Source organism: Drosophila kikkawai, chromosome 3R (genome assembly GCF_030179895.1).
Source record: "Drosophila kikkawai strain 14028-0561.14 chromosome 3R, DkikHiC1v2, whole genome shotgun sequence".
In the NCBI taxonomy this organism is placed as follows: Eukaryota; Metazoa; Arthropoda; class Insecta; order Diptera; family Drosophilidae; genus Drosophila; species Drosophila kikkawai.
In genome coordinates this window covers 21116858-21360650 of record NC_091731.1, presented here as the reverse complement: position 1 = coordinate 21360650, position 243793 = coordinate 21116858, and the positions used below count along the sequence as shown (strand labels likewise).

Below are 243793 nucleotides of genomic sequence, written 5' to 3'. Positions count from 1 at the left end.
GCGCCTGTGTGTGTGTGTGTTCGTTTGTTTACATAAACCTTTTATCGTTTCGTTTTGGGTTAATTTTTCCCAGTTATTTTGTCCCCTTGCAACTTTTACACCAAGCCAAAAAATAATGATCATCCTCAACTCCTGAAGCTGGTTAATATTTGATTTGCAAACATCTATAAAAAGGGATAAGCCTTATAAATTAAGAAAATCGGGCACTTCCTTTTAGAAGCGTTTTTGCCGCAGGGCTCTTTTGGTCACAAGAAACAGCTGATTAAAAGAAATTGCTGTTCAAAAATTTCTATGATAACATTTGAAATCATTTAGAAATGTAGAAATGTATTCCCTATATATGATTTGGGACTTTTAATTTAAATTGAAACCTAGAATTTGCTTCCACTTGAATTACAAAAACTTTTAACTTTCATAAATTGAATAACTATTTGTAGCTTTTCATTTAAGCCTTGTAAGGAATTTCTTTCCGTGTACTGACACCTCCTACTTCGCCTTCTCCGCCTTCATTTTTGTTTTTTTCTGTTTTTAGTTCGGCCTGTGGTGCAGCAGCAATCGCAAAAGCAACAACAGCAGCCGTGGCAGCAGTTTAACCCACATACGGGCTGCGAGCTGCCCCACCGAATTGCGCAACGGGGCGGAGGCAGGGGGAGGCGTGGAAGTGGAAGGGGGGAATGGAGGGTCACGGGGGCCAGCGGTGTGAATGCAAATGAAACGAAACGACAGACAAGCGGACAATTTAATGCCTATTTGCATTTAACAGCAGCTTGACGGGAGAGGTAGGAGGAGGCGAAGGAGGAGGAGCGGTGAAAATGCGAACTACAAAAAAAAAAAAAAAAAAAGAAAACTAGAATCAAGTGTCGGGTTAGAAATGAAACGAGCAAATTGACGGACAGATAAACGGACGAAGGAAGCGGAGACGCAGAAAGGAAAGAGGAAAAAGCACAGATGCGAAGGGCGGATGGAGGTGGGAGGCGGAGTGCGAAGGAGGTGGAGCAGATGAGCAACTGACTTTGATTAGCATGCCAGATAGCGAGAGAGAGGCCAAGAGGCAGCGAGGAAGAGAGAGATCTACTCCGGGCAATCAGCAGTACATATTCATGCCCATGTATGAATTGCGAATATGAACATGAGTGTATGTATGAACATTCCGATGCCACACACTCATAATCTCAATCGAAACCTATTTCATTCAGTTGTGCAAAGCAAATACAGTCGAACTTCTATAACTATTACTTTTATAGTAATAATTTAATTAGTTTCTTTAACGAGAACTTCTTACGACTCGATAATCTTTATATCCTTGGAAAACTGTTAAGATATGTATTATCATTAGATTTGAATCCATCAAATATTTTAAATACACATTTCTTGTTTTGCTTGGAGCTTTCTATAAATAATTTAGGCAAATGTCAGTTATCAGTAATCTTTATTATATTTCTCAGAAATAAGTTAGTGTAATCTTTATTAAAATTCTCAGAAATTCAATTGAAAACCATAAGCACTGTCTATTAACTATAAAATTTAAAATAGAATTGAACCTTAATTAGATTTAAAATAAAATAATGTTTATTACCAACTTGAGAGCTGGTGCATCCCAAAAGCATAACAAAAAGAGTCGCCCTAGGCCTAGTTTAAAATAACATTATTGTTGAAAAAATCTGTTAAAAATCTATTTAAAGATTTAAAAAGTTAACGTTTTTCTTTAATTTCTATATTTTTAAGTAAAGTTATATTTTTAGAAGTTCGACTGTGATTTTTAGGAGAGTAATGAAAAGAAAATAAAGCACAGATGTCCCTCCCGACAGATCTACTTCTATTGAGCCTTTATGCCATGCTTATCCTGACATTTCTTAAACTAAGCCTAGTCTTAAACCTTAATTCTTATGACTAGTTTGAAATATATTCACCTTTTTGCAAGGAGTCGTGCATTCAGCTGCAATTAATTGAGCTACAGATAAGATCAACTAGGTATGGTACTTTTAAACGCTGATGTGCGGATATTATCTCCTTACTCTCAGTACGCTCAGTACACGGTACTTCTTATTCGTTATTAGCTTTTATTTTTTTACTCGTTTAATCTAACTTTATATATTCTGGGTATTTCAATTATTGTTTCAATTAGAGACGCGACAGTTGCTTTTGTTTGTTGTTGTTGATTATTTTGATCGAAGTTCCTGCGATTGATTAGGCTTTTGTTATAGTTTTTATATTTTGGTTGCTTTTGTTGTTTGTTTGCTGAGTTGTTGTTGTTGTTGCTGGTGTCGCAGATTTATTGTTGTTGGTTATATAAAAACAAACGCACATACACTTTCGTAGACATTGGGCACACTGGCACAAGCTAATTTCAACACAATATCGATACCGAGTGTTTTTGGCTTACTTCAGCTTAGCGCTTAATTTTCAGTGGCCCTGCTATCTCTCTCTCTCTGCTTCCCCTGCTTCATCCGCTGTTGCGTTTTGGCGTTTTTCCGTTTTCCGTTTATCTTACTTCACGCGGCGTCTTCTCAACAAACTTTTTTGAAATGAGCCCGTTTCAGTGAAAAAGCTACACTAGCATTTGATTCTAACGAAAAGTGTGGCAGCAGCAGCTGAGAGAAGCTCTTCTCTCGCGCTCTCCCTCTCTTGCTGCTAAGAGAGCCAAAAGAAAGAGAGCGCCTTTCGTATCTGTGTGCCACGTACACGTGCCTGCCTGTCCGATCACATTTCTATCTAACAGCCAGCGTATCTGCAGCTGTGTTTGTTTGTATGTGTTTTCTTTGTCCGCTTTGCGCGCATTTTCTACATTGATTTTTAAAAATTCGTGAGCAAGCAAGAGCAAGCGCTCACGTTTGTTTGTTTTAAAGTTTTGCTGCTGCAAGCTTTTCACGCTCTCCCGCTGGGCTTTTCGCGGCTCTCGCTCTCTTGATTTGCTTAATAGGGCACTAGGTTTTTCATGGCACCGTTGGAAAATTGCTGCACACTCACACAGCCGAACAAGACATTTTTGGGCCACGAAAACTTTTGCATTTCCTGTGCAAGTGCCAAAGGCATAAAACGAAAAGCTCGACAGGCAGGGCTGCAAATGTCGCCTTGAACGCAGCGCATTTGCCATTCAAAAGATGTTTTTATGACATAATAATTGAGAAATGCGCGGCCATATGTTTGAGGCCAGAAAGAGACAAAAGGGGGCGCGTGTCGAGACGAGTGTGAGAGAGAAGGGGATTAGAATAACGAGAAAAACTCGTTCAAGCAAACGTAACGAAAATCATTTAAATAAAATATATAAATTATGTATACGCGCTGTGTGCGTTGCCTTTATCAGCCTGCGAAGGAGAGAACAGTGACGGAGAGCGAGATAGAGCGCAAAAGCTCACAAACACACACGCACCCGGAGAGCAAGTGCTAACTAGTGTGCGTGACACACTTTTATGTGACGTCGTTGATTTTAATTTCGTTTGCTCAATTCCATCGCTTTTTGGGTTCTCGTTCGAGTTCGTGTTCTCCTTTGCTTAGCTTGTCCTTAGTTCTTTACCTAATTTTCCTCCTTCAAGGAGAAATCTAGAGGAATGTGCGTTTGTTGATACTATCTGATGGATTAACACATGGTTCCCAGTTCCAGTTGGACACGAATTTCGAATTGGAAGGTGTTAATTGAATTTGTAACAATTTCAGTTTCTCTCCCTCCTCCTTCTTCTTCTGCTTCTTCGAGTATTTATGTAACCAGCTCGATGGGTGGGAGCGAGAGAGAGCTAGCGCATGCATAGATACTTTTTGGCATTGAAACAAAACGCACACACACACTCGGCCAGCAAAGCCCACACACTCACACAAGGAGAGGAGAACTTAGAACAAGAACAACTTAAGAACGTAGAACGGGAGCTTAGAGATACGAAAACACACACGCAGCACACAGATGCACGCGCTGATTATTCCCTCCTCTTTGTCCTCTGCCTTCTCCGCCTATTCTTTCGTGTCACTTGAAAACGCGTGTGTGCATTATTTAATTTAATTTAATTAGATTCCAGTGTCCAACAGCAGCAACAACAACAGCAGCAGGGAACAGCAGCAGGCAACACAACAGCAGTTATTTCTGCTATATATAACAGCACTGGGACTTTATGTGGGTTTGTTTTTTGTTGGTTTATTTTCTATGTAATTTCCAATTGGTTCGAACCACTTTTGTTTGGATGCGTTGTTGCTTTTGTTGTTGCAGAACCTGACAAACACATGCCCCGCAGCGAACACACATAAACAAACTCACTGGCGACGACGCTCTGACTCTGTCTGAATCCAACTAAACTTTGAATTTCGGATCCGAAACTTGCAAGCAGCTCGCATCGCTGAGATTTCTGTTTCTGTACAGAAAATTCCGATGGTCAGTGGTTGCGAGAGAGCGCGCGCTCTGTGTATCTGTGTGCCAGCCGAGTAAGTGTGGTTGTGTGCGCGCCTCAGAAATACAATTTGGTTTTGCTTTCGTTTCGGATTGGAAGAGCGGCGCTCTCGCTCTCTTCCTCTCTAACCCTCTCTGAAAACAGCCACTTTACTCTCAATTTGGATTCCATCTGGATTTCCATTGAGAATTTTCCACCTCGTGCTCTCTTCTAGGCCGAGGTTTTCTCGTTCTCTTCGCGAGGAGATTCTCTGTAGGTCATTCTGGCAATAACTGATGATAATAATAAAAACATAATATTAATAATAAGAGAGCTGATAAGGCATACTTTGTTTTTCAGCAACTACATTTACTGAGATTGATAAAGTTATGAACAGTTTTACGTTTTCATGCAATATTTAAAATAATAATAATATTAGTAATAATAATTTTATAAAATTTAAAATTAAATTTTTTTTAAATCATTCCCTAAATAATTGTTTTTTTTTTAATATATTTTTCCTAAAACATTTTATATACATATGTATCTATGAAATTAAATTCATTATTTCTCTAGTTCCTAACATTTAAATTACGCTATAACTATTTTATTCCTAAGATCATAATTCCTTACTCCACCTTCCCTTCAAAATCAGAGACAAACCACCCCTATATTTAAGAAACATTATTTTTAAAATGAGACTCAATTTATTGGATTTGTTACAAACAATTGTCAAGTAATATCATTGCCATTGCATTTGCGTCATTATCACTAAGGCTACAATTACAGTTATACGATAAGTTATAGTTACGATTCAGAGTTTTTTTAGGCGATATCCCGGGGGCGGGATACCGAAGACAGACATGTATTGCTTATTGTGGGACTGGAGGGATATCACAAAACGTAAAAACCTAAGGGGAAAAGAACGTAAAATCTGAAGTTACACGAGTGCGCACAACCGCCGTTTGCTGCGTCATAAGTAGGATGGGACCTTTAGTCCATCCCTTGTGGTGAGGAAGCTTGAATAAATAAATGATACGTAGTTTTTGGATTACGCATGGTCTGGTGTGTGGTGCGATCAGTGCTTGTGTTGAACGTTAAACTTAGATTGCCTGTATTTGCAGTGAGTTTGCGTCCGAGATTCATAGGTTATCCTTAAGGGGCTGCTGCATCTCGTTTTCCATCGCTCCTTCTAGCCGGTGGATCCATGATGATCAGCTCGTATGGCTGCTCACATACGCAGCCGTTTCCATGGGGCACACCTCTGGCGCCACCATGGTCTCAAAACGCTCCAGATTCTGTAGGAAAGTGAGCGTGGTGCGCTCACATCTGGCCGTGTGTGGCAGCAGGTGACACACATCCAACTTTTGAGAGTGATTCTCTGTGGCGCCGCACTGCATCAAATTAGTGCGATGCAGGACGTAGCCCACGCGCTGCGTCTTGGCCGTGCTCTTGGTTAGTCGCCTCATCACGGACACATCAAGATCCTCGCTAGCTGACACATGATCGCCGCCAAACTGCCCCTGCACTCCAATCCACTCGTTCTCAGCAAATATAAACTTGTCCAGGGGATCGAGCAGCGATTGTGAGGCTTTGTAGGCGGCACTGGTAAGGTAACCCGCCGGATGGGACTCAGAAGGCTTGACACAGTTGTTGATCCTCTCCAGCACCAGGCGGTATATGTGCAATACCGGCTTATTGTCCAGTACGCCTTGGCCGAGTCCTCGCTCATCGTCACTGGCCAGGCGGCGGTCCTGCATGATCTCAAGCTCGCCAGAAGCCAAGGAAGAGCCACCTAAAGGTTGCCCCGTAAGAAGTGTAAGCCGCATATTGGCATCCTCGATGAACATGCCAGTGGGAATGGGATAATAGTTGGCCTGCAGAGGGAGTTTCTCCAAACGGCGCCGCTTAATGTGCTGCAATCCGTTGAGGTCCGTGTAAAAAATGTTGCCGCTGTCGATATGCGTCTGCAGACGCATCACAATCTCCGTGTTGTCCAGCTCACCGATGTCCACCAAATTGCGAATTTCCGGCGCTCCACCCCGCAAAATCGTCTGGTGAACCACATTGGGCAGTCCAACACTCACTGATGACTCCAGTTTGCCCTTCGTAACAAGGACCACTGGCTTGTTGGCCGGTATAGGCATAGCAGGTCCATTGGGAAGGAACAGGTAGGCTCCAGATCGATCTCCATGCTGACGAGTGCCGTACTTTAGGAACTTGAGGTGCACAGGAACATGCGGACTGTCCTGGGTCAGCTGAATGGATTTGAGCAGACCCTGTTCTGTGAATGCCAAGGTAGGACCATTTCCCACACGCAAGGATATCTCCCGAGGCTCACCGAACTTTACATCTTCGGGATATTCGCCCAAAGGCACGGATATAGGTAAGGTTCGTAGTAAGAGATTCGAGGCAAAGGATGTGTGTCTATAAAAAGTCATTAGAAGGTTAAAATCCATTAAAACTGGAAGCACTATCGGGAATTAGTTAAAAATTAATTTCATTGAACAAAAAAAGTTCAATACACAAAAAATCCATTAGGATGGTACACAGAAATCTTTTTAAAGTTTGATCATGACCTTGAAAGCGAAAAGTTTAAAACAAAATGATAGCAAAACATGTGTTACATGGTCTAAGTGAATAATAATGTTTAACTAATACCTTTAATGATTAAAAAAGAGTAAAAACAAGCAAAGTATATATTTATAATCTCTCTATATGTAGTTCCCTTAACAAATATTCCTCCTCTAAAAATATTGATCCAAATGAATACTCACTCTGGTTTAGTCTCTGAGATAGTCAGAACGTAGGTGGCTAGTCCCATGGGCGGCACTCGAGCCTTGAAAATAATGCGATACTTGGTGGTGGAGCCCTGCGGATGGATGGTCTTCGTGAGCGTGTCATGGTGCCAGCTCCAAACGGGAGACACTTCAGCCTCCACCGGATCGTTTGAGAGGTGACTGACGCTGACAAACGGACTGGACACATAAAAGTCCACCAGCTGCTCCCGCCAGTGGGGCAGGGTGTTGTGCATAACCACATGCTTGGTTGGTAGCTCATCGCCCAGGATGATGGTGGTGCGGCTATCCTCCACGCCCGAACCCGGCCAGCGTGAGTCGTCCAGCGTAAAGTAAGCGAAGCTAAACTCTGGACTGTAGATGGAGGGCTTGGTGAGCAGGCGATAGACCGATTGCTGCATCACCGCCTGGCAGGCCTTCAGGGCCTCCTGCATGCGCTGCTCGTAGTCTATTACCACATGCGTCTTGGCAGTGCCGGTAATGCCGTCGTGATGCTGGAACAGCGACAACTCCCTGCGGGCCTGCTCTAGGCGCTCTTCGATGCGCGCCATCCCGTCCCAGGAGTGCCAGGCGGAGAGCATCTCGGCCGAGCGGACATAGTGCATCAGTACACGATCCATGCGCTTGTGATAGGGCCGGGAGGTGTAATAGCCACTCCAGTAGTTGTCCGAGCGATCGGCATATGTGAAGAAGTCGCCACTGAGCGTGGGAAAGGCAGCCGTGCCTACCTTCTCCGCCTGGTGCACTGCATCAAAGTACTCCTGCAGGGTGCCAAACTGTGCCTGCACATTGAAGTGAGCCTCGCTGTTGATGTGATCGAAGAGCTTCTCGTAATTCACCCGCTGCACATCCCACTCGGTGTTCTGTTTGAAGCGGAAATCGTCGCCTAAAGGAACCAGCAGCACGTTGGTTCGGTACAGCTCGGCCTTCTTCTTCCACTGGTCCACCAGCAGGTCCGAACGGGCCGCTACATTCCCCTCCACGATGGCTCGCGGCGGCAGTTTCCAGGGACAGCTCAGACCAAAGGCGCCCATCCGCTTGAAATCAAACTGGCAACACACCTTGGGATCGGGACCACAAGTATGGGGGATGTCATACGAGTAGAACGGCATCATGTGTGTGAAAAGAGCCGTGTCTCCTTCGTTGTCCCATATCTGGCGCCAGTGGAACTCCAGCTGTCGCTGCTGAGCCAGCTCCTTCTTCACCGAGTAGTGTGTGCGCTGGATGAGGAGATTCTTGAAGCCACTTTTTTGCAGGATGTAAGGTAAAGTGGGACTGTGGCCGAAAGGATCGATGGCCCAGGAGGCGGTGGGCGTGACATTCAGATACTGCTTAAGCCAGGTCTGGCCCTCAGTCAGCTGCAGCAGGACATTGCGCCAGTGAGAATTGGCTTCGTCGGGCATTACCCATCCGCCGGTGACGAACTCCAGCTGGCCGCTTTTGACAATGCTGGAAAAAAGATGTTTTTGGGTTTATAGTTTTGGCAAAGAACCAAAGAATCCATTTGGAAGAAAGATCACTTCAGATGCAGCTGTCTAAACAGCATTGTCAGCGAAATGACTCGTTCTTCTGTGGCCACAAAAGGTGGTAAATTATATCAAAAATATGTGCTTACGACTTCATCTGCTGCTTTTTGTTCTCCCCCAGATCATGGAAGAAGCGCGCAAAGTACGAGGTCTCCGCCCAGATAAACTTCATCTCGGGGTTCTCGTGCAGGTGGCGAAGCGCATTGGACAGGATGTGCTTGGTGTCATGCTGGTAATAATCCTCGAAAGTCTGGATCCAGCCGGGATCGTTGTGTGAGTGCGGCACCACAAACACCTTTAGCTTGTGGTGGGCATTGTACTTGAGCGGATCGTAATTGATGTTCCAGCCCTGCTTCCACACTCCGCCGTCGATGTCCTTGAAGGACATCCGGTCGTAGAGCTCCAGCATCTGCACTTCCACCTCCGGCACCTCGTGCACCACATCCTGGCACTGGCCTGGCGTGGCTGAACGGGGCACCTTAAGCGGCATTTTCAGCGGCTCCTCACGGGCCGAGGACTTAGATAGGCGGGCGCGCAGGCTGCGCATCTCCTCTCCGTGCTCCTGCAGACCATTCTCCGACTGCTGCAGCTTTTTCTCGATCGCCATGAAGTTTGGCTGCAAGATTCAAAGAGTTTGTTAGCACTTTGCAGGCTTTCCTGTCGTTTATTTACCTTTTTCTGATTGGCCGCCGGCGCCGCAAAGTTTAGGATCACATAGAGGCTGAGGAAGACCAGCAGGCAGCCGGAGCAGATCACCAGTGCGAAGCGTCGACGTATGCGCAGCATTTTGCGGTTAGTTTAACATGGACACGGTCACGTCAGACACACCAGCAGCAGCCCACCAACAAATATCCAATCGCTTGGAACTTGCGTGGTTTTTTCGCATAAACAAATTCGTTCAGTGTGACCAGAAAATGTTTGGCAAATAAAACCGTCCGCTTCGAAAACAATACATTTAATACTGAATTAATAAAATTATTTTTAAAAATATTTTAAGTAAAAACTAAATAAAATTTAAATCTTTAAAGTGCAATGAACAATTAAAAATAAAATAATTCAATTATTGTTTCCAGAAAAAGTAGATTTGTTTTAAAAATTGAACTTTTATTCATTTTTTAATTTTACTTTATTATTTGCGTATAAAAATAATCAAATAATTTAAAAATTAAAGACATTTTCTGTTTCAGATTATCAAAACAAATTTATCAATGACCCCCCTAGACTTTTTGCCCCCGCCACTGAACCCAGGTCAGAAAACCTAACAAGGTGGCAGTGCTGGAAGACTGTTGCTTCTGGCCTTGCAGCAATAACGGAAATATTATAGTCTACGAAAATTAGGATAAACTGTGTAAAAAAGCCAAAAATATGCGGCTTAAATACATTAAATTATAAGCCAGACGTGAGATTTAATATTTATTAAACTTGTGGACTGTTGGCTCAATGATTTAAGCCAATATCTGAGTCTGTGGATGCTGTGTGTTTGTTTTCCTGGCTAATATCGATTTTATCAGATGGAGCATCCTTCCATGTAACGCGCCTGGAAAGAGTTATCTATTAAATAGAGTATAATCTAATTGGATTTAGAGAGTATAACTTATTGGCATCATGAAGCGACAAAACGTTCGAACCCTTTCACTTGTGGTGTGCACTTTTACCTATCTCCTAATTGGAGCTGCGGTCTTCGACTCACTGGAATCGACAACAGAGGCCAAGCGATGGGAGTTCTTGCAAGGTAATATTATTATTAACTAATTTATTATTACATCCTTAATTAAATATATTGAATTATATTAATACCTTCCAGCTGTAAAGAACAACTTTGTTAAGAAATACAATGTAAGCGACGAGGATTTTCGGGTAATGGAAATTGTCATAATTGAAAACAAACCGCACAAAGCTGGCCCTCAATGGAAGTTTGCTGGAGCCTTTTACTTCAGCACCGTTGTCCTGGCCATGATAGGTAAATATAATATATAAAATACAATATAAATATTTTAAATGAAACTACAACTTTATAACCCCTTGAAAACACCCTCTCCTCTTCTGAAACCTTCCCTATTTTTGCATTTTCATTAAATTTCTATAATTATTTTTAGGCTATGGCCATTCAACTCCTGTCACAATTCCTGGAAAGGCTTTTTGCATGGGCTATGCCATGGTAGGTAATCCAATTATACTCACTTTCCCTTTTAATAATACTAATCTCTCTCTAGGTGGGCATTCCTCTGGGCCTGGTGATGTTCCAGTCGATTGGTGAACGTCTGAACAAGTTCGCTTCGGTTATCATTAGACGGGCAAAGAGGGCCAGCGGAGCTCGCTGCACGGATGCCACAGAGATGAACCTCATGTTGGCCACGGGCATGCTCTCCTCGATTATTATCACCACAGGAGCGGCAGTCTTTTCCCGCTACGAAGGTTGGAGCTACTTTGATAGCTTCTACTATTGCTTTGTCACCCTGACCACCATCGGTTTTGGGGACTATGTGGCCCTGCAGAATGACCAGGCCCTCACCAATAAGCCTGGCTATGTGGCCCTAAGCTTGGTCTTCATTCTGTTTGGCCTGGCCGTAGTGGCTGCTAGTATCAATTTGTTGGTGCTGCGCTTCATGACCATGTGAGTTATTTTTAACTTTTAAGTTAACAGGAACAGATTTAAATGAATTTTCCATTCCAGGCAAGCGGAGGATGCCAAGAGAGATGAGCAGGATGCTCAGAATTTAGCTGGAAATGCCCAGCCGGTGACCTTTGATGATGAGTCCACGTACAACATGCATGGTAAGCTGTTGGAGAACAATTACACCACAGAGAATGATGAGACCGCTTCGCTGTGCTCCTGCACCTGCATGGGCGGCACTCGATGCCTCAACCATGAGCAATTTGTTGATCCGGACTTCCAGCCCACGGATATTATTGAGAGCACCCTGTGCTTGAAGCGCGCCTCCGTCTGATATCCGTATAGCCAGCTGTGGAACTCCTCTATATAGGAACCAGAGCCGAACTATAGTTATACAATCCTGTAGAGACACAACCGCCGGTTACGAAACATTGGTTGTTAGACGAACCTTCCCTACGCAGATATTTACACGAGGAAGGGTTGGTTATTGTGGATTGAGAGGGGGAATACATAGAAAATGATACACTTTATGATAAATGCATATAATGAAGCATATTTAACAGCGCAAAAATACCACAAAAAGCCAAAAAGTCTTAGGGACTTCTTTGTTTGACTTTCACATAAGAAAACTATTCATATTTTCTTTGCGACTATTTAGCTACTTGACAAAAGTAGAGTATTCAGAAATTCCTATAGATTACTATCCTTAAAAAGGAGTTTCCCACAATAACCGACCCTCTTCCCCATATACACACATTTACAAAGGAGGAAACTCCAAGAACCCATGTCAATATCAATCACATCATCTGGTTGGGAGCCCAAAGAAGCCTTAATAGGTTTCCTGGTAACTCCTCCGCCACTAACCCATCTCATATTGTAGCCCTAAGATGTTTTAACCAAAGAAAGCACTATTAAAGATTTTTTGCCCAAAAAACCTCCAGAAAAGTAAGCTGTGATTATTTAAAAGCCAAAAAACTATCCCAAAATCGATTATCGCAGTAGGCGAGACATGAAACTTCGAAGACGGATTCCCTTGTAGCCTCAGTCCACCTCCGAATCAGCTAGAAGTTACACGTGTATAAAAGTAAAACCAGAAAAATTGTACGTTAAAGAAATCAGTCGATCGTCGGTTTCTGCTCCTCAAACACTTGGCTCTTTTTTTCCGAAAAAACAACTTTTATCTCGTGTCCGGTTCGTAAGAATATTTTTCTCCTACCGGCAAGATGCGTGAAATTGTGCACATCCAGGCCGGTCAGTGCGGTAACCAGATCGGCGGCAAGTTCTGGGAGGTGATATCCGATGAGCATTGCATAGACGCCACAGGAACCTACTATGGCGACAGTGATCTGCAGCTCGAGCGCATTAATGTCTACTATAACGAGGCTACCGGCGCCAAGTATGTGCCGCGTGCCATCCTGGTGGACCTTGAGCCCGGCACCATGGACTCTGTACGTTCCGGCGCCTTTGGACAGATTTTCCGGCCAGACAACTTTGTTTTTGGCCAGTCGGGTGCCGGCAACAACTGGGCCAAGGGTCACTACACAGAGGGAGCAGAGCTGGTAGACTCTGTCCTGGATGTTGTAAGGAAGGAGTCAGAGGGCTGTGATTGCCTGCAGGTAAGTTGGTTTAGAAATAATTCATGATTGGGAAGGGGAAATAATTTTTCATTAATTTATATTGACATGTATGTCAACTAGGTTTTCCCAAAAAAAAAAGCCTACTGATTTTCCAACCATAAATATCCTTCTCACCTCCGCAGGGCTTCCAGCTTACCCACTCGCTGGGTGGTGGCACTGGCTCTGGCATGGGCACCCTGTTGATCTCAAAGATCCGCGAGGAGTACCCAGACCGCATCATGAACACCTTTTCGGTGGTGCCCTCGCCCAAGGTGTCCGATACCGTTGTGGAGCCCTACAATGCCACCCTGAGCGTGCATCAACTGGTGGAGAACACCGACGAGACGTACTGCATCGACAATGAGGCGCTTTATGACATCTGCTTCCGTACCCTGAAGCTGACTACGCCCACGTACGGCGATCTTAATCATCTGGTCTCCGCCACCATGTCGGGGGTGACCACCTGCTTGAGGTTCCCTGGCCAGCTGAATGCTGATCTACGCAAGCTGGCCGTGAATATGGTGCCCTTCCCCCGGCTGCACTTCTTCATGCCCGGGTTCGCACCGCTAACCTCTCGCGGATCGCAGCAGTACCGTGCCCTGACCGTTCCAGAGCTGACCCAGCAGATGTTCGATGCCAAGAACATGATGGCCGCCTGTGATCCGCGTCATGGTCGCTACCTGACGGTCGCCGCCATCTTTCGCGGTCGCATGTCCATGAAGGAGGTGGACGAACAGATGCTTAACATCCAGAACAAGAACAGTAGCTTTTTCGTTGAGTGGATTCCCAACAACTGCAAGACGGCCGTGTGCGACATCCCGCCTCGAGGCCTTAAGATGTCGGCCACCTTCATTGGTAACTCCACGGCCATCCAGGAGCTGTTCAAGCGCGTTTCGGAGCAGTTTACGGCCATGTTCCGGCGCAAGGCCTTCTTGCATTGGTATACCGGCGAGGGCATGGATGAGATGGAGTTCACTGAGGCTGAGAGCAACATGAACGATCTGGTGTCGGAGTACCAGCAATACCAGGAGGCCACCGCCGATGAGGAGGGTGAATTCGACGAGGATGAAGAGGGCGGAGGAGACGAATAAGCACACGAATATACACACTCGCACTATCACACACACGCTGCACTAAAAACCTGCTCCATGATCCTGCACACACAGCCACACACACACACCTCTCCAAATGGAACCACAAACTAAACTGCACTGACCCCGACCCATATTTCCAGAATTCTAATTTGCACAGCCTTAAATCGAGCACACAGAGTTTCTACATTTCGTTGGCAATGCTCGCTCCTAGGTGAATATCACACCATTTGATCATAAACACCATTGTAATTTTGATGCTGCACAGTTATTAATCATGTTGCTAGTGACAAGTCACCTATTATGTGTATAAATAAATGTTTGTTTTGGAATCGAAATGAATATATAAGTTCCTATTGATAAAAAGTAAAACCGTACCCTTGGAAAAGTCACATTCGTGAGTGCATCTTCTACTGGTTTCCTTGTGAATCTCCTCCTGGTCGCTCTGTAGGAAAATTCCCTATTTAAATTTTCCCAGTACCAGAATTCCTTGCTTACCACATGTGGATTCCAATAACACCGAATTTTTACTCATTTTTAAAAATATTGAAACTTGAATTCCTTGTTTTTCAATCATTAGGGTTGTTTCATCCGATACGTTCACAGGTGACAATCCTTGTCAATACGTTCAAACTTTGTCAAGTCAGAACAACTGTCATGTATTTCTGCCAGAAAGAAAAGCCAGTCATTCGAGAAAATGGATTCAACTGAGAAAAGCGATTCGCCATCAAGCCCGTTTACCTCTCGCAGTGGCTTTATGCGGCATCGCAAGCGTTCAGCCAAGCATCCCATCACCTTGCTGAGGAAGCCGGGCATTGCTAAGGAGCTGAGGGAGCTCCATTACGAGGAACAAGAATACACGAGCTCCTCTTCGGTAGGATCAACGACGTCCCAGCTGGTCAGCGACGACAGTGGCATCGATGTTAGTCAGGACAATGGAAAAGGACACAGCTACTTCCTGCGCAAGAGATACACGAATCCTTTCTAGTGGTTTATTCATCGAATGGTGTACATGGGTGTAAAGGAACAAAAGCAGCAGCAGCAGCAAAAAATACTTATGTGCCAACGAAATAAACTACGGAACATTGCAGGCATTGAGATACTCGGTTACAATTAGAAATATAAATATCCTTTTTCGAGCCTAGACATCGTCAAAGAGTCCTCGGGGGGGTGGACCCACAATGCGTCGGTCGTGCTCCGGCTCGTAGTCAGGATCCCGAAATCCGACCTGCACTTGGGTGCTCACACCGAACCGATCGTTGATCTCCTCCGACAGAGATCTGGGCACTCCCAGAGCCGACGAGGAGGCCACGGCTGCATAGTCAAAGCTTCCATCGCCATCGCGCAGCAGTCCATCTGCCGGGGTGCGACCGCTAGTCAGGGTGCCGCCGGCTCCTCCACTCCGATACTTGCTTAGGTAGTCGCTACCGCCTCCCAGCCCCGGATCCTGCCGGTTAAAGTCACGCCGCCTGGCCATCGCCTCCTCGGCACGTTGTCGCCGACGCTTCTCACGCGCTATCAGATCCTTGCCCTCCTGCACCAGTTCAGTGGCAATCGTTTCGTTCTGCAGAAACTGCTGGAAACCCAAAGCATTGAGGGCCCTACTGCCCAGGCTAAACCAGGTAGCCAAGCAGAAGGCCAGCATGCACATGGGGAAGTAGATGTTGAAGCCGTTCGAGATGATGCCAATGACGTCCATGTGTCCCATTATCTGCGTGTAAACGGTCTCCATAATGCGGTTGGGAATAATGTGCGTGTCCATGTGGATGAGACCGAGGAAGTTGAGGCACATGGGCGGCGTCAGGCGGCAGAGCAGCATGCCACTGAAAATCAAGCTGTGCTCGTTGGTCTGGTGATGCGGCGCCAGATAGTACAGGTTCAGGAAGCGTATCCTCAGGATGGTCGAGTAGGTGCAGTAGAAGAAGTAGCAGAGGACTGCCATCGAAAAGACCTCGATGGTGAAGAAGTCGTAGCTCTCCTTGGCCACATAGATCACGTTGGCGAATATGGAGAGCACGGGATGGCGACTGAAGAAGGTCAGCTCGCTCCAAACCACCATGGCGGACATGGTGGCGGTGAGAACGCACAGCGTCTTGAGAAACGGCGCCTTCAGCAAGCACTCCCAGTACCACTGCAGCGTGGCGCTATAGCAGATCCTCTCCAGCTGTGTGCGCTGGCGCGGAAACTCCGACTTGAAGCGTCGCTCCGATGAATGAATATTCCTGGCCACATCCTCCAGATGCAGCACCGTCTGCACTTGGACGCTCCACAGGGCCTCGGTGCGCTGCAGGGTCTGCAGTGATTTGATTACCTGCTTATGGATCCGAACCAAAGCCTTCTCCGAGGGCAATATGGTAGAGCTGGTGGCTCCCATGCCGCTGCCTCCAGTGCGGGCAAAGTTCCGGCTCGCTCGCTCCTGCAGCTCGATGGGAACCTTGCGCAGAATGGTCTCCAGGCAGGGTCTCAGCTCGTGATTGTTGGGTATTACACGGCTGATGCACTGCAACGACTCCAGAATGTCGTCCACATGCTCCTCGGCCTCTGCCTTCTCAGTGCTCAGTTTGGCTGCCTTAAAGTAGGCATATTGCAGTGCGAATCCCGGCTTGGCATTGTTCCACAACGAACGTGGAACCTCTACCAGAGCATAGCCCAGCAGCAGGATGAGCAGAAACAGACCCCAGGTGTTTGAGGCGGACGAGGCGATTGCCTTGAGTTTCTGCCAGTCCAGGGACTCGCCCTTCACAGCTATGTAGATGAGCAGAACGCCGCAGATAAACAGGTAGGAGCCGTAGTAGATGGCGTTTTCGATTAGTGCCGACTTGAGCTTTCCCTTGACAGTGAAATCGCCCGCCTTTAGGTACGACTGCATCAGGGGCATGATCAACCAGGTGAGAAACTGCGAGCTCCAGTAGATGATGCGCCAGAGATTGGGGAACACCGAGGCGGGCACCATGCCCCACGGTTCCTGGCACTCGGGCGGCGGCGTGACATTGGCATTGGCCGGAGTTGTGGAGACATTGCTGGGGGCTGGAGTGGGTCGATGCTCTTCCAAGCACTGGCGGTAAAGGGTCTGCAAACGATAAAATTAATTTATTTATTTTTGAAGTTTAAAATAAGATAATGTAAAGATAATATTTTTTATACGCATCAATATGCTCAATGTAGACCTATTTTTATACGCATTATAAACTCAATGTAGACTTTAGGGTGGGAAAACTTCGGCGGTGATTCATTCACCGATAAGAAATTCCTCAACAAATCAGTGGAAAATGTTGACAATTAGATTGCGGCCTGCAAAGGCTTAGGTAAAACTTAATTTGTTCTTTCTTTTTAACAAAAGAAACCTATTTTTAATTTTAATTTAATTTTAAGCTTAAAAGGTCTGTCGTTTAGTTCTTTCTTAATTTATATTTGAGTTTAAAAATCAAGTTGATGATTAAGGGGGTCTTCTCATTGGGCAACTTTTTTTTTCGATTTTTTTTTTTTTGCATTTATTTATAGCTTGGGGTGGTGTGTATATGTCCCCAAAAGGATTTTTAGAAATTCGAAATACTTTAGAAGATACAGCCTTTTTTGTGAAGCAAGATCTATGCAAAATGAGCTTTTTTCAAACTTCAAACGCGTTTATCTCGAAACCACGTTTTTCGAACTGGCGGCCATGATATCTCCAGTTCAACTCAACCGATTTTCATGAAACAAAGTGGAATCGACGCAGAATTGTCACCATTCTCGGGTGACGGAACAGATTTTTTTTTAATTTTTTTTAAATATTTTTTTTTACACTAAACTACAAAAAAAAAAGCCCGAAATCGAAATTTTTTTTTTGAATAGCCGCCATTTTGTTTAAAAAAATTAAAAAAAAAATCTGTTCCGTCACCCGAAAATGACATCTATTCTGATTATAACCCCGTTTTTCTTTTTCATTTCGGACGCTCTGGAGACCCTGAATCGTGGCCGCCAGGACGACACCTTTTTTTTCGACCACCAAGTTTGAAGTCTCATTACTCTTTGAACAACCCTCGTATCGAGGCAAGAACAACTTTTTTAGTTACTTTGAACATTTTTGAATACAATAAATAAAAAAAGTTTTCAATTATTCTTTGCGTTTTCAAATAAGAATTTTTTTAAAAAGGGTCCAAAAAACGGCTTTTGAATGAGAAGACCCCCTTAATAGCTTAATTTGGTATAGCCACCTTATTAAATATAAAATCAAATCATATTTTAAGGACATCTAACATGGTATCTAGTCACTTATTCAAGCCATATGGATAAAAGCATTAATCTTCTATACATATGGCACACATAAATATGGTCTTTAAAACCTTATTACCATCTATTTATGGAAATACTATTAACTCAGTAATATTCATCAGTTTTAAGTACATATTTTTATATGAAAAATATATATACATTTCCCCACTTAAAGCCCAAACTCACCGATGTCACATCCAGCGGAATGGTAAAGACAATCAGGAAGGAGAAACACCAGGCGGTCAGCACGGACAGGGTGACCAGGATATGCTGACGTGGTATGTTGCCGTAGCGGTATAGCGAGATGCTGGCCAGGAAAAGGGCGGCCACTATGCCAAAGGTCAGCAGGTAAGCCATGTCTCAAGAATCCTGCCTACTCCAAGTGAGTGCGAGTGCTTTGTGATTTGTGTGTGTGTGTGTGATCTAAACGGCTATGCTTCGCTGATTACGACCTTATTCATTGCGAGAGCCTGCGGGCTCGGTGTTTTTCCTTGGGTTACTCTGGCTACTGCGCTTCTTCTGCAGTTGGCGCGCAGTCTCGCGATGCATTTCCTCGAGTCGTTCCAGAGCCTGCGTCTTCAGCGGCATCAGGTGCGGCCGGCAAAAGACCAGCTCCGATTTGTGCTCGAAGAACAACTTTCCGGTGGTGGGCTCTATCAGATCGATTTTCTCATTCACTTTCCTCAGCACCTCGGCCTCCACAGCGGACATGCTTTGGCGCTCGACGGCCCGGGGTTTGGGGTGGTGTGGGGCTCCGCGACGGCAGAATCTAGGTGTTGCAGTGCCAGGCAACCGTTTCTTCGCTCGCCGTCTTATTTATTTGTTTTATTTAAATCGTGCAGCGACTTTATCAAAAAGTATGAACGTGGGTGGGTGGGGGCCAAGTACCGTACACGGTTTGCTGAAGTGCGAGCTTTTCAGCGAAAGGCTGAGCTGGTCACACTGGTAGAACGGGCGCCTTTCTTCTAATTTTGCAAGATTGTCTGATTTATAAAAACAAAAATATACTTCGAAAATCTCAATTATTATTATGACTATTACTGCAATGTACAAATCCCTTTATTAGTTAAAAACGACTCAAATCTTTCTGCCTCTAGAATAACATTCTTGTTTGGTCCGCTTCTTTTGCAGCGAGTTGGCAGTCCCGCCATTGTTTTTGTTTTGCTGGCAAGAGCCAGAGAAATTCTTAATTTTAATTATTCGAATTTAGGTCTCTGGCACTGCCAAGATTTACAAAAAATGGAGACGGTTGGCACGGCCTTGCAGGCGGACAAATCCCCGGATTGCCGTACCAGCGGCGATGGCATGGAACAGCCGGAAAACAGTTTGGTGGCCAAAACAGAGAGTGAAATCAACCAGAGTGCTGATGTGGGCACTAAGGCGAAGCGACCTCAGCTGCATCGCAAAGACAGCACGGTGGTTCAGGAGGCGGCGATGGGCAGGAAAACATCCACAAGCAGTGGACACGGCTCCAATCTACCCCTTCCCGGCCTGCACACGCTCTACAGACGCCCCGAAATCGTGACCAGGAGTCTGGGTCCTGCGATGCCCAAGGGCGAACTGGTGCAGATGCGACCGAGGTTGGTTACCAGCCAAGAGACGCTACCCGAACACAAGAAGACCAAGCCCCCGAAGTTTGTGCCATTCGAGCCGTATCCGGGTGCCGTGAATCCCATGATCCCCACGTCCGGGAACAAGCATAAAATTCATCGTGACAAGAATAACCTGGACATTGCAGTGCTGGTGGATCAGGTCTCCACGTTACGGACTCAAGAGCTGGACGCGGAACCGAAGAACGTTGAGGCCGGCGCAGCCAGTAGCCAGGAGTTGGCCTCCGTCAAGGAGGAGCTGGCGAAGATGCGCGAGGAAAGGGACTACTTTCAGGGGCAGTACAAGTTCCAAACGCAGGTGAACAGCGAACTTAAAAGCCTGCTGGTGGCCTCCGTCGGAGAGGATCTGCAAACCCGTGTTAACGTCTTGACGGAGGATAAACTGCAGCTGGCAAGGGCACTCCTGGACACCGCTAACAACCTGACCACCCACACCGAACAGATTGAGTTTCTCGCAGGCCAGTGCGAGGTGTGGCGATCCAAGTTCTTGGCCAGCAGCGTCATGGTCGAGGAGCTGGCCCGCTGGAAAGCCGATCTCACACAGAAGAACCAACTGCTGAACGAGTCCACAAAGCAGCTGCTGCATGCCACCCATCAGATTCGCGAGATGCAGCTGGAGATGCTTAAACAGCTCAAGTTCCTGGCCAAGATCCGATACCTTAACCTGCCCGCCACCGATGTGATCAGCCTGAGCGCTGAGAACCTGAACATTCTACAGCGTATGGTCCTGCACACGGGCGTGGGCATTCCCGAGGAGTCCCTCAAGCTCTCCAGTGCCAGTACAAGTCCGCTCTGCGAGGCGGAGAAGTATGCAGTCAGGGTGAGTGGTCCCCAGGTTACCATAGTCAAGTTATTTTAATTTGATTTCTATCCTCTCAGGCCTTGGAATTCATCAGTCAGCCCCTGATGGCCACCGATGAAGCCATACGAGCTCTTTTCGACCAGGCCCAGCGGCCCCACTATGTGCAATCCCCTGCCTCTGAGGCGAATGTTAGCGATAATCCTCAACAAGAGGCACAGCAATAATTTATCCATTATAAGAAGTCCGTGTGAGATGTGTGTTTAGGTCTAATAAATTTTATAAACAATCAACAATGATAAATGCAGGCATCTACTTTGAGTTTTCTGATCCCTTTTTAAATCCCTCTACTTGGACTTTTTTTCGGTGGCATACAGATCCAAACGACGCTGACCAAAGACTGGTATCTGCTGACGCACTTGCTCCACCAAAGAGAAATCAATGTCTGCCACCACAGTCTCCTCGCCATCGCTGGCACTTTGCTGCACCTTGGCCCAGGGATCCACCACCATGGAATGGCCATAGGCCACATACTCGGCACTAGTGTCCCTGGCTGGCGATGTGGTAACCACAAACAGCTGATTGTCGTTGGCCCGAGCTCGCTGCAGCAGTTCCCAGTGAAGAGGACCCGTCGTCATGTTGAAGGCAGCCGGATAGATGATCATCTCGCAGCCCGCATTGCGATAAAGGCGAGCCATCTCCTCAAAGCGAATGTCGTAGCAGATGCCGATGCCAATCTTGTGCCCATCCACATCGATGGTGGTGAAGTCATTTCCAGCCGACAGAGTCTCCGATTCCTTGAATCGAATGCCGCCCTTGACATCGATGTCGAACAGATGCATCTTGCGGTGCTTGGCCACCAGGTCGCCGGTGGGCGACCACACGGTGCACGTATTGTAGATGGCATCGTTCTCACCCAGTTCAGGAATCGTTCCTCCCACGATGTAGACCTGATGTTTCTTGGCCAGACTCGAGAGCTGCTGCGAGGTGTAGCCATCGGGAATGGTCTCCGAGTACTCCCGGAAGTACTTGGTGCCGTAGGGAGCATTGAAGCACTCCGGCAGGGTAATCAATCGCGGCTGGTGCTCCTTGACCGCCGCCTCAATCTTGCAAGCTGCATTTTGGACATTGGCCACCTTGTCCTTGGAACCCCTCAGTTGCAGCAGCACCAGACGCATGACTATGGGAATTTAAATATGGTTTTAGCAGTCGACTAAAGTTGGAGAACTACTTACTGTTGCTTGCCCTGCTCATATTGCTACAATTAATGTTATCTGTTTGCGGTTTGATAACAACTTGCACCGCAAAACAAAACAACAACAGGTGATGGCAAGGGCGTGGAAAAGGGGGTTAAAATAATGAAATATTCCTTTGACAAATCTCTTTGCTCCGCCTCTGGCTTTCAGCTGATCTGGCAAGGCCGCCAGTCGCGAGTGCCAAAAACCTTGCCAAATTTATTTGTTTTAAATCCCCCTTCACAGACATTTTAAGGCAAAATCTTATCTAGTTTATTTTGTACTCTTAGAGGATGATCAAACACAGTCCTTGTCAGTTGTCTCCCTTCCCACTCTCGGCCAGACTGCGCTTATACTGATCTTCCGTGACCATAACGCCGTCCATGTCAACAAACCGCGTGTGCATGCCGGCTGCAATAAATCTCTTGGCGGCACGGACATCCAAACGTGGGGCAGCCAGGGCAGCGTTTATCTCCTTATCGCGGGCCAGCATTTCCTTGGCACGTCCCAGATCGTGGACGACAGCATGCTTGGAGGTATCCACGCCCTGCAGCTTCAGGTTGATCCAAAACAGAGTGCTGTTTAAATAGGTCAGATAGGTGTCCAGCTTAATCTGATCGTCCAGGGATAAGGAGCGACCATTCTGCAAAGCAAGCGCCTTTTCCAAGTCGGCTTCCAGAACGGCAATTGTGGATTCGAAGTTTTTCAAAACGTTCTGCAGATTGCTGTCTTCTTGGAGAGCCTCATCCAGCTGATGGGTGTTGTTGCCTTGGGGTTTAAACAATTGTAAAATATATGTAAATAATAGTATTTTGTAAACTTACCTTGAGTCATCTTGCTGTTTTTATTAAATATAGTTTTTTCATTTATTAGTGCCAGTGTTGGAAAGAACGGATAGTAGAGGTGGACATGGATCTGGTACTTTTGGCCCCTCGTGCACGGGAAGTCTGGTAACACTGACGTGACGAAGCGCAGCCAAGTTCAAGTCGCTCAGCGCCAGGGCTGCCAACTTTCTTTCTAGTTTCGATCTGTTGAGGTACGCACGTGTTCATTTTGTGAATTTAAGGAAAATTGCCGCATTTCGCCAAAAAACGGTTGAAATAAACCACAAAATGCTCATCCCCCTATCCGCAAACTTGCGCAACATTCAAATAACAATGATTTACTTCGATTTTTCATATATATCACCGACGGATTGCGATTGTTACAACCCAGCAGCAACAACAACAATATGGTCCAACGTCTGACGCTCCGTAGGCGCCTGTCCTACAACACCCGCTCCAACAAGAGGCGCATGTAACTAATAACCCACATCCAACCGAATCAGCAGATTGTAATAATGTATCTCTTGATTTCCAGTGTGCGTACTCCCGGCGGCCGTCTGGTGTACCAGTACGTGAAGAAGAACAAGACCGTGCCCCGTTGCGGCCAGTGCAAGGAGAAGCTTAAGGGCATCACCCCCACCCGCCCCAGCGAGCGTCCCCGTCTTTCCAAGCGCCACAAGACCGTGTCGCGCACCTATGGCGGAGTCCTCTGCCACGGTTGCCTGCGCGAGCGTATCGTCCGCGCTTTCCTCATCGAGGAGCAGAAGATCGTCAAGGCCCTGAAGAGCCAGCGCGAGGCCCTCGTCAAGCCGGTGAAGGCGCCCAAGGCTAAGCCCGATCCCAAGAAGAAGCCCGCCACCAAGACCAGCAAGGCAGGAGCCGGCAAGGTCACCAAGGCTGGTGCGGGCGGCAAGGGACCCGCTGGCAAGAAGCCCGGCCAGAAGCCTGCCGCCGGTGGCAAGCCCAGGAAGTGAATGCGCGACGATTTTAGTTGACTGCTAAATAACTTTTAAAATAAATGGTTTTCCCAACTGGACTTGGTATTCGATTTTGTAATTATTTGTGGTGAGAATTTGTTGAGAGAGAGGGGAAGGGGGTTTATGCATCTTATTGGGAGTCATTTTTGCAGTTTCCTGTTGGATTTTTTTGTCAAAAGGTGGCAACTCTACAGATTTTAGTTTTTGTTTAAAAATCCGCATTTTAATGGGCTGGTTTTATAAATATAAAATAATTATATTAAATTGGAGATATACATTTTGGGCAATTTGTTTTTGTATTTAAGCACTGTTTTTATTTAAGCAATTTTTATTTGTGTTTATTTCTACAAAGTGGCAACGCCGCCAAAAACAGCTGTTTGACAGCGTTTTTTACTTTTCAAAGAAATCACGTAAGTCGCCGTTTGTTTTGATTTTCTCTGAAACTAAATGTTCTCTTTTGTGCAGAATGTCGGGTACCAAGGTGCTGCGCTCCCTGCTACATGAACTGCGACAGGCCTCGCCGAATGGCTGCATCAAGGACAACCTGGCCGCGCGCTACATTCTGGCGCAGTACAAGAAGTTCGAGACCACGGACCAGCAGCTCTGCAAGGCCCGCAACGAGGCAATCTTTCTCGGGCAGACGTACCTCACCTACCTGAGCAGCCAGCGAAACTACACGGAGCTGTACAAGGAGTTCCATGGGAGGGGAGAGCGGTCCGTAAGGGACACCGCAGATCTGGTGGGCTTCAAGCTGCCCACGGATCCCAAGTGATCTGGAGTTATTGTAGGTTCTAGCGTAGCGTGCGATTAAAGCGGTTAAAGTTGCAAAAATCCGTGCTTTTATTTGAGCTACTGAATCATCTGCCTGAGCATGGTTATGACGCGGTAAGTAACGCTCATCACCTGAGAGGTACACAGGGGGATTTTATGGCCTTGTTTAGGGAAACTCAAGGAGTTAAGACTTGCCTGCTTGAAGGTATCCAGCGATATGGGCAGGTAGCCCATGGCACTCAGCTCAACGGGCTGCTGTGCCCGAATGATGATGATCAGCAGCCACTTCTTGTAGGATATCGAGGCGTTGTGAAAGTCATGGTTGTAAACGGCATGGGCAATGTCTGAACTCTGGAGAGGATCCATATTAGCAGGGTTTGAACCACATTCCTAGGTTAACTTACCAAATCAAACACTTCCTGGCCGTAGTAACATACCAGAAATACCTGCAAAGTTGAGGTGGCAATGAAAATCACATAGGAAACTCCCTCCAGGGTGAGACCCTGTATTAGAGTGTAAACCGATACTGTGCAGAGAACTGCGGCGGTGGTCAGCAGGCTCAGGAGCAGGGAACCCCCAAAAATGCCATTGAGGTAGTTTTGTAACCTGAAAATGTTTTTTTCTTGTCCTAATTAAATTCAAAACTACTTTTTATTTAACTCACTTGACCAGATACACATGCTTCTCCACTATTTGCGCCACAAATTGTCGGTCTTGGTCCTCACGATCCACACTGGGCTTATGGTCCTTCAGCGATCTTATAATGCCCCTAAAGTGCATATTTATTTGCGTTTGAAAATAAATCAGCCAGAGATCTGCAGCTACGTTGGATATAACCATCTGTGTGCTGTGCAGCCACTCTACGGCATAGATGCCCACGTAGATCCATACAGAATCCTTCTCGGGATCGAATATGAAGTAGGGATAGCAGTGCATGTAGGTGAAGCCACTGTTCGTCCAATACGATATAATCGATTGTATAATAGGTCCAATGACCACCATTATCGAAGACCCAATGTAAAAGAGAACTAGGTAGACGAACATCTTGGACCAATAGTGCTCATTCACCCGAAGGTAGATCTTGTCCAGCGTGGTCTTCGGATACAGGTCAGCCAGCTTGGTATCCAGACTCTGGATGGCACTGCGCTGCATGGCGGTGGCGTACTTGGTGTCCGAATTAATGACATAGGTGACCAGAGTGCTATAGCGCATGATCAGCGAGATGTTGTTAATGGTTTTGCCCTCCACTATCCGGAAAATCATGAATCCCACACAAAAGCCGTGACAGCCAAGACACAAAATGCGATATAGACGCATTAGTATCCTCCGGGAACGAGTCTTCGGGGAGCCCAGCATGTCATAGCCCATGATCCTGAACACGGCGGTGGGCAGCCAGGCAAAGTCCTCGTAGTTGTAGTGCACTGGTTCCATCACAAAAACGTTTTGAGGTGTCCTTAGTCAAGTGGCGAGGTATTTATAGATGTTAGATCCTGCAAGGATGGTTTGCGGTTTGGATTGAGCACACCTGCTGCCTTTAATGAATGAGGTTACGTGCCTGTGGACAATTAGGCAGGGTGCTAAGATGTATAAATAATTCATTTTCAGTGTCTCGAATTATTATAAAATAATGAAAAGGCTTTTTAGGCTTTTTTCATTAGGCTAAATATATAAATTTTAATTGTAATTGGATGACCTTTAAGGAAGACATTACCTGACACAAGAATAACATAAGATTTAATGAGCTATTTTAATTGTTATTTTTTTATTTGAAAAAGTTTTACGTTTGTTCTTGTTATTTTTTAAGCCTTTAACTGCACGGCAAAGAGCAGACAATAAAGAAAACATGTGAGTAAAAATTACCATTAATTAAGATCAATTGAAAGAAGCTCAGAATCAAAGTTGCAATAACCAAGGCCAATTGGGTTATATAGGGTTTATGGTTCTGAGTTTTATATTCTTGAATAAAGGTGACATAGGTTAAGTATATTTATATTATGACAAAAATATTTAAAAAAGGGTATTGGTAGAGTATACTTTTCCCTATGTTTGTGGCCATTAAAAGTTGTGTAAGTTAGGGAATGTCTTGTGGTTTTACACCTTTAATAGCTTAAGGTTTAAAGATTAATAAGGTAAAAGTTGCTGTTAATATTCGAATATATAATTAAGTGTAGTTAGAAGAATCTATTTCTAAAATAAGAAATAAGATTAGAAGGTTTACAATTTTTACGTAAATCGGAAGATTTGTGTTATTTTTTCAATTATAAAACAATTAAACAGATTTTACTTCATTAATAAAATTGTTAAGCTTTTCTTCTGAAAATCTTGTATTTTTCCATCACATATTTTCTTACATTCCTTTTCCTTTCAATAAATTTCTTAAATTGAAATTACGTTTATTATTTATTGTCTTGTTTCTGTGCCCATTCCCTGAGCCTTCCATTAAAATATCTACGCATAATAATGCTGTTTGTGAGGGAGAGGCGATGGCAACCACTTGGTCACTGCTTGCACTTAATAATTTCCATAAATGTGCTCCTCCTCACTGCGTTTTCTTGGGCGTTTCTACCGTTTCTTTGTTGTTGTGGCTGTGCCGTTGCACTTGTCTTTGTTGTTGACATTCATGAAATTCTTTGGGCTCAGGCAACAAATTGGCATTGGGAGAGGGAAGACGAGACATCCCCTCCCACCTATAGGTTTCGTCCGACATCTGACTGGAATGTTAAGCAGCCGAAAGGAGGTATCTTCGATTCGTTGACAGAGCAGCAGGTGGACAAGTGATACCTAGGTATCACCTCTAGTTGGTATATGACATGGGCTTAAATTGCACAAAATATAGCATATCAAATATGTTTTTTAGTATTTTTAAAAACACAATTACCTCAACTACAAGTTCCTTGTACTCCCAGCTCTATGATACATTTTTAAATATCTCCCTAATGCTTTTGTTTTGATTTCCCACTCAGTTCCACGGCATCAAGCTCTCATTTATTTCTGTCATATTATTGCTCAATTTTCCAGTAGGTCATCTATGTATTGTTTGTCAGTTGCCATTACCGAAGCATTCTGGCTCAGCGCGATATATAGTATATATATAGCTATAGGTTCCGACCCATGTTGAACTTCTCTCATCAATTTTACTGTCGTCTTGCCCTGCACATGTATGTAATTTATTCATTAGCTTCAATTGGCAGCCAACTGTTGCCTCCCAGTTCGGTTTTTTGTTCTACGAGCAGGCTATATCTGAAACCGATGCCCTATATCCGCTCCGAGAATTGCACTTGCAAAAGCATCCCAAACATTAATGGGACATTTAAAGAGATTTATGTATGCACTATGCTCGGCAGCTATGCGTCACGATCCCCACTTGTCTGTTTAAAATAGAAATTAGAAAATATTCAGGCCGCCTGTGTCCCAATTTCTCTGGGATGAGTTGGATCTGTGTGATGTCCGCAAATAAATGAAAATCCTGTCAAGTCATCGGGACACCGGAAAGTGCCCCGGTGTTGGTATCACCGTCTCACTAAATACTTTATGAGGCCGAGGCGCCTTTGTAAATCTCTTTTTTTCCTCGTCTGGCTCCAAACTAAAATAAACACAGCAGACCGGGACGCGGATCCGGACCGGGTCCTGGTGCATAGACAACGGCAAACACCCTAAAACCTAGAAGAAAACACACACACACAAAATGAAAAACAACAACAAAAGCAGCAGCAGGAGAGATGAATGGCTGGCTGGTGGAACAAAGAGCACGCAGAGCAAGAGACGGATGTGGGCAACAGGCTGGCCCAGAGACGTTGTCTGTCCAACAGTCGGAGATGTGGAAGCCAGGAGGAGGGAAGGTGGCACACCATTTGCCCGGCGATCAAATCCAATGGCCAGGGGTTTTGTCCTCCAACACGGCAGCATTAATCGGCATAAAGTACAATTTCTCTTACCCTTTTCAAGGTACCAATGCGATTTCAATATCCATTATTCAGCCAGGGTATGGGGTGCTGCAGTACGGAGTGGAATGACTACACACAACAAAAATATGTATAAATTTTGAAGGATATTTAATGGAAAAATTAAGCATTTGTAAATGGTTTTCCCTTTAAGATTTAAATTAAAAATTATAAAATTTAATGCAAGATAAAGATTCTAAACATATATTTCCTATTAAGACATAATTTTATCCACGCTTTGGGATGAAACATGAAGGCCTTTGACAGTATGCGCTACCCTATAATTCCCAAGGAGTTTTAGCGCTCAAGTCGTGATATAAAATATTAACAACAAATATTTCATTTTATTTTTATGGAATTTAATATTTAACATATTTTTCTCAGTACACCAAAGTGACCCGTCTGACAATGCAGGACGTTTTTTTCAAACAGTGTTTGCATTATGCGGCGAACAGAACCCGGGCCAGGACCCATCGCAGACCACACAAGGGCAAACAAAGACCAGGAGCTGGAGTCATGGTAAGGTTATTGCGCTTTTCACTTTCCCATTTATTAATGAATTTATTGGTCCGACTGCATTTGATGCGCAAATGCATTTGCACATTTATCGTGAAGCTGACAGGATTCGTTCCAAAAGGGGGCAAAATTAAATGGAAATAGCAATTGGTATGACTTCGTGGGGGCGGCAATTCAGCGAGGACGAGTCAAGGGTAGATCTACGCATAGCATTTATCATAGCTTTTGTTTTGGTTACATTTCAGCTGCTTCCGTTTCCAGGACGACCACCGAGTGGGTGGATGGCCACGGACTATGTGCCTTCCCTTGGATCCTGGCAGCTGTCAACCGAAAAGTGCTGAACCTGCGTAATTAATAGTGCGGAAATTTGGTAATTCTCCGATTACAGCTGTCGGGCCAAAGGAGACAAAGTTAGGGAAGAGATAAGGGAGTTGGAAATTAGGGAAAGGAAACTAATACTTTTTATGATTTGGAAATATTTTAGGAAGTATTTTAGAAATTTTCTAAGCGAAATTAAATAATAAATTTATCCTAAAGATGTATTTTAAGGTTATTAATTCTTTATATTAATACTTTAATATTTTATATTATTTATTTTACTTGTAAAACTTTTAGGCCTGGTTATTAATTGTTCGAAGGACTCTTTAAATTCATTTTTTGACAGCAAGCTTACATTTAAAGGCTCCTAAAATGTTCTTCTCATACCAACTATGTTTAAAAATGAATTAAAATTATATTTCTTTTAAGTTTCTCATAGAAAAAAAATATATAATTACATTTTTAATAAATGACCTTTAGTAATAGTCCTGAAATAAAGCAAACTTCCTTCCAAAACTGACCATAAAGGACACCATTGTCATAGGGGGTTGCGACAAAAAAAAAGTCAACAAACAAGCCTAATCCCTAGGAAACCCCCTGATAAACAAGGAGAAAGACTATTCTTTTGTTTAAATGTTTGCTGGGTAAGCAAACAACCGGTTCTCCTTCCTGCACTGCCTCAGTTTCTCTCTCCAGTTCTCATGCTCTCTGTTTTTCTCGCAACAACTCGCGTTGCTCATTCGCCGAGTTATCCGCTCACCGTTCATCGGCGGCCGGCGCTCAGTTCCCGCTGAGCATTCAAAGCAGACGGTTCGGTCTCGGTCTCGGTTACGGTTACAGTACACTGCGTTTGGGCCTGGTTTAAAAGTCTAAACTCGATACGTTTACGACTCGATACGAATTCGATTCGATTCGATTTGATCTGATTCTGTGCGCCGTTTTGCCTGCCCCGCGTGGCCATGTGAAGTGCTCGGTCCAACGAAATTTAAATTTATCCCTGATAAAGCCTTTGAAACGAAAGATAACGATCTATATATGTTGATATATATATAGTATAATGATTGTGCCAAGAACTGTGCTCTGATTAGGCAAGAAAATTGCAAGTGACCACCGGAGTGTCGTAGGTAAATGTGGTTCAAGATCCCCCCCTCCCCACTCCCACATCCACCTGGTTAAGATTTAGTTGCCTCTAGCGGATCATCGTTGAAATAGTTATTTACATTTTTAATTTATATAACGGTGGCGGCTGTGGTGCCGTAGTGCCTGTGGTTCTGGGGATGCTCATGCTCCCCCAGCTGCCTAACCCGTTTACTGGAGTTGGCCAAGAAACTACAGCAGCACGCACATACAGACAGTGCATCAAGTTGCTGTTCTGGCGCATCCGTGTATCTGTAAGATACACGTACTTGCCGCACACACCTTCTGCCTGCCTGCCTGCTCGCCTGCCTGCCTGCCTGCCTGCTGAGTTTCCTTACCGTCTCTTTCTCGGGGCAATGTTTATTTTTGTTTGCTCGCCCAGCAAGCGGGAAAAACAAGTTTTTTTCTTTGAAACCAAAACAACAAGACAACAAAACAACAAGGAGTTAGCCACAACTGCGCCACAGCTCTTGGCCTGGCTTTTGCCTTGGAAAATACTCGGTACTCGCGGTGGAGCTGTGTGGTGAAAAGTTCAAGTGAAGACAACTGTTGCATTCAAAATACCAAAAGATAAATATATACATTTATGCATCCGAGAGCGTGAACGGAAGATGCGTTAATTAGCGGATGAGAAAAGAGTATATATGTATGTATATGCCCAATAGTGACTCGAATCAAGTCGTTAATCAAAAGCCGGGACCATGCGATAATTAGTAAATGTCGCGACAAAACGTTATAAATAAACTTTAAAAAATAATGTAAAAAAAAAAAAGAAAGTTTATTTTTTGGCTGCAAAATTAAACGAAGCCTGTGTGTGTCACATAAATAATTAACTTCAGTGAGGCGTTAAAGAGTAAAACCCCGAAAAAATAAAATATACATATATACATTGGCATGCAACAAGTGTTTGCCATATGTCCGCTCATTTCGGTTTTCCCTCGTGTGCGTGTGTTTTTTCTTGTATACAATTCACTCAAGTGCAGTCTCAGTCCCCTTCCCAGTTACAGTTCCCACTTCCCCGTACCATTCCCAGTCCCAGTTGCAAAAACTTCCCTCCGATAACACCGAGTTCTCTGAATCATTCCGTATATCTCGCAGAGTGCAAAAATACAAGGAGCATCGATCGAGATCAGACCACCATCACCACAGACCCGCCATCATCAGGATGGGCTTCTCATCGGCCCTGCAAAGCCGGGCCGCCCACGAGGCGCTGATTGTGCGCCAGGATGCTGAGCTTCGGCTGATGGAGACCATGAAGAGATCCATACAAATGAAGGCCAAGTGCGACAAGGAGTACGCCATCGGTCTGACAGCTGTGGCCCAGCAGGGCCTAAAGATCGATCGGGCTGACGAAATGCAAGGTAAGGCAAGCGCCATTTCCTCTGGAGACTCTGATAAGATTAGACATGCAATATTATTTGGTTAATGATAGGAGCAGAAGTGCACTGGCCTTGGGATAATATCTATAGGGGGAGAGACTTGGGTGTCATTCAGGTTTATTTTAAGTGATTTTTATACAGGTTTTCTTAATAGGATTTTGGCTGAATTCCTGTAGAAATTAGAGACATATGTTCAAACAAATAAATTGTATTAACATATTGCTTTTATAAATTGGGAAAATAGCTTTGAACTTGCCTGACCTCTGGGCATTACTCAAACAATTTACTGGGTGGTCCAAGCGGTTACAGCATCCATTAGTCAGGGTAAACTGTGCAGCAGTTATAATGGTTGTAGCTGTGATAAGCCGAGGGATGATAGTGCTAATACCCTCTGGTGGCGTCAATGGGATCGGATAAGGCAGCATGGCGCAGCATTCCCGTTCGGAAATCTTAAACTCTTGCCAAGACTGCAGGCAGCCAGGTCTTTCTGGTGTGAATTTTGGCAGCCTTTGGAGATGGAGGCGGAAACTGACCAGGCAATCGCGTGACTTGATCGCATTTCCAAGTGAATAATACGCGTAGGGCACTATTTCAAACGATTCGAGATAATCGCCAGACAAGCAAATCGTTTTCAACTACCGTGCTCTGTGTGGCATCATCATCAGCATCATCCGCTTGCTGGACAGGACTCTTCGTTCCGCCTCGAGTCGGGGTAATTGCCATTGCACTGGCAGATAAAAGCTTAAATAAGAACTTCCCTGGCTTTATAGTTTTTTTGTATCTGAAATGAGCCCTAGTCTTTACCTTCTGGCCCTCCAATTAAAGCTAATAATAGTTTCCAAATGGAGAACCAATATCCTCAAATCGTTTGGCTTTCCTTTAACTATATATTTTTTTTCGCCGTGTTGTTCTGGGCGGCGTGTGCATCTCGCAGATACACGTACCCACGGCTACTTGCCAGCTGAGCTCATCAAAGTGTCGACAAAGTGCAGCTGTCTCGGATTCCGGTGCTGGGAGCTGCTCCCCATTCTTCCTAGGCGAATGCGAATGCGAATGTGCTTGCGAAATTGCTATAATTTCCAGTCAGTGTCAGTTTTTGGCTTGGGAAATGTTTTCCTCGCTGTTTACATGGTCCAAACAAATGTATCCGCTGGATGCGAGTAAAACGCACACCACACACACACACACAAGCAGGGCGGCTAACAAAAGCGAAGCCAAGTGATTTAGTTTGGGCCATTTGATAGTCATATAGCCAGTGCAGCCGCCTCTCACCTTGACCCTGAACTTGAACAGAGTTTCTACGGTGCGCTGCTCTCTTGGCCAAAAACAGACGTGGGTATTATACTCGAATTTCCGACTTTACTCGACACAAATAGCATATATGTATACATTTGAAAATGTTGGGAATACGCTTTGCGTCATATTAGCGTAACTCTGGCTTAAGACCAATGATTCATTGGACTGGCTTTCGCCTGCACTTTTCCCCAACTGTTGAGCAGAGATAATCATCAAAGTGAGTCACAAGTCTGGGCTAATTGTGGATTAGCTGAGGGTTATTTTGCGGTAATTAAGGCTAAACCTAATAAAGATATTCCTTAGGTGTTTACTTTATATAAACAAATGGGGATGTAACCATATTATAATCTTATAAGATTAAAAAACAAAATCAGTTAATTACGGAGGAGAAGATAACCAGAAGCATAAAAGATTGTAAGGCGTGATCTTTGGACTAGATAAAATTCTCTTTGTGGGGTGTTTTTGGTAATCTCTAGAGAATTAAAGCGACTTATTTATTTTTTTTTAGTAAAGAAAATATGTAATACAGCTTAATTGGAGTTATTTTTTGTCTATTTAAGTCAGAAAAGAATCAAATAAATATAAGAAAATACTATTTTTGGCAGAAAAGAAACGAAGTTATATTAAAAGGAAAGGAAACATCTATAAACTTTCCTAAAATGTCTCTTTTTTAATATTAATTTGTTTCTTTTCTGTGTCAAATATTATTCTCTAATATTTATTAGTTTCTTTTCTTACTTAAATATTCAAAAATACTTACTTTCGGAAACTTCCCAATATAAAGATACAAATTCTATAAAATTTATATCACAAATTTTATTTAAATTTAAAATATATAAATTTAAATTACATATCTTCCCCCTCACAGGCAGCCTGATCACCAAATCCTGGCGTTCCTACATGGATGAGCTGGACCAGCAGGCAAAACAATTCAAATTCAACGCCGAGCAGCTGGAAGTCGTTTGCGACAAGCTGACACATCTTTCACAGGATAAACGGAAGGCAAGGAAAGCCTACCAGGAGGAGCATGCCAAGATTGCAGCTCGCCTGAATCATGTGAGTGAGGGGCAGCCAACACCTTAAATCCTCTCTTAAAGATTTTATTAAAACCAACAAGCAGGGACGCACCCAAAAAAAAAGACAAATGAATTAACAAAAAAGGGGAGGCACTGAGAAAAATGGGTGATAAGTAGGGAAGGTGTAAGGGAAAATATGATGCGATTTTAAATCAGCAATCAGGTTCATAAGCCTCAAATTTCACACTTGCTTTCTTTATAGACAATTTGGTTTAAGTTTGGATCTAAGGAACTTTTACTTAGTTATGGTTATCAACGAAAAATAAAAATAAATCAAAACGAAAATGCTAGCCAAAATGTTTTAAAAACTTTCAAGGTTTTAGATAATTCTCAGAGTGTAAAAATTCATTTATTTATGATTACAATTGAGGAGTCAGTCAGCCACAATAACAATCATTATAACTCGAAGCACCGCCCACAGCCTTCATCGTCGTCGTCTTTTGTTGTTTGTTGCCGCCTGCCTAATGTCCGATATTCTTATTTATCAAGTATTTGAGTAATCAAAATAAATATTAAGCATATTTCTGCGGAAAAGAAGAAACAACTCTGGGGCATATTTAAGCAGCTTAAGAGAGTCGTGTAAACACTCGCCAAAAACGAAAAAAAGAAGGAGAACATCGACTGGCTTTGTTGTGGATGTTGCCCGGCGATGTACTAAATCAATAGAAGTGTTTATTTATGAGCCGTGTCGTGCGGCAACAAGTTTATTAACCCAGCGGGCAGAAAATATTAGGAAAAAATCGAAAAAAGCTCTCGGTAGATAGAGAGCAACACGGGCATGAAGAAGGGTCAACAGCAGAATATTGTGAATATTCACGGGTGCTGACAGCAAATTAGCATTTGGACAGCCACAAATAGCTCGGCGGCGGAACTTCAGTCAAGTACGAAAAGGTTGCCCTGCTGTTTTGTTATATCTACATACATATATGAAAAATGTTGGCTTTTAGGAGCGTTCTGGCCATATGCGACAAATGACCAAAATGGCTGACGGTGACCCCAAAAAAAAGGAGATTGTTTTGTGATGATTTTGGCACAGAATTCCGGGGCTACTGTATCTTCCTGTGGCCTTTGTCAAAATCGAAAACAAAAGCCATTGCTCCGTTCCACCAGCTTACTTTAGTATTATTTATTTATTTATTTACCAAGATATCTATCTATTTTTCGCTGCAAACGAGACCGAGTCTTTTTGCGCCGCAGTTTCGCTTAATTTTGAATTTAAAATGCCAATCAAAATTTCAGCAAATCGTTGAAGATTCCATGATTCGCCCTCCCTCTCTCTCATCGTTAAACAATGTCTTATGCCCGAAATTGTTTATTGCAGTTCAAAGTTTAATGGGTTTGATGAAATGTTCGGCGAACCATTCAGCGATTTATTTGCAACAACAATTGTGTATAATCAAAAAATAAATAAATAATAAAGTAAGAAAAAGTAAGGAGTAAGTGGGCCCAACAAAAACTGGCAACAACACATGCTCCAAACTTGCGCCAAGCTCAAGTCAATTGACAACAATTTAGCGAAATAGCAATAAAAATTACAAAGCATGCAGACAGCAGCAAAAAAGCGAAAAGAAACTAAAACGAAATTCTGGGTAAAAATGGCTCCAAGTGGAAGATGAGTAGAGAGCTTCGCCTTTGGCTCTGACTTGAATCCGTTTGAGCAGCCAAGAGCCACAAGAAATGCACTTAGGAAATGAAAAGATTTGTTTTTAATCAAATATATTAAATTAGAAAAATAAATAAATATTATCTGATTTTTTTTATTTATTTTTTTTTTTTATTTACTAGAATATTCTAAACCAACAAACATTTTCTTCTACAAGTTCTTAGTTTAGGAATTGCAAATTGCATATCAGTATATCGATAAAGATATCGATCTAAAGCGATATTCTCGATATATATTTTACACCAATTTCCGCCTTTAATCTTACAATTTAACTGTGCCAACCAAAAAAACAAGCTTAACTTAGCTTAAACTGTATTTGTCGAAAATAATATTTGTTAGGCGCTTAAAATAATTTTATTTTAAACTAGTTCTAAATATATTTCTTTAAAAAGGCATATAAAATCGTATATATATTGGAAAATATCGATATCTTAACGATAAGTAGGGATATTTCGAATTTCTAAAGAAAGATAGTATATCGGACTTTTTCTCTTGAAACACATCCTAACTCCTTTTTTTAACTTATCTGCAGCCTCTATTTTTTTACAAGTGTTTTCCTCTGGCACCCCTTTTTTATTCTTTGCTCCGGCTTCTAGTTCTCCTTCGTCTTTGGCTTTTCTTTATTGGACTTTGACTCTGTAATATTTGCGCAATGGATTGAACGGAGCAACAGCAACAAAACCTGAGTTATTGTCGAAAGAGCCGGGGACAAGAAGTCATCGGGGAATTGTTGCTGTGTTGTTGATTTAATAAGTGTCTAGAAATGGGTCGTCGAGTCGGTTAGTAGGCGCCCATGTGTGCGTGAGTATCTGAGTGTGTGTGAGCGAGCAGCAACAACATCAGATGCCCGAGCATCGGAATCGGTTCTATATGGTGTTGATGGATTGAATTGCAATACAGTGTTGATGGATTGGCATTAGATTATTATTATTGAGAGCAGGCAAACAATTTAGACGTTTAAGAGAGTGAAGAAAATTGATTAACATGCCTGCTAGGGGGATAGATGGATTTTAGAAGGTTAAGCTTTGGAAATAATATTTAATTAAAATAAATAATAATACAACAAATGAAAAATAATTATCCTTAGGATATAAAAAGTCTGCTTTATTTGCTTTAAAAAGTATTTTAAATGCAGTCTACATTTTATTTAAATTATTTGCTCTTTAAACTAGTTAATTATTTACCCCACTAGTTTTCTAATTCAAGTCAAGCAACAACATTTTATAATTGTATATTTTTTTAATGGAAATGCATAATGAAAAGCAATTTAAAAAGGGGTATACTCTTTTCTAAACTCACTTCCTTTTGGCATTTTAAGTAAATTAGTTTTTTAATGTCAACCCTCATTACCTCTACTTTTCTGGTACATATTTAAGCAGTTTACTTAAAACTATCAATTGTGCCAGCCATAAAATCTTAATTGATGCCATAAAGATTGTAAAATGTCAATAGTTTGCAATTCCAGGAAACTTGCCATTACTTAATTGGCCTACAAAAAGTTCTCTTAAAAACGAGTAGAGAAGCCCTGAAAATCCAATCACTTAGGCCAAACTGTCACCCAAAAAATATTTAACAAGACATTTTGACCAACTGCGTTGTTTGGTTATTAATTGAAGGCACTTAAGGGCGTCATTCATATACATAGATATCTGTGCATATATTTCCCTCTTAATGCTAATGGATTTGGAATTGGCTTTAATGTATCTCTTCTGTATCTTTTGTGCGCTGCCCCCGCAGAAAAACGCATTAGGGTTCTACTTCCGGGTGGGTTTTCCACCGCTTTTCCACACCATACACAGACATGTGTGCTAGCCGCTTTGCTGGGGCTTCGCATATTTCTCGCTTTGCTAGACCGCAGAATATGGCCCAAGTCTGGCTCTGCTGACGGAGATACATTTCCATTTCCATTTCCAGCGGCTGGCATTGAAAATACTGCGGCGGCGAATGGCTCTCGTATTAATTACAATAAGTTCAATTCAAGTGTAGTATCTTTATGGCGGGGCATACACACAGCGACGTCAACAATCGGTCGTCTGTCTGCTACGTCTCTTTCTCTGGTATGTCAGATAAGCCGATAAGATATGGGTGTTTTTTTTGAGGGGGCGGGGGAATACGAAGTGCTGTACTTCGATCGCAGTGCAAACCGAGTAGCCACATCAAATGTATCTATCAAATGCACATGGCCCGGCCCAGAGCAGCGCACTTGAAGATACTTAATAGGGGGCCATCGCCCGCTTGGAATTCCTCATTAAATGCGAACAAACCGTATGCGAGAGACGGCGCCAAAGTTATTTTTTAACCACCCCCGTCTTACCCCAGTCCCTTCACTTGACTCAATTGGTTTCTACACAAAAGCCTTTCGGACAGACAGCCATTTAATTGAGCTGCATTGACCTGTGCCCGGAGTTCTCAAGTGTCTACAAAGTTTTTACCCCAATGCATAATTGCCACACGCTCAGGGATGGATGGTAATATGGCAAACCGAAAGATGCACCGAAAAAAAGAGCTTAGTAAAAGTAAATATTCGAGAAAGTTAGCATAACATATATGAGCTATAATTTATATTTTGAAAAACTTACATTTAACTTATCAAAATGAGCAAGAAAATGTTTCTAGACAAATGTATCTAGGCATATGTTGCTAGAAAAAAGATGTTAGGCATATGTGGCTAGGTACATGTTGAGCTAGAAACATTGTTGCTTCTCAACAAGTTGCTAAAGCACAGGTTCATCATAAACACAAAATATATTTGTTATTAACTCCCTTCTTTATTAAGACATTGTCCTCAAATTTTCTAGAATATTTTATAATTATTATTTATTTACTTATAAAAAATGCTCAAACAAAACAAACTCCCAGACTTGTTTTTCTCCCTGTACAAATTCAAATGAGTTTGACTTCCAAAAGTTAATGCAAAACCAAAGTTGTGTGAACTGGCTTTTGGGTAATCTCGGCTCACTGAAACATTGTGATACGGTTGGGACCAACATGCGGCAGCTCTGGGCAACAGTTCCGCCCGGCAAGATAAATTGGTTCCCCAAGATCTGAGCCAAGTACAGGGTCGGGTCAGAAGTGCGTTTCGTACCATTTCTGGCCATAAATTGTCAACGTCTTGATCCCTAAATGCTAAGCACACATAAAATGCCAAAACAACTTAACTGTTGGCTGTCTGCGTGGGGTACTTCCGGGGGCCAAAAGGGAGTTGTAACTACAAAGTTTCTTGACATTGCGACAAAAGCTGCACAAATTGCAGGCAAGACACTCGCACTCACACATGGGGGCAACTTGTAGATACTTTTGTATCTGTTTATCTGCTAGTCACAGCCATAAGTTGCCCAAGTCCAGTGATTTCCAAAGTTGTGCAGCTGCGGCCTGCACACGCACGCAGCCCCAAAAATTATAGCTGATATTTGTTGACAACAAACATGTGGCAAAGTTTGTTTTTCCTCGTTTTCGGGTTTATTTTTTATTTTAGAAGGGGGCGGCATTGGATAACGATTACATTTTTGGGGGTAACTCCAACGGAATTGTAAAAACGAAACTTGCGACGTCATGGCGTGCGTCTGGCGTCAATCGCCCGGGGTTGGTTTCCCAACTGCCCCGGGACAACGTTCAACATTTACCCCACAATCCGGGAGGGTGGCTAGCAAACATAATTGCCACATAATGGCCAAGACTGCGGCGCCACTTGGAGCTCCGGCTCTGGCGAGTTCCGGCTGCAGTTCTCCGACTCCAACTCCATTTCTGACTCATCTGCCCCTCGTGCAGGCGGCAACTTTCGTTTTTGGCCAGCTACTCTGTTGTTTGCGGAACTATTAACCCGCCATCCAGCCGCATCGACGACCATTGTCTGGGCGACATAAGTGCAGTGGTTGGTGCGGGTGCACTGTGAATTTTATTTCATTAGATGTTCTCCAGGAAAAATCTCATACATTCTATATAGTGTTATGTATTTCATCTTTTATCTTCCATTTTTCCTTTTTTTTATTTTTGAATAACAAATGGAAATAATTTAACCTATTTTAAACAGATGGAATCTCTGTTAGTATCAAGAATTCCTATAAACAATGTTTATTTCAATTTTTCATAATTAAAAATTCGTCAAATACTTACCATAAACATGGTAATAAATTAATATAATATATAAAATACTTGATTTTTTCCCCGGTGTCTGCAAAAAAGACGTGTTTGCCAAACTAAAAGTCTCAGCGACCCTGATGATGATGATTGCTTCCGTCAAACAGTGACATTTTCCACGTGACGTGGCTTTTCCCTCCGCCAAATGCACTTGGAGACACTTGGGGCTTGGGTGAAATCCGTCTGCAGAGTCTTTGTCTGCTGGAAAAATCCCATTATCTTGCGCAGCAGCATCGGAAATATTGTTTTGAATGCAATGGAAATAATTTTGTTAAAGGTTATAGCTTATAACCTTGAATATCTATGATAACTATAAATTTTCCCTAAAATATAGTTATATTTACTCTTCTTTTAGTTGTCTTTAGTTTGCTTTAATCACACCATTTTAAGTATACAAAATCGCATTAAAATACTTTTCCTCCCTTTCTCGTTTTTCATTTTCTGATTTATTGGCCTCGTTATTGGATTTCGTCTTAATTCATTCGCATTTCACATAGCTTTTAATTCGCTTCTTTTTTTTGCTGTTGAAAATATATCATTAATTATGTTTGTTGATTCCGCCAGCTGAATTTCGAAGCTTTTGTAGTTTTTCTTGTCTTGTTTATGGGCGAAGGTGCGGTATCTCCATTACTTTTTCCTAGGGAGAGTCGCCCCTGGGTCTCTGATACCCACGCCCACGCCTTCATTTGATCCAAACAGCCAGAGACCGCCAAATTGTTTACGTTCAAACGGGGAGCAAAAAAAAAAAAGAATACATGTTTATTTATAAACAAAAAAATACACATCTTGCTTGCTAAATGACGACAAATTATAGCTATTTCATTGCCGCTAATTTTCTAAAGAAATGAAATACACACATATTGCAAAGGGGGGATTACACTTTTGCCCCCCAAAAACACAAACCTCTAACCCCGCACGTGTCGTTCGTTTGCATTTTAATTTTGGGGAAGTCCGATTTTGCGGTGGCAAATTGAGTTAAGCCTGTTGTCCGTCCCAACCGCAAAAATAAAGGGCAGAGTTGGTTGAAAACTGAGGGTTGGCTGACAGGAGGCAGACTGCAATGTCAAGGATCAGGGCTGACGGGCTGCCAAGTGAATGGCGGCAGGCTGACAGGATAGCAGCCAGATGAGTTCCGTTCCAGACGACCACAATGCATAAAAGGCGGCTCTCTAGGTCCACATGTAAAGTGTCCTCCTGGCTGAAAATTCTAATAATGTCGAAAATGTCAACAAGATACGGTGGCAGTGGAAAGTACATAGAAAATTGGACCTTTAAATATTGAAAAACATTTATTTTTAGATTTTTGTAAACTCTTATGATGTGAAAATATGTATTCCAACTTAGAGTGCATCTAAATTTAGCTTATAACTCTTCTCTCTGATTTCCTTAGAAGAATTCTCTTTTAAACTTTAATAATGCACAAAAAACATATAGATTTTGGTTATCCCCAGCTTTAATTTAATTTACAAACTCTGCCAATATTGTTTCCAATTTTCCAACTACTGTTTCATCACATCCTCCCACGACAGTCCCTGCATGGTCTGTTCTGCCTGCAAAGCTTAACCAAGTGCCAACAAATTTCGCTCGTGTCATGTGGCCCATGTCCATGTAGCCATGTCCATGGTTACAGCCTGGCCCTTAACTCTTTGCCTTTTGGTTTGTTGGCCCAGACATAGGGCCATCCGGTAGCCAGACTTGTGGCAACATTTGCCGAGGGAAAATTTTCATTTATGGATGTGCGGTGGATGCAGCAGCATTGAAAATGATTCCAACAGAGATTCAAGTTGCTAAAACGATTTTGATTAAACTAATGGTGGCCATAAATCAATGCCACACCACCGGCGACCGATGGCGGCGACTTTAATCAAATTTAATGTAGGTGGCACCCACAAACAAAAAAAGTGTCACCGCCAGCAATTAAATTGGCGCAACCCGTAATTATGGGCATTTTATGCTGCCAGTAGTAGACGCCACTACTAGACCTAATGGGCAAAGTTATGCCAGACGTGGAAGGGTATGAGGGCTTGTCTGCCACGGAATCGGCATAGGATAATGGCAGCGCCGTCGCCATTAACAAAACGCATTATTGTTCGCAAAAATTCCGAGGGGGAAAAGCAATTTTGCGGAACGTTCTGTCGGCAATCAACGAGGAACTCCAACCAGACACGCCCCCCAGAAACGTCGCCGGCATTTTCCTTGGAAACGCATTCAGATATTTTCACGTCCCTTTTTGCGGATCCTCCCCAAACATGGACATGCCTTAAGTCCTCCCCTCGCTAATTTGCAGTTCCTTGGTAATATTTTTCGGCTTTTTACGATGCCTCCTCGAGTAGAATGTTGTTGACTGTTTGTTGAATGTTTAAAGCTAAAAGCAGCCCAGCGGCGCTTTCCTTTGCTTTGCTTTGCACTTGCCTTGCCTCGCTCATTGCTCATACGCAGCGTTGGCTCTAGGAGAATTTTCATCCTCCTGCTCTGACGGCAAATAGAATGTGGCGGAGAGAATATAGTGGAAAATTGAAAATCAACGAGAGATAAAGGCTGGCGATGGTGATGACGAGGGTTGGGTCTGGCGGTGTTTACTGTGTCTGCGTTAATTCGGTTTTGCTAATTTGGAATGGCGCCAAATTGAAAATAAAAACTTTGCAAGCTCGAAAAAATTCACCTCATGGCTGGGAAAGCTGGCTACAGTAAACAATCGATAATATGGCTAATTGAAATTAAATTAATTTGGGAGGATAGGGTAGTAAAAGTGTGGTATACAGATGAAGAGAGCTAAGAAAGAAGAAAGTATCTAGAACAATGGTTTAATTTCCTTTAAAAACATGTAGGAAATGTTCAAAATTAACTATCGATTAAAATATCGCGTCAATATCTTACTTATAAAAATTTAAAATATCAAAAAAGATAAGAAAAAATATCCATAATTTGTTATCTAAAGCATTTATTTAATTTTAATCACAATTTCTTCTATAAAATACGATCCCTGTAGCTCCTAGTAAATCATACTGTGATATTATCAACAAATACTGCCAAATTTTAAATGATTCTTTGTGTGTCTCTATGATCTTTTACGTCTATATAAAATAAAATAGTTTCCTTTTCTTTTTTTTGCTTCTTTTTACTTTCTGTCAGTCGGAAAATTTTCTTTTTTTTTTTGTTCTTGTTTCTCGCCAAACGTGAAATTTATGTTCTCAGTTCCGTGGCTAATTTATGCTGCAAAAAAATTGCTGAAATGGCTGGGGAAACTACATATAAATAGTATTGTTTGTCATTAAAAATAGGAAATTACGTAGCCGCCGCGTGTGCCGCCAAAAGTGATATTTTGTTCGTTAATAAATGCAATGCGGTAAATGCGACAGCTGCAACTAGAAAATTAATAGGAGCGCAATTGTGTTTGGTTTTTCGCTGCCGCCTGCCTGCTGGCTGCCGGCAAACACAAATAATGAAAACGCGAAAAGATTTTATAGCTGCCTACTAAAAATAAAAATGGCGCAGTGCACCAGAGCACACCAACGAAGACGCCAGCTTGGTCCCAGTGACTCAGTCAGTCGGCTATAACCAAATTTGCAAAAAAAGGGAATCGCATCGAACCTCGAATCCGCGCCAAGGTACTTTCATCATCCATCGCACGAGAAGCCGCAGAAGTGTGGGCACAGGTCATGCCAACTGGCGGCGTGTGCTGTTGGGGTAAGGTCTTGGGTCTTGGGTCTCGGGTCTCGAGTCTCACCTCAGCACACCTGTACCCCATTGAATCAATCGATTTCCTTTCGAAAAATCACCTTGAAAGCGCCGCTTGCGGCAGAAGGGGCAAGGGCTTGGAACAAAAGGACAACGAAATGGTCTTGTTTGCGCTCATTAAATTGTACTTGAACAGCCAGCCAAGTGTTGATGTTGACGCAATCGAGAGGTTTGTGGGGGGTACATGAAAAACGGGAAGATACAGTTGGAAAAAATGTGTATAATATAAAATTCAGGCAAAATACCTATCCAGAGGAAATGTTACGTAAAATATATACAAATGCAAACCTAAAAGTTCGTTATGTTACATATTTCATATTTTTTATACGTTTAAGAATTTCTTACAGTGCTCTGTTGAGACAGGTAAAAGCAGATGCTTGGGCTGGAAACCCCACGGGGTCGAAGGTAACACAAAATGCAACGAAGAGTGAAAATGACAGGCAAGCAAAAAAAAAACTGCATAAAGAGCAAATCATTGCAAGCTCTCGAGGGTTGCTTCTAAAATTCCCAAAAAAAAACTAAGCCAAATAAAATGCAATTGGGGTCAATGAAGCATGTATGTATACATATGTATGATGTGCCCGATATCCAAGAGTATACAACGTGTTAATTGATGGATGGGCTCATTCACGAATTGAAAGTGCGAAAATTACGTGAGAGGCCGAATTATGATGAAACATGAGAAGTGAGTCAACTCGAAACGTTTAAAAATAAATGGAACGGAAAACAAGCAAAAAAATAACTTCTATGTCAAAGAAAAAAAAAACGAAAATTAGAAAAGAAAGCTATAATAATGAAGGCCGTTAGAAAAAAGGTTTTAAACTCAAATTTTTTAGAGAGAAAAGATACAGGTAAATGTAGGAAATTGAACTGGATTTTTACTTGAAACGAAAATTATAAGGATTAATTTAGAATATTTTAAAACAAGACTTTAAAATGGATTTATTCAGATTTAAATCTATATTTTGGATAAGTAGTTTGTTGTAGTTTTTAAATATGTTAAAACAGTACCTTTTCTTACCATTTCTTCTACAAAATATATACTTCAAATATAAATCTCTGCTAATGAAAACAACTCTTCTAAAAACACATGTTTCTCTGTATCTTACACTTGTTTTTTTCTTTATCCAATTACCTGCAAGCTAATTAAAAATTAGCTGCCCTTGCTGTTAGCCCAACTCAAATATTAATAACCATTTTTCTGGCTATTTATCGCCGCACCCCGATAATTATTTGTTTTGCTATTACTTTTGGTAATTAAAATTGAGGACAAAACACTGAGGGGAAACAGGGAAAAGAGGGAGGCCAAGCTGCATACGACATTGAACTCGGGCCGAAAAACACTTGGAGCCACACTTTTGGCCCACCCTTTACCAAATTGGTCAAGGCGAGTGTTTGAACTCGAGGAAGGGGGGTAAAAATCGAACACTACAAAGATACAAAATAGTGACAAAGTGCCACTAGAAACCAAACTGAACTGAACGGGCGGCCACACACAACGAGATTGCGATTATTTATGGCAAAAGAAAAAAAGAAGGGACAAAAAAGCGGTCTGTGTCAATGGCCAACAAAGACGGCCACCAGTGAAGCAGGGAAACGTGCCAAAAAATATTAAGCAATAATAACAGTTGTATTACAAAAACTGAAAAAAAATTAGCAGTTTCCAGTAAGGTCACCACTTTTCTGGGGTATTTCTGAGGTATCTTCCAGGGGCTTTTCCATGCACCAGATTTTGGCGACCGACTCGCAAGTGATGTTGATTGTCAGCTGAACTTGTTTCGCTTGCGGATTTACCATGAGCCACAGAGACACAGCCACTGGCACATCCAGATCCGCATCCGTGTCAGCGTCAGCGTGTCGGGACGAGCAGAAAGTGGAGCACAAAACCAGAAAAAAAAAAACACTCACAAGTTGAGAAATAAAACTAACATAAAGAAGTCCAAGAGCAAGACCAAGTCCGGTGTTGCGTTTATTTCTGGTTCTCGGCATCTTGCATCTTGTATCGCGTCGCGTCTTGGCATTCGCAAATACTTAATTGAAGAGATTTGGAGTCAATTATTGCGAAAGAGAAATTCTTAAGCGAAAACTTTCGAGCGTGAAAGTCGACTTTGTCTAATTTGTGCTGGAAAGCCGACAAGAGCCACTAAGAAAGAAAAAAAAACTTCACAACAAGCCCGTTTGTGATTATGATTTGATGTGCATTTTGGCATTGCATTAACATTAATAGCTGGAAAATTGGCCCGCTAAATGGGAACACGCCCACCGAGCAAGCCAGACCAAGCAGCAGCCCCACGAAAGCAATCACATAATTGCCATCTAAATGAAGTAAATTGCAAAAGTAAAGACAAATCAGTGTATCAATGCGGCTCCTAATTGCCAATTTACGTAATGAGGCTTTGATTATCAGGTAATTATACGGAGAAGTGGAGCAGTACGTAAGAAAGCCCGATGACGTTGAAGCGATAGATATGAATATATGGTATATATACGTATATATGTACTATATGCAGCAGTGGCTTGGTTCAGGCATTTGTATTTATTTCCGATAAACCGGTTAATGCGCACTTGCCTCGAAAAGGTTCTTTTCCCACTTAGTATATTCAAAAGAATTCATTATACACTACCTTGGGGTATTATATTTCAATTAAGAACTAAGTGGGGGCAATAAGTTGGATTTAAATTTGAAATTGAAAGAGTTTAAGGTTATTGTCGATATTATTTGATACAACATTTTAGCTGACGAAGAAGTGATTACCTTTCATTGATATATATATGGGCGTTACGCATCTTATTATTGAATATACATATAACTTTTTTGGATTATAAAGGCTATGTTAAGGCTAGGAATATAAGAGATGATCAATACATAGATACTGAATCGATATTTGTCGCAAAGTGCTACTATTTTACTATTTTTCGACAATATTGACATTTTACCTTCAAAAGCAAAATTTTCGATATTATAAATTTCAATTAATCAAAGTTTACGATATTTTTGATATGATATGGAGTGCCATTTTGTTTAGTGATAGACCATATCGAACTTTTCCTCTCGATATAATCAATAAGAAGTCAAAATTTATACTCAAACTTTTGTAAAAACTTAACAAATTTACCGTTTCTCAAAAGTTTCTTGAACTTTATCGATAACTGTTAGGGTATAACAACTTCACCTTTTATAACTTGACCCATTCGCTTTAATTTACGCTCAAAGTAATCACAAGAGCGACACAAAGTTGATCGCCCTCGCTCTGGCTGGTACGAGAAATGCCAAAAACAATAACGAAGCTGGCCAAAAAAAGGCAGCGAGCCAGCGTTCTTAACAAGGCCATAAACAATTAAAAGAAGTGACAGACTATGTATGACAATAAATACTAGAAGCATCCGAGATACAGACTGAGACGAAGCTCACGTATGTAGTTGCGGCTGCTGTGATTTTTATCTCGTGTGTGAATTTTTATTTTGCCCTCGGTTCTGCTCTATGTTTTCTAGACTCGCTTTTTGCCAATCTCTTTTCCGCGAAATTAACTTGAATGTTGATCTCTGGCAAAAACAAAAAATAAATAAAGAAAAAAAAACAGGAAAACAGCAAAAAAAAAAAGTCTTCGTGACGGTGGCGCTTGTTTTGTTTGAACTTTCCCATATATCTATATATATAAGAGAGATATTATGGCCATTCCCCAGTTTGGTCTTGACCAATTTGGCTAATGATTCCGGCTCAGAAGTTACGTTTATTGAATACTAATTTGGCTTACTTGAAACAAGAGCAGTGCCAAAGATCGTTCAAGTGTTAACAACGCTTCTTCGTGTGTGGTAGTCACACCAAAATACAAAGAAAAGAAAATATACTGTTGGAAACCCATAAATCCCTGGCTCAAGACCCTGTGTGTCTCATATTGCACGAGTTCTAATTGGAGCTGCGGCTTAGCCAGGCGCAATAAAAATTAAGTTGCCGGCTCGAACGGAGCGCGTTAAAAAGGTTTTCTAACACGCCAGGCAACGAACTGTCTTCCAACCCTTTATTTTTGCCTGCCGACTGGCTGCGCCTTTATCTCATTATAATCTACGCGCATGTGCGGCACATTCGTATCTTTTCAGTCAATTTCAAGTACACTCTGCCCTCTGCCCAGATGCAGGCCGCCGAGACGGTTCGAGCTGGCTGGAAGTTGAACAAACAGTCAAGAGGGGCAGCTGTACAGGAAGAGAAAAGTAAAGGTTTTATTGGGAATAAGTTTAAGAAATTGTTTTTAAAGAGGTTTTAGAAATAGGATATACAAAGTTTAAGCTAAAATCTAATTCAAATCGATTTGATATCCAGTTTTTTCTAAATAGAAGTCATAAACAATTTTATTTATTTATAAATTTTAATCTTAAATAAAGTTTAAATCTGGTAAATATTAATTTATATAAATTTTCTATAGAAGATACAAAAAATATCATAAGTTCGTGGTATTCGAGTCTCTTAGGAATATTTTTCCAAGATTCTTAAAAACCCTCAGCTGTTTCTTAGCTTTCTTAATTTTATTAAGTACTTAACATACGATTTTTATTTAAGAAATACTTCTAAATTTATTTTATAGTTTTATCACAACTTTTGAAACGCTTCTTAATCCCCCTTTTTCTCACTGAATTTACCCAAGACTGTGATGCGGAAAGAGGGAAAAACGTAGTCAACGGCAAACAAGCGCAGACAACGTTTGTCGGTCAAAATCAAAATCAGCCCCAGCCTTTGTTCCTTTAATTCCAAGAATCGTGGACCAGTTATGAAACAAGTCTGCAACATGCACACCAAAGGGGGGCAGGAGCTGGGACTGTGCGAGGTGCGGAGAAAACAATAAAGAACCCAACCCGAGGGCTAAACGTATTGGACCCGAATCTGGGCTTCGTTTTGCGTCGGGATGGGGGCCGGGACCCAGAGCTCCGACTCCGTCTCGTTAGCTGCGCCTGCGCCTTGCCAGAAAATACTTTATGGATCGAAGACAGAGAGTCGAGTCGGGGCTTTTGTACCTGCCACTTGGCTCCAGGCGGGCACAGGCGGCAGCGCAGCAACTGCAACTTAATTTCTTGGACCGGGCGCAGCGGTGCGGTGTGCTGCTGCAGCAAGTACTTCATCATGTTTCGGGGGAGCAGTAAAAATAAATTAACAAAAGCCAGTCGTCGTCATCCCGGGCCCCCTTTTGGCCACTTCCCGACTGGTCTAGCTGCGGCTGCTGCTGCCCAATGTGCGACGTAATAACCTGGCCCAAGAGAGAGCCGTGCGAACTGCTGCTCCCTTGACATCAAAAGCGCAGCTGGGCCCGGTTGTGGATCAAGTTCAGGCATTGGCTGAGACTTTAGCTTCAGCGAAAAGCTGGTAAATTGTTTTACAAACTGAAAAAAAGGGAAATGGAAAATTGTTATTGTTGGCTAACTTGATACTTCAGGAATATTGAGATGAAAAGTTAAGAAAATTAGTCTTAAGAGCTTGAAAATAAAGTTATTTAAAACTATGACTTGCTGGTTAACTATTGTACTTAAATAATGTCAATAGGGATCTATCCCATTTCATGATTTATTTATATATATTTTCATTATTTAATAGAATCTTTGCTAACCCAGGGTATTCCCAGAGTTATTACTACTTTTTTTTTTTAAGTCAACTGCTCGGCTTTTAAAATTTATGCTTGTTCCCTGGAACGATCTGCCAGATTGGCTGCAGGATTTCGCACGGCCCAGTCTGTGTCTGTGTGTGTTTATGTATCCCTCCGCATGCAAAACAAGTTGCAAGCGACACGTAGGTGGCTTTGGATATTGAAAAGTCGTTCTGCAGCCTCTCCTTGGGGCGATTGAGACCTCCCGGTACGGTGGCGGCCATGGCGGTGGCAGGCCCCGAAAAAACGAAAGACTCAGGCAACAAACTTGCTCGCTTCGCTCGGGGCATTTGGCCAATTCGAAGACACTTTCACTGTGCTCGTCAATTTCGCCATTCTATTCTTTTGTCTGCCTTTTTTTCTGTTTATTTCCGACAGAAATAGAAAGTGCTGGCAAACATTTACAGATACAATTTAAATTCGGACCTTTTCGTCATGCTTCTTTCACTTGGCACGCATGCAAATTTGTGCAAAAAAAAACCAGTCTGACAGCCACCGAAATAAAAACGTGAATAAAAACTTGGCAAATATTATTGGCAGTCAGAAAAGAAAATAAAGCAAACTGTAGCAACTGAAAGTGAAGATATTGCGTGGCAATTATGCGACCGATTTTTTGAATGCCTTTTAAATGGAGGGAATTCAACAGGAGCCAAACTGCTTTGGCGCGATTACAGTTAAAGCCATCAAAACGGGTTGGTCGTTAATATTAGCGTGTCCATTGTTGGGCCGGGACTGGGGCTGGGGCTGGCCATTGGCCGGCTGGTTCATTGACCAGGCCCAGAGCTACAGTCAGAGCCAGAGCCCAGGCACGAACCACGACCAAGACCAGTCTAAATTACTCGAAATCCCTGGTCCGCGGAAACACAAGCTAACTCGCTCAACGGTCACAAATTTGCATAATTCGCAATTGCAGGCTAAACGCCAGTGTTTAAACCATCTCGATTGTTTCATAAAACATCACTATTATTATTATTATTATTGTCAACGCTGTCAGCGATTGTGCAACCACAGCTGTGGCGCTGACTTATTGAAAACTCCCGATTTGATTTCCCCACCACAAAAAAAAAAGAAGAGAAGAAAAAAAGGCACACAACCACAACAAAGGAAAATCCCAGACGCGTGTGGCATTTCCTATCGTTTTATTTCCACAACGACTTGTCAGCAGCTGCCGCCGTTTCATATTCAAATTTTCTGGCCAAGAAAAACTCTCACGCGCTGACGAAAATCAAGAAATAAAAAATACAACTCCCCGTCTAGGGTTTAACTTTTGACTTGTTTTCCATTTTTTGTGGCCCTCCTCTCTCTCTCTCGGTTTTCTTGGGTCGGTTTCTTTTTATTGCATCACGATTCCGCAATACATTTGACAAATTTATTTTGATTAAAGCCAATTTCTTTGGAAGTGTAGACATGAATTGAATTTCGCTTGATTGAGCTGTGCTTTTTTATTGTTATGATGTGTATGTGACGATGCATGAGGGTGTACACTCTGGGAAATGGGGGAAGAAATAAAAAAATTGTATATATATGCCTATAGAAAAATTAAAAAAAAATATATAAACTTGGTATTGTTTCTTATTTATGTATTAATTAATTGGTGTCAGGGAGAAGAAAGCATTTAAAATGTTTTTTTTGAAACCATACATCAAGATGTATGTAGAAAATAATTAAATATATATTAAAATTAGTTCTTTGAGTATTTTTCTCTAAAATATGAGTAGAATTGGCTAATAAACAAAGCAGTTATTAAACAATAAAGTTTCCTCTCCCTGCTTAACCTGTGCAGCATTGAAATGTTGCAAAGACCCACCACAGCTGATGCTCAACATGTTTCTAGCCACATTTTCCCCAGCAACCTTTTCTTAGCAACATGATGTATCTTTCTTGCTGGTTTCTTATATTTTTAATTTTTTTATATACCTAATATTTATGATTAATTCCCCAAACTGTTAGCTAAACTCTCAACAAAAACCCCAAGCTGCAAGAAAAGAACTTGGCAAAAAATATATACATATATGTTCAACAATAAAAAATAGCGGACAAATTTTGTAGACAATGTCACAGTCATCTTTTGACAAGTCATAAAACCCAAAAGCTTATTGACATGAATATGTTAATTATTAAATGTTGAATCATAGGACAGCTTGCCAGCTTAATTTATCATTTAATTTGGGTAGCATTTTCCGCTTAATTGTACATGTCTTTTAAGAAACGAAAAATAATTTGCAAAAAGTCCAATTCTACAGAGAATCGGATCGAAAGGCAAAAGAATCAAGCTGATTAATGCAAAACGTGCCAGCTGGCACCACTTGTCACAGATTTCCATTAGGTCATCGCCGCATTTGCATATAGATTTTCGACTATTTGAGATTTTTAAACTGTGCGTTGTCCCCTCGCAGAAGCAAAAGCAACTGAATAAATATCGAATGAAATACCCCCGGGGAAAAAGGCGTGAGAAAATTGAGAAAGTTTTTCGCTGGCCGGCGGATTGCAGGTGGCGGATTAGCAACTTTCCTCGGATTCCGGGGGATTCTGTACGAAAAAAAAAAAATTGGCAATCATTTGTAAACAATGTGTGAGGTGTGGTGGCGGGCATGGGGATGGAAGTACCGAAACTGAAACGCTATTGACGGTTTTTTTTTTTTTTAGCCGCCAAGAAGTAAGAAATACGGCGCGCATGACCCACTTTCGAGCCATGTTTATTTCTTTTACTCAGTGTCGGTCCGCCCCGGCTCTCGCTCTCTCTTTCTAAACAACTTTTTAGGCAAATTAGCAGCTGCAGAGGCATTGAAAGTTGCTTAACCACTTGCCGAAAAACACACAGAAACCAGCCAGAACCTTGCAAAATTGGTTATTACGTAGCTCTGGCAGGGAATCAGCGACTGCCTGGACGGCAACAAGTTGTCTAGATTGCAGCCAATTTCAAGATAACTCTCGAAAAAAAAACTAAAATACTCTCGACAACAATAACACTTTCAATGCCAAATCCCCTAACTGGGTCAGCAATTTATACACGCATTCGCATACGATCAAATTGTTTTTCGCTCGCCTTGCCATTTTATTTAAATTTTTACTTTTTTTTGCAAATTCTTTAGTCAAGCTTTGGCCGATCATTCAATTAGTTAATGCATCTCTTCGACCGTCTTCCGTGTTTAATGGAAAATGTGCAAAAGTGTCTGCAATTAATATGCAAAGTCAAATGGCAGAAAAAAGCGGCTCAGGTTGCCGATGGGAACTATGGAAAAATGCTGGGAAATTGTGGTTACTCATAAGGTTTTATAACAGCTAATTTTACTTTAAATTAAATTAAATAGCTGCTGAGCTTATAAATATTTTATATAAATTCTCATTAAGCTTAATAAATGCAAATTTGACTTAAAATTAAATTAAATTATAAATGTAGCTGCTGAGCTTATTTATATTTTATTAATTCCCAGCAAAAGCATACGCAGCACTTAAATGTGGGAAGTTTTTTTTTTTATTTTACAAATTAACTGTGATTTTTTGCCTTGTTTGCTTGTTTTTACACTTGTTTTATTTGTTTAAATCAACGGATTTTTTTAAAAGCTGCTTACTCATATAAATATTAAGTAATTTTACTTATTTTTCCGCAGAACTGAAGTATCTTTAAACTTTACTAAGAAGACCTTTAATACATATAATTTATATTACACATAAACTTAAGTAATTCAATTTCAGACTGAATAAGTTAAAGAAAATATTTGAACATTATATCTTACACTTTAATTCGAAGGATATAACTTATTCCCTTTTTGTATTTATTGTATTAACATCATTCGATTTATTATATTTAAATTAATTTTATATTATTTTAAAACCCTCTCCAAATATATTTTTGCTGCCAGCTTTCTTAGGGGAAGTTTGTTACATTTTTTCTTACATGTAAATAGTTTTTAACAACTGAATAATTCCTGTTATATTTTGTTTATACTATGAATCTTGGGTTAAAATTTTCTTTTATGATTTTACCACATCTTAAGTACAATTTTTACTACACACTTTTAATTATTAACCACTGTGCCAGGCCTAACATCAGCTGCATTATGTCTATGCCACCTTAACTCAGCAACTTTGCAGCTGCTTGACTAACTGCACTTGGTTGCCATTAGTTTGTGGCTTTAACTACACAAAAAATAAATAATTTACACAGAAAAAATTTTTAATATTTATGTACATTAAATATTACATGTCAAGTATTTTATTTAATATTAATTCAAGGTTAGAAGGTTTATCAATAAAAAAGTCTTAAGCTACTTATTAAGCCAATACAATTAGAGGCCGTTTTCTACTTAAAAATGTATTTCATTGTAATTAAATAAGGAAAAATTATAGTTATTTCAGCTTAAAAGCTAAATATAAAAATTTCTTTAAAGAAAGCCAAGAAATTATATTTTGTTCAGTGCTTGGCTTCAGGTTCAGCTTGGACTCAAGCCCGACTTGAGCTGGCAGTCGCAGTCCTCGACAACAAAGTCGTTGTGGATTTTGTTGACACTGCTAACGGATGCTGGGATGCTGGAATACTGGAATACTGGCTAGCTGGGATGCTGATGTTGGCTCAGCTGCATAATGCAATCCTTTTGCCCAGTCACTTATCAGTCATTTGTGGAGCCATGGCATTTGTTGCTATTTTTTTTTTCTGTGGTCGGACGTGTACCTTGCATAATATGCAAACGTGAGAAAATGTTTAGCAAAGAAAGTGTGAGAGATACTCAATGGAGCAGATAGGAGGTGTCACTGGTGATAGAGGGAGAGGAGGAGGTGGACGCGACTGGGCTTCATTATGCGATTACTCGCATGTGGAGCACACACTAGGCGACAAAAGACGATTCACGTACCGATAATCATGATGTAATGAGCCCAGTTTTTTATATATACTTTTTTTGGGAAAGTGCCCTAATGGCACCACACGCACACACATATCATATCAGAGAGAGTGAAACCCCAAAAAACTAAACCGCAATTCGCTTCCTCTTTACATTTTCAGCTCACCGACGAGGTGGTGCGCAAGAAGAGCGAATACCAAAAACATTTGGAGGGCTACAAGGCGCTGCGCACGCGCTTCGAAGAGCATTATATCAAGGGTAAGTAACCTGATAATTCTTAAAATAATATATATAATAAAGGAGTACCTTTACCAGCTCCTGGTCGCAGTGGCCGCAAGCTGGACGATGTCCGTGACAAGTACCAGAAGGCCTGCCGCAAGCTACACCTCACCCACAACGAGTATGTGCTGTCCATCACCGAGGCCATTGAAGTGGAAAAGGACTTTCGCACTGTCCTGCTGCCAGGTCTCCTGGAGCACCAGCAATCCGTTCAGGAGAGCTTTATCCTGCTGTGGCGCAATATCCTCCAAGAGGCAGCCCAGTATGGTGATCTCACGGCAGACAAGTACAAGGAGATCCAAAAGCGCATTGACACTGTGATAGGCGGCATTAATCCGACCGAAGAGTATGGCGAGTTTACCGAGAAACACAAGTAGGAGAAAGCTATTAAATAATTAAGAAATAAAGTATTTAAATGTATTTACATTTATTACAGAACCTCCCCCACAACCCCGCTGCTGTTCCAGTTCGATGAGGCGCTTATCGAGGACATACCCGGCAAACTGCAGTCCAGCACCCTGACGGTGGATAACCTCACAGTGGACTGGCTTAGAAACCGACTCCTGGAACTCGAGGGAGCTGTAAAAGAGTGCCAGGAGAAGCAGCTGAAGATGATCGAGCATGTAAATGGCGGCTCACCAGTGGCCAATGGCAGCATTATTTCCAATGGCAGCAATACATCCAATGGCATTCAGTCCAACAAGGATAGTCAGTGGTAAAAGAATCCTTAAATCCTTTAAAAATAAAACAAATTGCATAATTTATATATACTTTCTTTTTTATAGCCGACAATCCAAGGACCTGAATGCCCTGCGATGCCAGGAGAAGCAGAAACAGAAGCTAGTGGATATGATCAAGTGCGCCCTGAACGAGGTGGGCTGCGAGGAGCTGCCCTCGGGTTGCGATGATCATCTCACCCTGGAACAGAACTTCATTGAAAATGGCTACAACAATGAGCAGCAGGTGGGTCTGGCCTTAATATATCCTTTTCCTGGGTTTTGGTTTAGTTTGTAAGCTGTAGATGGTGAAGGTCTAACTAATCTAATCTCTCTTTCTTTGGATGCCGCCCTTTGGTCACACTCCCATGACTTATACATAACACCCATCCTAACCTAGCAGCGCTCCAACTCCACCAGCTCACCTGGGCTGGGCCTTATGAATGAACTGATGCGTCGCGGTGGGGTTTTGACCTTGTTGCGCGGACGCGGACGCCACTGTAAACGCAAGTCGACACCGCAGCCAGCGACACCTATGACGAGATCACGTCAGGGACGCTTCAATAAGATGCAGCCACGCTCCCAGAGCCTTGGATCCTTGTCGGTAATTGGGGGTCATGGGGATTCCAGGAGTCCTGCACGCTACGAGACAATTACTAACCATCCTTTGCGTTTGGCGGCCAGTGTCCATTATTTGGGCGAAGAGATCTCGCTGGGGGCCACGCCTCCTGCCCTGCCGCGCCTGCGCCGTACCCAGTGTTCCATGTTGTGTTTGGGCGAGGATGAGGAGCCGCAGGAGCCGTTGCCGGCGGCTACCATAACCTCGCCCGCTCCGCTCACCCAGCTAACCGCTGCTGTCCTTACTAACACTAACAACAATCACATCTACGCGGATCTCGAGCTGGGCAGGAAGAGCCTAGAGAGGCGGCAGGAGAGCGACGAGGAAGAGGAAGACGGGCAGCTTCCTTCTGGAAAGAGAGAGCAAGTGAAGATAGAGATCAACCAGACGGCGGCGCCACAGAACTCCATCGATGCCCATTTAGACAGGATCGATGAGCTGAACCGCGTGCTAGACGATCGCTTGAAAAGAAACCTCCAGACCAGCGATGATGTGAATGCCATTGAGTCTGCCGAAGAGTCGGGTCAGGTTCAGGCCCGAAAGATAACCAAAGATCCGGATAGCCACACCAAGCGTAGCTCCAGCTCAAGCTCCGAGTGCCGATCCTCCCAGCTAAGTGCCAAGGATATGGGTCATTCCAAGAAGAGATCCCTCTCCTTTACCCAAAAGTCCATTAGCAATATATTCAGCAATCTCAAGGAGTTCTCCAAGAGTCCTCTAGTGAGAATGGGAAAGAGTAGCACCCTCAGCGAGGAGCAGGATCCGGAGAAGCTTCAGTCCAGCAGTAGTGACTGTCAGACAAATAGCAGCAGTTCCTCCAGCCACAACAATAATAACCACACCAGCAGCAACAGCAATCACAGTGCCTCCCAATCCACGATCATTACGAGCACCATTACCACCACCATAACGACAACCACTACCACGACGCCGTCCAAGGAAACCAAGGAGTCAAGACTGAAATTCAAGGTGCCCAAGATCCAAAAGAAATCAAAGGCCATCCGCAACACATTCCGCTCCAAGTTGCTTAACTTCCAACTGAAACGTTCCAAACCCTGCAAGCAGTGCACCAAGCGAAGGCGCATCCATCCCAGCAAAAGTGTCTTTGATTTTGCTCGAGAATTCGAGGGGGATCAGTCGGAGGACTCGGCTCGAGAGGATCAGTTCTGCAACTGCCCACAGCCATCCGTGCAGAAATCAAAGCCATCCGTTCAAATTACAGGACACAAGGAGCGTCCGTTCGAGTCCAGTTCGGGGGAGCTGGATGAGAACGACGATGATCATGATCATGATAATGAGGATAGCGGCAGTGACGATGTGCTTAGCATGAAGGATCACTGCTACTGTGTGCCCAGCCTGGCGGCCAGTGTGAGTTCCCAGCATCTGCATCTGTAGCTGCATTCGTATCCGAGCACTCTCTTCCACCGTCTCGAGCGTATCTAAGCCAACTGGGCGCCACAAGGCGCCACCTTCTCACACAAACAGCATCGCATCGCATCGTCTGGCATCGCCTCACATTGCTTGCTCTTTCCGTTTGCATGTTTTGATTGAAATTGCACGTTCGTTCCATAGTATTGAGCGCATGAGGAAAGAGCTTTATTATCGGGGGATATATAAAAATAAAACACAGGGTGACCTTAGAAAATAATTCATTCAGTGGGGTATGAGAACTAAGAGAAGTCTGTTCTGGTTTTATATTTGGTTTTATGATGATTTTTATAGGAATTAATATCTAAATACCTAGGTTCCTTTGTGAAAATAAAACAATATATATTATATATGCTATATAATATATTAAATAATTATAAATTCATTAATTTAGAGGTGCATTTATTAAAAATTCATCAAGGTTATGGTGTCTAAATTATATATAATATTTATCTAACTTTTATCCTTGCATCTTATAATTTTTAAAATTCACAAATTCTTATAAATTAGGCTTCTTTAAAAACTCTTTCCTACGCTTTTTCTTGATATAACACCTTAGGATAAGTTTGTAAAGGAAGTAGCTTTCATATTATCAGAAAATGGAGACATCAGGGTGATATATCGTAAGGCTGTCTAGGGATTACCGTAAACCTTTATAAATAAGAAATAAAAATAAAAAGGCACCCAATAGGTTACAAATTACGAACAATTTCTGCAAAATCATACGTTATAAAAAATACAATTTACACTGAATTCTTTAATTTAAAAATTGTATAGCATACTTTTAGACACTATTTAAAGGGTTTTAAAACCGCTAGTGATTTTTTGCAGAATCCTAGATAAATATAAATATTAAAAAGTAACTTTAAACCAGTATTAAAAGGGGAAGTCATTTGAATAAATATTTGTATAAATATGTCAAGTTTTTGTGCTCAAAAATCCCCTCAAAGAGTATCAGAATTTCGTTAGATCTAAAATATATTCCACCCTTCCAATTGCTATATTTACTTGTGCGTGCCCGAGTCCAAGAGAGAACAAGTTCAACCGAGAGCATAAAGCGTTTATATCTTTCAGTTCTCTCCGCTGAGGCGGCGATCTGTGTGGACACCGGGCCAGCAGTTGCCATTAATCTGGCCCATTCGAATGTTTGGCGTCTGTTTGGCCAGTGAAAAGTTCTGACAGAACGACGCGTGACTATTTCAGTTTCCATTTCGATTTTCTGAAAACAATTGCGCAAGTTCAAGTAGTTTTCTCTTTGTTCCGGGTGGGAGATATATAGACTTCGATATCACCATGAGCAGCACAGCTTCGGGACGGAGCAGCATCTACGCCGGAGCCGAGGGCAGTGGCATCTTTGAGACAATTGTCTTTGCCGGTCGCCCTGTGCCGCCGGCCCGAAAAAAGCGGCCCAAATCCAAAGTATTTGTGAGTCATCCATACACAAGCTGCGACACAACCTTGAAAAGTTGAACGTTAAGCGAAAAGTATTTTCCACATTAATGTAGTAACAATATATAAGTATTTGGTTTTTGTGCTTACAGTATTTAATTTATAATTAATTTTTGTATATTTATATCGTTTGGTATCTTTATTTAAGCTACTGCAACCCACGCATTTCCGCTCCGCATTTGGAAATGTGGAAATGACGTGCTATTTTATTTTTCCCCCAACAATTTTCACTTCTGTTCTGTCTTCTGCATGCCTGCCACTAATCTTATGCCTAAGAGCTATGGGATATAGATTTGCTAATGTTCTGGATCTTGCAGATATCTCTGTCCACGAATCGTCCGCTCTATGAGGAGGAATGGTTCCATGGCGTCCTGCCCCGCGAGGAGGTGGTCCGGTTGCTTAACAATGATGGCGACTTTCTAGTTCGCGAAACCATCCGCAATGAGGAGAGCCAAATTGTGCTGAGTGTCTGCTGGAATGGCCACAAGCACTTTATTGTCCAGACCACGGGAGAGGGTAACTTCCGGTTCGAGGGTCCTCCTTTTGCCAGCATCCAGGAACTGATCATGCACCAATATCACTCCGAGTTGCCAGTGACGGTCAAGTCGGGGGCTATCCTCCGGCGACCGGTGTGCAGGGAACGCTGGGAGCTGAGCAACGATGATGTGGTGCTGCTGGAGAGGATTGGCAGGGTAAGTTGGGGGACTTTATAACCTTTTTCTAGATTTTTGTTAATGATTTTTTATTTAATTTTTCAGGGCAACTTTGGCGATGTTTACAAAGCCAAACTAAAGTCCACAAAACTTGATGTGGCTGTCAAAACCTGCCGCATGACTTTGCCGGATGAACAGAAACGCAAATTCCTGCAGGAGGGTCGCATCCTTAAGCAATATGATCATCCCAATATTGTCAAATTAATTGGCATTTGTGTCCAAAAGCAGCCCATAATGATTGTGATGGAACTGGTGCTGGGTAGGTTTCAATTTCCTTTTTTTTTAACTCCTTAAAATCCTTTTCAAAGGCTGTATTCCACATTTACCCTCTTATTCTATCTTTGATTCTACTTTATATTAATTTTTATGATATATTACGCCTTTTCTAGGAGGTTCCCTGCTCACTTATCTGCGTAAAAACTCCAATGGCCTCACCAATCGCCAGCAAATGGGCATGTGCAGAGATGCAGCGGCAGGTAAGCTGAATTAAATCTTCAAAATACTTAATAAAATTAATAACACAATATATTTTAATATTATTTTAAAAGGCATGCGTTATCTGGAGTCCAAGAACTGCATTCATCGGGACTTGGCGGCGCGTAATTGCCTGGTGGACCTGGAGCACAGTGTAAAGATCTCTGACTTTGGCATGTCGCGTGAGGAAGAGGAATATATAGGTAAAAAGCTACTCAAAATACAAACAAATTAAATATAAAATAAATCTAAAATATACTATTTTAATAGTGTCCGATGGCATGAAACAAATACCCGTAAAGTGGACAGCTCCCGAGGCCTTGAACTTTGGCAAATACACCTCCTTGTGCGACGTCTGGTCCTATGGCATACTGATGTGGGAGATATACTCCAAGGGCGATACACCATACTCTGGCATGAGCAATTCCCGGGCCAGAGAACGCATCGATACGGGTAATTATAATATTTTTAATTAATTTATAAAGTTAATAATACTAATACGAACTTTCGCTCAGAAGGGTATCGCATGCCGACGCCAGAGAATACCCCAGCGGAAATGTATCGCCTGATGCTCAAGTGCTGGGCGGCAGATGCCGAGTCCCGGCCGCATTTCGATGAGATCTATAATGTAGTGGATGCCCTGATCCTGCGCCTGGACAACAGCCACTGAGAGCGTCCATTTAAACGTCCCTTAGCATACTCAATCTAGGTTTAGTCAGCGCTTTTAAAGTACGTCATGTCCGAGGAAAGGACTTAACAACGAGATGCCTGTATTTATGAGATAACAACTAAACTTATACATTTTACCACATAAATCATATTTATATAGAGACGTATATATATATATATTTTCTAGCCATGTAACTGTAAATTTCGTACTGTAATGTGTGTGCTGTCTGACTGATCCTGATCGTGTATGTATGAAATGAATCCTTAATGTGCCAAAAACCGCAAAGAGATCTTAAAAACGAGAAAATAAAACAAAAAAAGAAAAGATATAGTAATGTGTCTGAACGAACTGCATTGTAGTTGTAAGCTTGTGAATTTATATATGCTTAGTTGTTTGTGTTTTAGTTATTATCCTAATGTATCCTTACGTTGGTCAATTCGTTTCTAGACTCTGTATTTTATGTATATTTATTTACGGCTAATTTACATTTATACTTCGACTACGATTATGTTTACACTTAAATCACTAAGCTCAAAGTTTTAAGCTTTAAGTTTTTTTCGCTGCGCTGCTGAAGTGAATAAATCATATGTGTACTATATATACAATATAAATATATATAAACAACAACCGCCTATGAGTCGACCCCTGTGGTCAGGGCCAGCGGGACATCGGAGAACTCCACCTTAGAGTAGAACTTCTTCAGCTCATTTTTCAGCTCCAAACTGTGCGACCAGTCCACCGTCTCGCACACCACCTTCACCTCCACGGTGTATACATCCCTGAGCCAGGCTCTCTCATGCATAATGTCCTTAATGGAGACTCCAACGCGTACTAATAGGGCACACAGATCATTGATGCCGCCAGGACGATCGCTGACCTCCACATTGAACTTGACCAGGCGACCCACGGCGGCCAGTCCACGCTCCAGGCAGCGTCCAAATACAGTGGTGTCTATGTTGCCGCCACACAAAAGGACCACCACCCTAGGGATGAATAATGATATATATTTATAAATATTGAAATTCTGCTATAAAATATAAAATTTATACTCACTTCTTTCCCTTGAGCTCATCTAGTTGTCCGGCCAAAATCGCTGCTAGGCCTGCACCACCTGCTCCCTCGACCACACACTTTTCCTCCTCCACCAGGCGAAGAATGGCCACGGCAATCCACTCCTCCTTGACCACCACCATGCGATCGATGAGGGGCTTGGCTGTGACATAGGCATTATAGCCAACTTTGGGCACAGCCAGGCCATCGGCCAGGGTGTTCTTGATGGGCGTGTGGATAGGTCCATTGTTCTCCAAGGCCCGGGTGAAGCTAGCGCATTTTTCCGACTCCACACCCTAAAAAGAAAATTGAATATTAATAAAATAAAATAATTGAAAAATAAAACATAACTCACAATAATCTTAGTTTTAGGGGAAAGAGCCTTCACTGCTGTGGCAATGCCCGCAATGAGTCCACCTCCTCCCACTGGAACCACCACGGCATCTGGCTCTGGAACCTGCTCCAGTATCTCCAAACCAATGGTGCCCTGTCCCGCCATTATATGCGGATGATCATAGCCATTGACATAGAGCAGACCCTCCTCGCGGGACATATGCATGGCCAGAGACTTGGCCTCGCCCATATCATTGCCCTCGACAATGACCCGGGCCTTGTAGTTGCGACACTTCTGGATCTTCATGATGGGCGCTGCCTTAGGCATGACCACGGTCACCGGGATGTTAAGCTTCCAGCCGTGATAGCTCAAAGCCTGGGCATGGTTTCCCAAGGAAGCACTGATCACGCCCGTTCGCTTCTGCTCCTCGGTGAGCGATAGAAGGGCATAGCGTGCGCCACGCTCCTTGAAGCTGTCAAGTAAATGGATTGTCAGTCACATGGCGATCACGAATCAAAAATCAATTAGCAACAGTTATTAATTTGCCCCATCGAACCATATTGGCCAATTAAGGCTTATCTTATCGGATCTTAACCGAAATTTATCACGAAAATTTGTCACCGAAACTTATGCGGGCCTATCAATCATAATAGAGAATTACAAAAAGGAAGTGAACTATGTATTAAACAAATAAAGAACAAAATATTATAATGCAAGTGTAGACAGCTCCTTATCAGTGGGTTTTAAGTTACACCCCCAGACAATATATAATACGTAGTGAATTCTAAGCTTTATTTTATAAAAATCAATTAAAAACAAGAAAGGAAGCTAACTTCGGCACGCCGAAGTTTGTATACCCTTGCAGATATCATTTCATTACATTTTACCTATACTTATTATCTTTACAGTTTGATAGTTACAGTTTTACATTCCCAGCCTTACATTTTCTCTACATCTACCGATCGTTTCTATGGCAGCTATATGATATAGTTGTCCGATTTTTATGAAATTAATACCAAAATTCTAAAATAATAAAATAAGCTTATATCTCAGAGTAGATGAAAATGCGTAGAAAAACAACGAAGTTATAATTTTTTTCCTATTAATTTCCCGATCGTTCCTATGGCAGCTATAAGATATAGTGGTCCGATTGTCGTGAAATTTTTACCAAAATTCAGAAATAATATAAAATGGCCATATCTAAATAATGGTGCAAAAATGTTGAAAAACATCCAAGTTATAATTTTTTTTCTAAAAATTTATCGATCATTTGTATGGCAGCTATATGATATAGTCGTCCGATCCGGCCCGTTCCGACATATATAGCAGTGAGAGTATATAGAAGACTATGTGCAAAGTTTCATTCAGATAGCTTTAAAACTGAGGGACTAGTTTGCGTAGAAACGGACAGGTGGACAGACGGACAGACGGACAGACGGACAGACGGACAGACGGACAGACGGACAGACGGACATGGCTAGATCGACTCGGCTGTTGATGCTGATCAAGAATATATATACTTTATAGGGTCGGAAAGGTCTCCTTCACTGCGTTGCAAACTTCTGACTGAAATTATAATACCCTGCAAGGGTATAACAACAAAAAAAGCTGAAGTAAAATGCACTTTGGACCTATATTGCCTATCAAAAATACAAGTAAATAAATGAAATAAATAATTGAATTAATCAACTAATATTTCTCAAGTATTAGCTAAAAACAAAGACAAAGTTTTAATATGAAAAGCTTCAACAGGAAACCCCCTTCTATAAAGTTTTTATAAGCCATTAAGAAGGCCAGTAAATTCGACTATTGGTTTGATCTAAAATTAGTACTCCTTATCTTGGTTATAAAGGATGTTAGTAGGGTTATTTTTTAGCCTTATGACGAAAGAAAATGTTTATGATAAAACGAATATTTCCCGCAAACTCAGCGTTCTTTTGAATTTAAATTCACAAATAAACTTTAAGTTGAACTATGATTTCCCTAATGGGTTTTTATAACTATAAATACATATTATTTTTCTAACTAATTATTGCTAATGATTTTTAAATATTTTTATATTATATAGATATTTATTTATTCCATATTGTTCTCCCCTTCAAAACTCACCTGCCTGTGTATTGCAGGAAATCCTTTTTCAAGTACAACTCCATACCATATAGATCCGATGATGTGGATTTCTGTAAGTCACTCTACGTTATATAAATTATCCTATGCAAAATATATATAAATCTTATACCGGACAAGGAGTACGCTCTACACCTCCGCGTATGAGAAAGGCAGCCGATGTGACATCATGAAAGGAGATGCGTTGAGGTTTCTCCGGATTACAAAAGGGATCTATGATCTCCTCCACACCACCAGAGACATGTCTGGGTCTCTTCAAAGCCTCCAGCTTGCCATTAACAGCGGTTCCATTTGTTTTAGTCGCCGAACCATTGGGTTCCTTGGGTGCATCCGTCTTCACTGCCTGGGACATGGCTCCAGCTTTATTATATATTTTTCTACGAGGATAACCGCCTTTGTTGACTGCTCGCTGAATACTGCTGAATGCGACAATAATCGGAACTCGTATATATAGCCGCCGGCGGCTGGATGAGGAGACTCTATTGGCTGGCAGTTATAAAAACGGCACCTTTGCGTTCCGATTGCCGGCTGGTCACTTTATGGGACCTGGCCTGACGACGACCTGATAAGCCTGCTCTCAACACCGCAAAACAATAACAACGATAACGTTTCGATTCGTTTGTACTTGCTATTTCCCCTCTTTATTTTTGGCAACATCATCGGAACTATTCGATTCTTCTCAGTGGGAAAACAAGTCCAAAGAACTGGGTTGCTGTGTTATATCTCACCTAATACGGGTCAAAATCGATAAGGTTGTGTATTCATAGTGGGCTTATCTAGGGTTAGAAACAGTGGAAATTTTTAAAAATTTTAGAGTTTTCAGTAATTTAGGGATATTTTTCTATTTTTAACAAATGGAAAGCGTTTTTTACTGATTTTGACTTATTTAGTTCCTTTTCTTATATATTGACAGAATTGCACTTGTTTTCCTTCTCAATTTCCAATAAAAACAATGACAAATTCGCTCTAAAATTTGTCTCGAAAAAAATCCCACACCTGTGCGCTTATAATTCCCAACTGGTTCTACTTTATTCTAGTGACGGTTGTCGGCCTTAAATGTTTGTGCTATTACATATGTGCTATTATCCATGTGCTTTTTCTATATATAACAAATAAAAATGCTAAGTAGGGGATTAATATTCATGTTTGTCCAACATCCCATAGCTTATTTACTAATTGCATCCACAGAAATCATGCACGAGCCCCCAAATTGGTGTCGTAATTAAAAAACAAAATTTGATAAGGTTTGAATTCGTAGGCACGCCCATATTATTATTGCCAAAATAACAAGGCTTATCTAATACGCGCCACAAATAAAATGATACGAGATGCCACCAAAACAACAACAGTACGAGGCAATTAGGGGTTAAAGGCCAGCCAGTTGGCCGGATTGGTGACCGTCATCTGCTCCACTTGCTCCACAGTTACACCACGAGCAAACATGCGGGGCAGGATGTTGGTGTGGATGTGATGGTAGCCATGACCGCCATAGGAAGTCTATAAATAGAAGGGAAGAGTCAGCAAGAGATATTTACGATTCGAGGTAATTTTAGCCAACCAATCGATGTTTTGTATGGATGTCGTGGGACATGAGCAGCTTGTCCACCAGGCCCTCGTTTATGAGCTTTATCAGATTGTCGATTCGTTGGCCATCGGAGATCATGTCCACATTGGTGTTCAGCTGATAAAAGGAGCATTCGGTGCCAAAGAGATCGTACTGAATATAGCAGCCCAGCTTGGCAAACTCTAGGAGTTCATCCACATCGAAGATGGTGCCTAGAATTAAGGAAATTTGTCTATATAATGCAGGAAGGTAGAAAGATTACTTAGACTTACGATCCAAATGGGACATGACACACTTGTCAGCCCTTCCACCCGCCTCCAAGTAGAGACGCATGATCTCAAAGGGTGCCTGGGTCACCCGATGCGGATGCATGGATACACCACAGCCCAGGACCTCCTGGATCTCGCCAGCAGCCTTGATGCAATGTTTTTCGAAATCTAAAAACATATAAACATCAAATAAAGAAAGGACACCAGTCTTAGCCGTATAGTTTCTCACCATGAATGGGATAAACGCTGGCCACCTCGCCTATAAATCCACACTTGACCATCTTTCCATTGACCTCCAAGCCAGTTATAATATCCTTTGAGTACAAATCACTCAGTTGCTCAACGCTCATGCTAGCATGGCTGGCTTCCTGCATGGCATGGATGTAGTGCCCTGTGCCCGCTATAAAGTGCACACCCGTGCTCTTGGCCAGCTCCACAATGAACTCCAGATTACGCTTCAAACCATAGCTGCTGTTCTCCACAATGCTGCCACCGCCATGTTTCTTGTAGAGCAAAACATCCTTCTTGGCAGCCTCCAGGGCATCGCCATCATAGAACCTGATATTCTCCTTGCTGGAATACGGATAGAGGCGGACATAGCCCAAGGTAGACATGCTGATCTTGGCCTTGAGCTCGCTCTCAAAATCCGCAGGCGGTGGGCGATAGAAATGCTCAAAGTCGAGGGCCACATGCTCGTGGGTCAGAGTACGACCCAGAAGGTTGGGGGTAATGGCACCCAGAACTTCATAGAGGAGGAGAGGAAAAATTTTAATATTTGATGAGCGGAGATAAGGCGCGGAATAGCCGCTTATCTCGTGTGGATTACCCACTCACCGGTTTGTACGGTCGACATAGTGGCAGCTCTCAATGTGGGTCACCAGTGGATTTTGCTCCCTTTCAGCCCCAAAGTTTATTTTTAGATCAACCGAGCGCTACGAAAGCCAGCGGAGAACTGATCTTGGAGCTGGGACAGTCGTCGTCGGCTCTAGGTGGAGTTGCTCTCCAAGCTAGAGATATATGTTTACAGTTGCTTTGCTTGCTTTCTTATCTTGAAAATATATTTTATTGCGCACAATCAGATGAAAGATTGCAACTGCTTTGTTGACTGCCTCCATTAGCTCTGATTACAAAGAATTAAAGTCAATTTGAAATGCTAAAAAAGAGCAGGTGATCCATTAACATTTCTCCATTTAAAAAAATAAAAATAAGACACTTTGTGTGTTTTTTATATTTCTCAGAATAATTCTCTTTATTAGTTCCATTTCTTTCCGTGTTTTTTTGTATTTTCTTTTTTAATTTTACTTAGGTTTAAGTTTATCAGTTTTAGCGATTTCTCATTTATCAGATATACAGATATAGTCTATATATATATATACTCATTTATACTTAAGATATATTTTGTTGTTGTTATTTTTACGACATTGCTGCTGCATCATTCATTAACTGTTATATCTTGTATATATATATATATATTTTCCTTCGATTTCCCTTAGATCTACGCATTCATTAATAGATTTGCCTTTCGCGAAGAATCTGCCAAATATTTGAAATTGTTGCTTGCTGTATCTCTCTTTGTTTCACTTAAAGATTTCATTTACTGATCCAAAACCTTTTTAATTTGTTGCTTTATGAATTGATTAATTGTATTATTGTGTTTGTTTACAAATTATCATAACGAAATAAGCACACACAAAACTGTTTTGTTATTATTATTATTACAATTTACTTGCTGAGTTTAGGTAGTTACTGAGTTTTACTTTTGAACACTTGCTGTGACTTTAGTTAAGGTTTTAATAACTATTGTATGAACCAACCATATACTGCAAAGCGGATCCCCAGAGCCACTAAATCCTCCTTCCCCGATCCTCCATTATCCTCGATCTCCTTCCTCGTATCTATTCTACTTAGCACCTTGGCTTGGCTTGGCTTCTTGGGTTTTCTTTTTTGGAAAGCAGAAGGGGGAATCTCTTTTTTGCCAAATTAAGGTGAACAAATAAAACATGCAATTGTTTTTAAAAATTATATAATCGCCATTTATTGAACATTATATCTCTTGATCTCTTTAGTTAGCTATATAAATCTTGAAGTTCATCTGGGTTTTCTCGTTCGTGAAATTTGTTGTGGTTGCTCTTGTTTTATCTTCTATTTTTTTATTGTATTTGTTTATGCATTTGTTTAAGTTTAATTAAAATAGTTGTTGCTCTTATATACGCTCAGATCTGAGGGTCATATATATATATAGGTATATATGCATGTATATATCTATTTCTATTTAGATTTTCTAGCTTTACCGTTTCTGTGTTTTAAATATATGTTCACTGTTACCACCTCCTACTATCGCTCTCTCACCTCACCTGGTCGCAGATATTCTTCGCTTTTAATTACAAATTACACATTAGTACAATATTTATATACGCATAAAGTGGCTGTAGATAGATTGGATGCATTCATAAGGTTCATAATAATAATATCCCATTCATACGCTTATGTCAACTAATTTCGTTTCGTTTCCGTTTCCGGTTTTCCATTCAACAAAACAGTGTTCACATATTCCAAAAAAGGTAAGAATCGAAACAATCATCAAATTCGGCTAGCAATTGCAAAAGATTCAACACAAATAGTATTTTTTTTTTTGCGGAATAAGATCCGGATGGTTGGGTACTGGATCAGGATTGGGTTCAGGATCAGGTTGGGGTTGTATGTGTGTGTATGTGTGGCTTGATTAGCTTATAAGCGCAAAAGTGACTAAGAGGTGTGCACACAACAAAAAAAAATATATATAAATCATAATTAATAATTAATGGTAATGGTAAATATTATTAATAAGAAACTACTAGAATAAACGTTGGTTGGTTAATAATAATAAAAGTTTTTTATTACGCTTAGTTTTATAATTATTATTTGCCTTTTCACTTTACTCTTCTTATTTGTTTCGTTAAACATATAAACACAATTTCAACTAAAAGCACACTAAAGCATTGTAAATTATGGTAAACTATCGTAAATTATTTTAAAATGAAAACCTACAACTATGCAAAGAATACAGAAACTTGTTCAAGTATATAATATTACTCTTATTTATCGTTTGAAGTTATTACTGAAACATTTTGTAAACTGTGCTGAACTTGTATTGTTATTTCTCTTAAAATTCTTCCCCCGTTTTGCGTGTGTGGTGTACAATTTTACTAATTAATTTTAAGGGTTTTTATAATGCGTTAAATTATGATATACGTATAAAATGTAAAGTGGTTGCCTTTTCTTTATGGTGGATAAATTAAAATTAAAATGACATTTTGCTGTTCTTGTTGCTGGTTGCATCCCTAATTTCTCTTTTTTATTTATTTCTTGATCTGTACACTTGCTTTTCATCTTTCGGTAATAATTAAATATTGAAGTCGGTTTCTAGTTGATGTTTTGTTTATTTCCCTTCATTTCCATCTCTCTGATTTTGTACAATTCAAATGTTTTGACTAAACACTCCTACGGCTGGACTTTGACTATTGCTCTGTTGCTTAGGAATCTTTGGCGCCCAATGAGGGTCTCTATGAGATGTGGTGACCCGCTTTGAGCCCCAGATTCCGCCCATCAGCCTGTAGCTAGCCTTGCCTCTGGTGACCAAGGGCACTTGGCTAGCTAGAAACTGATCTTATTTGCCAGTAATCAACCTGGTTTTGTGTCTTGTCTGAAAAGTGTGGAGAAAGGCGTTTGGTTAAAGGCGAGTTTGGTGTCGGCTTTCATTTTGCTTCTGTTCCTGCGAAAGGATAACGATTTCACTCAGTTCTGTGTGTGTGTCATAGATTATTGGTTGGTCGTGAGGGAGTTTCTTTTCTTTCTTTTTTTAATTGTAGAATCAAAATTTATTGCAATATTTCCATTTGTTGTTATTGATAAGTTTTTAGTTTTACTTAAAATTTTGTTTTTGTTTTTGATTTTTTTTTTTTCATTTTTGTATTTAAGTTTTAGGGGGTTAACAACACATTATCGCTAGTTTTAAATTTATATTTGCATAGGTGTAAATTGATTTTAATAAAAATTGTAAATTATTTACTACAGAATGAAGAGAAAGCGGAAATAAAAACTGTTTGCTTGTTGTGTGTGTGTGTGTGTGTTTTTAATATAAACAAAGAAAAACTAAATAACGCTTAAAGCAATAAAGAAATCTAAAGACGAACCATATATATTTATTGTGTGTATATTTTGCATTTCAAATTTTTTGTGTGTTTGCTGAATTTTCTTTTGTAACCACTCTCTTTTCGCCCTTTCTATATTTATAGAATAAGTGTTGTTTTTTAGCTGGTTTTTAAATCTTTCGCTTTTCGCCTTAACGTGCATATACCAAAAAAGAAAACTATACATGTACATGTAGCCTACCAGTTATGTAGATGTAGTAGAGATATAGTTAATATTATGCATATAAAATGTATATAATTCATCGACAAAATTAATCAAAATTAAAATCAATTCAATTTTATGTTAGAGGGGGTGGGCAGGGAACAGGAGGGGGGGCCAAAGGTAAAACGTAAAACGAAGAAAAAAACGCCGCTTGCACTGCATTTGCCTGCTTTGATTCACTAATTAATTATACATAATTATATATTTATATATCTCTAAATTAGGGAGTTGTTATGCTCCAAGTTGCTTTACACTAAACGCGCCCTGCTCTCGCTCTCTCTCTCCCTGGCTTAACTCTCTCCTCGCTCGCACAATTTCTCTTTTCCGCTTTTATCTTGGCTTGGCGTGGTCTTGGTTTTATAGCAAACTGTTTTAAGGAGCTCTCTCTCTTCTACACAATTGCGTTATTCTTGGTTTCTTTTCTTCAGGTTTTGTTTTGTTTTTTTTTTTACATTTTTTTTTGCTTTTGTTTTATGGTGAGGGTTTTGTTGTTTTTTTACGCTTAAATTTTGCATATTTTTTTCTTTCCTTTTTCTCTTTTTAATACATATACATAATTAATTAATATATATTTGTTTTTTGTTTTGTTTTTCTTCTTCATTTTAGTAGCTGATAATTAAGAATTGAGAAAGAGTTGGTTGGTGTGTGTGTTTGTGTGTGATTGGGGGGCTTGTTAAATTTTGTTCTTGAAGTTTTTTTTCTATATGCTTTCGTACTTTTTCTTATTTTTTTTTTATTATTTAATACACTCCAACAAATTACAAAAACAAAAGACACACATCGTCTTACTTAAAAGCTGTTGCGTTGTATGTAACATGGTAACAATGGTTGATTTTTGTTGTGTGCTTGCTTGTCGTTGTAAATGTGGCGGTGTGTGTGTTTTTAGCTAAATACAAACAATTTGCAAATTGTATTTTTTTGGAATAACAAAAGAAAAATAAAATGATTCAACACTAGTCGATGAAAGGTGTTGTTGTTGTTGTTCTAGCAGTTGTAGTTGTTGTTTCCTTCAAGACGGTTTCATTCAGCCCCAGCTCAGCAGGCGACCAAGGTCCATCGGTTGTTATTGTAGTAGTTGTTGTTGTTGTGCTGCTTGTTGGTTGTTCCATGTTGCTTGATGATGGATGGATGAACGATGTTATATTGCTGCCGCTTCCAACAATTGCCATTCTCAGCCGTCGTGTTTATTTGTATGCACTTTGCTCTAACGCTGTTACACGTCTGGTTCAAGATGTACAAAGGTGCTGCATGCTTGCTGCTCCTTGTGCTGCACGTGGCTGATGGGTGGCAATGCTTGCTTCTATCCTTCACCTTGTTGTTGAGCATCGAAATGGCTGCCGTTGTTGTTCCAGGTTGTTGCTACTGCAGTTATGCGGGGTATTTGGTTATCGTTTCTCTGTACTATTGTTGCCTTTGCTGGTGTTTACATTATAATTACAATTACAATTACAGTTTATATCGATTCATATAGTATTATTACTCTCTGTGTGGATTTGTGTGTGTGTGTTTCTTTGCTCTTCTTCTTCTGTTGTTGGTTGTGGGTTGTTTATAGCGTAGCATATATATATACTCTTATTATGTTTAGGTTGGTTATTATCATTCTACGGCTACTGTTTACTGTTACTGGCACAATATCGAAATTCAAATCTTTTGAATCTTCTCGCCAACGACAACCGGATTGTTGCGCCGAATCTCCTGTGCGCCATGCTCTCTATAATCGAATGTGCAGTTATGTTTATCAGAATAACGATGCACGGCACAGTACAGACCGCCGCAGCGACACTGGAAACCTATAAGAGAATATAACTCATTAGTAATTATTATATTTAAGGTAAGGAAAGTTTTACTCACCGGTCAGGCCAACCTTCTTGCGGCACTCGCCACATCGGTTCTTCTTCTTTTTGGCATCCTTATCGTCTTCCTTGTCCTTATCATCCTCCTCGTTGGCCGAGGCGGCTGCTTGTGTGGAAGTGTTTGGACCAGTCGCCGATGTGATGGCTTCGCTATTGACTTTGGCAGCAGCGGCGGCTTCATCGGTGATTTTCTATAGAGAAACAAAAAGAAAAGGAATGTTAATCACACGACAAAAATGCATGACAACATCACTAGCACTAAGAGCATCATCATCATCACCAGCTAAAGTCAGCTCTTTGGGAAGGGAAACTTGTACAACTACTTAAGTTTTAAAGGTATTAATCTAAGCTTTTTTTAATTAATTTCTAAGCTTCTAAAATATTCCCCAAATATCAGTTCCTGAAGTCTTAAATTTTTTTCTATTTATTTCCAAGTTATATATGTACGTCTTCACAAAATTTTTCCCCACTATGCATTCTCCTGGTCGTCGTTGTCCTCATCAAACTGCATTGAAAAAACCTTGAAGTGATTTCTTTCTTATTATTTGTTTTTTTTTTTTTTATTTTAAAAGCAAATGCTAGTGAGCTCGAAATGTTCTCGGTTTGTCTGAGAATGGTGTCTCTTTTTGGCGGTTGCCTCTGCAGCGGTGGTCGCGCCTGGGCTCCCCGCCAAAAATTCCTATCGTACCGACTGAGTTGGAATCTATTTTGTGACTCGCCTAGCGGCTGACAGAACGGACAAGAGTGTCGAACGATGTGCTATAGATGATGATTACCCGCTTCTTGGTCACACGAGCTATTGAATTTGGTGGCGTCGGCGGCCTGTCCCAAACAATCTCGCCTTCATTGGGTGTACCACTCCGGCCACGTTTTCGCAGCATCGACGGCGACTTCTGCTGATTCTCCCCGGAGTTCTCCGACTGGTCGTCATCGCCCTCAGGCTTTTCCATAGCCTCGGCGCCCATTCGCTGGCTGTGGTTTACGTCGCTTCAGTCCAGCTGTCGCCGCCGACAATGTTTTCTTGTGCGTCGCTAATCCTGCACTGCTTCCTGTAACCGAATGGGAACTAGCTCCCAGCAACTTTTGCTTGCTGCCGCCGCCAGCCTTGCTGGTGATCACCTTTGTTGTGGTCTTGACACTTTTCCTGATCCGACTGCCGCTGCCTACTTTGCCCGCTGTTCTAACTACTCCTGCTGTTGTGGCTTTATCCAACTCTACAGCAGCAGATGGTCTGGTTCTCTTGGCCTTCCGTTGAAGGGCCGCTGCAAGAGCAGATTTCCCAGTTGCCGGCGAAGATTTCCCCACAACGTTGAGGCGTAGAATACGGGGTGCTGGTGGTGGTGGTGGTGGTGGTGCTTTCAGGGCTTCCACATCAATGATGGTGTTAATATCCTGATTGCTTGTGGCGAGTATGCCACTGGTGTCTGGTGTTATGCCACTGCCACCGTGGCCACCTTCCCGACGGGATCGAATCCGCTTCAGTGTCTTGACCCGCTTCTTCAGCTGCAATTCTCCAATTCGGGCTGACTTCTTGGCAGTGATGGTGGTATCCGTAGGTTGTGCGCTAACATGGGACGAAAATTTGACGCGCCGCTTGGTCTGGTTACAAGGATCCACCCCCTTTCCCCCGCTTAACGCGCGTTTCGATAGCGAACTCTTCTTGGGAGCCAACGTTGTCTGAATAGGGATAGATGGTGCTATTGGGTGGGCGGCAAGAGCTGGCCCGGCACCAGACACCTTGGCAGCAAGTCCAACGGGAGCTGTAGAGGCGACTTGCAGAGCAGAAAGGCCGGTGGCTCGTCGGAGGGGGCGTGGCGGCGGTACGGGGGGCTGGCGAAGAGCTGTTGTTTGTGCTGCAGCATTGCGTCAAAGTGGAGGAGAGAGGTGTAGGTGGGAAACGAGGTTAGTGCGTCTGGGCGACGCCGGTAGACCCAGTAAGAGGAGTAATCAGTAGTACCCTTTGGGTCCGCAAGCAGACTCTGACTATGGAACATGCCCAGACTTGGCGAACCGGCCAGCCGTCCACTCAGATTGGTGAGCGCACCGGCAGTGGTTCGCTTGGCCGAGGCACTACTGCCGATCGCCGGCCGTCTTCGCATAAGGCGGCTCGCTGCCGAAAGGGTAGCAGGTCCAGCATTGGATTTGGATGCAGAAACTGGAGTGCGTTTGGGCGGCAGGACGCGACCCGATCTCTTTTGAGGTAAGGCACCAAAATTAACCATCTCGGCGATTTAAATGTTTTTAAATTTCGAAATAACACAGAATTTAGAGTCCGAGCCAAAAGGAATGCTTTACACTAATATCGAATGGGAATGCCAGTTGAGTGACATTAAACTGAAACGAGAGGTTGTGTGATTCAGGGGGGTTTCAGAGGTGACTTAGAGAGAGACACCTGGAGCACAGGGTCTAAGGAGCTCTAGTCAGAAGAATCGCAAATTTAAGGTGATAATATTAACCAAATGGCTCGTAAAATATAAGCAAATTTATGTTATTCAGAATCCTAGCAACTCCTTATGTCTATCTAGGCCATCTCTAGACCCTTCACCTCTCCGCCAAGATTTTTTTGAGCTAGGTCCCGCAGCGATTTTCCAAGCATATTTTCTTGGATGGTGTCTGGAACTCAAGTAGACTTTACCTTATCTAAAGTTGCAACAGCGTAGCTGGTGGGAGTCACATCAGTGTCTTACACACACATCAACATTAACACAAGGAACACACAGAGAACTAATGGAAAAGTGCAGACAACTCCTTGGATATTTCCGACTTCTTTTCACGCAAACAACAAACAAAATATGTTGAAACAATTTTCACTTAAGATAACACTGAATTTATGTCCAAAAATCAACAGAATTTGTGAGTAACTAAACGAGTCCGAAGTACACTACATATATATGGGGGCATTAAATCCCAGGCTAATCTGATTATTAAGAAAATTTAGGCCCAAGTATATCGAAACTTGTATCTTATAATCCTTTATAATTTTTTGCGAGGAACCAACTTTAAATCCTAACCACTAATTATTTATATTAATATCAAACTCTAAAAAAAATTTCCCAAAGTAGTTTCCTTATATCCTACAAGTCCTTCACACTCACCTCTTTAACATCGTTGTGTGGCTGTTGTAAACTGGTGACTGTGGGCTGTGCGGTGTTGGTGATTGCAATGGCCGGACTGAATGTGGGGCTAGGTTGTGGGCTTGGAACGGAGACAGGTGTGCTGCTCACAGGTGGCTGTTGCTTTTTTCTAAGCGAGTCCTGTTGTGGGTGAAAATGTGAAAACAATTAATACAGGGGGACTCTTGATAGAGATCGTATTAAGAACTTGCCTTATAGCATACGGAGCAGAGACCATCTGTGGCTGGGTTACCATAGAAGCCGCAACCAGAGCGGCACATGGGTTGCATTGGGTTGGATTCACGTTCCATGGCTGGCTAGAGCGCCTCTGTGAGTGTGCTGATGCGGATTGGTTGTTTCTCTCTGATTTTACTTTCGCCCAGCGAAGTTTCCTCGGCTTCTTCCTGCTGTGTGGCAGCGGCACCGGCGGCTCCTTTCCTTCCTGCTTGGATTTCAGTCGTGGAAGCGTGCAATTTCAAATTGGCAACGTGCAACGTACTAGCAACTTGCAACTCGCAACTGTTGTTTTTATTTTTGCTGTTGATTTGCGGCGCTCAGTTTAACTGTTGTTAAATCAGTTCGTCCAATTATTAGGCTGCGCTTGTGTTTTGATTCGTGACTGCAAATAATTCGCGGTACGAGCTGCAAGAAATCGAAAGAAGAAACGTTAGTAAAGTTTATCTTGAAGCAGAAATCTTAAATGCGAATGGTTTTTTTTAATGGTCAAAAATTTTAGAGCTCTTTTATAAAACACAATTTAAATTTATTCATATTCTAAATTGATTTATTTAAAATTAAAATTTATTTTTTAAATATAACTTTTTGTTAAAGTGCTTGAAATTTGTTTTCTTTTTCCTTTCAATTTCTATAAAGCAAAATTATGTTGGCAATTAAAGTGCATTACAAAGATTGATATTGATTATTTGCAACAAAGTTGCATTGAACCGCATTGCAACACTGCCTATAAACAAAACTCACACGCACACGTAGGAAGTATATATTGTACATACATATGTATGTTTGGAGGTATAATAAATGTTGCAACAAAAAAAGGCAACATGACAAGTAAGACTATGTTGTTTGTTTTTTATTTATTTTTTCTCTCGTTTTGCTCTCTTCAAGGCTGTCAAGCATATCGCACAAACACACTCGCAGCTGCGAGAGAAAAATCAAGCCTAAACCAGTTTTCCCACCAAAAAATAAATAAAAATAAAAATAAAAAAAAACGAAAAAGAAACAGAGAACGAGCTCTGTAGTAAGTGGTAGTAAAGCAAACGAGTTTGGTTTTATGTTTAATGAATTTAAAGCAGCCTCACACCTAACGGTTCCACCACAATTTGATGTATATTCCCCGAACACATCCAATTGTTTATGCCGATCGATTAAACAGAGAATTCCAGGCAAGTATCGATTTATCGCGATCAGTTTACTTTCCCAAAAGTTGCACAGTTGACGTGCCAAACTGCACATCCATCAGAAGACCACAAACGGAGTGAGAGAGAGTTATGGGCGAAATCGGAGATATACACATAGCTACAATGTACACTCGAAAAAATGAAACAAAGTTTCCCTTTTTAAATAACTCTATATTTTGATATTTTTAAAACGAATAATAAATATTTCATGAAAGTAATAGTCTGAATCTGAAACGCAATTAAATATTATATAGTATTGCCTCAAAAAATTCTCGCCGTGCAAAAAGCAAAGTCAAAACGTAATGGCAAAATGGTAAAAGCCATCCACCAGCCACAAAAACAACAATAAGAACAGCAAAGAAGGTGGAGATTGAACCATCAGTTACATGGCCAACAAAGAAGGAGAGACGGAGAAAGGAAAAGGGCCAGAGAGAAAGAGCGAGGGCAGAGAAAAGAGGAGATTGAGCGCAATAACATTTACTGTTATTTTCAATGCGACGCCGTGGAGCTTGGGGCAAGAATCAAAATGGGTACACGCAGCGCTTACGAATGTATTGGTGTGGATGGCGGAGTGGGGATTCTGTTATAAAAATTTGACCTTAGTGGTGAGAAACCTAGCAGCGCCACTCTGCTGTTACAACAGGCTGGCATAAATTACAAACTAGTAAATGGCTTAAATTACTCTAGGGGGGAGTTCCCGTATTGCACAACTTTTGGGGCCAACCGCAGCACAAAAACTTTTACCCGAATACAGAGGAGGCTTTGGTAAAACATAAAAACAAAAAATGGCCTCAACAACTTTTACATTTACAACGTAGCATGGGGAATATGTTTCTTTTTTTAGAGAGCGTAACATTTGCCGTGGTGAGTTTGGCTTTTTACATCAAGGTGTACGAGGAGGCGGTGGTGGAGGTGACATATGAAGCGAGGTAAGATGTTTTACATTAGCACAGCGTTTACATACAGTGAAGCCTTTTTTAAAGTTACGTGGAATATATACATACAGCTACAACTTACTGAAGGGATTCGTATTTAATGATATAAGTTTTTAAAGAAAGAATGATTATGAAGATTTGTATTATCACATCTGAACATCTTTGCCTTGCGTTTTTCTTCATTGAGTTGTTTTTGTATAGTGGGCGCAGCCATAAATAATTTCGTTACGTTTCCTTTATTTTTACTTTGAATTTTGCTTTTGAAAAATTATTTTGATTTATAGTCAAGCAAACAAAGTGCAATGTACAAGTTTGGCTGTTTGTGTGTGTGCTCGATTTCCTGCTGTTGTCATTTAATTGCAAAGCCAAAACAGCTGTCCTCCGCCTCTCTCCACCCCACACACACATACACATACACTCTCGCAGGAGGTGGACTAATCAAAATGTCAACAATAAAAGAAAAAATTCCCCACACAACAATTGGCAGGCCAAGCGGGCAGAGAGTGAGAGAGTGGCAGAGAGCGAAGTTCTCCCACTCTCCGTCTCTGTTGAAGAGAGTACCAGGCTGATGTACGTAGATGGATATGTACATACATATGTACGTACGTACGTCAACAAGCACGCGCGGCTGCTGTGGCCAACAAATAAAAGCTGGGCATATGTATGTATAGAGTTTATTTATTTTGTTTTGTCTTCATCCGCCGCCGCAGCCCTCCCCTTTCCCCGACCCAACGACCTCTGCTATTTTTAAGCGAATTCGTTTTGTTATCTGGCGAGCGTGAGTGAGTGGCTGTGTATGTGTGTGCGACGTATTCGTAGTTGTTGTTGCTGTATGTTAAAGTGTTGGCCATTAAAGCAAATAGGAAATCATATGATTCTTTTGGGGCGAACTTTATGACGACATCACTAGACATCAGCGCGTGACGTCATTATTTGTTGACATCCATCTCGCTCTAGCAGCCGATAGTCCACCAAATGCGCATTTGTGTGAGTTGCATAAGAAAAAATATAAAAAATAAAAATAAATGCAAGTGCTAAGTGCAAACCAATTAGCAACAATGAAAAAAATTTGCGCGTGGTTGCTACTGCAAAAAAATACAATGAAAGAAAGAAAAATGTAGAAACAGCATTATTATGCAAGGCTTGGGCGATAACAGCAAAGTGGGAGGCTAAAGCTGCTTTAAATACAATTCTAGGGTATTTTGCATACTTATTGAGCAACTTGTCTGATTTTACACTGCGAGAATATGGCACAATATAATAATAAGCTTAAGAAAAATAGATTTAATATTTTCCAAATTTCAATTCTTTTCTCTCTGTGTATTGTTCTATTTATCAAGCTCTGCGGACATGAGACCGCATGGGAATTGATGCGGCTTGTAAACTTGTAGGTATCAAACAGTCGACTACAGAAACCGCTTGGTAGTTTGAAAACTCTGATAAAAGGGCAAAGAAAAATAAAATGGACAGCAGTAAACAAATTACACACACACACACACACACACAGGTTAATGTGCTGTTGACCTGCATTCAAAATACTGAAATTTACAACAGGAAAGAGACTCGAAACGGAGACGACGATGATGATAATGATGATGGGCAAGCATAAAAGGTAAGAGAGAATTCCAAAACAAGAACAAGAACAGCAACAACCGCAACAAACACACCGCTCGCCGCGCTTCTGACTCACATTTGCATATTAATGAGCGCGACAACAACAACAGTGATAAAGGAGGAACAGTAACAGCAGCGACAACAACATATGCTGATGAAATGCAACAAAGAGACAACATCAGCGGCTCGACCGCGCGCATTGAATTATTAAACTTTAGTAAAATGTGCGCAAAAGGAGCGCTGAAAACAGATAGAGACAGCGACAGCAATGGAGAGAAAGAAAGAAAGAGAGGGAGGGCGGGAGAACCAAGCCAAGATGGCTGCTCCAAGTGGAGAGCTCAGGCTTAAGCTTCGACTTCAAAGAATGTGGAGAGCTTCCGGTCAGTCATTCAAGCAGCAGCTTAACCCCTAAGCCTTCTTAACCCTTTGCTCGCTCTTTGACTTAGCATAACCCCTTTGTATTGTTTTATTATTAGACAAATTAATATTCCTCTTTCTATATTTAATCCTTTACGAAAAAACAAATTAATGATATGAAAGCGATCGATTTCGGATGCCACTAGCAATAAAAGAAAGGATTTCTAGCCCTAAAAAATCTGTAGAGAGTTGTAACGAATAATGCCTATAGATATTCATATCTGAATTGCTTTAAGATTGTTTAAACAATCAATCAAAACGGTCTGGATGCACAACATAGAGCGTGTCAATAGAATTGGTTTAAATTTAGACTTGAAGACGAAAAAAATAACGGAAAAGTTGAAGAGAAAAATAGGAGAAACAGAGTGGAGGAGAGCGTGAGTCGGTGCCGCCCATCATTAATCAAAATAAATTACAAACTATGAACGGGCGAGAAATCATATGACGACTACATTTGAGCAGAACTCAAGGAGTGTTATTTTGCCATAATAAATGATCGCTTCAAGAGTCGGGACCAGACCAGTCCAGACAGCATCGCCGGCCTCTTGTTTCCGGCAATTTTTTTTGCGAAAAAAAAAAAATTTTCAAACCTGAACGACGCCCCCCCCGAAAAGTAATACGAAAATGGATGAGAAATAAACCCATGAGCTAAAAGGCTAAAATAAAAGGCTGATACCAGACATCAGGGCAGGGCAGCTTAGGATTAATACTCTGTACATACCAAATGTGTATACATATGCGGCAAACAAAACCACAAAAAAAGCAAGACAGCGCTGGGAAACACCTGTTCAAAATTACACACGGAGCGGAGCTGGGAACCGAACAACAAAATGCTATGCGATGATGTGCGATAGGTCAAAAAACTCGGTGCGATGTGCACATGCCTGGGTTTCGGATTCGTATTCGGATGTGAGAGTACAAGTTCAAAAACAGAGGGTTGTTCCACCGAGCCCACCTATTGATTTGTTTCGCTTGAAGACAGGAAAGGCAGCAGAAAAGGGATGAGGTTCTGGAGGGTTAAAACTGGACATATAGTTACAGTGTAGCTTCCTATAGATGAAAACTACAAGGAAAGTAAGATTGTCATAAAAAGAAATCAAAACTGACCATGATTTCTATAGGTGCGTGCTGGGAACTTCATTTTGGTATGTCCTCTTGAAGGAGTTTCGACTGTACAGCGATCGCTTGCGTGGCAGGATACAAACAAATAACAGACGACACAGGCTGCCCTGCGGACTTGAACTGATTTCACCTTGAACCCGGGACTGTTCTTTGGGTCCAATCCAAGCCCAGACAAAAGCAAAGGAGAGGAGTGGAGCGAAACGGAGAAGGAACCACAGAAGTCAACAACAATGGCGGCCATTACGGAGGATGAGGAGCAAACACACAAATGTACACAAGATGCGAGGCACTCAACAAATGGCAGCAATAAACAGATTGTCACATTTAAGTGCAGACTGCGGCAATCGTTATCGAAAAGGCTATCGTACGCTACGAGTATTTACCTATCGAATCGCATCGAGTGGGCTTCCCCTTTCCTTTTCAGCTCCCTTTGTTTTTGAGTCAACAAAGAAACGACGACAGTCATTAGTTTTGTTCGCTGTGTATTTTCGTAAAACAAAAACAAAAGCGATTTTCTGTAAATAAAAATAGTTTGCAGTATACTATAAAACACACACCAGCTTACTCATGGATCGATTTATATTGCCTGTATTTTCAAATGTATTTTCCACGTGATTTAATGGACACGTTTAACGTTCAAATAGCAAGTACGTGACGTAATTTTTCTTGTTTTCTTAGAAATAATCATGTGTTTTCAAGCTGGTAAAAATACACTTTAGACAAAATACTCTTTATAAATGACCGTTAATAACTAAAAAAATATTAGCACATAAAAAAAACAAAGTAAAGTATTATTCTGGTTTGAAGTATAATTTATCTTTAATTTTTAACGTGAAGGTAAGCTTTAATAACTGACCTTGGCCGATGCTAATGTATCATTTATTTATAACTAAGGGACATTGATTGAAGTGATTTTCACTCGACCGCATAATTAATTAACATGACTAAAGCGGAATTGCATTTAACCAGAGCGAACCCGTTTTTCTCACTGCTGCTGACCGAACTCGTATATTTAAAAAATTCATTTATAAGAATTTACGAGCGCCAATAATTCACAACCATTTTTTATGAATTATGTGCATTTGTGTGTGCAGCAAAGGCAATGAAAGAAGGCAAAAAGCAACAGAAGTAGCAGGCAAAGGCCATAAAAATAAAAATAAAAGGAGCAGGCGTTGGCCGGAAAGGCTACAGAGAGATGATAGAGGGGGAGACACTGGGGCCTTGCAAAACTCCTCTCTTTTAGCAGCGAAAGTCACCACAACTTTTGCTCTCTTCTCCTTCATTCTTCTCTTGTTTCTACACTGCCTGCTACAGGTCAAAAACTACAAAAAAATAAATAAAATACGAAGGAGAAGAAAACAAATAGCAAGGTGTGCAGTTACAATGCCTGTCAGTCTGCGTGCAAGGGAGAAGAAGATCTTTTGCCCCACCTCCCCACCCTCTTTCTTACCCCCTAGCAATCCCTAAATTGTTATAAAGTAGTTTTCTCAGTTGCTTTTTACACACATACACGCACACTGGCGCATAGCAGACACTTGAAGATTAATGAAAATCGCATGGGAAAATGAAATATGAAACGCTCCACAAGAGTAGCTCTGCGGCTCTCCCTCTCCCCTCGCCAGCAGGACGCATTTAGTGTAGGGAGGAGAGCTGGAGTTGGTGAGTTGACAAACCAAGAAACCAACCACCGCGATGATAATGAAGATCGTCATATGGGGCAACGCTGCAGGGGAGCTCCGCAAGAAGTGCAGAAAGAGGAGGAGTAACAAGAGGTGGGACAAAGGCGAGGTAGTGAAGTACTGAATATTAGCCAACGTGTGAAGCGGAACTAATTGGCAAATTGATATTGCAGCAATAAAACGAGAAGAATTACAGTGTCATTACGTACAAAACCGAGACGTCATATACGGTCACACAAAAAATAAAATAAGGGTATATTGTTATATTATATTGCTTTTCACAGATATGGTAAATGGGGAAAATGTATTAAATTTTGTATAACAGTCACATGCTTATAGCCAATAACTATAGTTAGTAAAATTCAGTAATAATTTTAGATATTTCAAAAAAACCCGAATGAATGTCAAGCCATTGTGTTCCTTTAGAGTGGGCCAACTCAACACAAATTGCGTTACAGTGTGGAAATGTGGAAAATGCGGGCAAAAAGTCAGGGGTAAAAATAGCGCTGATGTCGGAGATGTTGCAATAAAGTGAGAACTAAGTGACGAAACAAATGGGCAAATTGGTAAAAAAAACCTGAACCCACTGTACCTCGAAGTCGCTGTTGTTATGGGCTTTATGGGCTAATCAAATCACCCAAGCAGACAGCCAGCATTTGGAGCCGAAGCGGGTAGCGGAGTGCAAGTGGCAGTGGAGTGGAGTTCGTAGCTCTGGTGTTATGGCCGCGATTCAACAATCCGCACACACATCGCCGAAAAGCAGGAGAAACCAGTTTTATAGAATTCACAAAAAGTAAGTGCACAAAGGAGCAAAACAAACAACGAAACGAACGCAAGAGAGATATATCCAAGACAAAGAAGAAGTAACCAAGCGCGATCCAATCTGGCAGGCATTATGTGTTGGAACAACAAGCAGCGAAGGCCGTTCAAAGACTCTTCTCTCTGAGCTTTTAAAAATCGACTCAACTCTCGTCTCGTCTGCAGACTGAAGACTGTGGTCATTTCGATGACTGACTGACTGACAGACTGACGGAAAATGCGAAAACAAAAGCAAAACAATGACAGATGCGGAAGCCTTGAGTCATGGGAGTGGAAGATGGATTTAAAGCTAGATGAAAATACAGCAGAGCTTCCTTAAACTGAAATACTTAGATGCGTGATAAAGAGACCAAGCTGGTAATTATATATTTCAGTAATTATATTATTATAATACTTTGTTTTACCATTTAAATTATAGTTAATATTTTATCATAATCATTTATACACAATGTATTCTGCAGAACTATTTTCATTGAGCTATTAGGATTTCCTTTGTCTTTTTAGGGAGGTTGGCCTGTAAAACGAGTAATATTCGTTTAGCAAACTGCCATTTTGTGCTATTGAACTTTGCCGTTGGCGCTTGAACTTTGTCGAGGGAACCGAGAGAATATCTCCTCGAGTTCAGATGGGATGAGTTCAGCTGAAATGAGTTTGAGCAGCTGAAGGCTGCTGCAGCTGAGTCAGAGCCAAGATGAAATGATGACTTTGTTTTGGGCGGTGGCGTTTCCATTCGTTTACATTATAAAGCAGCGTGCATCGTTGGTTTTATTGATTTATGCATTACGGATTGGCTGTGGTTGCTGCTCCTGCTTTCCTTTCTTGGCTCCTCTTGGACGCGTCTTTCAGCTGCTTTCATACGCTCTTCTCTTCGGCCAAGAAAGGCAATGAACTGAAGACCAAGGCGAGACAAAGAAGTCCAGTGAACAGGGCGAGGCAGTCGAAGGAAGCGCACAAAGGAAAAGGCAGGGCCAGGAAAAGTTTCGCTTTTCATTTTGTCTGGAGTAACGGTTCATGAGCGGGGCGGGGCAGGGCGGTATGGTGCAGGGAAGTTAACGGTCGCCATGGTTGCCAGATGTGGTGAATATGCGCGCCACAGGCACAGACAGGCTTGTGTTTGTCGGCGCTTAGGAAAATCTAAGGAAATTAAAGGAAAACCAGTCGATTTAAATTGCTGGCGAGAGCTTTTTCTCCTCTTTACCATCGGGCACAACTTTAATTCGTGGGCGGGGGGCTAAAAACCAATCGGGCGCCTAAATCGATTCCCACCAGATGAAAGAAAAAAATGAAAACCTGTACGGCAAATTGAAGAGAAAATTGAAAACAAGGAAAAACAAACTAGGGGGGAATAGATAACAATAATAGGGAGGAGAAAGGTTAGACATTGCAATGGGAAAATCGATGTTGGATAGAAAATTTGTGGCTCTCGACCAACCAACCACAAGGTGAGCCAGTTGTTGGCTTTTATTTTAGTTGTTATTTTTTCCTTCCCCCTGTCGCTTCTCTTTGTGGCTTGATTTTGTATATTATTTTGTTGTCTTGTTTATTCGTTTTTGCGGTTTCCTCATACACAAAGCCAGGAAATTAAAATTGCATTAAAGTTGAAATACGGCAGCTATGTATGTTAGACAGACAATCAAGGACTAGCAGCCAAGGATAGCCCGCTACCATTGATGGGCAAAATAAATCAAATAAAATAATACGGATTTAGGTGAAATTTATGAGTTGACCTAAATATTTTTGGCACTATTTTCGTGGTTCTGGTCTATTTTTATTTGGTTTTCTCCCAGAAAATAAACAACGATGTACACATAAATACATACACATTTTTGTGTATATCATTGATAAAGAAAATTCTGGGGATAAAATATGCAAGGGCCCATTGATTGATGACATCCACTCACTATTAATCCAATTTATGCAGACACCAAATTAATTTACATTTGGGATCTACGCCCGCATTTTATCGCCGTAATTGTGTTGCCCGAAAAAAATCAGATTTATGTGCATACTTAATGCCCATTTTCATTGGATATTCGAAATCGAGGTACAGCCTGTACACCCAGCACATATGGATGAATGGAGAGACAACAATAACAAAAACAAGAAGAAAAAATTGCATAACTTAAAAAAAAGAGAGATACACGATAAAAACACAACGACAACGGACAAAAAGAAGATCAAGTATAGAGGATTAGAGTACTATAAATAGCGCTCTGCTCCGCACAAAACATTTCGAAAACGGCAACAAAAGATAATGAAAAGGCCCGAAAACGAGACGTTACGATCCGATACAAACCGAACAGAGCCGAAGCTCCGATCGAGATGCCATATGTTGGGTGGGTGGTTTGGGGTGTTCTGGGGTGCGGGTGCTACGGCATCCATTTACACGCGACCTATAAACAAACCCAAACTGAAAATGAGGCCGCGGCCATTCACGCGTCCAACGTCAGACGTCTGATATTTTTTTCTATACGCTTATCAGTCCCGAGTCTGATGCGTATTTGTGTGTTTATATAAAAGCATTTAGCATTTGCCACAACAACAAAATAATAGAGGGGAAAAATAAAAGGCGTAGCGCGGAATGGGGAAGGGGGTACACACTACGGATATATATAAATGATAAATATATGTATATCGTTAGTACGTGAGACGCTCGGCCGTTTGTTTGTTTTTATGTTTATTAACTCATTTTGATTTCCCCATTTGTTTTTTTTTTCATTCGAACGACAGCAAAACTTGTTTAAAAGCGCTGCTGCTCTTTTGTCTGTTGTTTTTGCCAGAATTTCAATTTTTATAATTTTAGATATTAAGCGAGAGACAACGACACGTGTTGTTGTTTTGCGACTTTTGCCAAGAATCTGAAGCAAACAATAGCTAAGAAGGGGGATTAGTCATTTGGGATCGGGAAGGTTCTGCAAACATTATTTGTGGCAAACAATTTCCCTTACTCACTTCTAAATGACGTGTATAGCTTTCATTTAACGGCTCCATGAATCACTAGCGTGATTAAACAACAAACACGCTAGCAATCAATAGACTTTGAACTTGAATGACTATTGATTATTTACAAGCAAAGGGTTTATACCATTGAATAAATTATTTATTAAAATTATTTATTGAAATTTCTTTAGATTAATTTTTTCTAGAATCATTACAACTTAAAGAGATTTTTAGGGTCAAAACCGATCAATTTAATACGCTATTACAATCTCTAGTTGCATTGGCTATTATTCTCCATGTGAGGCCAGATATCAATTGCCAATTTCAACGATAAAACTGCCTTGAACAAAGATCAACGAAAATGAATTCAAGTGTTTCCTACTATGCTCTATCACCGACTATTATTTGGCTTTCTGATTCACTCGTAAACATGTCTGCTTGCCGAGCCAATCAAAAATAATTAGCGCTCGAATCGTATTCGCTCTCTTATCTCTCCACACACAATTCAATGGAAAATGGCGAAATGGGACGCAGAAATTTCAAGAAAGTCGTTCAATTCAGGTACAGGTTCTGAGTTACCGAGAATAAAGTGCGATTGCGGCTGACGTGTGGAAATTCTCTATGTACATGCATGACAGAAAACGTGCCCCGCGGAGATACAAAACAATAGCTTTTTATGAGAAAACGAAAAATAAATAAAAACCAAAAAGTTTCCGATTAGCAACGACACGTGTGGGATGCAAAAAGCAACACAGAAAAAAGCAAACAAAAATGCAGCAAACACACAAGCCACCAATATGTACTCTTTTATAATTGTTACAAGGTGAGCTGGAGTTTGTAAAGAAAAAAAAAACATAAATGGCAAGTAGTGAGTCACCGAGAAAATGAAAAGGGAATTGAAATTGGGAAAATACAAATCAGCTAAGCGAGCACCCTACTGTTTCTAGGGTTGTCATCGCACCCGAAACCCGTATGCAGCTGCTGATAAGAATCCGTAGATAATTCAAATTCGCTATATAAATATGTTTGTAAATACGGGTCTACATGAGTCATCCGAAGTGAGTGAGCAAAAAATTCCAGTCACGCACTGCAGGCAAAAAGTAAAAATAAAATGAAAACAAAACACAAAAAAAAAGTCGTGGAGTGCAGATAAAGAAATTTTAGTTAGGGTCGGCGATAAGGCGGAAAATGTTGCCTAAATTATGCGATATCTTCTGTCAGCATTGGAGCGTGTGTGCGGTGGTGTGTGTATGTACTTGAGCTATCAGTCATTTGTTTTCCACTTATCAGCAGGCGACGTCCTTCGCGGTTGGGTTTTCGCCTCAGTTTAAGTTTTTTGGCAAGTCGTAATATTCCGTTGGCAAAGTACCCAAAACTAAAAGTTAGACAGCAGCTGCTGTTGGCTGCACACAGCGAAAAATATTAACGAAAAACGGATACGAACTTGATCAAGGTTTAAGTTCAGAACATTTAGATAAATGGAAAACAAAGTACGTAATTGTTAATTAATTATGTAGTAATCAGTTTTACAAAAATATATTTTGTTGAAAATAAATTATATATTCAAATGTCTTTATCGGGAAATTGTTTGAAAGAAAGAATATTAAATATCTGAACGTTTCTTCAATTGGGAAACAATAAATCCATTTTCCGAGCTCTTTTAACTGCTATTTATTTATTTTTCCTAAATTTTTTGTTTCGTATTTCGCGCGACATGGCAACGCTAGCCAGACATACACACACTCACGCACATGTGACGTAGGCTCGCTCGTGTGTATTGGTGTGGCTGTGGTGAAGAGAGTGTGACCGTGGGGAATTGATGGTGGTGAAATCGCAACGTAGGCGAGCGAAGAGGAAAATGAAATAATTTATAATTTTCTTTTTTCTCGATTGAATTCACTTACTTTTCCAATCCGTTTCGTGGAAATTACACAGGCTTGAAACAAAAACTCAGAGTTTTTTGTTCGGATCACAGTTGGAAATTATTCGTTTTGATGGTTTCGCAGTAATTAAATTGGTTGCTAGTAATTATTTAATTTTTTTTTACAGAGAATTGCACAGGGATCGTTGTTGCAGGAGAAGGGGCAAATAATATATCACAAAATGGTGCACGACGCAGTTGTTTTCTATTCTTCTTTCGTTTGCATTTGCTTTTTAAAACGGTTTCTCTCCGTTTGCGAGGAACCAAGCAGGATTTTCGATTTTCCTTGGGCACAACTAACTAACGCACACGACGACACGCAGAGTGCAGGAGAGCTGCGTCCTGCGGTTTTTCTCAGCTGCGAACTGCGAGCTGCGAGCGAAACGCTGGCAGTTTTCCGATTTCGGATTACTGATTTTCTGATTTATCGCGGCGCACACACCAGCGAACAAGGCGAACGGGCGGAGAGAGAGAGGGAGGGGAGCGCGATTTCTTTACTTTATTCTACAGTATTTCTTTCGATTAGTTAGCAAGTCGCTGCGCTGACGATGACAGTTGTGGGTAATTGTGGATCTGATCCTATCCTCCAAACGCGAAGTGAAGTCTCCAACTGAAGTCTCGAACTGAAATGAGCAAGACTCGTCGCGTTTGCAGCCAGCTCGTGGTGAACTCGGCACAGCGCTCTGCTGGCTTCAATCTAGCGGTGCGTGCGTGAGCGGCGGTTGCCTCTGGTCGCGGTGTAAAACAAGGCACGAACTATGTTGTGGGCGTAAAGTAAGACATGATTTTAAACCATTTTAGATTGATTGATTGATTGGTTTTCCATAAAAATTGTTATATTTTATAATTTATTATATTATATAATTAAAAAATACAAATATTAAGATTAACTAATTTGATAATTAAAATACATATATTTAATCTCCAATGATATGAAAGTAAAACTTTGTTTTCCTTTTTAAATATTCTTGAGTAAATTATATTTTGCTTATGTATATTCGCTAACATTTCGTGACACGAACTTAGACCCAGCTCACTCGACCATCTCTACAAGAAAGAAGCGCTGTTAACTCGGAGAGAGCACCGTTGGCTGGTGTGCGAGTGCACGGGGAGGGGAGAGAATGACGGGCTAAAAAGAAATCGCCAGAGAGATGGCAAGTAAGAAATAAATTAAATGTGATTCGAGCAAAGATGGTCGAAAATGCGTATTTCTACTGAAAACCACGACTATGTTAAGTAACAGCGCCCGTTAGCAAAAACAGTGCAAAGTGCACACACAATAAGACGAATGAGAGGAAGGGGCGTAGGAGGGAGAACGACGGAGAGAGGAAGCAGAGACAAAAGACCAATGCAGCGACAGAGAGCGCAGGGGGCTGTGACTAAATTAAAACAGAGTTCCTGCCAAAAAGCAGCTAGTATTTATGCTTACTGGGCGTTTCGCAAACCTTCATATGCGCTTTTAATAATCTTTATGGTTTTCGTGTGATTTTAAATTAGGCGACGACACAATTTCGACGACGCCATATTGTTCGAGAGAGAAACAGCGAAAGAGAGTGGAAGGGGAGGACGAGAGAGCGCAGTTAACAGCGGAAGAGAGCGCTGCTGCTGCGTCATCAATGCAAACTGCGCACTTTAAAAAATCATTTTTAATATCAATTTCTATGCGTTTGCCTTTGCCCATTGTGAACAAAAGCAATTATGTTGAAACTGCCAGTTCATCTCTCCGCATCCCAATTGCTTTGTCTTGAACAATTGTAGTCCGCTCAATAACATAGCCATATTGTGAAATTGCTGTAGTTGGCCGTGGTGAGTTTCGCGCAGGTTAACAGGCCTGCAATTTGTTTTTCGTTCAAGCACCCTCACCTGGAATACATCTGTTCTGTGGTCCACTTTGATCGAGTTAAACTAAATTTTCCTACATTGTGTTCCGATGTGATACCTTATTGGTAAAGACAGCCTTCACTTAAAGAGTGTTGGGCAATAAGGAATTAAACTAATATCTTTCCAGCTGTGTTTGCCATTTGAACAACACTGCTGTATTTTGCATTAAAAAGTGTATAACAATATTCGTCTTGACTTTTAATTTTGCTATAAATGTTTTTGTGTTTTCCCCGATCACTCGCAAAACAAATGCAAAGGCAAACACAAAATCAGTGGGGCTAAGAATTCGCTTAATTAGAGGTCATAGGCTCAACGTGATCGTGTTTTTATACGAAATACTATGAAGTATCACCTAAGATCCAGTTTGGGAAGTTTCTCGATATAATCAGTGTATTTATTTTAGCAATCAAAGGTCGCGCCTGCCTACGAAATTGGTTCTGCATTAACCTTGCCGTTGATAAATAATAAAAGCTGACAAAAAATAATAACAAATTTCAATAAGCGCTAATGTTAACGAACTTTGTAAACTTAAAGGCAAGGTTACAGCTAAGGCAGACACAGCAACGGCCAGAAAAGCTCCAAAATTATACGAGACGTAAAAAGGCAAACTCAAGTGCGCGAACGCTGCGATGTGTAGTATAAAGTATAAAGTCGCAGAGCGTTAAAAATAAAATATATAAAATCAGACACGCAACAGCGACGGCTGCCAGCAGTGTTTTCTATAGAAAACGAAAATTATTTCCTGTTTTCAGCCATAACAGCCGCGCGTGGTGAGAAGTACCAGATAGTATAACAGAGCAGGAGGAGTGTGGGTGGGGGCGGGTGTAATGCTCTCTTCCATGCAGGGCTAACAGAGGAGAGCGTGGTGAGTCCGCATCCGATTTAACCGTTGCGTTGCAGTTTGTTTACCATCAGTTTTTAGCCACAAAACCAAAACGCAATTGTGCGGGAGGTGGGGTAAGATGGCAACAGAAAGAGTCACAAAGGTGCTCCCAAACAATGCGTAAAAAGCGAACAAAAAGAGGGTGATTGATAACAAGGTGCGTCTTACAAATGTTCACTGGCTGCCCGCGACGGAATACGAAAATTCTTCAGACCCCCAATCTATGAGTATGGAAAATGTTAAAATTAATAATGTTTATGTTTACGTAATTACTGGAAACAATATTTGTAAACATTACTAATTACTTATATTAATCGGAAATGTAAGACGAGATTTTGTTAGTTTTAATTTGTTGTCACCACTATTTTTACATCAGAAAATCTAAAAAAACTGTGTAATTCCCTTAACTTTAGTTATTTAAGTTTGCTCTACCAAAATATAATATTTACAAGTTATGTAATTTGATCTTTCTATAATCCTACTTAAAAAGTTTTTCAAAGTTCTTAATTATTACATTTTATTTTTTAATTAATAGAAAATACAGTTTTTTTTCTTTGTAGTGGAACTGAACTAAACTTAATTGAACTAAAATTGCACCTTTTTAAATCTTTTGTATAATAATTTGTTTTTGAATTATAGAAACTACGCAATTTTTTTCAGTGTAATTATGGAGCTACAAATAGAGTATGTACTTCTTGCACACAGATGTACTTATGTAAACATGTGGGCACATGCACATTGCACACTGTACAAGGTTGTGGGAGAGTGAGTGCATCGGACAGGCGAGAAAGGAGAAAGAAGCAGCAGCAGCAAAAAAGGACAACACAACAGACTTCTAAATTGGTAGAAAAAGAGGGAGCAGAATGGCCAAGCTTGGTGTATTTTTGGCACACACTCCCTCTCTCTTTGCCCCGTTGGCTTATCCGTCCCATTTCGCTTTTGGTGCATTCAACCTGCTGCGGAGCGAGACAGGTGCACGACGACGGCATTTACCGTTTGCTGAGATCAACAGCTGTGCGAATGTTGGGGAAACCAGCCAGTACACAGAGAGCGAGAGAGGGAGAGCGAGAGAACAGGACCTGGAGACAACGCAATTTGTTGAACTTTAATGCGTAGCAAAGCAAATCGCAATTGCAGTAAACAATGAAACGTTGCTAACTGCCTCCCTGCCTTCCATTTCCCACACCCCACCCAGCCCCCTATGCCATGTCACGCTTTGTTATTGCTAGCCAAGCTTATGGGGTTGTCGTTGTTGCTGCTGCTGCTGCGTAGCGCTTTCTGCTGACGCTTTCCTCTTCTGTTTCTGGATAAGCCAACGGCGCATGCAACAAATTGCGTTCTACCACAACAACAAACAAAAGCCGTCAGTGATGGCTTAATAATAGCTAGAATTGCCAAGTACAGTGAACGCTAGTTACAGTGAAAAATTATTTAAAAATAACGACCATTTTATAACTGATAGAATAATAGAACAAGGTTTAAAGGAAATCAGTATACGAGTCCAAACCAAGAAAGTGTCACAGATACGGAAATATCTATGGGGAAAGGGTAGGTCAACCACCACCAACGAGGAACCATAACCAGACCTCCTTCTCCTGCGGGAGGCACTACGAAAGCACCCGAGTTGTCGTCATCCAGAGAGTGATTAACAAAAACAGTTGATTGAACTTTGTTTGGCCTCCACACATCCCATGGCGAGTGTTTGTGCCTTGACTTGCTGTGTACTTGAAATGCCCCACTTTGCGGTGTGTGTGCCGGGGCTGGAGCCCATAATTTCGGGTGTTAATGACCAGAGCACTGACTTTGAACGCTGCAAATACACACATACCGAAACACAAGTCCAGCAATTGTATTTCAAAGATGATATTGATGGGGAATACTTGCACTCTCAGGGAATTCCAGATGCGTAGGGGGAATCACAGTTCCCACTTGTAGGGGTTCACAGAAGACAATGTCATTATCCTGGAATAGGAAGTCTAAATCAATATGTAGTACATATTATGTACTTAAAATTTATAAAAAATATTATGACTATTTCTATTGTATGACAGAAGTTCATAAATTAAAAACAAAGATTAGCCTGTTGTAAAATTGATCTTTTGATTAATCCCAAATGAGTTTTTCTAAATTTAATAAAAATTATTTAAAATACGATTAAGAAAACGAAAATAAATTATAGAAATGTCAAAGTTCTGGGAATTAATTGTAAACAATTAACCACAAAAAGTAATTATTACTTTTGGGAATACATTTTCCCGATTTTACCCAAATATGCTTGTTTGGATTTTCCCCGAAATCTTATCAACATTTCCCTGAAGTGGAAAACCCTAATGGATGCTTGTGGATTTCCCAATCATAAGAGTTTCGACTGGACCAAGATGAATGGCTGTCCCCTGTGGGCGTTCTTTTGGTTAACGCCCGGAAAATGATCCCCCCGAGAGATGTCATTAGACTTTGTATGTATTTTCGGGTTTTTGTATTTTGCATATTGCTTTGTCGCTTATTATTTTAGATACATAGGCTACATTTCACATATATATTGTATATATGCATATAAAAAAACACGATATGTAGGCAGAGATTCATCAACAGTATACATGTATAAAAAACATACGACAATTGGACGGAATGCGACTGACTTACAACTAAATTACGCAGATTCGTGTATAAAATTTGTGGTATTTCGAGAGAGGTTTTCTCTAAGGCACGGAACTGGTGGATGGAATGTACAAAATAGTTTAAGAAATGCGTGTTTTTGTGTAAAACGAAGAAGCATTAGGGGTTATTTCTTGTGCAGTTTTCGTTGTGAGCTCCATTTTTCAGGTTTGGATTTGGAAAATACTCTATTGTTTAACCCACGGGCATCGTAGACACAGTGCTGTGGGGTGTGGTTGGCCGTGAGCCAGCCAGGGAATTAGCCGTAGAGGCGTGCAGCGAGGCCATTGTGCCCATCTAGAAAAGGAGATTTCAACAAATTAATTGGGTATCTGATGGTTTAATAATAATACTCTGGAAACTTACGCGCAGATGAGCCAAATCCTCCAGTTTGGTGAGATCCACTAGCTCCAAGAAGAGCGAGTACACCACAGCCCAGCCGTATATAGAAACCAGACAGAAGACGCTCCACAGCAGCACCATGATTATGTTGTAGGCAAAGTACAGATCGTTGACAATGGCAAAGAAAATCAAAGCCAAAGCTCGCCACACAGTAAAAATGGCAAAGGTCCACAGCCAGGGCATGACCTTCCTCTCGTATTCCTAAAGAAAGATTTGGGGAAATCATAAGTATACATAAATTGTACTTTTAGAGATGAGATCCAGCCAATTCAAGATGGTTCAAGTGCTAATTTCTTGGTTATGATTGGTGCGGGTATGCATTTGTGTTACCCTTTTGCTCAGTAAGCGTTTCTGTGCTCCCAGTTTTTCTTGCTTTTTTGGGGCAATGAGAAATTGAAATGAATTTGCATGCTTATACTTAATATTAAATATATCCTGAAATCCAACTTACCTTGCGCAGAGCCACGCAGAGCAGGACGCTGGTCACAAAGTTAATTAGTGCCATGATCAGTGAGAATAGGGCAAAGACAATCAGCATGTTGCGAACTGCAGAAAAAGTAAAAGTAAAGAATAAGTTAAAGATAGGAATGAAAATAATTTTCATAGTGCTAGATTTATGAGAAAATGAGAGACCAATAGGCCAAAAATATAGAAAATACTCTAGTTTTCACTAAGTTCAATTAAAGTTTATGAAAAATAATAATTTTAAATTAAGAAAAACGATGTTAATATTTAAAAAACACTCCTTGGGAGAACCCCTGAAATTCCAAAAATAAGAATATTCAGGCCTGCTCCGGTAATCGTAAAATTTTTTCGATTTCGTTTTGGGCGAAAACGAACCGTTTTCGTTTTTAGCTGCTCCGGTTTTCGGCAAATTTCTGCTATCGGATGTTTCGTTTTCTCATCGTTTCTCACTGCTCAAGCAGCTAACTTGTGTTGTTGGTAATAAGCAAACAACGTAAAGTACTGCCTATTATATTTACAATTGCCCTTTTTCTAAGCCAGAAAAAGGCAAAAAATGGTAGAATTAAGCAAATTCAGGCACCTAAGATGCTGCCACACTTTTCACAGTTTTAATTCCGGTGGTCTCAAATAAGTATTTGGTTAATTTGGACCATTTAAGTAATCACATTAAATAGCATTATTTATAAACAACCATTTTGGCGGTCCTTTAAAGTTATTAATGTATTCATTTATATTTTATAAGTATTTTTAACTGGATGTTTCGTTCCACCAACAATATGGCAACCTTGGCGATAACTTTTTGCGGTGAACCTATCGACCTATCGCCAAAACGAGAAAACTGGTTGAACACGGCAAAAATTTTGTTGTCAAATATGAGGTGGGGTCAGAAATAAATTTTTTAAAAAATAACTACGTGCCAGAATGATCTTGTGGTGGTGTGGAATTAACATCAATAGACCACTGAGTAAACTATTTTTTTCCTTTTGTAAATAAGATCTGATTTCATATAAAACAAGCCATTTACTTTTCATTCCGGCCAGAAAAAGGTGCCCGTTTTTCAAATCGAAAAAATCTTTCGTTTTCGATTACCGGAGCACCAATTTCTCGTTTTCAAAAACGAATACGAAAAAATCTTGCCGTTTTCGATTACCGGAGCAGGCCTGATTATTATATATATTATATAAATCCTTACCATGCTTGTTGCCCACATAGACAAACTCGTAGGAGATAATATAATAGCCATAATGTGTAGATCCTGGCGCAGCCATCGCATAACAATAGATGTCAAAGATGCTCGTGGCAATGGTAAACAGTGAAAGAAACTAAAAAAAAAAGAAAATTATCAGCATTAAACTACATGCCCAAGAAGAACATTTCCAAGGATACATTACAATGGCAAACAATCCAATGAGCATGGCGCCCTTCTGTATGTCGATATACTGATTATTCTTTAGCAGCGGTCGCTGGTACCAGGGAATCCTTACAGATCGCGTGGACCGGGACATCTTCGAGTGCAGGTTTGTCGAGGATCTGAAAAAGGATGTTTCATCAGTTAGTAATTCTTATTATCATATCAAACCAGGACATACCTTCCCGTGGCATGGGAATAAACCGACGGATTCGAGCGATATGTGGAGGGCGTTTTCCTGCCGTAATTCATCATGAAGCCTTGCAAGTGACGTCACGGGGGGTAAATGGTGGATATCCTACCGGTATCCAATAAATAACTGTAGGATGAACATAAAATTATACAAAAATAGTATTATTTTTCAATTTTCATTCATGGGCCAGGGCGTGTTTGCTTAATTTGTTATTTTGGGTGTGTCAAGCTGGGCTTTGAGACTCTCGAAAACTTTGGAAGCGAATTAAGTGGCTTTATCTTTACACAAACTTAAATCTGTTGCTTTTGGCTTGTGGCCGGACTACTAAAGTTCATGAAAAACACTTTGGTATAAGCCTTTGCATTTATTTACCTTTATAAAAACGAAAAATTAATTACTTCGCAACGCATCAAAAACAAAACACACTGAATCAGAACGGCGCTGCCAACTTGTGCGGAAACCAGGGATGCCTTAAGACTACCGAAAATAGCGATAGAGCAACAAGTGTTATCGAATATACTTTTTGATGGACAGCACTGGTGGAACAGCTGTTAAGAGAGCGCTAGAAATTAAATAATATAAAATCTTAAATAATAATTATTATTATTTACAAGTAAAGAAGGCTTAAAAAAGTAGGCTAGGTTTACAAGACTTACATTTGCGGGGGAAAATTGGCATCTAGATCTTTCGTTTGGATTTTTAAAAATATAATTTGGAAGTAAAATAATTACAAAGTTAAAAAATAAAAATGAAGCTAATATTATAAATTTTCCTTTAAATTATAGAAATTGCAAGTAAAAGAATACAAATAAGAACACAGACTAAAAATGTACATCGATGTATCGTCATTTTAAAATAATCGATTGTATCTATAGTATCATCGCTGTTTTGTCATCTCCAATAAAAAACATAAACATACATTTTTTGTAACAGAAACATTCATTTTTTGTAAATGACCGCCTCCAAATGTCCCTGCCGAAGATCACAGACTTCGAAATCCTCGAGAAACTCGGAGCAGGAAGCTATGCAACCGTCTACAAGGCGCGCCACAAAGTGCGACAACGACTAAGAACACCTCTTTTTTTCTAGATTAACAAAACCATTAACGATTGCCCCTTATCTTTCACAGAAACAGCGAACTTACCATGCCATCAAGTATGTGGAAATGTCGACGCTGTCGCAATCCTCGCGGGAGAACCTAATCACGGAAATACGCCTCTTAAGGGATCTCAAGCACAAATACATTGTGACCCTGCAGGATTTCTTCTGGGACGACAAGTAAGAGTCCACGGGGTTAGGGCTGTATCCTTATCCTATATCCTTATGGCTTTTTGCCTGGTGAATGAGTCATTCTTGGCTTAGATGTGTGTGGGTTAAAGGTGATTAGGTTCTGGGAAAGTGTGAGTTACCAGGGTTTTATGGGGTTTATATGAGCTGCAAGAGAGGTGGTTAAGGGTATAACTAGGTCAAATATTGGGTTAATTTGCAATGTGATTTTAGGGGCTTACCTTTTATAAAATTCATAAATTGTATCTTATAAAAACTCGAAAATTCTTTGACTTAGTTTATAGAGAAGAATATAGCATTTTTCCATAGAATATATATTAATTTATTGATTATATCCTTCAGAAACATTTACATTGTCCTGGAATACTGCAATGCCGGCAATCTTTCCGCTTTTATACGAACCAAAAAGGCCTTGCCCGAGAGCACCTGTCGCTACTTTCTACGCCAGCTGGCGGCGGCAGTGCAGTATATGCGAGCCAATGATGTCTCCCACTTTGATCTGAAGCCACAAAACCTGCTGCTTACCCGGGGAGCCAATAATGTCTCCCTCAAGGTGGCGGACTTTGGGTAAGAATTTAGATTTATAAAAAATATGGCTTATAATACAAATTATACTCTTTTAGCTTTGCCCAGCATTTAAAGTTAGGAGAAATCAACCAACAGCTAAAGGGTTCACCACTTTACATGGCCCCGGAGATTGTACGTAAACATCAGTACGATGCCAAGGCGGATCTCTGGAGCATAGGGGTCATCCTTTACGAATGCCTTTTTGGCAAGGCGCCCTACAGTTCGCGAACCATTGAGGAGCTACTGTTGCGCATTAAGAATGCCGAGGCTATAACACTGCCACCCAATGCTCGCATCAGCAACGAGTGCCACGATCTCCTGCGTCGTCTGCTGGCACACGAGCCCACGGCGCGGATTTCGTTTGCTGATTTCTTTGCCCATCCCTTCCTCGATCTTAAGACCTTTCCCACGGAGCACACTCTGCAAAAGGCCATTGATTTGGTTACCCAGGCGTGCTCGTACGATGAAAAGCACAACTACAAGGAGGCCTATTATCTATATTGCAGTGCCTTGCAGTATTTTGTGCCTCTGATTACGGAAGAGACGGATGCCACCAAGCGGCTGGCCTTAAGGAATCGAGCTCTGTCTTATATGAAGCGAGCGGAGGAGATCAAGAACTGTATCATCGAGGATGAGTATAGGATGCTGGCTCAGCGACAAAAGCAGGCTGCACACACCACAGAGGCTACACCGCAGGCTGCACAGAAGGCTGAACCTCAGCCGAGCAGTTCAAGGGTGACGGAAATGTTGGAACCGGATGCTCGCTTTAAGCAGCTTTGTAAGAAAAGCCAGATTTTTCTGTTAATTGTAACTAAATTCTTGGTTTTTAGTTGCCCTTTCAAACTCAAGTCCGTCCCTGAAGACTGGCCTGGAAATCGGACGAAAAGCTGAGCTATATCTTTACGAGCGCAAGCTGGACGCGGCCTTGGAATCATATACCTCAGCGTTGGGCATTCTAGTGCCGTTTGTAAACAATGAACCAAAGGGCGAACGTCGCAATCTTTTGCTGCAACAGGTAAGCTAAAAGCTTCTAATAAAATCATATTTTAAATGAATTTTGTTTTGTTTTTTCAGCTGGAATTCTGGATGAAGGAGGCTGAAAGCATTAAGAGCATTTTGAGCACCAAAAACCTGGACGAGGAGGAGCAGAAGCTGTCCACGGTACGCAGCTGCAGCATACAGTAGTCAAAATTAATACGAGATTTGAAATTGATAAGCAATTTTCCGGCGCCTGGTGCGTCATTTGTTAGAGTATTTTTGTAGTCGCCTAGTCACGTAGCCTTCTATGATCTTATATACTACTTATATACAGATATACACATACATATGTCTACACTAGACTCGCTTTTTATGTACTAACGTAGAGCAGGACCATGTCAAATCTATTCTTGTGTTTAACTCTAAAGGCCTTTCCATCTGTATACTGACCCACTGTACACCGTTGTTAAGTTTTTAAAAAAGAAACCCTTATGATTGTCTATTTTAAGCTCACCTCGGGAAGAACCCACACATTCCCTGGCCTTTCAGGCCTGGCACGTCTGTATTTCATTCTGTTCATTGTGTTTAATTTGATTAAAATGGTTTAACGATAACTGGACAAGAGTCTTTTGATCTACGCGATAGTGGCGCTCTCTCTGGTAATCGATCAGGTACAATCTCTGACCATATCTCTAGCCGTAAATTATCGCAATCAATCTACTTATATTGGCAATGTCGGTAAACTTATAAAGGCGACCGTCAGGCCGATGAGCGCCCAAGTTTAGTCTAACGATGTGGTCGAGTGGAGATATTAACCTGGCGGTGGCAATTGCCCTCCTGGCCATTGCAGGCGTTGTCCAGGCAGCTCCACCCATGGGACGTGTGGTCAATGGAACGGATTCCAGTGTGGAGAAGTATCCTTTTGTGGTGAGTGGAAAGGAACTAAAAACTTTGTGGGAAAAACATAACCTTTATCCTTTATCCTTCAGATTTCCCTACGTGGTCCCACTGGCTCCCATTCCTGCGGCGGCTCTATTATTTCCAAGCAGTTTGCCATGACCGCTGCCCATTGCACTGCTGGACGCACTGCTGCTCAGCTCAGTGTCCAGTATGGAGTCACCACGATCAGCTCCACGGGTCCAAATGTCGTCCAAGTGAAGAAGATCATCCAGCATGAGGGCTATAATCCCTACAACAATTATGCCAATGACATCTCCCTGCTGATGCTGGAGGAACCTTTCGAGTTTGATGGCGTTACTGTGGCACCCGTGACTTTGCCCGAGGCTGATTTTGCCACGCCTCAAACGGATGCCGGTGGTGAGGGCGTGCTCATTGGCTGGGGGCTGAATGCGGTGAGTTTATAGGTGATTTTCGATAAGAATTATATAACTTATATCTGGAAATCTCTTTCAGACCGGTGGCTATATTCAAAGCACTCTGCAGGAGGTGGACCTGAAGGTCTACTCGGATGAGGAGTGCACTGCCCGGCATGAGGGCAGCACGGATCCTAGATATCACATCTGTGGAGGAGTGGATGAGGGCGGCAAGGGTCAGTGCAGCGGAGATTCCGGTGGCCCTCTGCTCTGTCAGGGTGTTCAGGTGGGTATCGTGTCCTGGAGCATCAAGCCCTGCACTGTGGCCCCCTATCCTGGTGTCTACGCCAAAGTGAGCAAGTATGTTGAGTGGATCAAGAGGAACCAAATCATAATGGCTTAGTCATGCCCATTCTCTGTTAATTGTTATAAGCCTGCAATAAATCACTGATTAAATGGATTTGATATAAGTGTATTTATAGCATTACAAAAAGGGGGTTTATGGTTGGGAAATACCAGCCTCTTCGGTAAGCACTTTCTTTAAAAATTTAAACAATAGAAGATGGGGTTTAACCACAACTGAACAATGAACTACTAACTGCTTAAACGGTAATTAAATTCTAGTTACGTTAAATTATTCTTTACAAATATTTACAAGGCTTAATTGCTTAATATTTGTTAACTTTTTATTATTATTTATGTATATTTTCCTAACATGATCAGCTACCACAAAGGCTTATAATAACTAATAAATATTATAAAACCAAAACATCGATAAGCAACACGCTTATAATCTTTGGTGAAAACACAGTTTCTTGGTCTTTCTTTAAATCGTTTGTTGCCCCGACAAGTGCCATTTTATATCAATGACGACAAATTTAATCACTGACTATCTGTGCCCGTAAATAATATTGATGGGCCACTATCGGCCAAGTCCAAAATATTATAAAAGACGGTGGCCAAGCCAGAGAAGCACGTTTAACTCCCAAAATGTTGCCGAAACCAGACCTTTACCTGGCTGTAATAGTTCTTCTGGCCATTGCTTCGGTAGCCCAGGCCCTGCCTATGAGTGGAAGAGTGGTCAATGGAACGGATTCCAGCGTGGAAAAGTATCCCTTTGTGGTGAGTTGTAAAAATAAACTAGCCAAGGATTATTTTTAAAAGAATTTAAATTTATTTCCTAAATCCACATTATTTTATTCCTTAGATTTCCCTGCGCGGTCCCTCTGGCTCTCATTGGTGTGGCGGTTCCATCATTTCCAAGCAGTTTGTCATGACCGCCGCCCATTGCACAGACGGCAGCACTGCTAACCAGCTCACTGTCCAATATGGAGTCACCACAATCAGCGCGCAGGGTCCGAATGTCGTGCGTGTGAAGAAGATAATCCAGCATGAGGACTACAGTCCGGAAAACAGCTATGCCAACGATATCTCTCTGCTCATGCTGGAGGAACCTTTCGAGTTTGATGGCGTTACTGTGGCACCCGTGAAATTGCCCCAACTAGCCTATGCCACACCTCAAACGGAGGAAGGCAGTGAGGGTGTGCTCATTGGCTGGGGTCTGAATGCGGTGAGTTTATAGGTGATTTTTGATAATAATTATATAACTTGTATCTTTAAATCCCTTTCAGACGGGCGGCGTCATCCAAAATACTTTGCAGGAGGTTGGACTGAAGGTCTATTCGGATGAGGAGTGCACTGCCCGGCATGAGGGCGAAACGGACCCTAGATATCACATCTGTGGAGGAGTGGATGAGGGCGGCAAGGGTCAGTGCAGCGGCGATTCCGGTGGCCCTCTGCTTTGTCAAGGTCAGCAGGTGGGCATTGTGTCCTGGAGCATTAAGCCCTGCACTGTGGCTCCTTATCCTGGAGTTTACTGTAAGGTTTCCCAGTATATTGACTGGATCAAGAGGAACCAAATTGTATTGGCATAAGCATGTTATGTTTTATATTAATTCGAACGATGAATTAAATTTTACTTTAAAATAAAAGTTCTAAGTATAAAATCATAGGAAAATAAATGAAAATCGTTAAAGGTTTAATATTTTATTAACTCAGTTTAAAACCACAGTTCCTCACCTGACTAAACTACTAAGGTCAGTGCGAGTTGGAGATAGGAGTTGCCATTTTATTGCCTTATAATTCCCATTTACTCAAATTTGTAATATAAATATATATAGTAAAATGTTTATTAATTGAGTCGAACTAATGTCGCGTCAGTTGACTACGGACAACGCAATTCTCAGCTTCTTGTGTCGAAATATTTTTGTCACAAGAAGCTGAGATCAATTGAATGTGCTGCTCTTTGTTTACAAAGATATTGGTGGTATACAATAATTTTATAGCATGAGTGCCACCCATGGAGGGCACTTAGTGATTCTAAGAATTGTTTTTGTTATTGAAGAGCGGCATCGCTTGCTCCGGATGTGGATTTCGTGGGATCGCCTACGCTGCATATTTTTATTTCTTGGATATGTCACTATATATATATAATAAAATATTTAACTTTACGTTATTTGCAATTCATTTCAACCTTTTATTTGATTTTGGCTCATATTTTATAGCATAATTTTACTTTAAAATCAGTAAAATAAAATTAAATTAAAATTTTAAACAATTACAACAAAATCTATTCATATTAATGGATTTCTTACTATTTATTAATATAACAAATTTTATAAAAGTTATCTGATTATATATTAAAAAAAAAAAAATAATAATAATAAAATAATAATAAAAAATAAGACACTTATTAAAGAATTAAAGAATTATTCTCGATAATAAATAAAATAATAAATATATATTAGCAATAATAAAACCCAACTGCAGCATCAAAATGAAGAAGTAAACAGTTTGAGAGCCACTGGGCAACTGGACCAATACGAAGGCGACGCGAGCCGAGTCCCTCATCGGCTGCTGCCTTCGCTCTGCTTCTTGCGGATGGTACTGCGGCGGCCGCTGCTTCAGCTTCCTGCCACTGCAGTCAACATTTTCAACTCAGACGGAACGCACGGTTGGGCGGACTAAGCTGAATCAGTTAGAAATTAATTCAAAAAGTAAGCCAAAGGCAAGGTGAACGTGGATTTTGAGTGCAAAATCATTTAAAACTAAACAAATACTTGAAATAATTTAAAAATAAACTTGAAAATAATATTGAAATAAACGAAAAACTATAATAATCATTATCTATAAAAACATCTTTAAAAAATCTAATATCTCTGCAAAAGATCTTGTCGTATGATGTTGCTGTTTGTTTGTGTTTTTTATTTTTTTTTTTTTTTTTTGCTATTTGCCATTGAAGCGAAAGAAATGAGAAGAAAATATTTACCATTTGCTGGCATAGAATGCGGAAGGTCGTCTATTATGAGGCTGCATTCATTCGTTTAATTAAAAAACAGAAACACATAAAAAAGACAGAACCAAAATGACTCGTTAATTGGCTGCTGCTGCTGCGAGGGCCACACTGCGAATGCGTGATGCTTGGGCCTGCAGAAAGAAAAAAAAAATATATATAGAAAAACTGCAATCAGAGGCCTGGGCCCCGCCACAAATTGATCCAGTCCTCCCCCCACAAAAACTGGGTCTCCTCTCATACATATTTCACCAAATCAAATCAAAGCTTAAAAGTAGGCAACAAACGTACACAATGAAAGAGCTCGTAATACGATTTTCGGTCTGCTCCTGCCGCCTCCTGCCCTGCTCAAAGTATTTTCGGAAATTTTTCGTGGAAACACTCAACGCTGAACGCATAGAAAAGAACTTTCAAACACCCCTTCTACCTTTAACTCTGCCTGTGGCAAGCCCTCGCATTCGCGCATTTAACTAACAACAAAAGCAATTTGAAAACAATTTTTTGAGTTCGAGAATTACGTGTGGCCCTGTGCGGTCGTGGCCTACATGCTTATGGCTCGGCAGGATCCATCTCCTGTTCCTAGCTGCTGCTGGGCGTGGCAGCCAGCTGCTGGCAATTTGTAACATTTCATTTCTGCCACTTTTTTGCAGCCGCCGAACGTTTGCCAGGGCATCGACAGCTCGTCTGATTTATTCAGCATCATGAACTGCAAATAGATAAAGCTACTGCTTTTGGGGGAAAGTGTGAGCTCAAAAGTGTGGAAGTATCCAGGAATATTGGTTCTAAATAATGTAGTATTGAATTTGGGACTCAATATGAGCTAGAATGTGATATATAAAATAAGAGTTTAGGTTCTGATATTAAAATTTTAAAAAATATTATTATATTTCTGGATTTCTGCTTTACCGACGTTTTTTAAATTTAAAAAATACATTTAAAAGCAGGGAAAATAAACTTTTTAAAGAAAAAAACCCTTAAATGAACTATAAATTCTTGAATTCTAAAAAATTGCTTAAAATACACCTTAGATATGTTTCATTTATAAATAAACAAGCTATAAATGTATCTGATTATGTATTTCAAGCACTCGAATACATTTTATTTTATGTAATTTGATCTTTCGCAGAAGTTTACCAAGAATATATCTGGCAAATAAGCAAATATCAGCAAAAACTAAAAATATATATAATATATTAACAAAATAACCTAAGAAAAACCAAAACCTTACAAAAGAAAAAACCGATCTGAAAAAGAAACAAAACGAAATAGCAATTTCAGTGAGTGCTCGTGTCTTTGCATCAGTGTGTCATTCCGTCACTTTGTCACTTTGTCAGTGTGTCCACGATTGTGTGTTAGTGTACCAAGTGCCCCTGTGTGTGCGTGTGTGAACTTTGTGGTAAAGGTCAGAAACTCATATGAAAATGTCGAGCCTGGAAGCATTGTCAACAAAAGCCGCTGTCAACGACAAGGTCTCGTCAGTGGAAATGCATCCAGAATTCTCGCCAGCTCCACCGGGATCGATTGCCGCCAGCAGCAGCATCAGCAGCAGCTGTAGCTCCCATCTGAGGGCCAGTCCCTATACGGTGGCTCTGGCCATCCTGGTGGCCATTGTCCTGTGCAGCGGCAGCCTGGGACTAGCCGACGGGCTCAAGTGCCACATGTGCGGCCAGTACAATGAAGGTGTGGGCTCCATAACGCCCTGCACCAATTACACCAAGGACATAGCCCATCTTTATCTAAAGGAGTGCACCAAGAAGAGCGAGAAGTTCTGTGTGGTAAGTAATTCCCTTGCTTAATAAACAAAATTCCTAAAGAAAACTATCAAATTCAGCTAAATCCTTGATACAAATTACAATTTCTCAAGGGAATAATTCATATTTTCCTAGAACTACCCACAAAATCATACTGAAATAAAATGAAGGTAATGAAAAACAGTTTCCACTGATGCTGATCAATTTCTGTGACATTTTCTCTTCACTTTCCCCTGCCAATTGAACCGAAATTGAAACGTTGCATTCATTTATTTATACACTCATTCATTTTGGCTCATTGCTACTCATTGTTGTCATTGTCCGGACAAAGGAGAAAAAAAAGGCAAACATTGAGTGTCCTGGCAGCTACTACTCCCCTCCTTCCCCTTGCTCCTTCCTCCATTGATAACTTCTCGAGTTGATGTTTCCATTTTATTGTTTTTCGCCTGTACTCATATTGATTGTGTGCCTCTGTCTGTCTGTTTGTCTTATCTCTCCGTTTTTGGCCATATATACTTGGCAAAGTAAAGTCGTTGAGAGTTGTGCTGTTGTCACAAATTTTTGTTTCAAGGAAAAAACAAAAAAATAAGAAGAAGATAAATTGCTTATAAAAACAAAGTGAATCATTTGCTTGGGCTTAGAGTGGCTTGAATGCCATAAGAAATAATCGGTTTTGGCAAATCGATTTGGTTTTATTTCAAAGGGAAATTGGATTTGTAATATTTAAAGCTGGTTTTTAGAATACAAGAAACTAAAGTTAAGGAATAGTTAAAATGGAAATTCTTCTAAGAAATATTATATTTTTAAATAGGTTTCAAAAGTTAAAGAACTTGACTAATAAGCATGAAAATACACTGTTTTTCCGGGGAAAAGTACCATAAGAATACTCATTATCTATTAATTATAACAACATAGGCTCAATTTCATATTGAATACCTAACCATTAGCCCTTTAAGTGCTTGTCATCACCGCTAATTAGTCCTATTTTGAAGCTTCAGACCTCTCCTCTTGCTTACCTTCTAACTTACCTTACCCAACCTTCTACGTTACGTATACGCATCGTGTACCCATTTGTGCCCAAGATGCACAGCAGCCTAGCTCATTGTTTTGAGATGGTAAAGGTGCCTCCATCGACTGGAGGAAAGGGGGTTGCAATCACGCAACTGTCCCCCAGAAGGGGCAGGGATGGAGGAGCAAGGTAAACTAATGCCAGCTGCCTGCTCTGGCAATTTCAATTAGTTCTGCGGTCGTTGGAGCAGTTTGCCGTCCCGATCTATTCCTGCGGCACGTGTTCCCCGGGCTCTGGCTTCATGCCCTGATTGTGGGCGTGGCAGCGCAATTGTGCGCATAAATTGCGGCATATTGTATGCACTCAATTCTCCAGTGTGTGTGTGTGTATGGGTGGGTGTGTGCCGAGCACTTAACGAATTGCAGCGGCGGCAGCAGAAGGAGCAGCCTGGATCCTGCCTGTTTGCGCTTTGGCAATCATTAAATATTTAACACCTACTTGCCATGCACAGCTTGCAGCTTCATCTTCTGTGGCGCCCTTTTTTTTCGGTTAGAGCATGGCGTTTGGTGGCCATAAATTGTTATTTTCTGCCAACACGTCCCGCTCATTTCAACATGCCCCGCCCATGCCGATCCCCTCTCTCTTGGGCATAATTTAGTTTGCTCGGTACCTTTCTTTCTTTTTTTTATTTGCTGCGGGTTTTGTTTGAACTGGGGGCTTTTTTTTGTGGTTCTGTGGTTCGAGGAAATAAGAAAAACGATTTTTCACACACACACACACACACACACACACACACACACACACACACACACACACACACACACACAAATTTTTGCAACTTTCATAATCGGCAAGCAAGCGCTGTTCTCACACATTAGTGGAAATGAAATGTGGAAACGAGTTGAGTGCAATTTTATCTGCATTTTTTTTTTCCTGCGTTGCTGTTGCCATTAAATTTGATTTTCGCTGAAAAAAACACTGCGCTTTTTTTCACGCCGCCGACAAATTGCGTTTAATTGCAATTGGCAGGCCGCTCGATGCAACAGCAAATGATATCAAATTTATGGCGAGAGTGCGGCTTTTTCATTGTCCCCACAAAGTGTCTCTTTGTTGCACATTTTTATTTTCATTTTCATTTGTTTTATTTATTTTTTTTTTTATTCTTTTAAAGTTCTGCATTATTAATTGTTTTTCTATATCATTTGTTGTTTAATAAGTATAGAGTTATTTATTAGTTGCTCACTATATATTTATTTATTGATGAGGGGATTAAAATTGAAATGGCTTTGGACTTTATTTTTTTAATATGCTGAATTTTCGTGTGAAATTATTTGAAGCATTAAAAATTCTATTTTGATTCGTATAGTTATGAATAATATAGGAGAGAATCGAAAAAAGGATTTGCATATTTAAACTCTGCCATTTTTAGTTTTTAAAATATTTTTTTTTGGCATTTAAAGATTATTTTTGATTTGTCTAGTTATGAATTTTATAGGAGAAAGCGGAAAAAAGGACAATGAATTTAAATTTGCAGGTGTTTTTTATTTTTATAATATATATAACAGATAAAATTTTATTGTATATTTTTTAACAAAATACAAATTTTGATTTTCCTTACAAAAAAAGTACTAATATACCCCAAATTACTTACGTCGAAGAAGAGTCGCTAAAATCAATGCCCTAAGAGTTTTAGCTTAAATGTCAACCAATAAATTGAAAAGGATCTTCCACTTTCCTGCCAAAGGAAACACAAAGGCAAACACAATACTTGCCTCCGCCAGGCCTTGGGTATTTTTGTTTAGCTTTTATCTTTCCTTTTTGCCGTCGCCTCGCTGATAATTGCCATTCATTTTGTTATTAACAGCTTCACAGGCACTTAATTAGCGGCATAATTTATGCCAAGCCGCAAAAGTAAAGAGCCCCAGCAGAATGCCAAGATGGTGATGCTGATGCTGCGGCTGCTGGAGCTGATGCTGATGATGATGATGATGGTGGTGGCACCCCCGAAAAGTGGACAAGCAAGGGAAAAATATGTTGCAACACACAAAAAAGCAAAAGAAAACTTTTGTTTAAATATTAAGCAACCTTTTCCCATTCCTCGCTCTTGGCCATAAAAGTTGGAGTGTTCCTTACAGTGGCTACTGCGGTTGTTGTCTTGACTGCTTGACCTGATGTCGTCGTGTTTTCGGCCAAGCAGTTGGCGTTTTTGTTGATTATTTGTTTTATGTTAGTTATGCGGGAAAGGAAAGTTACTTGGCCTGGCGCCGTCTGCCGGGAATCGTCTTATATATATTTATGAGTTACATTTATATTCAAATTAGTCAAGGATGGGGGTTGGGTGGCTGGCTTCCAATGCATAATTCATAATTTCAATAATGAGCTCCAGGGTAGCAGAAGGACCTTATTCACACACGTAATCTACATCTTTGCCGGGCGGCTAAAAACAATGGCAGGCAGTCAGTCCATTGTTTTGGGGGTCGGGTCGGTGAGCACGTAAACAAATACACGGCCTCCATGTATGCATGGCTGTGTATTTAACCCTTGACCTCATGCGAAACAAAACAAAAAATTAAAAAAAAAAAAAAAAACGCGAATACGCTGGGTTTTGTGCGGAGTGGGAGATACGGCCAACGCCTAGGCACGTAATTAATTTTTTGTTTTGTTCTCCATTTCCAATTGTCTTGCAGTTCGAATCAGCAGCAAACGCTACATTACCTCTCGAACAAAAAGGTCTAGACACTGTGAGAAATAAATAAAATACCTAGAAATTACGAAGAAATTACCTAGAAATCTTACAGACTAGAAATCTTACAGAATTTAATGAATATAGTATGAACTTTAAAGGAATTATTTTCCCTGTTAAAAATATTAAATATTTAATCAATTCACAAATAAATCAAAGAGGAGCTGTCACAATATCGATATTGCTCGTTTACGATAAGTTTTGTTCATAATTTGAATCAAAATATTTGGTATATCGATCTTATATGTTATATAAGGGATACATTTAATTTTTCTTATGTATTTTAGAGTTTACAAACATTTTTAAGAGGCGTTTCAGTCAAGAGAAAGTAGTGAGAGAGTTAGGAAGGTTATCTACCAGTAAAAAACACAACGTTTATAAGCACAACTCCTATATTCATTTTAATAACATTACAAATTACATATACACATTCACATATAAATACAATTGCAATTCCATTCCATATTAATTTTTCAACTATTATTACAAGATTTTTGCGGTGCAAGGACTCTCATTTATTGGAGGCTTCCTTTGTCAACTATTGCAGTATCAATTCTCAAGTAAGCTGCAGAAGGCAGGAACAAAACCTTGCTGCTGTTGTGGCTACGTGCCTGTGCTTTCCAGAACTAAGGACCAGGAAAAACCCAAGTGCCAAAAAAACAAACCCGAATATAGGGCAAAGTCCGTCCGGAAAAACCCGACGCCAACTGATAGAAAGAGACAAGGGAATGGCCGGAAAAACGGAATGCAAATATTTTGCCTTCATTTTGGCTGTCGTAGATGCCACTGCCACTGCCGCGCTGACGCTGTTTGCCGCCGCTGTTGTTGCAATTAGGAATGTTTACACTGCCTCCCAGACAAACACGCCCCAAAATCACTTAAAAGTTGGCTTTTTGCCTTCATTAATATTTGCAATGTCAAAGCAAACTGGCACAATTTAATGATGCCAAAAATTATTTTAAAATATATTAAAAAAAACAAAAACAAAAAACTAACTTGACAACTAAATTTTGTAATACAAACATAAACATCATGAGATTCTACTTTAGTTAAGCTTATGAAAAATATGAATTCCATTGTTGGTCACTGCTTCTGGAATTTACAATTAATATATTTTATTTAATTAGTATTTAAAAACACTCACAAAGCAGCCTGAGAGCTTGGAAAATCAGAGTGTTTTTCATAGAAACGCAGAACCATTTGGGGTATTTCCACATAAGCAATGCAACTTGGCACTACTTGGGGTTGCTTCAAGTGCCAGAACTTGATCAAGAAAGAGACTTCGCCATTGTTTTTGTATCCTTTTAGTATTTCTTCAGCCTTAAAATCTCTACTAAAAGGACTTTCCAAAACTATGCTTGGGTCAATTTTCAGTCGTTTGGCTTTATTTTCATATATTATATTAAGTTCTCTGCGACTTGATGGAGTCTGTAGCTTTTCATAGGATTTTATTAGAAGATCACAGCCCTGAATAAGCTCTACCAGGCTTGCAGCCATCTCCCAGGTATTATCTTCTTCTGTACAGTTTTTCCATTTAACCAAATATTGTAGATGTCCCCTGTAAGTTCTACGATCCAGAATCTTTTCCACCACAAATTCTGTTGAACTATCGAAATCAATTATATTTTCGGAAGAGTCCGATGAGGATTCATCTTTTTTAGACATTATTTATATTTATTTTTGTTTTTTGTATTTATATTTATTTGACATTCGATAAACAGTGTCCTGTTTCAAAATATTTTTTTTATGTCAAAGTATTTTTGTAACTTTTTATCAGTTTGTGGTGACTTTTTCTTTGAGCAAAAATATGTTTTTTTTATTTCTTCAATAAAGTTTTACCTTTAGTTATTCGCTCTACTCAATTTAATATAAAATTTCTCAATCCCTTTCCCCTGAAATTATCATAAACTTGTGGTAACCAATCCTGGGAATTCATTGAAATACCAAGCGGAGGAAAAAAAGTAACCAGAAAGTTGCTATAATCTTAATATCCACAGCTTAGGCAAACGGTATTAATAATAAAATCCAATCCAATATACAGAAAGTGAATAAAATTTTTTGCCCGGAAATCTATTAGGGATCCTTGGCTGCCAGGGAAAGTCCTGCCTTTCCTAACAACAATAACAGCGGTGAGCTGGCCAAAGGGAAAAACTGCGGAAAAATATCGTAAAAAATTATGCGTAAACTTGGTGAAAAGTTTGAGATACTCGCACAGCAAAAACTTTACTTCGAGGTTTCGGGTTTGGGTATCACGATGTTTAATGAAGGAAAACTTGCTTGTTTTTCCTTGTCTTTGTTTTTATTTTTAAGAGCAACTTTTCTTGATGGATCACTTGGCATTTACGAGTTGAAATTGAAACACATGTGTATTACCTGAATTATAACTCCCTTAACTTTAATTAAAGCAAATAAAAGGCAGAAAAAAACAGAAAGACTTCAAGTTTTTTACTGCCTGTCAATAGCAGATTCTCTTTTTATCACTATATTTTTTTATTTTCCTGCCAAAGCCAACACGTAGCCGGCATTAAATCGACAAAGTTTTATTGGCCAAAATTAACAGCTCGATTATGCGTGTTGTCGGGGGCCAGATTTTGTTGGACTTTTTAGAGGCCCAGAGATTTACATGGCAATGCGGCAATCAAACTGTTCACCGACTGTTACGTGAATGGAATAAATCGGTATGGGTACAAAAATCTGGCGAGGATTGGGGATTTGAAAGTCAGTGCAGAGATACATAATAAAAGCAGAATGAAAGGGGAACCTTCCTCAAGTGCAGCAGGAGTGAGGGTACGGGCGGGGTTTGTGTAATATAGCCATAAATGGGGCCTGGCAATTTCCGTGCGGCGACTTGTGAAATCAGCGTCAAATCGGAAACCAGGAAGTAGAGAGGGGGGGTAGAGCGGTAAACGGGAGGAAGGGGAAGTGAGAACGAAAGTCGAAGTGACTGCCTATGCCATCATTTCCGGCGGCCATTGATTGGGCGGGGTTCCTTTTTCAAGGGGAGGTCCTGTGCCTGGATAAATTCAATGTAATTGATAAGCGACTCTGCACAAATAGAGCGTTGGTCCTGCTCCTCCTCCCCCTCCACACACACTCGACTTTGGGTAAACACACTGGCACAAACACACACACACACAGAGGCACTCAATTAAGAAAACAATGGCGGCTCAGTTTGTGCGGCAATTGAGTTTCTTTTTTTTCCCCCTCTTGCCATCTGCTTTTGGTCTCCTTTGTTTTGCTTTCAAGGGATTCCTTCTCCATCCAGTTACCCTTTCTACTGATGGCCACTAAGACGCTTAGTCCTGCCGCAAGCCGAATTCTGGTATTTGCCTAGACCCAAAGTATGTCTGCCTTTTAGCCAACTCCACCACTCTCATGCCCTATCTCACGCTCATTAGCCGTTGTCTTCCAGCCAATTCGGCTGTCACTTTTTGTGGTCCTTGTCAGTAGTTTTAGCTCCTTTTGTTCGCTCGACTTGACTCACTTTGGGCTAATTTCCAGTTTTATTTGATCATCATTATAATTATTGTATGTTTGTTCTTGACAGTCTTACGGTCATAATGGCACGAAAGTTGGTGAGGAATGCTAATTTCCCTTTTGCGATTTGGGAGTCAAGATCTTATTATTATGGTGGGATGAAGCATCCCTTTTAATAATACATTTTTAATAAATTTATTTAATAAACAACGAACCATTTCTTTTTATTAAAGTTTCTTTAAATTTAACTTCATTACATTTCTCACAATTCTCTACATTTTCCTTAGCTTAATTTATGACAAGAAAATACTTTTTATGTAATCAAAATTTAAACAAATGAATTTCTGTTACTTTTTACTATCTCTCCCTCTCAGTCTTAATTTAAGTATCAAGTATTTAGGGGCTGAGCTCCCCAGCTGAGCTCCATTAACAGCTCACACATGCTGCCACCGAAAGTTCTTCAACACCCAGCACAATAATTCATTTATTTCAGTCGGGAATAAATGCACTATATATATTCTGTCATTCCCAGTTGGGGCTGCCAACTATCTCTCGGTCTTTGCATTCAGTTTTTGAGGCATTGTAAGCGATTTAAAATGCCGGGCCACAAAAATATGGCAAATGGTAGTTGGTAGTTGGCAGTTGGCAGTTGGCGCTTGGGAGCCCCTGCCCCTCGTCGACTTCCATGGCCAGCAAGTTGTTTCGCATATAAATGATTTTGATAACGCGCACTGACATTTTGTGACTTCATTATTCTAAAATTCAAATTATTCCAACGAACAATGGAATTTTGCAAACACTAACAGAAAAAAATAAAAACGAAAAACACAAAAAAAAAAGAGGCTAGCAACAAAATAAGTGAGAATGTGGGTCAGACTGCGGATGACAATAAGTTTTATTAGCTCTCTAGACGACTGAAAACAGACACAAGCTATACTAGCACATACAGGGGATGTCCTTTAAAGTAAACAGTGTTTTGTGTCAACTTTGTAGAGATATGAATCAGTTTTTAATTTAAAAAAAATGTCTACATTATAATTTAATAGTTATTTGGCCTCTCAACAGTAAGTAAGAGAAAAGAAGGGAGAAATAAATAATATAAATATTTAATAATTAAAATAATACCTCATATAAGAAATATTTTCATTTATAAAATATTTTAAAATATATTAAATATATTTAAGTCCACTTAAAATTATGTTTTCGTATTTCTTAAAATAATAATATTTAAAATACTTGTTTAATTTGTACTAAAAATAAATATAATATTATTAAGGCATCTTAAGAAACTCCCAGATTTTTTCTTTATTTATTGACTATAACGAATGTTCACCGTACTCGTATTTCGGCCACGTTACGCATACGTCACGTATGCAAATCTGAAATGGCCTATATGTTCCACATCTCCCTTTGCTGTTGTCCTGTCAAATAAAGAATGTTGTGCTGCTGACGAGCCCGCTGGCTGTTGATAAAGGTTTTCCAGCCCAGAGCCCCAAAAGACTGGATTAAATAAAGCGCCAGACTCACGTCAAAGGCAAAGGCAAAGGAATGGGAATGGAATGGGGAAATGGCATGGGGAAATGGCATCGGCAAAGGCATTTTCCCCAGTTCATCGAGCACAGAAACACACTCGAGTTCTGGGCATAATTTATGACTCGAAATTTATACCATTTCTTCTTCTGAGACAGACAATTGCCAAGACACTAATAAAATGTATTTCTTGTATATAACTTATGAAAGGCAATATGGCGCGAAAACTTAATGAAAAATGGTTGCTCAGCAGTGGCACTGCGACGTGTTTGGGCAGCCTTTTCTTTTTTTTTTTTTTCCATCTCCGCCGACGGGGCAAGCAGCTGTGACCAACTAATAACCAGGGGGCGTGGCTAAACGTGCACGAAAAAACTTTTTACATAATTTTTCGCCACTCATTTTTATTCCCTTTTTCGGTGTGCTGTGTCACAACATCCACTGAAATTTTTATAAAGCTGATGCTCGGGCTTACGGAGCAAAGCCAAAACGGAAATCCTTAGTTTCCTTATGACAACGACATCCTCCTGGCACAAAAACCAAAAAAGAATGTCTGGTGGCAGTCGAAAAAAAAAGGAAACCCAAAAGCAAAGTAAAAGTTTGGCCAAGCGGCAAAGCTGCGAAGGAGGAGAAGTGGCATATTTTTTTTATATTTTTTTTATTAGATTTCGCTGCAGTCACTTAAAGCGTCGCCAACTTGCCCTTGGCAAATTGCTGGCTTCCGTCGAGAGTATTTCCCGGTTTTTCCCACGGAAACGATGGCATATTGGCCATCGATATCGACTGTCGGGGTTATTAATTGACAAGGCCTTCTTACTTACTGACTGCATTTGCAGTCAGCTTCTCCAACGAGTCATTTATTTTAATCAACTGAAAAGACAAAATGAAAACTGTTGCCACCATCAATCAAGTTGTCAGACTCTGAGGCCGAACTTTAGAGCTAAACTAAACTAAACAATATGAGAATCTAGCGGCTTGTTGCTGTTGGTTTCTCTCCTCCCTCGGGGAGAGCAAATCAAAATATTTGCCAAACTCAGTTTTCAGCAAAGTTATCAATAAACACACACAGCATCAACAACGGAAAACAACAATATATAGAGCTTTGCATGTGGCATGCAAATAAGTTTGGCAAGCCGAAGTTGGCAACATACTTTCCCAAACTAGTTAAGTGTGTAAGGAAATTAAGGAAATTAAATGGAAACAGCATTTTAACTAGTGAATTATATTTTTAAAGATTATGTATAATTCTTAAAATTTTTAAAAAGTTAAAATTCTAGAATTACGCACATACACCTCACCTTTCCACGTAATAACTTCTCAACTTGGTCAAACTTAAAACATAAATTGGCCAACCTCTTGAAAGGGAATCTGAAGCTGAAAAATATGAAATTTCTTGGGAAAACTTTTGTTAGAAACCGAGAGAAAACCACAATAAAAGGGCGAGTCCTTTACCAGGACCAAAACCCATGTTGGTCCCTTAACAATTTTCAAGTATTTTACCCAAGTGTATAATGTAATTTGGTTCAGCTTTAGAGAACGGTGACAAGTTGCAAAATCTCACAACATCGATATAAATTCCGAGGCTTGATCAACGTCCGTCCGCCTATGGGCTTCAAGTGGGCCATGTGGGCCATAAACGAAGCCATCGACAATGTAAGCCATCATTTTATCTGAGGGGACAGCTGTGTGGTCCTTGCAGATGCCTGGGGTTGGGAATTGCCCCATAATAAAACGCATAAAAACGGATCTTGGGCAAATGGGAAATACTGTTGCAGTTTTTATGTGCCCATCTCATCTCACAGCTCTGTCGCCTTGCAATTTGGGGCATTGTCTTGCCCATTGAGCCATTTGGGGCTCTGCGGTTCATTAGGCGTAATGGGAGTGCAAGTCTTCGCTTTATGGCAACTCGAGGCGTAACAGCCATTAATATTAATCATACTAAAGCTGTTTAACTTATTCAAAAAGTCATTCCCACAACTGCAAACTGTAATTGCCATTGCTCTCAGCTTGGACTTGGACTCGGACTGAGGAGCCTTCAGTTACTTGGCACTTGGCGGACGGATTCTTATTATCCTAATGCCATTCGCTGGGGTCAGCCCACCTGGGGATGCAAGATGAGTTGGGTCGGGACACGGTTTGGTGTCCGGAAATAAATTTACTTAAGTGCAAAACATTTAATGATGGGATTTTGTAGTTTCCTAAAAGGATTATTGTGATTTTTAGGGTTTTAGTTTTGGTTTTAGTAAAGGGATTTCTTAAGTTTATTTTATCATTTATGTGGATAGTAAAGGAAAAAACTAATGAATTGCTTAAAGTTTTAAGTAAAAAATCTTTAGCTATTAAAATGCATTTTATTTTGTATCATTATAATTAAACCCTACTTTTAGTGCATTTATATTTTTAAATGATAATTCTTCCCCAAAAACCAACATAACATTTTTTGGCAATGGTTGCTTAAACTTTTTAATTACTTGACATTTTTAAATATTTTTTTTTCTGTGTTTGCCCTTCTGTTACTGCAATTTGTTTTCAGAACTAAATGCACTTGACACTGTAACCGCTTTCTGTGTGGCTGCATTTGGTAAATAGAGACACTTTAAGATGCATTTCCCCAGTGAAAAACTGACTAAACTGAGCGCAACAAAATCGATTAAAGTTACAGTGAAAGGTAGAACCCCTAAGCACCACCCTAAAAATCCTCCCTAAAACCCTACCTAAAACACCACCCAAAATCCCCCTCTTTTAGTGACATTCCCAGAACCCAACGATAGGCGCCAGAGCATGACAAGAGCGCGAAATGCATAACAACTCGCAATGCATTTTGTAAATGTCGAAAAATTTTTGAAAAGGTAAACCCGCTTACTAATGCATGGCTGCACTTTTACCCCTTTGCTGGCTTTTGGATTCATTCAAAATCAACATGGTAACAGCCAGAGGTGTGTGTTTAGATATACATATATGTATGTATGTAGTTTCCAATGAACATGAACAGGTTGGGATGATGATTTTAAACAAAGTATTCAGGGAAATGAACAGTAAGACTAAGGAATTATTAAGATATATGTATATTTAAGATAAACATTTAAAATTGAAAAATTCTGCCCTAAAATCCCTACTATGCATACCAGCTGAGAAATGTCAACAAACTACTTTCCCAAAAATTCCAACGAAAAGAAAATATACAAATATCTTCCTAGAAGCCTCAAAGTTTACTTAATGAACGAGAATTTCCACAAACCCAGTTCTTCTTCGAATTGCTCTTAGCTCTGTTTTAAATTTTCGAAATGGAATCTCTGCAGATTTATTGTTGGTCAAGGTGTTGTTTTTTGGCCACAGATCCAGGATCCCTCTTTGTATCCTTGGTTTTCCTTATATTTTTTTGGTGTCCTGCTACAGAAAACGACGACGACATACTTTGCACATGCTTGTGAATGACATTTTGGCATATTTTCGTATTTTAAATGCCCGGTCTGGGTCCGTTACAGGACTCGGCTTTAAGGAAGCAGCTGCCAACTGGCTTTTAGCATTCATTTGAAGCAAATTTGAGGGATGTGAAAGGGTGAACAGAAGGTACATAGAGCAGGTCCTGGGTACCAAGGATGGCTGTGGTCGGCCGACTTATGAATTGTGCGCCGGAATTTCAAATATGTGTGTTTGACTGGGCTAACAAGTCATCTTGAGCAAGAGACACTCCAAGAAATGTCTTAAAATATTAATTTTGAAGTTAAGGGGGGATATACATGTAAGCGGTCAAAATTTTGCCATTTTTCGTGAATTTTTTTTTATAAGAAATAGTCAAGCAATCGTCGTGAAACTTTGGATATAGTTAAAAGTAGAATCAGAGATGATAAAAAAAATTAGTTATAAACAATATTTTACAAAATGGCGGACTTATGGAACATATGCCGTAGCGCCTCGAGCTTTGATTTGCCGTGCTATGGACACGATAGAGCTCGTAATTCCTGTCTGAAATCCGTAAACTAAATTTTTTTGTATTCCTTACACCTTTATCTTCTATTTGAACCTAAAAAACCAAAAAGAAATCAAGACAAAAAAAATAAATTTTGATTTCAAGGAAAAAATGCCATTTTCAGGTGATCAGTTTTCACTTCCCACCCTCTTAAAAAATAGTAATACTCAGTTTTATAACAACCATGTAGGTTCAAATAGAAGATAATTTCATGCTGATTATAACAATTTTTGATTCACTCCGATATGTTACATAGTTTTTTGTGAATCGTGTCCAGAGCATAGGTAGAAATGCAAAAATTAGAAGCTGAGAAAAAGACGTTTAAAGTTTTTGATGCGCCCACGTTAACACTTGTGAACCTTGCGTGCATACTTGATTTGAGGCACTTAGAGTTGGAATTCGATAATGAAACTTACACACTATATTCTTTAAATAATAAATTTTTTTTTAAACCAAAAAAAAAAATTTGCCCAACAAATTTTGGTTTACATGTATATCCCCCCTTAAGTTAACTAAAAAGAAAATAGTTTACTAAGATATTTAAAAAAACAGATTTCAGAGTTATAGAAATAATAATTTATAGAAAATAATTAGGAATTATCTTTAATTTAAGGTAGAGCATCAATTGTTATGTAATTTATTTGCTTTATTATTATTTTTTTGGTATTTAAGAATCGATAAAGAAAATTAAATAGTATTTTTTAGAATGCATTTCTTTAGTTTTTCCCGACTTTACTGGCTGCATGTGGCATGGCACGTGTGCCGATGAGTGGCTCTGGCAGTTGCCAGATGACTCTGGTGCCTGGTGTGCCTTCTGCCCGGTGCCTGATATCTAAAATAGTATCTGGTTGGGATCTGGGCGCCGGATTGTTTGCCTTTTCAGCGACCGATGCTGATATGCATCCAGCTGAGGAACGACCATAGACTCGCACTTGCAGGGAACAATCAAAGTCATGTTGACGTTCAATTTAGCCGCTGTTGATTTGTGTCGTTGGAATTCGCAGTATTCTCTTTCTATTTTCTTCTTTTTACGGCCCAGTTTCGGTTTTATTTTTGCCTCTTTTTTTTTCGGACCTGACCTCGTTCTTGGCCCTGTCCTGACCAGTTACGCAACTGTTGTAGTTGGAGCGGGTGTTTTTTTTTCCAGCTAGCTCTGTTTTATCCGGCAGTGTGGAGAGACGAAAAAAAATTGTTTACCCGTGATTTATGGCGCGGAATTTGTGCTTACGTGGCTGCAATAGCTCCATCTCACCTGGTTCCAGGGGGCACTTTAGCCCGTCGTCGTTGTGTCAGATCTGCTAATGCCTTTCTCCTCCTCGGTTGCCATAAGTCGTTGAGAAATTCGTTCACTTCCCGGTTTGGAGCAGGGTTTCCACAGCCAGGATCATCTGTTAGGGCTGAGCTTTTCATTTCATTGCCCGCTTGGCATTTTCCGGGCTTTCATCCATCATTTCGCTGGGAAAGGGAATTTGTACTTTTGGACATTTACCTTTTTGTTCGCCTGGCAGTGGTTAATTAGTTTAAATATTTTCGTTACCAAGTTGGGCAAATGAATGTTATTATTTGCAACCGCAGAAACTAATTCAATTTGATTAAATAATTATACGCTAGGTAAACCAAATTTATTTTTATTATTTAATTTAGTTTTCATGCTGTTTTGTCTAACTTTGTTATTTGCTTTGTGGGGGACATTGACAGAATAAATGAAAAAATAATATTTGTGGCTGTTTAGATAAGTTTAAAAATTACCAGGAAATTTGCAAGTGGAAGAGAAAGTTTTTGTAGAGGATTAAAAATACTTTGTTACAATGACGAATATGACGAAACTGTAATAAAATCTATAGTTTTTACTCTAAGTTCTCTTACTAAATAGTAACCTAAACTGATACCATACATTTACTGTCAAGTCATTAATTTTTTAAGTGGATTTCCGTGCCTTTTAAGTGGCGAAAGGAATACATTCTCAACGAGTTTATATATGCAGTCGATGGGATTTATGGACCTCAACAACGAGCGGGCGATTATCATATTTCATTGTTTGGCCAAATCGCAGGCGCAAATGTTTATGGCCAGGCCAACTGGCATCGTTTATCAGCTGCAAGCCAAAGCCACTTAATGGCAGCTACGACCACGCCCACCACCCACAGCCCACCGCTTAGAGTGCGCCCTCCCTCCCCCTCACCAGTCGTTAGTCGGCTCAAAAGTCAAACCGCAGCCGGCAGCAGGACGAGATTTAAGCATATAAAACAGAGCATTATTCGCAGGCGGCAAACAGCTAATGCAGGATTTTAAGTGGAAGCGAGTAACAGAGTAGCGCGGAGAGTGCGCTCTTCATAAATCTAGGCAAAGCACATTAAAATATTTCAAAGATTTGCCCGGCAGCAGAAAGCCAAGCTAAGCGGCTGCTGCAGTTGAACAAAACGCTGAGCAGGCTCTGCTGCTACTGGCAAAAATGTAAAAGAAATACAACAGATAATAGAAATGCAATGCTCTGGAAAAAAAGAGAAAAAACAAGGCGAAAACAGCAGACGCCAGCAAGGAAAACGAAACTGGAAAACACACGGAAAAATGTGGGGGAGATGTTGGAAAAAAAGAACTAAATTCGAGCAACTAAATTTCGTAGAGTTAGTAGGGGGGAAATAGCAAAAATAACTCGGTTGCGAGTGCATGTGAGTTATTCACAGAATTTTTGGGTGTACCCTTAGATATATCTAGTTGTATATAGGTTAGGGTTTGATAAACTTTTCACATGTCTCTGTACCCATTTCCATTTGGAAATGATTTACGCGCTCACACAAACGCTTAGAAGCACATTATTTGAATGGCGGCTGTGGCAAACAATGGCATTGTGTGTTCCTTGTCTTTGACTTGGCAATTGCAACAAGAATAATTGACAGCCGTTCTGGGTACAGTGGGTACTCATTAGGGTTTAATTTGGGATACTATTATTTTTTGAGGTGAACAAATAAATATTCACTAAACTTAACCTGTTTTTAAAATATCTAAACATAACAAAAAAACTAGAGATTTTAGAAAAAATCGATATTTAAATCGATATATAAATCGATATAATATATTTTGGGGTTTGACAAAATATAGAGAAAACAATAAAATTAAGTATATAAAAAAGTTTCGATAATCTGTTAAATATATCGACCTTGTTGATAATAACTTTAATATATATCGATAAGTCAAAGTTTACGATAGGCTTATAATATAGAATAAGAATAAAGACGTATATGAATACAGCGTTAAAATATTTCCACTTTCGAGATATCAATTTAGAAAAAGTTCTATATTAAGGTCGATATATTTTTCAATATTATTAACTTATATCCCTAAAGTAAATTATATATTATTGTTTTAACTACTGCCTTGCAATCTCTTAAATTTCTCTTTATGAATATTTTCCAAAATTTTGAATTTGATAAATTCTTGTTGACTCCACTGTGACTCCCACTGTAGGCATATGTGAAGTGAAATTTGCGACATGCATATGGAATTTGGAATCGCTTAAGTGTCAACTGCCTGACAGTATTTTGAGCGTGATATCGTTTGTCTTTTTTGTGCCTCACGGCCTCTCAGTCACACAGCCTCTGGAGGAGTGTATTTTCCAAGGAGAATCCTGCACGTATTTGACAAGTTTATGGTGAATGGCACCTAAAGAGTGTGCAGCATAAATTGTGCAATTACAATAAATTGCCACATTCAAGTGCCTTGAGTATATGCGAATAATAATGCCATAAAATCTTAGGAGGTTGGCATTTTACGGCCCTGACATGGAACCGTCGAACGTGGCAAGATCCAGATACCACATTACCTCCCTTGGATGCATATGCAAATGCAAATCCCAATGCAGATTGCGGATGCGGTTACGACCGGAATTAACTAAAACCACCAGCAGCTTGACCTGGCCAAATAAGCCGGCTAATTGTGGCAAAGCTGGCCAAAACAGTTTAAGCCCATTGTGCACCTATGTATAGCTGATAATGGTTATAACTCAACGTTAATGAGGGGTAAGGCTAGGGGGCTTTCCTTGAAGCACATAATTAATGATCAAGCGCATTTTGTAGAGGCCATTCTTTATACGCATTCATATTTCTGGTTAATGAAAAAATTTATGCAAGGTTAATTAATTTTAACGAGCCCAGCGACAAGCAGCAAGGACTTTCGCTTCGCTTCACAGGACCACGCAGGACGCTGTACGGCTGACAAACGACAGGCAATAACAGCAACAGTATGAAGTAATAAAACTGCGGCGAACAAATGCTTGTGTATAGTAATTACCGAGTGGTTTTCCATGTTTTTCCACGCGACCTTGTGCCCAGACCGGTTAATGGAGGGTAAAAAGAAAAAAAAAACAGCAAAAACAAAAAATACAATAACGAATACCCGGGGGAAGAAAAGGGGAGAAGGGGAAAAAGAAAAGCCTGAAAAAAATGGCCGCCAGCTGGAGTTGAAAATTTGATGTCGTAAATCACACACGTAAATTGTGACACTCGTTAATTTTAACGCTCGAATGTCACTCTCATCTTGCCATCTCATATTTGTGTTTTATTTTTGTTGAGTTTGTCAGAGGCTGTGCCATTTGTCAAGGGGTATCCCCTTAAAGTATGCGTTTTCAGCTAATCTATGACAATTTAAACTTTTTGAATTGTGGCAATTAAATGGGAAATTAAATTTCGAGCGAAGGGAAAGCAGAAGAGTTTCACGCAGTAAAATGGTGTTGGGGTGTTTATGTATATTTGAATTATAATAACGATATAAAGTAAATAAATATTGCACAAATTATAGTTATTGTACACAGTTATTGTATAAATATTCTATGTTTCATAATTACTATTATTTTTAAATATATTATATTATTTTTAAATATATAAATAAATTATAGTATTTTTTACTTTTAAACATTAATTCATGCCCTCTAGAAATATCAAAAATCTAAGTTATTTTCTTTATTAACACTTAAATTCTTTTGTATTTATATATTAAAAATAAACATTGCCTAAGTTAATTTTTCTCCGTGTATCAAAACCCGATATGTCACCCTCAAAAACCAGGGAAACAAACTAAATTAATTAGCGAGAAAGGATTGTTGGCAAAAGTGCAACTTTCACCCCTTTTTCTGTGGGACATACTTCCAAAAGTTTTTCACCTCTAATGAAAAGTGTAGGTTTCCCAAAACAACAAGAACTATAAATAGCCAAAAAATACCTGCAAAGATGTCGCGAAAATTTCATTAGAACATTTTCTTAAAACAGAAACAGAAAATGGTGGTGAAAGTTTCGGCGAAAAAGCAAAACCTCGGGGTCGCTCGGCATTTTGTGCCACTTGAAAAGTTAAGAAGGGCAACCGCTGCGACCGGAAAAGTTGTCGATTGTTTGGTAATTTCCTTCCAAGCCAGCTGCTGGAAATCCTCGGATTCTTTGGCCAAATTAACACTTTAATTTCATTTAATGCAATGCAGCATCAATCAATCAGTCATTCCCCAAAAAGAGAAAGGGCAAACGAATTCCATAGTTCCCTGCAACCTTAGTCCCATGAGGTGATTGATGGCCTAATTGATTGATTACCTCGATATGTGTCAGTTGCCCAAGGGTGTGATAATGCCCATTTAAAGTCTATATTTGTGTTTCGCTTATGCAAATTTGATGGAAATATTTTTACACACTACATTTTGGATGAGAAATGATGCGAGAATGCAAACAAAGGGCTCTGTTATATAACAATGGCAGTTTACAAATATTTCGCTTGTTATTTAATAAACAAACACATGAATAATTGCACATGCACTTTGCACTAAAATGTTATTGAAAATAAACATTAAGATAACGGCGAGCAAATAAAATGCTGCATATGTGTAAAAACCAATATTGCCTGGGCCAAAATATGTTTTGGGTGAAATTTATCGATGTGTCAGCCGAGCATTTTCCTAACTAATCTTCAATTACGGCTGCTGTATGCTGCATTGGCATTTATTTATTGCTTTTGGGTTTCGGAATCAGAGTCCTTGTGCAATTTACATGTTAACCAGGTAGAGCTGTGGAAAATCCCTTCGTTTAATGCCGCAATTAAAAAACAATTAAGAGCCATAAATCTGTTTGAAATTTAAATGGTTTTGCTGCGCGTAAGTACTACTACATGTGGACATTGGGCCCGCATTGAGCTCATGCCTTTGAGCTGGGTCACATTGCGTATACGCAATACGCAAGTCTTTGCTGGCTTCTCTGCATACTTTGCGGCGTTCCATGTGTAATTAATTACCGATTCCTCTCCTTTTCGGTATTCATGTGGAAAAACGCTCCCATACCCGCACCGAACAGCCGAGCCAAGCCGCATAAACACCGACATTAATCAAGTTTTGTTGCAAATTAATTTGCCAAAGGTTTCTTTGGGCTGCCTGTGCAGTTGCTTTGGATAAATTAGCAGCCATAAATTAGAGGTCTCCCCCCTACACACACCGCTTAACAAAAGCCTCTCATAAAGCAGGACTTGGCTACAGCATAATTGTCAACGTGCTCGGTGGTTCAACAGTCCGATGAAATTGGCCCAATCGAATCGAATTCCAGCCAATCGCAGATCATTTACACTTGAGCAGTTTCTCAGAATTGGAATCAGCTCGCCAGCTGGCCAGCCGCCAGACTGTTACCCAGTCAGCCAGACTCTGCCAGGAGGCGTTTCAGTGGCTTGGGCTGGTCCAGGGGTCGGAGTGCAGTCATTTATCAAATTTAATTACAGTAGGTGCCGGCCGGACCCCGACCAGCTCAAGACTTGGGTGGCGTGCTCCTGCTGAGACCATCGCCTCCGCCGGCTGGCCAGGGAATACGTTCAACTTTTCCCAGCTCTCGAAATTAACGCAAATTAATGCAAGCAAAGTTCGTAGTTTTCGCTCACGTAGGCAAACTTGGCGACGTGAAGTTTATGGGGCTAAAACTGTCCTTATTGAATTCGTACGTTGCTATCTATGAATATTTAACGGCTGCCAAATTTAGCCATTCAATTGGAATTCAGAAAACTATTTTTACTAATGAATCGGGGAGGAATTTCGCAAAGAAAAGAAAGAAAAGGGACAGCCACAGAAACTAAGTTTTCATATAATAAAAAGGAATGAGATATTGGTGTAATAATTATTTTGAAATTATTTATATAAAGATAAATTCAAATAAGTTCGATTCAAATTCCGCACAAATTTATTATATTTTATTTATTATAATTTATTTGAAATTCGATATTATTTAAACTTAATTGTTTCCTATATCATATTCAAAACTGCAACTATAATCATTTCCTCTGCCCCCAGACTTTCCTCTACTTTGTCATTATGAATTTACGAGCTAAAAAATAACCTCCAAGCTATATTGCATCATCATGTTCTCAGACATATGAGCTCAACTATGCAGTTTGACTCTGACAAGGGGAGCAAAAGCATCCGGGAAAACCCTAATGGCTTACTCCGAGCACCCAAAAGGCAACCAAACGCAATTCCCATGCCTTCATTGAGGGCACTCCGAGTTCTCCCAGGCATTCCCCCGGAGCTGTCGTTTTCGGTGTCAATTACATGTTGACATGCCAACAGCTGCCGTTGCACAAGAGGCAACCATGTAGCCATTCCAAGGAGATGTAAGGTCCCTCGTTGAACAGGACCACTACACAGCGCTGCGGGATTCATAACGTGCCTGGAAAGACAAGCAATAAACTTATTTCCATAGATAAGATGCATCTTTATAGCTTTTTTTATGTTCTTAAAGTACAAATATATAGACCAATCAAAGATCAATTCCGTTTTAAACTTATCTTATAAGTAGATAGTTTTGTAATATTTTCTAAAAACAAGACAACAACAATATTATTTTGTGGTTTGCTGCTGAAACTTACAGGATTTTCCTCCCACTGCAAGTTTTAAAAGCCAAATAAGGCCTCTTTTTGTAATAAATATGGAGTCCAATCGTGGTAGCTTGCCAATCGATAATACATAGTTTCGGAAAAGATATGTGCAAGCATGTGAACGGCGGAAGGAAAGTATGTAGTTTTTATCGCCTGCACACTTGATTATCTGCCATTGCATTTGCTTCCTGCGACAGCTATGTGTTTGTGTTATTGTGTGTTGTTTTTCCCACTGCCACTGTTGCAGTTGCAACTGCAGATGCCATTGTTTGCCACGTGGCCATTGGAATGATCCTTTGAAGCATCCACACTCACAATGGCCCGAACACTAAGTGTGTTGGACAGTCGCAGCTTTAGTCTTTGTAAATAAATGACAATACATCCGGCTTCCGGCTGTCGGTTGATGCTGACCGTTATGGTGTTGTTGTTATGGATTTTTGTCAAGAGGATAATTCTAGGGGTGATATTTTTCGATATAAAGATATATAAATATTAAATATTGCTAAGATTTGGATAAATAAATCAATCCTTTACTATAAAAATAGGAAATCTATGAATTGTAGTTATTAAAATTTTTATAGAAGAAATGAAAAATTAAAATTTTTTAGAAAATATTGACTCGATATTAACATTAGCCAATTTATTCCTAATATCACAATACTCAAGTATTAACATAAAAACTACATGATCTATCAATTTTTCTGGTAAAAATATTGACAAAATATTTAAAGAAAATCTATATTTAACATCGATTTCAGTATCGAAGCCCGATGACAATTTTTTTGCCATCTCTACGTGCAAAATATCAGAAAATGCAATTGCTGTTACCCGTTTGTCGCATGTCGTTTGTCGTTAGCCATTAGCCCACATTTGTGGGTTTTTGGCCACGTTCGACTATCAGAAGTCGTTTAGCAAATTATTGCCTGACACACAAATCGTTCCTCCAAACCGAATCGGACATTTGCATTTCAGCTCATAGCCGGGCTATCTTTGTGTTGGCTCTGCCTGCCATTTAGCCATGGTCTTAAGTCTTAAGATGCGGCCCAGATGCTTGTGGCACGTCTGTTGTATTGCAAACTTATCAGCATTTGCCCTTTTCTGTCTATGTGGCAATTGTGCGTTGTGGATGTGGGTCAACTGCCTGGCCAAAAGGTGAGCCGTGACAATGATGAGGGCAATCTCTTGGGCCGCCAATTGAATATTGCCCCAGATGAGTTGGAGCCAGCCACGCTGATGTGACATTTAGATGGAATCCTTTGATTTTGTGCTGGAAATAATTTCATCCTGTCAGACTTGTCACAAAATGGTTCCATTAAATTCTATTTTAAGCCTCGCCTCAGTGAAGAGCTCTCACCTTTTTTTTTGTTTTTTAATATCAATTTATTTTTATTATTACAATTTAATGCTTCAATTGGGTAATTGAGCGTAGGACAATATGGTGATAAAAATATAATGATGAGAGTGCATATTTACTTGAAAGCTAGGCTTAACCTTTTACGAGCTTTGTTTATTTTAAAATATATATATATAAATATGCGAAAAAAATGGCAAATCATGTTTAAAAAGCAATAAAAGTGTCATGAAATTTGTCTTTTTATGTTTATATAAAAGTTGCTGGCCAATTTATATTGCCTTTTTATTGTAAAAGCTTTTTCGTGACAATCAAAGATGATTTAGATTTGTTTTTAATTGCATTACGTATACGCCTTGTGTGGCGATATATACCCCACAAAATGGTTCTAAATATATGCACACACATTTTTCTGATGGATGTTGCGCCGTTTTATATAAAAATTGTTGGCCAAAAAAGGACGAATGGTGTTGCCTTGGTTAGCAGGCAAACGACAAATTGCACTACCAAAAAGTGTTTGCTTGCAGCCTGCTTTGTGCTCCTTGGCCTGTCTGCTGCTGGCTTCTGGCTGGGATTGGACTTTAAATGGGACTTGTGAGGGGAATGCACTGAAAAGTATTTTGTAATACATTATAATAAACTCGAAAATGATATAAAAATAGTATTTTTTGGTGTATGTGCTGGGAACTTAAATAAAGAATATAAATTGAAGCATAAATAGAAACATAACTTACAAATAAATAACATAGAAAACATAGAAAATAATTAATATTCATTGAATCCCTCAATAACCAATTTTTAGAACTTTTCTTTGAGTGTAGCTTCCCCGGGGTCTCGGGATTTGCACTGAGCCACTGTTGAAAGCTGATGCCTGCACGGCAGAGTGCATCGTTCACTCTTAGAGGCAAAATCAAATTTCAGACATTTTAACATTTTTTTTTTTTTGGTTTCGTTGTTGTTGGCTGGACGGATTTTTTGAGGTCTCAAAGCCCCGGCATTGATGAAATTGCATTTTGATAATGGAGCACACTATGATGTAGAGTAACTTTCTGTGCCCATTCAATGTGGCAACTGAAGCGAGAGCTCAAGGCTTCCGGGGAATGGTATTGGGATTGGATGCTAGGCGATGGCTTTGCGCCTGTCAAAACACCTGGGCACAATTTGGCTTTAATAATTGAAGGCAAATGCATATGGGACCCAAAAAGTTCCTCTCCGTCTCCTTGACTTGGCTCTTTTTCCTGATCATTTTCCAAACGTTTCAGTTTCCCTTGACTTTTTTTGTCTTTTTTTTTGCATTTCTTTTGCATTCACATGACTGACTTTTCTCACTTTCTTTCATTATACGGCAGAAATTTCATTTTGAAATTGAATTAAAGAGTTTTTGGGGGGCAGATCCTTTGAATAATTCATTTGTTTGTGACTTTAAATCGCATCCGTATTGAATTATTTCAGTGCAGATGCCGCTTGCCGTTTGATAAGTCACGATTTTGTAATTAATGTCGCAACTGTGGCGCCTCCAAAATGCTGAAGTGGATTTCACAATCGAGTTCGTGACCAGATTTGTTGATGATTTTAATGACAGGCAGACAGAAAAGGATTAATAGAGCTTACTAAAGAAATGTTAACAAGGACAAATCGTTGTTTAAGCAGAACAATTTAATAATTCTATAAATATTTTGCTCTATTTAAAAAGCAAATCTAGTTTTTATATTTGGTTTGGACTACGTGATTTCCAGGCTAGACGCCATTATCCTGCAGCCAATCCCAATTGAGTTTTTATATAGAAATTGTGAAAAATTGTACAAAATTGTGCATCATTCCAGCGAATGCATAAGGAAAAGCTTGCATTAGGCCAAGCTTTTCCGCCATTAAGGACAAGAGCATGGCTTCAGAGCCCCATCTGCAGGCACATCCAAGAAGCACACATGATTTGAGGCAAATCATCATCTTCCTCTCGAGATTAAGATGCCGACATCTTGCCCTCAGTGCCCTCTGGCCCCGAACACTTGAAATTTTCATAAATGGCTTAAGGACGATGCCAGGATGATGTGAATGCTGCCTGCAACTCACACAAACACGTTGCCATTGCCACTGATGACGTTGTGGCTCGTTTGCTCGATTCCATCTTCATTTTTATACCCTTGATGGGGGTATTATGGAGGGAAAGAGTCCCATAAATAATACTTGAACACCGTCACAAGATGTGCCATAAAAACTCTTTGCTAGAAGTTTTGGTTTACATATTGTTGGAGTTTTGAAATATTTAAGGAAATAGTTGGAGAGGCTGAAAAATTAAAAAGAATTGGAACAAAATATATATCTTTTATTATATATTTATTATTTTTATATATTATTAATTTTTGCTTTTAAAACTTAACTTAGAACATATTAATATTATGCAAAGTAATTGTCTCTTAGGGTATTTCATACTCCTCTCCCTTTTTGCTAGTCTTCTCCAGTGCCATTTTTTATATTTTCCTCGCTTTTCCATTGGCAGTACTTTTCCTGTCATTACCACTTTTAGCTCTTTTTTTTATCCTGCAACTTGCGTCTTTTACTTTTTTTTCTTAGGTCCCTTTTTCCTCATTTTGCTGTCACTCGCATGCAAAATTGAAATCATCAACGTCGTCATCAGTTGCTGTCTGCCTAAGTTGGCCAAGTTGGGGGCTGGTAAAAGCAAGGGGTTAGGGTTATTTCGCTTGTTCAAATCACAACTAAGCTGAGATGATATAACTGGCTTAAGTGAAAGTAGCACAGCCACAGCAACAACAGCAACAACTACAACAACTACAACTACTGGGAGCAGGAACTTTTCCTTTGCCGCCTGTCTCAAGATTATTGCTCCGCTCAACGTTTTTCGTGTTTTCTTCTTTTTGGGGGCCCCGCAACTTTTTGCCCTAACAACCAAATAACATGCCGAGCTGCATTTTGGCCGACGTGCTCGACAGACCATGGTCCAGGCCCAGGCCCACCCACCCAGTGGGCACATTTCTTTTTTTTCTTTTCGCATTACACATTTTTAAACTAGGCCAGATGCATAAATCTCTGCAAGTGAGTCACTGAAGATGGTCGAGGATGAGGCTTACGGAAAGGCTAAAAGGAAATTAAGTTTGCTGGCATTTTGGTGGTAAATCAGCTGATTGCATAAGTTATTTTTGTTTGAAAAAGGTTTTTAGTGAGGTATTTTAAGGGAAATATTAAATATTTACAATTTAATAGAAGGAAAACCTTTAAAGAAACTTTAATTTGTGTATCTAAATTTATTTTAATTATTTATTTTAATTATTAAATAATTCCTTACTTACTGCAGGCAAATTTCACCAACTACTAAGTTCCTTCTCAACATATTTGGTTGTTATGACCCATCTTGTGTTTGTCCCTTGTGATTATCCTCACATTATCTATATTAGCCACATTACTTAGCCCCACTTCCACACATTTGGGCCAGGACTAGACAGGGCCAAACGCATTTGTGGCATCGCATAACATAATGAGCTTACCCTTTCGACGCCCCTCTTGGGGGGCTCTGCTGGGAGGGTTGTTTTCATGGGTTTACTTACTCGACACCGAGAATATAAGCGCCACAAATTATGCACAAACAATGCCAGGGAAAACGCAGAGCGAGCATGATGGGATGCCACATATATATAGTATAAATATATATTGCCTGAGCTAGGTGTCATCTCATTTTAATAAGACAACAACTAGGAGGAGGATGATCCACTGAAAGAAATAAAAGTCAATTAATTTTATATAAAAATGCAAACAATTATTTTCTTTGTTAACTGTTTTGTTTTTAATTGAAACCCTTTTAAGTGAATTTATTTTAATTGAATCCTTTTTAATTTAAATTGAAAATCGTTCTACTGGTTCTTTTGTTGGTATCACTGGTTCTATATAAACACTTTTATGTAGTATCCATTAAAGCGGTCACCATCGCAAGGACCTGTTACATAAACAATGAGCTGCCAATGGTGCAGCTGCCAGCTGCAGATGTCCTGGCAATGCAGGCAAACGCCGCTACAAACTGGCGGTGAGCACGCAAAGTCGTTAAGTGCTGCGGAATGGCTTAGCCGGGGCTCTCTGGACTCGGATTGTTGCACATTGGCCCATTCCCCACTCCCGACGCCCGACTCAATCGATTAAGCGGTTTAAGTGCCCCATAAGCCGCCTCGGCTGACTGCCTTCCGCCAGGAGCCGCTCTGCTCTAGCCAGTATCCTTGCGGCCGCCTGTTGTGAACACGTGTTTTGTATTGCCTATCCCCGGGCGGAACACATTGCTGTGCTGATAGTTGCAGGTTGCATGGGTTTCAGTTTTGCTGGGTTGCAGGTTGCCAGTGGCAGGTGCATTGTTATGGCGCTGCGGCTGGAGTTCGCACCCCTGGGTAATTATTGAACATGTTTATTATTTGCTTAATGGACCGCAAGGCGTTGGCGCTGCTGAAATGTGTGGCCTACTTGGGGGCGTCTCATTTTTCAATTTCCTTGCGAGGACTTACAGTGGAGCAGGGGTCGTTCGTTTGCAGTTTATGTCCTTGCTATCCGTATGTTATCTGTGTGTTTAGTGTCCCCTCCTCATGTTGTCGTAAACTTTAACGCCTGCCCCTTGTATATGTATATACCAGACTATACCAGACTATATGCTAAAAAGCAGCTTGTGTGCAACTTGTGTACGATGTGTTTTATGTTTATGTATTTCTGGACCCCAAGTTGTACTCACGAAGCCGTCGTTAAAAGAGCATCAAAAGTGGTTTAGACTACAATAAACCAAAACGGAGCGGAGTGTGTGTGAAATAAATAATTCCTTTAGAGTCTACTTACGGAATTACCTAGACATCAAAGCTGGGTAGCTGGTAGATGGAAAGCTATTTCAGGGTTTTCCACTGGCCCGATTGAAATCTGCTTGGGTCAGCGAGATAACCTACTTATGACCTACTTATCAGGATAAGCGCTCATATTGAAAGAGATGGCCAACTTTATGGCCTCCCCCCATGCAGCCTTTGTTTTGTTTCTTGTGATTTTTAATCCTCTTTCACAGAGTCCGAATTACTCTCGTAAAATTTTTTATGTTTAGTCCCATAAATGTCTGTGGTTTTGGTTTTGTCTTGACTTGTGGCTATTTTAAGTTTGTTTTCTGTCAGAAGTATTATTCTGAATGGGACGAAAAATAGGTAAATGCTGTTTTCTATAAATTATTAAATATCAGAAAATAATTGCATTTATTCAGGGAATTTATCACAACAAATTAAATGGAAAATTAATTACACAAACACCAAGTAAATTGAAATGTTACATGTTTGTGGATAATCTTTTAGGCAACTGGAAATTAAACCAAAACAACTTTTATATCAATATTTTGCTGTGTACAATTTTTGTTTTGATTTTAATCTTTTTATTGCGTATACGCCGTGGAGGTTTATGCTGGCCAAGTCAAATATTTATAGTTTTTATAACAGAAATAATTTCATATTTAATATATGAATGAGTTTCGCTACATGTGATGTGATATATATGTATTTATATAAATCGTTGCAGGATTTACAACAAAAACTTAATAGCATTCATACGCCCTGTTGACCAATAGATTTTTATGCGGCTCTGTCAGTTTCAACTGTTTGATATTTAATGAACTTTTTATAAACATAGAACCAAGTGCGTCATTTAATATATATTATATTAATATTTGTTCTTTCTGTTTTACAGAAATACGTCAGTGAGCTGTCGACTGTTCGCGACTGTGCCACCGAGTGTCAGGAGAAAGGTAAGTGAAAGCATTATTTATCAGGCTTTTAGGTTAACCACAAAATCAAAATAATAAGCTAATTGAGCCATGTAATTGGGCATTATTATTTGCCCACCGCAAAATAAATTGATATTTGACCTTTGCACAATTTCAATAAATTATGAAATAATAATTAAATATTGCTCTAATTATTTCTATAGAAATTTGGGAGACCCAAACATACTGCTGCACCGAGGACGGCTGTAACTCGGGCAACCAGTTGGCCTACTCCCTCGTCCTGTTGGCCCTGCCCTTGGTTTCGATGGCCTGGCCCACATTCGTCCACTTCTGGAATACGCGGCGTTAAGGGAGCCCAGAAAACATATATTCACTCTACCATTTTTAGTTTTTCTAATTTATTTTTTGTAATAATTTTAGCAAAGAAAAATGTATAAACTTTTCCACATTTAGCATTTATTATTTGGTTACAAAAATGATATATAACAAACAAAATTCTGTGAACGGGACCTAATCAAACTAAAAAAAGCGATATAGAAAAGTTACTCGACAAATTTAGCATTTGAACTTGTTTTTTGTGTAATATTTATAAATTATACACATTTAAATGTATGTATATTTTGCCATATATTTACTGTTAATACTTTGGGCTTTGTATTTCTGACTGTCTTCCCAAGAAAAGAAACAAAACACAAACGAAAAACGATAACGATAGGGGTGAAAGGTCGCCCAGCAGCTTAACTAATTCATATTCACAAGAAAATAACAATTGCAATGCCAAATTACTACTTAAATCGTGTTAAAATAAATATTAAAAATGAAGAGAGAAACAAAAAACACAAAGGAGATTAGTGTTTTTGTAAGAGATATAATGCCAGCTGTCAAAAGTACATAAGAATCGCAATCATATTAAATAAAAAATGGGGAAACCAAATATATAAATATCACCGAATTCGTGTTGAATGCATTTCATGGACATACTAATGTACACCTAAGATTAAAAAACGAAGAACGTAGAAATTAAATAGGATCCAAATATCCAGCGATGCTTGAAGAAAAATAAAAACCGGCTTCACTTAGTGTTTTGCTTTATCATTTCCACCTTAATAGGTCCACAAATATTACGCAAATGTCAAAGTCACAGTGAGTTTATTTTGGGGTCTGTGATTTTGCACTTTGAGAATGTAATATTTGCTGGTACCCCCCAGATTATATGTTGTTCCTTAAGCTAATAACCTAATAATGTTTTCCTTGAACGAAACAAATTAAGAAAAATGTTTATTAACACATGCGAACATGTGTGTAACCTTAAGGCAGTACGAATTATGAATAATAGTAACGACGAACACAAAACGAAAATCGAACAAATTTTCACTCCACTGTTCATGAGATTCTAAATTAAATATTAAAACTAAAAAACCGCAACACGATATAAATCAATTGATATTCACGAAACAAAACGTATTTGTAGCAAAGTCTAGCTCGGATAGAGTTAAAACCATTCGGCATAGCGTAGGTAACAGAAAAAGAAGAAACTAATTAATAGAATTATTTAGAATTATCGAGAGTTTAGTGAACCCAAGTGTATTACCATGGAAGTTCTTAACGATTTTCTTATATAGAGCACTTACGCGATTCCATTTTTAATTATTTACAATAATAATATTTTAAAGATTAATACTTACAAAAGCATATAAGAAGAAACAATGCATACGATATATATATATACAAGAAATTAGAGTCTAGGTCTAAGGGCTTTCACTATATTAAAGCGAAAAAAAAACGTGTGAAATATGCAAAAAGAAAAACGATTAAACATATAAAAAATGTTAAATGTTAGTTCCTCAAAAACCAAAGCAGCTTGTGTACTCGTATTTAATGCCCACTATCGAATAATTTGCATTTGATTAACATTTCCCACTTGATAAAATGAGTAAATCGCATTTTCATTTAATTGTATTACTACGACAAAATAAATTATATCCGACATTTTGCCAATTAAAATGTCAACCATTGTGTCTGCTTTGGCTACATTTAATGCAATTATTTCATTTTACATTCTCATCCAAACGAGCGAACAAAAGAAAAATATGATATATAGAAAAGTCGGAAGGGAAATTCCAATTGCGATTACACAACACTAATAATAATTGTATGTATATGGTATATGTATTTCCAAATAACATTTTAATTTAAATTTTAGTAATAAACTTCAATAAAACAAGCAAAAAACAAGGCCAATTTCGTTTTTATTCCTCGTTTGCCAAAACAATTGAATTAATGAGACGCCATTGCTCAAGAGCCACTCCCCGGCAACTAGCAGAGCAGTTGAAGAAGGACCTCTTTGACAAACTGGAGCAAAAAAGAGTAATAGCCTGGCTAAGCCCCCGAGCTGAGAAATATTTGGGGAGTTCAGCAGGGCCATAAATATTTGTCTCCCCAGGAGTTTATTGCCCGTATTGAGGGCTTTTCTTTGCCCAAGACCACGGAAACTAGCCAGAAACTGTTGAAAATATTATTTATAGTAAGGATATTTTATTTGCAAAAATATATAAAGAGGGGAAAATATTGAAGGACGCCATTTTGGTTAACACAAAATGTAGAATTTATTATTATTTTATAAATTAACTTGATACACCTTCTGCATTGGCTGTATATAATATTTATTTATGGTTTTATTATTTCTGTTCAATTTAAAACCAATTTCTAGCTCTTTAAAGCTTAAAATCAGCTGTTTTTTTTTTTGCGTTGGCCCTTCCCGAAATAGAAAAATCCAGTAAATAGAAAATAAAGGGAGAGAACTGTGCTAATGTTTGTACGCTTTACAGCATACGGTAATCCGGATAAGCCACGCATTTTACATATCGTTGGGACAAACAGTGAAAAAGTTGCTCGGAAAATGCCCGGGAAAGGCCAGGAAAACGTGATGGCGGCGCAGGAGCGGGCTTAGGGCGAAAAGCTTAACAAACAAGTTCGTGATGTAACAATTGAAAGCACGTCTGTGCGGCTGTATGTTTGTGTCAGCAAAGGATTTTGCGCAATTACGCGGCACAGCGAGTGAAAAAGGAGCCGGCCATAAATATCAAAATAAATGCAGCCTTGGCGCTGTCAAATGGATTAATCTAAAGTCGCGCCTCAAATTGCAATGGTCTTGATTAAAAGGACGTAATAGTCCTGCTCCATTAGCAAGGCCACAACTGACTATTTAAATTGCTGCTGCCAACCATTTTGGAGGTATTTCCCCCCCCAACAAGACCAAGGGGAAAGACAGTTGCCACAGTCAAAGCCATAAAATCGCTTCAAGGATTTCTGGCCGCTTTGAGGCATTCTCGGCACGGTTCATCAGGCCTGGCAGGATGCAGGACTCGCTTTCAGTGGCATTGCCACTAGAATCCACTTGAGCATCATTCGCATCATCGGCTCCGCTCGAATCGTTTACTCTTCAATGCAGTTTTCCTACGAAAGTACTATATATATTCGATTTCATTTAGTTGGTAGCGAAGCCACTGTATATTTAAGTGAGTATTCCCAGATGTCTGAGAGGTTTCTTAAAGGTTTTCGATTGAAAATCTTAAGTTTGTGTAATTTTGTTTTATCACAAATACCCCTCTTTATTATAAATTGAAATACCCCAATTTCTCTATTTACATCGTCTTCAAACATTTTCTTAATTAATTTTCTACTTTAACCCAACTGAGAATGAATTAATGTTGACAATTTTTGCCATCACAATCAGCACACTGAACAAAAGGCACACCCACACACAGAATTAATTTATGACACTTTGTGTGGCTGGCCATACAAAGCAAAGAGGCAAAGACAAACACACAACACATCCTCCGGATGCCGAGCAACATTTTTGTGGGCGTTTTGCCTGCAGAAGTCGCCAGCTTTCATGTCCTTGAGGGCAGCAGCAGCAGCAGCAGCATAATAAATGCCAGGCTCCAACAGGACCAAGTCAAGCTGAAACCGAATTAAGCCAATCTCAGGCAAAAGCCAGGTCTGCCAAAGAAAACAAGACCCTAATGAACGCCATTTCTGCTGCCAAGAGCTTGTTGACCAACAAATGCAACGGGCTCAAGGAGCATGTGTTGAGTTTGAAATGATGAGAAATGTCAACGATTTGCTGCAATCGCCTGCAACATTCACACCCTTCACTCTTCAAACGGAAGAGGCAAAATGCCAGCAAATATGAAAACCATGCCAAGTGCAGCTCATCTAATTAATGGACATCTGACACAAAGCTCGTAAATAGAACATGGTGTCCATCGATTGCTCGAGGCGATTTGCAATTCCTTTTCCTGACTGATGGCAAAACTTTTGCAATGGAAATTAATCTAGCTGCAGGCAAACAAAAGCCAGGTGAAAAGTGTAATCGAAAGAGCAGGTAATAAAGCTAATGGCATTTAGTAATTGATTAAAAATCTGCAGTATTTCAAAGAAAATGTAATTAAATTCTACTAAATTCCAGTTTATTATTATCTGTTTTATTTCTTAGAATTGATTATTACTGCAGTCAGAAAGGTAAGAAAAATATATCTAGAAAATGTATTAAACGCATTTTTTTAATCACTTAATAAAATAGAACAAATTCCATGAAATTAATTTTATTTTGTACGAGAAAACGTTTTTTAAAGTAAAGTATATTTAAGTGATATAAAATCTCTAATGCCTTTTGTGGCATTCCTTTTCTTAATAATATTTATTATTAGCAAATTTCATATAAGTAAGTTTGGAGTTAAATATTAAGTATGGCCTTTCGTAAAGATTTCTACCCAAAAATAGTCCTTGAATGCGCCGAGTGCTTCTGTATTTTATTGATTTGTCTGGCACATTTAAGCAATGGCCATTATCATAGTTATCCAACCGTTTAGCAATTAACAGCTCTCACTGCAAACACTCGGGGTATGAAGGGAAAAACAATTAAGTTTCTTTTGTGGCACAAGTCGGGCTATAAGTGAGCATTGCTCCCGGGAGTCAGCCAGTCGATGCAGCTGTTCGGCTAGCACAGCTGCCGATTCACACCTCCAAGCCATCCCATCCCATCCGCCGATCCCGTCCAAATTCTGAGATGGCCTTTAGCTGCCTTCTTAATTGCTTGTTGGCTTTCAGCTGGGCCGTATCAGCGTCAGTTGCAGGCGGCGAAAGTCGGCAGCCAGCAGCTTTATCCTTTTCATGTCATTAACAACGAAACGACAATGGCAAGGAGTTGCCAGGACTCAGGCAGACTTCCTTGCATTTCTCGCGCCATATCGCTGGAACTGCCTGTCGCTGTCGCCATTGCACAGTGCAATTCATATTTTAATTTAATTCATTTCCATTTTCTGCTTTTCGGCTTTGGTCTGTTGACTTGGACTTGACTTTTCCACGGCATGCCACGTGTTAAAATGGAAAATTGGCCAGCACATTAAGCCCACACTCGCTCTGTCTCTGATCTGATGCTGGCTACATTTCTTAAAATATCATTTCAGCGACCTCTGACCTTCTCTCTGTATTAATTATTCAAATATACATTACGCATACGCAGCATATGCCGCCGGACCAACATTTGTCCGTATTCACAGACCGCAAAAGAGCGAGCAGGCCGCCAAGAATAAAATCATTTAGACAAGACCCATTAAGGCACGAACAAGCCGAGACGAGGCATCCGGGAAACTGTTAATTAATCAAATCGTGGCCATCACTCCGTGCGATGATCCGCATACGCCACGTTGGCCAAGAAGTGGCGACCTCTTATGTGTATTCCTTTGAACTGAGAGGGAGAAAGAGAGAGCTCTTCAGTGGCCATATCATTGTATGTTTCCCGGTTCGTTGCATAATGAACAACGCATTGAGTTTTCCCCTTAAAAACAATGTTGGGAAATACTGGGAAATTGTAAATTAGTTGGTTCATCTCTATTGTAGGATTTATTCTTAGAACTTTAATTTAGCTGCAGTTTACTTGGAATTATAAATAACAAGAGCTTGATAGAGGATTCTAGGTAGGGATATATTTTTAATTAAGCTTTACATGATAAATAAAATATTCAAAAATTAATAAAGAACCTTTAAAGGCTATAAAACCATGGAATTTCTGAGTATATTGTTAATTAAATTAATGGAAAGTTAAATTCCCAAAAATCTGTAAGTAAAAGCTACACAAATTACAAATTTCTAGCCGCAATGCAATAATTCACTCAACTGGGCGTAAATTCAATTTATTGAATGCCAAGTAAACGCGAAATCATTTTACAATTTCCACAACGAAAATAAAAGGACGTCGCAGCCCAAAGAAGATTACAAATTCGACCAGTGAGAGGGCCAAATTTAGTTGGAAATTTATTTGCTGTCTGCGAGACGAGTCCTCGACAGACTAGACGACGCATTGGCAAACTAATTTTATAATTTATGTTATCGACTGGTTTCATTTGAAATTTATTGCCCTGGGATCGTTTCGCCTCCTACCCCTCCCTCCATTTGAATGTCCTTCCCTTTGCCCGAAGTCCTCCGGGTCGTTGTCAGTTCGATGCCGAGATTGAGAGCCAGACTCAACGACGTGCATGTGTCCCTAATGAATTTTTAAGCTACCAACTAGCCGCACACAATTCAATTATTTGATTTCGTTACTTTCGTTTCTATTCCACTATTTTTTTATATTTTTTTGTTCAGCAGAGACTGTGCTGCACGAGACTGGAATTTAATTTGTGTCTGAGGTTCAAACCGTTGCCGGCAATCTGTCAGTTACTAGCCGGACTTGGCTCCGGGGCAAAAGTCACAGGGCCATCGCAAATGGCCTTAATAATGAAAACGGACAGGACAGCCGGTCGAGGGTCGGTCCGAGGCAATGGCCAATGAAAGGGAAAGCAGGGGGAACAGTAGCCTTAACAATGGCCGCGTGGAATTGGCGAAATTGAATTTCACACCTCTCTGAACAGGATCTAGATCAGGATAATGCGCTGCCGGGTCTTTGTTTATTCCATATTAGAGGGGCAACTAAATGGAGCCGCAAAGAGAGACCCTCGCCGTATCCGATGATGATGGTGTAGGTGATGGCGTTGGCATTTCAAGGTCCCTGCTGCTGCAAGGACATGGCGGCGACAAGGTAACAAAAGGCACACGTTGCAGCCCGGTGAACAATGCCATTCTAACAATAACAAAATATTGCCTACTTTTTCGGGCATCGCTGAATGTACATTGTGTGCCGTATATATTGTGCACAGTGTATTGGTTTCATTTCCGAGCCGCAGGACAAACTATAACTTGACATGCCCGACAGCGCATTTTTCGTATAAAAGAGTGTCCTTCTCGACATTATTTCATATTGCTTACCTGGGATAAGGGGCAGATAAAGCGAAACGGACAGCTCCGGCGGCAGTAAATATAAATTGTTTACTGAAGCATGCAGGTAGTAATTTCTGAATTTATATACGAAGAACTCTATTAAACTGGGATGCAGTTGGCAATAAAGTTGTTTTTTTAAAGTTTTGGCTTTATTTTCATATATATATGTATAAATAAATATTTTATTCTTTAATAATGAAATTCTACAAATTTTAAAGGCAAAGATAATATTCCTTAGAGCCTTATAGAAATTCTATATTCTATAATAGAATTTATTTATGATTTATTTACAAATGTATTTCCTTTGTAAAACAATTATAATGAATCAAGTTAACATTTATGCCTCATTAATAATACAACAAAAAAACCTGTTTAAAAATCTCCTTCAACTGAGATTTGTCAATAAATTTATGAGCCTTTGTATAGGCGCACATGGGAATTATTTTTTGAGCGCATTCTGTTAAGCAAACATAAATTCTTTACCCAAAAAGTGTGGCGCCAGGGCAGGTCTGAAGCCGGTGGGGTTCGTGGTAAATGATGTACATTTTTCTTGAATTATTCCAGCGTAAATAATTCAAGTGGTAATTCGCATTTTTTGCCCTTTGTGTGTATATGGAATTGGAGAGCAATCTTTGTTGCTGTTTATTGTCGGTGGCTTGAGGTTTGCCTCGGTTTGTCTTTTTGCCATTTGCCTTCTGTTTGTTTGGCGAGTCGAGAGACTTGGCTCAAGTCAAGTTGAGTGGGTCGTCGTCCCCCTTATCCTTTTTTCCCTTATCGCACATTATTTTCCGGTTGTCTTTTGGCTGCCACTCGCATTTGTTTGTCCTCCTGCCCGGCCGCACACAATTTGTTTCCCTTTCATTGATTCTTTTTGTCTTGAGCTCCGTGCTCGCTCCATGTGCTCTACAAAATATATATATACTTTTCTGTGACCTGCAAGTACTTCAGGTTAATGCGGCACTTGAACTATGAATTGCTGTTTCAAATCGTTCGGTGATTGAGCTATTCGCAAAAGTTTTACAAGCAAAGAGAAGTCTGTGAAGTTAAGTAGTTTTTGCTGGGTATTTAAGGTGGTGAAAGAGTAAATTAAAACAGTTTACATCGATCATTAAGGAAGTATCTAAAATCTGGAGAAGAGTTTCTAGTTGGTTAGTTTCTAGTAAGAGCTTGTACTCCTGAATTTATTTATTTATTTCTGTTATATTTTTTTTGATTATTTATTTAAATATTATAATTAATACCTTTAAATAGCTTTAACTTTTAGCTCCATTCCATTTAAGTCCCTCAATTCAAGAATGCTCTACAAGCTCTCTGGCCACCAAACCATTTAAGCCAAGTACATTGCGCCAAATCTGGCCAGGCCCCTTCTGAATTATAGTATATATGGGCAGAGTCACCTGATCTCAACCACAAAACATAACTTTGTTTTTATGGGCTGCAATCAAAATTTATATGCAGAAATGTGAGAGGTGCAAGCTCGAATCCCGTGAGGAGGAATGTGGGCCAGGATGTATCGCATCGGCTATTAATAACAATTCTGGCAGAGCAAGCCGCATAAATTCGGCCGGGCCAAGTCACACTGGCCAACTGCAGGGAGGCCTAAAGCAAAGCGACTAAGGGGACAGAGCTCAGTGATGCCAACATGCCATATAAGAAAAAAAGAATATCAAAAAGTAGGCTTAAATTTACTTAATATATATAATTTCTCAGAAAGTTTAAAATTTATACACATAACCTTTAGAACATTTTTAAAATATTAAGTATTTTATTATTTTAAAGTTATACTTGTTTTGAACTCTGGGACAACATGAATTCTTGCAAATACCTTTTTGTTTTGAAATTCAATTGGCATCCCTGGCTTGGCTTCAGCCCTCAGCTATTCAAGACCTGTGTCAACTGCAACACCAATACCACGAACCAGTGGTGATATCACCTTCTATGAGGTTTGGGATAAGGTAGCTGAAGAGCAGCAGCAGCCACAGGCCCAGTTTTGTGGCCATGTCAAGACCGGGGGCTGTGAGCCAGCCCGGAAGTGGCCAAAAAGTATTGCAGGGCAAAACTGAAATGGGTAAATAATTTTAGCATATAAATAAAGAGCATAGGAAAATGCTTACGGCGCTTACGGCCGGCGGGAATAACGACCAGGATCTGGCATTCATTGCAGTCACCGACCAGTAGGTTCTTGCCTTTGAGGCAACCCGCAGTTTGGAGCAAAGGAAAAGGCATAGAAACTCACAAACGAATGTCGCATTGGTGTTTTCCAATTAAAGATGTGATTTTTTTCTTTAGCAAGGCAGGTTTCAAATCTTAAAGTAGGAAAATTTAAGATGGAAAGCCTTTTAAAGTTACTGTAAAATAAATAAGCTTTATCTGTAATTCTTGTAAATTTAAATATAAATAATGCGATCGCATCTGCCGAATGTATTTTGTACAAATATCAGAGGCAAGAGAATATCACCGGCAATAAAAATTCGTATTTTTTTGTGTGTGTGTGTCACCCGTAAACAAATCATTCCGTGCGACACCTGAAAAAATGCCATAACCTTTTTGCACATGCCCATCAGTGGACGGTCGGTCGTAATAAGAGCAGGGACATCTGTTTTATATGGAACGACATCGGATGAAAGAAATACTTTTGCAAACACAAGTCCTGATGGGAACCAGTGTTGTCAATTTAGCTATATAATATTTTTATATATTTATGTTAATAATATATATATTTATTATATAACTTACTACTTTATCTGACATGTTCTTAACAACTAATAATATACAACTTTTTGTGGATTTAAAAATATCTGTACTGTAATGTTTTTAAATCAATGAAATGCTTCTCTTCTAAAGCTATACTATTTAGTCTAAAAATAAATACCAATAAATCAAACTTTTATTTAATTTCAATTTTTTTTTACCTATTTTTTTATTTAAACCCAATTTTTGTAACCACAACTCTAATGGTTTTCCAGCTGACGCGTTGCAAGGACACGTGTACCAGTTCACAAACATCCTGGATACACTGGCACACAGATATGTCCTTCGCTTGTTATATGCTAATCCGAACATTGGGCCAACATTTGCGTTTGACAGCTTCAGGCGTTTGGCTTTCAGCGCTTGATGAGCCACTGCTGACCAGAAAGAGAGAAACGGACCTGGTTGTGGACCAATCTCGGCCTCGTTTGCCCGCCGGGATGATAAATTGTTGCTCCCGACGGGCTGACATATTTTTCGGGGTCTTAAGCACGCAGTGAAAACAAAAGCCACCGAAACAGCTCTGGCCTTGAGACGGTCAAAGGAGGGACTGACAAACTATATTAGATATTCACATACATTCGGCAACGCGGGGCAATGAAAGAGGGAAGTCCAGCAAGAGTACACTGGTTAAAGGTGAGGAAAATACAATGAAAATTTATTGAAATTTTTGATTACAAGTAAATGGTGAAGATTTTGGATTTTAAGTTATTAATGTTTTTATTTTAGGCTTATATTTTACACAATCTCCACTTAAAGTTTAATAAATTAAATAATCTAGAAATTATTACCCACGAAACACCATTGAAGTAAAGGTAAAATAACTCGAGAAGAAACTTAATATCTTTAGCACACTTTAAGTTCTTTCTTCTTTATGAATATCTTAGTCAGCATTCTTGCTAGTTTGAAAATAAATAACTACAATATTATGAAATTTATTTTGTGCTAAAATATCCCACATTTGGAACCACTATGCCTGATGGAGCTTATGTAGTGGCGCATTAATAATGCACAGGGGCAGCTCGGCGGTCTTAGGCGTGACCACAGCCCCTCCCCGTGTCCGGTGCAGGGAAATGCCTTGATTTATTCCTTTATAATATTTCCCACTTGGTGCCTTCCCCCTCGCTTCTCTCGTTAATGCCCCCGCCAAGGATGCTGCGGCGGCGATGGCGACAGTGGCAGCTCTTAAAGTGTCCTCCGGGTGCTGCTGCTGCTGCTGCTGCTCATTGTGCTGACATAAATTGAGGCAAAGCCGCGGTCCGCCATTGCAGTCGACATATTTCGCAGCCGGGTTTTATTTCGTTCTCCTTTTGGGACAAGTTTGGCTCGCTGCCAAAGACTCGCCCTGACATCGCTTGTAATTTCTGTCGCTCTTGCGAGTTTATTAAAAAATATAAAAATGCAATGAAATAAAAAGCGCGAAATGTGGCCATCAATAACACGGCCAGACTATAACATTCGCTGGCTCTCTTTTACCACTATATATAGTATATATAAATGGGAGTAGTTTCTGCACAGTTTGTAGTTTGGCTTGTTGGTCTTCCGTTGCAATATTTGTTCTGTGCTGATGATTATTTGAGCGAAATTGATATGTTTGGCCTGCTTCAATTATGTCAGCACGAGCGTAGGATAAAACCTCCCCAAATGAAATATTCATTCGCAAATAATCCCCATCATTGCAAATGCACGTTTTGTAACTACAGACTTTTTAATGGTCATTTTTAAAATGCAATAACCTTTTAGCTTAACATGTCGGAGCGACTTTTATCAACCCGAACCCGGATTGGGTTCAGCTGTATATCCATCTGCTGCCAGGGCGGAAATGTCGGACGACAGTCGACAAAACCGCACCAGAAACCACGACACACCACACCACACACACATTGTCTGTTCGTTCCGTCTGTCAGCGAAAGCGTTTTTTAACCGAATCGCCGAAAATTGCCAGCTGGTAACTGCGAATAAATTTGGCCTAAATGTGCCAAAAAATCGAACAAGGAATTGGGCATAAATTCATGGGGACAGTATCAGTGGCAGTAACTTTAAGGGCAATAATCAAAGTCAGGAAAATACACAGGAAAACTAATAACAATATTTTGGAAAATATTTATTTATTTTATTTATTTAATGCTAACTAATAGTTATAAACTAAAAGATAACAAAGGATAATGAGCAATGGCTACCGAGGCCTTCCGCTCTACAGTGTATTAACAAAGATATGTGTGTGGAATATGTTATAATTAAATTTTATGTATGAGATTCATTTTGTGTAGAAAGTATATAATTTTATTTGAGTTTGCTGCTGTTGGATTCGCAAGGAGATGGATTGGGTTATCATTGGAAAAGCAAAATGTTCTAACATGTGAAAGTGCAGTGCAGTCTATTAAAATGTGTTGGATGTCTATCGCTGAGGTGTTGCAAAAGGGACAGATACTTGTTAGGGATCTATTCATATAATGGGCGTTTGTGAGTTGTGTGTGTCCTAGTCGTAGTCTATTTATTATAATTTGTTGTTGTCGGTTGAGGTTTGTGGTTTTGAAAGAGAAGTTTGCTGGGGTGTTTAGTAAGATCTGTTTGTACCATTGGGTAGTTTGTGATTGAAGACTGTTCAGTTTATCGGTATAGTGTTTTTTAAGGAGTTGTGTGATGTCTTTGGTGTTGAAGTTGTCTGTAAATATTAGAGGGTATTTGTGTGTTTCTTTAGCTGCTGTGTCTGCTCTCTCATTGCCTTGTATACCTATGTGGCTAGGGATCCAAATTAGTCTGATTTTGGGAAAGAGTTTGGTAATAAGTGATCTTATTGTATTAGGGTAGTAAGAGTAATTGTTTATGTTTGAAATGGATTTGATTGAGGAAAGGGAGTCCGAGCATATAGCATATTTGCCGGGTGAACCAGAGCAAATTTTTATAGCTTCATGGATTGCAATTAACTCACTAGAGATTACAGAGGAGTACTGGGGAAGGAGGCCATATTTGATTATGTCAGTATTGTTGGTTACACTGTAGCTTACAGTGTCATTTGTTTTTGAGCCGTCTGTGTAAATGAATTTGTGATCGTGTAGGGAGTTTTTAATAGAGTGGAAGAGCTGGTGGTATGTTATAGGTGAAGTTGTGTTTTTGTTGTATAGGGAAAGGGAGGTGTTTGTGGCTTTAAGAATTATTCCCGGATTGTATTTTTTTGACGTGTAGAATTTGGCGGGAGAGAATGGAAGGGAAAATGATTTGCAGGAGTCGATGATTCTGTCTAATGTGCTAGGGTATCTGTAGTTTCTTTTTGTTTTGACTATGGATTTGGATAGTTTGCCTATTGGGGAGTTATGAGAGAGAATAAGTTTAGTTCCGAGCTTGCTTGTTAAAAGTTTACATCTGTTTTCTAGTGTATTAATTTTAGCTTCAATTAGCAGGTTATAAATAGGAGTTGTTCTAAAGGCCCCGAGGGCTGCTCTTATAGCAGAGTTTTGGGTCGATTTAAGGCAGTTTAAGATGGTGGTGGGAGCTTTCCCGTATATAGGTAGGCAGTAATCAATTTTTGAGATGAGGATAGAGTTTACAATTTGTATGAGGGAGGTTGTGTTGCAGTTGTATTTTCTTGAGGAGAGGTGTTTTATGATATTTAGGGGACGGGAGAGGGATGTTTTCAGGTTAGTAATGTGATGGTTCCAACTGTATCGTTTGTTTATCGTGAGTCCTAGGATTTTTGTATGATCAGTGGTTGGGATGTTGATGGAACCAGTGATGATGTTTGCACTGCAACTTCTTTTCCGGCATATGTGGAGTAGTTGACATTTATCAATTGAAAGTGAAGAACCTGAGTAAGAACACCATTCTCCGATTTGATGGAAAAGAGTTGAAAGGTTGACTTGGGGATTGTTGTTACGGTTATGTTGCAGTATTAGATGAAAGTCGTCAGCATAGGCTGTAAAAGAAAGATTATTTGGGATGGAGATAATGTTAGTTAGGGAGTTGTAGGCGATAAGGAAGAGGATAACGGATATAGGGGATCCTTGAGGGATACCATTATCTAGTGGGAAGTTTATGGAGAGAGATGTGCCGTTTTTAACTATTATTTTTCTGTTCGTCATGAAATTCCATACGTATTTTATAATTCGGGGACCAAGTTTCCATTTTTCTAGTTGGTGAATGAGAGAATGAATGCCTATTTTATCAAAAGCTTTTGCAAAGTCGAGAGAGATAATAGAGATGTGTTTTTTTAGAGACAATGATCTTGTTGCAAGGTGGTCCACATAAAGTAGACAGTCTAGAACTGATCTGCCACGCTTAAAACCAAATTGATTATTATGAATTAGTTTATTTGAAAGGACAAACCACCACAATCTATTTGCGACGACTTTGTCTAGGACTTTGGCTAAGCATGGGTTAAGGGAAATGGGACGGTAGGAGTTGGGGTTGGTTTTGGGTTTATTGGGTTTAAGGATTGGTAACACAAGGCTGAGTTTATAGGATTGGGGGATGTGGGAATCAAGAATGTCGTTGAAGTGTTGTAAAATTCTAAATTTAAATGAGATGGGAGTGTTTTTAATCATGGAGTAAGAAATACGGTCTAGTCCTGGTGTGTGTCCCTTAAGTGAGTTAATGGCAGAGTTTAGTTCTATTAGATTTATGTTTTTTTCTATTTCTATGGCTGTTGGGGTTGGGGCATATGTATTGTGGGGAGTAATAAGCATTTTGTTAGTGCGGAATTCTGGGGAGAAGTTGGAGTCTTTTGCCTGTTTTGACCATAGGTCTCCGAGTGTGTTAGCTATCTCAGCTGGGTCTATTGTTGTTGTTAGTGTTATGGGGTTGTGGATGCTGTGTATATGTTTAGTTGGATAGATACCGCAAAGTCGTTTAATGTTTGCCCACATTTTTGCAGGATCAGAGTTAGGCTGGATTTCGGAAGTGAAGTTTATAATAGAGGCTTTTTTAGCATCTCTAATTGACCTCCTGAATATGGCGTTAGCTCTTTTATATTCAATCATGTTTTCTGTATTGATATTGTTTCGAAGGTTTCTCCATTTGAGGTTTTTTAATTTTTTTAAGAGGGTTAGGTTTTGGTTCCACCAGGGAACTGTACGCGGGAGAGAGAATGTCGTGTTTTGTGGTATTGATAGGTGTGCACTTTGGATCAGTGTTTTTTTAATATAAGCTGCTTCTTTGTTTGTGTTGTTACTGGAACGTCTGAGTGGGGATAGTTTTGTAATGTGCTCTCTAAAGAGGTCCCAGTTTGCATTTTTTAGTTTGAATGACGGTTTGGATATGAATGTTGGGGGGGAAGGGTTTGGGAATATTGAGATTAGGATAGGGAAGTGGTCGCTTCCGTGTAGATCGTCTAGGATTTTCCAAGAGATCTCTGGGGATATGTTGGCTGTGGCAAGAGAGAGGTCAATATGAGTTAGTGTGTTGTGTGTTGAGTAGTGTGTAGGGGATTTGTCATTTAGTACGGTATAGACTGTTCTGTCAATGAATTTAGCTATTGTGTTGCCTCTGGTATTGGCTCTAGGGGAGCCCCAATATGGATGCCAGCTGTTGAAGTCGCCAAGGACGATAGCATATGGGGTAGATGGGGCTAAAACATTTTCAAGATTTTTTAGATTAAATTGTTTTGAAGGAGAGATGTATGCTGATATGAGATCTATATTTGTTTTTGTTTGAATTGAGATTCCAACGGCTTCAAAGTCCGTGTTGAGAGTTTTTTGTGAGTGGGAGATAGAGTTATGTACTAGGAGGGCTGTTCCTCCGAAACTATTGGTGGTATTGCTGCAGTATAGGGAAAAGTTAATGGGGATTGGTAATGAAGTTAAATTGTTAAGGTGGGTTTCTTGAAGTGCTATGATTTGTGGGTGGTATTGATTAATGAGGATTTGTAATTCTGGGTAGTTGTTTCTATAACCTTTGATATTCCATTGGATAATTTTTAAAATATTAAATTAAAGATAAATGAGTTGGATGTAAATTACGAAATGTCCATCTCCTCTGAATCGCTTGAAGTGTCAGGGTTTAAGAGTGTTTTGAGTTTTTTTGCGTCTTTTTTTATGGAAGTTATTCGTTTTGATATGTCTAGTGATAGTTTTTTGGTGGTTTTAGTTGGGGAGTTCTTGGTTGTTTGTGGAGAATTGTTGTCGGTTGAGGTTTTCCTGGTGCTAGGATAAAGGTCCGCATATGATGTGGGAGCTGGTCTGGAAGTGGATTGATCATGATTGGAGTTACCGGGTTCGGGTCCTTTGAGTAGATGAGGTCCTGTTGTATTGTTCGATTTTTGAAGATTTGAAAGCTCTTGGTGCGTTTTTCCGGGTCCTTTGAGTTGTTGAGGTCCTGTTGAATTGTTGAGTTTTTCAAGAATAGATTGTTCATGGATTGAGAGTCTGGGTTCTTTGGGTTGTTGAGGTTTTGTAGAAATGGATTGTTGGGAATTTGAATTCTTGGCGATGGATGAGTATAATTGTGAAGTTTCCTTGGAGAATCGAGCGTTGAGGATTGTATTTGCCGTTTTGTTGTCACATCTGTTCGTAGTTTTAATGGCTTGGAGTTCTTGTTGTTTCAGAAATACGGGACATTTCTTGCTGGTGGAGTTGTGAGGGTTTGCTAGTTGTTCAATGTTGCAGTTAATGCATTTTTGCGGTCTATTGCATTTGATGTTAGAGGTCGGGTCGATATGGTGTTCTTCTCCGCAGTTGTAACAAATTTTATTATTTTTACAGAATTTGTGGAGATGGCCGTATTTGAAACAATTGTTACATCTCATGGGCAGTGGGATATAAACTCTGACGGAAGTCCGCTGGTAGCCGATCATTATGTACTCAGGAAGATTGTGTGTGTTGAATGTAATAATTAAGAGTCCTGTTTCCTTTAGTGCGCCGTTGTCTCTTTTAAGAATTTTACCAACTTCTGTTACTTTTTGGTTTGCTAGTTCTTGCACAATAACGCTTTCTTCTAATCCTCTTAGATCATTAGAGTAAATAACTCCTTTAGATGAGTTTAAAGAGTTATGTACAGAGACAGTAACGTTAATGTTGGGAGCAAATGCTTTTTTGGAAAATATATTTCACCCTATAAAATATTCAATAAGGGTTTTTTTTATAATATTAAGCAGCAAAAGTTTCGGAATAAAAATAACTTAGTAAAGTTGGGAATTTATTTATATTTATTTTTTAAAAAATTAAGCACTGCAAAAACAAAGTGTTATTGATTCTTCAAATTTAATAGATATTTGAATATACAATAAACCAATATTTTCTAAATGTTAAAGATTCCTTGGTAATATTCTTAGAGTCCTTAGAGCCCATTTATGGGCTCTTAATAATTAATTATAAATACTTAAAAAATACATTTACTTTTACTTATTTTAATTAAAGTGAAACAAAAATCTTTATAATGCTTTAAATAATTTAAAAAAAAAAACATAAAATGCCTCAAATAATTACTTAAAAATATAGTCAACTAGAAACAGTCTTAAATAAAATATTTTAATATCAAAAAAAAAACGAAAGAAAAACAATAAAATATTAAAATAACCCGCATATATTTTTCTGTGTGCTTTGAAACCATTTTTCTCGCTTTAAAAATTCTGTGGAAAAAAATGAACTGTTTGGTAAATTTACTTAAAATGAAGACTAATTGGAATTTCGTGTACCCGCGACTTGGTTGCCTCCCCTCCGCCTAAAGCCGACTTTCAGCCTCTGCTGCGGCTGCTGGCAAACGTGTTTAGGGCAATGTCAACTACTTACACCAGGACAGCCCTTAAAGGGCTTCACCTCACCCAAAGTCCGCCCATCTGCCGTGACGCCATTCGCATTTTGAACTCAATAAAGGCGTCAACATTTGCCATTTTGTGTTTGCCAAGAGCAGGGCTATTCAGCCTGTGCAAAGGAGTGTCGTCACAAAAACACTTTTTCCTGCTTCTTTTTCTTTTTTTTTTTGGCTTCCTTTGGGTCGTGGCTGTGGCACTGATTATAAATTTTATTTACACAGGCGTCGAGCATCGGGAATTCGCGTTTATGGTCCGTATAACGAAATTGTCTACAAATTGCGGGGGGGGCCAGCCAGGACGAGAGAGTTGCTTATGCAAAGGACACCGACCGAAGTTGTGTTTGCGTGTGTTCGTTAACTGGGTTTATAGTTACTGTCGGCAGCTCAGTGGCTGGCTTTTAGTGGGGCAGTGTGACAGGATTGTTGAGGGACCATCCTGCTGGGAGTAATGTCCTGTCCTCAATGGCAGAGAAATGAGTTCCGAAAATGTAATGATATCCTGACTGGATGATGGCGAAAAACAAGCATTAAAATCGGGGGAAATCATGGTAATTTGGCAAGGGTTTTTTTTAGCTGGGAAGTTGAATTATCTACTTAAAAATAGTAAATTAGTTTTTAATATTTTAATGTTTAATTCAAATTAGAGAGGCATAAAAAAATATTTTTTATAGGTTTATGCCACTTTAATAGAATACCTAATTAAAGTCTAACCATTAGCGAGTTACTAACTAAAAACCTCATCATAAATCCTCTTGTTAACCTTCGACGCAATCTAGATTTTGAGGACGAAATCACGCCCCTTTATGGCGCAGGCTGCAGGTGAGGATACTGTACAGCCAGATACTGGACTTAATGCTGTTAGCCATCGTCGGACGGCGTGTCCATCCTGCGGACACTACACAAGGCCCCCGGGTGAATCCAAAGCCAAAAGAACTCAGTGGGATGCGAGGCTTTCAACGAACTGTTGAGATTTTGATGCAATTAACCCGCGCGGTCAACAGTTCGTCCGTGTGTGGGTGTTTGGGTGGGTGGCCCTGGGTGTGTAATTACACTTTGACCACTCCCCAGAGAAGCCTCAACTGTGTTTACCTCTTCAGGTTTCATTAAACTCGTAAAATTTGTGCTCAAAACAAAAAAGAGTCGGCTTTGGCATTCAGTTAACGTCCTGATGGGTGGGGGTAACGGGGCGGCTACGCGATTTCCCTTTTTTTTCCATTTTACGTCAGGCCCTCAAGTGCTTAACTCGTTTTAACCTCGTTTCGCTGATGTTGCACCGCCATTGTTGTTGGTGGTGGTGGTAATGGCGTTTCCGCAGGTGCTTAAGTCTGTTTGGACTTTACCCGTTTTTATGCAGGATGCTTCATTTGCTGCTTGGCTTTACTGCCGCTGATATCCCGAAATAAAGCCGCTCCTCAATTATAAGCAGACCAAAGCAATGAAAGAGGGTTGCGCAGTCTCAGGACCAAAATGATATTAAATTGAATATAAGAAAACTTGTTAAATGAAAAGACATGTTAAACGGAAAGTCGCACTATTTGCTGATCAAAATCAAATAAATATAAAAAAAATTAACAAAACTAAAAGAAATCTATGCTTAATGAAGAAAGTATTTAAAATAAAATAGTCCACTACTTTCTCAGCAAAAAAATCGATAAAAACCCTATGCAATCATTTGTGGGTTCCTACGTCATTGGACTGAACACAAACTTCAACGGGCTTTCGCCACTATTTTCTATTTGCCGAAACCATGAATTCATTGATTTTTGGCTGCATACTTTGGGGGCGGTAAATTGAAATCTTTTTCCTACGGCCGACTGAGAATGCAGAATGCAGAATATCCCACCTGTCGGCCCCATTTGTGGCAGCAAATCAACAGACCAGAACAGAATGGAGTGGGATATGGCACAAGGGCTGTGATGTGGAAAAACCGTTGGATCAGCATTCGCACTTGTTTGCGGGCTGGGGCAAGGGGAGAGGAATGGTAACGGTTCATTCGAGGGAGGTCACAATGCCAAAGCGGCAACTGCAATGCCTGCTAATGTCGATGCGGTCACCGCAACGCACTTTGGTCGCCATTACCAGTCACCAGTCTAATGCAAATTGTGTGTCGCTTTCGTTTCGTTTCGCCTCTATGTGGTGCCTGTTTACACCGAGACGCCAATTGAGTTTATATGGGCGGGGATATAAGTCCTTTAAAGCAGATAATCTTGGAACTAGCAGTATTTAGTTTTTTTTAAATAAATGTTTTTAAAAAAAATTAAACTTTCAAGGTAAAGAAAAGTTTACAGAAATATCACAGACCAATATATAGATCCTTCCAAAGATGATAGTCTTTTAATAAAGGAATAAGCTTGTAAAAATGGCAAGCTTTGTTATAAATAATTTGAAAAATCAGCTTTAAATACATCCCAAATAAAGAATTAATTCGCTTAAAGCTTAAACATATTCTTATTTTCATTGAATCTTAAACAAGACGGGTATCTTTCAGTCGCACCCTTTAATCTCCCATAATTGCCACGGTTTTTGTTTGTTTTGCCTGGTCTGGCGTTGTTTGTCCGGCATTTAATTTGTAATTTATGCATGATGTGTGGTGGTCCAGGGTTTGCCACCTAAGCGTTAAACCAATTTGCGGTCGATGCTGCTGCAGTATCCAGTTCCCTTATAAAGCGTGACCACTCCGCCATTCGGCAATCAACGCTCGCTTGTCCGCCGAAACTTGGTGACTTTGATGGATGCTGAACTACTGCTACTCACAGTGGTGATACTAACTCAATCTTGATCGATTGATTGATTGATTGAGTGGCGAGACACGGACGCAGGGCATTCGAAATTGAATTTTTGCTCTCTGTAGCAATTGTTAATGCATTAATTGATTGAATCACGGTCGCTTCAGGGACCACGTGTCGTATGCTCGATAATTATGCAAATATTGCTTTTAATATATATCTGGTAGTATTAATTAAATGGGCTGACTTACAATGCCATTTCATTACAATTGTTTGTAGCGGCAGTAGCAGCATTTTGATTGCATGCGGTTTGCCACAAGCCATTCCGGCACTTCGAGGTGGCAAGCAGATAAGTGGTGAACAGGGAAAAGTTTGACTGATTTTAACTGTTTCCCAATTAAAAGCCACAATTAACAAAGGGCCGGGTTGCTGTAGCAAAATAATTAAATGATTGTTTACTCGAAAGAAAACTCTGCTCTGCCTCACATTGAGTTGCAATTACGTTCAATAAATAGTAATTTAGTATGCAATCAATATGGCTTAAATGCCCAGGGGTTGCACAATCAATGTTTTGGCTCAAATTATATTCATACCTAATCTACCAAAAAGCAAAGATTAAATTACCTCAGCGGTTAAGGAGAATACCCAGGATATAAAAGCAGGAATTCTGCCCAAGCAGGGACTTAAGTGCTTACTATTCCTGCGGTAAAGAAATTAAAGTTACTCCCAATGGCTTTGGTAGCTTTCCTTAATCCTCATTTTCTATTATTAGCTTGCCCCGTAGCCATTCATGATTCATGCCTCGGGATGCCAGGAGTTGGTGTGTAATTAATAGCCAATTAAATGCCTTGGCGCGTTTCAGTCGCAGGATGTGTTTGCCGAGCCTTAGAGATTTCCTCAGCCGAAAGGACCAGATAATCGCGGACCCCGAAATCAAGGAATGACACTTTGTTGTTGTTTGCCAACAGCTTTTAGCTAGTTTAACCATAGAAGCTTATAATGGTCACAGCCTATTGTGGAACATTTTCGAATCTTTTCCCTAATTTAAAGGCAGGAACACTTACCCGATTCTTCGTGGCGGGCAGGCAAGTGTTAATAATGGCGCCTGAGGAGCACGCGTCCGCTTCTGACTCCTCCGGATCCCACATCACTTCCGTGCTGCCGCATTTATAATTCAGGAGTTGTGAGTCGCGACGCCGCCAACGACTTTCAATGACTACGACGTGCTCACATTACGCCGTACTGTAATTATTAAACGCTAAGTGAACCATGCTCGCTGCGGAAACAAAAATATGATTAAAAATTTAAATGCCATCTCGATTTGAAATGCAAATCAAATACGCGTATACGAATCTTTTGCCATGCAGGTGCTTCATATGTGAGCATATAGAGTGCCAAATGAAAGTATAAATTTTTAAGTTGTTCGCTGCGGCGGAAACTCCCTCAAACGGGAAAAAAATCAGCACCGGTTCCAGGCCGACATCTGTATAAGGATCGGGCTAAGGAACCGACAAATCGCTGGTAACAAAATTAATGGCAGCACAGGTGCACGAATTTGTTACACTCGCGCGATAAAGTGTGCGGCCTGCCGTGGCAATTTATATCAAACGGAAGGGAGAACATTTTCCCCAATTAGGTTATCGGTAATTTACTTACATTGGCTTGCTATCAAGCTCATTAATATTTGCATTAAGCTAAGGTTTACAGAAAGGAATTATAAATGTAAAGATATTTATTATTAAATTATTAAATTGAATATTATTCAAAGAGCTTACTGCCCAAGTTGAGTCTTATCCTTAGGCCTTGTCTAATCAATTCAACCTTGACAATGCCACCTGGCCAATGTTAAACTAACCTTAATTTCCATGTCAAAGGCTCTGTATATTCGCCTTGGTTTTGAGATGCAGTAATTAAATAAAATATTAACCAAATGAAAACCCAGATTTGGCCATCTCAGTTTCTCTTTTGGCCTGTCTGGAGCATCGGTTCGCCCTGATGAGTTTGTCAGTGGCAAACACATGTTGCCTCCACAAAGATACACACACCGAAATGTACAGAAAATCCATGCCAAAAAGCGCAACAAGGCAAATAGTCAAGGCAAACAAATTATGAAAAAAGCAACTAAGAAATGAGTAAGCCAAAAAAAAAAGAGAAAAATTAAAGCAGAAATATGCAGCTGACGACGTTAATGTGGCAAAAGCTTTGCTGCCAAGAAGCGAGCGACTGGTAAACTAAAAAAAAAAAAGTGCAGTACACTTGAAAAAATGATGTATAATTCTATATACAAGATACAATTTTCTAACACCCAATTTTAAATGAAAAAGAATTTATTCATTGCTTATGATATAAATATATTATAAAACTTCTTTCCTAAATTCCATATATTCCTAAATATTGATTATTGAAATATTCTTGTTACAATTTTTTTTACAATTTAATATTTATTTAAGCATTTTTTAAATTAGATTATATAATTTTAATTGAATTAAAAATTATGTCCTAAAAAATCAATCGCCAAAAGCATTTAAGAATTACTTAAACATAAATAAATTTCTTTTAATGTGAAAAAGCTTTGATTTTTTGTCTCATTGTTTTATTTTTTTGTCCCTGTATACACACGCACACATTGGCAAAATGTTGCATTGAAGGTCATCTGTGCAATAGCGAGTGTGCAACATGAGGCAGTGACGTCATCGCCGTGCTAATGCAAATGGCCACCGGAGGGCTTGAATCTTGAGAGCTAGAGCGATGTCAAAGCACTTTCAGGAGAGGCTGTGTGTGCGCTAGCATTTGCTATTGCATGCTAATGCAATTTACCTGCCCAAAAAAAAGGTGTTCGAGTATGGCTGCCAGAAAAGTGTCAGAAAAAAGGAAGCCTGCCATAATTGCAGCTTGCTTTAAAGCGCCTCCAGCGAGCACACACATTCGTTTGGGGATGTGAGTACATTCAGCTCGTGTTGATTAGCAAAAGTTCCGCTCTGAAATTAGCGTCAATCTTAATTTAAGGCTGGCCCGCAGCGCTTTCATTTTCATTGCAGTTGCTTTGTAATATTTTTTTTTTGGTTGTACATTTTTAGGGTTGCATTTTTTTGTTTTGTTGCTTGCCTAGATTTTGGAACAGGTCCAAGAAATGTTTATGATTTCACAGCCAAGGCAGAGTCCAATTACAGTCGTTCTGTTGCCGTTTTCATTATTGTTGTTACTGTGGCGAAATTGCCAGCAGATGCAGTGCTGGAAAATTAGCATCTGTCGTCCAAGGCAGATGGCAGCTTGGAACGGGCTACTCCTTGAGATTTCAGTGACCCGCCGAGTAATAATGCGCATACGCCTCGTTAAACCATAAACGTTGTGTCTTCGTCTAGCAGATTTTCAATTTATTTTTGGAACGGTAGAATTGAAAATTGCTCTTTTTAAGTCTAAGATGTAGCTTTATTGCTTTAAGAGAAAATATTGTCAGAAATTGCGATCAAGGTTTGTTATTAATATTTATGAAATGTGTTAAGGTGCACCTTTTTGTTTCAATTTATTAGCTTAAGTCATAAATTTTAAGCCTAATCTTTACATAGTCTAATCGGAATAGCACAATATAAAATATATTTTTTGTGAAATAAATGCATTTAAGCTATAAATTATGAAACTAATCCTTACAAGCCTGACTAGCATGAAATGTACTTTTGGGCTGTGTTATTAAAATATATTTTAAGTAATTTATAGTTTTTATATTTTTTTATTATTAACTAAGCCTGCAGCTTATTCAAAATTATGTAATATAAAATACAAAACAACCAACATAAAATCCCTGCTCTGACGTCTTTTTACCGCCCTAAGACCACTCTTGAGTGAAGGGGTAATTCTATACCGTTTTTGTCTTTGAAGATTAAATAAAGCAATATATTTTGCACTTGGGTAACCATATCGCTTGGGTGTTAGTTATTCTCGCTGTTCGTCGTTAAAGACACACACTCTCAGCAGATAAGTAAGCGTTGACTCACACACATCTATATCTGTACGTAACATTCACACTTTTTTAAGCCAACTGCTCTTTGGGGGCGACACGCTTTTAATGCATTTCCTGCACAAGCTCGCCGGAATGTCCTGGAAAAGCAATCGCACTAAAGGCTCGCATACAAACACACAAGCTCACTAGCTCACACACATACACTCGCAACGATATCCTTTTGAGAGCTCGCCATGAGCCACGACCAACAGAAACAACAACCAGCAACGAGCTCATTTCGTGTCACAGATTTTTGTTTATTTACGGGTTTAAACAGCGCTCCGTCTTGCCTTTATGTTTGCCGCTCGAGGCTGGCTTAAAGGATTTCTCTGCTGCACCTTTTGGTATATGTCTCACTTTAATGCAGCCATCAAAGTATGCAAATCAGCATCCATAATCATGCATTACAGCGCTAGAGCAGCCAGTCAGGTAGAATTCTTAGAGCCAGACAAAAAATGGCTGATACTTAGAGGCCAAATTGAGCTGCTTTCGGGTGGTGAATTGGCCTGGATTGCAAATTTATTGCCTTACATGGGAGCTTTTATTTGTTTTCTGGCTCTAGCTGCATTGGAATGGAAGTCCCATTTCTTACGCAGTTAACAAAATCAATCATAGCTAAACTATTCTTGTAAAGCACTCGTAAGTTCTCTGTTTTCCCGTCATAATTTTCTATAGCAACTCGCTTAAATTTCACCCTCCATAATTTGACTTTAATTAATTTTCCACAAAAGCACAAACTTCTTGCACAAATTCCAGAAAATTGTTTCTGCCTTGGCGCTGCTGCTGTGGTTAGTGGTTCAAACAATTGGCCAAGTTAACTTGGACTTGGCCTACTTGGCCTTTCACAAAAGTTTTCATTGTTAATCAAATTGACTCCCGAGAGAGCAAGTTTTTTGTGGAAATTAACATTCTCATAACAAATTAGGACCAAACAAGCTCCGGCTTGTTGCCTTTTTCAGTTTATTTTCGGAAATTAATTAATGTTTTGGCCAAGAGGCAAAAAGGGCATAGGTAGCATGGTCAATGCAGTTGGCAAGGCCAGGTGCTAAAGTCGATTGTCCAGGTGTCAAGCTAGGTTGACACACACATGAAACAAGTCTTGAATTATTTAAAGTACAAGTTGATGAGGAATTTGTGTGAAAAGGTAGTCGTTAGGAATGGCTAAAACAAATAGTTTAAAACGATATTGTTGTTAAGTAAGAATTCTATATATTTTAAAATATTATTTTCTTCTTTAAAATATTTATTTATTTTTCAATATATCCTTAAAAACCTTCTTCTCGTTAGTCATTCCCTGAAGGAAGCGAAAACTGCTCGCTGGAAAAGGTAAGCAAATGCAAAATGCCAGCGACAGTTGAAATTTTCATTTCATGCTCACAAATGCGTGTGAAAGTAACAAAGGAGGTGCACGCATTTACATATATATACACATATATATATGAACATATATATAACCCAGATATATACTTAAATATGTGTACCCAGTGTAGCTTACAATTTCAGTGCATATCCTTGAGACCCTCAATTCCAGTCTGGGCCATTTGGGTGGGCTGCTGTTGGGGCTCTGTCAAAGTCGTGGCAATCGGCCGGGCGAAGGACATGGCAGGAACAAGCTGCTGTGGCTGCTGCCAGTGACGTAAACACAGCAGGAGCTGCATTATTTTGTAAGAGAGCAGGTTTAAGGACATGTAAACACATGTAACACGACACATCCAGCAGAGCGATGGCCGAAATAAAAAGAAGGCACCTCGAAAAAAAAACCATATAAATTTGTGTCTTATTTTCCTTGTGAATTCTGTTTACGACTTTAAGCCCATCTGGTTGTCCCCCAAAAGCCAGCAATAATTGTATAACACATATACTATAAATGCTTTTGCATGCATGAAGTAATTTGTGTGTCTGGCCATTGCATTGAAGCCCCGGCTTTTGCAGAGTGAATTGCAAAAAAGAGTCACATAAACCCAGGCGGCACCCACAAAGTGTTTGCCACAAGCTGTGAAGTATTTCGCATAAATAATTAAATAATGCCGCAAGCCTGTTGATGGCTTTGGGGTATGGAGTTTACGTTTACAAGGTAACAACTTAGAAAGAATTTTTGGAAAAAATAGGGAATAGAAATTGCAGGTACTTGTAGGTAAATTCTAAAACTACTTTTTTGTTCATTTTTATTATTATTTAACAATTTTTCTAAAACACACTTGTTCCTATGTGCCTCCTTTTAATATTTAGAAAAATATATTTGTTTGGTTATAAATAACACAGCTAAATTCATTAAAAATATCAAAATATCTAGTAAATATTTTATTTTAAAATATTTTCTAGTTCACACTTTTTCCTAGATAAATCCTTTTGATATTTTTAAAAATATTTATGGCTGGTTGACGATAATTTTCTTTACAACTAAATTGAAAAAAAATATTTGAAACTGTATTGGAAAGCAAAATCGTTTATAAATTTAATTTAATTTTAAGCGGCTTTTCTGGAAAATCCCATTTTTGGTCGTATTTAAAAGTTTAAATGAATTTTAAATAATATCATTCCCTCGCTAACTGCGTGGTATTCATTTTTGCATGTCATTCTCTATTGTGGGCTCATCCATCTAAAAGGCACAAATTTTCCGTTTAGTTTGTGTCTGCCAATTCAGACACGTCATCGATACTAATTCAATAAACAATGCAAAATATTTGGCTGTCTGCGGGTCCTGTTTCCCTTCCGTAAAATGGAAATTACGTGAAAATGCAAACATGGCTACAAATCAGCATATTCCATGAGCCTGTGATGGGTAACAACTTGAAGCGAGGATAACATTCGATTTTCGATTTGAATTTATCATTTTTGTTGTCCTGGCCGTGTGTTCGTTTGCATAAATCCTTGGCTGGGTTAGCTGGTTGTGTTTGCTGCCTGCTTTGCATGTGACAAATGCCAATCCCGGCAAGTATGCTACAGTTTATTGAAAAGCTTATTATGCCGCTCACCGAAGCCAAGGCAGAGGATCGGATCCTGGGCTGAGGAAGGAGCTCGAGACGGAGTCACACCCAACACACACAGCTGTTGTGCCTTGTTTTTTATTAGATTGCTGTTTGTATTGCTAATGGAAGACAAACGTTATCGGTTTCAAGCACATACAACACACACACAGCCAGCCAACAGTTGCCGGAAGGCAACACGGGGTAAGCGATAAAACTAAATACAAATAAAATGTATTAGTCCACAAAATTCAATTTGCATGTTTTACATGTTTCTTTTATTGTATTCTTTTTTTTACTCAGTTTTTATTGTTTTTTATTTAAATTGAATTTCTCCTTGTCTTATTTGCCCAAAAGTTCCAAAACTCGGTCAACTCATTGCTGCTTGCATAGTTAATTCCTTGGCATTATCCTGCGAAATAGCCGAAAAATGTTAGCCAAATATTTGCACCGGCCACCGACATTGTTGGCTCAACCAAGTCAACATCAGGATGGCTACGAACGCAGAGCGTTGCGGAGATTCAAGAATTCTTCTTGTTTCTCGGAGACGAAATTGCTCAAAATTCGGATGCAAAGGCAAACACAGAGTCGAAAGAGCAGAGCCACGCTGTCCACGGCTGTCACTCGGCCAGCCATCATCCTCCTCTCGTCCAACTAGTAGACACAATGGAAAATATGATGCATTGGTTTTGGACTCTGCTTTTTGGCTCCTGCAAAAAATAAATCCCTTTTTCTTATTCTCTGTAACTCTGCAGTGAATTTCTGCCAGGAGCTTGCCCAGTTAATTGGCCAACATTGACCACAGTCTGTAGCATTGCGAAACTAACCAAGCTTGGCTCACCTTAAACCCCATAATCAGCCCTCGTTGCAAAAGTAAGACAGGTGATTAGCAAATAATCAGTTGCTCAATTAGATAAGCCTGTCATGTGATTACTTGACAATTTTCAGAGTAAAATTGTTTAGGGTTTTCTCGTTGAAATAAAAGGAAATTTTGGTTTAGGGAATAAGAAGTTAAAGACTTGAATAAGGGAATTTAATACTTATGTAAGGCTTAAAGATATTAAAAACATCAGTAAATGAAACAATAATATCTTTTAAAGGCAATACAAATTTATTTAATATTTTTTGAAAGCCTAGAAAAATCTTTGTTAAACTGTTTACTTTTCTTGTGTTTATTATTTTTAGGCGCAAACTTGTAAGATTTATAAAATAAATAACGACTTAAGCTATCAAAAAAAGTAATCAACAAAAAGTTAATTACAAAAAAACACCACATTCCAGAATATATGTCGAAAAGCATTTAAAGTTCTTAAAGCCTGCGGAAAATCTTTCGCCTGCAATCCGTTTGAATACCGTTTTTGGGCCACGGTCTCGACATCAAAGCGGTTGAGGCTTATTCTTCATACGTTGCTCTTTTTTTTTGCTTTTTTTTTTGATGCGTGAAGAGCCTTAAACGCGTATATACATATACATACAAACCTCGGCTGAAAGATGGCCACATGGACTGGTCCCAGGGCTTAGTCTCTCCAACGCATGTTTTTTTCCAGCTGCAAGCAAATATTTTCTTGATTTTTCGCTTTGCTGGCATCGCTTTTTGCCGGCAAACTTGGATTCACGTCTATTTTCCAACTCGTTGAGGTCGAAAGTCGTCATCATTAGCTTTAAGGGGGGCGAAGGGCGGCGACTTCTGCTACGCGTGTGTGTTTATGGATGTTTTGGCATAATTAGCAAAGGATGCTCAAAAAGGTGCCAAGGAGCCGCAGGAAAGCACAAACATCAAGCCAGAATTCCCTTTAATTCCACCTGCAAATGACGTCGGGTATTTCCGTAATTTTTTAATTAAAACATAATCTATTTATTTCGCGGCGCCTTGCTGTAAAAGTTGAAGAAACAATTTCGCTTAATTAAGAGTACAGTTGGCGGCGAGCAGGTCGGCCAACCTTGAAATGGGGTTGTGCTCCCATTTTTTGGGGGCAAGTTTAATTGCGAAATGCAATCAAATTAGCCTCGGCAAACGTGCTTTATGGGGTTATTACCAATGTTTTCGCCAATTAAAAGTAAGCCATATAAAAGAAGAGCCACATAATTTAGTGAAATGAAGCTTTATCCCTTTGATCAAGTTGTTGGGGGTGTCTCCTGTTCATTTTCCGAATCATTTTTAATGCACTTTAAACTAAAAACTCTCGGGACAGGCGGCTGTCAGCCACGTAACTAGGCTCATACTTACTCCACTCACTCCTCCTGCGGCTGTGTACGTTCCATGCGTTATATATATGCCTGTATACATCTCCTGGGATAATATAAAACTAAAATAATAAATGACGAGAACGTGACTCGACATACGCAGTGTCTGTCAAATTTTTTTCTTTCGGTTTTTTAGCCAAAAATCTTTTACTTAGGCGGTGTGATGGTGGCAGCTGAGTTTAAAGCACTTTTCGTGAGAGATTTTCATTCGGCAGAGATTTTTCAGAGCCACAGTTTTGGTGTAACTAGACAATGCTTAAGCAGTTTGAGAGCCATTGTTATGTATTTTTTCTGCGGTTTTACAGGGTTTTTACGTGGTGTGTGTAAGGTACATGTAGATTTACACGATTTTTAGACTTTTACATATATTTTGTTGTTAAAGATTTTATTTCTGTTTGTCTCTGGGTTCTGGGAATAACATTTCCTTAATACTTTTTTTTACATTTATAAATATAATTTATTTAAATATTATTCTGCCTTTTTGATAAATTTAAACTTCAAAAGGGCCATTATAGATTTTATTAAATTAAATCCAGTAAATGTAACATATAATTACCTTTAAAAATTGTTTTAGTTAAGTAAGAAAAGTACCAGATAAAATGTAGATAATTTTATGAATATATTTATTGCACAATTGATTGACTTGTATTTACAAAGTAATTGCTATATTTATATCTATACATATTTTAAAGAGTCTAATAAATGTTTATAACCCAAACATTAACAATTTCTTGAACGAAATATTTTTGTTGAGAACGTAATAAAGATTTACTTTGACTTAAACCTATCTTAAGTACTCTGCTTTGGATTTTGTTATAAAACTAACTAAATGGGCAATAGCTAACAATCTAATGTTATTTTCCAAGTCTGCTCCTTACCTGGAACCAATTTCCTTTCTTCTAGCGTTTTATTTCCTTATTCTAACTCTCCTTTTTTTTTGGAAACCCAGCTGACTTATTCAAAACTTTGGTCAACTTACTAGACGCGGCAAGTTGGCAAAATTTCTACACAGACAGACACAGAGGGAGCAAAGTTTTACTATTTCGATTTTGCAGGAGGCAAGTTTTTGGAAACAGGTTTGGGCCTGGCATCGATTGATTTCTGGGCAGTAGTGATGATGATTTGCAGCACACAAACTACGAGCCAGTGCCGGAAGTGGAAGAGAAGCGTGGCTTATGCGGTGTGGTGTCCTTGGATTTCCGTTTCCGTTACCATATCCATATGTCCTAAAGCCTAAGCCGACTCACTGGCGCCGTACAGCAGATTGTCCAGCTTCAATTTGTTTATTTTGTCGCCGCGGGCTCCGTGTCCTGGCCGTCCCCAGAAGGTCTCGAAGGTGTCGAAGTGCTGGTTGCACAGATCCCGGTCTATCTGCTTCGAAACGGAGACGGAGCGGCGGTTCTGCGATATTTGGACATTCAAATCGTGCAGATAGCGCATGTCGGCGGCCGTTTGGATCCTGTACATGGTGGAAGTTGTTCAAGTTGATGATGATGATGGTGGGCAGCAATGTTGATAGTTTTTGGTTTAGCAGTTTTGTTTTGGTTTTCATTTATGTCATTTGGTTTTTCATTTCGGGTTTCGGTTTCGATTTGTTTTGTTTTTGGTTTTTTTGTTTCGAGTTCGCACGGGGATACATAGAAGATTGGTATTATGATTTTGGATTTTTGCTGTTTCAGTTTGTTTGGTTTTTGGTTTGGTGAGATTGGTATTGGTTTTGATTTGGTTTGCTCTTTTGGTTGCTATACTTTCACTTGGATTACAATGGATATTTTCTTGCTGAATGAGCCGAGAAGAAGTGGGGAGGTTGGTAGGAGGTAGAGAAACCATTAACAATGCAGAATGACAGGCGCACACACACAGAAGAGACATTAAGGGAATGACATGGAAAGCGGATGCTGTTCTTGGTTTTATACCCTTGCAATGTGGGTTAAGGTTTAACCATTTTCTAAATTTTTAGAAATTAATTGAAGGTGTTTTAAGGGAATATTCTGAAACAGCTTAAAACTTTCAAGAAACTTTCTTTGAAATATAATATTAGGGTATAACCATTCATGTTATTTTTACACGTAATTTGTATAATTAGCTAACTCTTACGTTTAATTTGTATAATTTAGTAAAATGCCTTTAAAGTTATACAATAACCTTTAGAACTTTTAGTGGTTGCATAATATCCTTTTTATCTACATCATCAGTTAATTTTGAGCTGTATCCTTAAGCTTTTTCTAACTTTTTCTAATTAATAATATTCTCTTTTAAATCGGAAAAATTATATTTCTGACAATAAAAGGAGTAGAATTTATAAATTGTTTTTCAAAATTAACTAACCTAAAATGCAAGGGTATAAAAAAACTTCGGCTTGCCGAAAGTTGACTTCCTTTCTCCTCAAAAATGTAAGTATATAGCGCAGAGCAAGCAAATGAGAAACGGACGGATGCGATGAATGCAGAGGAAGAAGGGGATTGAGCAACAGGAAAATTCAGGAAACGGTTATCGGGAGGAAGGCAGGTGAACCTATGGTGGTCTAAGCCTGGCGAATGTGCAGGGTGAGCCGCTTGAGGCAGCAGCCCGTGGCCAAGGCCGTGGGGCAATCGCAACTGCAACACTGGAGCTTGCAGTTCAGATTCTTGGGCAGCCGCTTCAGGTGGCTGATGTTCTTGATGATGCTGTTGATGCACTTGATCTTGGTCTGCTGACAGGTCGGGGGCTTGTGCTTCAATGCGTACCTATCGTGCGAGGGCGTCCTCTTGGTGACATCCGTGCTGGACAGGCTGATGGGTCGATGCATGCCGCGTCTCCGGGCGAGCAGCGGCACCAGCTCTACGCCGCCACCTTCGTCGGCTCCATGTCCCGCTGTGCTGGCATCTGGCGTGGCGGTACTGGTGCTGCCCGGACATGGTCCACGTGCAGCCATCCGCGGGCACAGCCTAATGGGCTTACAGTCCTGCGGCTTCAGGTGGTGGACAATCTTGGGAGGTCCTGGCGGACAGGGCGGACCTGGCGGCGGCGGTCCCGGACACTTTTTTCCAGGCGGCGAAGGCTTCGGCGGACTGCCGCCTTTCATGGCGGGACAGTTACAGGTGCACATCTCGCAGCAGCGCTGCGGCTTCGGCAGCTTGCCGGGCCTCGACTTGCGGAAGGTGTTCTTCTCCGCCGGCGTTACTGGGTTGTCCTGGTCCAACTCCTTGAGCATCTCCTTGTTAGTCCAGCCCTAAATCAATCATTTTAGCTAACTTTAGCATTAAAGATAATTTGAATACCCACCAAAGACTTCATAAAAGTGTTGCCCTGTTGGTCCTTGGGACTCCGCCAGGGCTTGCCGCCAGGACCTGCCTTGCCCCAAGGCTCCTTGCAGGGCTGAAGGTAAAGGATAAACCATAAAACAATTAGTAAGGCCATGATCTAGGGGGCGTAATAGCCGCCGCTCACCGGCTTTTCCAGCTTCGCCTGCAGACGCTTCTTCTGCGTGGCCAGCTTCTCCTGTAGCGGACACCGCTGCTCGCTCTCGCTGACCACGATCTTATCCAGCAGCGGCTTGCCCTTGCATGGCGGCGAGGGCTTGTAGCGCAGCTCGATGTCCACATGGCCTTTATTGCGAAAGGACATTGAGGGGTGCTCTTTCAGCTGGATGTGCAGACTCTCACCGTTGGCATTCTTGGCCAGGCCCACGCCCACACCGGCGCCGGGCTTGTGGGGTATCTCCCGCTCGCAAATGGTCACTGTGCTGCTCCTCGGACCGCTCTCCTGCAGATGATGCACGGAGTGGGCATGGGGCAGTCGCTGGCCAGGCGGAGCAGGCGGGGCATGATGGTGGTGGTGATGATAGGCCGCCAGCGGGTTGTTGTGGCACTTCTTTTGCATCGAGAAGAAGTCGTTGTAGCGACACGGCTGCAGGGAGTTCATCCGGTGGGCGGTGGTCTGAGGGATGCATAGAAAATTGTAAGGAAAATCTACTAATATCTATTAAAATATTAATTTTTAGAAGGACACCTACCACTGTGGGCGTGGAGTGTAGGCCAACGGCTGTGATGTCCTTGCGCCTCACCTCTACGTTGGGCGCTCCACCGCCAGGACGACCCCAGGGACAGTGCTGATGGAACAGGTCGTAGTACTGAAGGAAGAAAATATATTTTATGGGATTTTATCTTAAATTAATAATAATATATAATATGTGTTAACATTTTCTAGGCTACATTTTTATAAAAAAAAGAGGGAGTTTTCTAATATTTAACTCAATAATTATTTTTTTAATATTTAAAAAATCCATATAAGGGCTCTAAGTTAAAGCTCTATTTCGCTGTATTTTAAGTGATTTTAAGCTACCAAAAATAATTTCTAGGCCGGAAAGTAAGAAATTTCCTCATTTAAAGAATCCAATCATGTATTAATTATATTTTTAATTAAAAATCCATTGAGCTTTCAAAAACAAGAAATTACTAACCTTAAAATCCTTATACCCTTCTGGGTCACATACACAAAATATTCATAAATATTTGCCTTAGCCCAAAAAAATTTAAATGCAATAAATTCCCCGATTTATCTGATTTTGGGTATGTGCTCTGCCAGTCAGACACTGCCGCAGGATGATTACAAAACCGAGTTATGTCTTATCGATTTCATGGCAGCCTATTTATGGGTCCCAGACACATTGTGCCACCCAGTAGGACCGCCTCAACCCATCGCGTCGTGTCAATCGCGAAGTGTGGCGTTGTTTGTTTACGGAAATTGGCAAATTCCCTTGAGTCCGATGTGCGCCTCTCCCTTGGCCTAGGAACTTTGTTTGTAGGTTGTTGTTATAGTTGCAACGCGATTTGCATTTCAGTCTATTTTTTTTTTTTTCTGCTCACCCACTTTTCGGTCGCTGCAGGCTGTGGTGATATAGCCGAATAATCGGGAAGGATTTTAGTCACGCAAGGACTCGTGGGAGTCCCACAACTTGCTTCTAGTTGGGCCTTTGCCCGTGCAGAGGTGATGTGATTACCAAATTCCAAATTGTCAAAGGGTTTGTTGAACCAAAATCCTCGAGAGCTGATGTATTACATGTTGCTTGGGGTAGGGTCTTTGAACTTAGCAGAAGTTTCCAGTTATCGCGTGGGTGAAGGTTCGAGATGGGTTTTGATTGTCATAGGTTCTATCTTAAATGTTATTCGTGTGGTTTTCGGTTGGTCTTTTATGGCTTTGACAAAAGTTTTTTGTTTATTTGGTAGGAATGCCTTGGATTAGATTATTGGGAATTGATTTTGGGTTTTTTGATTGGCAATTTAAGGGGTTATGTTTAAATAAAAGGCTTGGGTTGGAGGTATATTGTAGTTACTGAGGAAATGTTTTATATAATTTGCTTTAATTTACTAAGACTGTCAACAATTTTTCAGTTGAGAAGAGTAAGTAATGGTCTACAAGGGTTATCCCTATAGATCTATTCTTTGCCAGCTTATAAGTGATCTTTCAGTTGAACCCTAACCATTTGTATATCCACTTCAAAATGATTTTAGGTGTACACTTTTATCAACTTCATAATTCTAAAATATAGCACAAACATACGCTCTGTTTCAACTACCGTAAATATTGCTTATACGCCCTGTTAGCCACCTGATTCACTGCATTACACATACGCCCTGTTACCTACCTCTTGCTTATCCTTCTCCTTGCGGGCACACTCCTCCGCCTTCCTGCGCCGCCACATCCGAAGACTCTCCTCGGCATTCTTGCGCTCCACAAGACGCTTCTTCTCATCGCACCACATCAGAGGATGTTGGATGTGGTCGTGGCAGAAATTGCCACCCATTCCCATCTCATCACTGGTCGTCATTGCTATGTGTTTGCCTCGGGGCAGACGGGTTTCCTAGGAGAACAAGAGAGTCTGGGAGAACGGAAGTAGCGCTGCGTTCAGCAGACGCCGCGTTACTGACTCGGTCTCGTGCCGCGACCAGACCGTTTAACCGCCGATTTGGCTGCACTGATCCGTGCCAGGCACTGGTGGGCCACGGATGAACCACTTTGGTTGTCTAGGCAGCGCCTGCCTAAGCTATTTATAGCCTAGGTTAAGGCACACTTGGGCTAGGCCGCACGTGAACAGTGCGGCGGTCTCTCTCATTGTCTGTCCTTGAAGCCAGACAGGACTGCTGCTGCTGCTGTTGCTGCTGCAGTTCCTTGTCTGCGTAACCGCTGCTAATTTCGTTGGCCATTTAAATATTTTGCCAGTTAGGCACGCTTACCTTTTGTTTGCCTTCTTGGCTTGTTTGCCTAACCAGGCCTGGACATAAAATATACATATATATATTTATTTTATATTGCGCAGAAAATTGTGCCATGGCTGCCCTTAGCCTTAGCTTAACCCCATTTCGTGCTGCGAAAAGTGGGCTAAATCATCAATATTTGGCTTAAAAAATCTGCTGCTGTTGCGTGCAATTTAATCCGAGACTTGTTGAAGGTTTTTAAGCTGAAATACTCTTGGGCATTACTCATACGCCCCATGTGGCAGGAGCTAGTATTTCCCTCGCCACAGACACTGAATTTATTTGTTTGGCCCAATTCTGATATCAGCCCTGCCCGTCGCAACATAAAGCACTTTGGCCATGTCCAAAACTATTTCACTAGGTCGTCATGGTCCTCCATGTTGTTGTAGCTGTTGTTTTTGGCCAATATGTTGCATAGCTACATTGTTGCCCCATGCCTCCCATAACCGGCATGTGGGTAATGTCTGTTTGATGGCTCTGGGTATCTTTGTGGGCACAGCAATCAGAAATTTAAGCTTTAAGCCTTTGTTGTTTCCAGGAAGAGAGGAATTTAATGAAGCATATCTCACCACTCAGTTAAAATTCAAAAAAACCCTTTTATTTGTTTTACAAAATCGAATTTTTATTCATCTCTTTAAGTGTACAAATATCGTAATTACATGTATCAATATCAACATCATTATCATCATTTTGTCGCAGCACCCATTTGAACCGATGTTTAGCCAGAATGAGCTCTCGCTCTTCTTTAATTTTCTCAGTGTAGAGCAGGCTGTAAAGGAGCCCCAAATAGTCTTGCTTGATTTTTTCAAAACTATATACACTAACAAAAAAAAAAAACGCCTTTTTTTGCTGACTGACTTAATTGAGGTTGTTTTTTATAAATTAAAATAAGAACTTAAATTATATAGAGTTTAGTTTTCTGTTTTTAAGGCATTCCAAAAAGGGCTTGTCTTGATCGATTTTGTGTGAATGTCTTATAAATTACTATTGCGGAGAAGAAAAAATGTTTTAAAATTAAGACTGGGGCAGCATCCGCTTTCATTTTCTTATAGAACATATGTATTATATATGCATTTCATGCGCGAATGGTTCAAAATATAATTTATTTATTAATTTTATTTATAAGTTTGTTAGGTTACATTTTTGTGCTGCCGGAAGGGATTTTGAAGAAGAGTGCAGGCATTGAACATTGAACCATTTAGGCATGAAATGTCCTAAACAAATATTTAATATTAAATAAATTGTTTGCTTTATGCTTTGTTATCATAAATATCGTTTACACATGGGTTTCTTTGTTGCATTGACTAATAAACAATTTCCTTTCGTAGTTAGTACTTTTTCGCATTTTCCTCAATTTCCTTTATTTACGTTTGAGTTGCCTAAGCTGGCAACATTATCCTTTAGGCTTGAATCATTCTGAAGAGTTATTTGTACAGATTTAATTTCTTCTTTCTTTACTTATTGTTGGCTTCTCGAATATATATTTCTCTATACATAACATATATAAATAAATCGTTCGAAAAACATTGCATATAAAATTTGTTAAAGTTCATTAAACATCTCGTATATATTTATTTATGTACAGCGAAGGTTGCCGTTAATTATGTTGTTTCTTTTTTTGTTTGTTTGTTTTTTGATTTGTTTATGCAATTATTTACAGTGTCAACAACAAATGCCTAAAAACTAAATAATAATTCTTTTGTTTACAATTTTACGTTATCCTTGCTAGCTCGCTGGCTGACAAAACTTAACCGAAACATCGACTGTGTGGCCTACATAACATTATTATTATTGCATACGATTAATATGATTACGTTAAGTGTTACTTCATGCGATTGATGACTAAGTCGGCGACGACCTGCAGGCCCTTCTGGTACGGCGACTCCGTCAGCTCCTGGGCCAGCCGTATCGCCTCGTTGCAGTGCTTCTTGGCCAGGAAACGGGTCTGCTCCAGGCCGTGTGACTTGTGCACCAGCTCGAAGGCACGCTCCACGTCCCCGGGCTCGCTGAAGCGTCGCATCACCATCGGATTCAGCTCGGGGTACTGCAAGAGATGGGAAATTTCAGGTATTTCAATTATGCAGCCATTGCAAGTTGGGGTGGGTCCGGTGGTTGGATATTGTTTGCCAACGCACTGCACGCGGCGCTGACCAAGATCGCGAGCTGCATAGCAAATGGAAATTAGCAGTGCCGGAGGCGTTAATCGCCCCGCTGGCAATTGAGTTGCAAACGCATTCGAGCAGCTGACAGGCCGGGCGTCCGTCCAACCACCCACCCAACCACAACACCTATGATATCATCACCTTCGCCGCCGGCACCATGAATACATCATCCACATTGGCGGCGCGAAGGCACTTTAGATGCAAAGCGTACCGAGATCTGAGCAAATACACATTACATCCCCACACACAGCATATTCTCTTCGCATTTCCCATAAGGAAATGTCGTCTGAGAACTCACCTTTTCGCATGCAAAGAGCACCGGGGCGGTGGCCAGGCCCAGCTTCAGATCCGCCGCCGTTGGCTTGCCCATCTGCTCGCTGGAGGAGACAAAGTCCAGCATGTCGTCGACCAGCTGAAAGGCTAGGCCAACGTTACGTCCGTACTGGAAGGCCACCTCGGCCACGTTGTCATCTGCTTGGGCAATCACGGCGGTCTGCAGAGTAAGAAGAAATATTTAAAAAGGGGAATTTTAAATCAAGAACACAAATCAAAACAATATATCGATAAAGTAAGAGGATCCTATTAAAAATATCGTAGTTTACTACAAATTTCATTTTGTATTTCTTTTTGTTAAATTAATATTATCGCGAATTTCGATATACAATAATATATCGATCAAAATATAAGTCTTTTAATTTTTTTAGATAATTAAGATCGACATAATCGATAATCTCGATTTATAGTATATAATAAAATCGATCAAATCCGATAACATCGATTACTTTCTGACTCTAGTTTTGTATAAATAGAGAAGAATATATTTTTATCGTTAATTGTATACTAATAAATCGATAAATATCCAAATAGGATTGATATTATAAGTACTTTTCGGTCATCCATAGTTCAAAGTCAGTTGCAGTTGCAACAATGGGCACAATGACACCGACATGCGTGCAAACTAATTGCCGAATTAAGCTCAAGTCCGATAAATACGAAATGCGAAATGCTATATTCAAGATTCCAGCTTGAAATTGCATGCCGATAACGAGTACTCACCGCCTTCAGTGCGTTGGCAATCAGCGATGCGGTCTTCCTGTATGTCTTGGTCAGGTAATGTGCGAAGCGCTCGTTCTCCGTTTCCCTTGAGCCGAGCTGCATGAACTCGCCTTGAACCAAATCGGTTAAGATCTGCAAAAGACAGAAGATATACGAATATAAGATTGGCAATGGCAGACACAATGCGTCATAAATATGTCAGCGATTAGTAATGTTTATGTCAATGGCAATGACTTCCCCTACTGTGATTGTTCTGCAATCGCAGACGTTGGGTTTTTCCCACTCCAAGTTGAATGAATTACGCAATTCTTTTTGTAAGTATAAATAATATATAAAATTCCCTTTTAAAGAGCCATAATTTTAGCTTAAAATCGATTTATTGTATAGGCCATAACTACTGTACTTTCAAACTGCGAATAAAACTTTATTTGCCAGGCTTATCCTTCTTCAAAATCCGTAAAGCGTTTTACTACGCCCCAAGGGAGTGTGGAACTTCCGCATGGGTGAAGCCTCAAATGCAAATGGCAAACACAAAATTGTGCCAAATAAATCTGGCAAACAAGATTTCATTCAGAGCTCAATAAGAGGTCGGGTGGGTAACCGATGCTACCTGACTATTTTGGCTATTGCCCCGTTTGTTTGTTTGGCACGCCCTTCGCCAACTCGCTTTCGATAGGCATTTTCATTGATTACGGCGGCCAAAAAACTCACAGATAGTTGTCAAAATCTTTGGCAAATACAACCCCTGTGTGTGGGAGCTGTTTCGTTTCGATCCGATCCCAAGGAGCTCAAGGTGATTCGGCCAATAGTTTCTGGCCAAAAAGCCCGGCCAAATTCCAGCTTTCAATGTTAATTAACACAACTAGCAAGTAGCCGTAAAAAAAAAAAATAATAATAAAAACACAGTCAAAGACAAGTGCGTGAGCTCCAACAACGGCCAGCAAAATGCATTTAGAGCCAAACAAATTAACACAGAGACGCCTTTTAAGCAGCGAAATGAAGCCAAAATGATACCAAATGCTGCAGGCTAACATTTTTTTTTATTTTTTCTCGACCGCAAAATGCAAGTGCACTTTGTGAAACAAAAAATGGTTAGCCTCGAAGCGAGTTTGTAAGACACGTACATGGGGAATTTTCTTTTTCAGCAGTCAACTTCCGACAAGGGGAATTTAGCCAGCAAAAAATATATATTTTAGCTTTTATTTAACTGCAGGCTAACTATTCCTCTTTTTTATATTTTTTTTTCTTATAAAACTCTAGTTTTCTTTGATTACACTTATCTTTTATCAATTACCTCATTCCGTCTCGGTCTTAACGGTCTGGTTTAACCCAAAACCCACAGATAGTCATAAATATACTTGATTGAAAGGCAGACGGGCATTCTACACATTTTATTAATGCCTAGCAATGTCTTAGAAGCCGTTGAAATTATTCAGGCACGTGCACGGCATATTAAACACTCAACAAAATCTGATAAATATTTTCTAAAGCTTGGAGATTGTGTTAGATGAAGAGAAACAGGCTAAAAGAGGTCTGAAAAATACAAAGATATCACTCCATAAATTCTAGTTTCTTGTTTAATATTGGTTTAATAAAATAAGTTATTGAAATATGTATTACCTTTTCGTAGTTCCTCTGAAAAAAGCTAACCCAAAAGCTAAGATAAATGCCTCTTGTTATCATGTTACATTTCTACATGTGTTTTTTGGGCAACGAAATCAAAGACACGATTATGCAAAACCAAGTCTTAGGTCTGGGGGAGATTTTAAATAAATAGTTAGATACCCAGAACTAGTTTCCTAATATCTCATGACCTAATGGCCCTAAAGAAAGTTTCATTTTGATGGGGTCAAAATGTTTTTGAATGCTAATAAGCCAAAATTATGCGTTAGATACACGAGTTCCGATAATCATGGGCAAATGAAATGGACAAATAAAAGTAGATAAGTGTCTGGCAGCCGCACCTTGGATTTTGGATTTATCTTGAAGCCAATCCTCAGGTGTTACGCATGTTTCGCGAATTGAGAAAACCCATCATCGCAGCGAGACGGAGAATGTGTAACCCAAAAACGTAGGCAAGTTTATTGTGTTTGCTTTGGCTATTAACTTTGCCGCGCTCGATTGTGTAAATATGCAGAGAAGCTGTGGCTGCTGTGGTCCCAAAGAGAGATCCCCGAGCCACCTTCGTTTCCAAGGCAACAACAGACCTAGTTTCACTCTCGTGCCCCGCCACCGAAAGTGAAATTGGCAGGTGTGACTAATTTTAAATTTATAGAAACTACGTGATGCATCGCACTAAGCGATGAAATATTTCTACGGAATTCCAAAGCACGAAAAGAGTAGTGATGGCAATAAAAAATGAGGATATAAAAAGGACATTTGAAAAGGTTTAAAATAAGTCAGAAACTTGTGAACTATAAAAGCTAGAGTCTTAAATTTTTGTAGAGCCATAATATTTATTATAATATATTTTTCTTTTTATTTCTTTTTTATATTTTACCACAAAATTTTAACTCAATCGAACAAATATTACTATTTTTAGTGCTAGAAAGTATGCAATGCTTCCATGCATTAACCTATAGGTAATAAGTTAATCATTTTATCATAAAATAAAATTATTTTAAGGCAGTTAAAGATATTCATTTCCTTGATTCCTTGATTTTTACCGCTTTAACAAGACATATCTGACCGGAACAAAAACAAATTGGCTGCACTGCCACTGTAACTGCAACTGCAAGGACGCAGATGCAGAAATGCAATAAAAAAAACATCGGAACATCGAAACATTAAAAGTGAATGCCGCCGCCGTTGCAAAGTTTTACGAACTCTGGCGAAGGGCAAACCTTGGACGATTCCCAGGGACGCAGGAAGTTAAATTACGACTGGTTTTGGCAATGCTGATGGCAGGGGGGAAGTTCAGTTCCCCAAACAGAATGAGCAACTTTCATAATTTCAGGAAAGACAAAGGTTCCCTTCTGTTTGCCCAACAATTGTGTGAAATTTGGCACCCGATCTGATTACGTACATTCATAAAAATATATCGTATAAGCCTATTTACAGAGAGACGGAGATAATTCATTTGAATCCGGGACTTTTTAGTGGCTAATTCTTGGAGGAAGCAGCAGCCTACCCCTTTTTCAGAATGAGTTTGGCAAACAGTTGGGCGTTATTTGTGTTTGCCTTGGCAATTAACTGCCAGCATAAAATGTGCGAAGAGGGACTTGGTAACAACGAAATGTTTGGTTTTTGGTTACAGGTGCAAAAAACTGTAAAGTTTTTTAGGTTGGGTTTTAAAGATTTTAATATTTAGTTTGATCAGCAATGGAAGCGATGGGAAGAATGTGTTTTTAAGGTAAAGACTAGTCCAGAAAGGAATTTCATTTTTTAGAATATAAGCAGTGGCATATTCAATATATTTTAAGCTTTAAATTGATATACATTATCATGTAAACCTCTCTTAAAAGCATTCATTCAGCTCTGTTCTTTAAATTCTTTTAAAAATTATTCACCTTTAGCTGTAGTCAATAAATCCTACACATATCTCACCAGAATTCAGGCCAGTTGTTAGTCATATTCTTTTAAAAAATTATATATGCTTACCTGACTCAGTACAATCGTCACATCGTCGCTGCGCAGACGTGCAATCATAATCGAGGCAATCGATAAGATATAATCGCCAGCCATTGTGACCTGCAAAGAGGATGTTAAGACCTGGTCAGAAAATATAGTGACTACGGAGAAGTACGGTTATATGTTGCAACAGTTAACAGCCGTTGGCAAAGACAAAACAACCGAAAATTAACTGACATGACTAAGACCAGCTCCAAGACAATCAAAGAGAAGACATTAAAATTAACGGGCTTTGAGCTTCGGGCTCTTTTGACGCTTCTTTGACTTGTAAAGATGATGATAAACGAAAGCTGGATTAATTTATGCATTTCAATTTGAAGACATGTCGAAAGGGAAACTGCATTGAGATCGCGATATGTGGGTCTTTTCGTCTGGTCTATTATTAAGTTTAATGAAGAGGCATCAGCATCGACATCCAATTTGAGGCCTTTTGAGTGATGCAAGATAGCTGTTGACAAAGTCAATAAACACTTTGAATCGAAATACGCAACAAATTGATGTCAAAGTCAGAGGCCTGGGAGCTGATGATGCTGCTGCTGCTGCGGATGATGATTAGTGCCATCTTGATTGCTGTTTTGGTTGCCGAGTGGCTCTAACTGGGCGCGTGTTTGGCTTGGTTTGTTTGGCTTCAGCAAACATCGGTGGCACCGATGCCTAATATTATCACGGATCTCCTTTGGATTCGGACTGGGACCTACCTTTTTATGATTCCATAGAGCATTCACGCTGGGCTTGCCGCGTCGGAAGTCCGACTGATCGATGACATCGTCGTGCACTAAGCTGGCCGAGTGAACCATCTCCGAGAAGAGGGCGATCTGTCGTTGTTTGTGTACTAATTGGCTGTCAAGGCGATAGGCAAAATATGATTTTTAGTGATTTTGTGGTCTTGGTGGGGCAAAAAGCTACAAAAAGCTACCGTGCATTAATCTGAAATGGCTGAAAAGCGTACATTTCGCAAAGCCATGCTAATCATTTACACTAGACAACAGGGCAAATACAGAATTATCATAGAAAAATATTTTAAATTATTTTTAAAAATTTATCACAAGTTAAAGAATAATTTGAATGGATAATAATGAAATTTAAGGAAGAAATTTTAAATATTTTTGAACTAGAAATCTAGTGAAAATCCATAATTTTTTAGAGTTTATAATTTCTATTTCCCTGCGATTCAGATATTTTCAAGTAATATTTTCTTTGAACAAAAACTCACTGTGACTCGTTGTTCAGGTGATAGTTTATCGCCTTGGCCATCAGCATGGTGACCATGGGTCGCAGCGCCTTTCCCTGGCCATCAAAGTAATAGCTGGCAATAGTGTCCAACTCCGGCTGCGATGTCCCCGACTTTAGCAGCTGGAAAATAATGAAACAAAATAAATAAAGAGAAATTACTCACACCTTCTAAACTCTAGACTTTGGCCTAAATTAGCAAATATTTGTGTTTTGGTCGCAAGCTACGAAAATCCCCCTAGCTGGGTTTAAGGAAAAAACCATCAATGACGTCCCCAAAAACATCTCAATGGAATTTCTCACAAAAAAAAATCTTTATACGCGTTATTTATCTTTGTGGTTTTGAAATAATTTTTTTTATTATCAATTTAGTATTTATTATGTGTAAAATTAGGTTTTATTATTGATCGTTACTTCGTTTTTTACTGCTGTTTTAAAACTATATAAGATATATGTAGGCATATAAGAAAGCTAACAGCTGTCTGACATTAATTAGTTTTAAAACGAAAATAATAACACGCTTTTAAATGAGAATTTTAGAATTAGTTCCAGACATTACAATAACCTTCTAACTTCTAATTTATTTTTAAAAATTAAATAACTTTTATTTAAAGGCATAAACTATTTTTAAAATGAATTTGAACATATATTTCATGAACAAAAACACAAATAATTATAATAATTATTATTAGAAAAGCTTATCATTTTTATAACAGAAATGAATAAAATGGTAAGCACGTATAACCCATGATTTGCTAAGATGGCTGCCAATATCCTTAGTTATTGGTTTCCTGAACGTCTAATTTATGATAGACATTTGCCCTTCCATTCAATTTCCCTGAGCTAGGGCTCCTGATAGATATTTCCCTGCAATCCCTCAATCACCCCCACTTACATATCTCACGTCGTCGTAAAAGTACTTGAGGTCATCATCCAGGATGATGTATGGATCGATCTGGAACTCTCGCACAGGACCCGCCGGCTGCTGTGTGTGCACCGAGCTGTGCTGGCGGAGATTCGTCTTGGAGCATTGGGAGTACTTGAGGCTGTGGCTGCAGCTGTGCGGACTTTGCTGGAAAACAGAAAAAAAGAGAACAGGTAGAACGGCGGTTAGCGATTTCTGGTAAATGCTGCAATTAATAACAAAGTGTGAATAATGGAGGGGCAAACAAGTCACTTAACAACTTTCAATTGTGGCGCTGCCGCGCCTAACGAGTTTTGCCTTGCACACCGTTGGATTTTCTGCCTGCCAGTTGCCGAAAATTAATAACTGGAAAATTGCAGTGGCCGGGGCCTGTAACCACAGTAAATGGCCAACTAATTGAAGTCGATTGTCGACGCCCTCGCGCGACTCTTGACCTTGTCGGCGAATTTGAATTGTCGTAGCCGCAAATCCTTTTGTTATGGCCACAAGACAATGCGACACAAAAGAGAGCAACACGCGCTGCTAAATTACCAGGCAATATGTTGCTGCACTTGCAGAAAAATATGGTCCTAATTGAATTTAAAATTTAAGTTAATAAAATTAGTTTTAATTAAAAATTTTAGCTAATAAAAGAGTGCTATACTAAAAATATAATTCAAAATGGAGAAATCAAATTTCGATATAAAAAGCTACAAAGGCGAAATTGTTATTGATATGATGACATAATGACTTTTTGCTCGATAATTCGATATTTCAACATTAAATGCTATATATTTCGATAAAATTCTCTAAATCAAATTTGAGTCAAAATATATATAAATATCCCAAAATTTTGCAATATTTCTTTCTCTGCAGGAAATGTGCCTCGCCTTTCCGTTCGATCCGGACTTGTATTTATTTTATTTTTCGGAGGCACTTTTATGTGCAATTATGCAATCGCATTTGTTTGCTTCTTGTGCAGCCTGTCAGCCAGTCAAGCCGTCAGCTAGTCAACCAGTCAGCCACTCAGACTGTCAATAGGAGCCGCACACGATACGATAACATGTAAATTCGATGTTGCCAGCTGTCAGCAGCAACGGCGGCGGCGAAGGCATTTTTAACGATTTCAAATATTTGGCTATGACTGCGATTACACACACACTCTTTGGGGTGGGGATTGTGGATGTTGACCCACTTGCTCCCGGGATCCTGGGAGAGTCACTACAGTCAATGGCCGTAACAACGCCCTTGGTAACGGAGCTTCTGCAGCGAGCAGCATCATCATCATAAACATCATCTTCGAAGATCGTCAATATCATCGTCTTTAATTTGGCCCACACGTGTGGACCTTTTGGGTGTCCAAAACTGGTTGAGCATCGTAAAATAACCAAACAAATTGTTGGCCAGAGCCAGAGTTCCCATTGAAAAGAGCTTGTAATGACCCAGTTTCATATTTAATATGTGTCATAAGCATCGGCAAGGTAAGGGGGCCTTTGGCTTTTGGCGAGTAGAAAGCGAGCCATGGCTTATTACAAAATCCGAGGCATCACAATTACAACAGCAAAACGCCATCAGCAGCAGTAGCAGCAGCAGCCGGAAGAAATCCAATTAAATTCGAGTCGTGGAAACTTTCATTTTCAATATGTGCGCCAAATTAAAATTAGTGCCATCAGCTGGCCACCGTTACTGTTGATATGATAATATTTGCAAAAGCCAAAAAGCGAATGAAAGAAACAGAAATTTGTGGAACGTGCAGAAATGCATTTAATTGTGGCTATTTCGAGTTGCCCACATACGCCGTCAGACTCTTAAGCACTGTTAAATGGTTTTTACGACCGCAAGTCACAAGTCAAGTCAAGCTAACGTCAGCAGGTGCCCACGACAGCCGAACGGATTTTAAGTGTCTCTAAGCCCCATGAACCTGCTAATGCGCTCACTTTACAGCCAGGTCAATGCTCTTGCCTGCCTCTTGCCTGCATTCTGGCCAAGCATCGCATCTTGGCCGAATATATTTTGCGAATTAACGTAGAGGATTATGGGCTTGTTGCGTGCACAAAGCCAAAAAACAGAGGCATTAAAACGTAAATACATAGGAAGTACACTCTTAGCCGTTGCACTTGGCTGCCGAAGATGAACCGAGGAGGACTTTCAATCACTTTTTTTTACAATGCGGTTGCTTTTATAACCGGAGAAAGAAATAAGGAAAATAGTCTAGAAAAGTCGTGGGTGTTCATAGTGAAAATATATGCTAATACAAAGAGGAGTAATCTTATTTAATGAGTATGTAAAATATTTGGTTAGATGAAGGCAGGAAATAATAACCAATATAATTTATGCTTTCATTATTTTTAGTCAATATTTTTTATTTAAAACCCACTCTTTTCCACAGGTCTTAAGATTGCCTCCAATAAGCTTAAACCGCACTTGGCCTGACTTAAAAAACCAACCAAAGATATCCAGTTAAACCTCCTTTGGCAACCTCCACACACACACAAAAGAGGAGCCGCAACAATTGGCAGGCCAACTTTCACATCGATTCAAAAAGAAGAAATAATAATAATAATGATCTTCGGGGCGGCAACAACAATGCTTTGGAAATAATTATCTTTTATTTGGTTAGCGGCACCTCTGCCAATTTTCATTTAAATACTCGCATTTCTTGCACTCATTAATTTAATTGTGAACAAAATTGCACAAAATAGGCGGCGAGCGCAGTGATCACAAGGCAATTGCAGCATTTAACGGCGTGTGTGCAAATTGAATAGAGACAAGTGCAAAGTAAAAACAAAACGAAACACAACATAAAAATCAAATCAAATAGAGCTGGCATTTGTTCGCCACAGGGCGCTCCCACGACATAATCCTCTTCAGCTGCAAAAACCCATCCCAACCCACTCCGGTGTCCATTGATGGCGCGGCGGCCTCAGCTCAAGATGAAGACATGAAACGATGAAAGTATTTAGCCAGCATTTCGAGTGCCTCGCACTGATTGATGCCACTTTTGATTGAAAGCCTTAACAATCAGCGAATTGCAACATTTTAGCATTTGTGTTATGGATTGCCTTACGACTCACTTACTATACTATATATTGTGTCGATTCGCAGCCGCATTGTTATGATTTCTGCTCTTGTTTCGCTCGCTTTTTAAGGCAATTTGTATGCGGCATATGGTGGGTATATCATAAGCGATATGTGAACAACAGACAATTGCCTTTGCATGTTGCTATTTTTATGGAGGTCGGGCATAAGTACGAAAACTGTTAACACCTGTGATTTACAAGCTAAACATGCTAAAAATTATTCAATTAAAGCAATCAAGTTAACAAATTAATGCTTAGGCTGCATGGCAAAACAGAACATTCTTTGCGCAAGGCTGAACCTTTAAATTGTTTATAGTAATTATATACAGATTACTGTACAGAAAGGATAAAATATCAGAGTTTTTTGTTGAGCTGAATCATCGCTCTTTAACCCTCTCTAAAATTTCTTAAAGCTAAAAAATTTTAATTGCTTCTTTTGCTTGGCCGAAAAAGAAATGCCTCTGTTGTTGCCTTGATCGAACATGACGGGCCTTGGTAGCGGAAGCGGCGGCTCCAACATTGGCCAAAACCGGAGACAGAGAAACAGTCAAGAAAGTAGCAACAACCGCCTCTCTTTTGGCTCTTTGAGGGCCACAAACGAATCGGCGTCCGAAGACGAGGCTTTGGACTTATACTTTCCCTTTTTGTCATCGCTGCGGTTGTTTTGGCCATTGCCTGCTGCTGGCTGACATAACCAAGTAACCGAACGTAGGCCCCCCCTACTACCCCCTCTATTGGCTGCATATTTTATATATACATACATATATATTTATATATGCTTTTGCCGTTCGATTTTCGTAGCTTCTTCATTAGCCGCAGTGCCTGCTGGCAGCAAGTGGTTTACATGCGTGTTAACATCTCAGCAGTTTCAAGTGAGTGTGAATGCCAAGTGCCGAGAGTGTGTATGTGTTTGCCTGAAAACTGGGCAATTTGTATTTGACAAAGCATATCTGTGCCTTGTGCCACTGAGAACGCTTCTGGGGGGGCGACACTACACAGTAGACACAGTACACATAAATTAGCTGGAAAATCCAAACATAATGTATCCACTTTATTTGCTAATGTCTCCATTGCGAATGCTCAATGCGTCACGGTTTCATTGCGTCGAAATTAAGCCCCATCCGAGACTATGACAACTGCAATCGATTGACCAATTGAGGTTCGCAAATCAACGAATTAAAGATGAGTTTCCACATAGCAAACGGAAAAAGATACAGTTCCGGAAAGGGATGCTTAAAGAACCGCGAATTCCAGTGGAGTTTAAATAGATATATAGATAGTTAAGGAACAATTAGGTTTCAGAGCTCATTTGCCTTTATATAAATCTCTTAGTGATCTGGGGAATACCCCTATTATTTCAAACACAAACTATAATGAGTTGCCATCCCAAAAATGGATTCACTCGATGTGATTTTTCATTTATTAATTGCTATAAACTTGATTTTCGATCCAGTTTCACTAACTACTTTCCGGAATCGTACATCAGCCATTGAATCACATGGCATTCCACCGTCACTTTGGATATTGTGCAACCCGAGTGCGATTTACAATTGAAATGAGTGCGTGCTTGACCAACGCGGCGGCTGCGTGATATTGGTCTATGTAGGCGACTTAAAACTCAGGCAGCAAAACCAACTAGAGCGAATGCGTTTTTAAACGCTTCAACTTGCAAGCTGCCGCAAAAACTATGAAAATAATTTAATAGCCGAAAAACCAAAATATTTGTTGGTGTCACAGCATTCACAGCAATAGGTAATTATAACAATCTGTCCAGAGGCAAGACAAAATAAAATATAGCCGAAAAATTAAGGTACAAAAAGGAAAACCAAAACTGAGAAATGTTTTTGCAGACCAAATGGAAACCAGTTATTAGTGGAAAACCTGAAAATTCAAGTTTATCCTGCATTGACTGCTTTCGGGGAGCTTTGGCTGTAAATCAACCAGGTCTCCAATAGTCCAAAAAATTACATAAAACGCGCGGCAGCACAGACAGGAAAAAAACAACAAAATTTCAATATGCAAAATGCAAAGTGCAATGCGCGTGCACTCGCCGTCTAATTTGTTGATATTGATATCTAGACTTTGGATTTCGAAATACGGAATTGTAAAGCAAATTCCCATGTTAATTTGGTGAAACCCTTGGACAAACCAATGATGATGGGAGCTCTCAGAATGCAAGTCCATGGAGATGGAGAGACAAAAACAAGCGGTCCAATCAGTGTGGGAAATGAATTCCCCCCGCATCGCAGATAGGCAAATTTATGATAATCACTGATAAAACATTGGAAATGTAAAACACCCAAAAGGCAGGCAAGTGGACCAATGGACCAACATGAGCGACATTGATGAAATGTGGGCCTGACAGCCCAAATATGGCTTTGGGTTTGGGCCGGCCATTGGGTTGCGCAACTTGGTCAAAACTAAACTCGAACCAACATCGCTGGACGGCAGCGGCGGCGGCGCTTCTTTTTGGGCTTTCAAATCGAAATCCGAAAATTTGTTGTTAAGGAAAACAACGCTGAAATCATTAACAGTTAACAGTCTTGGCGCGGCGGCAGCAGAAACCACCGAAACCGAAAACCGAACCCGAAACCAGTTTAGGACAACACCAAAACGCATGCGTCTTTCTGGAATTGGGTCAGCAAGTACGGCCCGAAAAATACCAAAGCCAAAGGCAAAGGCGAAGGCACAGGCACTGGCAAAGCCACCAGCAGCAGCAAGCGGTCAAAGAGACCATTGCAGGTGTAGGACAGGTTGAATGAAAGTCAACCCAATCCGCTTAGGCATGCCCACATCCAATTTTGGTTTCGATATTGGGCACCATAGCCCCTTGTCCTCTCCTCTTAACCAATTAAACCATAAGCGATTGCATATTAAAAATAAATAATAATAATATTCAGCCGCCAGAGAATTAAGCGTTCTGGTGAGCTTCAGTCGCTGGTCAGTCTGTGGGTCAGCTACGAGTGAAAGTGTTTTGCAGAAATAAAGATACAGTCACAAAAGACAACGATTTACGATGTATCAGATGTATCTTTTAGCATATCTGCCACTTTTTTGTGTCTCTTGTTTTTCACATATGTATGTATTTATGCTCAAACTGATGGCTTTCTCACAAAGAGGTTAACGGAAAGAGATGTGAGGATGTGATTGTGAAATATAATTTTAGGGACAAGCGGAACAAGAGCTATTAATTATTGAAATGAGTTTAAGGCTAAGATTATTTTAAAGCATTTAAGATCTTAAAACCAATAGCCATGCTTTAACTTTATAATGCTTTTGGAAAATGTTTTCCAAGATAAATTAATGTAAAATGTAATTAGCTTATTAATTATATTTTAGATTTATTTCATGTATTAATTACCTTTATTGTCAGCAATAAATTTCCTTTATTAATGCAAGAACCTAAAGCTTTTTTTAAATAACCTCTCAAGCTTAAACTCTTGCCCAAAAAATTTCTAAACAAAAAATTTCATTGAAAACAGGTCGAGATTTGGTTTCACTTTCACGCGACCAAACCCTCGCATTCAAATTAAGCACACTCACACGAAGAAAATATATAAAAAACAGCCAGAGAATCGACGGAAATCAATCAACCAACCTAAGAGAAACATCTAACTATGCCCAGAGACTCTCTAATCTCTAATCTAATTTAAAAATCGCCACCTTGAGAGTATGAACCCATCAAATTCACACGCTGGCGTTAAAACTCTTGGCCCGGCTAAAGCTCATTTCACGCATTTGCAATGAAAGTGAAAAGCTTATACATATATAGTGAGGAGGGGCAAATGCGGAAGAGGTTGGTTTGGAAACTAATTCGAGTCAAAGATGTACTGACTGGCGATAACGAATACTTAAATACGCAAAGCTGGCCAATCAGTTTCTTGCCAAATTCGTGTGGCGCATAGATAAAGACTCTAAACTTTTATTTTCCTTTACTTTAATTTTTTTTGTCTGGTTTCTTTTGGCCAAAACAATGGCCGGTCGAGGGGCGGGGGAGCTTGGCAAATGAAATGAAGAAGAAAGTCAAAGAAACCGTTAAAAGTGAATTTCTTCTATGGCTGCGGTTGGCTCGCCGCTTGATTTTGTTGCTGTTGTTGCTTCTGCCATTGCCGACTATTATTAGTTGGCGTTTTGTAGTTTTTTTTTTTTTTTTTCCTTTAGTTTTTTATTTATTTTATATTTTTCTTCTTTTTTGGCCAGCAGCAGCGCTGCCAGCTGCTCTGCCGCTGCGACGTGCGCTTTCTATTTGCGTTTTGTTTATTGTTTACCTATGATAGATGAACGTATCAGTTTCCAGGTGCTTGCTTTTGTCCCGTTTTGAGCGGTGTGTGGATGTGAGTTGGGCATAAAACCAATTTGGCGTCGAATGAATTTTTATTCGGCTTCGAAAATGAAACAGACAGAGTCTTAAACAGCCGAAATGCATAAATAACTCGATAACGATAGCTGCATACAAAATATTTTACCTTTTCCAAGCTTTTGTTGGCGCCGAGAAATGCATTTATTTTGTTTTAAATAGATGTTACGTTATGGGATTATTTAAACCAGAGTTTGACTATTTTTTGAATTATTTAAAGGGTTTAGAGATATGGTTATTTTAAAGGAGAATCAATAAATGATATTTTAAGGATATTGATATGTGTGATATTTGAAACAAGATATGCTTTTATTTTAATTCAAATAATATAAGAATAAATTAATATAGTTAATATAATTTGGGATACTTTAAAATATTATCAAACTATTTTTTTTATAATATTTCAAAGAGGTTAAACAATTTGAAAATATATCTCCATTTAGAAATATGTATGTCTCATCCAGTCTTTAAAAATAAATGAAAATATTAAATTATTCCTAGAGAAAATTTGTAAATTTTTCCAGCAAAAAAATAGCTGCGCTGTGCAGATCAGGGCCGCTGTGTTGAGTATCAAAGGTGTGCATTAAAGTGAATTAAATGAAATGAGCTCTTAACCTTTTTTTCAGACAAATATCAGACAAAACGGCACAACTTGATGTCAAGGTTTGGAGATCCAACTACGGTTATGTGCATATAACCATCGAAGCCATTGAATAATGGCCAGCAAACTGCATTCAATTTATTGCACTCGCAATGCTAAATCCATTAAATCGAAGCCACTAAATAGGCTGGCTGGCTTAAGTGGCGTGCCATAAAACAATTAACTAAAAAACAAATGTGAGAGAAGCCTATGCATTAATAAGTGGCCTACACACACTCAAGGCGGTAAGTAAGCTATTAAATTGAAGGCGAGCGGTTGAATGGTTTCGATTTGGCCAATTGAATTTAAAGACAATAGCCGGGATTGCCTTTTGATTTTAGCCATAGAACAATTAAGGCTCCCAGAACATAACCTTCACATGTTTTCCCCAAGAAATATTGCTCAGCTTTGAGTAAATAGCTTTGTGAATAATATTGGTTTACGAGTTATTTACGAGCCTTGTTTAAGTTACATTTCTCATGGCGCGTCATTCAGCCAGATGGCTGAGAGATTACAATTATTATATGTGATGTATTTTTATTACAAAAAAAAAACGAAATAACTAAATTACTGATAGCACTTTGTTAGCTGATAAGAGAACAGCAATTGCCGTGTTTGATTAGAACCCCGCGAAAAAGCCACTTGCACTCAAAGAGCCGGATATTGCGTATACGGCGCAGGTCACAATTTGACAGGGCTGTAATAGTTTCACATGTACTGCTGGAAATCAGCTGTGCTTTTTTTTTTCTACGGGCTATAAATATTGATAAATACGGGTAATAAATCATTAAGCAAATATGTAACTATGCGAAATTGCATAACAAAAGAAAGAAATGAAAAAGTTCAGAGGAAGAAAATCATCACAGACTTGTCAACAATGTAAAAAGTAATGACAAACTGCAAGCGGACAGACCCGAAAGAGAGCCACCGATAAAAACTTCACCTTGCAAAAATGCCAGGAAAAACATAAAAGTTCGGAAAATGACAACAAAAAAAAGGCTAAAGCACAATAATAAATACTATAAACGCGGCGGCAGCTTCCGCCAACAACATACTATCGCGATTTTTGCGCGAATTTTGCTATCTGCGACTGTGGGCGCAACAAGTTGTGTTTTCTTCGGCTTCGGCCTTTGGTTTGTTTTTTTTCTTTCCTCCTCGGTTTCACGCTACTTGCACAAAAGCCAGCGACCAATTTCACTTTCATTTTCTTTTTGGCTTTGCAACTCTTTCAGCAGCAGCAAAGAAAATGCAAGAAAACGAAAGAAAAGCGGGACTGGCAAAAGCCAAAGTCACGCAGACGCATTAGCGGCAAACACTTGGCGCATGCGCAGCAGCAGCAGCAGCAGCCAATGCACTCTTGGCCAGGTTCGGTTTGGAGCTGGCAATGAACTCACCATCAGATCGGGGTAATCCTTGCCGATGTTGAAGCTTAATCCGTGAAAGAGTCGCTGCGCCTGCAGCTGTGTCTTGGGCAGGGCCAAACCGGGATGGGGATTCCCCGCATATCCTGGACGCGAACCGACACCGGAACCGGAAACGGAGCCCGAACTGGTGCCGAAGAGCTGATATAACAGCTTGTGCGTCTGCTGGCGACGCGTACCGCACACAACGCGACCGGAAGTGCTCAAGCAGGCCATTTTTTGTTAATATTTATATTTTGTTTGGGTTTCTTGTTGCTTTATTTTTCGTAGGTTTTCGGGTGCAGTTGGCCAGTGCTCTTTTTTCACAGAATTCAAGACGAGTCACTCATTGAATAGTAAGCGGCATTATTCCTTGATATTTATTTGTTTGCTTAATATTTTCTTTTTTTTTATGAGTCGCAGGATCTGCGATTTTGAAATGCGCGGCGATTTCGGTGTGACTTTGTGGCTTTGGGGTGGTTGTCCACAGGCGATTTCGAGCGCGGTTTGCTTGCGTCTGGCTCCAACAGCTCCAACGAAGTGTTTTTGCCAGCCAACTTTTTTTTGAAACGATGCGCGCGTGCGCGCCGCCAGGTGTGGTAGGTATCCCCAGCACAGGTGAGCTGCGAGCTGTGGTGAAAACGGAAAGCCGAAGATGCAGGCTGCCGATTCCCCACTGCGAGGTGCGAGCCGAACGCCGCTTGAACTTGACGTTGAGTGGAGGCGGGGGCAATGTGTGACCCCGCGGACCTGTGGGCAACGCACACTATCCGCTCTTCTCGCTTTGCCCTTGCTCCACTCTGCTGATAAGGACGGCTCCACTCCGCCTGCCAGCCACTACGTCTCGACCTCCGTCAATGTCCTCATGTTCCAGATCCGCTTAGCCACTGGAGGATGCCGCTTGTACCGCGTTTTCCGGACTCGGAAATAGTTTTTATTTAACTCGCTGGGAATTTGCACCTTTTCACTACTTTATTTTGACGTAACAGTGCAGAACAGCTGTTGAACCAGCTGTTGACCGCTCTCACGAATAATATCGGCTGCAACGTGCATGGTGACGTAAGGCAGCCGGCACGCTACGCTACGTTAGAGGTGGAAGTCGTAATAGAGCGGAAGATTTGAATTTTCCCTGCCGGGATAACGATTCAGGAAATTAAATTTTTTAATGAGAAACAAGATTTGTTGCTTAGCTGCTTAGTCACATAGAATATTTTCGACACCTATAGGCCTCTCCATTGATAAAACTAGCATTTTATATATATTACAAATTAAATTTAGGCTATTAAGTAATATTTTATATAATAAAAAATTTTTTTTAAAAATATATCTCTTAATTAAAAAAAAATATATTCATAAACTGTATTTCCATAAATATGTATTACGTTTTTTTACGTGATGATGTTCCTGTTATCGATAGCTTGGCCGTTGAATCTTGTCCATCCCTAATCACGTTTACGTAAATCCAGCACAATTGGCCGTAAAATGTCGAGAAATTTGTTTTTATCAATTACAAACTTTATTAGGAACGTGGAGCGCCTGTTCCTGCCACATGGAGGACATCCCCCAGGTTGGTAATTGAATTATTTGCCTAAAATTCATCAAATTAAGTTCACACATCTTCGAAACAGCGCTGGCTTTGGCCGGTTTCCAGCACGAGCACAGCGGCCTCTCTGGCCAGAAATCATCCCAGGAATTCAGCCTGAAGCAGCTTATTGGCGATGGCATCTTCTGGGCCGTACCCAAGCACAGGAGATCCGTGGAGAAGCGACTCAAGCGGAAGTTTGGTTATCCGGAATATGTATGGAAACCTTTGCGGGAGAAGAGGAACATCCGCTCGTGCCTGCAGTGTGGTCATGACCACGAGCTGGGAGTCCTGTGTCGTAGGTTCTCGTGAAATCCATTTTAAAGTCCGAATATAATCAATCTCCAACCCTCAGCCTTTTGCTACCAGAAAGTCCTGAAGGAAACTGAGCTCATGCAAGAAAAAATCCAGGAGAATCTGGGCTTAGATCCCGTCGACAAGGAAGTAATCGTTCTGTACGAGGGAGAGAAAGCCGAACAGTCTGCCGAGGAGCTGAAGGGCAAGCGCATTGTCGAAATGAAGAAGCCCCGTCCCATGTGGTTCACCAAGAATCTGCTACAGAAATCCACGCAGCAGTTGTCCGAAACCAAGGAAGTCAAACCCTCCGACTTGGCCTAGGTCCATAGCTATAATTGTGCATTAAAACTACCATTTTGTTATCAACATGCCACTATTTTACTATTTGTGAATTGCAAGGACTTGGCTTGCTTCAGGAATCCATTGTTAAAGTCCTGGGCACTCATGGGTTTTCTACCTTCCACGCGTAATTGTACAACTTCCAACTGACTCTCCTGGTCGCAGCCTATCAAGAGAGATTTCCGCTTGCGTTGGAAGCTAAAATGACCGGGTTGTAGGATGGGCAAGGGGCTGTCAGGTAGCCGGATTTCCAGAAGCTGTACTTGCTTGTCCAGAAAACTTGTGGTAAGGGGTTTGTAACCATATAGGGCTCTATGCAGGCGGTATATATCAGAGGCAGAGAGCTTAGACCAGTTTATCTCTGTGATTTTGGTTGTTATTTTGGGAGCTAAATGAAAGTTGGCTTAAAAATGGAATATATTTAATTTGTCGGATATTTTACCATAACTGGCAGCTGTATTATCCTGGGGCCTAGCTTCTCTTAGTCTTTGAGACAAGTTGTTGACAGTATCCACCAGTAAATCAGCTCCTAATAAAGCTAAAGAAGAATGCAACTCTGGCATGAAAACGTCAGGTTTAATGGGAACCTCCTGCTGAGCTAGCACCTGAAATATAACCATTGAATATAACTGATTCTTAGCTTAAATAATCTATGAACTTACAGCACCAATATCAAACCGATGTGGTTCAATTTTCATAATAGAAACCCCAGTGCTGGCATCACCCTTCATTATGGCATAGATAATGGGAGCAGCTCCTCTCCATCGAGGCAAGAGACTGGCATGAACATTGATCATTCCCGCGGAGAATCCATTAATAATGTTAGCAGGTATGAGGTGACCAAAGGAGACCACAACTCCCAGGTCGTAATTGGAACATACAGAGGCATCTATGGGCCATTTCTGAAGCGGCAATTTCTCTCGCTCTGCATAGCTCCTCACGCAGTTGGCGGGACTCTTGAAGGAGGTCACCACACCCAGGCGGTCACTAGGGTAAATAATATTTTAAAATCTTTTTAAAAGTTAATTTTTTATCAAAAACTCGCCTGCAATTTTTATGCAGCGCCTGCAAGCTGGGCAGGGAAAAGTTGTCGGTGCCAAAGAAGAGAATTTTGGGTGGGTGGCAGGTGGCATTGCAGCGCTTAATGATAGGGCACACATTCTGCCATACTTTTCTCTTATATTTGTAGAAATTATTTACTAAAGTCTTGCCGTAAAACATTGGAAAATGTGTTGGATAATAAGCCGCGTAAACAAAACCAGCTGTTCTTTAAAGCAAACTGGTCACATTGCGCAACTACGTAACGATAAGCGGTAATAACGTGAGAGAAATACTGCAATTTGGGAGATGATAAGAGGAAAACATTATTTAGTACGATGAAAATACTGCTGCTTAAAACTATCGTCACGAATTGTAGTATTTTTTGGAGTTGCAAGCACGGTCACACGAATGAGAACGCAACAAAAAGGAAATCAAACGAAATCTACGAAAAAAACATTAGCTTTCGACTTCAGCTGGCCTAGAAATCGGATGCAAAGATCCTGCTCCCGCAGGTGACTCGCAATGGAGGCAACCGCTGCCAAGACCACGGCCCCGGCCAGTTCCGTATCCACCAGCTCCAATGCATCCAGCGACAAGATGAACTACGCACTGCAAGTGGCTCTGCAGACGATAAAGGAGCGATGCATTCAGTTGCAGCGCCGCGTGGCCGGCATGGAGGAGGAAAACCAGCGCCTGCGGGAGGCCTCCGCCATGCCTCCTCCTGCCGGCAATGGAGTGGCTGGCACCGGCGAAGTCCTCTCGCTGCGCGCACAGGTTTCCGAACTGCAGCGACAGAAAGAACAGCTGGAGGAGCACATCGGCATGATCTCGAACGAGAACCGACGCCTCTGGTCGCGCCTCTCACAGATCTCCAAGGACCAGCAGCAGCAGTTGGCCCAGCAGGTGCCCAGCTCCCCCGACTCGCGTGCCAACCTGAGCCAGAACCTAGTGCGCTCCAAGACCTTCACCCAGCACTCGCCGAATCCGCACCTGCGCCACAAGATGCTATCCGATGGCCTAAGGGACCTGAGCCTGGAGGAGATAGCTCTGGATGACTTTGGGACAGGCGATAGCGAGCTGGCCTATCCCTACAACCTGCAAGTGGAGGAGCCGACCACAGAACCAGATGCCAATGTGGATGCCAAACGCTGCATGGACGGGCTGCAAGAGATGCGGCGCGAGGCAATGAAGCAGCAGCAGGAGCTGAGCTCGGCGCTAACTTTGCTGGAGAGCCGTATTGGTAAGGGATCGTTAGTATTAATAGTAGCCCCATGTAACCACTCCCGCATCTTTGAACAGCGCTGCACCCCTGCCCAGATTGCGCCCAGAAGTCGGCTAAGAAGCCGGAGATGGCCGACAAGAGTCTCGAGACGGATGAGAGCCTCAGCAGTGAACTCAAGCAGTATCCAATCGAGTACAATGGACATAACGGCACGCCGCCCAGCCAGCGCATCAACATCATCCAGGAGAAGATAAAGGCAGATGCAGCCGATGCCATGGAGAAGACCTGCCCCATGTGCGGCAAGGTGTACAACAGCCAGGTGACCTTCAATGCCTTCCGCGAGCACGTGGAGATGCACTTTATCGACGACGCCCTCGAAGGAGAAGTGGAGAGCAGCGTGGAGCGGCAGTTCGAGTTCGTGTCGCACACAGTGGGCGACTTCTGACCCAGCCGGCGCATCTATTTCGCCACCGAGCTCTGACACTCTCCACTCTCTGTACTAAAACCAAAGCTGTCCGCGAAGTTTGCGACAGCCACTGGCTGCAGTTTGACTGCCCAGATCAGCGTGCTTGTTACGTTTCTATTGACTAGGCATATAAGCGTACATCTACATATACATATATCAAAAATCGTTTACATTATTCTAATTTTAATATACATAAACCGCGAGTGTGCATGAATACTTAGCTATTAGTGACAGAATACGAAATACAGTTAAAATGTAAAGCCTTGAAAAATGTTAAGCCACTTTCTTTGGGTCCACGAGCGAGCGAGAGATGATGGAAAAGTGAAACCGCCTTGGCCGGCCCAGCATAATAGCGACAAATGATGTTAGCACCGCTTGTGGCCATTGTCGGTCTAATTGGATCCTCTTATCTGTGAGTCACCCACTTATGGAACGTTCGACAAAGAAGTTTGCGGTGAAAATATAGTGTGCTGTAACTGGTCAGAGTATTTCCCAGCGGTTATGGAAGTGACGTAGTCGAAACCTGTCCGGCAGCTTCTGCCAAATATGGATGATTCAATTTGAATTCAAATTATTTGCCAAAAATTTGGCCATTAGATTGCCATTGATAACAATTCAAATGCAAAACTACTTTCTTTGAATGCATTCGTAGTACGAATTTCGTATGATGGCACAGCGGGCATTGAGCTTGTTAAAAAAATTAATTATTGTTGGGGATGCATAACAAGAAGAAAATTTGAATATGATATATCATACCTCACTTAATATTAAATCAATAATATTCTGAAAATTTCGAAATTTAATGTTTCGAAAAGTATTGTAGTCGATAATATTAAAAATAATATCAAAAAATGTTTTAACAGTTACTTATTTTCTTAAAGTAACTTTTTATAATTATATTTTATTATTTATTAAATATAATATTGATTTATTTATTAAAAATTAAATTTAGATTTTTAATCGGTTTTTGGTGAAATATTTTTGCCATCCCTAATTATTATTTAAGGTATGCAAATTAGTTTTTTTGAAATAATAATACTTTCAAACAAATAAAGATCTTTGTTGGTTTTTCAAAAACCTTTATAATAAATATATAAAGCCTTGTTAGTGAATGTTGAAATTTCATCTTATGTAATGCTAAATGCTATTGTCTAAAATTTATATATTAAAATATTTCTCTTATTGAATTTAAAATTACTTATTTAATTTACAACTTCAACGTAATTTTATTTAGGATTCAGCTAATGTTAAACGTTTTAGTTAACAGAAAATGAAACTTAAAATAAATGTAATTATAATTAGCTTATCCAAAATTAGTATTAACCAGCTTGTAAAAGTAAGCCAGAACCTATTTTATTTAAGTACCAAACCAATTGTATTTTGAAAAGCCTTAGTTCCATTCACCAATTAAAAAACCCAAAGAATGTGTAAGAGTTCAGCAAACTTTGTCAGATCTTTTCCGCATTTCCACAGCATTTATATTTATATGGTTTTCCTCGACACATTGCGCAGACACACCAACAAATAGATCCATCATTTATCATTTCGAAAACAAACAGCTGCAATTAGAGCGCCACACTTGCTGCTAGTGGCTGCGGCTGGTGGTGCTACTGTTTGGCGCTAATCACGCCCCACTTATGCCTCGAATTTAGATCCGATTCGATCGGATACAGTTCCATTCCAATTCCAATTCCACATCCACTTCCAATAGCAGCTCCCCAGACGGTGAGTCGACGCTCCACTATAACCCCGCTATAAAAGTTATCGGGCCATTTGTGGGCCGTTTCAGTTGTTCGACGTTCGCAGCAGCAGCAGCAGCAGCAGCATTAGTAACTCTGCCACCGTTAGAGCACATCTCCCTCGCATTCGCATCGCATCGAATCGGTTCGGATAAATTATGTAAAATTTTCAAACGACTCGAGACAAAAGACAAAGACACACGCGCCCGCTAGAATTAATTAAATATATATAAACCCATAATCAGAACAATCACATCGGATCGCAGATCTGCAACAATGCAGTCGAGTGTTTTTCACAAGCTTTTACTACTGCTGCCTCTCGCCTATCAGCATACATCAAATGGTAATTGCAAGCCCAGAACGCACTCCCACTGGGAACTGCCTACCAGGAAGTGCGTGTGTGTGTGTGTTCGAGCAGGGAACTAATAAATCCCAAAATTATTAATATTAATAGTTAACACCCAGCGGGTCTAAACTCTTTCTCCCATATTCACCGGTCTCCATAATTAATCATTCTGCCATACCTTGTTTGGCTCCCGACATAAATGAGAGAGTCGTCGTCCGTCGATGATCGAAACAGAAGTGAATTTATTCACGGTCTTGGCTAATAGGATTACCGGACGACCAGCTTAGCTGGGCTGAAAGAAAGTGAAAACTATTTGAGGCATTGTTTTTCGCTACAATTTCGAACTTGCAGATGCCGAGACCAAGGTGACACATTGGAATTACGAGCTGCACGGCGAGAATTGGGGCGGCACCTGTGCCTCAGGAGTGCGACAGTCGCCGCTTCAGCTAGCGGTTCAAAAAGTGAGTTCTAAATTTTAAATGGGTTTGTAGAGATCCATAATTAAAGGAGTATAAGATATACAGAAGAATTTCTATAGTTATGTCTAGACTCTTTACTTTTTTTGTAAATAAAAAAGAAAAAAATTAAATTAAAATTATGTATCACCTTAATGTGTATTAATTATGCGAGCAAAATATTCAGGGCTAATTTGTATGCGCATTTATTAAGACCCCGTCTTGTATTTTGTTGATCAAAATCGGTTAGGAATTACTAAAAATATGTAGTTTAATCAGCCCACACATTTTAATCACAACAAATTCTTTCCCCAAGAATTTTTCCATTGTAAACTAAGAAAGATAAACATTTGAGGGACAATTTTAATATTTACTATACGGAAATGCAAAAGGCTCCCGGTGTAATGCTCTTTAAATAATTATGATGTTGAGTAAGTTCAAAAAGTGGAATATGTAATTTGATTATAGCATTGTGATACCCAACTTCGACGTTGAAAGTCTTTGACAGCTAATTTGATAAGCGAAAACGAGTTGTAGTACAAATTGCTCCCTCGAAATGAATGCCTATTTTACGCCACTTTTCACATTACAAGGGGTAATGATTGTTAAAGAAATTATTATTGTAAAATGAAAGAGCTGGCCAATTTATTTCAATAACTTTTGCTTTCTGTTAGTCGCTCATCGTGCCATTGCCCCGCATCTTCTTCGGAAACTATGATGTAAAGCTACGGGGACCGCTCACCCTGGAGAATAATGGACATTCGGGTAGGTCAGGTCTGACTTTTATATAATATCGATAATATAATACCGTTAATTATAGCTCACATGGATATACCAGCCACGACTAACGGCAAGAGGCCGTATATAACTGGTGGTCTGCTGAAGGGTCGCTATGTGGCCGATGGCTTCCACTTCCATTGGGGATCCCCGAACCAGCGGGGATCTGAGCACTCGATCAACAAGCAGCGATTCGATGTGGAGCTGCACATTGTCCACCGGAATGCCAGATACTCGGATGTCAATGAAGCCGCCAAGCACAAAGATGGTCTGGCTGTTATAGGAGTAATGTTTAAAATTGTCAAGGTAAGGGGGGTGTTTCTTAAAGGTTTAACGGTTAAAGAGTTATTTTGAAAGCACTAGAGAAATATTCTTAAAATTATACTCACAGCATTTTTCCTTGTAACACATTTCTAATCTAACTTCACGTGATATAAGAATTGCAAACGCCAGAAATAAAAATGTAACTTAATATTTCAAGGCAAAAAAAGTACGTGTCATTAAACTGAAAGTGTGTTTATTGTGTTTGTTTTGCTGTGTGCATATTTATGAATGAAATTTTATATATAATATGTGAATCAATAGAGTAGGTGATAAGAGTAAACCTTGGCTTAACTTTATGATAAAATTAGTAATGGGATTTACCAAGAGCTACCGCATACATATTCTTGTTCAATTCCCAGTTTAAATTCATTACTCTGGATAGTATAAATAACTTGAATATTAATTATTATTATCTAAAAAAAAATTATGTAATATTTTACACTTCTCTACAGAATCCAAATCGCCTCTTTCCTGGTCTAAACAAAGTCCTCGCCGAGTTGCCAAAAATCATCAATTACAAAGACAAGTCAGAGATCTCTGGCAGCTTGAGCTTGGGTCAAATGCTGGGCAACTTGAATCCCCGTGACTTCTTCACCTATCGGGGATCACTGACCACGCCGGAGTGCCAGGAGGCAGTCACCTGGACCGTGTTCTCTCATATCCTGCCGATATCCTACTCATCGGTTTCGAGGTTCTGGCGTTTGCGGGACTCTGAGGGCCACAGACTGATCAACAATTACAGGTTTACCCAGCCGCGAAATGGTCGACCGGTGTTTTATAGAACCGGCAAGGATCTGAGCGGGGCTTACCTGGGAAAGTGATGAAATTATTATTATGTTATAAGCTGTTACCTGTAAATTATGTATTTATTTTAGTTAGGTTATCTGTTTTTGTTAAATAAAATGTGTTTATTTAATATTTAGAAATATGTTTGCAGAAATTGCAGTAGTAACTATTTTATTTGATTTTCTATTGCATCTTAAGTTACTTCCATTTAATATATGCTAAAAGTAAGGGAATTGTGCAACAGCCGGGTCAAGAGCAGAGAATAAGTCGGTTGCACCTGCTCTGTTTGTTGCAACAGCTGTTTAATTTTTTATTAGAATATCGTAAGAGGGAGACTTTTCTTGATGAATGAAATAAAAATGAGTCTGAGGTGTTCAGAAATCACAATTCCTATAGTTTTGAAAGAAAAACGAATGTTGTTCTTAACCGTTATGTCAATAAGGGTTAGAAACTGAATAAAAAGAATTCAAGAGAGCTTAAGAGACTCGATATATTTAATAATTGATCACTTATAATAAAAAATGGAATATTACTTGATATTTGGGAAATTATAAAAAATGCACTGAATAATATTATGGAACAATTTAAAACAATTCTCTTTATTATTTTTAACAATACATTTTTTTCGGCACTGGACTGAATTAAGTTTTGGGTCAAGAGCAGTGGCACTACCGTTTTATGTATAATCAGTACTTGGGTTTTCACAACAAGTGTTTCCTTTACATTAAAAATGAAATTATAATTATCTTTATAAAATAATACAAATTCTCCGAATAATATTTAGGAATAATACCAATATCTTGGCAAAGTAAACGAATCGAATTAGGGGACCTATCTTGGAAATAATCTTCTTAATGGGTTAAGTGTGCTTATAAAGGATAATAAAACATTCTTATGATGACAACAAAATAAATACCTCATTTGTTACCCAAGTTCAGAAGTGGAAATGTCTTGGTTAAACTATAAGATAAGTATTTTATAAGTTTACCTTTAATCGAGACGGATTTCCAGACAGCATTTATAGGCAATAAAGCTATAACTTTTATAGAGATTTTATGAACTTTAAAACTTGAAAGACTAATGTTAAAAAATGAAATCTTTATTTTATTTAAAGCCTTTAAATAGGCTTAACTATAAAGCTGATATTAAAACCGTCAGTTTTGCAATATTCAACCATAGCCAGTTGCCCAGGAAATGATAAAGTGACCACTGATTCACTTTCAGTGCGAATCACCATCCATTCCAATAATTTAACCGCCGATGATCCTCCTTAATTACTCCCTTGAATCTTGAATCAGAGCAATCAGGGACTTACTTCTGTCTTAAGCGTCTAAGAAATTCTACAATTGTAACCGCCTTTAGTAATTACGGACTCTCGTTTTGGCCACAGTCAATTACCAAAGTGGTTTGGCAACCGTAAAAGTGTAAAGCGATTTGCAATTTTCATGTAAATTGTGCCCATAGGCACACAGGGCTAGGCTGAAAAGTGATTAGAACCGATTGCTCTTATCTGACTCTTATGCACACCCACTTGGTGAAAATTATTGCACTTGCCAGGGTCTGCCAGGGTATAAATGATCCTCCTCTGTTCCGAGAAAATCACAGTCTTGCTGCAATCTTCAAAGGGAACGGAACACAGAAGTGCTTGCTAGAAATGTTCTCCCCCAGTCTTTGGTTTCTGCTGACCGCCTTGGGGTGCACTCTTGCCTTCATAGGTAAGTGGTTTAGGATTAAGTTAGGAGTTGTGTAATTTTTGGAATATTTTTGCAGAGATACCAGAGGAATACCTCGCTGAAATAAGGGAAGATCAGGCAGGTGAGAGCGCTGCTGGTGAGTATAACTACGATAATCAAGGCGATGACTGGCAGGGCACCTGCGCCACTGGTGAGAAGCAGTCTCCCATAGATCTGATTTTTCAGGATGTAAGTTTTTACAAGAAGTTTTTAGAGCTTAAGGGATTGTTAATAATATATTTTGAACAGTCCAAGGTCAGTTCTATAAGCCGTCTGCGTTTCAACTACTATAATCAATCGCTGCGCACTCCTTTGGTGATAACGAATAATGGACACACAGGTACAAGATAATCTTTTCTAGTTTTCCCATCATCATCTATAATTTCCCTAGCAAACATGGTCTTACCCGTTACTCGCGATGGCCATCGTCCCTATATAAATGGGGCTTTGCTGCCCGGGGACTTTGAGGTCCAGAGTGTCCACTTCCACTGGGGATCGCGGGATAGCAAGGGATCGGAGCATGCCATTAACTTTGAGCGCTACGATGTGGAGATGCACATCGTCCACAAGAACACACGCTACGAGACTATGGCCGAGGCCACCCAGCATTGGGATGGTCTGGCCGTTTTGGGTGTGATGTTCAAGTCGGTTAATCGCCTGACTACCCAGCATTATGGTCTCAATAAGATCTTCAATCAGCTGCCGCGGATTGTGGAGTATCAGTCGAATGCCACGATTACGGGCCAACTGAATGTGGGACAGCTTTTGGGCAATATAGTGACAGGGCAGTTCTACACGTACAATGGTGAGTTAGGAAAGGCTTTATAATAATTATTACAACTGACGATCTTCTGTGAAGGATCTCTAACCACGCCGGACTGTGCGGAGGCTGTGACTTGGACTGTCTTCGACGATATTCTTGAATTTCCACATCGTCAGATCGCAAAGCTCTGGAACCTGAGGGACTCGCGGAGAAAGCCATTGATAAATAACTATCGCAGCTTGCAGGACACCAATCCGGGAATTAGAGATGTATATTATCGTGTTATACAAGATAGCATTTAAAGAAATATCTATTTTCTATCACTTTTTGAATCTAAATGAAGTTGGAAATTGGAAATATTTTTTCCTTATTCTAACTCAAGGAAGTTTATGATATTATTTCAACGCAAAACATCTTTACAATAAAAACGAGCTAATTATTGATAATTACTGTTATTACGTAATGTCAACATTTAATTAAAATATATATTTAATCAGTCTGAGGATCGGTTTATTTGAGAACAAGTTTTTAAACTCCCATTTAAGTGAGTTCCGGTTAGAGTGATTCAAGTATGTTTTGCTGATTATGAATTGTAATTGTAAAATTGTTATCCAAGGTCATCAAAATATTATATAATCGCATTAGCTCAAAATGTTTCCTTAACAAGAGAAACAAATATTTTAAAAGCCTCTGTTTTATAGCAATGAGCTTACAACAGAGTGTCTGCTCTTGCCTAAACTTATGCTAAGCTTTTCGTTCTCAGAAGAGCCATTAATATTTATTTGTTTAGCAAGCTTATAAAAGCAATTGTTTAAAAGGTCCTTGGAAGTCCTGAGTTTTCAACCTAGAAACTTAAAAGCTTTCAAAGCTCGTTTGGAATTGCCAAATCTGGTTTCTTTAGAAGGTCCTTAAAACTTGTTTATTTTGACTTTCAAATTGGTTTGGCGGTCTCTAAAGATATTCAGTCTTTAATTTTATTTGAGCTAAAAATTCTTGTATAGCTATTTAAGCTATTTAATTTAAAAAAAAATAAAAAAAAAAATATTTAATTAAAAAGAAGAGCGGCTCGCTAACTTACATTTTCGATTGTTTATATTTGAACCATTAATAAGAAATATTAATTGCCTGCAAAATTCAAACAGAGGAAGTCAAAAATAAATATTGGGAATCAATTTAGCTGGTGTCCCTTTCGAGGAAGAAGGGAATTCCCCTTCCCCATGTCAAGCGAGGCTTCCGGCTCAGAGAAATGAGGCAAGGATACACTTGGCTTGAGGCTTTGTCTGAATATGACAGATTTACTGCGCCATATATACTCGCAAAGAGATATGGCAAACTATTGGCACCGGAATTAACGCCGGAGGAGGAGGCAAAGGCGGAGGACCAAAACGAAGCAAGGTAAGGTGGATGCGAGATAAAGGACAAGTCAGCATCGATGTTACTCATACGCCGTGTGCCACGCATATGCACGCACAGTAACTCCGTAGACAATTTGCATTTGCAATTTTTTCTGCCCCTTCTCCTTACCCTCTGCCACCTGTCCCCCGTCCCATACCCAGTGTTGGTCGCTTTTCGCGTCTCGCTGCGCATTGCATTTTTCACATTTTTCATTTCCGTTTCCGTTCGTAGGTGGAAAAGAAAGAGAATACCCTCCATACCTTTCCCAGATTTTTCCCGGCGCTTTGTGCGTTTATCTTGGCCGACTCTGGCCTCTTCTCCTTCTCTTACTTGCTTATTTGCAGATTAATTTGGCTGCTGCTGCTGGCGTTCACCATGAGGTGTTCCCCATTCACCTGGAGAGCCATTTGTCGCCAATCCAAGGTATCAACTTTATACCGTCGAAAATGTGTCATTTCCGTTCGTGCCAATATGTTTCAACAATCACATTTCATAGCAGGCTTTAAAATTGAAAATGGAACCTTGGTATCATTAAACTTCTATATCATAGAAGTTTGGGTTGAAAATTCAATTTCTTGTCTGTCATCTAGCTGAATATCCTCTTCTTGAAATCTGTAGTTTTATTTTAGAAATATCACTGAAAGATTTAACCCCATCATCACTTAAATAGAGAAGTGTTAATGACAAAGGGAAGCTTTCTACTAAGAGACAGATGATGATTTCACTCTGACAAATTGCCTTAAAAATTTTGGATCAATGTTATTAATTAACTAATATAAAATATTTAGTAAAACCCCAAGCAAACGAATTGCTTAAAAAAGCAAAACCTGTTGTAAACTAATTACCAAAATATTTAATCAGCTTTAAGAGTCAGAGTTCAAAAATCTTGATCTCTATGGCCACCACCAAAACGTGTCCTACGCAGCTCATAATCCGTTGGAGTGAGAAACATGTTTCTTTTTCGGGGGTTAAGGACAAGAACAAGGACAAGGACACAAGTTGTTCCTGCTGCTGTCGCCGCTGATGATGATGATGTTTCCGCTGGCTGACATTTAACGCGCATTTAACTAATTTCATTTTAAATTGTTGACAATTAAGGGAAATTGCCAAGACGAATCGGGAGCAGGACCAATGCCTATGGCTCCTGGTTCTACCCACTGCTACTTCTCCTCATCGGCTTCCCCTTCCTAGAAAACACCACGTGCCATGTCGCAGTTAATTTGTTGGCAATAAGTTGGAGCACCAGGCCTAATTACAACAACACGCACGACATGACTGCGAAATTTTCATTAAAATCAGCCAGCGTTCGCTGAAACAATGCCAGTGTTGGACGAGTTGCAATCGAGACGGAACAGGAGCTTCCATGGAGTTCAGAGATCCGAAGCGAGAGCCGGAGAGGCTGCCCGTTCGACTGGCGGTGGGTCGAGCCGCCTGGTGGATACCCAACCCCGGAAAAATAGTCATTCAACCTGCGACTGTGCCCACCGCCACTTCCGCGGAGGATGCGCGAAAACTGTCATTTGCCGCCGCTTTAAAGGATTTGCTGGAGAACCTGTCGTTCCATTGTTACGGAAAATTGGTGGAGCAGGGTCGGCGAATTCAGGAGCGGTAGGTGACCCACCCCCAATCCCATCCGGAGTCGGGGTTCTTTTCAATTAGCATTAGCCATTACCAAATCGGAGGATGTATCCGTATCACCCGCAGCTTCTTCTGGTTCGTTTTCCATCTAACCGCCCTCAGCGCCCTAATTGCATTCCTCTGGGGCACCTACACCAATGAGCAGGACGCCCTGGTAACCACCATGTACCACCCGATGTATCCCATTTGGAAGGTGGAGTTTCCTGCGGTTTCCGTGTGCAGTTTAAACCGCATCTCGCGGCGTGCGGCCTGGCGTTATGCCCATGATTTGTGGGTTCAATCCTGTGTGTGAGATCCCTGCAAGTCCTTTAAATATTTCTTTTGGTTTTAATAGAAGCAGCAAGGATCCCAAGATGCGCAATTCCAGCTTCTTCTACGACCAACTGAAGACTTTTATGTACAGGTACTACGATTCGACGGACCTGCAGGACATAGACAATGCCCTTCGTTTTCAGAGCTTCCTGGATAGGTTTGATACGGATGCCGAGGATCTGTTTTTTAATACTAGGAAAAGGATGCATGCTTTGACTCCGAACTGCAGCGAAATGTTTGTGAGCTGCAGGATAGCAGGAGGACTCTTCAACTGCATGGATCAGTTTGAGGAGACGTTGACGAGCCATGGCTTCTGCTGCACGTTTAACTATGATGGAAGGGAGGTTTCTTATGAAAATAATTTAAGATTAAATTTGGATTATTTACTATTTTTTCATGTAATCCCCTTACAGGTACATCAATAAAAGGGACTTTCGTCAGCGCTACTTTGGTCCTGACATGGGCTTGGTTCTGACTTTAAGGACTCAGCCCAAGGACAGTTTCTACAAGATCAGTGGGCACAATGGATTTCTGGTGAGCCCTGAAAATAATATTCAAAGAATTTATTTAACACTTAAGTAAGGATATTTCAGATCTCCATTTATGAGCCGCACAGTTATCCGGATCCCTTTTCTGGCGGAGTTGCTGAACGTATCGCCGCGGCGGGCGTTAACACTCTTTTGCCAGTGCGGGCCAAAATATTCGAGACTTTGCCTGAGGCTCGTAGCATGAGTACATCTGTGGTGAGGTTTTAATAACTTTATAATGTGTAACAACTACAAAATACTTAATACATTTAAAATAATCCTAATAGCCCTAAATATCCTTATATTATGAAAAATATTATTCCATTTTTTGTACAATTTTCGGAAATCAGCGCAAGTGCCTGTTCGAAAACGAGATGCCTTGGATCTTCGCCCGTCACTACACCTTCAGCAAGTGCATCTCCGCCTGCCGAGCCCAGAGCGTGGTCAGCCTCTGCGAGTGCGTGCCCTTCAGTCTGCCGCACAGGTACATCGATGGGAACGAGAAGCGCATCTACTGCACGCTGCAGCACCTGGCTTGTCTTCGGCGTTACCAGTGTGGGTCCTGAAGTGGAGTTAATCGCATATTCATGGGAATAAATATCTCCCTCTTCTCCTTTTCATTCCTCTGTCTCTGCTCCTGTCCAGTCAAGTGGTTGAATGTCATCACCAGTCGCGAAAATGTGACGGGGCTGGAGCATGAGCTGCAGGATGCCCTCTACTGTCCGCTGTGCCTGGCCAGCTGCACGGAGACCCGTTACAGCGTGCGGGGTGCCATGACCCTGGGCCTACCGCCCACCATTCCGGCCAGGAGTGTGCCGTAAGTCCACCGGAACGGCAGATTCATTGCGGTGGAAATGGCGATTCGTTCGCTGCTTCAATTTGCCTTCCATGAACGGCTTTCTTTTCAATTTCCATACGGAGTCGGTCCCGGACTGAGGGATGGGTTCCTCCTGTGTTGCCAATTCAGCCTTTTTATTGATTGTTTATGCTGGATTTTTTTTTTTAAGGAAAAGAGTTTAAGGAACTTAAGGGGCTTTGAAATTGAAAAGGAATATTTATGAAACTTTCTTTTATACAATTAAGTTTTTATATTTCTTTTGCTTCTGATTTTTGTTAAGTATTTTAATATTTATTATTTTTTTTATATAACATTACGTTTTCTAAAGTATAAAGATTTTATTTCGTATTTCGATAACAATTTGGCTTTGGATACCGGCAACACTGGATCTTCTCTCCCATGACATCGTAAAAGATTTTCATTTTGCAGGCAAAGCCGTCCCGGACCGCGTGCCAATAACAGTTACGGCCCCGGCTCCAGTTCCGGATCCGGCTGGGACTCATCCTCCTCCTCCTCTTCTGCCGAGCTGGCCGTGGTTCGTATTTATTTTGCCGAAACGCACATTCAATACTTTCGGCAGATTATTAAGAGCGCCTGGTACGAGACCTTCAGTGAGTAGTATTTGGGGACGGAACCCCCGCCACAATTTTGCATATCTCACCCACCATTATGCCCCGTGCCAGGTACAATTGGCAACATCTGCGGCATTATAGCCGGTTTCTCGCTGATTGGCATCTGCGAGCTGTTGTTTTTCCTAGCCAAACAATTATGGCAGGCATGCCGGGCGGAGCTAAGGGCCGAGCTCGCCCACATTCAGGCGAGGCACCAGAAGAAGGACCACACCCAGGAACACATCCGGAGGGATACCAGGGACCGTGCAGAGCCAGCGGAACCGGAAATGGAAGCGGGCCGGCCGATGAGGTTGTTTATACTGCCGTAATTGAGCGCGATGCATCGTTAATTTTAAAGCTCACTGATTTTTATGCACATCCCCAGCAGTGGAGTCCAACTCAAGTGCACTTACTTTGCATTGTCACATAAAAATAAACAGAACTCACGTACGACTGCCAATTGGCGACGGGGGGAATGGCCAAGTCCAAGTAGCCGGGCAGCTGGAGTTGCCAAAAAGGCCCAGACGGTGACATTAGCGCCAACCGTTGCCACATTCCGGCTGGCCAGTTGCCCATCCGGGGGTCAGTCCAGCAGCCTGCGGACCACAGTTCCCCGGAACACTTGCAATCAGCATTATCTTTTATTTGTCGTATGCAGAGTTGGCAAAAAAAAATATTACTAAAAAAATAAAGGGAACACCCGCAGGCAAACAAAGTGCGACGGCCAGCTGCCCGAACCCGAAATCAATGCGGAAAAATCAAGTCTAAATTCGAGGGGAGAACACCATCTTGACGGAGTCTTCGCCATCGTTTTGCGACAATTACAATTTCAATTACTCTTCTCGAATTACTTTTATCTGTCGAGTAATTTATTGCCAGCTCAAGAAGTCGGCGAACCGGGCGAATAAGCAAATTTTTATTTGCCTGAACAACCAAATACACTGAGGCTTCATTATTAGTTGTAATTTTATTGACAAAAAAAAATATATATACCATATTTATATATTTATATATTTATTAAAATATTCCCAGGACTGTCCTCTATATTTACAGCTTGGGAAAGAATAATAAAATTACATTTTGTTGTAAATAAATATTTAAAAAACTGTTCTATTTGAAGAAAATGAAAGAAAAAGGTATTTTACATTAAGACTTACCCAAAAAACACAGTTTATATTTTCCAAAATGAAATAATTTCTTTTAATAATTAATTTGTACATGTTTTAAGTGTTTCCCTGTGTAATTTGAGTTTTTGTTAAGGCTTTACCTCAATGAAATCTTTGATGGGTTTTAACTTCTGCCAATTCTTTTCCACAAAACCATCAATATACAGATTCATACACCTCCACCTACACAAACAAACAAACAAACAAACACAGACTTGGTCGAGAATATATGCAAATTTCTAGGAAAATTGAAATGATTTCCCATTGAATTCTGTACGCCAGTTGTTGGCTTTGCCAAGCATAAAACTGCCTAAAAATTGCAAAAAATTTAAATGAACGCACTCCATCGAGAGAGAAAAGAGCCGAGTGGAAAGCATTGTTAAACAAAGGGGGAAGGAAGTTTCCACAGCGGTGGAGGACGACTACTGAGCTTCGCTTTGGCAGATCCGACTTCGTTCCATATTATCGCACAATACAATATGTACATTGGATTATTTCGTTTGTGTGAGTTGGCCAGGGAAACCGAGCTTCTGTTCCCGGTGGGCGGCCCTAATCCTCCCCCTCGGTGAGACTTTGCATCGCTATCAGCTTGTATAGAATTTCAACCAATAACACAAAATATGCGAACGAAAATCAAAAATACTCGTACTACTTTGATTTTTATTTTTTGTTTTCAATCCCCGTCGCCCCCTTATATTTTTTTCACCTTTCTTTCCGCCACAGGGGAGTTGAAGTTTTTAATTGAATTCCGTGTGGAGAGCGGAGTTCTGGTGCTTCAGTGCTTTTTGTAAGTTTTATGCCAAGTAACTGCATCAAAAGTGCAAAAAGTTGAAATTGAATGAGGCCAGAGGTAGATAGAGGTGTGGTAGGGTAGGTGAACGATTAAGAGACTGGACTGCGGATATGGAAATTTATGGATAGAGTTTTAAGTCTATTAGAAGTATTGAGGATACGTTTAGAAAATTAGAAGAGGTATTACAGGGACCTGTATTTGAAAGTCACGAATACATACTTATAAATCTGTACTATATGTACTTGATAAACACATTTTCTTTTCATCAAAATAAATGCAGTTAATGTAGAATTAAGCTGCTTCTACAGATAGCAAAAGGTTTTCTATAAAATCCTTATATATCCTTAGTGCATAATCCATGAGCCCCAAATTCCCCCAGCCCTCTTCAGTCTACTTCCACTTTTACCATTTTTTCGACACATAAATAAAGCTAAACATCCTTTGTGGCCTTATGGGGTTAAGCTAAGAGGATAACCCCTCGACGAAAGCCAATGAGCGGAGGTCCCTTCTTTGCTTGCTTCCTTCCTTCCTGCCTTCCAACATGTAAATGGTGCCCAAAATCCTGCAACCCATTTAAAGCACTTCTCGCCGCTCCACCGTATCCTCGTTTTGATCCTAGCCTCCTCTTCCGTTGCCCGTTTTTAAGCACTGCCAGAGATGTCAAGCTCTCTCCTCTTGCCGTTTAAGCTTTCAATTTCGCTGATGCTGTTGCACGATGGGGGTCAGAAAATTAGTAACAAACAAGTGAATAGGAAATATACATACCTTATGGTTTCCTGTAACAAGATTAATAAAGAAATTGTTGGAAAGTAACTTAAGTAACTAAGTAAAAATCATAAAGGACAATACTTAAATATGTTTCTGTTAGCTTGCCTTGGGGTCCCCAATCACGAATAATTAATTTCCGATACAGTCTAAAATTTTACTCCTTTTTTAAGCCACATAATGTCCTATTTATCTCACCGTAGCTGTGCTTGGCTGTGCGTTGAATTATTTAGGACGCGAGTGTCAGCGGGCCGCTCTAACTCGGCTTTTGCAAGCGTTTCGCATTGTACAAGTGCGTGTGTGCCAGTGTGTGTGTGTGTGTGTGTTAGCCAGTATTTATTTTCCCGTCTACACGGTGTCTGCAGCTCCTGCGACGCTTCCATGAATAAACATGCAAACAAATTACAGCACTCGACAAAACCCAAACAAAGGCAGGGACCGCCGCGCCTGCGAATTTTTAGCACCTGCGAACAAAGTTTTTTGTGTGTCTAGAGCCAGTGAACAAAGAAATATAGGCTAAAAATTTAATAGCAATTTTTGTGGCGATTTTCATAAATATATGTATATTTTGTTCTTTGAGCACCTTTAATGGCTGCTGCGTTCCGTGTAATCACTAAGCTGCACATGCCCCATTGAGTTTTTGGGCAGGTCCAATGATCGCTTGAATGGCTGACTCAGTAGCTGAGACTCAGTACCCATGGCATCAGCTTACGTCAATGGGAAAAGCTCGCTCAAGCATTTTCCAACAGCTGGACACAGTATGCCTGGAATGCCACTTCTTATATGTGATAAATATAAATAAAAATTTCAGGGAATCTGTTATCGAATGAAAATATATTGAATTTTTAAATATCGAACAATTTTTGCATTTAATATTTTCGATTTTATAGAAAACTGTTGATTTTTTTCTATTTTGAAGGTTGGAATTATCAAACAGAAAATTTAAATATGCAAATACAGAGATATAGAAAGAAAACTATAATCTTTTTTACCGGCTTTCGAGCTAATAATCGATATAATATCAATATATCGATTTTTTATCATCCATAATCACTGAATACATTTACATTCACGAGTTCAAACACTTTTTACACCACTGTTTCTTAGTCTGGCCCTAAAAAGAAGCTGAAATTGTAAATTCGGAGGGCTGTCAAAAATATTTGAAATGCTCTTAACGCCGACCGAATCACCCCCCGGACGTACTTTTACTCCAAACCACGCGACTAGACATCAATCAACACCTTCGACAATTTGATTGACAGCGTCAGAACGATCGCATGAAAATAAATCTGTCATTTGCATTTCAAGTTTCGTTTGAAATCAATATAAATATAGTACTTGAAAATCGTTCTGGCTGCCGTTGCCGTTGCTGTTGTTATTATTATTATTGCTGGCAAAGTCAATTTGTCAAAAACACCAACCCCCCCTCGACAACCGCCCACAGCAGATGCTTGTCAAAGCTTTTCATTTCGTTTCGTTGCATTTTCCGTTCCCACTGCGGTCACTGGAAAAAAGATACAAAAAGCATAAAGGGGAAATCCCTCAATGTTTTCTTTCCATTGGTTTGGACTGCAGCTTAAAAACAGATTTTCCTCGCCCCCCCGTCCAAATGATGTACATATGTATATATAAATACGCGACTGTGTATGATTTAAATGTATATATTAAAACCGCATATTTAATTAATATGAAATAAATGATCGGGAAATAAATAACGTTTTGGGGCTGGGCACCAGAGACCTGAATGGGGGACATTGGCAAAATATTGGTTCACGGTTTGGCTTTAATGTTAACGCACTTTGCACTCACTCACTGCACTGCCCTGCCAGCCAGACTATTTATTTAAATCCATATGAAGGCATATTTGTTGTGTTATTTAAACGCTTTTGCGATTCTTTTATCGTTGAACGGCGGAGTCTGGCCGGTTAATTATTTTAAGCTTCTTCATTACAATGTCTGCGGGCCCTGAATGGAGGGCCGCGGCCATGGTAAGTTATGCACACGGAGTGAATTCGGAGTGGTTCACTCGTATTATCCCGAATAATACAGCACTTTATCTGTAGGTACGCGGGATTCAATTATGCCTGCATTGTATAATTCTTTGCAATGAATTCGCTTCACCCAAAAACCTGTCTGCTTAATTAAGAAAACATTTTCAATGAAGGAAATTTATTCAATTTGAATTTGGGAAGCCAGAAACATTTGTTCAATAACTCTAGATCAAAAGTTGGCTTATTGGTAAATTATTTTATTCAATTTACTAATTACTTTTTACATTAAATATTAGTTAAATGTGGAAAACAATTGCAGATTGGCCTTTTGTTAAATTATTAACACTTTCTTTTACATTTAAGGCCAGATCTCTTAGCATGCCTGGGACTATATGTCATTTTCCTGAAAGGGTTTATGTTTAAATTTCATCGCGGCTAACATACACCGACAGACAGTTAAAATTAAACGGGGAAAATGTATATAAAAGTAATTTCAATTGGACTCTTTTTAAGCGTGAGTTTAGAATAAACATTTGTTTTATAATACAATTTATTTACAATTATCCAATATGCAGACCTGTCATTTATTGGTTCAATCCATTCCGATCAAGTACCACAATACACAACCTACCCAAAACGATGCTGTCCATGGACCAGCGGCCGGGATGGTGTTGTTTCCGAAACTCTCTGATGGTAGAATTAAAAAGATACATCCCATTTGGAGAAAGGGTCAAGGCGATGATTTTGTTAATCAACGATCAAAGGGCAAAGCTAAACTCTTTGGCAAGCAAAAGTCGGATACAGATGAAACTGCCGATAGTTCCACTAAGATGACCGAGATGACTGTTTCAGTACCGGATTTAAAGACTGATAGGTTCGGAAAGTTAGTGTTTGACACTTGGGGCGACACCTTGGGAGATCCAGTGGAAGATACACGCTTCAAGGAGTATCACCGCGGCAGTCCCAGCGTTGAGTTTCGGGCCCCCATGATGACATTTTCGACATATCGAGAAGAAAAAGTACCCCAAATTATTACCACCGCAACTTATTTTACCGACCTACCCACAGTCTGCGCTCGTAGGTCCACGATCTTTAACAATCCGGCCGTGATGCAATATTTAAGGCCGCGTGTGTACAGCAGAAGGTTTAACGTTCGGACGGTGTGGATGGATCTTCGGAAGGAGATCTGGGATGTGGGAGATTCACAGCAGTGTCACACGGCAAAAATGACAGATTGGAACAAGTATATTAACTGTGCCATAAGGCGGAACATGAGAATGGATTACCTAGTTCCCAAGTACCCATTACACCAACAGGGTTACTATTTCCATCTTATAAATCCCTTTGTCGGCGATAAAGAACGGACACATAATAGCGGAGAATTTTCTTTTCCGGGCTTTAAACCGTATTCGGTTAATAACCGTATTCGTAAATAAGAAAAGTGCACTAGAGCCTTGCTATTGGACTTGGAAATCGCTTGTTGTTTAATGTTCCCCCAAGTGTCTGTTATAGAGCTTACATATGTATATGTAGAGATATCACATAGTTAACACAGAAAACTACAATTTATAAAATAAAATGTATGTTAAGCTGAAGTTTTTGTGTGTTTTAACATTTGGGAAGATGTTAAATGGTGTTTTAGTGACTATTTTTATTTTTATTTCTTTTTATTTATTCTGTTAATATCAATTATTTAGTAGTTGTGGTATCTTCTGGCAAAATACTAAATAAGAGATTGGTGTGCTGAATATTTTGCTCTCTATATTTACATTTGCTCGAGCTAAGTTCCCACTTTGCATAATTCAAGGCTTCCCTTGTCTATTTACTTATTAATGCACTCTAAAAAAAAAAACAGCCAGCAAAAATATTTATAATTACTGGCGGAAGAAAACACCTAAGGGACGCGCCGGGACGTCTGAGACTTGTGGAGGAGAATGATTCACCAAAAGCACGGCTAACTTGCCGCACATTTTTCATTTTTATGTTGAGGTGAAAGAAGCGTAAAAAAAAAAGAGCAACAATATCAAGATAATTTAATGCCTTTAAAACAGCGAAATGCCGTTAAAACCAACAAAGGAAATCGTTTTCCGTAGGATTCGCACCCGCCGCTTCTCTTCCCCTCGGTCTTGTTTTCTGTTATTATCCCGTTGTCGCCTGACAAATAAACACATACAGCCAGACGTCCGTCCTCTTAGAGGGAGTGCAACAACAGCAAGAACATTAAATTAAATACATAAATCATAATTTTTTGTTGTCGTTCGTTGCCTGCCAACAGGGCTGAGATAAGGTGAGAGGGAGTTTTTATTTTTGGGACAGGACAGGAGTGTTTTTTGGAGGGAAATGAACTCGAATTAAACTTTAAGGCGGGGCCCTAAAGGAAAATACAAACAGGAAATATGTTAATAGTTGCTTTTTGTTCCATTTTGTTGTAATTAAAATTGTCTACCAGCTGCAGACATAGTTTATCATTTTATTTTTTTGTGATTTGGGAACTAAAAGTGTCTTTATTTTATTTATTATATAAAAATGAAACCCGTTTCCCTTTGTCCCAGCATAACTTGATAATATTAAGAAAAAGTGACACAGAAATAAATACAAACTTTTATTGTTTTGAAAGCTTTGCAATATAAGTACATCTCCAAACACTTGTAGTAGATAAATATTTTTATTGAACTAAAAAAAATTATTTCTAAATGAATAACGTTTGCCGGGCCCAGCGAAGCGGATCAGGTCTGCTAGTATTTGTTAATGAATCATCCGAATAATTAATAGGCACTAAACTGCCACACTTTTCCAATCACCCCCTCAATATCGGACAATGTATCTGCATAATTAATTGTTAATGATGATAAGTTGGAATTAACCAGCCTCCTCGGTACTTATTTGCGCACAGATTTAAAATCAATTTCATATTATTTGCCAAATCAACTGTAAGGGCGATAAATTAGTAGTTTAAATAAATCAAACTGCTACAAAAAAATAGCATATAGACAAATTAATGGGCTCCGGTCAGCCGAATAAAGTGAAGTGAACAATGAAATCGTATGTAATGATAGTCCCTTTAAGAACTCCTTTAAAAAGCAGACCCTCCTCCCTCTCAATGGAATTAAATATGAGAGGGCCAGCCTGGCACCATCTCCACGAAAGGATTTATAGGTTATCCTGGGAAATCGAAGCTGCCTCGGCTAATGCCAAAAGTGGTGGCCTAAATAAATCCACAAATCGGTTTAACCCAAACTTTCTAAGGGTGTGTTGGGTGCTGTTTGTCTTTTTTACGATCCCGGTTTTTGTTAATGCAAAAGTGACTCCCTAAAAAGGGTGTTAAAAGTGCCCACACCCACACCCACAACCGTCGTCAGGTTAACTAAGCAGCTTGGCATAAATTTGTACTTTCAAATATTTGCCTGACATCTAATTTTGATGAGCAATTTTTTGTAATACTTTCTGTGTTTCTCTCGGTTGCGGTTTCTCAGTTTTGTTGTCACTTTTAATTGTTGCATATTTGATGTACTACACACCGTAGCTCATTACGGGCCAAGTTTTACGGCTTTTTCACGACGCCGCCGCCCATCAAATTTCCCTACCGCTTCCGTTGCATATTTTAGTTAGCTTTTTGCTTAATGCCCGAGATTCCAGTTTCCCCTTTGACGGGGATTTCGCATTTTACTGGTTTGTTGTTTCTTTTTTTTTTTTACAATCTCCATTAGAGCGGTCCGCGCCTGTACATAATTCCTATGTGCAGTGCTGTAAAAGTTGCATAAAATAAATGTGCACCAAAAAACCTGCAATAATAATAAAAATAATAATTTGCGTTGCCAACGCAATGACCAAGGCTCCGCCGAGGGTCGCACTCGCTATCGCATTTCCAGCTCGGAATTTGCCTTTTCCCGCTGCCTTGCGCTTTTCTGCTTCATTTTAAACGATGATACTTAAATTTCCATTAAAGCACTTGCCGCCGCGGCCATCAATAAACGTGGCCCGGCGGAGGGGCAACGGACTGCGTAGTTCTGTATTTTTTTTTTTTATTTATTCTTTTTTGTATTTTCCAACCAAAGTCAAGCATACTCTGCGGTTGCCACCCTCATTTCCCTCACCCATTTCCCATTTCTGACTCCCGTCGCTGCTATGGCAAAAGTGGAGGTGGTGGGTCCAAATATTTACAGTGCACAACTTTCGCAAGTATATATAATAAGTTTGTATTGGCCAGAGATGCACAAGTTGTGTTGGAAACCCTAGTTGGGATATTCTTTAATTTAAATACAAATTGGTTTATTGTTTGATATGGGGAAAAAGTTTAAGCTGTTGTATTTTCTCAGCTGTTAATAATATTTATTGCTTGTGGTCTTGAGTCTCTTGGTAATAAAATTGCATTAGTAACTGGGAGTAACTATCAATAAATTATAAAAGTAATTTTCAGTATTTTAGTTACTCAAATCAAAAGAAAACAGGAACTCTAAAAAAGATTAAAGGTAGATAAATAAAGTTGTCCTCAAATATCACTTAAAACATATAATATACTTAAAGTATAATGAAGTATAATTATATAAAAATATGGATAAATTGTAGTTTTACTTAAAAATAAGAAAAGATTTCATCAGATGTGAGGACTTAATACCTAAAATTATTCTTTAACCTTTTGGAAAGGGTTCCTTAATTCTTGAAAACTATATATCCTTGTTCGGTAAGGACGAATATCCCATACCTGGTGGCATTTCTTTTTGTAGGCCTGCCAATGTCCAATACAAATGTGTATATATTTATATAATTTATATGTAAAAGCATTCATTGCCGCAATGACGAGTGCCACACAATTTCATTACTGGTTTCTCTGTGCATGTATATAGTATATATATATTTTTTTTTTCGCCCAGTTTTTCCCTTTTAAGCAACTGGGCAGGCCGCAAATATTTGCACTTTAAAATGAATTTCACGCAAAGGCAGCGGCCTGCTGCCGATTTTGCTGCCGGCCTAAAAAGATTGTTGTTGCAGCCGATGAGAAGTCGCAACCTGCGGCAAGAACGGCCAACGAGAAACATCGACGCACTCGACCGGCATTGAATCCGATCCATGGCAAAATAATTATATAATGTTGCCAGCTGGAAATATATTTATGAGCCAAGAAGAGCCACTGGGCCCACTTGGTCCACTTGGTCCACTTGGGCCACTTGGCATTTCATTGTTGACTTTTTAATTCCCAGATACGTGGGCCCCCGGGGCGAAATGGGTAAAAGATAATGATAACTCTTGGCCCATCGTGGCAGGCTTAATAATAATGATAATGTGTCATAAGGCAATTATTCAGTTGCAAAAAGTTGGCTGAAGGGCAGCGCAGGAACCGCATAAAGCATAAATAAATATCCTGCAGTTATTTGGAGTGTGTGTTGACAGCGAAATTGATTGCAATTAATGGGGGTCCTAGGCGATACTCCATACTATGTATGCATGCTTCCAGCACCAGTTTGTGGACCAGCTCTCCAGCTCCTCTTCGGCCTGAAGTGCAACAGTTTGCGCCTGAGTGCCTCCGCTCAAAAGATGTTGACGGACAAAGCAAACAGCTATAGAAACTGAACTGAAACTGAAACAGAAATGCAGCCATTCCGGCCAAGACAGGCCCCCAGTCAAGTGAAGTCGAGTCAAGACGTCTTGAGATGCCTTTGCATGGCTTATCAATTAGGCAAATTAGTTGTTTATGCTTGAAACGCACATCTGCAGCTAAGTATGCCAAGGCATACTAAAATACCAACTAACTAAGTTGTTTAAATACAGACAACTGGACCTAAAGACGTTGGGGAAACATTTGAAAATCAATTAGGGCCTAATCCAGAGGCACCCAGAAAAAAACACAGAAATAAATACAAAGCCAAGTAAATTACTTTAAACAAAACACAAACAAAAATGTGAATGTTGAAAGCTGATCAAAAAGATTATATTTTTGTTTTTAAGGTCTATATATTACTAATTTTCTGAACTTTAGTTTGAATTGCTATACAAGATGGTATCACAGACAGAAAAAATATTTAATAGTTTGTATTATTTTGCTCTAAAGATATTTTTTTGAATGCAATATAAATAATATATATTTTATAATGTTTTAAAACTCTTTTACAGTTGATATTTTGTTAAAAAAAACCACAAATATTTGTGATTCTTACATTTCTTCGTGTGCAGCAAAGCCAATTTGGCTGTGTCAATAGAAGGAAAAGGACATGAAAGAATGCCTTTGCCTTTGTCAGCCCCCAGGGGCCAGGGACTCCACTCGGAACTCGACTCGGAACTGGGACTACGACCCGGCAAGCATGTAAATATTCAAATCAAAAGCGCAATTGAATGTGCGAGTAAATGTCATCGTATCTCGCATTCAAATCTTTGATTGCCAGCCATTCAGGACGGCAGGTTTATTGCACTACACTTGGCACTCAGCCAGACGAGTGGCGGAGAGTCGGATGGTCGTCAGGCAATCCGATCCCATTCACCTGCTGCTCCTCCAGTTCTCCGGCTCTACGGCTCTCTCCGGTTCACCAGCTCCGATGACACCCAGACACTGTGCCGGGAATCGACACAGAATAGCTGCCAAATGCCAAATGCCAGGGCACAAAGCGAAATAAGGAAGTGTTTAAATAAAAATGTAAAGGACGAGGAGAGGAAGAACTAGGACTGTGTGCCGGGGCAGATCTCGCGGGTATGTGGCATTGTGGCCATGTAGGGTAGTAGTGGTTGTTGCAGCAGGAAGTTGGCACAAGGCACCATGGAGTGGCATTGATCTTAGCATTGGACACGGCAGAATACTAAATGCTAAAATGCTAAACGTTGAATGCCGAAGCCCAACCGAGGCTGAGGTTGAGGTTGAGGCTGAGTCGCCTCCAGGTCAGTCATACTTAATTCCAAGTGGGTTTCGAGTTGCCAACTTGATATTGAATCGTGAAAGGGCTTTAGCTTCGAGTGGTGGCTAGTTCGTTGAACCAGGGCCCTCGAGTGGAGGGTCCGGCTCTCGCTCGATTATTTAATGGGGCACTAGGATTAAGCCCAAGTGCGGAAACGAGGGTTTCAACTAAAGTCTTAACTGCAATTAGCCACCAGAAATTTCTAAATTGTATTATTTATTTTGAAATGGATCAACTTAATGTATGAAAATAAATATCTGTGGAAGGTAAACACCTTAAAGACCCTCTCATCTTGGCCTTGCAATGCTTGCTCAATCAATTAGCACCACATTGCGTATGACTGATTTAGTACTGGGCTTTATTTATGGCGGCTAAAGGTTCGTTTATCGATGATGCTTTCGTTTGCATTAACGGCCCTGTTTGCCGTCGGAGGGAGTGACTTGCAATAGCTAATAAATATTTGTGCAACGTTGCGTATGACTAATGTGCGCTGCAGTGTGTATGCGTGTGTTTGGGCATAAATTAAATGCCAACCAATGCAAATAGCAGAATACCAACCGATGATGGTTGTTTGAATTGCGTTTAAATTCATTAAAATTGAATACGTTTTGAAAATTAATTAAAAAGCCACTCAAAGTGTCAGCTTGCTTTTGCCCCGGGCCGTTGATTTGTCCATTCGATTATGGCCAGTTAGGCAAAAAGGGCAATTAAAACCTGAACAGGCCACGCCAATGGCAATTAAAAGTGCATAATAATTTTTTACGTTTTTTGTAAGCTTTAGTTATATTTTTTTAGGGCAAAAAAACAAGTACAGATTATGAAACGTGAGCCACAAAAGGTTGCCGGGTACTTTTCATTTCCATTGTCATATGGCACATGCCATGGGGAAATTAGAAGGCAACTCCAGACTGGGGGGCGTGGCCACAATCACATGGATGCCGGCTGTTGTATCTTCCATGGATTCCTAGATCCCGGTTTTCCAGAATCCAGAGACCAGACCAGGGAGAGCTTGTGTGTAGTTAAACACGTACCCAGCGAGATGACTTCACCGGCATTGGCATTAAGTCGTCCGCTGGAGTGCCTGCGTTCGTGTCTTTGCCGTTCCACTCGAGGTGTCTTTAAATGCGACGAAATCTTTATGGAGTCGCCTATGTGGCAGCATCTTCTTGGAGCATCTTTGGAGTTGGCTTATGGCAGTGTGTGCGCAGCATCTCCGACGTATCTGTGATGCGTAACGCTGCCTGGATGCTTTTAATGTCGCACAAAAGAGGGTTTTTGGACTTTACAGTGCTTTATGCCAGTTGAAAATGTTGGCAGCTCAGCTGTAGAGGAAGAAGAGTATTTTATTTCCCTTAATAGTCGGTGCGGTTTTATATTATTATTTTTTTTATATAATGGATGAAGGCAGTTTCTTGTTTTCTTAAAATTTCTTTAATATTTATTAGCAGAGTATTCAATCTTCTGTGTAAGTAAAGGCTACTTTGGCCCAGAGCTTTTCCCTCGGTGTTCTGTATGCATTTATACATTTATGCTAATCGCGTTGGTGCGTCGTAATGCCGCTACTTTAAGTCTTTTGGCTTTTAAAGCCCGCAACGCAGCTGCCAATCCCAATCCCAATCGCAATTCCCATTCCTGTCCCAGTCACAATCCCCAAACCCAATCCCTGGCTTGTGTTACATTTGGGAATCAGGATGGAGAACCAAGAAGCTGAGCTGGAAGCCCACCTATGTCTGCGGTGCATTTTCTCAGCATCCTTTCATAACACCAGGCACAGAGCCTCAGCTGGCTGGCTGGCTTAGCTTCCTTGTCGGCGGCTCTCACAATGCGCTTTGTGTTCGACTTGTTTGAAAAACTATTTTACATTTAAGCGCGAAATTCCACACTATGAATGAATTTTTCATGAGCCCGCGGACAGGGGCACTTGACTCGACTCGTCCTGGTCCTGTTCCTGGTCCTCCTTACAGCCCTACATCATTATCATCATAGGTTTTGGCCTGCTGGGAGCTGTTCCAGTCTAGATCCAGTCCAGATCCGAGACCAAACCCTTTGGTCAGCTGCCTGGCATTTTAATTGAATTGATTATTTCAATGGTTGGGTGTGATGCTGATGTTTGTTCTCCCAATCCCCAGCTGGGTTGGCTTTCGTTTAGTCTGGCTTAGTGGAGTTTTTTGGGCACGTAAAAATAATAATTATTTGCCTCTAACTTTGAAGTTAAACAGAGCTGGGCTTAGGGAAGATACAAATGTCATAGAGTTATGTTATGTATCTTTTAGCATAGGTTTTAAATGAAGAATTCTATGACTTTATCAAAACTATATTCAATGTAATTTATCAATGCCATCCATATTTCTACATTGTAAGCGATACTTTTATATCGATGGTCACATTTCTCTTCTCTAATATATGTATATCCCTCGCTCCAGAATCCAACTCCTTTGCATGCGAATCGGAGTCGTAGCCTCCAGCTAAATTGTGTTTTATCTGCTGCAATTTAACCCAAATTCCGACGCTTGGAAATTGCATTTGGAGCAACGCGTTTAGGTTGCCAAAGTGCAGCCAACAATGCGGGCGTGTCCAGGTAAAGAAAGGCCAAGAATGGCAGGGAACAGGGCCCAGTAAAAAAACGAAAAAAAAAACAACTAGAGAAGAATCCGAAGCCGGAGACCACCACAAGCCAAAACCAAGACCAAGTCCTAGTCCCAGTCCAAATAAGCTCGAGGCGCAACTATGTAAATTGTTTGTAATTTGGTTCTGGTTTCCATTTTAGCCCCGGCTCTTTCAGAGCTTTCTTTGGCCAACAGACCGACCGGTAAGTGCTTTTGGCATTCTAACAAAATGATTATTGATCACTTAATAAGAATTTTTCATACAATGGCGCCACAGAGAAAGAGACCCCCGCAAATCTGGTCTTTGTCTGTACCAAGGACCTTGGCTCCCTCCAGTCACAAAGGCACTTTTAATGAGCTGCCCACGCAACGGTGCACTTTAATGCAAAATAAATAAAGCTGGCAAATTGACAGGAGGGGCCTGGAATCGAGTTGGGGACATGTCAAAGCGAAAGTATCCATTACTCGCCTGCCAGTTCCGAGTTGCAATTTCGTCAATACACCTTAAGAAATTGTGTAAAAGTTATGAACAATGTTTTGTGATTATAAAATCTACAACAGTATTTATTTTTGGTTTTCCTTAACTTAAATTATAAAAACAAATTCAGTAAGTAATTCAACTTTTACTGTATTTGTTTATACCTAATTGATGTCTCAATTTTGGCGCTGTTTTCGTCAAGTGCTTCATCGTGAAGGGCAGCAGTTCGATTCAATTCAATTCAATTCATTCGGCGTAATTTCAGCCATACCTCCAGCGATAAGAGAACAAGATGTTGGCAACGGGAATGCTCTGCCAGATACTCGTACTTGTGCAACCGAGAACAGAGACACGAATGTCTCGAATGGAGATACTCGTACATCTTGTGCTGGTTTTTTTTCTGCGTGCCCATAATGATGCCGATGAAATGCCATGGCAATTGAAGGCAGTCTCAGTCGCAGTCTCAGTCACAGTCTCAGTCACAGTCTCAGCCTTCAGCCCGATAAGATATTCTATATTCAAAGACAGATACATGGGCTGGGGAACATAGTTGCGACCTGACAAAAGAAGCGGCTCCAGTGGCGCTGCCGCTGACAACTTGAGACGAGAGATAATTTGCTACTTGAATGCAGAGATACATCGATGATGCGAAATCAAAGCAAATTTCAGCAGTTGAGAGCTCAGGAGCTCCGCCAGCAGTGAATCATGCGGATATTTGGGCTTGTCTGAGCCCAATATTTGGCCCGGCCAAATCATCGATAGCTGGGCAAATTAATTACCGAATTGCCAATTCATTTTCAATTATAATTGAAATCACTTTGCCCCAAAGTCGTGACTCTAGCCGGAATCGACTTCATTTATTTGGAGATTTATCACGCAAAAGCAAAGTTTATGGGCTCCTTGAGAGTTTTTACCTTCGATTTATGATTTTAATTCTGTCAAATCAAAGAACATATTGAAGAGGAAACTCAGCGGGCGGTGGCGGTGAATTTCCTCGCAGCGAGAGTGATTTCCCAGCTGGGGTTTTCCGCTTAATGTGAAAAGTTAATTGCTTTCGCAGAGCGCAGCCATGTGGAGAGCAAGAACTTTAAGCGAAAAGATTTTTCCGTTTCGACAAGAGTGACCCATTTATGGTCCACTTCCACTTGCAGCGCCACTTCCAATCAAAAGTGAAAGAACTTACCTTCAAATGCACAGAGATAGCCATCTCGTCGTTGCAGTCTTCGTTGCAGTATTTGCTCGAGCTGGAAAAAGTATCTCATGGCTCCGCTATGGGTCTCTTTCTCCCTCCGTTCGCCGTGGAGATTGTCATTCTGCGATAAGCCGTCGCCTGCGGGCCCAATCTAAATGAAATCCAGATACATTTGTGGCCGCTGCGACCCAGTTTGCTCATTCATGTAACGAAAGCAAAAACTATAGACAACTTGTGCAAATTGACTCATAGGCAAATTTTACTTTCCTGGGCCTTTTTTCTTTATCTGCCTCGCTGTGTTTTGCTTTTTATCGTTTGCCATTGAAATGGTCATACTTCAATTGAGGCTCATAAATTTTTACAGGCTGACATTTTGTTTATTTATCTAAGCATTCGGGCGTGTCTATTTTTAAATGGCCTGACTAACTTACCAACTGACTTTCGCACCCCGTCAGGCGTCAGGGAGTGGGGAAGTCCACTCAACCCGAGAGGTTGGCAATTAAACGACATTTGCCAGACGCCAGGACAAACAATGACAATTACATTTACAATTGCTAAAATGTAATAAATATCCACAGAGTGTTTGCATTTGCTCCGTAGATTCTGGGGGGTCTGGAAAAGCTGGCAGCGGGCAACGCCCTTCAGAACGCTATTAATTTCCGCGCTGGGAAAATTTTTATTGTCGCGGAAAGTAAAGTTTATTACGCTCTTCGTAAAGTAAACTTCAATGGAAGTTCTGCCAAGGGGCGTGTCGCTTTCGCAATTTCGCATTCAAATTAACATTTGATTACAACTCAATTCCGCACCATTCATTGCCAACAATTAATCAATATAGTAACGATATGCAACTTAAATGGAATTTGTTTATCAATATTTTAATTAGGCTTTGACAGCGGCAAGTGCTCATCAAGATAATTCACATTATACCGTTTACCTATATATTCAACAAATTCGAATTTATCCAAATGCCTTTTTAATGTGACAGGTATTTTGATAAATTAACATTGAATCGATTCAAAGTTAATGAGCGTATTTTAATTATACCTGTTTTTCCACGACAATAGTTTATTTATTTTTTAAGCGGGAGTAAATTTTGGCAAAAGTTTTTGATGAGTAGCTTGAATATAATGAAACTATTAAAAACTTAAGGCTGTTTAATATATTTAAATAAATTATTATTAAATGCATATTTTTCTAAGATTTAATAAACTATAAAAACAGTTTTTTTTAAATATTTTTAGAGAATTTTATAGTTGGAAATACGTTAAAAATAAGTTTAAAGATCAAAGGAATTTTTGTAACTTAGATTTTAAATTAAATAAATAATATAAATAAATAATAAATCCCATTTAATCTATATTTTAAATTTTATTTAATATAATATATTATTTTAAATTTATAAACTGTTGTTACCAACTAATTCTTGACATTACAATCATTTATTAAAGTAATAAACAACAATAACTTGTGTAATACCTATCAAATCTCTTACCAAAAACCTTTAGGCCCCCCCAATCAATCACCTTCACAATTCCACGTGCTAAAAAAAAAAACCAAAAGAAAATACCAATTAATTAATGTTCCGATAGCAGCTATCGGCTCTATTGTTGATTGATTGTTGAATATTTTACCCTATACCCAGAATGCCTGCTAATTGGAAGCATTTTCCCTGCGAGGTTGCAACCGAAAATGAAATACATTTTGAGCGCAGCAATTTATATTGAAAATTCCACATGAAATTTCTGCTCCAAAAAGTGCGCAGAGCAGCAAGAAAATGGAAAGAAAAGAAATCATGAGCAGAGAGCAAACATGCCGAGCATGGAGTCCATCCATCCATTCCTCCCCATCTCTAAATTGTATCCGTTGCACATACAGAAACATACATATGTGTTTGTATATATGTATAGTATGTTTTTGGAGAAGAGTTCTGCCGCCATCCATCTGGGCTCCTTTGGGAGCAACTGGGTTGAAAATGACACACCATGAAATTACATTTATGCCGGCAGTGCAAATACTTACAGTTATGAACCGGAGAACCGGGGCTTCTCGCCACGAGACTGTATCTAATACACTTGAAACTCTGTTGCCGGGCGTCTCAATGGGTCCATGAGACTCATGTGTGTGTGAATCGAGGCTTCTCCCAGTCAAATGTCACTCTTGCCACTTTTGCTGCAATTGCAGAATGCCCGAGTGCTGAATGCTGAAATGTGTGGCAAATATTTATACAGTTGCCGCTGCTCGCTGCTTCGCTGCTCGCTGGGTGGCTGGCACATTGCTCATTCGCCACGTAGGACTATTTGATTAAATTAGTAGAGTGTAGTGTGTAGAATACTTGGCATGTCCATGTCCATAAATGGCGCCAGCCATGTTAATAATTAAGTTGACAAATTGCTTCCTGCGGGATTCCAGCAGAAGTAATGCAAATATTTTGCTGGCCCGGCAAATAACTGTGTCAACTTCTTGCCGTAGCAAAAGTTGGCTTAATTAAAAGCGGACTGCAAGCGAAATTCTATCAAATGGCAAATTGCTTCCGTTCGTACGTAACCCGAGAGTCAGTCAGTCATCCTCAGTTCGGTCAAAATAAACAAGACGAGAAAGGGTAAAACTGGGCTGGGGGAAATTGCGGCAGATACTATAAGCTTGCAACACCTCATTTAAGCGCTTTGTGTTGCACACATTTTTTCGGTATTAAATTACAATTTGCCACGGCTTGTTTGTTGTCTCAGCAAAAATAACACCAGCAAACCGAGGCAAACAATCAGAGAGCGAGGGGCATGGACAGCCGATCCCTGAAACTGAAACACAATGCCAGCTAAATAAACAAACAGATGCAATAAACGAGTGCGATTCGGTGCAGGATTACGGTTGGCAAGGGGGCAGGAGCTTGGCCAGACAGACAGCCAGAGTAAGAGTCGGAGCCAGAGCCCGTGTCATGGACAGTGGCAGGGCCCAACCCAATGTCAACGGCGCTGCGAAGTACGTTTTAATCGACAAAAGAAACTGATGCCGAGACACACACTTTATATCCTTTGCTTTTATGGATAGATTTGAAAAGTATTACATAAATTACCAGGACATTACTTTGAGATTTATAAAGCTTTGATTGAATCAAGGTTAAGCAATAGAGACATAACTTTAAACTTTATTTGTTTGGTGATCCTTCTTACAATAATGAATTTATTAACATTATTATTGCTTAAAAAATATCCTCTAAATCTGAATTTTACCCTACATGACGGTAAGAGATACTTTTCGATGACCGATACGTCTTAAATTTCTGTAAGTAATGAAGCGAAATGCAATTAAAAGTAATTGCGTATCAATGGCAATTCGCTTTTAAATGTGGCAGCAATAAATCTTCAGTGGAATTTAATGGATTCTTTAAGATTGCCTCAATAAAAATCCAGCAGTAGTAAAGGTTTATCAAATTATGAGGATTGAGTGGGAGTGGGATTGTTACTCCGACTGGGAATGGGCACTAGGCAGTAGGCAAACATTGGCAAGACCAGGGAACTGTTATTCCCGTCTTCAGCAGCTTCGTTTAAAGCGGTAAACCCGCATCATGACCAGAATTCTCAGCACAAAAAAAAAAAGAAGAAATATAAAAGGAAAATGCAAATTTTGAACGGCAGTGAATTTTTCTTTTGTTTTCGCTGCACTGCAACTTCCGCATTGTTGACCATGAATAAAAATTTAAGTTCTTATTGTTGGGGACACAAGGCACGTGGGCTGGGTAAAGAAAAAAAGAAACACCAAGAAAACAGAGGGAAAACAAACAAACAAACACAATCTGGCCATGTTCGGCCACAACGCCCACGAAAAAGAACTTGCGCTTCATTGATTTCGCGGGGAAGTGCTCTCCCGGGGTCAAGTGAAGCTCTGCTTCGCCGGCCCAGACTTTCTAAATCCAGGACGCCATTAATCTAGCAAGTGTCCGGCAGTATGACTAAATTAATTTTTGTTCTGGTAGCCGCCGAACACTGGCAGCACAGCTTGTACTCCTCCGGTCGTGATTTATAGAGCACTCATTTAGAAAGTTGCTCTACAAGCGGCCACAGAGGCCTCTCAGTGCCTCCAGATTCAGCCTGTCTGTTGCACATTGTTTGGCCAGAACAGTTCCTTGTTACAGTTTTGTCGTGCCTGCCTCAGTTGTAGCGCATCCACGGAGAGAAATCGCTTTGGTATATAATATGAATATAAATTTAACTCGAAACACAGAGAAACTAAAAGGTTTCTTACCTATATTGATAAATATTTTAGTATCCTCTTTAATATCTTTAAAAATTATCCTACTGATACACCCCTACTTAAGCTTAATAAAAATTATTTTTATAGTTTAGTTTTATAGTTTTCCCCAGTGTCTGGGCCGTGGTGTTGCTTTTCCTGGTTGTGCCTTGGGCTTGTTCTCTTTGGGGTTTAATGAATGACATTTGCTGCTGCGGCGGAGTTTGATTGAGTTGTTTTTGACCAGCCATGATAGCCAATTGGCGGTGGACGATGGTCGTTGGACGATGGCCCGATGGCCCGATGGTCGATGGCCGATCCACGATAGGCGATTGCAACTGTCAACTGGTTAATTGGAAATCACATTCAACGATCGATGGATGCTCTCAAAGGCCTGGTGAGGGGAAGGCACCAATTAATGGGGCACAACCTGGCATGTTCTTCATTCATAAATTCGTGTGCGAAAATCTTGATTTATATGTGGCCAGCTGGGCTTTATCAGTCGCCATAAATTATGTGATGCGCTTAAGCGTTTTATCGCCGTTTAAAGAGCGAGCGCCTTCCTCGGCGGTGTTTATGACAATATTTTGGCAGGGACTATATATTTTATACTTTCGTATATAGATGGATGTACTTGCCCCCTCTAACATATTGGCAAGTGGCCAGGCACCAGCAGCAGTGGCTGGCAAAATATTTTCGTATTTTATGAGGCTCTTTGGCTAAAAGCGAGTTTTTATGGCTTTGCTGACGCTTCACCCAGAGCCGCAACATTTTAAGGGTCAGCCTGGGGAAGGGGAAGCATTACAAGCCGGAGTTGCCATAAATGTTGTCACATTATATGGAATCATATTCGTTGCATCTTGAGCTGCAGTGGGGTTATCATATATGAGCTTTGATTGGCCGTCGTTTAGGAAGAAGGGCACATCTTCACTCAGAGTCACGTCTTGGCCATTGTAGTTTGGCTTTACTTTAATACTTTGTATTTTTCAGCTCTCAGCTGCTATTTTCGCTCTGCTCAAATGTACACTTTACACTTTTATCACCTTTTTCAGCGAGAAATAAACATTAAATCAACACAAAAGCTTAATTAATTGTTGCTCGTCCCTGCAGCCGTTGTAAGCCCTCAAAGTGTTGTCCCTGTCCTCGACTAAAGCAAATAAATTGAGTTTTGAGCCACTCGGCGAGTGGGAGACAAAGGATGTCCATGTCCTGGCCAACTGCAGGGGCATTGATGTGGCTTTAAGTGTTGGGGCAATCATAATGAAATATTGGTTCAACAGAGAGAGGGAGAGGTAACCAGAGGTGGCGGCGTGCTTTGTGTTCCGTCACAAAGGCAGGACGGCCGTCAACAGGATACGCCTGGAATATGGCCAGGATATGGCGAAAGCCCCACTCAAAGGCTCAAAGCAAACAGCGGCAAGAATTCGTTTCATCAACCCGATGCGCCAGAGCCGAGCCAGGAGCAAAAACTATGCACGCAATTCGTGATAAGTGTCAGGAGTGTGGAAATTGAAATGCTCCAAAGGATGCAATAGTACCGCCATGGCTCCCGGTATCAGCACACACACGTAACACCATTTGATATGCCTTTTGTGTGTGTATATATAGTCATCCCTGGCGTGGCCAATAACCATATCTCGGCCACCTGGGGTGGCAATGAGGCAATGTAGGCAGTGCCAGTGCAACCTGCATTTATAAGAGAGGTAAACAATATTTAAAAAAAAAAAGGAAAAGGGTTTAATGAATAAAAATCTCTCCTAAGATATAAAAGAATTTAAGTCTTTGCTTGATTAGCATTATTTATTAAAAATTTTATATTAATATAATTGTATTACATCCCCAAGAGAAGTCTTTTCTTTCCTTTTAAAAAGAATCGATTTGTGTAAAAATTGGCAGCACTATTGCAGCACCTTACCAATGGCAGTCAGAGGTCTGAGTTTGTGTTGTCATTTGTGGCACGTTTGCACGCTGATTTGTTGTTACTTTCAAATTGGATAATTGCTAAATTCTTGCTTATTTTATTGTAATGGCCGGGACGATAAATGTAATAGCAGTCATTAGGAGCTGCAACAGCAGCAGCAGCAGCAGCAGCAAGCGAAGCACCAACAGCTTCCGTGCTACGTACGAGCTGCAAACGAGTTGGCCAAAACGGGCTCCCATGTCTTGGCCAGGTACTGCTGGGGGTATTATATTGGTCTTGCACTTGGGCCAAGTCTGAGGTCTGAGGTCTGAGGTTTGCTTTGCATGCTGCCACTCATTAATATTGCGCCCCTGGGGCGAGCAACCAAATTGCAGTTACGTGTGGATGTTGCTGTTGCTGCTGCTGCTGCTGCATGTTGCCCATGTTGATGCACCGCAGCAACTCCTGTTGTCGTCGTCATGATGCAAGTGCTCTTTTATGGCTTCGATTGCAATCTGTTGCGAAATTGAAATTGAATTCAATTGGCAGGGCATCGCACCGATCGGAGCGAAGCGTGATTGATAAACTGCTTGCCGGCCATTGACACAGTTGCCATAAGCCATAAACAATTCGACATCGAATTCTTGTCACTCGCCTAAGCGGGTGTTAGTTGGCTGATTGATGGACTGACTGATTGATGGCCCGCGGTATTTATGGCTGCATTTAGCCCTGGCCAATGACAGAGGCGACATGTCCACGCCCCAACGAGTCAGCTGGCCATAAAATTGCGTTATTAACTTAAAAGGTTCTAGGTTCTGGGTTCTGGGTTCTGGGTTCTGGGTACTTGGTTCCAGGTTCTCAGGTTTCCCTTCCTGTCCGTCTAAAAGACAGCAAACTTTGCAGCCGCAAACAAACACGGGCCAAAAGATAAAAGTGCAGGCTTATTGAAAAAGTTTCGCGACAACTTGCACTGAATGGCAGACAAGTGTAAGACAAACTTTGCCGCAAAAGCGACAGTTTCGCGTTGGCCTTTTCGCAAGTCATGTGCCTAAGAGTCTGGCATGTTTTTCAGGCGGAAAGGATATTAGCTATTCCATTAGATACTTTTTACAGAATATAATTTCTTAAGATACTTAAGATTCCTGTTAAAAATGATCTTTAAATGCTGTTATATGACATTAAATATTTTAATTCACTTTATTTTGCTAACTAATTACTTCAAGTGGCCTGACCGTAGATAATCCTTTGATAACCCCTTCTTAAAGCCCACCTTTCAGGTGCTTAATATGCCATTTGGCAGGGAATGCCAGTTTCGGGTATCTTGCCAAAAGATGCTCCCTTTGAAGTTCATCACTCGAGCTGAACTTTGGAGACAAGTGGCACGCCTCGCAGCAGCAAGTCTAGCATTTCAATTTCACTGAATTTTTGCTGAAATAAATGTCCCCTCGACCGGGCTCCATTAAACAAATGTTAGAGGGCTGAAGTGTGGCAGTGAGGCAGCGGGTCGCATGATTAATTTTACAGCTTTGTAGTGATTACAAGGCGGCGTTCCACTTAATTCGGTGCGAGCATCATTAATGACTCGGGGCCTGGGCCTGCTCCAGTTTCGTTTCGCCTTTTGTGCCGCTGCTCTAACGAAATTATTTAGCACAGAGCCCAGGCACTGTCGCCTCATTACGCAGTTCTCCGGCTCAATTGAAACTCTTGCCACCAGTCATCACATCACATCGCGTAACATCACATCAGGCATCAGGCACACGGCTTTGCAGTGTTCCAAGCCACCCACTTGGCGGCACTTGACTTCCGCTCGAGTTGAAATGCAGCCTGTGAATGCAGCAAAAGAAATGCCAGAACGCACGAGGCTCTACACAAAAGCACTTGGAGAAATGTTTAATTTAAAATATTTAATAAAAAGCACAAGAAGATAAGAGAAAAATATAACAACTTTGGCTTGCCGAAGTTAGATTCCTTTCTTGTTTTTTTTTAAATAAATATCTAACTGCTTCGGAAGCTTGTGTCCCTCAGAAAGATTCTAATTGCTCACCTTAAGAATACTTTACTCTCACCTCTTCAGTACAATTTTCGCTCAGTGTGCACAAACACTTGGCAGATATAGACATCCACATGAGCACCACTTAATTCGCTTGATTTGCTTGAAATGCTCCCAGAGACGTCTTACAGGGTGAGAGATAAGGTGCCAAGTCCCCTGCCAGCGCTTCGTTTCATTTGATAAATTCATTATATGTATTTTTTTTCGGGTCGGGTTTTATTTATGCCCACATATATCTGCTGGAATCCCGGTGTTTCGTTTTTTTTTCCCCTTCCTCCCTGCTAGCCTTGACAACTGTTGCCATTAACAACATCGCAGAGAAATCGAGAATGTACCACGTACCACGTGCCACATGCCACGTGCTCCAAGCGCCATGCTCCATGCTCCACGCTCCTCGCTCCATGCTCCACGCTCCTCGCTCCATGCTCCTAATGCGTCTCCATGGTCTCGTTGGGTGTGTGTTTTCCTTTGGTTTGACAAAGTTTTTGGCCATTTACGAGTGTATATATATTCATGGGCTGCTGGCTGAGAGTCGGAGTGGGACTGGGTAGCGCCGCAGCGCCGTTGTCTGGGTAAATCAAATGAGATCCGCCTGAGATACATTTAAATGCCGGGCCCAAATATTACTGCTCCGAAATTCAAACAGAAACCGAAAAGTGCGAGCCTGGCAGACAAAAAAGTTTCGATTCGGCCCCAGTGCAAACAAACAATGCTCTCGACAGACTAATTATTTTAGCTGCCGCTACCAGTGCCAGAGTCCGACTGGATCGCGGGATGAAGACACAAACTAATCAAAATATTTTCGCAACTTTCCATTATGAAGTGAAAAGTTGACGGCGCTGGCGTCTTCGCAAGGCGGGCAGGCAGGCAGGCAGACATTGCTCTTGTCTGCGTCTGAGTCTGGGTTTGCATTTGCATTTGCATGAACAATGAAAGGCAAATATTTTGCTGCTATTGACATTCATCTGGAGGGTTCCGACTTGCCGTCTATATCTAGTATATATACCCCGACCCCGCTGGGCATTCAATTAAGACAAATTATGAGCGCGTCCTCTCGCATTTCAAGAGCTTCCGCTCGAGGAGCATCTGGCCAAAGTCAATGGCAAATGACGAATTACGAACGAGACTCTGATGGCTGGTTGACAATCTGCAAAGTGGTCCTTGGACAATTCGGATTATATTTTTTTTTGTGCCAAACTATAGTTGTTTTTGACTTGGCGTGCGTATATATTCCACTGAACTCGGCTCCGACATTGCCACACGCTCTCATGCTGATTTATGAATTTAATTAAAAACGGCACAGCGACACAGGGCAATTTCAGCTTGTTCTGCGACCTGCAGACAAAGCTCCGTCTTTGTGCCAAAAGAAGACACTCCCTTGGCCCGCCGAAATGCTTTTATGATGTAAGAAATAGTATTACTACACAAGGGGAAAATGTGAGGACCAAGAAATTAATATAAATAATAAATTTGAGTTGGAATATTTAAAAATAAAATGTATAAAAGGTCCAGCTACTTAAGCATTACTTAAAATTAGTTTATATCGTCTTTTATTGGTATTTCTAGCATTATTTTCAAGCCCAAAGTTAGGTCAAATTTTTAATTAATATTTAATGACCAAGTCCACCTGCTATTTCCCATTTTCCTGTGTAGATTAAGCTTTGGGGTTTGAGTTATGTGGGCACGTGTTTGTATTTAATTAGCTGCGGCCATGCATCTTTAGAAATGTGCGTTCGCTTTGTTATTTTGCCATATTTAAAATGCGCCTTTTAAGCAATTATTTTGGCCATCTAGGCAGCCAGGCAGCCAGCCCAGCCATTGTGCAGCTCGAGATGCTTCTTGCAGCTTCATTGCGGAGTTTGGCTAACAAGATGCGGCAACAAAGTTGCCTAGAATGTATATGCAGTCGGGCCAGCAGAATGCCGCGAGTATCTTATTTTTGGTGGCTGCCGTACCCACATAATCAAGACAAAGCCAAGAGCAGCACGACAGACCAGGAGGAGAGGAGTGTTCCTCCTACCAAAATGTTAGGTTCATCTTCTCTCCTCCCTCCAAGGTGCCCTTGGCCCTGCTCTTTGGCTTTGACTTTGGCTTTGTCTGCGCTCGCTTCTGGCGTGCCATGTTTATCTTTTAACTAATTTTTTTCCATGTTGCTTTTTGGCCCGCGTACTTAACTTTTGTGGGGCGCGTGTGTGTGTGTGTGACGATGCTGAGCATCTTTGGTGGAAGTAATGGCCAAGTCGCCAAGAGTTGCATGCTGCAGAAGTTTGCTTTGCGCCCGCCTCGTTTGCGGCAAGCGAACCGCTCCAAAAGCAGCCACAAAGCCCAAGCAGAAGCTCCATCAGGCCTGCCCGAGGCCCTGAATCATTCACAAATGAGTTGCAAATTAAATAGAACTTCTTTCAAGAGCCCTGAATAAGGAATATTTACATTTCTTTAAGGAAGTAAATGCTTGCTCAAGATTTGTAGTTCATATTTCTAGGCTTTAGAAAAAGAATTTTTAAATAAGTATCAAAGTAATTTATAGTTTTAGTAAGATTTGGGGAAACATTAGATCTAGAATTAGTTTATGAGTAAATCTTCCAGAAGCTGTACATGATTTACACCCCAGAGACAGTGCCAGTCATGCTTGTTTGTCTCTGCGACATTTTCGGTGGCTGCTTAGCGCACTTGGCGCGATAACCGCGACAGGTTGATGCCGTACTTGATTACCATTTGACAATGCGGCTTAAACGGGGCCCTGCCGCAACTTTGGTGGCGCCACGAAACCGACTGCACTTGCACTATCGATATCGTGTTTAATTAAAGCCCAGCCGGATCAATTTGTGGGCTGCTGCTTCGGGCATGACACGACCTAAAATTAGAATCCGATTTTTCGGGTTGTTCAAGAAAGTCCCTCCTAGTGGGCCATAAATTGCGGATGAGCCCTGGGCCAAGCTAACCCACAACTCGGCCGACTCGCTTCCAGTTAAGATAGTGTCACACGGCCAGCAAAACATTCCGATAAGATCGGGCCACGCTAAAGTCGTCGTCATCGGGGACCACTCCCCCGCCATATGGAGTACACACGGAGTACATGTGGACACGAGTGGCCGCAGATACCTTTGTTTTGGTACACATATCTATGACAAATGTTCGAGTCGAGTGCGCCGGCGATAAGCAGATACTAATTAATAACCGCCGCCCTCTGGCTCATGTCTGAATAGCCCAGCGGAGGCGCGGAGTCGTCATATGGCTACCTGCAAAAGGTATTTGCCAAAAGAAATGGCCAGGCGAGCGATCGATGGATCGTAGTAGCTCGGGGGCGGGGCGTGGTCTACCCATAACCAGTTGTTGGATTTACATGGCAAGAAATACTCAACTGGGTTGGCCATCATCTTGTCAAAAAAGGATATGGAAATGTGTATCATATCAAGTAGAAATAATTCCCTGACTCATTTTAATATTTTTTTGGGTGAATTTTTAAAGATATAATCTGAAGATAAGGTTTCTATTCCTAGAAATGATAGGTCACGGTAAATAAAAAAAGTCCCTAGCTCACTTTTTCTGAAAACCCTCTCTGGTAATTTATATTTATCATTGTTCCTTTGAGTCTTCTAGTCTAGTCTAGTTTCTAGGTGAAAATCTAAGAAAGTAAAAACAATCAAGCTGCATTTTAGTGAACTATATTTTTTAAGCCACACTGGAAATAAGAAAATATGAATTCAAAATACTAATTCAAAGGCTTCATTTGCAAATCTTTGGATTAAAAAATCCTAAAAAATCTCTCACGTTGATTACCTTTTCCTCACTTTTAATTTTTCCAAGTGGCCTTGCAATTTCCATTAATTATGACCGCAGGACGGGGCGCTCCGATCGGCGGCGGCAGCTTCATTGGAAAAACGTGCAAAACGCTTTGGGCCCGAGGCAAATCAAGGCCTAAGCCAAGTGAATGATTCAAATCTCTCTGGCGGTGTGCTGGTGTATGTATTATAGGCGCCACCGGTGATCCAAGAGCTAGTCTACAGGTTGCATGCACCTAATCGCCCGGCGCCATCGTCAGAGTCCGGCAAGGGGTCAAGGCAGCGCCATGCTGGAATCTCGGACCACGCATCGCCCGGACATCAACGCACCGCGTTTGCATTCCATTAAATTAGCCGCCAAGGCAGCTCCTTATTAGCACCATAATTTAGAATGCACGCCCACTTCTGGAATGCCCGCTTCCCGATCCCTGGATCCTCCAAGCTGCAGTCCTCCAGATGCAGTCGATCCCCGGTATGGGCGACTACTGTGCGGTCGCCGGTTTTGTTTGCAATTTGTTAATAGGTTGTGGCATGCAGCATGTAAATACCTAATGCCAGTCTTGGAGCTGGACCAGGTCTGGAGTCTGGAGGCTGGAAACTGGACACGAAGCTGCACTGCCGAGCATTCTCATTAGCCATGCGGTTTGCCCGGCTGCCGGCTACCGGCTGGCAACTTAATCCGCCGGGGCGAGCGCTTATGCTAATGCCCAGTACTGTCCGTGGGCCTGTGCCTATGCCATGATGTGCATTAAATTTGCACACGGCTTTGGCCAAATTAGCCGGTATTGGCCAGTTATTTAAGGCATCTATTAGTCATAAAATCGATTGGATGGAGCCCATGTCCAAGCTGCTCCCTGGGCTCATTCGCACGCCTCGGCCACGGCTCGTACTTGACTTCTGAACCGGCGCCCACCGAGCGTGACTGGACTGGAAATGGAGCCACACCAAACCCAAGCCCAGGCCCAGGCCCCAACCAGACGGCCGAAAGACAGGCCTCAAACACGGCACAGAAATTGGCTAACCAAAACTAACAACAATGATGGTGACTGCTCCCCTTGTTTCTCGGTTTCTCAGTTTCTGAGTTCTGTTCAGATAGGAGATCTGAGTCGCGTTGAGCGCTCGAAATAGAATTTTTCCCACCATCTAAAAATAAAGCGACTAATGCAATGAGTATTTACATGAGGGTTGGCATCGGAACTGCGGCCCCCGACTACAAAATGCTCTCCGAAACTAAGTAGTTCTGAAAGATCTCTAGATTGCAAGATAAATGGTATATTTGTCGTTTATTTGTAAGCAAGGAGGGTGCACATTTGTCTTCGGTGAAAGTAGCTATGATCCCACTTAAGGTGGATTGTTTTAAAAATAAACACTGTTTTTAAGGTAATGTATTTATAAGGTGCAGTGAACGTTTAAAAAATGGATTTTTTATATTTTTAGTACTATAAAATTAAGGGAATAAAAATCTAGGAAAACATTTAGTTGATTTTAGTAGAGAATCTAGTTAGAATTAATATTTCTTTCGAAAAAGAAGTAAAATAGCAGAGTGATTCTTATATATCAAATGAAAAGTATATAAGAAAATTGAAAAAGTGGGTTTCTTAAATTTTTAGTACTATAAAATTAAGGAAAAACAATCTAGGAAAATATTTAGAACGATTTTATAAGATAACCTTTTATAATCAAAATTTAGCTTACGAAATAGAAAAGAATATTTTTGATCCCCTAACCTAAAGCATTTAAAAAGGCTTTAATAATATTTAGTTTGGTAATATTACTGCTACTTATCATTACCCCAAATCTTATCCTAATCATAACCACTTTTCACCTACAAATATTTATTCAACTTCCTTCTAGGAATAACTTCTTCCGAAAATAATAACAATATTTACCCTTATTGATAGTATTGCCAATATTTATTCTAGATAATTTTAATAACCATTTGTATTCCTGTCTACAAACTGGTGTTATCACCTCCCCGACCCTCGTAGCTCAAGTACCCCGTCGCGTAGATGGGCAAAAGCCGAGTTCAAAGTCTAGGCAACGCATTACAATAACTCCGAGTTTCGTGTTGGTTCTTTTGTTCTGTTCAGTTGTTTATTAATTTACCCATTTATATATAGTTTTTCCAAGCTTGCGGTTAGAGGAGGAGTTGAGGGAGAAGTTGGAGTGGAGCTGGAGCCGGAGTCGGTGGCTTTTCATGGTTCAGAGATGCGGAGACGTGTGACTGCAAATTATAAGGCCGGACCGGACCACATAATAATAAATGAAAATGTCTGTTATTCTCATGTGCAAAAGGAGAGGCCCTCGCTTATTATGCAGCTCATTTGCGAAGAGGGCTGGCCGTTCCCGCGGTCTCTCTGATTCTCCCTACTAGTATATAGTCTGGGGAATCGGAAGTTAAGCTAAACAAATATAGGCAGCGGCGTGTAAATGAACTCTGCTCAGCTCTGCTCTGACCTGCTCTCAATCGATAAAGAAAAGTGCTGTTGAGGGAGTTGAGCCCTGGAATTTGGTTTGCTTTTTTGGCTTCGGTTTTTTAGCGCCTCGAAAACAGAAAAAACACGGGAGCCGCTTGATAAGTCCACAACGGACAGCTGTTCGGGGCATCTATCATATGGCGGGGCTTACCGCCTGACATGGGAACATCCGGTGGCAGGAACGCCACGAACGGCCCTCGCTCTGGAAGCAACTGGGAGTTCAATAAACTTGTTCTTGAGCCTCGAAAAGTTTCTGCCGGGCCGAACGAACGAACGAACGAACGAATTTTCAAACTGGCCAGCATCGCCTCCTCCTCGAAAAGGGTGAACTGTTGTTACTGGACGGAGTCCGGCGATACACTTAATTTTGACAGATTACATCTCATTATGTACACCTCGGGGCGGGCTGTTAAAACGAGTTCGATTTCCAGTTCGAGGGAACAGATTGATGGCCAGATATTGGCTTTGCATAGTAATGCGGCCTCGGATCGATCTAAGTTATGGACCTTGCAAATTAATTCCCATTCTCACCGAGGCGAAATTATTTGGCTTCTAGCCGGGGCCAAATCGTACCGATCCTATCCGATCCGACCCGAGTTTTCACATTGTTTATTGCACAGCGAATTGGAGTTCATTTATAAGGCAATTTAAAATCAATTTACTTGTTGCATGTGCCGTTAATTTATCAAGACCTGGGGTAGCTCTCCACCCGCGAGGAGTCAGAGGATCTAGAGCTAGAGAGAGCAGCCTCCTCCATCGCCACTTTTCAACAGTCCCATCATGGGCAATTAATTAAAAATCAAGTGGCGGCGTGGCGAGGCGAGGCGTGCTGGCATTATGATTTTTTCATTGATACAAATATCGCGCTGGCTGTCTGCTCCTGACTGCCCCATCATCGCCAACTTGTTGCCGCTTCGCTTTGGATTTTTTTTTATGGCCCCGTCCGGTTCTAATAGGAGCACATTTATCAGCTCCGTACGTGCGTGGGGCTTAACTGGAATCGCGAGGGAGGTGTTTGAGGAAAAGCTGCCCGGCGTATCAAAACATATAATTTATTAGAAACAAATACAGACTACATAACACGTACGGCCCGGCCGAAGGAAGCTCTATCACCTGTCGAGGCTGTGGGGGACTGAAGCAGGGATGCCCAACCTGGGAGCACCGAGTCATAACAGACAGAAATACTACTTTCTTGGGAAAGATAGAATATTTATAGCAAAGAGAAGGGACAGCGCGCCAAGCTTGTGCACCCCTGCTGCACTAAGACTAGATCTCTATATCGTAATGAGGTGAGGATGCTCCAGGATCACAGTATCACTCCTCTTTCGTCTCTCCCGTCCATAATACATCCCATATTACAGGCAGTAGACCAAGGTCCAAAATAAAGCATTGAACAGGATGAAGGCCAGCGGGAAGACAAAGCGTGCCTTCCGGTCAATCCACAGGGACACCTCCTTGGGGGTCATGGTGGCAAAGGTCTGCGGGGGCTTCTCCTTTGTCGAGTCACCCGACGATGATCCTCCCGAGCTCTCGTTCTCATCCAGACTGATGGCCGAGTCCTCGCGGCTGAGACTGCCACCGATTATGATGGGTGTCTCGATGGTGATGACCGTGTTGTTGGGACTGCAGGACCTGTCCATACTGGTGGTGCTCATGGTGCTATCGGTTCGCTTGTAGCCATGCCGCCGGTGCTTCTTCAGGTGCGGCACGAAGGTGGACTTGACGATGTACTTGGTTGTGCGCTTCTTCAGCTGCAGATCGTTGTTCCGCCGCCAGATTGTGTTTACGAAGGCGAACTCCACCAGGCTGCCAAAGATGAAGATGGTGCAGACCAGGAACCACACCTCGGACATGGTCACATAACTGACCTTGGACAGGTTGTTCTCCTGCGAAAGCGAGAGGGTGATGAAGGACAGCAGGGTGGTGCAGCCAAGGGTGGTGCGGGCCGGTGTCTGGTCCGCCTGCAGCCAAAAAGTCACCCACGAGATGGTCACTATCATAACGGAGGGCAGGAAGTAATCGATGACGTAGTATCCCACCTCCCGGGTCAGCAGCACACTGAAGCTAATGGTGCTATAGTTGCCTTGAAGAGCTCCATGGGTCATCACAGTGCCGTTGGACACGCGAATGGACTCGTTGTACAGCGATCCGATCAGGTTATACTCCGTCAGCTGAAGCTGCGTGTCAAAGCTCACTGGGTTGGTGGTCTCCCAGTGCAGCTCCACCACCGAGGTGTTGTACATCCAGCTCTCCAGGATGGTGGTGCATTTCTGCTCGTCGAAGGGAAACTTCTGGAAGTTCATCCAGCAGTACAGGGTGGCCTGCAGTCGTGTGGAAACCAGGATCGTGCCATCCGGATAGATGGTGGTCAGCTCATCCTTGGCACTGGTTCCCAGAACACTGGACGTCTGCTCGTTGGTCAGGAAGATGTGTGGCACCCAGATCAGCTGCTTCAGGCCCTGCTCGCCCATGATGGGCTGTCGCCGGTGGGGCATGTACTCGGAGTAGGCCAGGCGTGGATCCTTGTAGCGCAGCTGCAACAAGCCCTGCACATTGAACTGCAGGTCACTGGAGTCCAGGTTCTTCAAAACATAGATATAAAATCGGGCATATATGGGTATGGCCACGGGCTCGCCATTCTCGTCGAAGTTCAGAGGCGGCACCATCCTGTCGTAGCGACAGCTGTCCGTCAGCCGCATCACGAACTCCATTTGCGGCAAGGATTCGGCGCTCATCAGCGAGGGACAACCACTGCTCACAGTCTGCGTAAGATTTAGAGTTAAGTCGTAGGCGTTGGAGTTGTTTCTGGGTGCCAGCATAACGGATCCATTGGTACCTTTAGAAAAATTTAAAAATAAATTATGGAAATAGAATAAATTAAAAAATATTACACATTTTTTAAAAGTATGTAACTTTTATTCAAAATCTAAACACATATTTAAGACTGCAGGTATATCCTCGATATTAATACTCTTAGTTCTTGAAAGGATTTGAAAAAGTTGTGAAATCAGAATATATTTAGTAGGGGGAATAAATTTTAAACCGCCAAGCTATTGCCATATGATTGATACGTTTTTTAAGTGCAGATAATTTCCCGCAGTATTTGCAATAATCTAGACGTGACTAAAAATATATATTGTGTCATTAAGATATGGCAACCTCAGGTTGAGACTTAATATTAAAAAAAAGCATTTAAGAATGTCCTTTTTCAAGTAATTAAATCATTGGAAAAAGCTTTTTGTTCAATTATTTTAAATAGTTATTTGGTGACCCTTAAAAAATTTAAATCAAAATAAGTTGTCTTATAAATTGTGAAATACATTTTATATCTCTAGAGGCTCTAAATGTCGCATGAGTTTATATTACTTTATAAACTATGAAATTAATAATACTCTGACAAGATTGAATGAATGTAAATATAAATTTAAATATTATTTAAATATAAAAATTCAAACATTTAAGATAAAGAATTACATTACAAATTTACATAAAATTTGATGCCAAATCTCAATAAAATTTCAAGCTAAATTAAGGAAGTTTCTCAAACCAATTACAAGCAAGTGAAATTACTAACTAGAGCTAAATTTGTTGCTTACATTTTGTCTCTTTAATATAATAAAGAAAATTAATAAATAATTTAAAAAAAATATAATTATTTTCTAAGAATTCTCATTATTTATTATATTCTTCCAGAACTTTTCATAAAAAAATAAAATGATTTTTCAATGTCCTATTTCCTTAGAAGAACTATAGTAAAGAACATTTTCCATAGATTTTCTTTTGCGTTTAAAGTCAAAACTTGAATTTTATGCCTTCAAGGACAAATTATCCCTGCCACAGGACATACCCAGTTTCAACTGAAGATCGCTTAGATCAATCCCAAACGAAGTTCTTAATCCCAAAATGCCGAAAAGTGTTAAATATCTGAATATATCCATTCTCCAATGCGTCATATTTTTGCACCGAATCACGAGTCTCGCTTAGTTGGTATTTTCCCGACGATTTTCTTTTTAATTTTTATGTTCCTTAGTTTCGCGCGCTGCGATTTCACGGCCATTCGCTTGGCCTTTTCCCGATCAACTACTTGACTAAATGGCGGACGGGTTGCAAGTTCGCGGACATCCAAGAATATCGGATGTCGGACCTCGGACGGGCTCGGGTTCGGCTCCGCTTCGTTCTACGTAATATCTATTACTAACTTATTTATTTTAATTGCGAGCAGCTTTTAATTCCTCGCCACTCATGACAGCTTGTTCGGGCAATTATTGTTCGGTGGCTCTTGGCCCCTTATCGCACTTGGCCAAAATCGCCTGTAAGTGCTGGGGGCTTCTCCCTCACCTGCCCTGTAATGCCGTTAATTGCGGTTATCACTGCCGCCGGTGAGAGAGAGTGCCGGAGTGGCCGGAGTACGACGAAATGTTTGCTCATGTCCCGGCTTTTTGATTTAGTGGCCAACGAAACGCCAGTCGGCGGTCTTTATTTATATTCTCATACATACTAGCAGCGAAAGATATTCGCTGTCGCACTTGAAGTTAGCGCTGGCGATCGCATAATTGATGATGACCCCTTGTCAGTAGCGTTTGGCTGTCGGTTTATTTTTGGCACAAATATTTCTGCAGCAACCTGGCCAGATTTGATTAGCCAACGGATGTCGATGAGTACTTCAGTCTGGAGAGAGTCAGCCCCAAAAAGAGCTCTTAACAACAGAAGCAGAAGGTATTGGCCCCCTTTTTTTTTTGTTGAATTTTGAATTATGATTGAAAGAAGGGGTAGTATATAACATATTTTAATATATTTTATTATACTTGATCTCTGAGAAATAACCCCCAATAAAGTAAGTTCAGTTGTTATGATAATATTGCTTTGTTTTTTGGGACCATTTATTCCGCATTCCCATTACTGTCATCTGTTTTCCGTAAAGTGCGTGAGAAGTCTAATGATTTTGAACAACTCCAAACCGACTCCAACCCCTGGAGTTCCCCCAACATATCTCTCTATAGAGACCCCTGCTCATCAGCACTTTAATCAAGCGTTCGAAGCGATGAGCTGCCCGCCCTGTTTTACCCAGAACAAGAACGCCTCCCGCTGTTTTGTTCATGGATAGCCATAAAAATTTATGACTGCACAGCAGCACAGACGACGCACAAAACAAAACTACGTCGGAGTGCATTACGCATGGCTGCGACTGTTGTGGCATCCACACCTAGTCTTATCCCCCCAAAACCATCTCCGATATATACATACACACACACACCACTCCCTCATTAATGCACTTGGAGGACTGGAGGCACGTGGCACGTGCAGCAGGCGGCCCACAACATCGCAGATAGCTGCGAAATCGCAGCAGATTGGACTCTTTGGCTGACAAATGTATGGCTATATCAAGTGTTTGTACGTTTATCTAACAGCTGAAAGTTTGATTTATAATATTAAGTGATCCATCTGGAGGTACTTTAACTGGAAATGGTATTAAAATAGTGTATAGAGTAATTAAATTCCTTTTATAATTATTTAAGTCTTTTCAAAAGTAACAAGTATAAAATAAAACTCCTTAAGGCAACCTTTGAATTATCATTACTATACCAAGTATGTAATCACCCTTCAATACAATTTATTTAGACGAATTTATGGCAGATATCATGGTGTATAGCTTAGCTTGAAGCCCACTCTTAACTCACTGATATACTGTAACAATTGTTATATGCTTTTCCCCCTGACAAATTTATACCCATCATAAAAACTGCTAAAGGGTATGCCGTGATTCGTCAGTGCCGCAATCTCCCGCACTAACAAGGCATATTAAAAATGTTTACAATCGCATTTTCACAACACTTTGCAGTGATTTTAACTGCAAGTGGGCGTGAAAGTAGCGTTGATTAGATAGAGCCGGAGTAGGAGGCTAACAGACACAGTAGCTGGCCAACTTGAAATCAATTAAAATCACTCGCTACTACTGCTACCCTCGCCGAGCAGGCCATATAAGTGCGGAAAATCCATTCAACTATTTAATCACCTTTCGCTGCATCCTCGCTGCCAGCAGCTTTCATATTTCATTTCCATTTTTTGAGTGCCAATGCTCTTTGTTTTGTACAGGAGTTGGGAGCCCTGCCGGCGCATTAATTTAAGCCGCCTGGAACATAAAAGCTGTTCGCAAAACTAAGCCGATTTAAGAGCACATTTGAATTCAAATGCCGTTCGTCGAAATAAAAACTAAACGAATCTAGAGCCGGGAGTCGGAGTCGGAGTTGGAGCCCTTTTCCCCGTGAACCCGTGAACGAAAAGGGAGTTTAAATGGCACAAAAACTGTCTGCAAAGTTTGCGTCTGAAGTTTTTAGTTTTTCGGGCGAATGCAAAAATTATAATCCTTTAAACGGCAATCGAGCGTTGTTCTGCGGAGCGCCGAAGATTAAGCCCAAGGAGTGCTCTCTAATTATGGGATGTAATCGAGGGATATAAGAGTAGAAATATTATGGATACATAGACATACAAATGTAGTGTATTGTTTCATTTTTTAAGGATTTGTTTATTGTTTAATTTTTATTACAATTTTGAAAGAATTTCATTAATTAAATTATTGTTCTTTTTTTTCAAAGAAAACACAAAAGGCTTAATCAGTTCTTCGTATTTCATGCTTTTCTTAGAACCTTACCTTCACACTCACTTTCAGGTATCACCTTATCTCACCTTTGTTTTATTGCAACCAATCTGCACCGGGTATTTGAGCGTCGGTAAGGCTTCCTTCCTCCTTCACCTGGCGAAGGTGAGTAATAGTTGCCGCTGTAATTGGGGGATTGGGGGGGCGTGTCCTGGCTGACCGTCACAGCAATTAAGGCTGGCCCAGACTTTCAGTAGACGATGCTGATGCCGGGCAGGTTGACATTGGACACCGGACAATGGCACATAAATCACACGACTCGCCGGACAAGGACACCGGGCCAGGTCCTTGGATCCTTGCGGCTAGATGGCTTGAGGGCTTGTCATGCATTTGATTCCGCTGGAGCTCCAGCTCTCGTGGCTCGTTTATTACAGCTCGGCTTTTTACAACTGTTTCAGCTGGTGTTTTTGGTCCATTCTATTTTATTATTTCTGCAGATTCCCGTCGTTTTTATTGCGATTTTCCTTTTTTTTTATATATTTTGTTCGCTTTCACACAGAGTGGCAGCGGAAGCTGGCAGCGATATTTTCCGCCTTTCCTTCACTTCGATTTGGCTTTGTTTCTGCGGGTGCTCCATTATTGTTTCCTTTGATTTATTTTCGGTTTCAAGTGATTTCCGCCAGCATTCAACACTTTATGTTTGTTTTCGACCGTTTTTCACTTTTTGTTCCAGAACCACCAGACGTCCTTTCGGGCTTTTCTTGTTGCATTTTGAGCAAAACTCTTGGTGCAAACATTTGTCATTTTGCGGACTTGTGTTGGATTTCCATTGGTTTCTGGTGTTTCTGGGGTTTTCGGGGTTTCCTTTTGCACTTTTGCCCGGCTTTTGATTTGCGGTGCTTAATCGTTGGCAGCGTCTGCGGATTTCGTGTTTTTAAATGCAGCCAAAAACGAGGCGAAGCTGGGTTCTGTTCTGGCCATAAATTTGCTTGGCTTTGCTTGAATTTTTTGTTGTTCGTTGGTAGCCAGCACACGTAATTGAAAGCAGCGGGGCAGCTTCTGGTTCTGGCCATTTCGTTTGGTTATCCAACTCGCATTTTTCGGGGCCAATTCCCACTTTGATTCCATCCCGGTGGTTCAATGGCATCGCCTGCACTGAGCCCATTGATTAAGGTTCCTCCTTGGATCCTCCATGGGTTCCATGGCCGGGTGGCTTACCAAAAACTGGCCCGCAGGCTCTTTCGCTGCCTTGTAATCTGTCAAAATTGGCAGCGTTCTGGCTAAGCGGAAGTTCGAACAAAAAATGTGCCACACTAAACTGGTTATTTGTGGGTACACCGAAAAAATATATTTTTTTGAAAATTCTAACATATTGTGGAGAAATATTTTATTTATAATTTATCCAAAGAGATTATTTGGGAGAGTGTTTTAGAGTATATATATTTAATATTTCCAACGATTTATTATTTTAAAAAATATTTATAAATACCTTTCTTGTAGTGCAAACTGTTCAGACCCTGCTTGCAGTTCAATGTCCTCGGTGGGCGTGTCAATTGACTTTGAAATTCGCCAGCCTCCTCTTCGACTTTCTTGTTTTTTTCCATATATACTTTTTTTCTGCCATGAGAATGCATTTATGTCTGCAATGATCGCATAACTGGCACTTGAATGAAGCCAGTCAGTCGCACAGTAAGTCGTGAAGTCTGTGAAACCGAAAGTCTTAAGCCCGGCCTGGCAGACATTTATTATTATTATTTTAATCAACTTTCACACACAGGGAGAGCGAGTCAGCGACACTATATCTGCGGCTCAGCCCGGCCAGCTGTAATTGATCACGCTGCGACAAATATTTATGCCAGAAAATAGAGCCCCCGACACTGAGCCAGCAGTATCTCCTAAGCTGCACAAATAAACACGAAGAGCAGCAAATTCGTATTAAGCGATCAATAATCATGGGTAAATACGCCAATGTGACGCCGCCGGCGATAAAGCCAGAAATATTAACGCAACAGCGGGCGAAGGAGGAGGGGCAGGAGCAGGACCACAGTCATGGAAGGGAGCAGAGCCCAGACCAGTTTGGGCCTGGCTCGTTGCAGATAAACAATAGAAAAGCATAGACGCAGCAGGAAGGGTCAAGCGCCCGGGGCTGTGGAAACGCAAGATACCGGGGCCAAAGACTGAAACCGCAGAGAGATGGTCAGCTGGGATGGAGCTGGGGGAGGGTGGACTCCAATGATGATGATGATGAGCATAGCAAATACAAATTATGGCTGAAAAGCGCTACGTAAATACTGCAATCATTTTAATAGACCAAAAACGGCGGCGCATAAACCATAAACCAAACGCCAGAGCTCCCCGACCACAGATCTCTGGAATGGG

The 243793-nt window shown here is 40.5% G+C and overlaps 34 protein-coding genes and 2 long non-coding RNA genes across 48 annotated transcripts; 19 read left to right on the top strand and 17 right to left on the bottom strand.

The window, feature by feature from the left end:
• Positions 1-5036: 5036 nt before the first annotated feature.
• alpha-Man-IIa (alpha-mannosidase 2) lies at positions 5037-9593 on the bottom strand. Its single transcript, XM_017165166.2, has 4 exons — positions 9349-9593; positions 8766-9292; positions 7130-8599; positions 5037-6779 (listed from the first exon to the last, which is right to left on the bottom strand). The coding sequence occupies exons 1-4, from the start codon at positions 9460-9462 to the stop codon at positions 5567-5569; spliced, it is 3324 nt and encodes a 1107-aa protein (XP_017020655.1). The 5' UTR covers positions 9463-9593; the 3' UTR covers positions 5037-5566.
• A 343-nt stretch (positions 9594-9936) lies between these two features.
• Task7 (TWIK-related acid-sensitive K[+] channel 7) lies at positions 9937-12207 on the top strand. The gene is made up of 5 exons (XM_017165153.3): positions 9937-10408; positions 10481-10636; positions 10773-10834; positions 10890-11290; positions 11351-12207. Exons 1-5 carry the CDS (start codon positions 10282-10284, stop codon positions 11622-11624), a joined length of 1020 nt encoding a protein of 339 aa, XP_017020642.1. The 5' UTR covers positions 9937-10281; the 3' UTR covers positions 11625-12207.
• Positions 12208-12334: 127 nt separating this feature from the next.
• On the top strand, positions 12335-14335 carry betaTub85D (beta-Tubulin at 85D). Its single transcript, XM_017165151.3, has 2 exons — positions 12335-12906; positions 13050-14335. The coding sequence occupies exons 1-2, from the start codon at positions 12514-12516 to the stop codon at positions 13995-13997; spliced, it is 1341 nt and encodes a 446-aa protein (XP_017020640.1). The 5' UTR covers positions 12335-12513; the 3' UTR covers positions 13998-14335.
• A 237-nt stretch (positions 14336-14572) lies between these two features.
• Positions 14573-15099, top strand: LOC108073422 (uncharacterized). Its single transcript, XM_017165041.3, has one exon. The coding sequence runs from the start codon at positions 14695-14697 to the stop codon at positions 14983-14985; it is 291 nt and encodes a 96-aa protein (XP_017020530.1). The 5' UTR covers positions 14573-14694; the 3' UTR covers positions 14986-15099.
• A 39-nt stretch (positions 15100-15138) lies between these two features.
• LOC108073416 (LMBR1 domain-containing protein 2 homolog) lies at positions 15139-18605 on the bottom strand. The gene is made up of 2 exons (XM_017165035.3): positions 18435-18605; positions 15139-17067 (listed from the first exon to the last, which is right to left on the bottom strand). The coding sequence occupies exons 1-2, from the start codon at positions 18603-18605 to the stop codon at positions 15139-15141; spliced, it is 2100 nt and encodes a 699-aa protein (XP_017020524.1).
• A 96-nt stretch (positions 18606-18701) lies between these two features.
• Positions 18702-19236, bottom strand: BBIP1 (BBSome interacting protein 1). The gene has a single exon (XM_017165042.3). The coding sequence runs from the start codon at positions 18957-18959 to the stop codon at positions 18702-18704; it is 258 nt and encodes an 85-aa protein (XP_017020531.1). The 5' UTR covers positions 18960-19236.
• Positions 19237-19315: 79 nt separating this feature from the next.
• LOC108073418 (uncharacterized) lies at positions 19316-20960 on the top strand. The gene is made up of 2 exons (XM_017165036.3): positions 19316-20678; positions 20738-20960. Exons 1-2 carry the CDS (start codon positions 19488-19490, stop codon positions 20882-20884), a joined length of 1338 nt encoding a protein of 445 aa, XP_017020525.1. The 5' UTR covers positions 19316-19487; the 3' UTR covers positions 20885-20960.
• Positions 20916-22036, bottom strand: LOC108073419 (omega-amidase NIT2). The gene is made up of 2 exons (XM_017165037.3): positions 21893-22036; positions 20916-21837 (listed from the first exon to the last, which is right to left on the bottom strand). Exons 1-2 carry the CDS (start codon positions 21909-21911, stop codon positions 21005-21007), a joined length of 852 nt encoding a protein of 283 aa, XP_017020526.1. The 5' UTR covers positions 21912-22036; the 3' UTR covers positions 20916-21004.
• Rrp47 (Ribosomal RNA processing 47) lies at positions 22028-22867 on the bottom strand. The gene is made up of 2 exons (XM_017165040.3): positions 22717-22867; positions 22028-22660 (listed from the first exon to the last, which is right to left on the bottom strand). Exons 1-2 carry the CDS (start codon positions 22724-22726, stop codon positions 22206-22208), a joined length of 465 nt encoding a protein of 154 aa, XP_017020529.1. The 5' UTR covers positions 22727-22867; the 3' UTR covers positions 22028-22205.
• A 22-nt stretch (positions 22868-22889) lies between these two features.
• RpL34b (Ribosomal protein L34b) lies at positions 22890-23752 on the top strand. Its single transcript, XM_017165038.3, has 3 exons — positions 22890-22928; positions 23111-23188; positions 23252-23752. The coding sequence occupies exons 2-3, from the start codon at positions 23124-23126 to the stop codon at positions 23688-23690; spliced, it is 504 nt and encodes a 167-aa protein (XP_017020527.1). The 5' UTR covers positions 22890-22928; positions 23111-23123; the 3' UTR covers positions 23691-23752.
• A 255-nt stretch (positions 23753-24007) lies between these two features.
• LOC108073355 (protein FMC1 homolog) lies at positions 24008-24524 on the top strand. The gene is made up of 2 exons (XM_017164918.2): positions 24008-24103; positions 24159-24524. The coding sequence occupies exon 2, from the start codon at positions 24160-24162 to the stop codon at positions 24463-24465; it is 306 nt and encodes a 101-aa protein (XP_017020407.1). The 5' UTR covers positions 24008-24103; position 24159; the 3' UTR covers positions 24466-24524.
• Positions 24525-24542: 18 nt separating this feature from the next.
• Positions 24543-25895, bottom strand: Or85f (Odorant receptor 85f). Its single transcript, XM_017164910.1, has 4 exons — positions 25129-25895; positions 24869-25070; positions 24660-24815; positions 24543-24596 (listed from the first exon to the last, which is right to left on the bottom strand). The coding sequence occupies exons 1-4, from the start codon at positions 25893-25895 to the stop codon at positions 24543-24545; spliced, it is 1179 nt and encodes a 392-aa protein (XP_017020399.1).
• Positions 25896-30038: 4143 nt separating this feature from the next.
• FER (tyrosine-protein kinase Fer) lies at positions 30039-60814 on the top strand. 5 transcript variants are annotated; one of them, XM_017164999.2, is made up of 14 exons: positions 30039-30363; positions 31475-31737; positions 33920-34107; positions 54298-54394; positions 54452-54788; positions 54852-55130; positions 55201-55378; positions 55535-55735; positions 58945-59319; positions 59386-59599; positions 59730-59816; positions 59889-60017; positions 60085-60267; positions 60333-60814. In XM_017164999.2, exons 2-14 carry the CDS (start codon positions 31542-31544, stop codon positions 60482-60484), a joined length of 2616 nt encoding a protein of 871 aa, XP_017020488.1. In that variant the 5' UTR covers positions 30039-30363; positions 31475-31541; the 3' UTR covers positions 60485-60814. The 5 variants fall into 5 exon arrangements, with proteins under 5 accessions (XP_017020488.1, XP_017020487.1, XP_017020490.1 ...); XM_017164998.2 differs by having other exon boundaries at positions 60330-60814; XM_017165001.2 differs by lacking the exon at positions 55535-55735.
• A 121-nt stretch (positions 60815-60935) lies between these two features.
• Srr (Serine racemase) lies at positions 60936-64399 on the bottom strand. The gene is made up of 5 exons (XM_017165002.2): positions 64108-64399; positions 63978-64048; positions 61890-62340; positions 61538-61830; positions 60936-61467 (listed from the first exon to the last, which is right to left on the bottom strand). The coding sequence occupies exons 1-5, from the start codon at positions 64345-64347 to the stop codon at positions 61116-61118; spliced, it is 1407 nt and encodes a 468-aa protein (XP_017020491.1). The 5' UTR covers positions 64348-64399; the 3' UTR covers positions 60936-61115.
• An 837-nt stretch (positions 64400-65236) lies between these two features.
• Positions 65237-66794, bottom strand: LOC108073375 (phosphotriesterase-related protein). Its single transcript, XM_017164949.3, has 5 exons — positions 66663-66794; positions 66058-66570; positions 65832-65996; positions 65554-65771; positions 65237-65492 (listed from the first exon to the last, which is right to left on the bottom strand). The coding sequence occupies exons 1-5, from the start codon at positions 66679-66681 to the stop codon at positions 65355-65357; spliced, it is 1053 nt and encodes a 350-aa protein (XP_017020438.1). The 5' UTR covers positions 66682-66794; the 3' UTR covers positions 65237-65354.
• A 1040-nt stretch (positions 66795-67834) lies between these two features.
• drn (doctor no) lies at positions 67835-88651 on the bottom strand. Of its 3 annotated transcripts, none has more exons than XM_017164950.3 (5): positions 88032-88651; positions 75399-75828; positions 75169-75327; positions 72072-72264; positions 67835-72010 (listed from the first exon to the last, which is right to left on the bottom strand). In XM_017164950.3, the coding sequence occupies exons 2-5, from the start codon at positions 75495-75497 to the stop codon at positions 71862-71864; spliced, it is 600 nt and encodes a 199-aa protein (XP_017020439.1). In that variant the 5' UTR covers positions 75498-75828; positions 88032-88651; the 3' UTR covers positions 67835-71861. The 3 variants fall into 3 exon arrangements, with proteins under 3 accessions (XP_017020439.1, XP_070142656.1, XP_017020440.1); XM_070286555.1 differs by lacking the exon at positions 88032-88651 and adding an exon at positions 76165-76273; XM_017164951.2 differs by lacking the exons at positions 75169-75327; positions 75399-75828; positions 88032-88651 and adding an exon at positions 72850-73038.
• Positions 72604-74957, bottom strand: LOC108073374 (uncharacterized). Its single transcript, XM_017164948.3, has 3 exons — positions 74709-74957; positions 74031-74407; positions 72604-73926 (listed from the first exon to the last, which is right to left on the bottom strand). Exons 2-3 carry the CDS (start codon positions 74293-74295, stop codon positions 73010-73012), a joined length of 1182 nt encoding a protein of 393 aa, XP_017020437.1. The 5' UTR covers positions 74296-74407; positions 74709-74957; the 3' UTR covers positions 72604-73009.
• LOC138928774 (uncharacterized) lies at positions 77488-83535 on the top strand. The gene is made up of 3 exons (XR_011445122.1): positions 77488-77530; positions 79091-81336; positions 82795-83535. It is a non-coding gene; the product is annotated as an uncharacterized lncRNA (long non-coding RNA).
• Positions 88652-90193: 1542 nt separating the features above from the next.
• Positions 90194-96066, top strand: LOC121503285 (uncharacterized). 2 transcript variants are annotated; one of them, XR_011445121.1, is made up of 5 exons: positions 90211-90274; positions 90333-90794; positions 90852-91039; positions 95547-95851; positions 95917-96066. It is a non-coding gene; the product is annotated as an uncharacterized lncRNA (long non-coding RNA). The 2 variants fall into 2 exon arrangements; XR_005991351.2 differs by having other exon boundaries at positions 90194-90794.
• Positions 93274-96060, bottom strand: pasi2 (Protein). The gene is made up of 6 exons (XM_017164882.3): positions 95924-96060; positions 95726-95864; positions 95527-95656; positions 94321-94415; positions 93834-94070; positions 93274-93764 (listed from the first exon to the last, which is right to left on the bottom strand). Exons 1-6 carry the CDS (start codon positions 95995-95997, stop codon positions 93663-93665), a joined length of 777 nt encoding a protein of 258 aa, XP_017020371.1. The 5' UTR covers positions 95998-96060; the 3' UTR covers positions 93274-93662.
• Positions 96067-96786: 720 nt separating the features above from the next.
• Positions 96787-99420, top strand: Aduk (Another Drosophila Unc-51-like kinase). Its single transcript, XM_017165249.3, has 7 exons — positions 96787-96988; positions 97065-97213; positions 97565-97789; positions 97846-98567; positions 98620-98804; positions 98864-98950; positions 99277-99420. The coding sequence occupies exons 1-7, from the start codon at positions 96902-96904 to the stop codon at positions 99373-99375; spliced, it is 1554 nt and encodes a 517-aa protein (XP_017020738.1). The 5' UTR covers positions 96787-96901; the 3' UTR covers positions 99376-99420.
• A 105-nt stretch (positions 99421-99525) lies between these two features.
• On the top strand, positions 99526-100540 carry LOC108073563 (chymotrypsin-2). Its single transcript, XM_017165250.3, has 3 exons — positions 99526-99694; positions 99757-100119; positions 100181-100540. The coding sequence occupies exons 1-3, from the start codon at positions 99560-99562 to the stop codon at positions 100481-100483; spliced, it is 801 nt and encodes a 266-aa protein (XP_017020739.1). The 5' UTR covers positions 99526-99559; the 3' UTR covers positions 100484-100540.
• Positions 100541-101070: 530 nt separating this feature from the next.
• Positions 101071-102107, top strand: LOC108073343 (chymotrypsin-2-like). The gene is made up of 3 exons (XM_017164907.3): positions 101071-101202; positions 101288-101650; positions 101712-102107. The coding sequence occupies exons 1-3, from the start codon at positions 101071-101073 to the stop codon at positions 102012-102014; spliced, it is 798 nt and encodes a 265-aa protein (XP_017020396.1). The 3' UTR covers positions 102015-102107.
• Positions 102108-103059: 952 nt separating this feature from the next.
• On the top strand, positions 103060-135120 carry LOC108085744 (uncharacterized). 2 transcript variants are annotated; one of them, XM_070287313.1, is made up of 4 exons: positions 103060-103136; positions 104559-105207; positions 132848-132905; positions 133088-135120. In XM_070287313.1, the coding sequence occupies exons 2-4, from the start codon at positions 104848-104850 to the stop codon at positions 133231-133233; spliced, it is 564 nt and encodes a 187-aa protein (XP_070143414.1). In that variant the 5' UTR covers positions 103060-103136; positions 104559-104847; the 3' UTR covers positions 133234-135120. The 2 variants fall into 2 exon arrangements, with proteins under 2 accessions (XP_070143414.1, XP_041630342.1); XM_041774408.2 differs by having other exon boundaries at positions 103083-103136; positions 104644-105207.
• On the bottom strand, positions 109859-110687 carry HP1e (Heterochromatin Protein 1e). Of its 3 annotated transcripts, none has more exons than XM_070286806.1 (2): positions 110080-110687; positions 109859-110024 (listed from the first exon to the last, which is right to left on the bottom strand). In XM_070286806.1, exons 1-2 carry the CDS (start codon positions 110598-110600, stop codon positions 109991-109993), a joined length of 555 nt encoding a protein of 184 aa, XP_070142907.1. In that variant the 5' UTR covers positions 110601-110687; the 3' UTR covers positions 109859-109990. The 3 variants fall into 3 exon arrangements, with proteins under 3 accessions (XP_070142907.1, XP_070142908.1, XP_017020415.1); XM_070286807.1 differs by having other exon boundaries at positions 109859-110021; XM_017164926.3 differs by having other exon boundaries at positions 109863-110027; positions 110080-110686.
• Positions 135121-163861: 28741 nt separating the features above from the next.
• LOC108086017 (uncharacterized) lies at positions 163862-164156 on the bottom strand. The gene has a single exon (XM_017182827.2). It carries the CDS (start codon positions 164093-164095, stop codon positions 163862-163864), a length of 234 nt encoding a protein of 77 aa, XP_017038316.1. The 5' UTR covers positions 164096-164156.
• A 937-nt stretch (positions 164157-165093) lies between these two features.
• LOC108086027 (uncharacterized) lies at positions 165094-168437 on the bottom strand. Its single transcript, XM_017182838.2, has 6 exons — positions 168255-168437; positions 166623-166739; positions 166273-166546; positions 166058-166215; positions 165893-165985; positions 165094-165839 (listed from the first exon to the last, which is right to left on the bottom strand). Exons 1-6 carry the CDS (start codon positions 168435-168437, stop codon positions 165153-165155), a joined length of 1512 nt encoding a protein of 503 aa, XP_017038327.1. The 3' UTR covers positions 165094-165152.
• A 1975-nt stretch (positions 168438-170412) lies between these two features.
• Positions 170413-188322, bottom strand: qless (decaprenyl diphosphate synthase subunit 1 qless). The gene is made up of 8 exons (XM_017182852.3): positions 187318-188322; positions 177838-178014; positions 176926-177065; positions 176411-176552; positions 175683-175772; positions 172083-172214; positions 171325-171519; positions 170413-170908 (listed from the first exon to the last, which is right to left on the bottom strand). Exons 1-8 carry the CDS (start codon positions 187558-187560, stop codon positions 170687-170689), a joined length of 1341 nt encoding a protein of 446 aa, XP_017038341.1. The 5' UTR covers positions 187561-188322; the 3' UTR covers positions 170413-170686.
• Positions 188323-188740: 418 nt separating this feature from the next.
• On the top strand, positions 188741-189568 carry mRpL32 (mitochondrial ribosomal protein L32). Its single transcript, XM_017182831.2, has 3 exons — positions 188741-188890; positions 188952-189203; positions 189261-189568. Exons 1-3 carry the CDS (start codon positions 188806-188808, stop codon positions 189521-189523), a joined length of 600 nt encoding a protein of 199 aa, XP_017038320.1. The 5' UTR covers positions 188741-188805; the 3' UTR covers positions 189524-189568.
• LOC108086019 (methionyl-tRNA formyltransferase, mitochondrial) lies at positions 189275-190853 on the bottom strand. Its single transcript, XM_017182829.3, has 4 exons — positions 190587-190853; positions 190204-190528; positions 189984-190146; positions 189275-189929 (listed from the first exon to the last, which is right to left on the bottom strand). The coding sequence occupies exons 1-4, from the start codon at positions 190760-190762 to the stop codon at positions 189565-189567; spliced, it is 1029 nt and encodes a 342-aa protein (XP_017038318.1). The 5' UTR covers positions 190763-190853; the 3' UTR covers positions 189275-189564.
• Positions 190854-190973: 120 nt separating this feature from the next.
• Positions 190974-192541, top strand: spn-F (Protein spindle-F). The gene is made up of 2 exons (XM_017182860.3): positions 190974-191822; positions 191882-192541. The coding sequence occupies exons 1-2, from the start codon at positions 191105-191107 to the stop codon at positions 192247-192249; spliced, it is 1086 nt and encodes a 361-aa protein (XP_017038349.1). The 5' UTR covers positions 190974-191104; the 3' UTR covers positions 192250-192541.
• A 1556-nt stretch (positions 192542-194097) lies between these two features.
• CAH6 (Carbonic anhydrase 6) lies at positions 194098-196752 on the top strand. The gene is made up of 5 exons (XM_017182837.3): positions 194098-194352; positions 194707-194816; positions 195485-195575; positions 195631-195893; positions 196364-196752. Exons 1-5 carry the CDS (start codon positions 194286-194288, stop codon positions 196730-196732), a joined length of 900 nt encoding a protein of 299 aa, XP_017038326.1. The 5' UTR covers positions 194098-194285; the 3' UTR covers positions 196733-196752.
• A 1507-nt stretch (positions 196753-198259) lies between these two features.
• Positions 198260-199692, top strand: CAH5 (Carbonic anhydrase 5). The gene is made up of 5 exons (XM_017182833.2): positions 198260-198412; positions 198468-198619; positions 198680-198770; positions 198822-199235; positions 199290-199692. The coding sequence occupies exons 1-5, from the start codon at positions 198352-198354 to the stop codon at positions 199493-199495; spliced, it is 924 nt and encodes a 307-aa protein (XP_017038322.1). The 5' UTR covers positions 198260-198351; the 3' UTR covers positions 199496-199692.
• A 2259-nt stretch (positions 199693-201951) lies between these two features.
• ppk24 (pickpocket 24) lies at positions 201952-204843 on the top strand. Its single transcript, XM_017182826.1, has 9 exons — positions 201952-202196; positions 202293-202496; positions 202561-202875; positions 202949-203072; positions 203147-203281; positions 203416-203620; positions 203711-203882; positions 204333-204514; positions 204587-204843. The coding sequence occupies exons 1-9, from the start codon at positions 201952-201954 to the stop codon at positions 204841-204843; spliced, it is 1839 nt and encodes a 612-aa protein (XP_017038315.1).
• Positions 204844-209592: 4749 nt separating this feature from the next.
• On the top strand, positions 209593-210824 carry LOC108086023 (uncharacterized). 2 transcript variants are annotated; one of them, XM_017182835.3, is made up of 3 exons: positions 209593-209743; positions 209805-210248; positions 210298-210435. In XM_017182835.3, exons 1-3 carry the CDS (start codon positions 209705-209707, stop codon positions 210337-210339), a joined length of 525 nt encoding a protein of 174 aa, XP_017038324.1. In that variant the 5' UTR covers positions 209593-209704; the 3' UTR covers positions 210340-210435. The 2 variants fall into 2 exon arrangements, with proteins under 2 accessions (XP_017038324.1, XP_017038323.1); XM_017182834.3 differs by having other exon boundaries at positions 209805-210824.
• Positions 210825-234124: 23300 nt separating this feature from the next.
• On the bottom strand, positions 234125-241581 carry pHCl-2 (pH-sensitive chloride channel 2). 2 transcript variants are annotated; one of them, XM_070287359.1, is made up of 2 exons: positions 241504-241581; positions 234125-237655 (listed from the first exon to the last, which is right to left on the bottom strand). In XM_070287359.1, the coding sequence occupies exon 2, from the start codon at positions 237636-237638 to the stop codon at positions 236175-236177; it is 1464 nt and encodes a 487-aa protein (XP_070143460.1). In that variant the 5' UTR covers positions 237639-237655; positions 241504-241581; the 3' UTR covers positions 234125-236174. The 2 variants fall into 2 exon arrangements, with proteins under 2 accessions (XP_070143460.1, XP_017038321.1); XM_017182832.2 differs by lacking the exon at positions 241504-241581 and adding an exon at positions 238667-238947.
• Between the last annotated feature and the right edge of the window lie 2212 nt (positions 241582-243793).

Bases quoted from the DNA above. Each gene is read 5' to 3' on its own strand.
- LOC108085744 (XM_070287313.1), top strand. From the start codon at position 104,848: ATGAAAATGTCGAGCCTGGAAGCATTGTCAACAAAAGCCGCTGTCAAC. The intron at 105,208-132,847 runs GTAAGTAATTCC...TCTGTTTTACAG, and splicing joins AGAGCGAGAAGTTCTGTGTG to AAATACGTCAGTGAGCTGTC. The intron at 132,906-133,087 runs GTAAGTGAAAGC...TTATTTCTATAG, and splicing joins CACCGAGTGTCAGGAGAAAG to AAATTTGGGAGACCCAAACA.
- Or85f (XM_017164910.1), bottom strand. From the start codon at position 25,895: ATGGAACCAGTGCACTACAACTACGAGGACTTTGCCTGGCTGCCCACC. The intron at 25,071-25,128 runs GTGAGTTAAATA...AAACATTTTCAG, and splicing joins AAGCATGTGTATCTGGTCAA to GTTACAAAACTACCTCAATG. The intron at 24,816-24,868 runs GTAAGTTAACCT...GATCCTCTCCAG, and splicing joins GCCAGGAAGTGTTTGATTTG to AGTTCAGACATTGCCCATGC.
- LOC108073355 (XM_017164918.2), top strand. From the start codon at position 24,160: ATGTCGGGTACCAAGGTGCTGCGCTCCCTGCTACATGAACTGCGACAG.
- LOC108073416 (XM_017165035.3), bottom strand. From the start codon at position 18,605: ATGGCTTACCTGCTGACCTTTGGCATAGTGGCCGCCCTTTTCCTGGCC. The intron at 17,068-18,434 runs GTGAGTTTGGGC...TATCGTTTGCAG, and splicing joins TTCCGCTGGATGTGACATCG to ACCCTTTACCGCCAGTGCTT.
- pasi2 (XM_017164882.3), bottom strand. From the start codon at position 95,997: ATGATGAATTACGGCAGGAAAACGCCCTCCACATATCGCTCGAATCCG. The intron at 95,657-95,725 runs GTAATGTATCCT...TTTTTTTTTTAG, and splicing joins TCATTGGATTGTTTGCCATT to TTTCTTTCACTGTTTACCAT. The intron at 94,416-95,526 runs GTAAGGATTTAT...CTTTTTCTGCAG, and splicing joins CTATGTGGGCAACAAGCATG to TTCGCAACATGCTGATTGTC.
- Aduk (XM_017165249.3), top strand. From the start codon at position 96,902: ATGTCCCTGCCGAAGATCACAGACTTCGAAATCCTCGAGAAACTCGGA. The intron at 97,790-97,845 runs GTAAGAATTTAG...ATACTCTTTTAG, and splicing joins CTCAAGGTGGCGGACTTTGG to CTTTGCCCAGCATTTAAAGT. The intron at 98,951-99,276 runs GTACGCAGCTGC...GTCTATTTTAAG, and splicing joins AGGAGCAGAAGCTGTCCACG to CTCACCTCGGGAAGAACCCA.
- LOC108073375 (XM_017164949.3), bottom strand. The intron at 65,997-66,057 runs GTGAGAAACTAT...ATATGTTTTTAG, and splicing joins CAGCGTTTATCCCATTCATG to ATTTCGAAAAACATTGCATC. The intron at 65,493-65,553 runs GTTGGCTAAAAT...TTCTATTTATAG, and splicing joins TCCATACAAAACATCGATTG to ACTTCCTATGGCGGTCATGG.
- LOC108073563 (XM_017165250.3), top strand. From the start codon at position 99,560: ATGTGGTCGAGTGGAGATATTAACCTGGCGGTGGCAATTGCCCTCCTG. The intron at 99,695-99,756 runs GTGAGTGGAAAG...TTTATCCTTCAG, and splicing joins TGGAGAAGTATCCTTTTGTG to ATTTCCCTACGTGGTCCCAC. The intron at 100,120-100,180 runs GTGAGTTTATAG...AATCTCTTTCAG, and splicing joins TTGGCTGGGGGCTGAATGCG to ACCGGTGGCTATATTCAAAG.
- alpha-Man-IIa (XM_017165166.2), bottom strand. From the start codon at position 9,462: ATGCTGCGCATACGTCGACGCTTCGCACTGGTGATCTGCTCCGGCTGC. The intron at 9,293-9,348 runs GTAAATAAACGA...TGAATCTTGCAG, and splicing joins CGGCGGCCAATCAGAAAAAG to CCAAACTTCATGGCGATCGA. The intron at 6,780-7,129 runs GTGAGTATTCAT...GACTTTTTATAG, and splicing joins ATCTCAGAGACTAAACCAGA to ACACACATCCTTTGCCTCGA.
- betaTub85D (XM_017165151.3), top strand. From the start codon at position 12,514: ATGCGTGAAATTGTGCACATCCAGGCCGGTCAGTGCGGTAACCAGATC. The intron at 12,907-13,049 runs GTAAGTTGGTTT...TCACCTCCGCAG, and splicing joins AGGGCTGTGATTGCCTGCAG to GGCTTCCAGCTTACCCACTC.
- LOC108073374 (XM_017164948.3), bottom strand. From the start codon at position 74,295: ATGGTTAATTTTGGTGCCTTACCTCAAAAGAGATCGGGTCGCGTCCTG. The intron at 73,927-74,030 runs GTACTACTGATT...GCAATGCTGCAG, and splicing joins TCTGCTTGCGGACCCAAAGG to CACAAACAACAGCTCTTCGC.
- FER (XM_017164998.2), top strand. From the start codon at position 31,542: ATGGGCTTCTCATCGGCCCTGCAAAGCCGGGCCGCCCACGAGGCGCTG. The intron at 55,379-55,534 runs GTGGGTCTGGCC...CTAACCTAGCAG, and splicing joins GCTACAACAATGAGCAGCAG to CGCTCCAACTCCACCAGCTC. The intron at 59,817-59,888 runs GTAAGCTGAATT...TTATTTTAAAAG, and splicing joins GTGCAGAGATGCAGCGGCAG to GCATGCGTTATCTGGAGTCC.
- Task7 (XM_017165153.3), top strand. From the start codon at position 10,282: ATGAAGCGACAAAACGTTCGAACCCTTTCACTTGTGGTGTGCACTTTT. The intron at 10,637-10,772 runs GTAAATATAATA...AATTATTTTTAG, and splicing joins CGTTGTCCTGGCCATGATAG to GCTATGGCCATTCAACTCCT. The intron at 11,291-11,350 runs GTGAGTTATTTT...TTTCCATTCCAG, and splicing joins GTGCTGCGCTTCATGACCAT to GCAAGCGGAGGATGCCAAGA.
- drn (XM_017164950.3), bottom strand. From the start codon at position 75,497: ATGGAACGTGAATCCAACCCAATGCAACCCATGTGCCGCTCTGGTTGC. The intron at 75,328-75,398 runs GCAAGTTCTTAA...CACCCACAACAG, and splicing joins TCTGCTCCGTATGCTATAAG to GACTCGCTTAGAAAAAAGCA. The intron at 72,265-75,168 runs GTGAGTGTGAAG...GTTTCTCTATAG, and splicing joins CACACAACGATGTTAAAGAG to AAAATCACCGATGAAGCCGC.
- LOC108086027 (XM_017182838.2), bottom strand. From the start codon at position 168,437: ATGACGACCAGTGATGAGATGGGAATGGGTGGCAATTTCTGCCACGAC. The intron at 166,547-166,622 runs GTAGGTGTCCTT...TGCATCCCTCAG, and splicing joins TACACTCCACGCCCACAGTG to ACCACCGCCCACCGGATGAA. The intron at 165,840-165,892 runs GTGGGTATTCAA...TGATTGATTTAG, and splicing joins ACACTTTTATGAAGTCTTTG to GGCTGGACTAACAAGGAGAT.
- BBIP1 (XM_017165042.3), bottom strand. From the start codon at position 18,959: ATGTCCGCTGTGGAGGCCGAGGTGCTGAGGAAAGTGAATGAGAAAATC.
- LOC108073418 (XM_017165036.3), top strand. From the start codon at position 19,488: ATGGAGACGGTTGGCACGGCCTTGCAGGCGGACAAATCCCCGGATTGC. The intron at 20,679-20,737 runs GTGAGTGGTCCC...CTATCCTCTCAG, and splicing joins CGGAGAAGTATGCAGTCAGG to GCCTTGGAATTCATCAGTCA.
- RpL34b (XM_017165038.3), top strand. From the start codon at position 23,124: ATGGTCCAACGTCTGACGCTCCGTAGGCGCCTGTCCTACAACACCCGC. The intron at 23,189-23,251 runs GTAACTAATAAC...CTTGATTTCCAG, and splicing joins CGCTCCAACAAGAGGCGCAT to TGTGCGTACTCCCGGCGGCC.
- LOC108073343 (XM_017164907.3), top strand. From the start codon at position 101,071: ATGTTGCCGAAACCAGACCTTTACCTGGCTGTAATAGTTCTTCTGGCC. The intron at 101,203-101,287 runs GTGAGTTGTAAA...TTTATTCCTTAG, and splicing joins TGGAAAAGTATCCCTTTGTG to ATTTCCCTGCGCGGTCCCTC. The intron at 101,651-101,711 runs GTGAGTTTATAG...AATCCCTTTCAG, and splicing joins TTGGCTGGGGTCTGAATGCG to ACGGGCGGCGTCATCCAAAA.
- ppk24 (XM_017182826.1), top strand. From the start codon at position 201,952: ATGGAGTTCAGAGATCCGAAGCGAGAGCCGGAGAGGCTGCCCGTTCGA. The intron at 202,197-202,292 runs GTAGGTGACCCA...TATCACCCGCAG, and splicing joins GGTCGGCGAATTCAGGAGCG to CTTCTTCTGGTTCGTTTTCC. The intron at 203,621-203,710 runs GTGGGTCCTGAA...GCTCCTGTCCAG, and splicing joins TTGTCTTCGGCGTTACCAGT to TCAAGTGGTTGAATGTCATC.
- qless (XM_017182852.3), bottom strand. From the start codon at position 187,560: ATGGCCTGCTTGAGCACTTCCGGTCGCGTTGTGTGCGGTACGCGTCGC. The intron at 178,015-187,317 runs GTGAGTTCATTG...TCTGTTTTCCAG, and splicing joins AGGATTACCCCGATCTGATG to CAAAGTCCGCACAGCTGCAG. The intron at 176,553-176,925 runs GTGAGTTTTTGT...TCGCCTTGACAG, and splicing joins CACCTGAACAACGAGTCACA to CCAATTAGTACACAAACAAC.
- spn-F (XM_017182860.3), top strand. From the start codon at position 191,105: ATGGAGGCAACCGCTGCCAAGACCACGGCCCCGGCCAGTTCCGTATCC. The intron at 191,823-191,881 runs GTAAGGGATCGT...ATCTTTGAACAG, and splicing joins TTTGCTGGAGAGCCGTATTG to CGCTGCACCCCTGCCCAGAT.
- LOC108073422 (XM_017165041.3), top strand. From the start codon at position 14,695: ATGGATTCAACTGAGAAAAGCGATTCGCCATCAAGCCCGTTTACCTCT.
- Srr (XM_017165002.2), bottom strand. From the start codon at position 64,347: ATGTCCCAGGCAGTGAAGACGGATGCACCCAAGGAACCCAATGGTTCG. The intron at 64,049-64,107 runs GTATAAGATTTA...AGTGACTTACAG, and splicing joins TAGAGCGTACTCCTTGTCCG to AAATCCACATCATCGGATCT. The intron at 61,831-61,889 runs GTGAGTTATGTT...TTTTCTTTTTAG, and splicing joins CCCCTAAAACTAAGATTATT to GGTGTGGAGTCGGAAAAATG.
- CAH6 (XM_017182837.3), top strand. From the start codon at position 194,286: ATGCAGTCGAGTGTTTTTCACAAGCTTTTACTACTGCTGCCTCTCGCC. The intron at 195,576-195,630 runs GTAGGTCAGGTC...CGTTAATTATAG, and splicing joins GGAGAATAATGGACATTCGG to CTCACATGGATATACCAGCC. The intron at 195,894-196,363 runs GTAAGGGGGGTG...ACTTCTCTACAG, and splicing joins TAATGTTTAAAATTGTCAAG to AATCCAAATCGCCTCTTTCC.
- LOC108086023 (XM_017182834.3), top strand. From the start codon at position 209,705: ATGTATATAAAAGTAATTTCAATTGGACTCTTTTTAAGC. The intron at 209,744-209,804 runs GTGAGTTTAGAA...TCCAATATGCAG, and splicing joins CAATTGGACTCTTTTTAAGC to ACCTGTCATTTATTGGTTCA.
- LOC108086019 (XM_017182829.3), bottom strand. From the start codon at position 190,762: ATGTTTTACGGCAAGACTTTAGTAAATAATTTCTACAAATATAAGAGA. The intron at 190,147-190,203 runs GTAAGTTCATAG...GTTATATTTCAG, and splicing joins ATCGGTTTGATATTGGTGCT to GTGCTAGCTCAGCAGGAGGT. The intron at 189,930-189,983 runs GTAAAATATCCG...ACTTTCATTTAG, and splicing joins TAATACAGCTGCCAGTTATG to CTCCCAAAATAACAACCAAA.
- CAH5 (XM_017182833.2), top strand. From the start codon at position 198,352: ATGTTCTCCCCCAGTCTTTGGTTTCTGCTGACCGCCTTGGGGTGCACT. The intron at 198,620-198,679 runs GTAAGTTTTTAC...TATTTTGAACAG, and splicing joins TAGATCTGATTTTTCAGGAT to TCCAAGGTCAGTTCTATAAG. The intron at 198,771-198,821 runs GTACAAGATAAT...TAATTTCCCTAG, and splicing joins AACGAATAATGGACACACAG to CAAACATGGTCTTACCCGTT.
- HP1e (XM_017164926.3), bottom strand. From the start codon at position 110,600: ATGTCTAAAAAAGATGAATCCTCATCGGACTCTTCCGAAAATATAATT. The intron at 110,028-110,079 runs GTGAGTGTTTTT...TGTAAATTCCAG, and splicing joins CCAAGCTCTCAGGCTGCTTT to AAGCAGTGACCAACAATGGA.
- mRpL32 (XM_017182831.2), top strand. From the start codon at position 188,806: ATGTCGAGAAATTTGTTTTTATCAATTACAAACTTTATTAGGAACGTG. The intron at 188,891-188,951 runs GTTGGTAATTGA...TCTTCGAAACAG, and splicing joins ACATGGAGGACATCCCCCAG to CGCTGGCTTTGGCCGGTTTC. The intron at 189,204-189,260 runs GTAGGTTCTCGT...TCCAACCCTCAG, and splicing joins CGAGCTGGGAGTCCTGTGTC to CCTTTTGCTACCAGAAAGTC.
- pHCl-2 (XM_017182832.2), bottom strand. From the start codon at position 238,772: ATGACGCATTGGAGAATGGATATATTCAGATATTTAACACTTTTCGGC. The intron at 237,656-238,666 runs GTATGTCCTGTG...ATTTTTCTAAAG, and splicing joins CGATCTTCAGTTGAAACTGG to GTACCAATGGATCCGTTATG.
- LOC108086017 (XM_017182827.2), bottom strand. From the start codon at position 164,095: ATGTACAGGATCCAAACGGCCGCCGACATGCGCTATCTGCACGATTTG.